This window comes from Sarcophilus harrisii, chromosome 3 (genome assembly GCF_902635505.1).
Source record: "Sarcophilus harrisii chromosome 3, mSarHar1.11, whole genome shotgun sequence".
NCBI classification, from domain to species: domain Eukaryota; kingdom Metazoa; phylum Chordata; class Mammalia; order Dasyuromorphia; family Dasyuridae; genus Sarcophilus; species Sarcophilus harrisii.
Genome location: NC_045428.1, coordinates 87,547,135 through 87,806,353, shown reverse-complemented (window position 1 = coordinate 87,806,353; position 259,219 = coordinate 87,547,135). Strand labels below are relative to the sequence as shown.

Here is a 259,219-nt window from a genome sequence, read left to right as displayed (position 1 = left end):
CTATGGAAGAAACTGGGAGACCTGAGAAAGTTTTTGATCTACTCCTCCATCTTCCCTGAATTCTCTCTTGGTAGAATGTTTATAACTACTCCTTATAGTTTTAGAAGCTACAATTCTTAGCACCCTGAGAGGAACAGTAGCCATCTACCCTCTGGGTATCTAATCTACCAAAATGAGAGTTGGGGAAATAAGCCCAGAATCTGCTACCTCTAGGATAAAATATAAACTTTACTTTTTAGTTTTTAAAGCCTTTAACTGCTTGATCTCAAAATAATTTTTCCTGCCACCTTACATATTTCTCTACCACTTTATACTCTATAATCCAGACAAATTTACCTTTGTGTTTCTCATATATGGTACTCTATTTCAACTCCAGACCTTTACAATGGTTATCTCCTGTGTTTGGAATAAATTTTTCAACTATGGCTCTAAGAAGTCTTTTCTTCTTTTAAGCCATAGTTAATACTTTCTTCTATATGTTTTTTTTTTCTTCTTGCCTCCCTCCCTCCTTTGTATTTGTATCATTCTTCCAGGATTCAATTTCTCCAACTATCACTTGTACTGGTAGCTTAGATATTTAGAGGGCAGCTAACTATCATTTCCTTGGTGTGAATTAGCACCCTGCATGCCTTAGAATCAAATGGAGTCAAGATAAGCAAAAGTCCTTGGTCTTTATTCTTGGCCTTTAGGGGTAGAAGTGAAGGGAATGAACACAACCTCTCCACGACCTCCCTTCTCCTTGTCTACTGCCAGGCTCTTTCAGTGGTGGACACAGTCAGAGATAGAACTACCCGATGTTTCTTGGGTTTTATCCTTCGTTTCAAGAGTCTACTCTGTCTCTCTCTGATGGACAAGGCAAATATGGCTAGTTGGCACCCATCTGATTCCTTCTCCATCTGTAGAGATACAAGCAAACCCTCTCCCCCAAGCAGTTAACCTATCTGGTCCCTTCCATTTACCACTTTCTGGGTCTCTCCACATCACCTGGCGATTATCTAAAAATAGTGGAGCCACTTGCACTGGATACTGCCCTTCCGGTGGGTTATAAAACCTGTCTGCTAGAGCCAGTGCATCTGTGTCAAAAATCAAGAAGTTAATAGTATAAAGAGCTAAATTTAGAAGTTCTCTAGGATTACCTGTGGCTCCCCCTTTCTTTTGTTTTTGGAGGAGCGTCTTAATGTCTCTGTTTCTCCTCTCTGCTATTGCCTGTCCTTGAGGATTAAAAGGTATGCCAGTGGTATGTAAAATCTGATACGTGCACAAAAGTGTATAAAATGTTTAGAAGCATGTGCAGGTCCATTGTCTGTTTTTATTTTTTGTAGCACATCCATAATTGCAAATGCTTGGATAAGGAACTCAGTGACCACTCGAGCTGTCTCTTTTGCTGCTGGTATTGTAAAAGTGAATTCTGAAAAGGTGTCTACCACAACATGGATAAAAGACAGGTGACCAAAAGATTTATAATGGGTCACATCCATTTGCCAAATTTCATTGGGTCTCAAAACATGAGGGTTCTTCCCTAGAGGCAATGTAGGAGCATGGAAAGGAAGGCAAGCTGTACAGGCTTTTACTATGCTCCTAGCTTCCTCTTTTGTTATTCCAAATTGTAAATGTGAAGTTCAAGCAGTCTGATGATATTTAGAATTAAATTCTTGGACTGCCTGAAATAAAGGAGTATTGGCCAACATAATTAAAAGGCTATCTGACTTTGAATTACCATCAAAAATAGGACCTGGAAGTCCACTATGAGAGCGGACATGCAAGATATAAATCTTACCTGGATGCTTTCTCACTTGCTCTTGAAGTTTCTTAAAGAGCTGATAAATATTAGAGGCTACAAATTTTATTTGGGTTGTGGCAATTCTTTGTACCACACCTACTGAATAGGCCGAATCAGATATTATATTTATATCTCCTGGATAATAAGTAAAAGCTATAATGATTGCATACAATTCATTCTGCTGAGTGGACTGAAAATCAGTGTGTGGATGGACACTGTTTTGTACGTACTCTCAGGAGGTGAAATGCTCAAGGCTACTGTGTGCCTGGAGGCAAGGGATCCATAGGCTGGAGAAGAACAGATTTCATCTCTCCAGGGGGCATCTTAGTTGTCCATCTGCATACAACTCTATTCTCCCCAATTGTAATCCCTTTCTCCCATCAGATTGCTTTCTGGCTGATTGGTCATGTCTGGGTACTGGACTTTTAGGCATTCTCTGGGTGTAGCATTGGCTGCCATCATGCCCCTTTTTGTCTTGGGCCCTGGCACTGGGCCCCTCATCCCATTTCCCTGAATCAGTCTACATTTTGATGCCCAATAGAAGCCTCAGTTTCATTTTGGACATGGGGTTTGGGGTCTTGTTCTCCCATTCTGTTTTCTCACTGAGTCTCTGTGCCAACAATGAGCTTTCAGATACCCTACTTTACCACACTGAAAGCATTAACAAGTCTCTCTGGAAGTCCCTTGCCAAAAGAGACCCTGTCTCCCCATGTTCGGATTTTGGGAACTCTGCATCATAGCCTGGCTATAAAAGGCATTTATGCCCACTGTGGCACAGCATCTTATGATCTCCTCTAAAGGAGCATCCTGGCGTAGTCCTAGCATTATTCTTCTGCAAACCTCATTAGCATTTTCTTTAGCAAGTTGCCTTATCATAATGTCTGTTACTGCATTTTCACCATTAGTTCCAATGACAACTGTCTGCAAATGTCCCACAAAATCAGCAAAGGGTTCACTTGGCCCTTGTGCTATTTTTGTGAAGGCCTCTCCCTTGTTGTTTTAACTGGGGAGAAAAGCCCATGCTTTGATGACAGCAGCAGCAATTTTCTCATATGCTGCTTTGGTGTAATTAATCTGTACTGAAATGTCTTCATAAGAACCTACACCTGTTAGTTGGTCATAGGTGATTGGAGTATTAACTTCACTTTGACTATTTTGTTGGGCTTGTATCCTACAGAGCTCACTATATTCAGAAAGTCACAACAAATTTTGTCTAGGTTCTAAGCATCTCCTTGCTATAGATTTCTAGTCCCTAGGGGTTAAGAATTCATAAGACAAATTCTGTAATAACATCTTAACATAAGATGATGTAGCCCCATAAAAAGTACAAGCCTTTTTCAGGTCTTTGAGGATTTCTATATCAAAAGGAGTATATCTTCTACTTTCTTGACCTGAAGAGTTAAACAGTTGAATCACAGGATACATTCCTATTTTCAAATCAGGTAAATCCTGCCCTTCTTCTGTGGCTTTAAATAGTGCCTTTTTCAATCTAGTCATAGGAAGGGGTGATTGATGGGGGGAGGTGCTAGTGGTATCACTGTTCCTCCCACTACTCCTCATCCCTCTATCCCCAAAGGTGGAGTTAATGGGGGCATATCAATTATCTGCTCTGTAGGCAGGGTTGAAGCTGCCTTGTGAGAATGAGAATCACCACTTCCTTCAACTTCACTTAAGTCCTCAAGCGCTCTGTTGATATTACTATTAATCTGTCCTTTGTCTTCTTTTTTTTCCTCATACTTTCTCATCTGGCTATTCTTAAAACTTTTCTTTTTTCTAAAACTTGCAGGATTCTTTAAGGCCAATTTGTATTATGTTGTATATATAGAATGCTTTCTTGGAAATTGAATGAGGACCTTTATCATTGTAATATTCACATAGTTGATCTCTTAATAGTTTTCAATTATCTGGTCCTATTTCTTCTTCCATTAAGAACCAAAGGAACGTGCGTTCTAATGTATCCAAGAGTCCATCGATCTGCTCCCAAATTATAATTAAGCCTTGTCCCTTGATCAACTTAAGTATCCTTTCTATAGTGCCTCCTCGGAGTGGGGGTGGGGATGGAGCTGGGGATGGGGGAGAACCTTTTCCTAATATCTGCCCCATTTCAGCTAGAAAAGGTTACTAGTTTAGCCCTTAAAGTAAGTTCCCTGTTTGTCTATTAAAATACTCACCCTATTTCCTGGTCACTGGGGACTTCTTTAGTGAATTAGGGTCCTTGGTTCACATGTTGGGCACCAAATGTGAAGACCAAGTTAGCACCCGGATGCCTTAGAATCAGCTGGAGTCAAGATAAGCAAAAGTCCTTGGTCGTTAGGGGTAGAAGTGAAGGGAATGGACACAAGCTCTCCATGACCTTTCTTCTCCTCATCTACTGCCAAAGTAACCCTGATTTGTCTTACTCCACCCCCTAATCCTTCCCACAATTCTCTGTATACACCAAAAGATGGAGCCAGCACAGATTAGTGGGAAGGGCCATTTTCCAAGCATATGCTAATAGAGTATTGTCCAATAAGTAATTAACCCTTTGGTGCTCGGTTATCTGATTCCAGTGCACATATTCAGAGTTTCAGTCCTTTACACTTTGGGATTCTAGAAGTTATAGCTTTTAAAACTATAGGGATACATTATGAGTCTGCATATTTCTAAAAATTTTGAGAATATTTTAGAAAGGTAGAAGAAGCTTTGACCAGAAGAGAGCAGGGTCATCAAATCCCAAATTGAAGACAATATATATCTTTTTTTTTTTTTAATTAAATAACTTTTTATTGACAGAACCTATGCCAGGGTAATTTTTTACAACATTATCCCTTGCACTCACCTCTATTCCTATACATGTTAAATAGATTACAGTAGATCTTGGATACAATATATGTGTGCACAACCGAACAGTTTTCTTGTTGCTCAGGGAGAATTGGATTTAGAAGGTATAAATAACCTGGGAAGAAGAACAAAAATGCAAACAGTTTATATTCATTTCCCAGTGTTCTTTCTTTGGGTGTAACTGCTTCTGTCCGTCCTTGATCAATTGAAGCTAAGTCAGATCTTGTCTTTGTTGAAGAAATCCACTTCCATCAGAATACATCTCATACAGTATCACTGTTGAGGTATATAATGATTTCCTGGTTCTGCTCATTTCACTCAGCATCAGTTCATGTAAGTCTCGCCAATCCTCTCTGTATTTGTCCTGCTGGTCATTTCTTACAGAACAATAATATTCCATAACATTCATATACCACAATTTACTCAACCATTCTCCTATTGATGGGCATCCATTCATTTTCCAGCTTCTGGCCACTACAAACAGGGCTGCCACAAACATTTTGGCACATACAGGTCCCTTTCCCTTTTTTTAGTATCTCTTTGGGGTATAAGCCCAGTAGAGACACTGCTGGATCAAAGGGTATGCACAGTTTGATAACTTTTTGGGCATAGTTCCAAATTGCTCTCCAGAATGGCTGGATGTATTCACAATTCCACCAACAATGTATCAGTGTCCCTGTTTTCCCACATCCCCTCCAACATTCTGCATTATCTTTCCCTGTCATTCTGGCCAATCTGACAGGTGGATAGTGGTATCTCAGAGTTGTCTTAATTTGCATTTCTCTGATCAATAGTGATTTGGAATACTCTTTCATATGAGTAGTAATAGTTTTAATTTCATCGTCTGAAAATTGTAAGACAATATATTTCTGTATATTATTGACTATTTCTGAAAGAGGTCAATAATATCAAATACAGTAGAGAGTCAAATAGGATGGAGACAGAGAAAATTCCATGAGATATGGCAGTTTTACAAGATTATTGTTGATTTTGGAAAGAATGGTTTTAGTTAAGTATTGAAGTTGGAGGCTGGGTTTGCAAAGGGTGAAGGAATGAGTGATAAGAGAGAAGTGAAGATGACTATGGAAAGTTTTATTCCTAGCAGTTTAACTGAGAAACAGAAAATCAATAAAAGATAATATGTTGAGGGAATAGTAAAGAAGATTTGGGCATGTTTGAAAGTAGATACTGAAAGAAAAAGAGAAAGGGGAGATGATTTAGAGGAAGATTAAATGGAGAAAATTGAAAGACATGGGATCAAGGGCACATTAAGAATGTAATCTTGGCAAGAAAATTACCACTTTGATATAAGAGCCTGTAGGAAAGGAAGACAGTGAGAGATAATGTCAAGGGGATTTTAAAGAGACAAAGACAAGGAATAGTTCAAATCTCTTCATTTTTTTTCTGTAAAATAAGGAACTCAGCTAAAAGAGGAGAAAGTAGAAATGTAGGGGTTTTAAGGATAGAAAAGAAGGTCTAGAAAAGCTTTTATAAGGAGGGAAATAGATGATCAATTAGAGAGAAGTAAAAGGATTGCCTTGCTGCAATGAGAATGCATTTGAATTCATATAATATGAATTTATGTTGTATACAATCATCATAGTTGTGTGATTTTCTCTGGTCTATTCAGCAGCTTATAATTAGAAGCTGAAGAGAGAAACAGTAGGAGTAATCTAGTACTATGATTTAGCATGGGATAAAGGGTGATCATAATCCCCTTCTTAATCATCAATTTGCTTGACATTTTCCCCCATATTAATTTCTCTAGTTGAAAGTTAGTTTGATAATATATTGAACTTGGAATGAATAAGACCCAATACACCTGTTTCTGATACTTGCAAGCTACATGAATTTAGGCCAGTCACTTCAACTTTCCTAGCTTAGCTTCTTCATTTGGAAAAGGGGGAGAATCTTACCTGTAGAGCCAACCTCACCAAGTAGTTGTGATTTTTAAATGAGATAATATTATATGTGCAACTTTTATAGCACTATACAAATGTTATTGTGTTTGCCAATCATTAACCAAAGAGGGTTTGGTCCTTATGTAGGTAGATATAGTCTCTGTTCCCAGATATATCTATGTAGCATTAAAAATAAAAATCAAACCTGTTTTCTGTATTGCTTAAAAAAACACACACATTTGATCTGGTAAGTGAATTCAGGTTTTGTTTTTTTTTAAGGTTAATCACATTTGTTATGTAGTGTCACCTTGACTAGTGGATTCAGCATGGTGATATGGAAGTATTAGATCAGTCAGTCTCAACTGAGGAGTCAGTTCAGTTCTTTGTTCAAGTTTCCACTTTAGCACTTTATATGTGGGTGAATTTTGGCAAATTACTTCACATTTGGGATATGGTTTTTCTCACCAGTAAAATGAGTGGGTTTAATGAGTTAATTTCTCAGACCTCTTCTAGCTTTAATATTTTTAGCTATGATTAATTTTTGTATTTCAATTATGCATAACAGTCACATATGAATACTATTGTTCCCTGTTACATTCAGAATATATGCTTAATTGGAAAAAAGGGCTTAAAACAACAAAACAACAACACTAACAATTTTTAATAGTGCTATATGCTTGCTTTTGTTTCATATTTTGATACAATGCTCTAATAATATTAAGGTTTTAAAAAACAGAAATGTTGAGAGATAATAGCCACCACAAATGCTGGAGTATTCTACTCCAATATTTCACAGTGGTAAGGAGATGACACATATTCCCTGAAAGCTTAGCCAACAGAGCACCAGCCCTGGCATGTTCTATACAGCTGGAAAGCAAACCTGCTGACTGTCTCTGTCAGTCAAGCTAAATATGGAAAAACTCTTCATCAGTCAGCAAGTGAATAAATTTTTGATTATGGCAACAGATGAAACAGATTAAAAAATATAAAATGACTGTGTGATTCTTCCAGCTTCTGCAATAATGGTGGTAAACTGGCAGTAAAGGGGTTAGACTATCACAAAATTCTTGGTGGTGCACTCAACATTATGGCAGAGGGAAGAAGTCTTTCTTCTTGATCTCACACTATCAATGGAGCACCTATGTTCCATTATCTCTGGTAATTATCATTGTCCCTTATTCTATTCACTTAACAATCCATCTTTTCTTTTTTGTTTACACATTCTTTGATTTAATTCAGTTCAGTTCAATATATTTATCAAGAACCTGCCATGTGCCCAACAGCCTCTACAAATATGAAACAGTCCCTGCCCTCAAAAAATATATGAGATAGTAGTATTCATTTTAATAGTATCTTCAGCAAGAAAGAAGCAAGTGTGGAACTGTGGTAAGAACACTGTAATGTTACAACTTATACTCACATGGGCCTTTCCTTTACCTTCTAATAAGGGAAATAATTTTCCATTATTTGGAAATTATAATGTTCCATATCTTATCAGTGCATAATCCCATGCACTGAATGACGTCATAAGAAAAGTTAAATTGATTATAGCATATAGATAGGAAATTACTAGTTATTAATGTAGAAGTCATTTGGAAGGCAGTTATCTGTAAGGTCACATTGATTGGTTATTGCAAAGGTGAAAATCAATACCAAATTATAAGAATGGATAAAAATGAAAAGATGCATACAATTATAGCTGTTTCAGTCTCATCGGTTCAAGTGATCTATCAATTTTGGGAAAAGAAAAATGAACAAAAATAAAGATGAGAAAGCTAAAACAAAAACAAAGAACCTAAAAATCACTTCAGCAAGCAAACACTTGATTTCCTCACCAAGTGGAGAGATGTGGCAGCTAAGGACAACACACATTGTATTTTAACATCAGTCTTGGCCCTTTGAAGACAATGATCTAGACTTTATTGTTAAATCATTTTGCTGTCAAGACATTGAACCTCCCTGAGCTTCAGTTTATTCATCTGTAAAATGGTAGTCATGGTACTAGTTCTAAGTAATACATAGGGTTTTAGTAAGGACTATATAAACTGAAAATCACTTTCCTAAATGTGAAATCCCAAAGGATTGGCTCCTCATGGAAATTTCTGTCTCGGACTAGCAAGGAAAAAGTAATTCCATAGTAGACCAGTGGATGAAGCATTTGGGATCATGTCTGGCTTTCCACACATAGTCAACTCTATTTTTCTTTAAGAAATGCCTGAAATATCCTGAAAAGTGATTATTTCTGAAGAAACGTGCATTATTATTTTCAGGGGAAGTAAAGTAAGTTACTGATTTCTAATAAATATTTGCTACATTTGGTTTCAGAGAATTTTAAAAGCAGAGAATAAAATTAAAAGGAGCAATTAAAGCAGAATTATTTTTCTCCTAAGGATTTAAAATTTTTTAGGGAACAGCTCCTCCCTATTCTAATTCATTCAAGTAAGAGCCATTTGCAAGATTCTAATTCTGTTGATCAATAAGACATGGGGAGGGGAAGGAAACAGCCCAGATGAAAATAAACATACTATATATTTCCTTTTCCGGCTACTTTTTCATAAAAACAAACAAACAAACAAATAAGAAAATAAAAAATGGAAAGAAGGAAATGACAAGAATGCCTATGCCTCCTGGCATTTTTCTACTTCCTGAGAGCTTTTATTTATATGTTCTTTGAAGAGGCAGTATTGTTTTGGGTTTGAAGTATAATTCTAACAGTCAGACCTTTCTGAGCCCTAATGATGGACTTTATTCTTGATTCTCTATGTGGCCTCAAGAAAATCATTCAGTCTTCTTGCCTCAGTTTCTCCTTTAGCTCTCCCCTAAAAAAAGAAGTAACAATATTGACCCAAGTAACAATATTAAAGGTTTTATAGCAGAGTTCTTCAGAAAAAAAAAAATTGAAAAAGAAGAAAAAACAAACTGTAGCAGGCTGAAAGTCTCTTTGAAAATATCAATTTAGTTGATTTACTTGGTATTTATTAAATATTTAACTATGGGCCTAATTTATAGAGTAGAACTAAGAAGTGATTAGATTATAGCCTATATTTCAAAGTCTATTTTCTTGGGACTTTCTCCTCATTGTTGAAGATTGATTAGTCAATCCTCCCATTAGGGATGGAGTTGGTGAGAGCTTGAGAAAGAGAACCTGGTCTTGTAGCTTCCACCTTTCAGAGAAAAGATTTGGAGGGCCATCCTTGAATCATCATCCAATCTTGATCTATATCTGGCCATCTGGGTCTGGAATCAGGAAAACTCAGCTTCCTGAGTTCAAGTCTGTCCTCAGACAGACACTTAACTAGCTGGTGACTCTGGACAAATCACTTACCCCTGTTTGCCTCAGTTTCATCATCTATAAAATGGAGCTGGAAAAAGAAATGGCAACCCACTGCAGTATCTTTCACAAAAAAATACCCCAAATGGGTGTGAAAGAGTAGGACATGACTAAAACACTGAACAACAGGTATATTCTCTACCTTCCATTATACTGTGAGCTTTTTTGAGACCAGTGACTTTCTTTTTCCTTTTGTTTTGTTTGCTTCTTTCTGTATCCCTAGTGCTTATCACACTGCCTGGGGGCACTTAACTAATGCTACATGACTGATTGACTTCCTCCATGTTGCAGTGCCAGAAAAAGAAGAGCTTGGCTGTGGCCTTTTTTTCAAAAGTCTGGAGCCTCGTTCTTCCTTTACAATTGTCAGAAATAAAGGAAATCTTGGTCAAGCAAGGAAATGCAGAGTGGACATGAAAATCTCCATGCTTAAGACCTCTAACATATAATTAAAGGAGAAATTTCAAAATGAAATATATTTTAATCTTAAAGGTCACTGAAATGGGGGAATAAATATTCCTAGGAGACTGACTTAAAGCTGTGTTATGGAAGACCATTAACAGTACAGAGAAGGGCAGAAGCTAAATCCATCAGGAAGGTAACTTCCCATTTTAACAAATTATTCTTTTTATTTAGATACTAAGCTCTGTTGGAGGACTGCAAGTGACTACATTTGGTGACCTATGGCAAAATTAGAGAGTTACACTGGATATAGTTATGGATATAGATGCAGATAATGCCTTCTGTTTATTTTGTATCTCCTCAGCATACAGAATATAGTATTATATAAAGTCAGGGATTAGGGACCTGGAGTAGAATGGAAGTCAACTTCTTATTCTGAAATCAAAAACTAATCTTGGATAAAGATTCTTCTAATTAGTTCCTTCAGCCCATAGGACAATACATAGATTTTCCAATAAATTCCTTGCCAGTCCACATGCTGATCTAAATGAAGATCTAAACAAAAATATCTCTAGTAGTTCCCTGAAACAGAGCACCCCATTTCTCCAGTGAATACTTGCAAAACCCTTAAACAATCTAATGAAGACTCAAATTTACCCAACAATCAGTTAAGTTTAAGTTTTAGGCTAACTCATAAGAAATATGACAAATTCACATGAACCCTGAAGTTAAATGGGATTCCCCCAAAGAAATTAAACACCTGGGGTTTATTGGATCAACCTCCAGATTTAGAGGAAGTTGCTACTCATAGGCTAGGGATGGTCCCTCCCACAGGAGAATCCTGCCCTGGAGTCATACAGAGTCTTACTTCATCCTGGGAGAGATCTGAACCTAATAAAAGAAGTTAGATTTCTCTCAATCTTCCTGGTTTTTTAAACTCCAACCTGAGAGCGAAAATCTCTAAAGAAAAGTTTAGTTATAGATCAGGAGAGGAGAAATCCTCTCTTCTCTTTTCTGAAAGTTCAAGGAAGAACTGGAAGAATCCTAAAATAAAGCCATCAAAAGAAAAAGAGGCTGAAATATCTCTACAATCTGTCTTTTAAATATATAGACATATGTACACATGTATAACATATGCAACATCTCTATATCCATATAACTATATCTATGTCTATTTATCTATATATCTATATCAATGTCTATGGCTCTTTCTCTCTCTCTCTTTCTCTCTTCTCTCTCTCTCTCTCTCTCTCTCTCTCTCTCTCTCTCTCTCTCTCTTCTCTCTCTCTCCTCTCTCTCTCTGTTTCTCTCTCTGTCTCTCTCTCTCTCTCTCTCTCTCTCCTCTCTCTTGCTCTCTCTTTCTCTCTCTCTCTCTCTCCTCTCTCTTGCTCTCTCTTTCTCTCTCTCTCTTCTCTCTCTCTCTCTGTCTCTTTCTCTCTTCTCTCTCTTTCTCTCTCTGTCTCTGTCTCTCTCTATTCTCTCTCTGTCTCTGTCTCTCTGTCTCTCTCTTTTTTTTCTCTCTCTCTCCTTCCTCTTCTTTGTTAAATATTGGTTTATATATTGACTTGTCCTACCAGGGAGCTCCATGAGATCAGGGACTACATTTTGCCTTTCCTTGTCTCCCTCAGCTTAACACAATGTCTAGCACATAGTAGGCCCTCAATAAATGCCTGCTGTTGACTGACTGTCCTAGCAACTTCTCCACCATTAATTCTTATCCTGACACCCTGAATTTTGGAAAGCTTTTGGTAGTGTTAATTGGACTCTTAAACAAATTTAACTAGAAGACATTTTGTGACCTAGTTAATGATTATCTAATTCAGACAGGAAATTTCTCCTTAGGAAAGTTCATTTGCAATAAAGTAGTCTGATTACTGGTCACAAATGAGGCCTTTTTAGATATGAGGCAAAAATGAAATATTCTAATAATAGGCAATTTTATCTTGACATCTTGTGATTACTTTAAAGTATTTATCTTCTCAAGCTGGACTGGAAATAGTTGATTTTAAGAAGGTTTAAGAAAGTTTGAAAACAGATTCTTCTTTCTGCTGCATGGCTGGGTATTTTTCCCTTAAAGGGGAAAAAAAAAAAAAAAAAACCAAACTTGCTAGGGCTTGTATTCTTACTCCACCCTGGAGAAAACTGCTAATTTCTAGACACCTCAAGATGCCTAGCAAATTAATCAGAGGAATTTTATATCTTGTGCAAAATGCTTAGGGGTCTTTGCAGAATATCTCTTTTGCAATTTAAACATCCCATAAAGGGTGAATTCACAAATACTGGTAATTTTGAAATAGGCTATCAGTTTATTTGAAACCATAAAGTCAGAAGATAATGAATTGATAAAATTATTGCTTTGATCTGCCCTTCCATTCTTTTTATTAATCCCTCCCCACAATTTATTCTTCAGTTGAGTGACTTTGTCCTCCTTGCAGTTTCTCAAACAGAATACTCCATTTCTCTAATCCAGGCATTTTCCAGAATCTCCCTCCTTATCTTTGCTTTTGCATGCTGCTCCTTCATTCAAGTCACAGATAAAATCCCACTTTCTCCAGACTCCTCTTTATTCTAGTGCCTTTTCTGCATTGAGTATTTCCAAAGTATTTTAGATACAGCTTTTTTTGTACTTAGTTATTTGCATATTCTCTCCCCTATTAGATTGTGAATTCCATGAGAACAGAGATTGTTTTTTATCCTTTTTTGAGTTCTCAGTACTTAGCACAGTGCCTAGTATATAGTAGGTGCTTAATAAGTGTTTATTAACTAAATGGCCTAATGAAAATTAAAGCTTATAGCTATAATTTATTACCATGTTAAGGATAGTGCAGAAAACCTTCTTCAGTGACTTAAGAATCTACTTTTGTGTCTACAATCACAAAGATTATGAAGAATGGTAATACTTTTGCAGGAGTTTTAAAAAGAGAGGCACACTAATGCATCAGTAGGAACTTGAATTACTACTAGCATTTTGGAATTATGAAAAGAAAGTGACTAAAATGACTATATATTTTGACTCATAGATTTTACCAGTAGGCATAAAATCCAAAGATAACACTGATTGGAATAAAATCCCCAAACATACATAAATACAGATACACATATTTAAACAGATTTTGAATACAGTTGAAATTGGATATAAAATAGATGCCTATCAATTGCTTAATGGTTAAGCAAACTATGGCATGTAAATAATAGAAACTAACTGTGCCATAAGAAATAGTGCATATGATGAATACAGAGAAGCATAGAAAGATTTACATGAACAGATACAGAATGAAGAAATTATGTATCAATAAGATAATATATCCACATTGATCTCAACAATGCAAATTGAAAGAAAGACTGCCACAAAACAGAAACTGAATTTTATAAATGAAGAACAAGGTGATTTTAAAGAAAAGATATTAGAAGACACTTCTACTGGAGATACTGGAGATGGGAGGTCCACAAATGTGGAATATTGCATATACACTTTCTTCTAAGACAGTGTGCATTGTTCTGGTGTTCGGGAGCAATCAGCGTAGTGACTTATAGATAGGAGCATCTGAAGGACCTCATCATCAACAGCGAAGCCCTTTTTAGCTTGCACTCTGAGTTTGATCTTCTCCAACAAAATGGCAAACATCCTCTGTGGCTTTTGTCCATGTTTCCCCAAAAGTTTGCCACAGGGATCCAAACCAGCTGCTTTTCTTCTCTTTGTTCTCTTTAATGTCTTTTCTACATCCCATGTCCCTTGGGGACTATGGAATTAGGATCTAAATGTGGTGGTTCCACTAGCCTTGATGGAGAAATAATTTATTATAATATATTTTTTTACAAATCTTTTCCATTTTCCTTCTGTTTGTTGTCTTACTTCCATTTCCATCCTTAAACACCCTTGGGATGTTTCTGTTTAGTTGGATGTCTTGCCAAGCATTCTTTAAACTGGTTTTATCCTCCACTGCTTCTCTTCTTATGAAACAATACTTCTCATAATTGTCAATCAACCTTCTTCATAAGATTTTACAAATGATTTTATGCTCTAACCCTATGTTGCCTTTGGCAGCTATTTCTACATTGGGCAAGTAAGTCAGATGTTTGCTGACTAAGGCATTTTCTGGACTTTTTCAGTCTCATTGTAGTAATTAATTTTCTTTGGTTAAATTTTTCCATAAAATTATTATAATCTGTGTCAATGTCATTTCTGTTGTCAATGTCATTTCTGTTGTCCATTTTCCATTTGATTATATTTTTGTTTAAATATTTCAAAAGTTACTTGTTTAAATTGCACATCATGTATTTTTTTCTCATTTTCATCCTTTATCCTTGCTTTTTACTGTAACTCAGCTCTTACGCCAATAATTTAAATGTAATCAGCTAATTCCAGACTACCTCCCAAATCAATGACAAGTTTTTCTCTGTCTGTTTAAATATAATTCATTTCATTGCTATATTATATGGTACACACCAAGATCCAGTTCCTCCCAATTCTCAAATAATATATTCATGATATAAATGTATGAGGTTTTTGTTTAACCTAAAAATCTTACTTCTCTCAATCCTTCTTCCTGAATCATGATTTCACATATATTTCTTCCCATCCTCACCTTTTCACATCTTCCCACTGAAATCTTGTGGTATCATATTTTATGATGATTTTATTTGAAGGGCTTTATTAATTTCTTCATAGAATTTCTCTACCTTTTCATTTTTGACAATTGATATTGTACATAAAGTGCTTATTTTCATGGTGGTATACAATACATAATTACCAAATAGCCTATGAAATAATGTTTTTAATTACCTTTGGGCAAATAATAAAACCTGCTCTGCCAACTTCTTTCTTTGCTTTTTCTATGGAATACCTGTGAGTCAATCTTCCATTTAATTATAACTTCCTCTTCTGTTTTTGTTGATAGAAAGAATATTAAAGTGAAGAATATCTCTAGCAATAATCCACTTCTTGGCCAGTGGGCAAGGATCTTAAATTTAGAGTATCAAAAGTGAAATTAAAGTTTACCCTCAAAAGTCTAAGTAAATTTGTGATCTCATTCCTTCAGCTGCTCCCTCTGATGATATAGAGTACAAGCCATCCATGCCTAACCATTCTTGGTGGCTTCTGTACATGTTCTCCCCAAATTTTTCCACAGGGAGAGTCTCCTTCATTTGGTACAATCCTTTCTTATTTTCTCCTGACACTGCAAGAATACCAGTGGATTGCGTAGCTGTTTTCCCTCAGTTTTGTCAAGTGATTAGTCCATTTTTTCTTAGAATACAATTCCTTGATAATATATATACTTTACTTTTGTTCTTTTTTGAAATTTCTCCTTGGTTGTATATTACAGTCTTCTTACCATTATTCTTTCTACTATCTATATGATACTCATTTTTGGTTCTTTGAAGTTAGTGATGTTCTATGTCTCACTCCTATATAGCAATACTGAGAAGATGGGCTTTTGTTTTCATGACTAGTATGGGTCAGTAAAAGAGCTTTACAAATTTCCCCAAACAATCTGGCCTATTCTGGGCCCAGCTCATTATCTATCTCTAATGTGCTATTAGGATGTCCATCCAAATGCATGTTTGAAATCTAGGCAACAGACTTTTTAAAAAATATACTTGGGCTAATATTTTCTGCAAACAGCAACATTTGGAAGATTTCACTATCTACAAGAAATTCTACACTAATCTGGACTTTTCATTGGATATCATCCATCATAAAAACAGATATCTTGGTTTTTATTTATTCCTTTGACTGATATTTATTATCAAAGGCATACTAAACAGGGTTATTTCTCTTTGACTTCTTCGAAGGAATCTTGTATGATCTAGAAATATGGATGGGAAACACATTTCTATAAAAGAGTCATTAGGCAGAGTTTGTTCTCCTAATTCAAATGCTTTTCCATATAGAATAAACAATTAACACAATAGCATTTCATATTATCTGTATTTTTCAGTTCATTATGAGATGGCAAAGATGTGGCCCGTTGTGGAATATTATTTGCAAAAGTCTCTGACATACTCATCAAGGATGCCCTCAATTAATGTATAGATGATTATCATGAGATTTCTTTTTGTGGATGAAAGAGAAGTAAGATAGATGAGTAATTATTATATAAAGGTATAAAATTTTCTCCATACTTTTGATATCTTCTCCTTAACTTATCTTGTATATTGATCTCTCAATGGATCCCTTCTGTATTGGTCCAATACAGTTTTCATAGGAATTCTTTAAAATAGTTCAAGGAAAAAAAATTACCTCTGATACTATCCTGGGCTAGAAAAACTTCTGGAAACACTGGTTTAATAAATCAGAATTCTTTCATTGATTACTTGGCATAGATTCAATGGGGTAAACAGCTGAGAGATGAGTTAGCTAATATGGAAGACCTGGAAAAATGGTTGCTGCTCTTCCTGATTAGAAGATCATCCTAAGGGAATCACCCTGCACACACCAGCTTGTTGCCTCCAACTGCCTTTTTCTCTCTCTTCTTTTCTTTCTCTCTCTCCCTTTCTCCTCCCCCTCCTTCCTTCCTTCCTTTCACTCTCCATTTATCCTTTCCTTCCTTTCTTCCTTACCTCCTTCTCTTCTTTTCTCCTTTCTTCTTTCCTTCCTTCCTTCTTTTTTTTACTCCCTTTTCTCCTTCCTTCCTTTCTTCCTTCCCCCACTTTGCCTCTCCTCCCTCCTTTTGTCCTTTCCTTCTTCCTCTTTTTCTTCCTTATTTCCCTACCTCCCCTTTTCCTTCCTTCCTTCCTTCCTTCCTTCCTTCCTTCCTTCCTTCCTTCCTTCCTTCCTTCCTTCCTTCCTTCCTTTCTTTCTTTCTTTCTTTCCTTCTTTTTTCTCTTTCTTTCTTTCTTTCTTTCTTTCTTTCTTTCTTTCTTTCTTTCTTTCTTCCTCCCTCCCTTTTTCCCTTCCTTCTTTTCTTCCCTTCTTTCTTTTCTCTCTCCCTCTTCCTTCCTTCCAATATTTCTACCTTCCTTTTTTTCCTTACTTCCTCCTATTTCTTCCTCTTTCTCTTCCCTTTCTCCCTCCCTTCTTTCTTTCTCCTTTTCTAATCTTTTTTCCTTTCCTTCTTGCCCTCCTTCCTTCTGTTTCTTTCTCAGGCTTTGTTTTTCTGTATGTCTTACTTTTTTCTTTCTCTTTTACCATAAGAGAGAATTGAGGGGAGCATTTAGAGAGAATTTAGAATGTAATGGAGATAATTAGTGCCTTTTCTTTGATAAGCTGTAAGCAAGCTAGTTAAAGGATGGAACTGAGTCATATGCAGGACTTTGGAAGGACATATTGCTTTAAAGTTTGACTTCAGCTGTTATCAGTAATTGCATCAGAAACTTTCTCATTTAATCTTCCTTGTTCAAGGCTTTAAATGAAAATATTATTACCCTCATTTTAGAGATAGTTGAGTCTCTGAAATTGAGTAACTTTATATATTCTTAGCTGGTAAGTTTCAAAACCAAGACTCAAATCCTGTCCTTATAACTCCAAGCCTAATATTTTCTATCTAAGGACAAAGTCAGAGTAGGTAATATTTACAGTAATTTTCTACTTAAAATACCTAAGGAAAATCCAAGTAAATTAATGATGGGTCTTGATTGATGCAAATAATGAATACTATGAAGTGGTCATATTAGTTGTATTTGCACCATTTTATATTATATGTTAAGTATGGTATTTGGTTAGACCAGTGAAAAAGTATGCAGAGAAAATTTTTTAAAAAACAAGTTCTTAATCTGTTTGTTAGCATAATATAATATCAAAAGGTAATAAAATATATTTCTTATTCAAGTTAAATAAAAGAGTTATAAAAGCAAAATTAAAATATCAGAGTTGCTTAAAGATAAGGCTATATGGTAACTCTAGCACTCTATATTCTTCATAATCATCTAATAAGTAATATTTTAAAGTAATGTTTAAAAAATGCCAAAAGACATGAATGACTTTAAAAAATGTATTCAGGACGTACCATGTCCCAGTGTTTCAGATACAATGCTCTTGGTTCCAGAAAAGTGATGATGAAACACATTTTCTTCCTCTATGTAGAAAAGATGGAGATTGCAATTATATATGCTGCCAATCTTAGTAGCTATTTTTGTTGGTTCTGATTGCTTTTCTTTTGTAGAATATAAGTTCTGAGCTCACACTTTGAACCCATAGTCAGAATAGTGGGTAAGGTCCACTAATCTATTGCTGCTCCTCTCAGTAATCCTAAAAGGTTGAAAAATTTTCTAATTCTTTCACTCATGAGCATCCATTCTGTGTGACCTCCTTCCCCCTTCCCCCCACTTCTAATATCAATAGCTTGTTAATATTTTCCTGGCATCTGAAATGAGCTTTAATGGATGGATAGGTAGGAACTCAAGAGGTCAGGAGAGATCAAAGATATTCCAGGCACTAGGAACATGAAGAGAATGATGAGGCTGTAGTATGGATTCAGAATTATACAACTGATCAGAGCACAAACTATATATAGAGAGGTAATTTGTGATAACTATTCAACAGACAAAAAGGAATCCTTGAAAATGTTTTAACAGAAGAGGGAAATAATCAATGGAGTTGTTTTTGTGTGTGTGTGTGTGTGTGTGTGTGTGTGTATTCTGGTAATAGTATGGAGTGTGAGAGGAAAGGAAATGAACAAATCTCTAAGGAGGCTTTGTGAAACTAAAGGTAGCTATTGAATGAATGACTAAATTGACTTTTATGAAAAATGCCAAATATGGCATAAAGAAATTTGATGGTATATTGTAAGTATATGTACCCTGAAGCATTTGTAGCCTGAGTATTTTCTCCTTCATGGAAATTCAGATTACATGAATAAGAAAAAAAAAGATGGATACCTTGTTTCAAGTAGATGATATAATGTCAATAGATAAATGAAAAAAGCAGGACTATTCAAATTATAATTTATTTCCATTTTCTCTATCAAATTGCATCCCTTTCTGATTAGAAATAAGAGAAGAAATGTGGTTAAGAGAGAATCAAAACCTAAGTTAGATGAGGTGGTAGCCTTTTAACTGTTAAGAGTGATGAACCTAGTTTAAATTCTGTCATCATCCACTAATTCCTTATGGAATGGATGACTATAAATTAATCAATTAATTTCTCTGAACCTCACTTTTTTCATCTGTAAAATGGAGATAATAATACCTGTGTTTACTTGTCAGTGTTTGTTGAGAAATAAAGGAGGTAACATTTGAGGAGCTCTTTGTGTATTTTAAAGCCCTTTGTAAATTTCAACTATTTCAATTATTTTTTTAATTGAGCTTAATCCTTCAGAGTCAGATCCTCTTCCATGGGACAGAACTACAGATTAGGGCTTTTTAACCTCTTTGTGGGTCATAGATCTCTTTGCTGAATTAGTGGTGTCTATAACCCCTTCTCAGAATAACATAAGACGTATCAAAATGGAAAGAAAAGCTCTCTTTCAGTTAGAAGTAGTGAAAATGAACATGTAATTTTTCTTGAATTCTAGGAAAAGGACCTCTTATTGAAGAATGGGTTGAGGGAATCTTTGGGGAATTATGGAGAAGGGGGAAAGTGTCAGCAGACTGGAGTCTCATAAATGTTTTAATTCTCAAAAAGAAGGAAAGGGGAGATTCTGGAAACTGCACAGTAGTAAGCTTGGTTGCTGGCAAAGTACTAGAATGAATTGTTGAACAGATGGCTTGTGAGTACATGAAAAGGGAAGCACTTTTGATAGTGTTACTAGACTGACAGACAAGGAGAACAATGTCCACACTGTGTACCTTCACATTCCTGGCTGGAGATGAAATGGAAAATGCTGAATTTGAAGTCAGGGATGGAAGCCAACAGCACTAAAATCCTGTGTGAGATAAAAATTAAAATTAATATTATAGCAGGGTTTTTAGTCCTGCAATCCTTCCCTTGAATAGAAGACTTAAATAACCTAAGGCTCTATATCAATACATATCAAGGAAGGAGATAAGTAAAGAAGGAAGTGATCAATTTGCACAAAAATATTTATAGTAGCTTTTTAAAATTTTTGTTTTGTTTTGCAAAGAACTGAAAACATACGGATACTCATCAATTGAGGAATAGCAGAAAAATGGGGTTTATGAAAATAATACAATATTATTATGTTGTAAGAAATGATGAAAGGAAGTTTCAGATCTGAAAAAATAGATAATTTAATGCAGTAACATGAATAATTTATACAATAACAAAAACAAAACAGCTTTGAACGATTTAAGAACTGAGAACAAAGCAAAGACTAACTACAATTTCACAGTCTGAATAATAAAGCCTCCTGACAGAAAGATGATGGATTTAGGATTCAAAAGATTTTTTTTTTATATGGCCAATGTAGGAGAATAAAGGAGAATGAAAGGGCTTTTGGTAGCTAAATTGAAAGATGATAATTCCTTTAGTTTATTATGGACTGAATCAAGATTGGGAGGCAGTTTGACTTGACCTCAGTAAGAGAGTTGTCATAAGTTTCTAGGAAGACACTTCACTAAATGTGTATCAACATGAGTATTGTTTTATTTGGTAAGTAAATTAAAGAAATTCTAAAGCAAATTGTGTTTCTGAACTACTGCTGCAGAGATTTATTCATCTTTTGTTTCAGGATTATGATGACATTGTGCTATTTATGATACCAAGCGCAAACCTCTTTGGGCCTTATTATCCTCATCTGTATGCTGAAAGGGTTAGACTAAATGTCTTTTAATGTCCCTGTAAAACTCATTTGTATACCTGTGAACCATACTCAAAGTATGTAGATTAAAGGAACTACATCAACCAAGTAGTTTGTCTCTAGTGACTTTCTATTGGATCCTGTTTTTGACACTATTCAACAATTTCATAAAAACCTAAAAGAAAAAAAGAAATCACAAATAAAATTCATAAGTAATACCAACCTGGGAGTAATAGTTAATTAAAGAATTACATTAGCAGTTGAACTAAATAACTTCTAAAGTTCCTTTCAACTTTGAATTATATGATTCCATTTACTTCCATCATTTTGCAAACTTCCTGTTTGGAAACTGAGGACCCAGATGGTCTTCATTTTCAATGTATTCAGTGACCTCAAAGTAGTTTCTTTCCTACTCTGCCCAGATCTCTTCTTCTCTTCCTCCCTATTTGCCAGAATACTAAACATGCTTGGTTTGATTGTGTAAAGTAATATTAATCATCTTACCTGAAACTTTCAAATTATTTCTGTCTAGACAAAATGTCTATATTTTCAAAAGACTTGGATTTGCAAACCACTACATGAGCTTGACTTTCTCAGTACGTCTCAGATGTAGCATTAAAGGCATAGTTAATGAGCATTAAGAAAAGGAAGTAGGGATCATAGAATTGGAGTAACTTCATCAACCAGGTCATGCCAGATTAACCACATTTTCTTTTTTTGTCAGGTTTACTAGGTCGATAGATTAAGAGAATTAAAAGATCACAATAGATTTAATTTATTTACATCTCAGAAAAGTAAAAATCTTTCATGTTATTCTTGTGGGAAACATGACATAATTCAGATTATTCAATAGGTAAAGCACAATCAGAACTGGTTTAATCACTATGAATGGCTTGAAATAAACTTAGAAGGAAATCTCTAGGGGAGTGCTCCAAGGGTCTGTCTGCCTTGCTTCACCCTTTGCTACTTTGCTTTGTCTGTTTTTTAAAATAAATTATCAAAAATTCATTTTCTCTCCTTCAGATTTCCTCCCTTGGGAAAAAAAAAGGAAGGAGAAAAGCCTTATAATCAATACATATAAACTAGCAAAAAAAATTACTACATTGGCCATATTAAAAAAAAAAAAAAGCAAATCTCTTACACCCTGAATGCATCACTTCTCTGTTAGAAGCTTTTATCATCCATTTTTTGGAATCGTAGTGGGTCTTGCATGGACCACATTTCTAAAATCTTTCAAAGCTGTTTATCTTTATAATGTTATTTTGTTAGTGTATAAATTGTTCTCCTGGTTCTGTTCATGTCACTCTGCATTAGTTCATATAAGTTTTTTCATATCTTTCTGAAACTGTCCCTTTCATCATTTCTTACAACATAATAGTATTGCAAACTATATTAAAAAATCATTTTTCAATTGATTTTCAAACTTTCAGTTTTTTGCAAAAAAAAAAATACAAAAAAGCTACTGTACATATTTTTGTACAAAATGGACATTGCCCTCTTTCTTTGATATCTCTGGGGATATAGGCCTAGAAGTGATATTTCTGGATCAAAGGGTATATTAGTTAGGTAATTTTTGGGCTGTAGCTCCAAATTACTTTCTAGAATGGCAGGAGCAACTCATAACTCAATCAAGATTATAATAACCTGCCTGATTTTTTGTAGCTCTTCTAACAACTGTCATTTTCCTTTTTTTGGTTAACTTTATCAATCTGACGAGTGTGATATGGAACTTTAGAGTTATTTAAATTTGCATTTCTCTAATTATTAGTTAATTGGAGCATCTTTTTATATGCATTTCTTTCTTAGAAATCTGCTTGTTCATATTCTTTGACCATTTATCATTTATTCTTATAAATGTATTTTTATCATTTATTCTTATAAACCTGATCAATTCCTTACATATATTAGAAATGAGACCCTTTTCAGAGAAACTTGCTTCATAGATTTCTCCCCCAGTTACTATCAATTTTGGTTACATTGATTGTATGTGCAAAACATTTTAAATTTTATGTAATCAAAATTGTTCATTTTATTTTCTATAATCTTTTCTATCCTCTGTTAGTCTTGAACTGTATCCCCAACCATGGACCTGAAAGGTAATTTCTTTCTTGCTTTTTAAATTTGTTTATGATGTTACCCTTTATGTAAAAGTCATATATCCATTTAGAGCTTATCTTGGAATGTGGTGTGAGATATCAGTTTATCTCTAATTTTTGCCAGATTTTTTTTAAGGTTTCCTAGTAGTGTTTTTTGTCAAAGATTGAGTACTTAGGGTCAATTGTTATGTCAAACTACTCTTTGACAAAAACTGTTACTGTATTTTTATAGTAAAGAATTAATGACATGCTTATTAAAATTTTAGATGGCACAAAAATTGAAAGACTGTATGATCTAGAACCCTTCCAAAGAAACACTGGTTTGAATATGTTACATAATATAGTGGGGGGAATGTACCAGCTCTGGAGTCAAAGGACATAGGTTAAAATTCTATTTTCACATTTGCTATTTGGGTAATTTTGGACAACTTCTTTTATTTCCACCGGCTTTATTTCCTCGTCTGCAAAATGAAGAAGCTGGCCGAGATCACCTCTCCAATAAAATATAAACTCTTATGGAATTTAAAGTCTTTCACAATCTGGCTCCAACTAATCTTTTTAAATTGGCTTCACATTAGTCCTTTTCACACATTCTACTTCCAAACAAAATAGTGTACTTGCTATCCTTCACACATGACAAAAATAAAAGAATTTTAGAGTTGGAAGGAAATTCTATGGCTCTCTACTCTAATCCACACAAGAAAGGAATTCCCACTATAACAATGTTTGACAGTTTATCATCTCTCTTCTGCTTCAATACTTCCAAGGAATGAGAGTCCATCATTCTTCTAGGCAGGCTGTTCTACTTTTGGACAGATCTACTTGTTAGGAAGTCTTGCCTCTTTGTGGCTTTCACCCTTTGTTCCCAGCTCTACCTTCTGTAGCCAAACAACATACATGGAAATCCCTTTTTCACATGGCAACTCTTCAAATACCTGAAACTAACCATTATGTCCCCCTGATTATTCTCTTCTTTAGGCTAAATATACTTAGTTCCTCCAAATAATCCTCATATATTGTCTTTCTCTGGATGCTCTTCATCTTATTAATATCCTTTTTAAAACTGTGGTGTCCAAAGGGGAACCCAACACTTTAGATAAGATATGATAAGGTCAGAGTACAGTGAGATTATCACATCTCTATTTCTGGAGATTGCACTATGCCTTTCTTAATGCAATCAAAGATCATACTAGCTTTTCTGTTTCTCACATCACACTTCTGACTCACATTGAGTTTATAACCTATTAAAGCCTTCCAGATTGTTTTCAGAACTACTCTCTAACCACAATCTCCCTATCTTGTACTCGTGAAGTACTTTTTTCATACACAAGTATAGGACTTCATATTTATCCCTTTTGAATCCAGTTCTCTAGATTTTCAAGATATTTAGACCCTGCCTCTATTAGTATGGGTAAATTGTCAGTGCTAGAACAAACTTGAACCAAAACCAAAACCTAAAATTAAACCCAAATCAAAAATTTAGGAACCAATTAGGGTTTATTGAGTTCCCATCTAACCCTGCAGCAGACTCCCCAAAGGAACAAAAGAACAAAGCTTATATAAGTTTCATTATCCGCAGCCGTTGAATTGGGTATGGGGTCCCTCAGGATTGAACAAGGCCTGTTCCATGTATTTTTGAGTAGCTTGCAGTGTAGGAATAGGAAATGTAGTATCCCTTGACTGAACAGTCTGTCGCTGGACTAGTAATAGCTTCTTCATGCTAACTATTTCTTATAACCCAGACCTAATAGATAGGACTGTCCTTGCTGTTCCAACAATCAGGCAAAATAGGCAGCTGGATAAAGGCGGGGGATTACAATACAAATTGAGTCAGGGCAAGATATAGGAACTGCAGACAAAATAAAGTTGCTTTAGTTTTCTCAACTATCTACATTGACTATTCCTCTCAGATTTATGTATCTGTAAATTTGATGAGCATACCATCTATGTGTTCATCTAAATCATTAATTAAATTGTTAGAAAGCATAAATTCCTAGAGCATTATTTTGGAGAACTCCTCTTATATTGATATTGGACCATTAATACTTTTTTTCTTTTAGTTCATTATCTAACCCCACATGAAACTAATTGAATGTACTATCATTTAGTCCACATATCTCAATCTTCTCTAAAGATTAAGATGAGATATTTTATTAGAAGTTTTCCTGCAATTTAGGCAAACCATATCCACAATATTTCCTGCCATTCATTAGCTTAATAAAACTATTTTTAAAAAAAGAAATGAGAAAAGAAACAAGATTACAGAGTTGGAAGTGACCTTTAAGATTACCTAGTCCAAGCACTTCATTTTTATTGACAAAGAAATTGAAGTCCAGAGGTTAAATGATATGACTAGGGCCAAACGACTAATAGATGGATAAGTTGGGAGTTAGAGTCTTCCTGAGGTCAAGCACTATGCCATGCTATATTCTTTTTTTTTTCATACTTTATTCTTGAAAAAAAAAATTCTACATTCCCTTTCTAGAAGTTCACTAATCATCTCCTTAATGACCTGTTCTAGAATTGTCCCAGGAATTGAAATCAAACTCATAAGTCTATTGCTTGAAAACTACTTTCTTCTTCCTTTTTTAGAAAATCATTACATTTACCCTTTTCTAATCTTGTCACTCCTCTCCAATTTTCCTTGATTTTTCCAATAGATGTCAGTAGCTTAGCAATCATACCTACAAGTTTCTTTAATACCTGAGTATGTTTTTTTTAAATCTGGGCTTGGTATCTTGAATTCATCAAGAGAAATTAAATGATGTCTTATTATCTCCTTATTTATTTAGGATACCAACTCTCTCTTAGATATCTTTCTTTGATCATTTCCACTGAAAACATAATTTTTCTTGGAAGAGAAAACAGAATCAAAATAAGAGCTGAACAACTTTACTTTTTCTCGTTTCAGATTTTACCACCCTATATACTCCAATAAAAAGTCCTATTCAGTCTTTGATCTCTTTTGTTTTCCTAATATAACTTGGAAAACCCATTAGCTTTCCTCACCAGACTCAATTCATTCTAAATTGTAGACTTCTGACATAAGACCACGCTTTGCTTTTTGTTTTATTCATCCTCTGTTACCTATAATTGTTTTCTCCTTCTACGCATTAAAAAAAAATAAGTTTGATAGCAAATTCTCTGGGTATCCACAAATCTACTTTTCCCCTGGAATTTTTCCTATGTGTCTTTAAAGTTTTATTCTTGAGCATTTCCCACCTGTCCCTGTAGCATTTTAGTTCTTGGAAATCACACATATCTTTCCTTTACACCCTTAGAAATCTGTTTTCTCCCAATCAAAATGCATATCAGATTTTGCCCACATTTCCTGAATAATCATTTCTCAAGAGGATTCCCTTCATTTTAACATCAACAACCAATTCATTCCTGTTAATAAGAATTAAATCCAGAATAGACTTTCTCATTGTTAGCTTGTCCACTTTTTCAAGTATGGAAATCATCTCCAAGGCAAGTCAAAAAGTTATTAGTTGCTCTGCTTTTGACAGAGAGAAACTCCAACAGATATCTGGATAATTGAAGTCCCCTATCACTATTATATCATGGCTCTGGGTTAGATTTCTAATCTATTTCCTAAATTGCTCTTCTAGTTTCTCTTCCTTTATGGAAAGAGTCATATGCTATAACAACATTTCTTCTTTTTCTCATTACATTGACCTTCATTCCAATATTTTCCATCATGTTTACTCCTTCTTGTTTCTAGATTTCCTTTCATGAGTATTATTCTTATTCTGGACATATTATGTTCCTGTCTACCTTTACTTATGCCTTAATTTTTTTTTTCTGTGAGCAAAAGTCTATTCTCTCTCTTTCCTATATCCTACCATTAGAGAAAAAGGAAAAAAAATCCTTATAACAAATATTCACAAACAAACAAAAAAAATCCCATCTTTTCTCACTCTGAAAACTATGACTTTATCTGTCCTTTTCCTTTTTACTAGAGAACACTCATCCAGAGTCATGATCCAGTCATGGATTTTATTTCACAAAGCCAATGATTCTTACGAAGGCAAATTTACCTTTGCTTTAGGAGTCCAAATCCATCCTGTTTATTTATCTATAGACATTTAAGTCTTCCTGCTGGCTCCTTTCTGGATTCTACTATCTTCTGTTAAATTCTGAGTATCTCAAATGCTATCTTTTTTTCCTTCTTTCTAATCTTCTTCTAGCTCTGCAGAGTTGTAGAGAGGCAAATTTCAGCCTCAATGCCATAACCACCCCCCCCCCCAAAAAAAAAACAACTTTCCAATGGTTAGAGATAGAATGGGCTGCTTTTGGAACCATTGTTCCTCAAGAGCTAATGACAAATGATGCTTGTTAGTAATGTTGTCAAGGGAATTTCTTGTTCATGTATGAATTGGGCAATATGGTCTCTGAAAAGTCAAGATTCTAATAACTACGTAGAACAAAAGAAACTCAATAGCCACTTTTAAAATGTGAGCTTATAATTATTATAGGCTCACATTTTAAAAGTGGCTATTAAGTTCCTTCAGGGCAGGGACTGCTTTGGTTTTTAGCCTCATGTGGGAAGAACAATATCCCAACTTCTCCCTACTCCCATCCCTCCATACTGGTTAGGTTAGTTTTTGCTTAAAAGGTATCAAGACATTCCTTGGATTTTAGTTGACTCAATAGTCTATACTCTCAGTCTGTAGACCATTTTCTCATCACCTGAATACAAAGTAGCAGGAACTGGAGGGGTTCTCAGTTATTTAAGTGATGGACTTGAATGGGACCGTCATTCAGCCACTCAACTCAATAAATTCTGAATATCCATCCTTTTTGTCTTTTGTTAGCACAAAGTAAATTACCTGCAAGTGTATCATTTTGTTTCAATAGCAAACTCAAACTTCCAGTGGGCTGACCTGAGTCAAATACAGTCCAAAATATCCTTCATCACCTGTACTTTGTACATAATATAGGAACTTTTATTTTTAAATTTTACTAAAATCTTATGTCACTTCCATTTCCCCATCCCTCTCTTATTGTAAGAGCTATATATCATTACTGTGAGAGTCATCTGTCACAATAGCCATTTAATAATTTGCTTTTTGCATTCATGTGAATCTCTACAAGTTGGAACTGCTGGATTGGATCTAATAATCAGTATCCTAGTTCAGAAACAAAACCTCTTATTCGGACCATTGAAATAGCTTTCTAATAGGTCTCTTGCCTTCCACTCTAAAATGGCCACTAATTCATTCTCCAAATATCTGCCTGTATGATTTTCCTAAGGCAGATGTCTATGTCCCTCTCATGCTCAAGAACATTTAAGGGCATCCTATTGCTTCTAGGGTAAAATAGAGACTTCTTAGCTTAGCACTTAAAAGCCTCTTTAATCTATATCCAACCTACTTCTCTTGACTTCTTTATATTACCAGCCAAACTGACTTATTGTTCCTTGAATTTGTCATTCTTTTTCCCATTTCTGTGCTTTCACTTACATTATTCTCAATACTTGAAATGCATTCTCACTTCAAGTCTCCTTGGCTTCTTTCAAAGTCCAACTTAGGTGTCACTTCATATTAAAAAATCTTTTTATTTTGTCCCTTTTCATCCTCCCATCTAATGATTACTGTTTTCTTCCTTTTCAAATTGCATTGTATTTATTTATCTCTATACTTTATATTTGTCCTCTCCTCAATAAATACTTTTGAATTGATTGAAGAGATAGAGCTTTTAAAGAGTTTCAGTACTAGAATTCAGTGTATATATTGCACATGAAGTAATAATAAAAAATTTATTAAGAAAAAAATCAGGCTCATTATGAAAAACAAATCTAGTTCTGTAACATTATAGTGCAGTTTAAAGAATATTGGGTTTAAAGTTGGGGAGAAAAGGTTCAAATTTTCATCCTTCACCTGTATGAATTCTGGTGAATTCCTTAATCTCTCTGGATTTCAGTTCCTTATCTGCAAAAGGGCAGAATTGGCCAGATGATTTCTAAGGTCTTTCAGAATATATAAAGCTACTTTCCATTAAAGTTTCCCTCTCTGTCCCCCCAGGGGGAAAAAAAAAAAAAACTTTGCAGACTACTGAAAATTTGTAGTTTTTCCCATCTGGCTCTTAAAACTTTTCACTTTTCAAACAAGAATGCATAACAATATGCATATACATTTACATGAATTTGAGTGGTTTAAAAAAATTTGAATATTTCTCTTCTCCTGCTTTTTAGCTTTTCTCTCCAGGTGGGCACTACCTACTTTTTCTCCAGTCAGTCTTTTTACCTGTGTCCTTCCTCATCTTAATTAACTTTCCTTCCAAATCTTGCTCTGTGAGTCAGGAGATCTCAGTTCTGGGCCTGGTTCACTTTGACCAGATAGATGTGTGACACTGGGCAAGTCAATTTTGCCTTTTGAGGCCTCGATTTCCTATTCCAAGAAGCTGAACGAGGTCATCTCTAAGACTGCTTCAAGTTTTAAGCTCTACCATTTTGTCTATGAAGATATAGCAGTGAAACCAGCATGTGTCCAGGAATGTAATAATGTATGAATAAAAAGATCAGTCAAGTAAAATGTTACTTTTGCTTAAACCATCTTCTATTGTGAATTTGTTCTTTACAGACTTTTAATAACTCATAACAAAAGGGAAACTGTCAGTTGGTGCATTTAGAGTACACCCCTGGTGTAACAACATTACAAAATTATTGTATGCGAGAGGAACTACCCTCTTGCAGATAAACCCCTCTTGCAGATGTCAACTGTTCAACATCCTGAAGAATAAAATGTCTCTGGAGCAGCTTGGCCAGGAAGTAAGTACCACGTTAGCAGCTTTTGCTTACGATTATCTTCCATGCACTTTTAAGCCGGTTTATATCAAATATGATTTCAAGTAAGCCTCAACCTGCTTAGGCAAGCAGGCAGCTGAATCAGCCAGCGGTGGGCAGCTGCTAAATTCGGAGACCGAAAAGGGGTTGATTTGTGCCCAATTTGGGAGGGGACCCCAAAAATGAAGTAGGAAGATGGCATCTAAAAGATTACACTGTCCACTCTCAAATCGTGACTCTCACCTGGTTTGAAAACCCAGGGAAGTGTATGTTGGGAATCGCACTAGGAGAGGGGTTAAGAAAAGGATGGAGGAGGAGGCAATACTTCTTTTTCCAGCTGAATCTCATCCCTTAGCCCCTTTCACTCCTCCAGGGGACCCACTCGGGTCCCTACGGGGTTTTCAGGGATTCAGACAGTTGCAGAAAGGGGCTGGCTGCCCCTCGGGGAAGCCTGTCGTGCGCGATCGCTTCTTGCTTCCCTCCCTCCTGTCCCAACAGCTCAGCGCAGCTTCCCGGGCGCTAGTGACGGGGGAGCGGGCTGCTTTCGGTTCCATGCCATATATGGAATGACAGCAGGGTCACGTGTGACTCCGGGAGGCTGCTGCGGCTCGGGAGCCCGGGAGGAAGGAGCGAGAGGGAGGGGAGCCCGCGAGCCTGGCAGCTAGCTCCGGGAGGGAGAAGCAGGAGGAGGAGGAAAGGGAGGGAGAGGGAGGAGGAGGATTCTCTGTCCGTGGGAGGCAGCGGCTGCAGGGCTGGGAGAGCTGGAGAAGCCTCGGGGAGAAAGAAGAGGCGCTGGAGAGAAGGAAAAGCTCGGGAAAGGGGTGGGTGGGTGGGATCGGGGGTCCGGAGAGAAGACTCCGCGGAAGAAAAGGGAAAAGCCGGCAAAGCGGGTCGCTTGTCCCGGACCGTAGCCGGCGGAGACGGCGGGCGGAGGCAGCAGCAACAGCGGCAACAGCAGCAGCAGCAACAGCTGCAGGAGAGGAAGAGCAGCGAAAGAAAACGAGAGCGGTGGCCAGAGCAGCCACACTCCCCGCAGGTCAGCCCGCTTCGCCTCGCCGGGACGCAAGCTTTGGCTGCCCCTGGCAAGGTAGCGATCCCTGCCGGCGGACGGGAGCCGGCTGGATGTGATGGAGCCACAGCACGTGTATTCCTCTTACAGCGCCCGCAGCCCGGTATGGGAGGAACTGGTGGGTACGATGTGCAATACGCAGGAGAGGCCCCCCGCCCCCACCCTAACCCCCTTCGCTAAGCTCGTGCCTCGCCTTACCTCGATCCTCTCGCCTTTTTTTTTTTTTTTTTTTTCTTCCCCTTCTTCCCTCCTCCTCCTCTTCCTCTAGTCGGGGCAGCGGGCTTCGTTCAGGAAATGGCCGAAGATGAGGTTCCCAGCTGCTCCCCCACCCAATATCAGCGCTTCCTCCTTCGTTCCTCCCGGCCAGTTAGTGTGAGGTCTCCCTTCCCTCTCCCTGCTGCCCGTAGCCCCTTCATACAATGCTTAGTTTAAGGCTATGTTCCCAGCTGGGTGGGCAGGAAATTGCCGTCTTCCCCCCCCCCCCCCCCCTTCTCTAGAGTAGTCTGTCCTGCGATTGTGCTAATCTGCATGTCTTATTTAAATTTCATTTTGGAAAAGGAGGGAAGGGTGATGGGAACTTAGGTTATGTGGGACCTTTATTTGGCTGCGAGAGCGAGCGGGTTTTCTGGTCCGAAACTGCTGTTCAAATCAATCTGAAGCTCTCGGGCTTCCTGAAAGCAACCACTCACTCAGTACCTTGGCGGTTGAGCAGAACGAGTAATTGGAATCGGTGTCAAGTATCCTTCGTTATCATCTTCCTCCAAAAAGCACTGGGCTCTTACAGGGTTAAAGGGTTTCGCTGGAGATGAAGCGGGAAGGGAGCTGTAGCTTAGTCCAGGATTTGGCCGTACATGAAACACGGATGTTGGATAATTTTAGTGTCCAAGAGTAGTTGGTAATGTGTGTGTGTCCTTAAAGGGGAGGAGACCGGGAAGGGGAGGAAAAAGGGAAAGGGGGAGGGGTAGGCTTTTCATTTCATTTAGTCAACTCTGCATCTTGCTTCTCCTTTATCCAGGAGCTTGAATCCCCTGGGAACTATTTTCAGGCACTGAGTCTGAGAATCATCACCCCAAGAACCCTTCATTCCCCAGTGTGAGTTATTTCCCTCATTTTGGCTCCTTTTGCCCCTTCATCCTATACCCCAGTTTAATTTCTGCCCAGCCTGTGTTTAAAAAATCTTGACCAAGTCTGGAGAAGTCCGTCAAAATTTGCTTTCAGAGGGTGATCTCGGATTACACTGCCTTTGTGACTTTATTTTTATGAACCTCAGTTTTCTTTTCTGGAAAATAGAGATAGTAGCACCTGTACAATCCAACGTACAGGATTGTTGTGAGAATCAGATGAGATAATCTAAAATTATCATTATCACTGCTAATATTGGGAGGCCTGGTGGTAGGGGTAAATCTACAATGCGATGTCAAGGTCCCTTTCAACATACAGGTGCTAGTGTTCTTGTCTATTTCTCTTCTTTCTCGATGTCATTTGCTTCCCACTCCTTTGCCCAGTATAATTTTTCCTGCCTTCTGCTAGCCATCTTTTCAGAAGAACTCTTTCACACCCATCCATCTGTAATCTCAGCTGTCTATGCTTATTTCAAAAGTAGCATGCCCCTATTTGCTCATTTTACTTTTAATATAGCTATTTATGGGGATAAATTATGATTAAGATTAAAGTATCAGAATCCAGTTTTTAAGCTGGAGGGTGTAAAAGAGATCACCACATCGAGGATAATTTTTATTATTAACAATCAGTATTAAGGCACCTAGGTAGCTGGGTGTATTTGGAGTCAAGAAGATCTGAGTTCAAATTCCACCTCAGAGACCTAGACCAACCTTACTAAACCTGAGCAAGTCACTTAGCCTCTCAATCTGAGTTTCCTCCTCCATAAAGAAAGGATAATAATAGCACTGATCTCCCAGGGTTGCTGTGAGGATCAAATGAGATAACATCTACACAGCAAGAGCTTTGTACTGTGCTTTTATTTTTCAAGAATTCTGTTCATGGTCACTTTTAAATTTTGTGGGTTTTGTTAGCACCTAATCATGTAAGGGGATTTTTTTTTAATGATGGGGGAAAACCATCTGTTTTAGTTAGGCATTGATGTCAATATTATTTAATCCTAGCAAAATAAAGGGAAGGTACTTTATTTTCTTTGTTTAAAGTAGAGTTTGAACCTGATAGGGATTAAAATCTTCCTCTGACTTTTATAGCATATACTTCATTCACTAATGATCTTATGATCATTCTCTTTTAAGGTGTTTGCTAGGATCTTTCTTTGAAATGTGTGGAGGAAAGGTGAAAATTTATATACTGAGTACTCCAATTTAAATAAGGTTTCCTTCAGAAAACACTGTTTTTTTTTTTTTTTTATCAATCCAAATATAGTGTTTCCTTTTAAAATATGCTAACAATCCATTTCCTTGATTACTTAAAATACACAAACACTCTATAGTGGTCTATAGATACATGGCATAAATGAGAGTCATCATTCTGCAGTCCTGTGGTTATACCTATGTGCCAAAGATCCATTTAACTTCTACTATGCTAATATGAGATTTGCTAGTTCAATTATTCAGAAAGGAAGTAGAACTGAATAGTCAGTCACTGACATTATTAAAAGTAGGTGGGAAGGGAAAGGGAAACAAAGATGTCTTTTGAGAGTATTCAATTTGGTTGTCAATTTTTTGGAGCTTAGGAGTGATGGACAAAAACCATCAGATTATTCTGAACATATTTTGCTCTGAACAATTTATGCCCTCCCTTTAAGTTGTATATAGCTCCAGAGAACATAGGCTGCTGAATACATTCAAATGTACGTCATTTTAGTATTTTCCTATGAAATTCATTAATTTATATTAAAAATGTGTGGGAAAGAATATTCAAGAATATCCATACCATTAGTAGAGGAAATTTACTTTTTAGGTTGGCTTTTGTTATATTGCCTATGATATATAGCAGCTTACAATGAATGTCCCACTGATACTATAGTGTATCTAAATTAAGATGCTCAAAACCCATATTAATCATTCAATAAGGACTGACTGTGCTAGAATCATCCTTGGGCATGGAAGGAGAGAAAGAAAGAAGAGAAAATACTTCCCGCCCTCATGGAGCTTACCTTTTAATGAGGAATATAAGATATAAAAGATATTTACAGAGTAAATGGAATGTAATCTTAGAGAGGAAAGGTTTAGGAGATGTAGGACCTCTTGAAAAAGTTGGGATTTGAGCTGATTCTTAAAGGATTCAAAAGACTAGGGCCTTGCTTAATACCTAACAACTTCAATAAATAATAATATATGAATACTACTTTCAAGGTGATACAGCCAGGTACAAAGCTGAAAGGTAATAGCTATAATTTTGACATTTATTTAGTAAAGGAAGACATGTAATTGATTAAGGGTGGGAGGGGTAGATAAAAGATGATTGAGTTGATTAATTTTGCCTTATAAAATGGACTTGAGTAAAATCCACTGGAAATAGTGTTCTAAAAGTCTTAATGCAGTTTTAAGCATCATAATTTACTGAGCTAGTTTATCAAAGATAGGGGGCTATATTTGGCTACTATTACTACTTTTAATATCTCTGTTATAAAGAAGTATGTAGTCAGAAATCTAGCCAATAATTATAAAAGTAGTTTGGGAGTGGTGTTTTAATTACCAAAGACTCCACTAAAGATCACATTTTTGCTATTATTTTCCTCTTCAAATAATATGATGCTTACAGGTTAAATGAAATCATTGAGAAGTGAAAGAATATGGACTCAGTAAGCAAATCATTTTCAGAGGAACATTGACCTTAAAGGAGTCTCTAGATTCTTATTCAAGCACTAGGATGTTTAGCTTTAGTTTATGGAAAATAGAAAAAACCACTAGGTGTGTTGAGGTCTATGTTGATGCTAGATCTAAGTGATTTCAGAAATGTGGTTTGCAAGTCAAGCATAAATTACATTATTCTCTAAATAAGAATTTAAATTGTTTAATCAATTTGGAAAATATTAAATTCTAGGAATAGGATTACAATATCTATATATTGTATATAGCTACAATAGCCTTTTGAAAGATTTACCAAAGCTGCAATAATAGCACTTTACCTTTTGTGATGCTTTCAGGTTTTCCTGTTAAAAGTGTGCTCTCTTCCCAACTTTCCTGGAAAGTAGATAGTTGTAATGATTGCAATGCCCTAAGGGTCTATAATTGTAGGAATGCCTGGTTTTTTAAATTAAAGAATTATAGATGCAAAATATAGAAGTATATTTTGGATGCTTGAATATCTCAACTTTAAAAAAGATATAATTCTTTAAATTCTTTATCTGGGAAAATCATAGTATAAGTAAACTCCAAGACAAAAGGGATTGGACAAGTCATTCAGTTTGACATCCCCATTTTGCAGGATAGGAAACTAAAGCCAAGAGATTAAAGGATTTGTCCAAATTAATAAATTGGTAAAGTCTTTATTCTAAAGCTGTGTCCCTTGATTTCAAAAAAATGCTTTCCTCTTTTACTGACTATTAATCTGGTGACTTGAAATGAAATCATTTAGATTTATATATTTAGTATTTAAATCTGGTTGTAACCAGCTAACAAACCTACAAGCTTTTATTAAATGTCTACTAGATGCTAGGCACTATGCTAAGTACTAGGAATATAATCCATTAACAAGCTTGTGTTAAGCAATTAATATGTGTCAGAAAAAGAAAGTAAATTTATTTGGAATACACTGCATGGTTGTGGGGGAAGGGAAATTTTGTGGTTGAGGCTTGATAATTATTTTTCTATTTTATACTATTAAATAATTATCTATAAAAGCAGACATTACTTTGAGTTAATAAATCATAAGCATAATGATTCTTTCTTGATATGTATCTATATAAGCTTAGTGGTAGATTTGCCTGGTGGTAGGTTTTCCTTGTGTTTACCACAGTGCCCTGGCATAGTGTAAGAGCCTGCTAAATGCTTGTGAACTAATTAGATGCCTGGTTGTAATGTGTGCCAGGTTGTAAATTTGTTTGCTTGTAACAGGCTAAATTCCAAAATTTATAATTTCAAAGTAACTACATTTTTTAAAAATCTGCAAAATATTTAAAAAAAAAAGTACTCAAATAGGCAGCTGAAAGTTTTGAAGTTAGTAAAAGTAAACACATAGATTTAATGTAAAATGAAATGGATTTACAAATTGTTTTCCATTTCTGACATACTAAAATATTAATATACAAACATTATTACATTTTTCTGATCAGTTTTGGGAGAAAATGTACAAGAAAATAATATTAAGGCATTCATTAAAGTATTTATCCTGGAAACTGCCAGTTTACAAGTGTGTGACCCAGCAAATAACTAGAGAACAAGCTCTGAGCATGCTCTAGTTGTAGTTTTTCTCCCAAAAGAATACTGAAGTTCTGTGTAAATGTCAACAATTATTGTTGTTAATAATGAAGGGTAGATTTTTGTTTAGCTTTTCTGGGGAAATGATGATAGATTAGTTTTCCCTTTAGGATACTTTCTTCTTTTGCCTCATTTCTGCTCTGAGAAAATTGGGAAAATTGACAATAAGAAATCCATTTTTATTTGGGAAGGGGAAGCTGTTAGTTCATTTAAACTCACAACCAAGTTTGTAAATAGAGATTTAAATGTAAATCTTGTGGTGAGATTAGGTCTCTCAATGGGGTAATGCATGCACTTCCTTTGATGTACTAATTGCCCAACTGTTGCACATAAACCTATTTAAAATTATCTTTAAACATCCAAGTTTTATGATTAAAGAGAGGGGATTTATTTGGTCCTTTTATTTTCTTACTTAACCCCATTTTGTCCAGAGAAATGTGCCAGAAGCTTGTAAGGAAGACAAATTAGTTATAAATATTAAGGCATGCACTGCAGTGTATTTGTGACTTTTTAGGCAAAAATATTTTACTCTAAAATGTAATTGGAAATACAACTCAATGTGACAATGAGCATATTATCTGATTTTAATTAAATTTTTGTTTTGTTTGAGCTTTACTAGAATTGCTAAATGAAAATACATATATTAGTAGACAGAGTGTGAAATTTGCGTCATCATATACAAGCCCGCTATTTTCTGGAGAAGGCAATAATTGACAAAGAAATGACCAAAGAAAATGAATTTAACCTTAGCCAAGTAAAACATTTGCAAAAACACACGATTTATACTTTTCATTTAGGCATTTATATATGTGTTTTAAAAAGCTACTGTATTTTCACAGTTTTGCAGAGTCTATATTTTTCTTTGATAAGTATAGCAATGTCCAATCCTTTTTAATTACCTACTTGTTTTCATTCCTATTAAATATACATCAGCAAGCCAAGAACAGATTATTGTTCTAAAAAATAAAACATTTTTACTATTCCCATTAAAGAGAAATATTAGTGTTCATAAGACCATAAGTCTGGGGTTAGAAGGGACTTTAGAGGTCTTCTGGTGTGAAACTGAGGCTCAGACTTGCCCAGACTACTAGTGTGAAACTGAGACTATGACTTGGGCAATATCACATACAGAGTAAGTGGCAGAGACCAGATTCAAATGGATGCCCTGGAACTACAAGCTCATCACTTTTCCTACTGTATCACAGTTCCAAACTGTCAGGATGTATCATGACAGTTAGATATGGATAGACTTCATTAGTTATTTTATTTGAAAATTGTTGGGTTCCCCTGCTCTGGTATATGAGAATTGGCATGATAGTGTGAGAAGTATGTTGGATTTTGCCTTAAAAACTGTGTATTCAGATCTTGCCTACTCATCATCTTGGTGAAACTTGAGAAAGGCCTCAGTTTCCTCCTGTAGAATATGAAGGAGTCACATTAGATGGCTTGTAAGGTTCCAAATCCTCATATACTTGTATGCTTTCTCCACACTTTGGAGCAAATCCCTTCTTTCTCTCTCTCTCTGTTTCCTTCTTTCCTTCCTTCCTTTCTTTCTCTCTCCTTCCTTCTTTCCTTCCTTTCTTTTTCTTTTTTACAAAGTAAAGCTTTGAAAGATGAATAAAACTAGTCCTTAGTCAAAGTGCTTCAAGATTTAGGAAATATTTTACATTTAGATGAATTTATAAACTATTTGTCAAAGTGCTTAAGGATTCAGGAAATATTTTCCATTTAGATGAATTTATATACTATCTATTGTTGAGGGAAAAGAACTTTAATCATTAACTGCCAGTCGTGCCAACTGAATCAATCAATTATGGTGGGCCATGTTGCATTTTAAAGTCAATAGAAAAATATCTCCCCTCCCCCGGCCCTTCCCAGTGAGCACAGATGGTTATGAATACTCTGAGGGGGGACAAGAATGATGAAAAGATATCCCTACAGTCTGGCAGGAAGTATTTGACTTACTTAAAAAACACAGTGAACACTACCGTCTGGAGTTCAGCTCTTGGAATGAGCAAAAAACCATTTGTGACTTGGAGAATCCTGGAGAGTATTTCCCCCCACTGTATTTTCCAAATCCTCTGACAGCGGGGTGTATATTTTAGTACAGCCTTACTTCCGAACAGAACGTGCAGTCAGTCACCACCTGAGGCTTCACTTCCTCTAGGTGCCTGATGTGTGGCAAAGCTGTAGCCCGTAGATCGCAAATCTTCTACTTATAGCCAGGGGGTAGGGAGTGGCTGTCCCGGTACTCCAGATATTGGGATCCCAGGGCGGCCATCTAATAGCTGATAGGGGTGGATTCTTATGTGGGCTCACACAGTCCAGGTTAAGGCTGCTGCCACAGGGACGCTTTGTGTTCTGCCGCTGTCTCAGGCTGTGCTTTTGTCTGCTTCTATGTACTCTCCGCACCCTTCCCAGTTTCCTGTTAGCCTAACTGATCGCTGTCTTTCTGAACGAATAATTCTGAGCCGAGTCCAAGCCTCCCGGAAAATGCTCTGCTCTAAACACAGGCGGGGATCAGCCTAGCCCTTCCCTTCCGTGTGCACTCCGAGGGCGGGCGTGGGGGGGGGGGGGGAGTGGGGGGGGTGGTCAAGAAAGACAACATCTCACCGAAGAGAGCCACTTGTTGGGGGCCGAGAGGGCGAGCACAGTGAGAGCAGGAAGAGAAAAAGGTAGGAGAAAAGGGGCATGTAAAAGGCAGAGGCTAGAGGAATCCCTGGCTTCCTGGGCACTGGCCGGACTCCTTCCTTAGATAGATGAGCTCAGCTCGCTAGCCGGAGCAGCCGACAGTGGGACAAGCGCAAATCAAAGAGGGGAAGCTGGTGCGGGGTCGGAGTTAGAGCAGGAAGGGAAAAATCACTCCCGGGAAGGGAGGGGAACTAGAGAATGTTTCTCCCAGGCTGCCGGGAACCGCGAGGGAGGGAAAACACCGCCGTCACCGAGGCTGGGAAGTGGGGATACTCCTTGGCCCCGGCCGCTAGGGTTTGCTGCGAAGGTTGGCTTTCTCCCTCCCTCTTGCTCACAGCCTGGAGTCCGTCCTGCAGCTCTGGTCCATCGGGAAGGAGGAGGAAGAGGTGGGAGAATTCCCGCCACCTCGGTCTCTCCCTTCCCGGCAAGCTGTCCCGAGTCCTAGGTCTCCTTTTGCAGCGGCACTAACGCACATCCATCTATCCATCCATCCTTCTCGGGCTGGGACTGGGGGAGGCCGGACAGGAAAGGTCTGGGGGGTCCGGCTACATCTGTCTCCCCCACCCCCCGGGCCCAGTTCCAACGCAGGAGGCACCGGGATCCATCCAGCAGGGAGCGGGCTTGGATCCCACGGGGAGAGGGAATGATCGGGGCGGGAAGGGGCTCTGCGGTGTCCGGCCTCCCTTCCCCGGACTGTGGCGGGGTGGGTGGAGAGCTGAACATGGCGGCGGCGGCGGGGTTCCCCTGAGGCCCGGGGTGCCCTCTGACCGGCCGCCGCCCCCCCCCGGGCGGTGCTGTGTCCCCACAGGAGTCGGAAAGGATGGCCGGGGCCGGAGTCCAGCACCCGCCCCCGGGTGCTGTCGGAGCCACCACGGCCGCCTCCACTGCCGCCGCGACCGCCTCAGCTACAGCCGCCGCTGGCGTCGGCCCAGCCGGCCCTGGAGACGAGTCGTCCGACAGCGAGGCGGAACACGAGGGGCCGCAGAAACTGATTCGGAAAGTGTCCACGTCGGGGCAGATCCGGAGCAAGGTGAGGGTGCGTGTTTGCCCGTTCTTTGAGCGCGTGCTTGCAGGCGAGGCTGCGGGGGTCGGGAAAGGGCTGCAGAGGAAGGGGGTCTGGGGCTCCGCGGGCAGGGACCCGGGCATCAGTGCCGTGGGCCCGGCCCGCGGGCTCCCCGAGCATCCGGGCGGGAGAGCTCGGAGGCAGCTGGAAGTAGGAGGGGGGAGGGCACCAGAACGCTCGCAGAACCTGAGACGGGGAGGGAAAAAAGAGGAGGAGACCTGGGGGAAAGGCCATGGGAGGGGCATGTGCGTAAAGAGGGGGCGAGCTCCTAGGGGCGGGGTTGGCAGCCTCGGCGAAGACCGAGGTAAAGGGGCGTGGGAAAAATAAAGTTAGCGCTCTGAGGCATGTTCCTACTTTGAGCTGAGGAGCCAGCCTTTTTCCACGTGTCCGGGGCCTGCAGTCTAACGTAGAGAGAGATGATGAAACTTAGGTTCTGGGTGTAGGGAGCGAGGACAGCACCCCCAAAGTCCTCCCATTTTCCTACCCAGATCAGGCTTTACCCCCTCTCCCTCTCCCCCCCCGCAGGGAGGGGAAGATTCTCTCTCTGTCCCATTTTGATCACTGCAGCCTCTTGGGATTGAGCCACAGCAGGGACTGGCCGGTGGTAAAGGCTCTTAGCAGTTAAAACGGAAACCTGCGGTAAAAGCAGCTGGCCTCGCTTTTTGTCCCATGGATTTCAGAATACTAAAACGAAGGGAGCATCTGTCCCACTAAACCCTGTAAAAACAACAAACAATCAAAAAAAAAAAAAATCCCAGCCACTTCTTTATGCTGCACCGGGAATAGGTGTGTCTGCTGCTCTATTTGCTCTTTTGAAGTCTTCACTCTGGGATGTGTGAAGATTGTTTGCTTTGAAGGTGCCTGAAACATTTATTGAAAGTTGATTTAATTTCAGGGTTTGTTCATAAAAGGGGAAAACCAATATGGTGTGTGCGTGTGTAATGTATGCATCACATTTAGTCAAAAGAGGTCATCCAATAGGTAAGAGCTTTGAAACGATAATACTTTAACAAAAGGCAGCCGTGGATGCTCGTTGGAGATTGTTGTGTAAATCGGTGTTTAGACTGTGTAGATTGGTGCCAGAAAATAGAATATACTCTATGTAAATATGGAATTCATGTTAGTCCTATTATATTTTGCTCTAAAATTAATATAAATTAGAAATAAAAATATAAATCAGAAAGTTAAACATGAGGTAGCATTTGTTAAAATATTTTGCGCAGGTTTTTTGTTACCAATTTGGTCTCGTTACTATCTGGTGATAATTTATGATTGGTTGATATTTGACGTTTTGAATGGCAGCTTACTTTAGTGGATCTAAGGATGACCTTGAAATGAGAAAGTCTGGTTCACACCCTGCCATGGATACATACTAGTTGTGTGATGGGGGACTGGTTATTCCTGCCCTTGTAGGTGGGTGTTTTACACACTGAATTTCCTGTACCTAGATGACTTGCTGAAATTCACAAGTCTTAACTCTCAGTTTTTGATAGTTTTGGTTGTTTGCAAGGTTTACTGGTAGGGTTTTGAATTTTAGTTACAAATTAGACAGGAATGTTTCACAGCAAAATGAAGCATTCTGTTAAAAATGAAAACGTTTAAACTATTAGGTTAACCAAAATATAACCTTCTTTAAATTGAGAATTAACATATTTCTTTCAAAATATAATTTAAAGTCAAATTTTAAATATATTTGAGAAAAGTTCACATGGCAAAATTATGAAGTGTTAAAATGTTTATATAAATAGGTACTTACATATGGTATGTATTTTCATTTGTATATGTACAAATGTTGCATACATACATATCAGATATGTCAAGTATCTTACATGATAATAACATTGGATTCCAGGTTGTTTATGAGAAAAGCACTTTGCAAATCTTCAAGCATTATATAAAAGAGTCATCATATTCATAGTTAGCTATATGAATAAAAATATGTAGTCTCCAAATTGTCCACTGTAAGATTAACTCATACTTTGAAAGGAAACAGAGCAATGCAGACATTAAGATCTTTAGCTTCAGTAAAATGTAACAAATCTATTTAACTGGTACTTGTGAGATATGGAGATTTTGAAAACTGTGTAAGCACTTTTAAAAAATATATAGTAAGTACTTTAGATGTTGAATGAAATCTGAGACTAGAAAGCTAATATTAATTTTAAGACATTAATTGGAAATTTGTTCTAGAGCACGGGTAGGGAACATCTAGTATGTGAGCCACATAAGGCCTGAGAAATCATTTACTAAAAAACAACCGCAGGTGATGATGAGCTGAAAACTAGGTACAACAATCTCTCACTATTTTGAGCTCTATAAGTTAATAATTTTGTATGGCCCAAGAATATTGTTATATATATCCAAATGGCCTTTAGAAAAAAAAAAAAAGCTTCTTTATCTCTGGTTTTTTTTTTAAATAATAGCTTTTAATTTTTCTAAATACATGAATACCTTGCAAAATCTTGTGTTCCAAATTCCTCTTCCTCCTTGTCTCCCTCCCCCTTACCTTAGACAGCAAGCAATCCAATATAGGTTTAATATGCTTAGTTCTCTCTCTCTCTCTCTCTCTCTCTCTCTCTATATATATATATATACATATATATATACTTATCTATATATCTATATCTCCATATCCATCATGCTACTCAATCCACCCCTGTTGTGGAGGAAAGAATAGTTAGAATATTCCTTAATTATCCTGTTTATACTACAAGTAATCCAATTTTTAGTGAATATATTTTACCTAGATTTTGGTCATTAGTGGTCCTTAAAAGTTAAGCTACTTTTGGATTTCACAAATAGTATTGATTTTATAATTAATTTTATAATTAGCCAAGCTCTTCCAATATTTTTGCATGTCAACACCTGTGATCCAAATTTAAAGCTTACTTAAACCCTTTGTTAATAATCTCAGAAGAGCTCCAAAGATGTTTTAGAAAAGATTATCAGACTTTGAATCCTACTGCAGAAATCAGCTGTGTGACCCTGGGCAAGACATATAAATTTCTTTTCAACCTCAGTTGTAAAATGGTCTATAAAATGCTGGTAATAAATACCTTCCACTTCCCTGGGTTGTTGTGAAGGTCCATTTAAGATAACACATAAAACACTTAGCAGACCTTAAAGTTCTTTAGAAATGTTGGCTATTATGATGACCAATCATGGCTACCTACCTCTTGTATACTGGAGGAGCTGTCCTAGAGAAAGAGCTGCTTCGTAACTGATATATATCTCAATTCAACAGTTTTGACAGAAACTTAATTTCCTCCTATTACAATAGAACCCAAAAGATATAACAACTCATTACCAACTCTGCAGAACTCTGTTAGAATGTCTATGAAACTTTGACTTCCTCCCTGAGTTCCCTGTTCTGGAGGAATGGACAGTATATTAATAAACATTTGCTACATACTGGGAAGTTGTCAAAAGATTTATATTTTGACATTTCACCCAATGTGAACTGAAGAGGAATTTATCACTCAACTTGTTCAAAGTGAACTTGCTTTTTGCTTGACCTAGTTACAAAATATTTCTGCTGTCCTTTCCCAAACCTCAGTTTCTTTTAGAAATGAGCAGGTGCGAAGAAGTCAGTTTGAATTCAGTGATGTAATAATAAGTTGTATGTTTGAATATTAGTTTGTTTTTCTATTTTATGAGTTATAAATATATATTCTTATGTCTAAAGTAATTTTTAAAAATTATTTTAAAATTTCCAAATTTGGCTGTTTTTTTTAAAAAAAGTATTGATGATAATAAAAGAGCTATTATTTTTATACTCTTTTAGACCATGTAGGTCTACAAAGCTTCATTGGTGTCTAGTTTACATAACGTGAGAGCAAATTTTGGAAGTCTGAGATCCTTGTTATTAACTTGTTTGAAGTGTAAGCAGATGTGTGTGTGTCTATATGTAAAAATATGTAATTTTAAAATATGCTAATTATTCTCTTGTATTTATAACAGTAATATCAATTTTATGTAAAGTTTATGACTTGGTTTTTTCTCAAGGCAATCTTTTGAGGAAGGTAGTATAAACATTATCTCTAGAATACAGATGTGGAAACTGAGGTTTTGGTCCTAAGGTCTACTCCTAGATCTTTGCCTAATCAGTGTATGGTGTAATTTGGACATCAGTGAAGAATACAGTGAATTGTAACGTTTTTGTACTGGGTGTGACTGCTATCTTTTTAGCAAAGACCTGGGAGAAGATCTGGTATGATTTTAAAGTTAAGAAGGAATTTTATAATCCTCAGTTACATTACATCTTTTCTTTTTCTGGCCCCTTACATGTTTTTTCTGTGTTTCTCTCCTCCTCTCCCTCTCTTTCTCTCTCTAACTTTTCTCTCTCTCTTATTCTCTCTCTGTGTTTCTCCCTGTCTCCTTGTCTCTCTCTCTCTGTTTTTGTCTCTCTCTATCTCTTTCCTCCGTGTGTGTGTGTGTGTGTGTGTGTGTGTGTCCCCATTCTCTTTTCTACAATGCTCTAGTCATAGGACAATAAGACCATAGAAGCATAGATTCAGAGCTGGAAGAGATCCTAATGATCATAAGACCCCTTCATTTCACAAATGAGCAAACTGAGACCCAGGCAGATTTAAATTATTTATTTGCCCAAGGCCATGTAGCTAGTAAGTGTCAAAGTTTACATTCAAACCAAGATGCTCTGGTTCCAAAATCATCATTCTTTATGCCAGACCCAGTCCTCCCCACCTACATACTCCCCCCCTTCTTTTTCTATTTCTCCCACTTCTCCCCACCCCTTTCTGATTTTGGATTGTAAACTGATGACTGTGGTACAGTTTATGTCCCAGTTCTACTGTCAACAAACAGTGCTCAGGAATTCAGATAAGTAGAATCTCAGGAAGTCACATCAGATATCCAGGATACAAACAATAGATAATCTTACAGCTGCCTCAGCTCTTGGGTTATGTGGCGATTTCCCACAGAGAGAAAAAAAAAATCATTCACCAAACTGGAAGGTGATGAGAGAGCTGCTGATTTAGGGATCCTCACATGGAGCAGTTAAGATGAGGGTCTATCAAATCCTCTCTTCTTCCTTCCTCTTTTTCTAGGTATTCTTGTCTTCTCCATTTCCGGTTGAAAGAGCTCTTCTTTCATCATATCAAAGGCCTATTATTCATTTTAAATTCCTCTCTTTTTACAGATAATTTCATAGAGATTTACTAAAGAAAAATCATAATGTTGAAATCACCTCGTTGTGTACTTCTTTTTTCTTTAGATGTGCAGAATAATTTGGCTTTCCTCCCAACCTTTTGTCAGTCAAATACAAATATAAGTAGGTTTATTTTCTGTGTTGTATTGAAATTTGCTCATTTACAAAGGGATGCTTTTGTCTTTGCATAGTTAGATAGCTTAAAAAAAAAAAAAAGAAAAAAGACTGCACAAGTCTGAAGACCTTTTAGAGACTTAGCTCAGCCTTCTCCATGGGATTTCAGGTCACTTTCTCTGCTTTTCATTCATTAAAGACCCTTGAGAAAAATTTCTCTATGTATTTCGGAAGTAACATTGAAAAATTTATTGTATTTTACATAAATCAATGCAGAGGTAACCTATTTTCATTATTTTAACCCTTCTTCAAAATATGTTGAAACTCCAGGTTTCTTAAAAGGACCTTAAATGGTTTTTCAAAAGTGGTTATGTTTGAATATTAAAAATTGTAAAGATATAGAAAAATGTATAGCAGTAATTACATTAAATTACCAGTACAAAAAGATATATTAGGACAGGATAATCAATTGGTTGACAACAGTCATGGAACATTACTCCAAGTGCTTTAAAGAGCTAAGCAAATATATTATCTATAATAAATTTTTGACTTATCTGTGGTTATGAAGGGTTCTCCTTCAATGTAATGCTAAATTTTCATTAACTGGCTTTTAGGAGGGTTTCAGTGATCTGCAGACCTCTTTTGCAGAATTTTAAGGTTCAATTCTACTAGGCAGAAAATTTAACCTCCTCAGTTAAGAGGAGTTGTATATGCTGAGTATCTCTAGAGCTGTAAATATTGAATAGCAGAATCAATCATATGAAAATGCAGGCCTTGCTTGGTTTTAGGTTTCTAAATACAATCATAAATTCATGGAAAAAAACTCTTGTCTTTATAGAACATTTATTTTTAACTTGGTTTACGTCTTTGCTTCTGTTATGTGAACTAAATTTAAACTGAGAACTATAGCTCTTGATGCATAATATATAACATATTGTATTTATGAAACTTAGATTATTTCTATGTTGGTTACAAATTAAAAGTGACCTCTACACTATAATTAAAAGTTAGAACCTTGCTAAATTATTAAGCTTTTATTTTTTTATGTAAGTCAACACAGTTTTTCAAGCTGTCTAAATTTAGATCGACCATTCTCATTTTGCTTAATGTTTTTGTATGTTTGTTGTTATAGAGAAGACTATAAGAAAACAATATAGTAAAGAACATCAGAGATCCATTTTGATCACTTTCAGATAGAATTTTTAATTATAATAAACATTTCATTTGTACTGTGAATGCTTTTATAGGTCTTCACTTACAAGAAAGAATTAATAGATTGATTTATTAAGACTAGATCCATGACAGAGACCTTGCTGTGAAGCTTCAATGAAATTTTGCAAACCTTAGAAGATCCATCAGCTATTATTATTATTGCAATTATTGTTATAATTTTCTTGGCTCAATTCTACCTTATGTAAGTAAAGTAAGAGGTCTTACCTATTCCTTCCTCTTTCTCCTCCATAATAGGGCTTTTCCTGTACAATCACTTCTTATTGACTCTATATATCATGTGTGCGCGCGCGCATTAGTTATTTGTATATTTTCCACTAGACTGGGAGTTTCTTAGGGGCAAGGGTTTATTTTTTGTTTTTCTTTGTATCCTCAATATTTAGCACATTCCAAGTGGTAATAAATACTTAGTGTTGATTGATTAATTCCCTAAGCAAATTCATAATTAGTTGTTGATTACTGAGAGTCCCTCCCCAGTGGATATTTACATAATTAATTTAACTATACCTTTATCTTGATTCTTTGATTTTAAAATCTCCTAGGCATTGTTGACAATGTTTTTATTTAGCACTATTATGAACCTTGATGATTTATTTAATTAGGCATTGGTTATAAAATACTCTTTGCAGCAATTGCTGGTATTTGTTTATGTGCAGTGTGTTTTTTAGTTTTTTTTCCTGTTTTAAAATAATGATTGTTCCGGTTACAAATAATTTTAACTTTTATAAATGGGTTGTGTTCCATGTGTTTCATGCATGTCAGTTATATGGAGTTTAAAAGGTAGTGTCCCATAAAAACAATATTCTACATAAGGGTTAAGTACTCAGGTCAGCATCTCAAAGAAAATCTATGTAATTTGTTGCTTAGTCCTTTTTCAGTTTTGTCTAAGTCTTTGTGATTCCCTTTGAAATTTTCTTGACATATATACTGGAGTGTTGGAATCCTAGTGTCAACTCAACTTGAAACAAGGTGAAAACTCAAGGGAGATGTCAGAATCCTGGTGTTAACTCAATGGAATTGATATAGTGCTTATTGGTTCACACCTTAGAGCAATCCTTACAAGGTGATAAGTTGCTAATACTGATAGACAATAATGCTTGTGTTCACACCTTCAGAGAGCTCTTTATAAGCAAGAAGTATTTAAGTACTCATTGGAGTTCACAGTTTGGGAGATATCTGAATTCACACCTCCCTTAAGCCCTGCCTCCAGAAGGAGGAGTTAACCTTTGGGAGATCATATATATATAGAAGAAGCTCTTAGAGCTTCAAGAGAGTTACTTGGGAACATTCCTAGGGGTCGGAGAGGAGCACTCTGGGAGGAAGCCCACAAGCCTTCTCTTGAAGATAAGAGAGATTCATTGCATCTTCCACCTTGGTGCGGGCTGGATTCTGAAGTACAAACCTTTGGATTTGGAGACATTTGGAGGGAGCTCTCGGAACTGAGGAGAGAGAGAGGCTCGGGTTATATTGGAGACAGTAAAAGATCTGAACTTTTATCACCTGGCTGCGTTTGAAGTAATTATTGATTTTAACTGAAACCTCCCCAAGAAACCCTCTCCCCCTGAGAGAACCACCATCTTATTATTTTAAAGAAAAAGAACACCACATTTTGGCACCCTGAACGTGGGGGTGACAGGCCCCTCAGTGGATTTCAGTGGAGAAGATGGCGGTCACAGTGAGAACTTTGCAGGAGCAGCTAGAAAAAGCCAAGGAGAGCTTAAAAAATGTAGACAAGAATATCCGAAAACTCACGGGCCAGGATCCTAATGACGTGAGACCCATCCAAGCTAGATTGCTGGCCCTCTCAGGCCCTGATGGAAGTAGGGGTTGTGGTAGTTTATTGCTAAGGCGTGGATTCTCAGATAGTGGAGGAGGACCCCCAGCCAAACAAAGAGATCTTGAAGGGGCAGTCAGTAGGCTGGGAGGAGAGCGTCGGACAAGAAAAGAATCACGCCAAGAAAGTGATGCAGAGGATGATGATGTCAAAAAGCCAGCGTTGCAGTCTTCAGTTGTAGCTACCTCCAAAGAGTGCACACGTGGAGACCCTATTCAGGATCAAAATATGGATGAAAAGGGAAAACAAAGGAATCGACGTATATTTGGCTTGCTAATGGGTACCCTTCAGAAATTTAAGGAGGAATCAACTGTAGCTACAGAAAGGCAAAAGAGGCGTCAAGAAATTGAACAAAAGCTTGAAGTGCAAGCAGAAGAAGAAAGAAAACAATATGAAAATGAAAGGAGAGAACTTTTTGAATTAAGACATGCTAAACAGACAGAACTGCGACTTTTGGAACAAAAGGTTGAACTTGCTCAGTTGCAAGAAGAATGGAATGAGCATAATTCTAAGATAATTAAATATATAAGAACTAAAACAAAGCCCCATTTGTTCTACATTCCTGGAAGAATGTGCCCAGCTACAAAAAAGCTGCTAGAAGAGTCACAGAGAAAAATGAACGCTATGTTTGAAGGTAGACGCAATGAATTTGCTGAACAAATAAATAAAATGGAGGCTAGGCCTAGAAGACAGTCAATGAAGGAAAAAGAACCTCAGGTGGTGCATAATGAAGAACAGAAGGCGGAGCAAGAAGAGGGTAAGGTGGCTCAGCGTGAGGAAGAGATGGAGGAGACAGGTAATCAGCACAATGATGTAGAAATGGAGGATGCAGGAGAGGAAGAGGAAGAAGTAGGTGCAGTTCATAGTAATGCAGAGAAAGAATAGGAGGAGGAGCATAAAAAGGAAATGGACGTTAAAATGGAGGAGGAGAATGAGATTAGGGAAAAAGAGAAGCAACAGGATAGTCAGCCTGAAGAAATTATGGATGTGAAAGAGGAGGGAGAAAGTGTCAAAAATGTTGATACAGAAACAGAGAAAATGGAAACTAATCAAGTTGAAAGTGTAGACCTTTCAGAAAATGAGAATAGCAAAGAAATAGGACCAGAATTGAAGGTGAAATTCACCCAAACAAAGAGTATAAACCTGTTTCTCCTGTGAAGGAGAATGCTAATGTTCCAGAAATTGAAAATGAATCTGAAGAGAAACAAGAGAGAGTTACTTTGGAACATTGACTGGGGTCGGAGGGGTGCACTCTGGGAGGAAGCCCACAAGCCCTCTCGCCGAGGCAAGAGAGATTTATTGCATCTTCCATCTTGGTGCTGGCTGAGGCTGAAGAAAGCAGAGGCAGAAGCAAAGGACAAACCTGCAAGAGCTCTTAGAACCAAGGAGAGAGATAGGCTTCTAAAAAAACTAACCGGGCTATATTGGAGACAATAAAAATCTGAACTTTTATCAGCTGGCTGCGTTTGGGTGATTATTACTTTTAACTGAAACTAAGGCTGCCTCCAGAAAACCTCCCCGAAAAACCCTCTCTCCCAGAGAGAACCATCTTATATTATAAAGAAGAAAAACACCACACTGGAGTGGTTTACCTTTTTCTTCTCCAGCTCATTTTACAGATGAGGAAGCTGAGGTAGACAGGTCAAGGTATTTGCCTGAGATCAGTAAGCATGTGAGGCCAGATGAGTCTTTCTGCCTAGTGCTCTATCCACTGTATCAACTACCTATCCATATAACTCAAGGCACATCTTAAATATGACAGTATGTCATTTGTAACCAGAAAATATAACTTCATATGTAACAAATGTGCATTTATGTTTCCAGTTTTGGATACTAAAGCTACATATCTTTAAGTCCTGGATTGAAATCAGGTACTCTTTCTACTCTACTTTATGTTGGAAATAATGACTTGAAAGTCTAAATGACTAATAATAGAAATCCTGAAACTAGTAAATCAGGGCTCCAAATGGAATAAAGATTAGGGATGTGATGAAGGTCAGAAGAGAAGATTGAGTTAAGGATCATGAAATCATGAATTTAAAGATGTCAGGGACTTTCAGTTTTATCTCGGGCAATCTCATTTTTTATAGATGAGGAAACTAAGAAAAGTTAACTATTTTGCCTAAAGTCACATAGAAAAAAACAGTGCTGTAGCAGTGTTAACTTTTCAGCCTAGATCCTCTGACTGCAATCCACTCTTCACAGTAGACTCTTCTTCCTCCCCTAAGTAAAGAATTCTGAGGGAAATAGAGTCATAGAAATACTTAACAGCCTTCTTTCTTTTCTTCTGGTGGGTCTACCCCTTTTCTTTTATATTAGAATTTTCTTCTTTGGCTCATAATCTTTATTTGTTTTAGTGACACCTTTTGTGGATACATCAGGCAGTAGAACCACCCCCAGTTCCTCTTCCCCTCATCTTTTCTTTTGACAAAACTAATTTTAAAAAGATAAGCAAAAACTAATTAAGCAAAAACATCACCACTTTCAATATATAAATATTATAAATAGTACTTTATCCCTGTAGTCCTTACCTCTCTGTTGTAGGGGAGGAAGTTTATTATTTCTTCTGTGGGACCTTCATTGATTTTTCTATTTCTCGTGGTTGAAATCCTGAATTTTTTTCTTGATCCTACTGATTTTACTTTGTATAATTTCTTTAAATTCCTCATATTTGTCCTTTCTCATTGCCCAATTCCATCCCATTTCCACTCTTATGATTTTCCCGATCCATTCTCCAATTGATGAGCATCCACTCTTTGGACAGTACTTTGCAATCACAAGGCATTTGACTATGAATGGTTTGGTACGTGTTGGACTTTTATTTCTGTCTTTGACTTTCTTGGGGTATATGCTTAATAGTATAATTGTTTGGTCAAAGGTATATGGACAGTATATGTATATGTGTTATATATATATATATATATATATACTCTTCTGACATACTGATATACTGATATACTACCATTACAGATTTAAATTTGGAAATATCAGTGTGCTTGTATTCCTACAGTTCTCCAACACTGATTACTTTCACCATTTTTTCCTTTGGAGGGGGAGAGGGAACAATAATATATACATACAGAAGTAAGTACAAATTTATACAAAGTAAATAAAAAGTAACTTTTTGGAGGATGGGGCTTTACAAACAACCAGGAAGATTAGAAAAAAATTTATTTTAATAGCAGGGAACTTGAGCAAAGTCTGAGAGTGATGAAGAAATGAAGGTGAGAAGATCAGGTATATCAGGCATGGGGAAAATCCTCTGAAAAGATATAGAAAGCATTATGATACATATAGCGATTAGCAAGTAGGTCATTTTGGTGTGAATGTAGTGTGCAAGGATAGTAATATAAAATCATTCTGAAAATCTAAGTTAGAACTTGATTGTGAAAGGCTTTAAATGGTGAAGAAAGAAACTGTATTTTATCCTAGAAGCCAAAAGAAAACCACAGAAATTCATAAGATTGGATTTTTTGGGGGGAGTGACATGGTCAGATTTTATACTAGGAATATTGGTTTGGCATCTATCTGAAAGATAGTGGCTGTAGGCAGAGAGACCAATTAGGAGGATTGTAATAGGTTCTGAAAGTCTGAATTTGATGATGTAGAGAAGGGTATGGATGTGAGAGGCATTATGCATGTTCAATAGATCAGATTTGGCAAACTGATTGATTTAGACAATGAAGAGTCAGGGATGATTCAAAGATTGTGAGCTTAGGTGACTGGAAGGATTACATGCCTACTGCAGAAATAAACAAGTTAGAAAGAAAAGTAGATTTTGAGAGAAGATGATAATTTACTTTTTGGATATGCTGAATTCAAGGTATCTATTATAAAAGTCCAGATGGACATGTATAGGAGCCATGTAGGAAAGGATTGGATGTATTGATTTGGAAATCATCTTCATGGTGATAAATGAATCCACAGGAGCTGATGAGGTTATCAAATGACTGTTTATAGAGAGAAGAGGTGAAAAGCCCATGAGCTTCAAATCTGAGCTCTGGGGTACACCCATAGAGGAAAAATTGAATTTTAATATGGTATAGGAGACTGAGAAAAATCTTAGTCCAGACAGTTAGAGGGAAAAAAGGAGAGAACAAAGTCACTAAAACTCAAGGAGAAGAGGGCTTTTAGGCGAAGTCAGGTAGCCAACTGTGTCAAAAGCTGAGCAGAATGAAGTTGGAGAAAGAGTTCATTGTTAACTTTGTGGAATGTGGTTTTAATACCACCAGTTTTTTAAATAGCAACCAATAGGTTGGAGGTTAGATATCAAGAGCTTCATAAGAGGATGTGAGGAAGGGAAGCCAGCTAGTATAGAAAGCTTTTCCCAAAAGTTTGACTGTAAAAGAGAAGACAGGTATAGGATAACAACATTTGTGGCAATGGAAAAGTCAAGGGATACTTTTTAGAATGGGGGAAACCTGGGCATGTTTGTAGGTAAGAGGAAAGGAGTCAGTAATTAAATAGGGATTGAAGATTAGAAAAAGGTCTTTTGGAGGGGAAAGCTTCCTGAGGAGATAACAGGCTATGGGATCTATGACACTACAAGAAGAGATGGTCTTCAAAGGCTCCAAGAAATTGGAGCAAAAGAAGAGATAATGGGAGATGATGTTGATTTGAGGCATATAATTGTAGACAAGAGAGAGCTTATAACTTCAATTTTTGTTTAGCATCAGTTTTCCCAGTGAAGTATGATCCAAGGTTCTCTTTTAAGATGAAGCCTGTGGTTCCTTTCACCTTTTTGTTGAAACCTGTGGTTCCTTTCTCAGGCTATTTTTTAAATATAGAAAATAGAATACATACAATCACAAAGAAAGCCAGTTATATTGAAATAATAGTATATATACCATGGCATATATATATATATATATATATATATATATGCAAATGTCTTTTCCTTGACAAAATGTAAGTTCCTTGAGAGCTTTTTTTTTTGTTTTTGTTTTTTTCGTCTTTGTATTTGAAGTGCTGGTAGGTGCTTAGTAAATACCTGTTGATTGATTATTGTGTATAACTACACCACAGGTAAAATATAGATTATGGATATTGATATAGGTAAAGCTAGATTATTTGTAGGGATTTCTACATAGAAGTTGAAGTTTGTAAATGTAAATGTGGATTTTGGGGAGAAGAGAAATACTATTATATAAGTACTATACTCCTTAAGAAAAGAGAGACAGGGATATGGGTGCCAGCTGAGAATAGCCAGCAGGGCCTATTATATTTGAAAAGTAGAAATATCAAAGGAGTAAAGCTTGCTAAATGATGGTGGTTGGACAGAGTTTGGAAATGCCATTGAGAAATAGAAGCATTCTTACTCTTCTTCCTGGTATACTCTGTCTTATGGCAGACATTGGTGATGATGTAGGGGAAGGAATGGGTTTATCCAGTGTTGTAGGATTCAGTGTCTTCTTGAGAGAGTCAGGGTTCATTGAAAGGAATGCCAAGGAAATCATTTTTAATATACGGGAATGTGCTAGCAGTGGAATGAGATTCCCAAAAGGTACAATGGAAGAGTAGGATAGAGTGGGATAGGAACTTGAGAGGGGTGGAACTGACATGGATTTGGCATTAAGGGAAAAAATAATAATGACCAGGAAAAAGAATTTTGACCTTAGCAGCATGCCAAGCTAAAACCCAGGGATTCTAGGTGAACCTTATGGCAGGAGATTATCAAACCCTTACTAATACAAGTAGAATAATAAAGAAACGATGAATTGTCAATTGTATTTGGAGAATTAATTGTAGTAATTGTTTGAAAATTAGTCTATATTTTCATGTTGGCAAGTTTAAAATGCCTGGTTTTTGTTAGTATTGTGCCCTCTTGTGTTTGTGAAAACATTCACATGTGTCTATCTCTCTGGGTATTTAATTTTTTGCATAAACATGCTTTCTTTGTTGGTTCAGTAATTTAGAAAACTTTAAATTCTTTTTTTTCCCTAGTCTTTAGAATTAATAGTTTTGATCTTGAAAAGGGAGAGTTGGCATGAAAATATTGGCTGAAGTCTTAGGGGAAAAGAAAGCCAGCTAAGACATTTTAGGCACTTAAATTACTTGTTCAAAAAGCACTTAATATGGGAAAAAATCTTTATAGGCAGCTAGCTCTCCTCAGTTAAGAAATTTGTTGACTACAGTTTTTTATGGTAAGATTGTTTTATTTAAAAGGTCAGCTTGTATGTTTTATAAATGTGTGTTTAAATAATTTTTCCATTTTGTACATTAAGCCATATTTGAGAGGAGTTTGAGTTCAATTTTATTTTTAGTTCATTAAAGAATGAAAATGATAACCTTCCCCATAACATAATAATGTTTTTTTATTTATGTTAATAAAAACAGGTGAGGAAAGTGAATGAATGACACTTACATTCACTTTAAGAAACATCTTAAACATTTTAAAACAGATTTTTGCAATTTAGTTTGGTCATTCAGTGATTACTAATTCTCATTTTTTGGTCTTAAAAGATTAGAAAGTCATTTGACAATGACAAATCAACCATTTCATCCCACTTTTTCTATTATGGTAACTAGGGGAAGTAAAGAATATGGTCTGCTGGGTCAAAAGAGGGAATTTTGTGGTGAGGTATAAACTGATGGTGAAGGGAGGAAGATAGATGAAAGAAATGTGATAAATAAAAGAAAAAGAGGAAGTGGTTTGGTTATCTAACAAACTCCTGTTAACAAATTTACCACTGTTAATTTTGTGGTTTTTCCATTCAAGTTTTTTGGGGAAAAACCCTTTTCTAATGTTTATCCATTTTGAACTTTCTCTAATAGTTAAGTTGGAAATAGCTTTTGGGTTTCTGAGAGGAATGAGAAGCCCAAGAGACAGTTTCTGGATAAATAATAATTAGTTTATTAATTATTTTAAATGATTGTTTCTCTCAGCTTCTCTAATAACTAAGTTGGAGATAGAAAATATCTTTGCATTTAATTTCTTAGTTATGTTTCTTAGTTTCCAAAGTATGCTTAATATTTTTGTAAGAGCAGCATTTTGATGGTCCTTACAGGATATTCCTCTCCTAGTAATTAACACAGTGCCTGACACATAGTAAGCATTAATAGATCTTTTTTTCATTCATTACTATCCCTTGAGCTTAGCACAAATCTTTGTACAAGTAGGTACTTTATAAAGATTTGTAAACGCAAATTAATTCACAGCTAACTGGAATTGCAATCTCAAAGAAAATGGAATAAAATGAAGTTTTAGGATTAAAAAAAAGTCTGTGTGGGCCTGCTTAAAAGTAACTATTTTAGTAATTCCCAAATGAGAAATAAGCCCTACCATTTTGGGGCTGATGGTGAACATGTCCAAAAGGTCTGTTAGTTGGAGAATCAAAATAAACTTAAGCTAGTCCTGATACTATTCCTGTGAAAAGACAACCATTAGACTAAGAGTCAGAAGCAGGAAGGAATGAGGAATCACTGTACTTATTGATGCTGCTTGCCTATTCAGTAAATTCCAGTAGCTCCCTATAACCTTGAGATAAAATATATAATCCTTTATGTGACTTTAGAAATATTTCATAACCTTTCTTCCTTCTCAGGCTCTTTTTTGCTTCCTCTTGGCCTTCCTCCTAACTCCTCCAGAGCAGAGGTTGTCTTGGCTCTTCTTTCTATTCTCAGCATTTAGCATAATACCTGGCACACAGTAGGCACTTAATAAATAGTTGTTGACTTGACAACCTCCCAGCATAGTACAATGGGGGTCTACTAGTTGTTTAGGGCCAGATCTATATTTAATTTTATCCACCATGTCATATTCTGTTTCCATCACTCTTGTAAATATATTAGCCAGTTCAATTGGCAACAAGTATGTTCCACCTGTGATTATATAATATTGTTGCTGTTTTCTTAAGCTATTAGTTTGCATTGATCTCTTTTGTGTTATCTAGTAAATGAAAGATTTTATAGTTTTATATTCCTGTTGGTTCAATGTCACTATGTTTGTACTTAATTATTTTTATCTGCTGTCCTTAAAACATTTAATTTTATAGAGTGATTGATAATTCTTACATAATAATGATCCTGGGTTATAGGAGTTAGAATAGGAAAGATCTTCAAGAGCATCTAGGCCAATCCCTTTATTTTACAAGTTAAGAAAACTGAAGTCCAGAAAGATTAAATTATTTATATAGGCTGATACAAATGTGAGTAGCAGAGCTCGGGTTCAAATCTGACCCCATATGGAAGTTTTTCTTGTTTGTTTTTTTTTAACTATATCATATTATATTCTGGGTTTTTTTTTTTTTTTTTGGCTATTGCCATGGGATCAGAGCTTGAAAACCATAGAGATCCTCTTGTCCAATTAATGAATTATTAATGTTCAGGCATTTGTGTAAAGCTAAAGTGAAAATCAATACAAAATTTATTTTGCATTTATTTATTTAGATCTAAGCTTTGTGTCTGAATCACCTTTTAAAATATTTAAATAGCAGAAGATACCAAGACATCAGGAACTTTGTCCTTTGTTGTCAATTTTGTAGTATTGGCAAAGGAACCTGGTTGAAATAAATTTAAAGAGGTAGTATTATTATTTGGGAGAATCAGTGTGAGAGCTAGAAAAACTTCAGTTCAAAACTTCAGTTCAAGTCTAGACTGGGTTATGTGACTGGGGAAAGTGACTTAATGTTTCAATACTGACAGCAACTCAAACTGTTAGGGAGTTAGTATTGAACTTGATACAAAGAGTTTGTCTAACCAGTGAGGAAAAATATGATTACGATTTTAATGATTAGTCAAATTTATATATGCAAAGAATATATTAATAATTTAGATCTCTCAGAGCTGCCTTTTCTAGCTTGGAAGTCAGAGTCTTACAGTGCAGTTTAAAATGATTAATCGATTCTTGACAACACTCTTCTATATATGTTAAGTGAAGTGAATCAAAGATTGTTGAACCTGTTCCCATCTTAGAACTCTGGGCCTGTCCCCCACCAAGTAACGACTCCATGTGATTTGAAACAATCACTTATAAACTGTTCCCACAGGATTGAAGAACACCCATATTGTCCTGCCGTCATGGGTTTGCCATAGGAAATCATCCACCTTCTCCCTCCTTTCCCATTTATGATTTGTGTTAAAATCTCTACCTTCCTGTAAATACTGAAAGTGATTAATTAAATTGCTACTTTATGTCTAAAATCTGTCTCTCAGATTTGCTTTGTATGGCTTCAGTTATTCACAGTTTAGAGACTAAGACAGTAAAATCCTATTAACATCAGGAATTTCATACTGATGAAACATTCCCTCACCTAATTGTTATTATTGTTATTTATTATTGTTAACTTTGAAGGAGCATTGGAATTTTTTTAGGGGCATATATTAGGTAAAATTTTAGTCTGTAAATTTAGGTATACTTTTTGTATTCTCTTTGAATCTTTGTAGATGCAAGATTAAACTTTATAATAATATTTTCTATGTTGTATCTTTGAATTAAAAAAAATAATCTGAGTTGAAACTTGAAAACCAAGTGATTGGATGAACTTCCTTCAATAATGATAGACTTCAGTGGGACTTTCCCATGAATTAAACTATGTTTTATTTATGTTTTAACCTAGTTAAAAGCACATTGAAAAATTAAATAAATTATACCTGGAATTTAGGTGGTTCTTGGGTTCCCTTTTTTATGCATTATTGATAGTTCTTTGAGCTATGCAGTTTGACTCATTTATATTTCTATACATATATGCATCTTCCCACATATAAAATTTTAATGACCCACAATTTTTGAGGGCATGTTTATTTGTCTTTTTTTAGGTTATCATTTTGTTTTAAATGACAGAATGATTTTTAAGTTCAAAATAAGATACATTATATATCTTTTAGTTTTGTGCCGCATTTGGACAAAATCATCTATTTCTGTAGGGAATATATGAGTTAAGTTCCTTTTAACATTTATAAAGTACCAATATAGTCAGGACACTAAATATATAAAGATGAATAATATATGATTCTTGCCTTCAAGAACATAATAATCTGTTAGGGAAAATACAATTCACAGACAAATAGCTCCAAATAATCCATATTAGAATGTGAGAATAGTTATTTTAGAGAACTGAGGAAGGAGAGAAAAGCTTAAAGTAAGAGCTTTTAGAGAGGGTACCTAAACTGGAGCTCCAAAAAAATCTTAGATTTCAACAGGTGTAATCACAGAATTAGAGTAGTTTACAGCTAGATGAGTGGTTCCTGTATTTGAGGTGATCTGGACAGTGATAATTGAAGAGATGTCAGGAAAGAGACTTTTAATGGTAAAGCTACATGAGCAAAGACATTGAGAAAGAGGACTAGACTTGGAAATAGGAAGATCTCAGTTTAAATCTTGCCTTTAAAACTTTGTGATTCTGAGTAAGTCACTTCATTTCAATGAACCTCAGGGTCCTCATATTTAAAATGAGAGAACTGGACTAGCTGATCTGCAAAGTCCTTTGTGGTTCTAACTATAAACTTATGACAACATAGAATAAATAATGAGGTACTTTAAGTAGTTTAGTTTGCCTGAAATATTCATAGAAAGGAATCATATGAAATAAGCAGAAGTGTAAGATGTTGCTAGAATGCTATGATCAAATCTGTTTCTGAAGAAGTTGAAAATGGTTGTATTGTAAAAAGAGATTTGGAGGTTGAGAGAGTGGATGTTATTGCTATAATCCATGCAGGTATTGCTGAGGACCTATTGACACAGGAATGCCAAGAAGATAGAGCAATGATTATTAACTATTGGTTAAGTGCCTTCTATATGATAGATGTTATACTAGATGCTAAGGATAAAAAGAAAAATGAGATCACTTCCACCACCAAAAAGCTTTTTGGTACAGAGAACAACACAGATGACAGTGCAAAATACAATACATAGGAAGGAACGAAGATGAGATCTGTAATTTCTTTTATAAGGAGGAGTTCTTGGTAAGGAACTTTGTCCTACAGTGTGGGTCAGCACTCTCTCTGCAACTCATAATATGTTTGAGTCACCTAAAACAATGAAGGGCTATGTGACTTGACCTAGATAGAGTCAGTATTGGTCAGAGGCAGGTCAGATCTCTATCTACTGTGCCATCATACCTCTTCAGGACATATGAAGTCATTCTTTGGAGGAGCAGCTGAAGAAGGATCATAGAAGGCTGATACTTGGTGGTGACATTTGATCTGAGATTTAAAGGGAACTAGGGTTCCCAAGAGGCAAAGATGAGGAGTGAGTGCGATCCATGGAGCCAGTCAGTGAAAAAAAGAATGATGAGAAATGGAATGTTACATATGAGAAAGTAAGCTTTGCTCTCTGGGGGTTGTGAAGGGGAAGAATGTATTTTAAGACCAGAGAGGTTCCCACCTAAATCCCAAAGGATTTTACATGTTCAATGAAGGAATGAGTATTTTGTCCTCAAGTCAATGAAGAACTATTGGAGTTTTTTGATTAGGGAGTGATTATAGTCATTGATATCTGGAGCATGAATTAAGAGAGATAGAATTAAGATAGGACTTCATAACAGATTTATTGTGCCAGGGGTGGGAGGAGTTGGTGACAGAAAAATTAAAATTAATATTAAAGATAAGTTTTGGAGAATATTGAATTAACACAAAATCATAAATTCTTAAGTTTTTTTCTTCTTTTGCTCAATTAAAAAGAAGCCTGTGAATATGAAAGAAAGTAGCTGAGTATTTTGCCAATGCTAATTACAGTAAAATCTCATTAGAGATTATGTTGAATCAGTCAATCAATAACATATGTTTTATAGTCATAATTTTGAGAAACTCTTGATTAAATGCTTTTAAAAAAACATGATCAAGAGCTAGTTAATTTCTTAGTATTTCTGTTCTTTGAATTTTTTAACTAATTAAAATTTTTTAACTTATATAACTCATACCCCCAAGTATTAAAAATTGGTAATGAGATTTTTAGATTTTAAAAATAAATGTAAATCCCAATGCTTTTTATTGATTTAAATATGAAATACCTCACTAAAATGAATACATGTTCTATTTTAAAAATGTAGTTTTTTTCATGCAAAGTGAAAATTATCACCAATTTAGGATTTTTAAATCCTAAATCATTTAAATAATCATTTAAACCCATCCATTTGAGAGCAATTTGTTTATTTATTGAACATAGCCCTGAAAACACGATGGCTCTATTGTCTCAATTGGTTTTTTATTTACCACTTAAAATTTAAATATTTCTTGGTTTTATCTGATGATACCTAGAATTTCAAAATTGGAATAGCCATTTTACATTAAAAACTGAGACCCTTTCTATATCTGAGATTCCATGATTGTTGTTTGCCCTTGGGTCTGATAGTCAGCTGGTTTTAGGCTGATTTAGTAGTGTCTTGTGTGTATTACATTCTTTATTCTTTGATACTTGCTGCTTCAATATGACTTTCCAGAGTTCTTTAGATTGTTACTTCCTTTGTGACATCCCAAAATATTAGTGATAGTAAGGAAACATCTGTCTCTCCTCTTGATACTTTAAACATTTTTGGAATGTAATGGAAAAGTAATTTGTGCAATTTTTAGAAATGCCTTATTCTCTTCAATTGTGTTTTGTAGTTGGTCCTAACAAGTGGAAGAAATTACTATTAAAACATAGTTGTTGCAGGAGAAATAAAATCTATAACATGACATTGCAGTATTATGTATTTAATTTCTGTTGACATAATCCTATCAGTCTATATTGGTTTACTTAGGCATTTGAGTACAGGTTCTCCTGGCCTTTCTCAACGGGCTTTGTGTTTGACTAGCAGTGACTTAAGCCAAAGTTGTTGTTGACAATTCTTTCTCCAACTTTGTCCCATTCACCAGTCAATCCAATATCTCCAGTAATAGTGGAGATATTTTCTTTAGGTTCCTAGTGCCCTAGTACAACTTCTAACCCTTCTAGCGTTCCCCCTTCCATTTTCCATGTTTTTCTTAAACTCTGCCTCCCCTTTCTCTAAGCCTCCCATAGGCTTGCTTGAGCAGCTAAGTGAATAAAGTGCGGGATGGAATCAGGAAAATCTAAGTTTGAATCCAGCCTCAAATATTTACTAGTTCTGTGATCTAGACTAGTTTGTTCCTCAGTTTCCTCATTGATAAAATGGGGAAAATACTAGCACCTACTTCACAGAGTTGTGAGGATCAAATCTGATAATATATGTGCAGCCCATCATAGACCTTAAAGCACTATATAAACACTTTTATCATCATCCCATCTTTATTATATGGCTGTGCTTCCTGAGTTTTCCATAGTGCCTTAGTGCAAAAGAAATTTTGTAATAATTACAATAATTCTCTTCTTGACAAGATTACTATTTCTTCTCATTATTTCACTGTTCAAGTCTTTAAATAAGAAAAGTGACAAATAACAACAAACATGGACTTTTTTTATGCCAAGAACAGAAAAATATTATATATGAAGCTTTGAGTTTCTATCATGTGCACTTTATTTTTGTTATTATATAGTAAATTTAAAACCACTTGCTAAGTCTTGAATAGGAGACTAATGCTATTCCAAGGTAACAGATCAAAGCAAGAAGTGTAGAAACTAATGATGATACCACTTGAGTCCATATAAATTAGAAGGCAGTTTAGAAAAATATTTCTTTCAATCTAGAATTCAGTTTGAGTAAGAATTTTATTTTAAAAAATTTAATCAAGGTACTTCTTTCTTTAATTACCATAAAAATGAGAGTCTAGGCTGAAAATATTTGTAAACCCAAGTTATAATAGATATTATGCAGTTTTAAAAATGGATTAGAAACTAATTAATGATCTCCAGAGGGCTTATAATTTTTAGTTAAGTTACTTTCTGTTTTGTTCTGGATACCAGTTCCAATTGAATGAAAACAAATGCAGTAAATGGAAATATCTTTGCTGTTCTTGATAATTTAAGACTGGTGTCAGAAACTTACACTCAAAGCAGGGGTCATAATTACCTGTGGTCCTCAACTCCATGGGTGGTTGCTGTCAAGTAAAAAAAAATAGAAGTGGTAGTTGATGAACTGAAAGACTAAATTGTTCAAGGGAACATCAGTATATGTAAATTGAAGTTCCTGAGTGTAAATAGTTGGGCTAGAGAGGAAAACTGTGAGAACTTGGTATCTAACTACTTGGAAAAGAAGAGATAATATCCTGTGGACTGGTAAAGTAATTGCAACAAATATCCAGATGGATGGATGAAGAGAACCTGAAATGAAGGGGAGGTGTCTGAATGATGATGGCAAAAGCTGGTCTTAAATTAGAAGTCAGGATGAAGTTGTCTATTAATTTCTTCCTTTGGTCCCATGTATTATGGAGAATGGCAAGGATCATATAATATTGGTGAGGGATGACCAGGGATACCATGTCTCCTGGAGGGAGCTAAGTTTCTATGAATACCAGAAGATGGAAAGAGTATATGATTAGGAAGTCTAGCTTGAAGCAGGGAGGTTCATGAACAATGGAATAAGATTCTCAAGGGCACAAAAAAGGGGTACAAGAGTAATTGACAAAGATGAAAGCATAAGGGCAAACAAGGTTGGTAAGGGAAAGGAAGGTAGAAGGCTTTGTTGGAATCATATATTATATTTTGCTTTTATATACTTGTTTTTTTTTTTTTTTTTTGTAACACATTTTAATGCCATTCACTTAAAATTCAGTTTCTCAGGTTTTAGGCTACTTGAAAGCAGGGACTATTTTACTTACTTTGTATTCCTTTTAGAGCCCAGAATAGAAGATTTCTCAAAGTAGATGCCCAACAAATATTTATTAAATTGAATTTATTTACTTGAAAAATAATTAGAAATAATTCTTTATTACTTTGTATAGATATTAAGAGGTATGTGCTATATGCTTTATTTAGCTGAATCTTTTCACTTCAGTCTAAACATAAAAGTGAAAATTAGTTCACTTAAAAACAGACCTTTCCCTTTTCTACCTTTATATTTTTGGATACATCATCTAAGTGTTTGTCTATTTTGGTGTTATTTAAAATTTAGATCGCAAGCTAATAATAAGGTCTTTTGCATTCAGTTTTTGCTCAATATGATGCTGTCTCTATGCTTGTGAGTGTATAATATATATATATATATGTGAATATATGAATCTTTAACATCATGCAAGATTTTAATCTTACCCCCCACTTTTGTGTCCTAGGAGCCCATGTAGGAAAAAGTTAACTCTGGCTTCTCTCTCACTTTATTCCCCATGCTTTTTCAGTCTCAGAAGCAATGGGGTAATTTTCATGACTTGGCTCAGTTGCCACAGAAGTGAGAAACAAATGATAGGGAAATGGGAAATACTTGCCAAACTCCAGCTTGGGTTTACCCCTACCACCTGCCTTCTTCATTGCTATTTAAGTGGTACTGCATGGCTAGGGAGAAATTATAGAAAAATGGTGAGTTTAATGCAAATAAATATTATTTAAACTCACCTGGGTGCTGATTCTTCCATGGAAATCTTTTTGTTCTTTTATGATTATGCTACCCTCAGTGACTATTCAAACCTTTTTTCTTTCCTTATTTCTTATAATCCTTATCATCAGAGGACCATAATTCCCACTTTACTGAGAAAATCCCCTCATACCCTGCCTGCTGCTCCCCATAGTTCCTTTACTCTTCTTCTACACCTCAAAAGTTCTCCTCGTTATTTTCCATTCTTTCATTTGTTCCAATCTCTAATAAAGATTGACTGACAAGTTTGACTGAAATTATCTCTTTTGTCTTATGGCATGACAATATTATACTATATTTATATATCAAAATTTGTTGAACCATTTTTCAGTTGTGTAGGAGGCTATCTAAGACACCTCATTAGGCCTGGTTCTCCCTCTACCTCTCCCCAATCCTTTCTTTAGCCTGTTTTGTTTTTACTTCTCTTCTTGGTATTATAATTTACTTAGAGCCCACACTACATACACCCCATCCACCCCACTTCTTTCCCTATTGAGTTTGATGCATTTTTACACTACACTGTATGTCATCCAGAAACAGCAAGTTCCCTTTCTTTTTCCTTCTTACATTAATATATATCTCCTTCCCTTATCTTTTCCCCCTTAAATCATCATAATAGAAGCATTTTATCCCCCAGAACCTGTGATTTTCTTATTTAATTCCTTCAATATGCTCTGAAGATATTAATATTCTAAAGGAATAGTTGTTTCTTTTCCTCCTTTTTGATGTTAGCATTACATCATTATAATTTCTTTCTAATTGCTCAAATAAATTTACCTTTCTGGATTTCTCTGGATTCTTGTATTTACATCTCAAAGTTCTTTCTCAGATCCAATTTTGTCCTTAGAAATGCTTGAAATTCCATTAAAAATCTTCCCATTCTTTCCCCCACCTCCTACCCCTTCTGCCACTGTAGAATAATTCTTAGTTTTGTAGGCTAAGTTGTTCTTGGTTGTAAGTTTCCTTATGGAATATTGTATTCAAAGAGCACTGGGGTATCTAGGTGGCACAGTAAATTGGATGTTGAGTTTGTAGTTGGGAGGATTTATCTTCCTGAATTCAAATCAAGCTCCAACACTAACTACCTGGGTGATCCTGGGTCAGTCAATTAACCCTGTTTACTTCTTTGCCTAGAAAATTGCAAATGTAGTCCTGAAGAGTAAAACATGACTGAAAAAAAGACTAAATAACAATTTCCTAGAGCTTCCTTTGTTTTAGCAGAAGTTAAATCTTGTGTGATGTAGACCAGTGGTTCTCAAAGTCTGGTCCAGAGCATCCTGAGGAATCTCTGAAATCCTTTTTAGAGAGCCTACAAATTCATAATTGGTTTTTATTTTTAATGTGATCAATATCTATAACTATAACCCACATAAACAAAAACTCTTTGGACAGATCCTCAATCATTTTTAATAGGATAAAGATATTGAGAACAAAAGTTTGAGGACAACTGATGTAGACTATTATTTTTTGGTATTTGAATTGCTTCTTTCTGAGTGGTTGCAGCAATTTAAATTTTCTAGAGAAACTCTGGATTTTGTCTGTGCCTCTCCTGGGACTTTCCTTTTGGATTTTACATAACATAAATGTAGAATGGAGATACATATCTTTGGTGGGACAGAATTGGTCTCCAAAATATCTTAAGATGCTAAAATGATGATATTAGTATAATAAGATGAATTTTGACAAGGATAAATAAAAAGCTCCATGCCTCAATATCAGAGATCAGTACAATCTGAGGATGGCATAAGTTTGGCTTTCCCATGATAGTTCATTTGAAAAATTCTTGTGGACTTTTTTTTTTTTTTTGGCAGGGGGAAAAATGTATATTTAGTGAAATAGAGGACTTGCCTTATGGAAAGACCATTGAATAGAAAATTTGACATTCAAACACAAGATTCAAAAAAAGCAAGAAAGATAAACCTGAAAGAGGCCCAAATAAAGATCTAAACAAAGTTAAACTATTTCCATTCCTTTATGGGAAGATAATACACGTACCCCCTCAGAATTTTATCATTACTAAGGTTGTTAGAGGGGCTTTAATTAAATAGAAGGCATGGGTGTAGTTCTAGTATATTAGGATGATTTCAAAAGAAGAATAGAAACTTGAGGAGGGATGCACTGAAAAGTAAAGGGGGAAAGTTCCTTTACTTTGGGGAAATTTACTAATTGGGGAAAATTATCTTACATAAATGAGACCTGGAAGGAAGAATTTACAAAATAAAAGGGAGAATGGGGAGAACTGGGCAACACTTGAATGTTGGTTTGAGGAGGGAAGAATATATATACATACAATTGTGTATAATATTCCTGGCAGTATTCATTTTGGGATTTCTTTCAGAAGGCAATCAATGGGTTCTTTCAGCTACACTTTGTTCTCTAAGTCTAAGCTGTTTGGACAGTTTTGTAATGTCTGGACTAGCTTTCTGGAAGGCCTTGGAACCAAGGTCTCAGTAGAATAATCACCATGAGAATAGTCAGCAATAAAGTCCAAAGTCTTTATTGTCTCCTTCTGTCTCCCAATCTGCACCAGCAGTTTCAGTCCGTCAGTCAATTTACAGTCACTCATCTCTTCCAGTCAGGCAGTCAGGCAGTCAGGCAGTCAGGCAGTCAGGCAGTCAGGCAGTCAGCAGTCAGCAAGCTGCACATCTCAGTCTCTCACTTCGGTCTGATTCTCACCTCTTAAATGATCTATTACATTTACATTAATTCATCATACTGAGTATAAGCCAATCATTATATCATTAGGGAACCATTATCTCATCAATTCCACTGATAATATCTTGTTGTAAGATTAGAATAATCATACTCAGTCTTAAGTATACCTTTTCAGAGTTCCTGCCCTCTACACAGTTTCCATGATTATTTCTTAAAATATGATAAGACCTGTAGATTTTAGTGAAATACAAGGTTTAAAATATATTTTTTAAAACCAGATTTACATATATTGGATTACGGGGGGGAGGAGGAGAATGGGAACACAAGGTTTTGCAAGGGTAAATGTTGAAAAAATTATCCATGCATATATTTTAAAAATAAAAAAAGCTTTAATAAAACATTTTTTAAAAAAGAATATGTGAAAATAAAAAGAAATACAAGGTTTATATGAACCAAATATAGCATGGAAACCAGAAAAGCTAATTTACTCATTTTTAAAAAAATAAAAATTTAGAATTTATTATTTATTTTAACAACTTTCTTTTTCAATTTTGAGTTTTATATTCACTCACTAAGGAGACATGGTGAAATCATGAAAAATGTATTTCGATATTCTTTAAAGCAAGAAAAATGAAGTAGGAAAATTATACTTGGATTTATACTCAGTTTATCAGTTTTCTTTCTAGAGATGGATAGTTTTTTTTTAATTATTAGTTCTTTGCAATTTAATCATTGAATTGATCAGAGCATCCAAGTCTTTTGCAGTTGATCATCATTACAGAATTGCTATTACTGTGTACAATGATCTCCTCACTTCACTTTGCATCAGTTCATATGGGTCTTGTCTTGTTTTTCTGAACTTGCTTCCTTTGTCATTTCCTACAGCACAATGATACTCCATCTTAATCACATGCCACAATTTAAATGTTTCAGCCATTTCTCCAATTGATGAACATGCCCTCAATTTCCAATTCTTTGCCACTAAAGAAAGAAAACTACTATAGATATTTTTGTACATATGCTTCCTTTTCCTTTGATCTCTGGGATATAGACGTAGTAGTGACATTCCTGGATTAAAAAATTTGCACATTTTTATAGACTTTTGGAGCTAATTACAAATTGTTCTTCAGAATGATTGGGCTAGTTCATTATTCCATCAAAAATTCATTAGTGTACCTTCAGGCTTTTTTGGTGCTGTTCTTTTCTGAGGTAGTTCTAGGTGTCTGTAAATTGGTGCTTTCAGGATGGTGGATACTGAAAGGGGTATGTTCATTGCTTTCCTGCTCTGCACTCTGATATTTATCCAGGAAGAGCCTGGGTTGTATGCAGCTACAAGCATTAACACTCTTCTTTGCATTGGAACTGAGATCAGGACCCTGATCTCTTATGACTGACTCCCAGCACTCCTCTCCATCCTGGGACTGTAGTGCAGTGAATATAGGAAGTAGAATTTCCAATCAGTGCCAGCTGTACACAGTGCCAACAAGCATTCCTTATAATCTCTTTCTGATCAGATGTCTGGCCACCTTACAATCTCTGGGCTGAGAACTCCCGAAGTTGTTGCTGCTGCAGATGCTGTTGCTGTTGCCATATGCTTGGGCTCTGGATATGTCTCCACCTTGATATCATAAACTTCTCCTGTCAATCTTCTAAGTTTTCTTAGGACAGAAAAATGTTTCACTCTAATCTTTTGTTGGCTTTGACACTTCATATTTGACATTTTAAAAATAGTTTGAAGGTAATGCTGAGAGAGTTCAGCTGGGTTGCTTCTAATCCAACATTTTGGCTCCTCTTAATTTGATCTTAATGTATATTAATAGAATAACAATATCTAGAACCAAGAAGGTAATTTCTCCATTATACTTTGCCCTGGTTAGGCCATATGTAAGTATTGTATCAAGTTTTGGGAAGTACCATGAAGGAAGGACATTAGTAAATTGTAACACATCCAAAACATAGGCAGGATCATCATGGGGCTCAGCAATCACATAATATTAAATTTACCTTTGAAGTTTAAAGAATCTTTTGGGTTTCCAATTTTTTAAATACAAGTATAATGGATTCATCACTTTGTTGCAGAAGGCTCCTATTAATACAAACTAAGATCAAATTAATATTTCTGGCTGCCATGTCCTACTGTTGACTTGGTCTTTTACAGATTGCCTGGTTTCTAATCTACAACTAAAGAATCATGCTTTCTGTATTCTAATAAAATCATTTGACTTTGGCATATTGGCCAGATAGAGGCATTTTTTTGAGCTCTTTGTGTTTTAAAAAAATCAATAACATGTTGTCTTGGTCTTTTAATAATTTGTTTTAAAATAGCCTTCAGGTTTTTTAAAAGACCTTAAAAATTCTGCCTTTTAGATTTTGACTTTCTGATGCCTACATTTTATTATACTTCTTTTTTCCAAAAGCAAATAGTCAAATTTATGTTACTTATAAAAAATAAAGTTATAAGCATGACAAGTCCCAAAAATTAATTGTCCATATTCCCCATCCTCTTTGAAAATTTAGATCATATGTTCCCACTTAATTTTATTAATGGTAGCTAATTACTCAAGCTAGTTCACAAAACCTTTTTAGTTATAAAGCAATTAAATTATTATCCATTGAAATGAACAGGAGTTGATACTGTCATTAGCACTGAAAAAAACCTTAGTATTGTAATTTTAAAAAGAAAAGAAAATTAAGTAATAATCACTTTAAAAGTTATATTGAATGTTTAAAGAATAATAGCTTTTTCACTTACAAAAGAATGAGATGGCAATGCACATTCTAAAGGGAATATTATATGCTTTTAAAAGATTTAATAGTTAATAAATTAGTTCTTTAAGATGTCTAGTTTCAATGAAAAAAACTTATTCCTCTTCCTTGATGCAGATGTCTTGAACCAAGATAACTTTTATCAACCAAGATTGAGGTTATTTTTTAGTTCACAAATACAAGTAACAGAGGAAATTAGAGCTTATAAAAAGTGGAGTTGTTGTTTTCCATTTCTTTCTCCAAAGTATCCTGATGACAATTAGATTATAAAAGGAAAATAGTTCAACTCAAAAATAAGAATTTCTTAAATGCTTACTATTGTAAGCACTGTGACATGACAAAATGAAGCAATTGCTATCCTCAAGGAATTTAGAGAGCAAATAACATATAGACATTAGTAAATACAGATGTGTACAAAGTAAATGCAAATTAATTTTGATGAACTATGGAGGAGGAACTCTACCATGTTTAAAATACTTTATTTATATGATTTAGTGCTGATAGGACTAAGTAAGGTCACTTGATCCAACCCTCTCATTTTGCAAATGAAGAAATGGAGGGCCAAAAAGGTTAACAGGGAGTCATAGAAATCATAAGTAGCAGAATTGGGATTTGAGCCTGTTTTTTTACCAAATCTACTGCTCTTTTTTTCACCCTTACTATATCCCCCTTTCACCATCAAGACCATAACATCATGGATGGAGAGCCGGAGGCATCTTTAGAAGTCCTCTAGTACAATATTCTTATTTTATAGTCGAGAAAACCAAGACTTAAATTTGTTCCAGACTTTATTGGAAATTTTTTTCTGTATGGGTTATAGAAAATTTTAGAAAATATTTAAATTGGCACTGCCTCGGCCCGCGAGGCAGAGTATGTGGACCCTGGAAGAAAAGAGATAAGGGCAAGAGAGAGGGGACGCGCAAAATGGAGGCAAGACAAATCAATCTGATCAAGCCTCATTTTAATGGGTGCAATAGTACAGATATATATAGCAGTAGAAAAGAAGGCAGCGTTGTACAAACACAGTACAGGGTGGGGGTCCTAGACAAAGGGTTGGTATCCCGCCCAAGGATGAGCTGCTCAGATGTTTCTGGTGGTAGGAAGCTCTATGATGCGATTAGGGGATGCCTAGATATCTGCCTATTCAAAGTTAGGGCAGTGCTTGGATGTGATTAGGAGATTCCTATTCAGGAAGTCTTTGGTATGATATGATTAGGAGATTCCTATTCAAGGTTAGGAATGTGGCCTTATGTGGCTGTAGATTAGTGCTGGCTCCCCACATGGCACAAGTATGAAGGTCTGTAGCCCTGCTCCTGGGTGGGATCAAGGATGGAACCTGCCTTAATTATAGGTTCCTGATAATACCATATAAGACTTTCTAAGCAGCATAGCAGATGGAAATCGCAGCTGGAAAGTCTTCACTCCAGAAGCAGCCAAAATCATCAAGGCAGTTATGTTAATTTGGTCTCAATTCCCAGTCCTACAGGTTTCTAAACCAACAGACCAGAAACATGAGGCAATATTTGGATCAGAAACACTAGATATCAGTAGACATATGTCAGGCAACAGATACCAGTCCTGAAAGGTCAGATACAATTGGAGTTCAGCAAAGAAGCCTAGACAATGTTGTAGCCCTCAATTAAGCCTTCTTAGGGTACAGTTTTTATCCCCAGTGTATGAGATCAGACTTACTTTCTAGTCTACTTTGAAATTGCTCCTGTTTAAAACCATTGTTATGATGTGAATAGTATTACCTTGAAAATTCATCTATTTAGAATTTGTCATCCTTTAATAAGGGCAGTTATTCTTTAATAAAGGCAGGCTATTTGTACTATCAGCTATCATGAGAAAGCCCTGGCTTCTCACAGTCCATCATCATGGCCACTGACATTGATGGAAGAAGAAAAGAAACCTGGAAAAAGTTTCTGTAAAACTCAGGATGATCTTAGTTTGCAGAGACAGTCCTGATGCTGATAGTACAAAGAGCCTGCCCTTTTTAAAGGATCACACATTCTAAATGGATGAATTTTCAAAGTAATGATCCTCATATCATGGAAAACAAATATGTACAAGTAAGCCATACACAGGATAAATAAGAAATAATCAATCGAGAGAGGGCAATCAAATTAAGGGAAATTGGGAAAGGCTTCCTGCAGAAGGTGGGATTTTACCTGGGACTTAAAAGAAGCCAGATTAAAGAGATTAGAACTACAGACCATTCCTGGCCAATGAAAATGCCAAGAACCAAGAAACAGAGGATCTCGTTAGAGGAACAGTCAGAAAGCCAACATCACTGAATCAAAAAGTATCTGGTGGAGTGGCGGAACATACATGTTCTCCTCAAACACTGATTGCGTGAAATAATACAATAAAATTTGAAAAATCTCCTTGAACAGTATTTCTGATGATTTTACACATTTTACCACATTGTACTTCTCATATGCCCATTCTGATTATTATTTTGTGTCAGTTCTGTTTTCACTAGCTAAAACAGACAGGTCAGACACAAATAGTCCATATGAACATTTGGGGTGCCTTCTCTAATTTTGCACATCTTGCATTTCTTCTGGACTAATTCAATTCTACTTTGCTCATAGAATACAGCATCTTCTCTGATGAGGGCACGCCATACTGAGCGATTCTGTGCCAGAGACTCCCATGTCATACAATTGATTCTAAAGTTCTCAAGAGAGAGTATCCTTGTATTTCTTTTTCTGACTATTTTGTGAGCACTTGCCATGCATGAGTACTCCATAAATTTTTTTTTGGCAAGTGTACATTTGGCATTTGAACAATGTGGCCAGTCCAACATAGTTGAGCTCTCTGCAGTAGAGTTGGAATATTTGGCAGCTTAGATTGAGAAAGGACCTCAGTGTCTGGTATCTTATCCCGCCAGGTAATCTTCAGAATCTTCCTAAGACAGTTTAAGTGGAAGTGATGCACTTCCCTGGCATAGTGCTGTTGTACTGTCCAGGTTTCATAGAAATACAATAATGAGATCATTGCTGAATTTTTTTTCTTTATTCTTTATCATAATGGATTGTTCTCTGGGAGCAGAAATAAAGTGAAAAATGTAGATTACATAAAAGAAAAAAACCAATGAAAAATTTTCTTAACTAAGTAAATATGATCCTCGAGTAATTTTAACTACTGAAACAAGAGTAAATTAAATCTATGCCTATTGGAATCTTATGGGGAAGCTAGCTAGATGGCACAGTAAACAGAGCAGCAGTTCTGGAGTCATGAACACCTATCTTCTTGAGTTCAAATCTGGCCTCAGGCACTTATTAGTGTGTGATCTTGTTCAAGTCCTTTAATCTTGTTTGCTTCAATTTTCTTGTCTATAAAATGAACTGGTGAAGTTTCTAAAGCCTGAGTCTTCAGGGCTTTGTCTGAGAACATAACCTGTTGCTCCTGCCTAAAAAAGCTTTGAGTAGATATATAGAAGCGGATTTTTTATCTGAGGAGCAATCTAGCTAATTAGGCAAAATTCATTTCTACAAATCTGGCAGCAGGAAATAACTTTTTGTCAGCTCTTGTAACTCACAAAACCCATCTGCTTATTCAAATTTAGAATGACTGTGATTTCCGTTATTGGAGGGATTATCATATACTGAAGTCAATGTTGTAGTAAGCTCACATTAAAGAGAGGTTATGGAAAATGTATGTACATATTATCTCCATCCTTTAAAATGTTAAGTTCTTAAGAATCAGATTGCTTTTTCTTTATTTTTCTTTATATTTTCAGTTTATGGCTTACACTTAGTAAATGTTTAATAAATGCTTATTGATTGACTAATAGTAACACCAGACTGATTGACTAATAGTAACACCAGACATATAAGTATAATAGTCTAAAGACAGAGACAATATGAAATTGTTTAGAACCTGTGATCTAGTTCTAGGCTAAAACTGCTATGACATATTTTACTATAGTTGGTAGGCTAATATGAACCTAAAATATTGGGGTTAAACTTTTCAAAACTTTATTTTTAAGACAAAATTAGTTCTTTTTTTTTAAAAAAACAAATTCTCAAAGTAGACCTCTGCTTTTCTTTAAAGAATGAAAAAGAAAATGTCTTTCTTTTGAACCCATTACATGTATTGCTCATATAATTGTTTACTGAGCTTTAACTTTTAATATGTCCTGGGGAAATCAACAAATATTTTTGAAGCAATTAAATTAAGTAAACACTTATTGAGTCTGTGGTGTGCTAGGCACTGGTCTAGGCTCTATAGGTATAAATAAGAAAAATGACACAGTGACTGCTGACAGAGGGGCTCTCAGTCTAGAACAATGCTAAATATGTGTCAGGTCAGGTGGATGTGTAACAGGGAGGGGGTACAAAAGGAATTTGATATGTACTCCTTGATGTCAAGGCATCATTTGTTCAGCCAGGATTTCTTGGTATTAAAAACTGAGCTTTACATATATCTATATATGTGATTTAATATTTTTAGTACTTATAGGGGTCTATAATTTCACTAATATGAGTGCTCTGTCCTGCTAAGGAGATTGAAACTCATCCATGACTTCTTCTGTTAATGTTGCTCACTCTTTCCAGGAAATAAACCAAGACTGCTAGAGGTTTTCTTTTGAGCCCTTAACATTAAGAGGATGCTGATTTCAGCACACCAACTGACTGTTTGTTTTTTTTTTTATTCTTGCTGTATGACCAGCCCACTTCCCTTTCTGGTTATACTTTTCCCCCATTTATTTATTTAAAACTCAAAATACAAAATAGAAAAAAAAAAAACTTTGTCACGTGCACAGCAGAACATGAGAGGATTCAAAATATAAAGCAATAAATTTCCATTTCAAATAAGCCTATATAAGAAATATTATACATTGTGTTCAGAGCTGTCCATCTTTGCTTTCTGGTAGGTTTTTTTTGTTCTCTGTTGTTGACTTTTTATTTTATTTTTTTTATCCCCTTTTCTTCTCCTTCCCTAAGAAGGCTACAATTAACCACTGATATATTAATATTACATATATAAATATACATATTTACATATGTGCACATATACACACAATACATACAGATAGTATGAAATACATACACACACATATACACACAATATACATTCACATATCTTTATAAGACCATACTGTGCGTGTTTTTTCCTCTATTTCTCTGAAGGTGGATAATATCGTCTTTTATAAGTCTAAGTCTTTCTGTATTTTTCTAAATTCACCAACTCATTATTTCCTACACCACAACAATATTTCCACCTTATACTGTTAAGTTATTTTAAATGGTCTCTCTGGTCATATTTTTTTTAAAAAAAGCCTTTTTACCAAAAGTAATATACTACCACCAATTATGTCCATTTGAGGCAGGTAGGTGGTACAATGGATAAACTACTGGGCCTGGAGTTAGGGATACTTAACATCAAATCTAGCTCAGACAATTAATATCTGTGTAACCCTGGACAAGGCACTTAACCTCCATCTGCCTCAGTTCCCATGATTTTAAAATGAGAATAATAATAATAGCACTTTACTCACAGGATTGATTTAAAATGATATGATATTTGTAAGATACTTTGCATAGTATCTGGTCCATAGTGTGTTCTTAATAAAAGTTTATTGACTGACTGACTGATATTACATAAAATCAATTTAAATGTAATTATATTTTAATGTTTGTAACTTATTTGATGAACAAAATTTAAATTTTTAGATTTGGTTATTTTTTTTAAAGTGATGTGATGGAAAAAAGCCTGGCCTCCAATAACCCACCCTTATGGTCACTGAATTTGAAGAGGTAGAAAAAAAATTACCCAATGTTTTCCTTCATTCATACCCTCTCTGAAAAGCTTCCTCAAAACTGAGAAGAGTCTTAGTTCCTGAAGACAAATTAGATTCTAATAGAAGAATGAATGTATCACAAGGTAATGCTATTCACAACATGGCAGTGCTATTGAACTAGCAGGGGTCCTCAAACTTTTTAAATAGGGGGCCAGTTCACTGTCCCTTAGACTGTTGGAGGGCCGGACTATAGTAAAAACAAAAATTTGTTTTGTGGGCCTTTAAATAAAGAAACTTCATAGCCCTGGGTGAGGGGGATAAATGCCCTCAGCTGCTGCATCTGGCCCGCTGCCGTAGTTTAAGGACCCTTGAACTAGAGTAATTTCAAGGTACGCTAGAAAACAAAACAGACCTTCTATGTTGGGGCATAAAAACATGTCTGTCCTAATAATGAGAAAATAAGCCCATAGGTTTGTAGTAAGTGATAATTCTCTCCCCAATCATAAGGTACAATATTTACTTTTTGTTTTGTTTTGTTTTGTTTTTCACAGATTGTGTATCACCCTTTTTTAGTGGTATCTAGTAAATGAATTCCTCAATGTTTCAAAAGTATGTTGCTTACTACACATACTTGATCTGGTCCTAATGTTCTTTCTACTTCTTTTTTCTTTAGTGTTATTTCTATTTCTTCAAAAAGTTGTTATCATGGATTGCGATATTAAAGTCCTGTGTGGTAGCTCTACTTCCATTGACAGAGAAAATTGTTTATTACAAACATCTTGACTGATCTTTTCCTTTTTTAAAATTTTGGTTATTTTGGTTATTCTCCTTCAGTTTCACCCTTAAAACACTCTTGGGATAAACTGGATTAATTAGGTCTCAGGTCAAGTTTTCTCCAAACTATTTTTTTCCTGTATTATTTTTTATTATTTTATGAAAGAATACCACTTAGGGTCACTCATAATTCTTTTTTTCTTTTTCTTCATATTACAATAATTTCTTGAAAAAAATTGCTTCTCTTCCAGATCTCTAATTGAACTGGTCCTTTTGACAAAGAAATTGTTTAAAAATGCAATTAAAAACCTAATAAAGTGATTGAATTGGACAACATTCTGGCCTAGTAAGCCTCCAGCTTTTCTTTCCCTTCACAAAATTCTTACAAATGAGTGCATATTCCAAATGTACTGCAGCTCTTAGTTGCCATAGCTTTTTGTTTGCTAGCTGGGCAGTTTCGATGCTCTTTTAGTGTCCTCATTGTGGTAATCATTTGGCATCAGATAAATTTCCTTTTCTTGTCATCTGTTCCATTATTCTTCTTTCATTTTTCAATGATAAATGAACAAAATAGGAAAATTAGAACATCATCTTTTATTGAATATCATCCTCTTTGTTATTTTTATCCTTATCATTTGGCCTGATAATATATACCCAGCTGATTCAGAAATGACTACCATATCAATAAGCAGTCTTTTATGGTATAGTCCATTTTATTTTTTGTATGTAATGTTATTGAATAATCATTATGTCTGATATCTCTTCACTTTCTTTTTTAAAAACTGTTTCTATCTTAAGAGAAAAGTCTTCTGTATCATATGCTGGACTTTGCCTTGCTTCATTTCTTTGTTCTAAGCCATGTTTTCCAATATATTTTCACTGTCCTTTCAGTGCCAACTTTTGAGTTGAAGTCATTGTGTTATCAGAGTATATGCTGATTTGATTTGGAAGTGCTTATTGAAGTCTTCATGGAATTTAGTCTTCATCCTCTGCAACATTTGGTGTATAAACTACAATTATCTTTATGGTGATCTTTTTGCTTATGATCATTATAAGCACTGTGAGGGGAAATAAACCAATTGTCCTCTGAAATGATGTTTACTGTTGCTTTTGGACACATGATTAAACTAACTCTGCCAACTCCTTTGTCTCTTCAAGGAGAATCTGTGAGCCATCCTTTCACTTAGCGGCAACTTCCTTATCTTTTTTTGGTATTGTTTATAGTGAGAATATCAATATTGATGTGGTTCAGTTCCTCTAACACAGGGTTTTTAAGTGCTATTTTGTATCATGTATCCTTTTAGCAATCTGCCTAAACCTGTGAACATCATAATAATTTTTAAAAATGCATAAAATATGCTGAATGACAAAGAAAATCAATGGAATATAGACTCCCTAAAATTTATCCATGGACCCCTGAGGAGTCTGTGATATTAGTTTTAGAACCCTTGCTTTAGAAATGTTCCTCTTAGGCTATCAAATGAATAAGTACAGAATTAAAGCAGAAGATTATGGAGCTCAAAAACAGCTACTTCCTGCCCGCAAAGAAGTGCAAAGAATATCTGATTAGTGATTACATTTATCTATGATATTCCAAGAGTGAAGGATAAGGATTTTTTTTAGGTAGCCCACTGGTATTAGTTGGCACAGGGCATTGTGCTGCACTTGGTGTGATTTTCATGGCTACATTTTTACCTAGCCTTAATTGATGAATGGGTGTTGCTTAAGGCAGACTGAGACCTGTTTAAGACCTTAGCCTAAAAAGCCAAGATCTTTCACTACATCCAGAGCCATCTCCAGTTGGCCAGGTCTATATTTTGCCACTGAACCCAATGACTCTGGAGGAGAAAGTGAAGCTGGTGACTTTGCCTTCCCTCACTTAAATCCAACTCACTGGCATGTTATCACAGACAACTCTGATGTCATGGCTCAAACAATGACAACAACAACAACAACAAACAACAACAACAAAAAACCCAATATTTTTAACTAGGGAGAGAATGCAATAAATGTGCTTGTTGCTAAGACTTCATTTTCTCTTTGGCCTTCTTTGGTTAAATCCTTCTCCCTTTGTTCTGGGGGCATTCTCAGAGTGCATGCATAGGAAGGGATTTCCTTCTAGATATAAAAGGGAATAGAAAAAGTATGAGACAGAAATAGAGATACCATGCAGTGTTCAGGCCCGGAGAGACTCAGTTCATGCTTGAGGACCCTACAGAGGTACACTGGGGAATTTACTCTAGAGGGAGATGCAAAAATAGTAATTGACTCATTAAGGGGAGAAGCAAAGTCTCAGACTTTAAGTGTTACTGATACCAGATAGTGACAGGAAAACATGTGTACCAAGGAAAAACAAGGCACAGAGGTATAATGAGGAGGAACAAACCCATGAGCCGTGCCCATCCCAACATTAGAGAATCAGCTCTGCAAGAAACCAAGAAGACAAGAGCTGATTTTTCAAGAATGAATAGGAGTGAATGAATGAAAAAGTATTTATTGAGCATTTATGAAGTGCCAATCACTGTGCTAAATACTGGGTATGCAAATAGAAAAAGAGATAGTTAAGTCTCTCAAGGAACTCCTATTTTAATTGAGAAATCTAACACATGAAAGAAAGTTCAGCAGCAGGGTGGTTTTTAAATCTTGGGGGTCCTTGTATTATATTGGTTGGTCAGATGACAGGGTTCTGTAAGGCTTAGAGGCAGGGGATATAGTAATATCTGGAGGACCTTGGGATTTATTAGTAGGGACTGGTAGTCCTCCATCTCACCAGAAAGAAAAGAGTCGGTGAGTCCCACTTTATCAAAACCATATAAGAAATTAAGTATATTGAATGGATTTTTAGTTGGCAGAGATGGGAGAAAATTAGGGTAATCAGAGAAAGAGTGTCCCCAGCTCTGTCCTTGAGGTAATATAATGGGGTCTTGAGAAAAGATATAATCCACTACAAGGCAAGGCTGCTTTATGCCTTCCAGAAAAAAAGAAGTTTTCTTACCAATGTAAGAAGTTTAGGTATAAGTCCATTCTGCATTTTGTGTAGGGTTAAATACATACAACCTTTTCTATATTTGAGATTTTACTAGCTTCAATATTTAACGGGGGAACTTGGAACCAGTTTTACGAGAGCAAAGTGAATTAGATGCTTATGTTCCAATGCCTAGCAGCATAAGTCAAAAATTAGTGAGAGGATTCCCCAAATTGTACCTAGTTCAGATCAGAAGTTGGAGCTCAAAATCATTTGTCCTTCTTTGCGGTTTTTATTACTTCTTAATAAAACCCCACAAACTATGCTAAGTTTCTCTTAGAGGGGGATTTTACAAAGTCCAGTCAGTACATTCTAGTCCACAGAGATTCACCAACTGTCATCCTTTTGATAAGATGGAGGATCAGTGTGCTTTGCCTTCTGCTTACCACTGTATTTTAAGGACTCTTAGACCTTTATAACTACCCTGTAGATGATTCTCATATATTTTGGATTCCCACAGTTAGAGTGTGAACTCATTATTAGACATGGACTATTACTTTTGGGACAGCTAGGTGACCCAGTGGATAGAATGCTAGGTCTGGAGTCAGGAAGACTCAACTTTCTGAGTTCAAATTTGGACTCAGATACTTACTAGCTGTGTGACCTTGGGCAAATCATTTCACCCTGTTTGCCTCAGTGTCCTCATCTGTAAAATGAGCTAGAGAAGACAATTGGCAAACCACTCTGGTTTCTTTGCCCAGAAAACCCAAAATGAGATCATGAAGAGTCATATGTAACTGAAAAAAAAACCCTGAACAACAATCACTTTTTGGTTCTCTGTGTTTCAAAAAGTTCTTGGAATGCAGTAAGCTTGTAATAAATTTATTCACACTCATTGGGAGTTTTTCATCTTCCATGTCAATCATTCTTCAAAAGTTTCCCATGATTCTTGTTCAGTCATTGAGTCGTGTCTAACTTTTTGTGACTTCATGGACCATTTCATTCTAGGCTCTTCTGTCCAACATCCACATGATGGGCTCATCTTCTGGAGTCATATCTTTTAGCATTTTAATGTTATCCATGGGGTTTTGTTGGAAAAGAAAATGGAGTGGTTTGCCATTTCCTTCCCCAGTGGATTACCTTTTGTAAGAACTCTCCAACATGATCTGTATATCTTGAGTAACCTTGCATGACATAGTTCATAGTTTCATGACACAATCCTATCTGCCACAATGATGTAGAAACCCAGGAAGGAATTTTCAAAACTAGGTATAATCTAGCTATCAAAGAACTGAAAGTCAGTTACATGCCTTTGGTGCTGAACATGACAAAGATGGAGTTGCTCATTTATATTGCTGACTTTATTTTGCTCTTTAGAGTAATCAAATTTGTTTAGAAAATGTAGAATTTCCTATTTAATAAAATTGTTAATTTTTCAGATAATGGATGCTTATATAAAATGAAGATAATAAAAGTACCTACTTCCCAGGGTTATTGTGAAAAGTCATGTAAAGCTCTTAAATGTTATGTAAATATTAGTTGTTATTATCACTACTAATTGACTTAATTTAATTTTTATTAGTTACATTTATTATCTAACTTTGGAATACATTTGAGTTTTAGAAATTAATAAGAATAAGTTTTGTAGAACAAAGTAACATTAGTATTTTCATATAGATAGCTCTTTGAGGTGATTTAATAAAAGACTATTGTAAATACAATTGTATTTGCTTCTAAATAATAAGAACTTTTTTTTGAGAGGAAGAATGACTAGAGTCAGATTTAGGAGCATCTTGAAAATCAGTATCAGTACTTTATCATTTATTTGGTCAGTAACAAGGAAGTGCTGAAGGTTTTTGAATAGAGGAGTCACATGATCAGAGATTGTTCTGGCAGAAGTTTGAAGTACAAATCAGTGAGAGGATAGACTGGTATCAGGAAGATTTTTTAAAAGTAAGTTATTAAACTAATCCTTCCAGTGTTTGCTAAGATGGTTGTAGTAGTAATTGTGAAGAGTTAGTAACTGACTGTGAGGGGAAAAAAAGGATGGAAGAAGTTAAGCATGTGCTGAAATTGGTGAAGGTAAGATGCTTTTGGTTTTGGACATTTTATCCTTGAGTTGTTAGGGATATATTCAAGGGAAGAGATGCAGAAAGCATTCAAAATAATAGTGAGGAGATCTGGAGAGATATTGTGTGGAGATAGAGATGGAGATTTGGAATCATTTCAGAATAAGTGATAATGAAATCCATAGTAATGTGTGAGATCAACAAAGAAGAAATTGTGGGAAGAGAAAAGAGAAAGAGCAAAGATAGAATTTTACTAGAACATTCTCATTATAATATGGAAACATGATGAGTAATTAGTAAAGGAGGCAAAGAAAAAGTAACAAAACTACAATTACACAGGAACCTAAGCAAGGGACAACAATTATTTATTTTACTTTACTCTAATAATAGATTTTTATTTTCAAAATATATGCAAATATAGTTTTTATCATTCACCCTTGTGAAATCTTATATTCCAAATTTTTCTCCTTCCTACCCCAGCATTTATCATGCTACATAAGAAAAATCAGATCAAAAAGGAAAAAACGAGAAAATATAAAGCAAGCAAACAACAAAAAAAGTGAAAATACTTATGATCCACATTCAGTTCCCATAATCCTCCTTCTTGATACACATGGCTCTCTCCATCACAAATCTATTGGAATTGGCTTGAATTACCTCATTGTTGAGAAGAGCCACATCCATCACAGTTGATTATCACATAATGTTGTTGTTTCTAGGTACAATGTTTTCTTGTTTTTACTCACTTCTCTTAGCATCAGTAGGGACAGCAATTGTTGTAAGATGCTGAGGAAAGGTCAAGGAAGATAGAAGAAATGTCATTGGATTAGTTAATAATGAGGTCATTAATGACTTTGGAAAGAATAGTAGTGATTGAATCCAGATTACAAGAGGTTGAATGGTTAGATGCTATCATTATCTTACCCATGGTCAACAGCTAGTAAGTGGTCAAGGTCAATTTGAACCCAATTCTTGAACTGACTCCAGGCCTTGTACTTTATCTACTGCCCCACTAGCTGCCAAAAATTAAAAGCTATTGAAAAATGTTAGTAATAGTTGTGAGTCAGCAACTACTATTGAATATAATTTTTATTGCTTGATTTGCTTTTCCAAAAGCAAATATTATAAACATTCAATGTTATAAACATTGAAAGAGGGTACACTGTACAACTTCAGGAAGTAAGAACTCCAAGATCAGTTACTAATGACTGATTTAGGGTCCAGAAGGAAACAGATGGTGTAGAATAGAGCTGATGATGACAGTTGAATGTTTATATGAGTCTTGTGGAATGCCTGGGTCACAGATATTTCATGATTTTTAGATTACATATTTAGAGTTAAATTTAAATCAAAAGATAAAAAGTTTTAGCAAAAAACATACTAATTAGAAAAGTAATGTTTTTGGTCAAAGACCATTGCTGCATGGTGGGATTAAGCTACTTTCTTGCATGTGAAAATATAGAAAAATAATTGCTAAAATGAAAACACTTTTAAGAGTAAATCTTGTTTTTCTTTTGGCCTAGCATTAATTATACATTCTAGGAAAAAAAAATAAACCTTTGGTTTCTAGTGAGCACACAAGCATTTCATGCTGTAGGGCTGATAACTTTTAGAAAGATTTGATCTTGCCTTCTTTCTAAAATTCCAGATTGCATTAAGACTTTCCTCCGTGGATAAGAAATGAATTTTTTATTCTAGACAGCCTAAGAACAGACTTTTTCATTAATCATTTCCTTGTGGAATTGTCACAGTTTAGGTAGGACAAAGACAATACAAATTTACCAAAATACTGCCCTAGGATATTTGCTGCTTTGATGAAGTGAACTTAACTTTTTCTTTAATTAAATAAATAATTAATTAATATAAATAAATATATTAAATTCCTGTGCTGAAGCTAATTAAATAATATATTAAATGAGAACTGAAAACAAAGTCATAGCAAATGGAAGGCTTTGGAAATGGTCTGTCACTGTGGAACTATCCTTGCCACTAATTACATTAACTTTTCATTATTAGTTTGATTAATAACCTCTCTTAGCTAAAGGACCACCAAATTGTAAATTCATAAGTGAATTTGTTTTGTGTTTTTTTAAATAAGGTTTATTGTTGTGACCTGGAATGATGAATAATTTAAAAAATTACTTATGTTAGGATCTAGAAAATGGTGGCTCTCAAAACTTTTTTGAGCATGTATGTATGCTGGTGATAATAATGATGATAGCTGCCCAAAATATAGTGCTTTATGATTATCAAGCTTTTTACTTACATTTCCATTTAACCTCACAACAATCCTATGAAACAGATAAAGTGCATTGTAGCTAAGTTGCCAAGTGATGGTGATAGAGGGAGAACCTGGAAGTGGCAGTGGAAAGCTGGAAATTTTGTGATTTCCTCATCATATTTAGTGACTTGGGGGATATGAATAAAAATGCAAATAGTACTGGAAAAGTAATGTTGTGTCATCAAAAGGGAGCCATGTTTCATTGAGACCCAGTAGATGGAAGTCTGAAAAAGTAAGGGGGTTAAGATTGAAAGGCTAGGGACAGCTAGACGGTGCAATGGACAGAGCACCAGCTCTGAAGTCAGGAGGACCTGAGTTCAAATCTGTTCTCAGACACTTAACACTTCCTAGCTGTATGACCCTGGGTAAGTCACTTAATTGCCTCAGGGGAAAAAAAAGATTAAAAGGACATTTGCTAATTATGGAGAATGGTAGAAAGGATCCTTAACTTTGGAATGGGACATTGCGGAGGTTTGGCTATAAAGGTGGAAATGAAGGAGGGCTTTATGAGATCTTCCTGGAAACTGCCCTCTAGGTTGGCAATGATTCATTCATCGGCATATCCTTGTTAGGGATAGTCAACGTTATGAATTCAACTAATTGTATTCTCATGTGTTGCCAAATTTTCTATTTTTGTCCATAAGAATATCATAAGAAGTTTTATCAAATATTTTACTGATTCATTGAATATTTTATGCTGCAGTATTTCCCTGATCATTAATAAGTTTTATTAAAAATGAGGTTAGTTACAATAGCTTATTCCTTAGTGAGTACAACAAAGTTTTTGCTTCCTTACTTCCTCAGAACACATTTATTTAAGATTTTGATGGGGTTTAACACCAGTCTTGTAGGCCATCCTTTTGGGAATGTCCAAATAGTATTTTTCCATGCCCAGGCTCCTTATGCCTCTCCCATTCACCTTAATTCCTTAAAGATTACTGACAATAGTTCATGTGTTTTTGTCACTTTCAGTATTGTGATAATTTTTTCCCTTGGTCCAGGAAATAAACTTATTTAAGCAGATAGGGACTCTTTATTTTTTTCTTTCTTTTTAAACTTTCCCCCCAATTTACATATAAAGATAATTTTCAACATTCATCTTTGTAAAATTTGGGTTTCCAAATTTTTTCCCTCCCTTTCCTTCAAGCTCACAAGCAGTATGATATAGGTTATATATGTACAATAATGTTAAACATATTTCCATATTGGGCTGAGAAATGGAAGAAACAAAAAAGGTAAAAATAATATTGATTTGCATTCCGACTCCAGAATTCTTTCTCTGGATGTGAATAGCATTTTCTATCACTAGTCCTTTGGAATTGCTTGGATCATTGCATTGCTGAGAAGAGCTAAGTTTATCATACAATGTTGCTATTACTTGGTACAATGTTCTTCTAGTTCTGATTACTTTACTGAACATCAGTTCATATAAATCTTTCAAGGTTTTTCTGAAATCTGCTTGTTCATTACTTCTTATAGAAGATTAATATATCACATTATAGAATATTAATATATCACAACTTGTTCAGTCATTTCTCCAATTGATAGGTATTCCCTCAATTTCCAGTTCTTTACCAACACAAAAATTGTTGTAAATATTTTGTTGGTCCTTTCCCCTTTTTTAAATCATCTCTTTGGGAAACAGACCTAGTAATTGTATTATTGGATCAAAGGGTATGTGTATTGTTATAGCTTTTTGGACATAGTTCCAAATTGCTCTCCAGAATGGTTGGATCTGTTCACAATTCTAACAACAATGAATTAGTGTTCCATTTTTCCCACATCTCCAACATTTATCACTTTCCTTTTCTGTCATATTAATCAATCTGATAGGTGTGAGGTGGCACCTCAGAGTTGTTTTAATTTGCATTTCTTTAATCATATGACCATACATAACTTTGTTAGCTAAAAATTGCCTGTTCATATTCTTCATAGTCTTGTAAATATTTCCTCTTCTCTCCTACCCCCATCTTTTTGGTCTTCTGCTCATTCTTCATGAAGGAAAAGATAAGAGCAAACTAGTAAATGAGGAGTTCAACATTTTGTTATTTGTTAACATTATACCATGTAGCTTAGAGGTGCATCATTTTTTTCTCCTATTAGTCCTGAACACATTTCCTTTTTTTAAAAAAGCTATTTTATTTCTGAAACATCTAATAGGATCATAAAATCCTAGGGTTCCTATCATTTTCATTTCATTAACTTGTTTTTCTTTGTTAGATTTTAGTTTAGAGCACAGTCCTTTTCATTGTTTCTCTTGTCTTCTGAGAGATGAAATAATCAGTAAGGTGGGTTTGTTTGTTTATTTATATAAATATATATTTTTATATTATTTATTCATCAGGTGCTCTGGTTTTATCAGAATACTTCCAACAAAGGAGAATTTAGTTCCACTATTATATCTTCCAAATACCAATTTGGTGGTTTGTGGCATATCGCTTTAATGATAGAATTTTTTTCTCTATATCTTTTTCCTTTCTCAATTTCTTTCCATAATGCTTCTAGCCTTGTGTCTGTGGATTTCCAGGCAGGGTTCTATCTTCATATGGTGCTACTCTGCTTTCTCATAGATCCATCAGTAAAGATTGTCTTACGCTTTCATTTTCCCAGTCACGTAGTCCATTCTGCTAGCTCCGGGTGATAATTGTGGCAGTATATATGTCTATGTGGGTTGAAATTTCACGCTGAATTGATTGATTATAAGTTTCTCCTGGCAGGATTATTAATTTCCTTTTGAGTCAGCAGAAATGGATTTAATTTGCCTTGGGGTTCAACATCCCATATTGAATACATATGGCAGTAAGGCAGCATTGATTAATCAAATGGCACATATAGCTGCCTTCATTCTCCTCAGGGTAGAGACACCAACTACCATGATACATCTCTTTTCTTTTAGGATAGTAAAGCTTTCTTATGCCTGATATATCTTATGAATCAATCTTATTGTTCTGTGGAGGCGTGGAAATTATGGCTTTTTCAGAAAGCCATTATTTACTTGCTGTATAACAGAGTAACTGTTTCTTCCTTTGTTTCTCCTCAATCACATATTTCAACTTGCCCACCTCTGGAAGCTAGTTTTGATTTCCCTCTATGTATTTTTTCTTATATTCCTTCATTATATTTCTCTCCTGTCCAGGATTTCTTTATCCTCTCCAATAAGTCAGGACAAAGAGATATTTCAAGCACTTTTACTTTTTTCTCTAGCAAAGAAATCATCTTTCATGCTAACTCTTCACCCCCAACACACACAGATGCAGACACACACACATACACACACACACACACACAGAGCACTTCAGTGTCTTAATAAGGAGAAAAATACCATAGAACAAACACTTGAGTCACTGGAATAATTTCCTCCCTTTCAATAACTTAGGGATCTCAAGTGGCACTGGCTTTGTGAATCCAATCACCTACTTGCCATGTTGCTGACCTTCTGGCTGAGTGAGGATCCCTGGGAAGATTATCTTTAAGTTAGGATATCAACTCCATTTTATGTTCCTTGCTGGCTTCTGTTATTCTCAGCTCTTAACAATTACCATCAGTTTTCCGGATTTCCTACTTAAGAAATCACAATCATTGAACTCAGAAATCAGAACATTTCAAAAATCTCCTTACCCCATATATCTCACAGTGTTCTTATGAGAAAGATGCTTGAATGAAAAGCATGACTCTTGTTAATCTAGCTAACAATCTCATTAAAATACTTATAGTAATTTTTTCTCATTTATTTTTGAACCTGCTTCACTCTATGGATAACTTTTTGATCAGTCCCAATACTGATTGGCCTAGAAACTTTAATTTGCTCTGTTTCTTTGCATGCTTTGGGCCTGATGACTACTTCTTTGGCAGCTATATGTATGTGTATGTATGAATGTACATATAGGTATGTAAACACACATATGTATATGCCTGCATAAATACATATATGAATGTATATGTATATATATCTTTTGGTTATGTGTAAATACACATACACTTTGGGGATTGGGTATAGAGACATGTTCTCCATAGTCCTGGTGTCTCCTGAGTTTGTGAGTGGATGGCTTTGATAACATGTTGTCCCAGTTGACTACAGCCCTAGATGGGCAAAGGTAGAAGGCAGTGATTAGGCAGGAGACTGATGGTTTAGGGCAGAGGTCCTCAAACTTTTTTAAATAGGGGGCCAGTTCACTGTCCCTCAGACTGTTGGAGGGCCAGACAATAGTAAAAATTTTGTTTTGTGGGCCTTTAAATAAAGAAACTTCATAGCCCTGGGTGAGGGAGATAAATGTCCTCAGCTGCTGCATCTGGTCCGTGGCCATAGTTTGAGGACCCCTGTTTTAGGGGATAGAGGTGATAGATAGACAGGAGTGAGGCAGTGGAGTGATAGAGGGAAAAATAAGTGGTGATAGAGAGTGTGCTCTATAAGATAAGTGAGGTCCTCTTGGTATAATTCCACTTTACCATCATTGTACCCCCTCAAAGGAAATAGAGGTAAGGGACTGATAAAAGACAATTTGTGTCATTTGGATGACCATGGAGGTAATGGGGATTCATCTACAGAATGGGACCTTCATGCTCCATTTGCTTTGATCAATTTTTCTGAGGAGTCAAAGCAAGGAGAGGCAGTTTTGTGATATGTGATACAATAAATATTTTTAAGTGCTTACTGTGTACCAAGCACTGTGCTAAGCTCTGTGGGTATAAGAAAAATACAGTCTCTATGATCAAGAAGCATACAACCTAATTTGGTAAGGCAATACAAAAAAGGAACCTGAAAAGATAAATGGAGTGCTAGAAGATATCAAATGCAGAAGCATGATGAGGATGATTGGGGAGGTGAAACTAAGGAGAGCAATTAATGGCAAATGAATAGAAACCTGTGATTTTGAGCCTTATAATAGAAGGCTATGGAAGTGTTTTTTACTTCACTGCCCAGCTTTCTAATCAGAGAGGTAGAAGCAACTAAGGTACTGATAGGGATAAGGAATCCCTATGATGCTGAATGTCCTGATTATGAGATTATCCTTGTCAGATCATGATGAAGATGATGGTTAAATTGAAATCAAGGGGAAGCTGGTGGCATTTGGGTCCACAGACGGTTCAGTCCTACTGGGCAACTCCCCAAAGGAGCTGAGACATAGTTTGATGTTACTCTCTCGTTTTGTGACCAGTTTCTACAGGTTTAGTAATCACTACTATGCAGATGACTCAGATCTGAGTACCAAGCATAGTCTTTCCTGAGCTCATTATCAGATGCCTTTTAGACATCTCAGACTTAACATGCTCACAATGAAAGTCATTTTCTTTCTTTAGTGCTTCTGTACACTGTTGATGGCACCATTATGCATCTAACCACTCAGGTTTGAAACTTATGTCATTCTCAATGCCTTCTTCTTACTTATGTCATATATCCAAATCAGTTGGCGAATCTTGTCATTTCTATCTCTTTTACATCTTTCTTATATGCTCCCTTCACTGCACTCACATTGCCACAATCCAAATTGAAGCTGACACCACATATTGCCTAGACTATTGAAATAAACTCCTAATTGTTTTCCCTGTATCAAATCTTTCTTCAACCCATTCTTCCTATTTCTAAAATATAGGTCTGGCTTACCTATCTTTCTATTGAATAAATTCCAGTGTTTCCCTATTACCTCTGGAACAAAATATAAAAGCTGGGATTTAAAGCTCTTTACTATCTGACTGTAGCCTACTTTTCTAGACCTCTTACACATTTTCCTCCTTATGTATTCAGTGGTCCAGCCATAATGGCCTTTTTGCTTCCCAGTATTCTGGGAGACTCTTGCTTCTCACCTCCACCTCTTAATATTTATGGTTTCCTTCAAGATTTAGTTTAAATGCCAATTTCTTTATTTTTTCCCTAATTCTTTCAGCGTCTGGTTCTCCTTCCTCCACAATCACCTTGCATCTGCTTTACCTGTGTTATTTATATATCTATAAATATAAATTTATATACCTATAATGTATATGTAGAATGTAAAGTTTTTAAGGGCAAGTTTGAGGGCAAGGAGTGTCTTGCTTTTGCCATTGTAGTCCAATAGCCTAGGAGAATTTTTTCCACTTAGTGATAAATACTTCATTTGTTATCTATGAGTCTTGTTCTGACTAGACCACAAGGCTAAATAAGGGGACATGTCTTCTGCTTTTTGTCCCATAAATAAAGCCCATTTTGCTAAGAGCACAGTTATCTTTTTTCCTTTGTTTCTACGAGCTTTTAGCACTTCTTCCTCTTCTTGTTTTCAACTGAACATTTACTTGATCATAGCCACTACTTCTTTGACATTTTAGCACTTATCCAGCCTTATATAATCCCATTCTGAGGTCCTTGATGCTTCTTGTGTTAAAAGCACTAAACAATTTTTGAATCTTTAAGAACAACCTGTACATTAACATTAGACTATCTAGTATAAGACAACTACGTTTAATATATATATATAATTTTCTCCCACAGCATGATTTCCAATTGAACCAGTTTCTATTTTGAAACATCATTCAAAATCCCTGTAATTTTAGAATGGAGCTGTTTGCTTATGATTTTGAAAATACTTTAGATGGGGATAACTACATTCCTTAAAATATCAACCTTGCAAATAAATCCCTCAAAATTTAGAGATGATTTTAAAAAATCACATCATTCTCTTTTCCTTGGGTACTCAGATAATGCATTAACTTAAACAATAATTCTTCATTACTTGCTAAGTATTGAATTGTTGCTCCTGTACTTGGTAGGAATACTTTAAAAATGTGGATTTATTATACCATCTCTGTTAGGATAAAGGGCACAGGAATGTTGTTCACTACAAAGGGATGTTTGTGTCACACAGGGTGTGTTTGTGTTACAGTGTGTCACAATGGGAAGTTTTTTTCTCTATGAAAACTTATCCTTTGATAATTTGTTGAATTTGTTGAAGAGACAGTAGATCTTTTGCATAATTGATACTTCATAGGTAGTTTGTGACATGTTTTAAGCATAAATACTTACCTGATGTGGGATATCCTGTGTATCACTTAGAGAGTGGCAGAGCCCTATTATCACTGTCCATTTTCTAGGCAACCCACACTTGATGTTCCCCATCTCCAGAGATTGGTTGTGTATAATCTTACTTTCCTGGCTTACTGATTTTCTAGCTTATTTCTCTGTGTCCTCTGAAATTTCCTCTCAATTCTTTTTTTTATTTTGAGCTTAAATATAAAAATATTCTTACATCACAGCAGAAAGCAAAAAGATTTATCTATGTGAAACTGAATCTCCATTTCATGTCACTTGCTTTGAAGCTATTCATATATAATTACTTTCAAAATTGTCCTGCTTGATTGTTCTTCTTCCCAAACTTGCAACTATTTTCTTATGTATGTTTTTTAAAAATATAACAATGGTCCTTTTATTTACATTTCTATTGCTAATCTCACCTTTTCTTCTAACCTCTTCCTTAATTAAAAACCTTAAGAAAGAAAACCATTGTAACAAATGGATATGGTCATGCAAAATAAACCAGTCCAGAAGACATATACAAAATGTTTATCTCTTCCCTGGTATTATTCTTCTACTTAACACACTAGCCCCTCCCAATTTCTGATTGTTTCCCTGTTGAATTTGATGCATTTTTACACCAAACTATGTATATGTATGGTGTATATATAAGAATAGGGGTGTGTGTGTGTGTGTGTGTGTGTGTGTGTGTGTGTGTATGTATGTATGAATGTATGGATATCTATGTGTGTGTATATTCAGTCCTTCTTTATCCTTTCCAGATGAATAAGTTCATATGTCTACTTGATGTGGTTATATAATTTTTTTCCTCAAAGGCCCCAGTTATGAAAAATGGCAAGTTTTGGCAATGTACTCCCTACATTCCTTTTATCCTCTCTTCTGTTTTCCCTCTTAAAACCTATGCGATATAACCAACCAATCCATCCCTCAATCTCTGATTTTCTTATTTAATAATAATAAGTCCAAATTTGAAGTGTTATAGATAATGTGTTGGAATACTTACAAATATTATATAAATTTTATTCCTATAACATCTCCCTGGTAGGTGCTAGTCTGATCTCCATTTCACAGTTGCATAAACTGAGGCAAACAATTATGAAGTGTGTTATGATCCAGTTTTGAAGGAAATATAAAGAATCCAGATAGGTAGAGAGAAGAGTTGGCATTTTATGGAAAGGTAAATAGTTTTCAAATCCTGAAGTTGGAATATCCTTAAGTATTAAAATGCCAAAGCTGGAAGAAACCTTGGGTTGAGGAACTTTGAGCTAATTTTATCTGCTATTAGCCTGGATGTGACGTTGACTAGGATTCTTAACCAATAAAACTTTATTTCCTTTATCTATATTGTAAGAGTCTTGACTAGCTGATTCCTTTTAGATCTAATAGGTCTTATCTAGTCCAGCCCCACCTTCTTTAACTGAAATCGAGCTACTAACAGCAAAGGCTACAAGAGAAATATTTATACATAATCAGGAAATGAATATTAGACAGTTACCTGCATGCAAAGGAATGATATACCCTCTCTGCTTCCCTCACTCGCAATTTATTATTTATTTATTTTAAACATTTTTTTTCTTTTTAAATTTTGAGCTTCAAATTCTTTTCTCCTACCTCACCCCCATTCATTAAGAAGGCAAGCAATATGTCAATTATACATGTAAAATCATGCAAAATTTCCAGATTAGCTATATTGCAAAAATTAAAAAAAATAAAGTGAGAAAATTATATTTCAATTTGCACTCAGAATTTGTCAGTTCTCTCTATGGAGGTAGATAACATTTTTTTAATGATATTTGTTGTTCTTCATTCATGTCCAACTATTTGTGACCATATTTGATTTTGCCTCTTCTTGACAAAGATAATGGAGTAGTTTGTTCTTTGCTTCTTCAACTCATTTTACAGATGAGGAACTAAGGCAAACAGGTTTAAAAGACTTGCCCAAGCTCATACAACAGTAAGTATGGAAGGATGGGTCTGAACTCAGATTTTCCTGACTCCAAGCCTGGTAGAGTATCTATTTTACCATCTAGATGCCTTTGGGATTATTTTAGATCTTTGTATTCATTGGAGTAGCCAAATCTTTCATGGTTGATCATCATTACAATATTGCTATTATTCTGCACAGTGATCTTCCATTGTTTCTCATTTCACTTTGCCTCAATTCATAAAGGTCTTGCCATGTTTTTCTGAAACCATCCCTTCTCCCTATCATTTTGCAAAATAAAATAATATATTCATGACAATCATATTTCATTATTTATTCAGTCATTTCCCAATTGATGAGTATTCCCTTAATTTCCAGTTTTTTGCCACCTCAACAAGAGTTGCTATATTTTTGTTCATACATAGTTCCTTTTGGATTTTTCTTTGATCTCTTTGAGATATAGATCTATTAGTGGCATTGCTGGGTTAAAGGGTGTGTACATTTTCTTCTATTTTTTTCCATCTTTTGAGTTTGTTTTGTTATTTCTTGATGTCTCATAAAGTCATTATTTCCAGTTGCACAATTCTAATTTTTAAGGAATTCTTTTCTTTAATAAGCTTTTGTACCACTTTTTCTATTTAGTCAGTTCTGTTTTTTGAAGAATTAATTTTTTCAGTGAATTTTTGTGCCTCTTTTACCATTAGGTCACTTCTAATTTTTAAGCTGTTATTTTCTTCAATATTTTTATGTGCTTCTTTTGCCAAGTGCTTAGTTCTTTTTTCATAATTTTCTTACATCACTCTTTATTTCTTTTTCTAATTTTTCCTCTACTATGTTTATCTCTTTCTTTAATTATTCTAACTATACTAACAAAAAATTTTAGTCCAGATGGCATTTGTCTTTGAGATTTTGGTTGTTGTGGTTTTCGGTTTATTGCTTTCTTCTGAGTTTATGCCATGTTCTTCACAGCCACTATAGTAGTTCATTTGTGATTAAGTTGTTTTATTGTTGTTTACTCATTTTTTAACCTAATTTCTTGACTTTGAACTTCAGGTTAAAATTGGTCTCTGCTCACCTGGGAATAGTATTGTCTCAACTTTCAGGCTTTTCTGTTCTGCTGTTTTCAGGGTTAGTTGTTGGAGTCTGTAAATTCTTGGTGTTTCTTGGGGGTTGTGATCCAGGGAAAAGTGTGGTCTCTGTTCTCCTGACCTTCACTTTGGAGAAGACTCTTTACTCAGAGAGAATTGCTCCTCTCAACCACAAGCACTGAATTCTTTCTGACCCAGAAACTCTGACTAGGTCCTCTGTTCCCCTGCAACAGCAAGTGCCAGTATTCCTCTTGGCCCAGAGTTCCTGTTGCTTAGTCACGGACTACAAGTCCTCTTCTCCACCCTGGAACTCTGATCCAGAACTGCCTATGGTCAATAGAGTTTCTTATCAGTATCAGCTATATCTAGTGCCAGGAGCAGATCCCCTGTAAACTCTGTCTGTCCACTTGTCTGACTCTTATTATCTCTGGAGTAAGAGCTTCCAAAGCTGCTGCCATTGAAGCCCTGGTTTCTGTCATCTTCCATTTATGCTCTGGATAGGCTTTACTCTGGTTTTGCAGACCACTCTATATGCTTCTTAAGTTTTCTTAGGCCAGAAAAATGTCTCCCTTTCACTTTTGGTTGACTCTGCCACTCCAAAATTTGATTTGAAGTATTGTATTAAAGTCGTTTGGATGAGAATGTTGAGAGAATTTAGCTGAGTTGCTACCTTTAATCTGCCATCTTAGTCCTGCCAGGGTAATCTTTTGATGATATACTTTCTTATAAAGAATAACTCTATATAGACAAACATATACATGTTTGGGACATGTGTATACCTAGGTGAACATAGTAAAATGGTGAGATGATTTTTTTCTTTGTTTATTCATAACTATTTCATGGAAGAACTTATTCTGCTGTTCATGTTGCTCCTGTCCAAACAAAAGTAGTACAATCTGTTCCTTTTTTTCTTGATAGAACATAGTAGGAAATGATTCCATCTGCTATTCAGTCTTGTATATAAGAGTACTAGTGTGTTTTTAGTTTAGGTGTAAATATTTAAAACAACTAGAATTTTTCCAGGAAGTTATTCATAATAGCATTATTTATCTTTAAAAGTTTGAAAGTAAAAATACTAATTATATTACCTATATAAACACAAATGCATTTATTTTAGAATAAATCAACCATATAGTATCAAACATAATACATTTAGAATCAAATTAGATTATTGAGTATTCTTTTAAAAGTTAAAGAAATGTATTTATAAACTAACACCTCATTTAATTAGAATGCTTGAGGAAATGTTTTACTTTTTTTTTTTTTTAATAACATTGACTATCCATTTTATTGAATTTGGGGCGTAAGGGTTGAGATTCTTTGTTCTATTTCATTTTGCATTTTCAAGCTATAGTTAAGCTGTCCAACACTCCATATGCAGAATTATAACAAATTAGGAAAAATTTAATCAAAGTCAAGTAACAATTTCAAGGTTTTAAAACATTAAGAAAATGTCAAAATTAAAAAAAAGGAAATCAGGAAAGACCTCTTGTAGACCCTGAGTCTTAAGCTGAATTTTGAAGGAAGTCAATAGTTCCAAGTGATAGAAATAAGAAGGAGAACATTCTAAGAACAGGGAACTTCTGTATATACAAAGGTTTGGCTACTAGAGCTTGAATTTCAAAATGTGAGAAATGCCAGAAGAAGGAAAATTTGGCTCAACTATAAAATGTAGGAAGGAGAGCAATGTATAATTATTCTGGAAAAGTAGGTTGGAAAATGCTTTAAATGATAGAGAATTTTGTATTTTATCCTAAAGGTAAAGAGTGAAGCTTATTGAGCTCAGGTATTTCTCAATGTCAGAGGAGTGCTTTGATAATATCTTTTTGGCAGCTTTGCAGTGGATGAGCTGAAGCAGAGAGAGAGATTTGAGAAAAGAAAATCCATTAAATTGTTATTGCAGTACCATTGATTATATGAGGAGAGCTTGAGTTAGGATGATTGGGGTAAGAATTATCAGAAGGGGACTAATAATCCTAATCAAAATGGCATTTAGATGGTGTTTTGAGGTTTGCAAAGTGCTTTACAAATATCTTATTTTTATCAGATTTGAGAGATGTGGTAGAATCAACAAGTCTTGACAATTAATTGGATACTAAGGGGTGAGGGAGTGAAGAGTTAAGGTTGGCTACGAATCTGTGAACCTTGATTGGAAGGATGGTGGTGTCCTCCTAAAATATAATGCTCAGAACCATCTCTTCATTTAGCTTGGGATTCAGTTCCTTAAACAATTTTTTTGTTCTATAATTCCTAGTCTGAAGACATGGTAAGAAAAACAGAATAAAAATTATATTTGGAGTTTTGCCTTAACATTTGTCATTATGGCTTTATTTTCCCTGATCCTCTCTTTCTTCAAGAAGTAGTCTTTTGCCTTCTTTTATTATAACTTTATATGTTCTACATTCATATGTAATATATAATGTATATTTTATTATTTATTCTGTATCACAATGTATAATTTATATAACATATTACACATTATAATTTTATTATGACTTCATAACTTTGTCTTGTTTCCTTTTTCTGTATGTACTTTTCAACAGTATAGTTTAATTGTTTAGATTCCTCTATATCTACATTTGTATCTTTTCTTTCTCACTGAAATCTGTATGTCTTCAGAGTTTTGTTCTTAAGAATGTTTTCATGTCTCAAGTTTTCTTTTCCAGGAGAATCCAATGCCATGAGATAGATCCTATCTATTCTTTTTTTGAATACTTGGTAATCTAATGTTCTCTCTGAAATCAATTTTAGACTGTGCCAAGTTTCTTTTACCACTATATTGAAAAGCCATATCACTTCTTTCCCAAGTTTCTATTGTTCTACCTATGCAAACAATTCATTCTTATTAATTTGAATTAGGTCAAGAATTTCCTTTTCCTTTTGAAGAATGAAATTATTATAACAACTACCAGTAGCTGAAAGAGAACTCCAAGGGATATCCAATGGTTGAAGTCTCTGTAACATTTCTATATCATGTCTCTCTGACATTTCAATCATTTACTTCTGGATTTCCTTGCCATTCTCCCACTATCTTCCCAGTCCTTCTAGTAATTAGGTATAGAACCTTCTGATGACAATATTGCTTTTGTTTCTTAACCATTAATCCTTATCCCATTCATCTTCCTATCTTGATTCTTGGATTTCCTCACAGGATTACATTTTCTTGATTTTTTTATGTGACCTCATTGCTCTTTTTATTTCAATTTTTTTTAAATGAATATGGTAAAAAAAACATTCATTTCCATATTCCAGGCATGATTACCACTAAGTTTCAGTGATATTTATGTGGAGTTCTAGTTTATTTTTTAAATTACTAATATGCTCTGCATTTGTATTTAGCAAAGATTTTTAACCTCAGGTCCATAGGGTTCATAGTCTATGTAGAGATTTCATGGGATCCTTGAAAATGGTTGGGGAAAAAAAATCTTAATTTTCACCAATCTCTACTAAAATTTAGCATATCCCAAGTGTTTTAAAATATTATTCTGAAAAAGGGTCTGTATAGAGGCTTCACTGAACTACTAAGAGAATTCAAGACCTAAAGAAGGTTAGAACACTTAGTATGTAGATATCTAAGGCCAAGACTATTATCACTATCTCTTTCCTTGGATATTATCTCAAATATCTCCTGATATTTGTGGTTAATGACACAGTAGATGCATAAGGCAGTTTTTTCTCTTTCATTCCATTTTCCATTTAAATTCCTTCAGATTAGATCTGTAAGCCTCTGAAGTCATACACAATTTCATTCAGGTCTACACAAAAATAAAAATGAGCTAGATTTTTTTCATCAATTTTAATTTTTCTAAAGAGAGAAAATATTAAACTTACAAACTTTTAAATTTCAGAATGTAGACTTAAAAACATAACTAATTTACATTATGGAAAGGAAAATGTTGGAGCTAGAGGGAGGAGAATAGGAGGAAAAAGAGAGGAAGATAGAGACAAAGGAGAGAGGTAAAGAAATGCATACAGAAACAGAAAGGCTTGTTGGAAGAGTTTAAAGATTGATGTGAAAAATGGAGAGGGTGAAACATTTAAAGGGAAAGGAAAACAGGAAGAGAAAGAAGGAAACGAAGAAAACACACTCACAGAGTACCAAAAAGAGATGAAATTGGTGGGTTCTGAGTTAGATCTTAGTGATAAATTGCTTTTTGACATACCCTGCTGTTCTCTGGAGCTATGGGCTTTGAACAAGTTAGCACTTGTTATTCCTGGTCTTGAAAGTCGATTAGCTGATTAAGTCTTTTTCACAGCTCAAAGACTTCTCTGAAGAAGATTTCTATAGTACCTTACTAGAAAGGAAATGATTCTTTAGGCTGTGATGGCTTTGACTAGAGGAATATAACTTCTAAAGATACTGGATAAAGTTTAGATGAAATCAAGTTCATGGCTAGATTCAGCCTCTAGATTTAGTAGCTTCTTATCATCTTAGTTTAAGAGTAGCGATCACTAAAGGTGGAATACAGACTAATGTCCTGAATAAAAAAAATTAGGAAATGACAGATTGGTAAAAAGTAAACCTTAAGTACACACATATACACACACACGTGCATGTACATGAGTGTGCAAGCTCACTTATGTGAATGAATGGAAACAGTTAGGTGACTCAGTAGATAAAATGTTGAATCAGCATCAGGAAGATCTGAGTTCAAATTAAACCATGGTTACTTAATGAGTGTATGACCCTGCACAAGTCATTTAACCCTGTTTGCCCCAGTTTCTTTATCTGTAAAATGAGCTGGAGAAGGAAATGATAAATCATTCTAGTATCTTTGCCAAGAAAACCCCAAATAGGGTCATGAAGAATCAGACATGACTAAAATGACCACATAACATTACTTTTTGCTTATCATATTTACTAAATGTTTTATTCTTTTACAGCTTTGTGATAAAAAGTTCAAATAATACATTAATAAAGATGAAGTTAGCAGATTTTTTTTATTTGTCAGGTAAGATTCTTGGTACTTGAGGTATTGTTTGAGATTAGTGGGAAAGGAAGAAAAGGAAGACAGGTCAAAGAAAGCTAAAAACAACACAACAGAAAGGAGAATGGGAATCTACAAATGCAGAGTTTTACATTTATGTAGAATTATGTAGAGCATCTTTCTAGTGTGGTCCTTTACACATTATATACTCTTGATGAACATTTGTTAATTTGATCGTTAAAAAAATTATCAGCTGCATTATGAGTGAGATTGAGCGTTGAAAAAAGAACCAGGAAAATGGATTCAGGGGCATTTGGCATATTGGAACTAGGGAATGATTTTATAAGAGTGCTTTTCAGCTTTGTGCCATTTATGTGGATTGTAAATTACTGGTGATTGGTAGTGTTTCTCTTCTTTGTAGTCACAAACTATCTTCTTTTTTTTCTTCCCACCTGTTAATGAAAGGGTAAAGAAATCTCTTTTCTCAGATAATAATGAAATACTTTGGTAAGAAGAGTAATTATATATTATTATGCATGTTTTCATTTGTTGTTAGATGGTACATACTTAACATTTTATTTTTTTCTTTTACATATAAACATTAACTGGGTAACATTCTAACTACTATAGTTCAATTCCTGTTACTCTCTGGTTTTGTTTTTTATTTAACTTGTGTGTGTGTGTGTGTGTGTGTGTGTGCTCATGGGCATTTGATTCATGTGCATGTATGTTTTAGTATTTTGGTCTTAACATTTTGTAACAAAACACCACTGGAATTAATGAGAAGAATGACATGATATTAATAGACTTGAATGCGTATTTTTGGTAAATATTATTATAATACTATCAAAGTTGTTTTTAACCACTATTAAAATATTATTATTGTTGTATTTTAAACAATAACATTTGAACTAATTTGGAGATCTCTGCTATTCATGAGTTGTCTCCTGACCCTATTTGAAGAATCACCACTATAAATAATAATTCAAAAAAGAAATCAGGAGAAAAAAACCACACTTAGACCATAATCCTTGACATCTCCAAAAAAAGACAAATTATCTTTTCCTTCAGATTTTTGATATACTATTTCTCTCATATGGTCCAAATAATGTAATAAAACTTGGTAACTGGGTAAGTATACTCTGCATACATAGTATGTATTATGATCTATTTACATGTTTATATTCTTACTAAGGTGCCTATTTAAATGGATAATCTGTATTATGTCTTCACTGAATAAATGATGTAAGACTGAAAAACATTTTAAGCAAGACAATTCTCTAGCTTCCCTGTTCAAAATACTCCTCAGATCACTAACTTTTATTCACTATGCATAATACAAAATAGAAGGTATAAGAGAAATTAAACATTTAAAAAACATTTTATTTTAAATAAAATTAAAAAAGAATAACTATAAGCCCAATATACCAATAACTGCCTTTCATGGGGCAATTTATGCAAAACCTATATTAAATTTCTCATCCCTTCAGAAGAAGAGGAGAAAGGAGAGAAAGAAAAGGACAGAAGGATCGAATTTGGAACTCAAAATTTTAAAAAATGTTAAAAATTGTTTTAATGTGTAATTGGATAAAATAAAATATTACTTTTAAAAGCTTTTTATTTTCAAAACATATGCATGTATAATTTTTCAACATTGACTCTTGCGAAATCTTGTGTTTCAAATTTCCTCTCCCTTTCCCCTACCCTCTTGCCTAGATGACAGGTAATCCAATATATGTTAAATATGTTAAAAACATGTTAAATCCAATATATGTATATATATTTATACAATTATCTTGCTGCACAAGAAAAATAAGATCAAAAAGGAAAAAAAATGAGAAAGAAAACAAAATGTAAGCAAATAACAAAAAGAGTGAAAATACTATGTTGTGATCCACACTCAGTTCCCACAGTTTTCTCTCTGGATGTAGATCGCTCTCTTCATCACAAGATCATTGGAACTGACCTGAATCATCTCATTGTTGAAAAGATCCACATCCATCAGAATTGATCATCTTATAATCTTCTTGTTGCCATGTGCAATTGGTTCTAGTACTGCTCATTTTACTTAGCACCAGTTCATTTAAGTTTCTCCAGGCCTCTCTGAAATGATCCTGCTGATTGTTTCTTATAGAACAATAATATTCCATAACATTCATATACCATAACTTTTTTAGCCATTCTCCAAATGATGGGCATCCACTCAATTTCTAGTTTCTTGCCACTTTAAAAAGGACTACCACAAACTCTTCTGCACATGTGGGTCTCTTTCCCTCCTTTATTATCTCTTTATGATGTTTATGATCTCTATAAGCCCAACAGAAACATTGCTGGATCAAAGGGCATGCACTATTATTTTTTGTTAAAATTTTTATTTTGTTAAATATTTTCCAATTACATGTATATTTGTTATCATTCATTTAAAAAAGTTTTGAGTTCCAAATTTTCTTCTTCCCTCCTGCCACTTTCCTACTCCTTGAAAAAGCAAGTTGTAGAGTATCAGTTATACATTTGAAATTACATAAAACATATTTCTGTATTAGCCATGTTATAAAAGAAAACCATCCCAAGGAAAAATAAAGTTTAAAATATATGCTTTAGTTGTATTCACAATTCATGAATTCTCTCTGGAGGTGAATGGCATTTTACATCATGGGTCCTTTGAGAGTAGTTGTCTTCCACAGTTGGTGATCCTTAAACATTAACTGTTATTATTTACAATATTCTTCTGGCTCTGCTCATGTCATTTTGGATTAATTCATTTGTCTTCCCAGAATTTTCTGAAACCTTCTTGTTTGTCATTTCTTTTAGTTTTCTATCACAATTTTATGCCACAATTTGTTCATCCATTCCCCTGGACAATAAGGGGAATTTTTAAAGAACTTACTGTTTTATTGGGAAAGCAATGTATTCCTGTGATATTGTCCAAAAATATTATTTGGAATGAAGTAACAAATATATGATGTAAAAGGACAAGTTATGGGCCTGAGTAGACAAGGAAGTCTTCCACTTAAATATAAATGCAGCATAATATATAGTTTTCTAGAACTATTCACACTAATTGTATACTTTTATTAATGGCACAATTATTATCTATCATATCACTACACTTAAGACTCCTTTCCTTCTTTTCTTCATTCACTATATTCAGTTTATCAATTATAGGTGCACAACTCAGTCTTTTCTTTTATTCTTTCAGTATTTTTATTTATTTATTTATTTGTTCAGGCAATTGGGGTCAAGTGACTTGCCCAGGATCACACAGCTAGGAAGTGTTAAGTGTCTGAGTCAGATTTGAACTCAGGTCTTTCTGACTTCAGGGCTTGTGCTCTATCCACTGCACCATTTAGCTGCCCTTCTTTCAGTATTTTTATTGCATTTCTAGTCACTTGTATCTGGTTTCCTGGTTCACTCTTTGGCCCTACACCTTCCCATTGTGGCACATATCCTTCTCTCTCTTTTGTCACTCTCCCTCACACTCCTCTTCTCTGGGAGTTTGGATCCTTAGACTAGTTCCCTGACCACTACAAACTATGGTGGGAAGGTAGGACAAGAAGAAGACTGGCCCTATTTGGATTTTCACTCCCCCTTTTTTTGTCAGAAATAGAAAATCTTTCTTCTCTCACTAGTTCTGCCCATTTATTGTGTCTTCACTAAGCTGCACTCCTCCCTCCTCTGCCAATCGATCCATATTTCTTTTGTGTGAAGGAGAAGAAGAAGGAAAAGAAGGAAGAAGATGGCTTACCCTGGGTTAGACATGGGGGTGGGACATAGGATAGTAATATAGCAGAGGAGACTGAGAAAGAGCAGTCTATAGATAGGAAAAGAATCAGATGATAACAGTGTTTTCAAAACCCAGAAAATGTTTAGAAAGATGAAATGGAAAACAAGAGTGTTTGAAGAGATATCAGCATGTAATTTATGAAAGACCCCAAGAATAAAGGCAGGGGTCAAGGGTGGAGAGATTAACAGTATCCAGTCCCATAGAGAAATCAAGAAAGATGATGATTGAGAAAGGGCATTTAATTTGGTAATGAAAAGAGAATTGGAAAAAAAAACAGTTTGTTGAGTCATGAAGTTAGAAACCACATTGCAATGAGTTGAGAAGTGAATAGAAAGTAAGGAAGTGAAGATAGCTTTTTCCCCCTAAGACTTTTCTGAGAAATAAAAGATAGAAAGAAACAGGACAATAGTTGGAAGAATGGTGAGATAAAATGAACATTGTAAAAACAAAAAAAGAAGACAGAATTCCAGACATAATTCTGAATAGAAAGGAAGGAGATATGGAATAAAAAAGATTTATGAAACTCTCAGTGTATTGGGGAAGGGATAGGATCAAGGGACAAGTAAAGGATTTGACTTTGGTAAGGCGAAGAGCTACTCCTTCTGAGACTATTGCAAAAGAGGACTGAAGAGGGGATGATGTCAGGGTGTTATGAAATGAGGAATTGGGAAGGAGAGAGAGATCATGATGACTTCAGTTATTCCCCCTACCCCCAGTAGGGTATATGAGGTCCTTTGTTGAGAGGAGAGGGAAAGTGGTTGCATTATTGACAAGAGGATGAAAGAGAAAAATTTTGTGCAGAAGAGATAGGGAATGATATAAAGGCAAGCACTGTGATTAATCCTCTGAACAAAAAATATTGTCTGGCAAAAGTGTAGTATCAACTTATAAGTGTGTCTTCCTCCACTGGCATTCAACAGTAGGTGAGTAGGAATGAAGAAAGCAAATAATGAGAGTAATCTAGAGTAATGGTTAAGAAAGGACGAATGGAAGTAAGACAAGAGGGCGAGGGCTGAAGACTAGGGGATGTGACATTGAACTGATTATCTTATAGAAGCAAGATTTTGAAGGAAATAAAATGCGTCAAGAGGATAATTGATGTCCTGAAAAAGCAGAGAGGCACAGATTATGGACAACTTTTTCTGACTAGAGTTTGTGGTGAAGATGGGAATCAGAATAACTTCAACTTATCCTGCATAAGTCTTATTTGTAAACAATTGCTTGCATGTTCTTTCTTCATCAGACTATGAGGTTCTTTTTTTTTTTTTTTAATAATAGCTTTTTATTTACAGGTTATATGTATGGGTAACTTTACAGCATTGGCAATTGCCAAACCTTTTTGTTCCAATTTTTCCCCTCCTTTCCCCCACCCCCTCCCCTAGATGGCAGGATGACCAGCAGATGTTAAATATATTAAAGTATAAATTATATACACAATAAGTATACTTGACCAAACCGTTATTTTGCTGTACAAAAAGAATTGGACTCTGAAATATTGTACAATTAGCCTGTGAAGGAAATCCAAAATTCAGGCAGGTAAAAATATCTCCCAGAGTTCTTTCGCTGGGTGTAGTTGGTTCAGTTCATTACTGCTCCATTGGAACTGATTTGGTTCATCTCATTGCTGATGATAGCCAGATCCAGAAATTGATCATATAGAATTGTTGTTGAAGTATATAATGATCTGCTGGCCCTGCTTGTTTCACTCAGCATCAGTTCGTGTACAGACTATGAGGTTCTTAAGAACAAAGGTTCTTTGTCCAGCATTCGGCATAGTTGCTTTCACTTGGTAACTGCTTTAATAAATACTTGCTGACATGACAAGGTCTAGATATGAAACATACAAACAGCTGGAAGGATTGAAGGCTGTGCTCATGTAGACAAAATTCAGTTTGGGATTGTAGAGGTAGAACACTGCTCAGTGATGATAAAATCAAGGATACACTATTCCTTTGTATGCTTCTTATGGATTGAAGAAATAAATTATGGGAGTTGAGAGTGATGAAATGGAAAGCGAGGGTGTTTGAAGAGATATCAGCATGTATATTAAAGTCCTCAAGAATAAAATCATGGGTCAAGGGTGGAGAGGTTTTAAGGAAGGTTCTGAATTCCTTGAAGAGCAGAGAGATTATCTTCATAGATGGTAGATTGTAGCCACTAGGATTTGAATAAAATGATACTAAATGTCTAGATGGTGTCAGCTTTAAAGGAGATTGTTGAAGGCAGTAAAGTCAGGGAGTAGCATCAAGGAAGAAAAAGCCTGTATACAGGTGATCTTGTGTGTTAGTGGGGGCAAATATTATGAAGAAAGGTACAAGAGTTCCACAGATGCATTGTCTTTTGGGGGAGTGAGAATTGCATAATTACTAGAAAAGATATCATTAAAGCCCACAAGACCATGAGTGGAAGAGGTCTTCTATGAAAAGAAGTTTGCAACAACAGACTGGGATTCCATAGAAATGTTTTGAATGTCAAATCTATTTATAATGGCAAGGGAAGATAGAGTGAGATAGAGACATGGGAAGGGTGGAGATGATATAACTGGGGTGTAGAAGCTGGGAATGGTAGTACCAAAAGAGAGTTTCTGTCTTGGCAGTCTGAAACTCTGGAAGAGGGATTCTGAGTATATTATTATGCCCTTCCCTGTTGCAATGGTACTGCTTGTTGATTTCTATTACCTGAGAAAGATTTAGGAGGTAAGAGTAGGGAGAATTCTTAAGTAGCTTCAGCAGACTGGCTCATAAATCTTTGGCCTTGCGTGGAGACCAGATGGCCTGATGGTCAAAGGGAGAAATCAGAAGCAATTGCCCAGGGATTTCCAGGCTCCCTGCTCCTGGTTCTAACATATACTGCTTTGGAATTAAGTAGGTTATATTACTGTAAATAAAATGCAGATTATTGAAAATTAAAATTGGTATTATGCATATGTGAGTAAAGGAATTAATTCTGCTTTTTTCATCAACAATATTCATTTAAAATTTTTTGTTTGCAGACACTTTGGGGAATAGAAAAAAATAGAATGTATTTTCAGTCTGGCTGGGGATATACTAAACATAAAGAGATGCAAAAGACAAAAATATTTTTGAAACAGCCCAATTGAGATACAATTTCACTAAGTCCTAATAGGTTGTTTATACCAGGATTATCAAAACGGGATAGACTTAATCAAGTTGATTACCTGGATAAAGTATGTTTGAGCTATGGTTTGAAAAAGGAGTAAGCAGCTGATTTATAAGATTTTAATCTAGAGGATTTTCTTGGGATAGCATTTGTAAAAGTGTTGATGTAGTTAGAATTGACTAAATCACATGTAAGTTGATTTATAGGAAAAGTGTCAGATTACTATAAAAAATAATGTTACTTAAAAGGTGGGAAGAGGAGTGGTGAAACAGAAGTGACAGGAGTCTAACACAAGGCACAAGAGTGTGGATTAGTTATGTTGTGTCATTAGGGAACCACTGTAGGTTATTAAATAGGTAATAATTGTTTGTCCTTTGCTTTTGAAGAGGACCGTAACATCAGGAAGGAGATGTTATGACTTACAAGTAAAGGAAGACTGTGCAAAATCATCAGCATCTTTCTCTTCTCCATGGCCAAATGCATTCAGTGGAAAGGTATAGATCAGGATGATTGGAGATGGTCCCTGATGCCGTGTGAAGCCAGATAATAATAGATGAATATAAATATTCAAAGACTACTCAAACAGCCAATTTAGGATGTGAGATTAGAGTAAGGAAACTGGAAGTATTATTTTGTTGAAATATTAAACAAAAAACACATGCCACAATCATTTTCCATTTTAGGCATAGACAGCTTAATTTTCTTTCATTTAAATTAAATTACTTATGTACTGACTCACTGTAGGAATCAAAGAAGGTGAGTCCTTCCTCAAAAGCAAAACATAACAAACCAAACCAAAACTTTTCATCTTTAGGAATATAACCTAAAGAGAAAATGAAATACAATTGAGCATTATCATAACACCACCACCACCTTGTGGTAATTAGCTGTAGTTCATTACATTTTATAAAAATACATTTTTATATATTCCTCTGACAAAACTATCATAATAGTAGTAGTTGTTCATTATAAATATTTTGGTTTTTTTTTCTTTGAAAACATTCATATCAGCTATTGGAAAGATATAATTGCAAGTTTCTTTGAAAAATCTAGTATTTGAACTAGCTTAAAGTTCATAAAACAACTTTTTCCCTAGGGAAAATGTAATATGGTTTTACTTTAAATTATGAAATCAACAAATGACAATGAAAAGATTTAATATTATATTTTTGGTTATTTCTATCAACAGAGTTGGATATTGACCTGGATAATCCCAAATTAAATTTTATTTTGAAATGCATTGCATTTATATTGAATGTATCTTGTTATACCTAAAGTTAGATAAATTTATTATTTTTGATATAATTATGAAAAATACATTTTATTTGTGAATATTCATTATGACACAGAACATCAATAATTAGTTAAAATTTATAAGCAACAATTGTATTATTTTATCAAAATACAAAATGGGAAATTTTGTAAGTTAAAAATGTTGCATATTAAGTTGTCTTTGAATTAGACGATGTTTATAGGAAATCTTAGAGATCATTTACTCCAACTTATATTACAAAGAAGATAGTTGAAGCAGAAGAGGTTATTTAGGTTACATCTTTGAGGTGACGTAGCAAATCAATGGCAGAACTAGAGCTGAAATAAAATTCTTCTGCCTCCCTTCTTATAGATTCAACTGTGAAATCCCAGGACTTCTAAACAAATAATTAGGTATCTAGATGTCCTACTTTCATGAAGAGTTGAAGGAAATAAAAAAGAACATGTAAGTTCTCTGTTAATGGAAGGCATTTACTAAGACATATTGAAAAAAGTAGAATCCCTCTTTTCCCCTTTTCTCTTTTTTCCCAATTCCTTGACAGCATTTCCTTCCTTTTTTCCTTTACTATAGTTTTTGATGTTGAAGTTTTCATTCTTCTAACCAAGCCCAAAGCTCTCTAGATATATCATAGGTTACCATTTATCTTTCTCCTCCAACACATTGTACTCCGTTTCAGTACATAGTCTCTCCTTCTAATCATTTTTCTTTCTTAAAAAAAGTCTTTTGTGTTCTTTCTTAATTTAAACAATAAATAGTATATAAAATAAAGATTTCTATATATAAAATGAAAAAGCAAAAGGATTATTTAAATTTTAAAATTAATTTTACTTTTTACTAAAAATTCTGATTGAAAATTTGAGATTACCAAAATAAGAAACTCTTTCTAATGTGATATAGCATTTCTGCTTTGTGAAATCATATGGAACTGTTTCTAAAACAATGGGGCTTTTGACTAAACCAATTTTTCCCATGTAAAACATATTTATATACCTAAATTTCCTACTATAGTAAATAGTATCTTCAAATAGGGGATAAGTAGGGCCAGAACTGGAAGAAGCAGACCATATGTGATAGTAGGGGATATTTAAGAGAGCTTGTGAATAATCAGAGGAATATAGGCAGTGCATAGAATAAAAGTATTTTTATTCTCAACATATTCTAACTTGGATGGAGAAAAATTAGATGTAAAAGGATCAATATGATATTTTGACCGAAAAACTGACAAAGCCTAGGACATTCCCTAACATTCCTTAACACAATGGGCTTGCTTTCTTTCTTTCTTTCTTTCTTTCTTTCTTTCTTTCTTTCTTTCTTTCTTTCTTTCTTTCTTTCTTCTTCCTTCCTTCCTTCCTTCCTTCCTTCCTTCGGCAGTTGGGATTAAGTGATTTGCCCAGGGTCATACAGCAAGGAAGTGTTAAGTGTCTGAAGCCAGATTTGAATTTAGGTCCTCCTGACTTAAGGGCTGGTGCTCTATCTGCTGCATCATCTAACTGCTCAATGGACTCTTAATGAATGATTGTTGATTGATTTTGATTGCTGGAAAAACTAAAGCTTAAAAGTTAGTATTAATTTGCCTTATGAAGAAAGTTAGTCTTGGGGACATGCAATCCATGCATTCTTTATATGTTTTGAAGATTCTTCATATTCTTTTGTATGCTTTTCAAAAGTACCTAAACAATGGTAACACTCATAATTCTTCCTAAGGGGAAAGTCTACATTAGTAGTCTATATTACAAAGTGTACGTTAATAAAATCTATATTATAAACTTTTTTTTTTGAGAGGAGGGACAATGTTTTAATTTTACATACATTAGTACCACTAACAAGAATAGAGGAAAAGGAATGTATAATCCTTGGAGAATTTTGTAAGTACTTTAATGACTAAATAAATGTTTAAATTAGCACATTTATGTTTGCTAGTCAGATTTTAAAGTGGCTAAGTACTTAAGAATTTTTTTTGGCTTTCATTCAGATGTAGGCTAAACATTTGCTTAAAAAAACTCTTCCCCCCCACCCCCCAAATCCAATTCATCTATATTGTAGTGAAACTTCATTAGTTTAGGTAATTCAGAATTTTTGGTAATTTAATCTTGTGGCTATAGCCTTTCTTTCTCCTAATCATGTAAAAAAGTATTTGCTAAGCAAATTAAACAAGTTGGGTGTAGGGGCAGAAAGGGACAAGAAAAATGTATGGGAAACAAACTGATGCATAAGAAGAACTATTTCTCAAATTTGTAAAATTCTTAAATTTGAAAAGAGGCTAAAGATTATTCCATTTGATCACTAGATTAGCCATGTGAGGTAGACAGGGCAAGTATTAATATATTGACAAATGAGAAAATCAAAGTTTAAAAAACTACTGTCAATCAAAATTAAAACAAAGATACCTTGATGCCTAGTTTTTTACATTAGTTCAGTGGTTTCAAGTTCCAAATTTATATTCATTTTCAATTTTAAATAGTAGCATGTGAATCTTTGCTTCATTATGATTTGTTTAGTCTTTGGGACATTTAGTCCATGTGATCTTTGTATCTTTTGAAGATTCTTCATATTCAAGTATATATTCCTCTGAACGAAAAAGACAAAAAAACTAACTAATATACTCCTGGAAATTGTTCCTATCTAAATGTGAACCAAAGGTTTTAGATCCCAATGCTAGGTTTTCCTGTCTTTCTGAATGTCAAGAAATAAATTTAAATTCATATTTGGAAAGCCAATTTAAACTTGACTTTCAAATATTTTGTTTATGTCTGGATCTAGCACCAGAGAAAGGCAAGGTCTGCATTTCTTTCTCCACATTTCTTGCTCTTTCTTGAGCTTAATGTAGGCCAGGAATTCTACTCTTTTCTCCAGGAAGCTTGGTCTAGCAACTCTTTCCCTTCTCCAAGAGGTTTTAGCTCTCTTCCAACTCTGAGATCCTATAATTTCTGATAAAATGCTCATGGCAAAAATATCTTCAAGTACAATTTCTATTTTTTTCTGTCTACAGCTGAAGATGAACTCACTGCTAAATACCATCTAAATTCTCTTTCCATTCTTTTTTGTTAATAGCAGATAAATGGAGAGAGAGATAGAGGGGAGATCAGTGATAGATAATAAATGAGTAAATAGAAAGATAGCTAGATAACTAGTTAGCTAGCTAGATAAAGCATTAATTAAGCTCTTATTAAATGCCATCCAAGTGCTCAGTGATGGGCATACAAATACAAGCAAACAAGACATATAATGGATTCTGGAAGGAATGAGTACCTGGGGGGAAATGGTGGAACTTGAATAGGAATACAGTGAGTAGGCAAATGGAAATATTATGGATGTTTAGATACAGCAAGATAAAGCAAAATCTTTTTTATCAGGACCAGGGGAACTATTAATAGTCTAATATCCCACTGGAACAGATGAGAATGATAGCTGGAAAGCAGATAGCGTGTGAATAGATGACTGGGAAATGACTGGTGATGATCAAGTATCTTATTTGGATTTCTATTTCATCTTTCATTTCATGATTGCCATTTAGTGCAATTTTTTCCCTAACTGGTAGTTAGAACAACTGTTACCTTGTCCCTCAAATTTTCCAAAAGTCAAAAGTCAAAGCAGATATAAAGCAGACTGTAAGGTATAAGTATCATACTCCCACAAGTAGTTCTTTGTAATAAGAAAGAACTTACCACATTGCTATTGTATAGAAAAAAAATTCAGTGAAAATGTTACCACAGTAATAACATCATTTAATGATGAAGAAATGTAATAAAAGTGTAGCTATTCCATGAGTTTCACTGTAATGCTTCATAAAAAGATTATCAAGACAATCAGATTACCCAAATATGTGAAACTAGCAGTGCTCTGACCTTTATTCCACAAACATTTAAAACCAATCTGTTATCTCTGAAAGAGCAGTCCAACATGGAGTAGTAGCCTGAAATAGCTGTCTCTCTTATTGCTCATTACCATCGTGTTACATATAGGTTTCTTTATATTAAGATAGTTTTAGAATGTCCTTTTCTCTCAATTGACTCTTGGCCTTTTAATTGGATTGTATTTGTTGAAGTTGTTTCCCATTCACCATTTAAGATGGTGTTCTTTTCCTAAGAAATTAGCTTTACAAGTTAATAACCTAGTTAAACAGATGGGAAGTTGTCCTGAAATTCAGTTTTTTTTGTGTGTGTGGAAATACTACAACTTCCATTCAATTTAGAAACGTTTCTTCAGCACCTACTGTACAACATTGCATAACAAGTTCTGAATAGGAAAGACAGCTTTCTTAAAGACTGCATAAATATGTATTCATTTATGTTAACAAGTAGGTTGTAGTAAGTAACAATGGCAGATAATAGTTACAAAGAGAAAAGAGACTAAGGAAAGTTTCTTTTTTTTAAAGTATGATTTGAGAAGGTATTTAAATGTGTGATAAGTCTCAAAATTGAGATGAGTATCAAACATAATATGAATCATATATCTTGGGTTTTATGGCTAGAATTTTTCTGTTTCCTTCTCATAAGTGGTCAAGCAGAGAATAAAATAACTGGCAATAATGCTCTTGCTTTCTGGGCAAGTATTCTTCAGTCTAACGACCTCAAAATTTGAACTCCTGTAGAGAGGCAGGGAAGGAAACTAGAACTCTTTGAGTTGGAGAAAAGGGAAAAGAGAGAAAAGTTCTGGTGTGTTAGGAGAAAATGGACAATGCATTCAGCTAACAATCTGTGAAGTATGGGATAACTTGCTTAGGAACAAAGATACCTCAGCCTCTAGAGAATAAGATTCAAATAATTTTTCTTTGAAAGTCTGTGGTCTTGATTACAGTGAGTGATTAAATGGTAAGAATTGTGAAGAAAAAATATTGACATTGATAATGGTAATAAACACTGGAAAATTAACAAGGTGAGAAAAGCAAAACTCATTTGGTTTAGCTATGTAATAAAGGTAATGCTTATTACATTTATATTAAATTTAACTTTTTCTTGATTACCTCCTAAAACAATAATAATTATATGTCATATATGAATTGCATTAATATCACTGTTTTGTTGATGAACTATTGTCTACATATATTTATTCTCATAGTTTGTTGCCAGTGTAGCCTGGGTCATCTGCTCATGCTACAGTTGTTTTGTTATTCAGTTCAATGGAAATCCCAATCCATCTATTCCTCTCATCCTGTGTGAGCTTTGTCCAAGCATTCCCTTGTATGATTGGCATAGGATCTAGCCAGTAGTTAGGTACTGATGAATTTTATTCACATTAGTACAGCCCTCAGCCTACTTCTTTATTCTTACTGTCTACTTGTAACTTGAAAAAAAATTTAGAAGCAACATTGTTTTTTACCTTATGGAATTCATTGAAACTTAGAACTCATTTTGCTGATATGTAGACATGAAAGAAAGGCTTTTGATCAATGTGTTATGCATTTCAAAAGGTATGTTTACTGGATACAAATGATTTAGCACATCCAAGAATCCTTGCAGCTTTTTCTCAGTGCCAGACTGGGGCAGCATAAACCACAAAACCTTAGCTCAGCTTCAGCTTTCTTTCCTCCAAGGAGATACACCTTAGCAAATCTGTAACAATTTTACAAATTGCTCCAAGAGAAAAATTTGTAATAGAGCCTATTATTAAAAGCCAAAATTTATTGTTCTATTATATGAGGTAAGGAATACTTTTTGTATAAAAGCTTATTTATCCTTAATTGCTTATTAGTACTTACTAACAATTAGAACTTGTCAAAAATGAAAAGGGATGCTTTTAAAGCCATATAAATGGGCTTAGTATAGTGCCCAAAACAGAGAAAGCACTTCTTAAGTTCCTTGACTAGATTTGATTTGACTTCACTTGATTTGGGAGGCAGTTAATCTTCTATATCTATAATCATAAAGTGATAGGTCACTTAGATTACTTTTTTGGGGACAGGATGGTGGGATACAGCAGAAGAGCATCATGCTTCATGGAGGGAATCATGATAAGATAATCTCTGAGGTATCTTTCAACTCTGAGATGTCAGCCATCATTAACATTTCTTCCATGGGACAAGACTTGCAACTTGCTTCTTGGTCATCAGCTTGAAACCATTCTTCCTCCACTCCATCCACGATCCCTACCTCCTCTTCAGTGGGATTTTGACCCTTAATCTTGCAACTACTTTGAACTCTGACAGGAATAAGATTCTCCTTATTTTGCGTGGAACTGGGCCTCCATCTCACTTCCTGGCAACCAACTCCAACCCATTCCACTTCCACTCCAAATTTATATCCCTCAATGCTGTTTTAAACTTCTCTAGGGCAGAGATTATATTGCTTTTTTGTATTTATTTCCCCAGTACTTAGCACAATGTCCTACATGTAATAATTAGTCCATAAAAGCCCTATGGCTGTCTCTGAATTCTACTTTCATTGCATTAAATGTTACTCTGGAATTTTTCTTCACTTACTGTGTTTATATATAAATTGTCTCCCTAAGTACATTATGAGCTACCTGAGGACAGGCAGTTGGATATTAGTTCAACTCTTATGAAACCTTATATTACCTCCTCTCTGAACTATTACAATATCCTATTTACTATTGTCTTCCCAGCCTCAAATCCTTCTCTCCAATATCCTTTGTAGTTTTCCCAAAATTTCCTAGATCATTAACTTGAACATGTCCATTTTTTCCTTTTCTCTTTTCCTTACAATCTCTTCTGTTTTGTGGAGATTTCCAGTCTTTCATACTCTGATCTCAGCCATCCTTTTTGAATTTTCTTCACATTATTCCTTTTCTGACCCACCAAAGTGATCTACCTGCTGTTTCTACACACAACATTTCATCTACTATATTCCTGCCTTTCCCCCTGCTTGCTCTATATGGAAGACACTTTATTATGTTAAATTCAGAACTAATACCTAGACAATTGCTGTAACTGCAAGAGAATCCTGGTATACTTAATTTGACTAAAAAACCAAATAAGGACTTAAACATCAACATTCTGTAACTTTTCTGATGGTAATTAGTTTTGTTCACCATAAATCTGATTATATAGTCACTAGGAATTAGAATCTAAATAAGATAAAGAAATGAAATTTTCCTTTCCTCAAATCAGTCTAAGAAATTAAGAAATTTGGTTTGTGAATATATAGAGAATTAACTCAAATTTATAAAAAATCAAGCCATTCTCCAATTGAAAAATGGTCAAAGGATATGAACAGACAATTCTCAGATGAAGAAATTGAAACTATTTCTAGTCATATGAAAAGATGCTCCAAGTCATTATTAATCAGAGAAATGCAAATTAAGACAACTCTAAGATACCACTACACACCTGTCAGATTGGCTAAGATGACAGGAAAAAATAATGATGATTGTTGGAGGGGATGAGGGAAAACTGGGACATTGATTCATTGTTGGTGGAGTTGTGAACGAATCCAACCATTTTGGAGAGTAGTTTGGAACTATGCTCAAAAAGTTATCAAACTGTGCATACCCTTTGATCCAGCAGTGTTACTACTGGGATTGTATCCCAAAGAGATTGTAAAGAAGGGAAGGGGACCTGTATGTGCACGAATGTTTGTGGCAGCCCTTTTTGTAGTGGCTAGAAACTGGAAACTGAATGGATGTCCATCAGTTGGAGAATGGCTGAATAAATTGTGGTATATGAAAATTATGGAATATTACTGTTCTGTAAGAAATGACCAACAGGATGATTTCAGAAAGGCCTGAGAGACTTACACTAACTGATGCTAGTGAAATGAGCAGGACCAGGAGATCATTATATACTTCAACAACAATACTAGATGATGACCAGTCCTGATGGATCAGGCCATCCTCAGCAAATCAGATCAACCAAATCATTTCTAATGGAGCAGTAATGAACTGAACTAGCTATACCAGAAAAAGAACTCTGGGAGATGACTAAAACCATTACATTGAATTCCCTAGTCCCTATATTTATGCACACCTGCATCTTTGATTTCCTTCACAAGCTAATTGTACAATAATTCAGAGTCTGATTCTTTTGTACAGCAAAATAATGTTTTGGTCATGTATACTTATTGTGTATCTAAGTTATATTTTAATATATTTAACATCTACTGGTCATCCTGCCATTTAGGGGAGGGGGTGGGGGGGGTAAGAGGTGAAAGATTGGAACAAGAGGTTTGGCAATTGTTAATGCTGTAGAGTTACCCATGTATATATCCTGTAAATTAAAGACTATTAAATGAAAAAAAAAAAAAAAAAAAAGAAATTTGGTTTGTGGGTTTCATATAAGGCTGAGAAGTGGTAGTTATTAGCTTTTTAAATCCAATAAAAGCAATTTTGAGCAGAGTTATCTTTTTCTTTTAGTTGCATATGAGAGATCTATCCCATAAAAGTCATCCTTACATTTCCTTATTGTCTTGAATAGTAATTCACATTTTAAAGAACAAGCTAGAAAAAAACCTTGCCATTGAGTAGGTATGAATTGAAAAATTTAGGGACTTCAGTGGATCGCAAGCTCAGTATGGATCAACAGTGTGGTATAGCTAATATGCTCTTAGATTTCATTAGTAGCAAATAATATATAAGAATATGTACTAAATTCTGCACTGATCTAATTGCATCTGGAAAATTTTGTTCTGTTCTAGGTGCCCCTGCCAACAGACAGTTCAATTCAGCACTTTTAAGTATTTAGTGTTTGTAAGGATACTATCTTAGGGGATTGGGACAAAAAGAAAAAATGAAACATTTTCTACTGTTTAACAGCTTACATTCTGTTGTACAATATAGTATATGTGTGCATTAAATACAAGTTACATACAAAGTTAAAGTGAGTTCTGTAGGTACAGTGCACACAGCAACTGAGTGGACAGAGAACAGGATAGGACATATTTTAACTGGTACCTAGACTGTTCTTTAAGGAAGTAAGTGATTCTAAGAGTTCATTCCACATGTGAAGTGCTGTCCCTTTTTTTAAGTGAACATTTTGGGTGCTAAACAGAGACCAAAAATAACATTTGTAATAAAACCAGTTTGTGAAGAACCATAATCTCTAAAATAAAATATTGGGGCACAGAGATTATTTCTCATATATGACAATTTCCCAATTCCATGTCTTTTTATTAGGTGTCTCTTGTGTCTGAAATATTGTCTCATTATCTGTTTCCTTGATTCTTTGGATTTCTTTAAGATGGATAAAATTACACTTTTTTTCAAGAAGCCTCTAGAAGTCTCTGAACTCTGATCACCAATGCTAAATTCCTTCCATTTATATGGTATATTAGTCATTCATGTGCAATTTTATTCTGTGTTGCATTTCACATTAGAATATAATCTCCTTAAGGACAGGAATTGTGTTCTGAGAGGAATTGTGGCTGACTGTATATTATTTTCTATTGTAATTTTTTGTTTAAGTGCCATTTTCCTATTAGACTATATGATCCAAAGGGGAAGAGACTATGTCTTGTCTAAAATTTCTTTCCCTCTCAGCACCTTGGATAGCTCTGCCAAATTTGAATCTTAGGGAATGTCCTTGCATCAGATTGAATCATGAAATTTCTGGACATTGCTTCAATTAGAATTTTATAATTTAACTTTTTGTGATTAAAGAATAATCTTGCCAGTCTGCCAAACTGACTTTCTTGTTCTTTTAGCATTTGTAATCTTAATAGTGAAAAGAATTTTGCTCAGCGGAACTTTGTTATTTGAACTGCCAAATGTTTACTAAGGTTTATTTGATCTGCTGTTAATAAATATGTGGTCCAGAAAGTTCTAGTGCTTTTAGGTAAATTTGAAACAAACCTCCTGAAATATTAATACTTTTCCTTTTGTTATTATACTATTCTTTTTTCATAATAATCAAACTTGAGAGGCAATGTGTCACAATGGGTAGACAGTTGACTTTTAGGTCTGGAAGATCTAGATCTGAATCTCTACTCATGCTACATGTGGAGTGTGTTTAACTAACTTCTCAGTGCCAGCCTGAACCATAGTTGTTAAAAAAAACCAGAAATGCCTAATACTGATGAAATCACAGATTCCATCAAATGCAAACCAAACTTTAGGAACCTAAATGAATATTTACTTCAGAATTCATTGATATATTTCATCACTAATTAATCATTAATTTTGCCACTGAATTGTTAATATTCCAAATTTTAGAAAGCTGGAGTTTCAGGTTTACTATTCTTTTCTTTATTTTTTATTTTGGTGACAGAAAAACTGAGAATTTTATTAAATTCACCATTTTCTTATACAGTGAAGACTTGTCCTCCACATATAGTATAGGGTATGTTTGTGTAACTAAAGAGGCAGAATAGACATCTCTAGTCTTTTTTTCAGCTCACATTTTTCCAAGAGAGACTTTTATTCCTGATAGAAGGGGAAGTAAGAGATTAGGGCCAGAAGCTTAGCCCCTCTGCTCTCCTCAGAGAGAAGAGACAGTGATATAAAATTATATCTATCTGCTCTCTTAAATATCAGTTTAGGGATATGGTTTTCAGGTCAGAGCTAATTTCTGATCACTGTGTCATTAATTGGGGAACGCAGAACCTCAAACTTTATAGCTGAAGCTTAATTCTCTTTCCACCAAATACATATTCCACAATGAACATACATAGAGAGTATCAAAGAAATCCATTTATAAAATTCAGTAGTCAAATTATACATAGGATGAGATATATCAGATGGTGGTGGTTATTTGTTGTCTTTCATTCTCAAAGAGGACAAAGATGACATCACCATTTTAGAATCAAGTTATAGTGGGTTAGTCTGTAGCTGATCAGACCAATGCAAGCTCAGAATGTTCAGCCACAAATCAGATAATATGGAATGAAAGAGTCTTTTCATTGCTAGATAACTCAATCTAAACAAGAGACAAGAGTTTTAGATCTCACCCAAGGGGAGGTTCCTCAAAGTTACTCATGTGGAAAGCTTAGAAATGGGGTATGATGGAGGTTGCCAGCACCTATTTTCTCGTCTTTTTATTCTGCAACCTGAAGCAGAATTGGCATCTTCCATCTTCCCTCTCAAAGATAGAAACCAGAGGAGCCAGAAGTTCTGAAAACTGAGTTCTGAAACTCAGAGAGACTTGGAGCAAGTTCAAAGAGTTGAAGAGACTAGTAGAAACTAAAGCTTCCTATTCTGCTGCTTTTAATAACTTTTTCTGGCTCTTAGTGTAAGCACAAGACATTGATTTTCACCAATAAATTGATTTCACCAATATGTATCTTATAATAATCAAAATAGATATGCTTCAGTTTGTAATATCTTTAGACTATGTACATGTACCATGCTATGTCCTTTCCACCACACTCTGGTAATACTCATTTTCAATTCTTCAGAGACTATAATGTTCCCTACCTCATCATAATAAACTAACTGAAGAATAATGATATTAGGTGATTTTGAGTTGCTATTGAGGTTATCTCCAATAAGATATAAAACAGAGAGATGCTTGGTGAAAATGTTTGGCACTATTCAAGAGAAGCTGTAGTAAACAATTCCAGTTAAATAAGAGTCCCTCAAGATGATGAGGCTCTCCAGATGCTCCTCTTTGTCAATAGTTTTATGCTGATTATATCAAATCTGAGAACATTGTAAAACCTCCTGAATAAATCTCACTAACCACTCAAAGTCATTTCACAGATGAGGAAATTGAACCCTAGAAAAGTTAAATTACTTGTCCAATATCTACCTGTTCTGTTTCTGTCTCTGTTTCTTCTGTTCCTCTTCTTCTTTCTGACTTTGTCTTTTTCTGTCTCTTTGCCCCTCTTTCCCTCTCTCTGTCTCCATCTCTCATTTAAAAATACAGTTTTCAGCATATGGCAAAATAAAATCCAAGTAGCTACAGAGAACTAAATGGTTTTTACTTTCTCCCAGAGATATTAAAAGTACATTAAGTTAAGGCAATTAACTTTTAAGTTAACCATGAGATGTCCATTTCTGATCCTGAATCAGCTTATATTTTCATGTTTTAGACTATTTATAATACTTTTATAGAATTGCACATGAATTGAAGAAAATGTTTTTCAGAGTTTCAAGATATAAATTTTTAAAAATTAAAAAACCCTTCTCTTTATTAAATTTGTAACAATATGTAATCTGGTGCTTTCAAAGGGAAAAGGGCTTTCATTTGTAATCACAAATCCACTGGAATTCAAGTGGTATCTGTTGATAGGCAGTAACTTACATGGGTTGTGACTTTGATATTTTTCTGGTAAGGATTGTTTTATTCTTTATTCTTATTTCTCCAGATCCAACACAGAGCTTAGCACCTATGATAAATACTTGACTACTCGATTCAGAATGTTAAGGACATAAGTTATGCAAATACATAACTGGGAGATATTTGGACCTGTGCTTTTACTAACCCAGAAGAGAGCATGGCTTGGGAGATTCCTGAGTATAGGAACTTTGGCCCCAAGATTGTTTTCTTATGTTTAAAAATTTTCACGTGTAAATTGACACCAATTTATAGAAAGCAAAATCAGGCAAGTTGGATCACAATATAGATCATATTCTGCTATGGCAAATTTAAGATGAGTAGATATTTTCCCACATCCCTCTCTCTCTGTCATATAAGTTCTTCACTCTAACCCTCTAACCACTCTAACATTATAATCCATATGGTAAGAATCAAATTGTTACCTTTATGGTCACTACTCTTCTATGAGTGTGGCCCAAGATAATATTAGCATTTTTAGTCACCATTGTATATGGTTGATTTATTGTCTCTTATGCTTATATAACATGTTAAGCTAGTTTCTTTAGGCTATCAAGTCCTTTTTACTATATCCATACCATATATCCATACCATAACTCTCTTTCTCTGGAATTTTACATTTGAGTTTTTAAGTTAGCTCTAGGGTTTTATATTCATCTGTTTCCCATTTCATCTTATTAATTTTGACTCACTTTGTAGTCTGATGATGTCTTTTTGAATCCTGGTTCAGCATGTTTCCTTTGCCTCCCAATTTTACATCATCTTAAAATTGGAGCAACACACCCTCTCTGATGTTATCCACATTATTGTCATAAAATGTTAACCACAAATTGGCTGAGACAACATAATGTAGTATGGTCAGAGGACCTGGATTTAAAGTCTAATTTCTGTGAGGGATAATATCTTTTCTAGCTCTAAATCTATTTTGTATAATTCATTAATTCATCAATATTTTTGGATAGGATCATGAATTTAACTAATTGTATGTTCATTTAGATTTGGCATAAGTAAGACTCTTGTATTTGAAAGTAAGTTCTGTTTCTTTATAATTGAGTGACTTAAGACTACCAATCAATCAGTCAACAAATCAGTCAATCAATATGAATTTGTTAAAAGCTTATTTTGTACCAGATAGGAGTCAAAGATCCAAAGAAAAATAAAACTAAAACACAACCGGCCCTAAAGGGTTTACACTTAATTAAGGAAGACAAAATATACATACATATATATGTGTGTGTGTGTGTGTGTGTATGTGTGTGTGTGTGTATACTCTAAAATAACTATGACTAGTAGAATGAAGCACTAAAATGTTCTCATTTTATATGGAATATATATATCTATAAATGAATCCTTTAAGACAGAATGATAATATCTACTGGGATAAAAATGCTCATTTGGTAATATTTATTATTTCAATTTTATTATTTTGCTTATCTCCCCAGACCAGTATTAAGGAAGGATTACTACTGAAGCAGACCAGCTCCTTTCAAAGGTGGAAAAAACGCTATTTCAAACTTCGAGGTCGTACACTCTACTATGCGAAGGACTCAAAGGTAAGGAGTTATGAAGCTAATGACAAATCCCCATAAAGCAAATTGTTGTTTGTGAAAGTAAGTTCAATTTTTTACCTAGAAACTTATTGTAACACTATTTGCTTTGGTAAATAGTTCGGTTAGTATTATTTCTCCCCAATGCTGCTCCTTCCAAGGTGGATGAGAATGAAGTTAGTAATTAAAGTACAAAAATAATCTTGTAAAAAGGTCAATTTTTGCCAAACAGGTAGTCCAATAAACATATACCTTAAGGAAAGTTTTATAATAACTATTGAGTGTGATACTATTTTATTACATAGATTAAATTAGAGCTTAATTTTATTTCTGTATAAAACAAAGATTGATTTCTAAGAAAATAAACTTGTTTTATCTTTGTTCTAATTCTTTTCTTCTTTTCTTAATTCTTTAAATCTTATGATCCATAAATAGATATAGACTGATGATAGGAAAGTCAAACTTTTACTTAAATTGAATTAAAACTTTTTATTAAAAAGAATTCCACTGAATGAAGCTAGATTTAATCCTCTGTCAGTGGTCAAATAGGCATATAAAACTGGTACCAGTTATTATTATGCAATGAGAAAAACTAATTACTGTTAATAATTAGTATGGTTATTCATGCTATTGTTACAATTGTTGGTAATGCTGTTCAAAAGTAGAAGGAAAAATATTTAGAGTTTTAGTTTATTCACCAGTAAAACATAAATAGCCCATTAATAAAACATTTTGTTTGGGACAATGCTTAAAAAACCACATACTTAAATATTTTGATTGATCTGTGATCTCAGCAATATGGATAATTCTACAAATGAAGCAGATTACAATCAAGCCACACAGTACAACTCATCCATATTTTCGCATAAATTCTTGAGCTCCTTAGGGTTCTGTAATCTTTCCCTAGATCTCTTGACAATGGATGGCTAATAATTGAGAATGAGGGTTGTCAATGACTTCTTGCTATATGGTTGCCACATCTATAATTATATACAAACACATACTATATACATATATGTATCCATCCATCCATATAGATGCTTGATGCTGCTTTTGCATAATTTCATACTCTAATATGTTGCAGTGATGCATCTTTTTCTCTTTGTATGACCTTGGACTTGAATTCTTCAGAGTATAATATGCTATGGAATTTTCACCCCCAAAAAACTGATGTTAAAAAAAGTATAATTTGCTTCAGAGAGTCATTGCTTAGAGTCATTAAAACCTACGCACATTTTCACAAAGGCAATCTGATTTGTTCTACTTCTGCTCAATAATGGGCCTAAGCTTCTTCTCTTTTCACAGAAATATATATATATATATATATATATATATATATATATATATATATATATATATAAATTTTTTCCCCACAAATCCAAGATGGCATTTGAATGGGATATCTATCATATATTGCATATCAAAATGTGAACAGTAAGTAGGTCCTCCTCATCTACTTTCTTGAGTTCTTATGGATGTCATTCAGCAAGCTCTGTGAGCTGAATACAGAAAGCACAATATCATCTACAAAAAGGAAAATCTGGAAAACTTTCATAATCTAGGAGAATCCTCCTTCCATGTGCCATATAAATTCTGTGACACAGTAGTAAGTAACTTTGGCCAGCATATATGTGTGTTTATGTCATCTATTTCTCTCTATTTCTATACATGTATTTATATGCTTCTCTCTCTCTCTCTCTCTCTCTCTCTCTCTCTCTCTCTTTCTCTCTCTCTCTCTCTCTCATCAATTGTATTACTCTAAAACTTCATCCTGTTTTTTGAACATTTTGGAAAGTGCTTGTTTCCCTTCTCATATCTTTGTCAATGATGTACTTGATATGTGTGTAGATCATTCTCATAAAGATTTTGTAAAAGCAAAAAAGTAAACATATGAATTGGTTTTTTTCAGAATTTTTTCAGTAATAATAACATTTGGGGTCCCCCCAAGCCTGTGCTATCACCCCTCTTCTAGATATCTTCAGAATCTATTCCTCATTGTCCTTAAAATTCCAAGCATGGACCTTCTCTGTATACATGCAGTCTGTCACAGTTGTTCTTGTCATTTCTTTTGTGTTGTTTTCATTTCCTCATATGGTATATTAGGAACTTTGACATAAAAGTCCAAAGTCTTGTGACTTTTTTTTTCATTGAGGGAGAAAATTTTTTTAGATATATCTTATTGCTGGGCTTGGTGTTAGGCAGACCTAATTTTCAATCCCATTCATACACTTTTGGGCTCTATTTCACTGGAGAAATTATTTAAATACCAAGAGCCTTAGATCATTCTGCAAAACTCTAAGATATTAAAGGGTTATGATCTTTGTTGCAGAAGGGAGTGCTTTTTTGACAAAATCAGAGGTGTCTGACATAGAGGAATCTTGATACCTAACCTTTCATGGTCCTTCTTGTTTCATCTTTATTTTTTCTTTAATACCATTGTATTCCAGGTAAAAATAAAGACAATTTTCAGCATTCGTTTTTATAAGATTTTAAATTCCACACTTTCTCCCATCCTTTTCTCCTTACCTCTCCCTTAAGATGGTAAGCAAGTTGATATGGGTTATATATGTACAATCATGTAAAACACATTTCCACATTAATCATGTTGTGAAAGTTGTTTCACTTTTAAATAACTTCAGGATGATGTGGCTTGGTTGGGTGTCTTGCCAAGCTTTCAGTCAACTTGTTTTTCCCTCTACTGTAACTAATTGTTTTATGATGTGATGTTACTCATAATCTTCCATAATCCTTTCTCCTGTAATGTCTTATTAACAGGGTTTTTATTTTAAAGTAGTGCAGTTCTTGATGCTATCCATCTGCTCACCAAGAGCATTAAGTGTTTTCTGCCTAAGGCAGCATGTAGGTCTCTTTTTTAACAATTGCTTTACATCATTTAAACTTCCTTAGAAAACTTAATGTATGTCAATATTTTTTTAAAATCAGTCTTCTATTTCTTAGTAATTTTATTTAATAGGTCTCTGGCCTAATAGGTCGCTGGCCAAATAGGTTGAAGGTGTCTCAAGTGTATACCATACCTTTTAAAAAGTTATCTTCCAATTTTGTATTGAATTCAATTTTTATCTCTCTCAAGTTGGCAGTCTGCCTCTCCATTGACTGTTGATTCTGAAATGACTAGTCCCTTAGTAACCAGCCATTTCCTATGTATAAGACCATAATTAGTTTAGTTTGTTGATATTTTTGATGTTTATCTTACCCCTTGCTTCCCAATTCTCTTCTCAAAGAAAATAATCATGATATATGGACATGTAAGTTATATATAGTCCACATCCCCTAATCATACTCATTTATTACACCTGAACCATATTTTCTAATAACAATTTTATTCTCCTCTGTCCCTGCCTTTCCATTGAAGTAACTAAGCATTGAAGTATATTTTGATTTAATTTGGAGGATTGAATCCTCCATAGAATTTATTTACCTCTTTACCACTTCATTCTCTGCAATAGGTGAGAGTAAATAAGCTCCAATTATTTGCAAGGAATTGTTTTTACTCTTGCCTTTTTTGGTAAATACTTATTGTCAATACTGTAATACAAAATGGCCAAAATTCTTAAAATATGATAAATAAAATAAATATAAAATGCTTCTTTTGTTTTTGAACTTAGGATAAAACCAAATCTTTTAACTTCTTTATTTGCCCTTCTAAGAAGAACAAATGAATCATTCTTCCATTTAATTGCAACTTCTCTTTGTCTTCTGGTTTCATTTTTAGTAAAAATGTCAATATTGATATGACTGTTTTTCTTTTAACTTGTCACTTTACAGGGATTTCATTTAAGGATCAACTAGTTCGTGTTTTTAGATTTGAAAATTATGTCATGTAATTCTTAACACCCTATGTTATCATTTCTGTTAATCTGCCATTATCCTCACTGGAATAAAATTGGACTGTACAAAAATAAGGGCAGTTTTATATTTTTCTTTGTTTCATGGATTGCCATAGTCAAGTAATTCATTAGTAAGAAATTTGAGAATTTTTCTGCACATGATGAAGTAGATTATATGAAAACAGATTTAGTTCCTTTCTGGGACCATGCTTAAAGCCTTTCCTTTTTAATAGAACTTATCTGGACTTATATTCCACTGGTTTAGTCTTTGAAAACAAAAGATTGTCTCCATATCCCAATAATTTTTTTTGAGTATTATTTGGTAAAGGAAGGGATAACTTTTGAATTGAGTGGATGCGCATCAGTTGGAGAATAGCGGAATAAGTTATGATATATGAATGTAATGGAATATTATTATTCTATAAGAAAGGATGAGCAGGCTGATTTCAGAAAAGCCTGAAAATACTTACATGAACTGATGTTAAGTGAAATGAATAGAATCAAGAGAACATTGTACATTGCAACAAGATTTTGTGATGATCAACTGTGATGAACTTGGCTCTTTTCAACAATGAGGTGATTCAAGGCAATTTCAATAGACTTATGATGGAGGAGCCATCCAGACAGAGAGAGAATTATGGAGACTTAATGTGAATCAAAGTATTTCACCTTCTTTTGGTTGGTTGTTTGCTTGTTTTTTTCCTTTCTTGCATCTTTCCCCCCTTTTTGTCTGATTTTTTTTGTGCAGTATGCTGAATATGGAATATGTTTAGAAAAATTGCACATGTTTAATCTAAAAAAGGATAACTTTCTATTAAATACCATTAATTGATTTCCCAAAATCCGGTAAATATTAAAAGTAACTTTTGCTTGGGAAAAAAGTGAGACTAACTCAGAGAACAAGAAATCAAATGAAAACTAGGTGACCATATGTTTGTTGTTGAAAATCTTATTAAAATAAGTTAAATTTGTTTTCACTGAAATATTATCAGACCTCATCTTCCCCAGGAGGAAAGTTTTGTATTTTCCTATGGGAAGGAATTGTTGGAAGGAAAGTTTTCTTCTCTTTATGTGCCCAGTGAAAGTAGCATCTCATTTTTCAAAATGAGTCACAATTAGGAAAATTGTGAACAAAAAAGTAAACATGATATTTGTATGCATTACTAGAAGGATATGTTCGTATCAAATGAGGTAAAATTCTTATTGTAGTTGAGACTGATTGTCTCTTACCTGGATTATTGTGTTTAGCTACAATATTTTAAGAGGAATGCTGGCTAACTTGCTGGAGGAGATCCAGGGAAAGTGATCTGAAATGGTGATGGAACAACCAGGCCATAGAGACCTTCCACACATCTCAACCTATCTCAGTTGAGCTCAGTCTCAGGGTTGAGGGACTGTGCCCCAGATAAATAAAATTATATAGTTGTAGTCAGACCCTGGGTTTGGAATTAACAGATGGGTTCAAATTCAGATTCAACCACTTACTACCTATATAATCTTAGACAAATTACCTCATCTCTCTCCATTACTGTTTCCTTATTTGCAAAACAAGAGGCTTGGATTAGGTAACCTCTAGAATTACTTTTAAAGCTAAAATTATGATGTTATGATAAGAGAAGACTGGGAAGGCACATTTGTCTTCAAATATAAATCATACGATGGAAGGATAATAGTTATTTTTAGTAACAACTCCTTAGAGAAAAGAATTTATTCCATTAAGTGGACATTATCAGGAAAAAGATTTCAATTAAAATAACAGTTTATAATTAGAATTAACCAAAAAATAGATCGAAGTGGCTCATTAGGTAAATTTCTTGCCACGTAGAGAGATGTTGGATGATTACTTTTTAGGGATAGTATAGATGGTGTTCATTTATTAGGTAAGTAGTTGGACTGGATGACCTTTAGATATCCCTTTTAACTCAAAAATCCCTGATTGACTCAGAATGGATGTAAATAGCAATTGTTTCTGTTTGGGCTAAAAATCTTGAGGATCTTCCCTTCCCAGATTGATTTTTCCCCTATATTTTGACTAGATAAAAAAAGGCCATTCTCTGCATCATTTCTTACCTATCCTTAATTACTTATTGGACATTGACTCAGTCATTCTGAGACTTGTGAAAGACTTTAGCTTAAAAAGGCCAAGGCTATTTCCAGTTGTCCTATCTCTATCTCACCACTGGACTCAGATGGCACTGGAGAAGAAAGTGAGACTGTACACAGCTCTCCTTCACTTAGTGTTACCTCCCTGATGTCATGGTCCTCTTTGAGAATACCTGTTTAAAATAGTCTGATCATTTTCTTTATTATGGCTCTGTTGTAAAGCTGTTAATTTTTATTTTTGCAATTTGATCTTTCTCTATTTAAAACTTTTATTTAAAGAGGCTATGGATTTATACTGTTGGAAGGAATGTGCATATCAGTGAACTCTATTAAAAGTTTTTTTAAAACATCCATATAGCAAAAGTAATCTGCATTCCAAATTATAGAGGCAAATGTTTTTTAAAAAGGATAAATAGTTTGTGGATGCTGATTGTATTTTGTTGGTTACTCATTTATGATTTTTTTCTTAGGAACTTTAAAAAAATAATTAAAAAAAACTCACACTTAAATACAAAGTGAGAAAAGAAACAACAACAAGAAAAACATTGCCATGCACACAGCAGACCATAGGAGAGGAATCATTATAATATAATAAATTTTCATTTCAAAAAAATATATATAATTGCAATATATTACACTCAAAGCTACCCAGCTTTTTTTTCTCCCTTGTTGGTTTTCTTTTGTTCTCTCTTATGCACTTTTAATTTCATTTTTCTCCCTCTCTTTTCCCAAAGAAGGCTACAATTAAGTGTGAATATACATGCATATACATAAGTATCTATAAACATACACATATATACACATATGCACTCATATACATACATATGTGTATTTATACACACACATCTATATATGACTGTACTATGTTTATTTCCTCCTGTCATCTGTTTCTCTGCAAGTGGATAGAACTTCCTTCATAAGTCCATGTGTTTCTAAATCAACCAGCTCATCATTTCCTAAACTATAGCAATATTTCTACCTACATCTTATTTGACACTATAAAAGTTTTCCCTTAAGTTTTATTCATTCCTTTCTGTTCTTGGCTGTATAGGTTTTATTTATACAAGAAAATTTAAATTGGAAATAATTGAAATTATGCTTTTTACACTCTAATAATGCTCTTCCTTTTTATTTAAAGTCTGATACTACTAAATCTACTTCCTTTGCATTTTTCCTGTTTTATTGAAGTTTTTGATTTTTTGTTCTTCCAAATAAACATTATTTTTTATAACTCAGTAAAATATTTTTAGCAACTTAATTGGAATGATATTAAATAAATGTTAGGTAAAATTGTCATTAAAAATTATATTGGCTTTACCTAACTATGAACAATAAATATTATTTCAGTTATTGAAATCTAAGATTATTAGGAACTTTTTTAAAAGAGAAATTACTGAGTCATACTAGCAAAACAAATTTTCCTACAGAGTCTTCATCATTTATTATAACACAAAAGTATCCAATAGCATCACTTTCTGAATTTTTATGTGATATATTTATGTTCTTTTTCATTTACAGTCTCTAATATTTGATGAAGTTGACCTCTCAGATGCCAGCGTAGCTGAATCAAGCACAAAAAATGTCAACAACAGTTTCACGGTATGTTACTCAGTCTGATAAATCTAGCCTAAAGCTACCTAACCAAGGACTTGTTACTGATACCATCACGAATATACTTTTAAAAACTGTCTATCACTTGTACATAGGTTCCTCATTATGAATTGAATAAACTAACATTCTAGCATCATTAAATTACATACTTCAACACTATTCCAATCATGTCCTTTTTATATAAACTGAATTAAATGGCTTTCAACTATAAAATAGTCACTTTTTCTTTTGAATGTATTTTACTTTTATGTGTTTTTTCCTTTAATTTCAATAGTTTATTCTGTCAATGTTATGGAAGCATGTTCTATTAATTTCTCGTTTATCTTAATTCTTAATTGGGAAGTATTTTTGTGAGAATGAAAGTTTTAGACATGAGAAAAAAATTTTGAGTTTATATTTAGAAACTGAAGGAATGTGTATAATTATTCTAAGGTTTTTTTTTTGGATGCTCTGAAAGAACTTTTAATTTTCAAAGTAGTATCAATGGAAATGAAAGGATAGAATTTAGATGATTGACATAATATTACACAGAAAATAATCCTTAGTCTATTGGTATTTATCTTCCTTTTCTTCTAATTTTTTTCAAAGTAGTGTCAATGGAAATGAAAGGATAGAATTTAGATGATTTACATAATATTACACGGAAAAGAATCCTTAGTCTATCGGTATTTATCTTCCTTTTCTTCTAATTTTTCTGACTCTTGCCAATAAAGACAATCATATCTTTCCTATGCTTTAAAAAAGAAGCTTTCTTCTGATTTTGGTACCCCCTCAATCTGTTGTTTATTTTGCTTCCCCTTTCAATTAGGAGGATTAAATTCAGAAGAATGACTGAGGAAGGTGAAGAATAGGTCCAATTACTTGAATTCTCAGTTTCACTGTCTTATAATTTTTACAGTAGCTTCTGATAATTCTCTTAATTATGTATATCTTGTGCAGCTGTCAATCTGTTTTCATAATTTGATTTTTCTTTCTTATTTTTGATAAAGTTAACTAGTGTTTTTTAATTAATTTCTTTGCTATCAAAAACCAAGAGCTTTTAGTTTTGGTTTTTTATTTCTATAGTTGTTTTGGTTATGTTTCTCTAAGCTTTACAAAGGTCTTGGTCCTTTCAATCCTTTGTAAACATAGATCTCATCCAACCCCACTGGTTCAAGAAAACACAAAGAACAGATAATAATGTCTTAGGAAAAAAGCACAACAATAGGCCTATAGGAAGGAAAGGAATAGTGGTAAGACATACAGTTGTATTAAGTACACCATAGAAAAGTCATCAAAGTGATTAATCATGACAACGCTACATTGACTGAGGAAAAGAAATAAATGAAACATTTGAGGAAATTAGTCTTTTCAAATGGTTGTGAACAAATACTTCATAGCAAATGATGATTCAGTATCATACAATGGAAAAAGTGCTGACTTTGGAATCAGAAAATATGGGTCAAATCTCAGTTTCAAGTTGATCAACCTCTCTGGGTCCCTTTCCCCATGCATATAATAAGAACATTAGACTTTATAGATTCTAAGAGGCCTCCTAGCTCTGAATATATAATCCTGTGAATAAATGATAGCATTAGATAAGTGATGAACCAAACTAGAATACCTAAGGAAGAATTCAATAAATCTATTTAGACATTACAGAATTTAGAAGAAAATTTGAAGCTCTGCTCCAAAACAGTAAATTCTCAAAAATAGAGTAACCGAAATATAATGCAAAAATACAAAATTGAAGGAATTTGAATAGAATAAATGAAAAAAAAAGAATTTATAGTACTGCTACAAACCAAGTATAATGAAATTAAAGTTAGAACATAAAGAAAAAATTTAAGGACTATGGGTCTTCCAAAAATCATAAAAAAAGAAATTGTACAAGAAATTGTGCCAAGACATGTAAGAAGCTTGTGACAAAATAGAAATGAAGGAAATCCACAGACCAACATAAGAAAACCCAAGTCTAACTCACCAATACATGTCCTGGTCAGACTTTACAACTATGCATTAGTGTATAAATTTTGCAGTCTACAAGATTGAAAAACCTTTCATATTTCAAGAAAAATCAATTAGATTGGAATTATTACAAGATTATTCTGTATTTATGATATAGTAAAGGAAAACTGAGTTACTTCAAAGAGTAGTTGATTCTTGGAAATAATAAATCCTATAAACATGAACATAAGCTTTAAAGAAAATAATTGGATATACAGTAGAGGGAAGAGTTTGAATCATTCCTTCTGAAGAATCTGAATTCAGTATGTAAATTCGCCAAATTGAAGAATGTTAAAATGCTTTCACTAGCAATGAAAGACTAAGAAATGAAATATGTATATGACTAAATGTGAGCCTGGATGTTTTTTAAAAAATAGTTACATACTGAAATGCTTCGAGAAGTCAGAAAGCATCAGTAATCTAGAAAAATCCAAGGAAAAAAGGCTATATAAAGATAAAATTAAGTAGAGAGTACATAGAAGAAGTTAATGTTTCTAGAGAGAAAATTCATTCTTCTCATTAGTAAATTAATATTACAGCTGGCATCCTTGAATATATTCTTTTCCGACTTTACTTAATTTACTTTACTTCATTTGTCTTCCTACTGATCTCTGTATTACTTACATTCACCTTTTCTTACAGCATAATACTATTCTATTATTTTCTCTTTTTCCATTTCACTAATCCTATTTTTAAGAAGTTGTTTTCTTCAGTATATATATATTTTTCCATTTCACCAAATGTATTTTTAAGGAGTTGTTTTCTTCAATTTCTGTTTCCTTTTCCAAACTCTCCTGCAAAATTCTCATTTCTTTTCCCCATTTTCTTCAAATTCTCTTTTAAGATGCTTTTTGAATTCTTCCAAAAGAGCCTTTTGAATTAAAGATCAACTCATATCCCCATTTGAGGCTTCATCTGGAGACATTTTGCCTTTAGTGTCCTCAGAGTTCTGAGGTCTGTTCTTTCCTGCCTCCATAGCAGCTCTCTATGGTCAGAGCTCTTTTTGCTTTTTTGCTCACTTTTAAAGGTTCATATCTCCTCTTAGGGCACAGGAGATATTGTCCCAAGCCTCCTCTACAGAGTGACAGGGGTTTCAAAGTGCACTGGAGCTGGTACTGCCGGTATCCTCCCTACTCTGGCTGGGCCTGTCCAAGTCCCACCTGTTATGCTGAGGTTCAGGGGCTCACTATTTACTTTTTGTTGTTGCACTGAATGTCTGACAGTTAGTCTGCTGATCCTCTGCCCTTCTAAACTGGGACAGAATAGCCAACGCTGCTGTATTTTGGCCAAGAGCTTCCCACTATATCTCCATATGGGGTCTTTTTGTCCTGGGACTCCCTTGGTACGCCTGCACCTGCCTGCACTGGGCTGTTTAGAACTTTTCTTGAAATCCTTCCAATATATCTTTTGCTGAAAATTTGTTTCATTCCAAATATTTGTGGGTTTTGTTACTGCAAAATCTATTCAAAGGTGTTGCTTCTGAGGGAAGCCAGGAAGCGATCAGGCAAAGTCCTGTCTGCTCTCTGCCATCTTGGCTCTGCACCTTTCCTGTTCTGTTACTTTCAAATAACATAATTTGTTTTACCATTCCTCAACCCATGGGTATCTATTTTTGCTTTTTTTTTTTGCTACCCCCCAAAGTGCTACTACATAAATGTTTTGGTATATATGGAGTCTTTCTCTTCTGTCAATGGCCTCTTTAGAGTGTATACCTAGTATGGGTGTCTTTAGTTCAAAGGTTATTAATATTTTAGCAACTTTATTTCCACAGTTTCAAATTGTTTAAAATGTAAAAAAAAAAACACCCACCAGTTCACAATTCTAACAATAATGCAGTGGTGCTCTTGTCTCTACTGATATGCAACACCAATTGTTACCATCTTTTCTCATCTTTGCTAATTTACACCCACCAATTCACAATTCTAACAATAATGCAGTGGTGCTCTTGTCTCTACTGATATGCAACACCAATTGTTACCATCTTTTCTCATCTTTGCTAATTTTCATGGTGTGAGGTAAACCTTGGGGCTATTTCAGTGTGAATTTCTATTAATATTAATGTTCAGGGGTATTTTTTTATTTTTCATGTTTGTTATTAATTTGTAATCCTCCTTCTGAGTACTTTTGTATCCTTTGCTGTTTTTTGGTTTCTTCTTTGAACTTTTCTACTTCTTTTCTTCTTTACTATTCATCTGGTGCTCAATTAATAGTTAATAAATATTTATCAAGTGCCTGCTATATGATCAGTATTTGACTCTAGAAAAACTAGTGTTCAAGGATCCCTAGAAAGATCAATATGTATCTGACACAGTACATTTTTAAAAATCCACAATATAAAAAAATTAGAGATTGGATAAAACTTTTTACACTAACGGTATTATAAATTTTTGTGTCATTTCATTTAGTCTTTTTTGGTCATTTCATTCACTTAGTCTTTTTATTATTTAAAATACCTTTTGTGATTTATCAAGGCAGGGACTCAATTTTGTATTATTGATACATAACTCAAGGTCATGCCTGTATACAATGGTCATTCAATAAATGTTTGGTGGTGATTTTGTGCCTATTTCACTCAGTCACTCCCATTAGCAACATGTTTAATTTTCAAAAATTTTCACATTATCTGACTTCTTTCCTTCAACTTTCAGTCTCTTTTAACATTTATTTTACTACTGGCATTTATTATTTTTCTTTATTTTCTATTATGTGTTTCAATGGCAATAATATCTGGCATAGCAAGAGTAATTCTAGCACACAGAAGTTGTCATTTTGAGAATATATGGATTGAAAGAGTTTTCGTTTTATTCCATTGTCATCGCTTTGGTTTCAGCCCGGGTGTTGATGTTAATGGGCAAGCCAACTTCAAATTAGAAGTAAACATGCTTTTAAAAGAAACAATCCACTAAAGTCTGACTGTACAGCATTGTGTATTTCTTTTATACCAAGCAAAAGCAATGTTAGTGTTGAAAGCCAAGAAGCTTTGCATCTTATGTGGTTTTAGGTATCATGTTATGATTGAGGCTAATGGAAAAAACTGACCCCTGAGAAGCTGACCTTATTGTAGGTTGTTTTAAAAGCCTTTCAGTTCATTGGTACTATTGATTTATTTTGGAATGTTAGCAGCACATTTGTGTTCTAATAATGACTTTGGACCTGAAGAATGTAATTTTTCCAAAAGCTTTTCAACTACTCATCTTTAGTCTAATAGTCAAGTAAGATTCAGTTAGTCAACTAGCATTTAAGTTCCTACTTTGTACCAGGTATTGTGGGAAGTGCTGGGGATACAAAGAAAGTCAGAAAGCAATTTTTACTTTATGCTTTTTCATAATATTTTTGTTTTCTTTCTCATTTCAGCCTTATGATATCTCTGAGAAATAGTTGGGGCTCATATGTGATTATTTCTATCTTACAGAATAGGCAACTCATACTCTCAGAAGTTAAATAACTTTTCAAAAGTTACATTTCAAAAGTAACAAAAGTTACAAAAAATAACATTGCAAAAGTTCATCAAAAATGTACAAAAAGTTACACTACAAAAATGACATTTCAAAAGTTAGTGATACAATAGAGACTAGAATCCAGATCTCTTGAATCTTAGTGCAGAGGTCTTATTAACTTTGACATACTATCTTCCTTTATTGAAATTTCCTCTTTGTGTAGTCCCCCTTTTAGATCTGATTGCTTTCATAGTATTCCTGATGTTCTTCACCCCTCCATTTTAAAAAATCAATTCTGTAGGGTAGTAAATTTCAAGTTCCACTTACTGCTATGTAATTTATCATCACTGTGTGCTCCCATCCTACCAATGATAGCGAGTTCTCTGATGCTTTAGTTGTGTGGGATTTTCTATTTAGTGTGTGGGTTTTATGTTAGAGGTATTATGAAAAGGCCCTTCTTGTTTTTAACTTCAAAGAGGCATAGTGATGATTGGTTTTTATTATAATTTACTATTTATGAAGTGACTTCAATTTTAGCTGGAAAGATGATTCTTGTAAAAATGTAAATGCTCATCACATTTTGTTGCATAAATTCTATACCTAAAGAAAAGAACTTTTCAGTTGATCAATGAATAATTATAAGATAAATATTGATTTTTCAAAAATTTTCAATGAAAAGAATTATTTCCCTTAAATCTTAATGAAGAGTTTGCTTAGTTTTTAAGACTAATGATCACTTTTTAAAAATTAATGGTACTGTCATAATTTGAGGTATCTTTTGTGTGTTTAGAGAATATTTTATTTAAATAAAGGCACTGTGTTCAATAAATACAAATTTAGTATATTTGGTTTAATATAAATACTCTGCTAATGATTTTTAATGATTGGTTTGCATCTGAGTATGAAATCCCATGGTTACTGAGAATCCATTCTGGCTTAGTGGATCCTATATAATGTGCAAACACTGTGTGACAATCCTTATTTATAGTATTAAATGATGTTTGGAATAGTGATCATTTTAGTTCAGATTTTACCTGGCCATAATAGAGGAGACTTCAGGAAATGATTAGTGTTAAAATGATTGGTTGTACTTAAAATATTAAATCACAAATTTTAAAATAATAATACAAATGTAACAGATTCTTGGGAGTACTTAAGTTTTCAGGATGTGGCTTTGATTGTAATTAATACCTTTATTAACATGATGACAAAGTACTTGAAAAAATTTTACCTGTCACTCAGCTTTAGTAACAAGTAATTTTTTTCATATGATAGCATTTTATTTTTTCCAACTACATGTAAACATACTTTTCAGTCTTCATTTTTGTAAAATTTTGAGTTCACAATTTTTTCCCTTTCTTACTTTCCTTTCCTCTCCCTAAAGCAGCAAGAAATCTAATAAAGGCTATACAAGTACAATAATATTAAACATATTTCCATATTTGTCATGTTGTGAAAGAGGAATCAGAGCAAAAGTGAAAAACTATGAGAGAGAAAAAATAAAACAAAAAACCCAATTTTTAAAAAGTGAAAACAGTATGCTTTGATCTGCACTCAGTCTCCATAGTTCTTTCTCTGGATGTAGTCACCATATTCCATAATTTTTAGAATTGTTTTGGATCTTTGTATTGTTGAGAAGAACGAAGTCTATCATAATTGATCATCACACAATGTTGCTGTTACTGCATACAGTGTTATCTCAGCATCAGTTCATGAGAGTCTTTTCAGATTTTTCTGAAATCTTTTTGCTTTTCATTTTTATACAACAATAATCAATTACATCCATATACCACAACTTGTTCATCCATTTCTCAATTGATTGATGTCCCTTAATTTCCATTTCTTTGCCACCACAAAAAGAACTTCTATAAATATTTTTGTACATGAAGGTCCTTTCCCCGTTTTTATGATCTCTTTGGAATAGACCTAGAAGTGATATTATTGAAGCAAAGTCTATGCACCATTTCACAGGTCTTTGAGCACAGAGTAACAAGTAATTTAAATCAAAAATGTAATTTATAATCACAATGAAAAATATATAAGATTTTTTCACATCCAACTCATTTTCATTTGATTCAGTAACTTCATTAAGCCTTTATTATATCCAAAGAACTGGTCCAGGTGTTGATGGGTCAAAGATAATAGGGGAAAAAAGCTAATTTGTTCCCTGGTTTTATGTTTTCTGTATGTGAGTGGCACTTGTACACAGAGATAATAATTTGAAATGATTTGAGCAGGGAGAGAATACAACGAACTGGATCAGAAAAGGCTCCCCTTATAATATACTACTTGAGATAGTCCTTATTAGAAGTAAGCTAAGAATTTAAAGAAGTAGAGGGTGGACTGAGAATCAATGATGTAAGGAGCAGAGTGAGGAGGGGTACATTCCAGATATTTGGCAAAACTTGTACAAAGGCAAATTGGCAGGAAGAGGTATACCAATACCAAACAAAATCATGTTGCTCTTTTGGCTTGAATGTAAACTGTGTGATGTAATATACATAATATTAAAAGGTAATGCTGGAGCCTGTGATGATAACCTATAAAGGGTTTTAAGTACCTATCAACCTAAGAAATATATGTTTTATCTTAGAGACAGTGAAGAACCATGGAAGTTTCTTGAGCTACAGAGCATCATGTAAATATTATTTTTAGCAGTTGAGTCGACTGATAGGTTAGAGATGAAGCAGGGAAATAAATTTCAAAGCTTTTCTAATATTCGGAGATGAGGGATATTGAAAGCCAGAAATGGATTGGAGATAACATGCATAGAGAGAGGGATCAATGCAAGAGGTGCTGTAGAGGTAAAAAAGCAGTAAGACTTGGTAACTAATTGGATTTAGGGAGTGAAGGAGATTGAAGAGACAAGAATGACTCAGTTGTTGCAGTCCTGTGTGGTGTACTTTTTTGGAAGAGGGGTGGGTTTAGAGGGAAAATATATGTCTTGCTTAGTCATGTGAGATGACTACAGGATACCCAAATGTAGAAGTCCTGGAGTTAGCTGGTTATATGACACTGAAGATAAAGAGAGAGATTGATATAAAGATTGTTCTTTCTTTATAGAGATAAAAACCGATGAGATCATTAAAAGGATGAAAAGAGAGCAGAAAAAAAGAATAAAAGTCTGGAATAAAGCTTTGGTGACTTCCCATAATTAAAGAGTGGGAGCTGATCTACAAAGAGACTCAAAAGGGAGTAGTCAGATAAGTAGGAGAACCTGGAGAAAATAGGGTCATAAAATCCAAAGGAAGAGTGTAAGGAGGCCTGCATAATAACATAAGAAGCCACAGAGAGGCCAAGAAAGAAAGGACGTGAGATTTGGCAATGAAGTTTCTGCTTATTCACTTTACTCCCTGAATACCCCCAGAATGTTTTACTTCCTTATCTTTCATTTTTTAAAAAGTCTTATACAATCAAGAGAACTTTGCATTTGCCACCAATATTTCATTGGGAAAATTGCTTCTCAAAAGAAATCTAAATTTTTTTTTCTCTGTATGACTTACAACTGAGTTTCTATTAAATATACTGATGTTCTTCAATTTCTTGCTGCCATTTCCCTAATTGATCTTAGGATTTTACAGTGATGTGTGATAAGGGAGTTAGGACTTCTGGTCCTTATTAGCATACATCATTTGTTTTTCAGGACCCGCTGTAAGGTGATATCCCTCATCATGTCTTTAATGATGTCTTCCAATCCCTTAATTATTCCTTTAGAAAGTAATAATAAACATAAGCTTAAAAAAATCAATCCCACTCAGTCTCTGGGAAGACATTAATATAACACTGTCTCTAAAATTCCCTCATTTATCCGCTGTCTAGTTACTTAGTTCTTTCAAGTAATTCATCTTTTCATTAGTAAATGCAGCTTCAAATTCTTTCAGCATTTTTTCACATTATATTTAAAAAATACCTTGAGCAAAATGACTAAAATATCAATTAATTTGACAGCATCAAGAAATGGAATGGAAGCCATGGAGGCGATTGCCATATTTGTGAAGCATTTTGACTTTTTAATCCCATTCTAATTTCTTTTCTTCATTTTCAAGCTGAGAAGACTTTTAATGAAAATGATACCTTTTATGAGTAGAGTACTCTTTTAGTATTTGACTTTATTGACAGTAAGTTTGGCTATTACTTGATTTCGAAGGCTAGATTTGGCTACCAGTTTTGTCTTTTATTTTTGCAAAAATTCTGTGTTATTTCTTAGAAGAGTCCTAAAACATGTCTAAGGAAACAGGAAGTAAAAATTCATAGCTAATTTTAGTGGAATTGACATACTTTTTCACTAGACCCGAATCATAGACTACTTGATATTTGAATTCTTCATGGTAAGAGTCTCTTCTTATTTTCCCCTCATTCTGATGAAGGGAAATAGTCTCTTCATAAGTTTTTGTTATGTTGTTTTGAAATTGAATAAATATCAAAATTACCCAAATATTTGAAAAAGAACATATTGATTTGGATTAAACATGTGCTTTATTATCTAATTCTGTCATATTCAAAGACATTGTATTCTAGACATATACATGAGAATTATTGTCCTTTATTGAAGTATTAACTTTAATAATAATAATAACATGGCCATCTAGTTATTTCACATGTAGTTTTCTATCATTTTCATTACTTTATATAATTGTAATGTTATAGTTCTAGAGTTATAGTAATTTATTGTCTTGATTATAAGATTGGGTGGTTGCTGCCAAGTGTCATTTGCCAATTAAATCTGGACAAGCAGCCCAATGTTTAGTGAACACTTTTCTTTGTAATCTAATAGCATAGTAAGGAATCTGGTAGGAGAGTTGAGGAGTGGATGCCAGCAAGAGAGAATCTTCAAATGTTCTGTTTTGCTTGATTATGCTTTGTACTATTTTGGGAGGAGAAAGTCATCAGCCATAGAAGCCATTGAAAGTGTTGTTAGTAATCTTGCTATTAGGATTTGGGTTAATCAAAATCTAAAGAACCTTGTATATTTGATTCATCTTCCAAATGTTGTGGCAAAAATTGAATTTCATCCAAGAGGCATTGTGTTAAAAGAGAAAACAGTGCCCACATTTAAGGAGCTTACATTCTTCTGGGAGGATACAACATCTAAATAAATGAGTGGGCATATGATTGATTGAGGCTGGAAGGAACACTAATCAATTCGTGAGATTATGTGCCTCCTTTTAAGCCTTGAAGGAAGTTACACATTTTAGAAGATACAGGACAAAAACAAATTCTTTCTGGAAATTTTGCTATCATGGTGTAAAAGATGTATAGCACATATAGCAGTTATGATTGCTCTTCATTTCTTCTTGCCTTACTTACTGTATTTTAATGAGATACTAACTATTCAAGTCAACTATATATTTATGAAATCGCTACTAGATCTATCAGTATATTTCACTATCAATTTAAAATCCATTACATGGTTCTTGGGATTTGGTTTTTAGAAGGGACTTTAGAGACAAGCTTGTCTAACCCCTTTTTTTCTATAGATGATAGACATAAGTGACTTGCCCACAGTCACATCAACAACCTCTCTTTTCTCCCCCCTAAAATATCTTCTACCCCCTTCTCTCAAGTCTCTATTAGATGACTAAGTAGTTATATTAAAAGTATTTGGGAAAAAATCTTGAAGCTCATCAACCTTGTCTTCACTCTATATATGAGAAAATTGAGAAGTTAAACATCTGTCTTAAGGTTAACTGTTGTTCAGTCACATCCAACTTTTCCTGACTCCATTTGAGTTTTCTTGGCAAAGATACTGAAGTGGTTTGCTTTTTCCTTCTACTACAGATGAAGATACTGAGGCAAATAGGGTTAAGTGACTTGCCCCTAAGGCTACACAAAAAGGATGAGGGAGAATCAAGTTTCAAATTCAGGTTTTCCGACTTGAAGTTTAGATTGTTTCTTGTGTCTGTACACCCCACTGCCTCCATAAGGAGTGTCTAATGCTGAGTATTTAAGGAACTGTAGCAGGCCAGTGGGGGAAATAACTTCACCCAGGTAGACTTTGTATAGACTTCTATGCCAGCCAGTATGCTTAAGAACAAAACAAACTTAAAGCTTCCCCAAATTCATTATTTATTTCAATTGAACTAACAAGAAAATGAAACATGTTATTCACATCAGCACTATTATACTTATAAGTGAACTTCTTTTAGAAGTTAGAATTTAATACTTTTGAGGGAAAATCAGAAGACCTGCCTGGCTTCCTATACTGATTCTGTGCATATATTGTTATTGTTCCTATTTTTGTTGTTTGTCTTTTTGTTCTTTAAGAAGACCATGACATCAGGGAAGCCATGTTAAGATGTGCATGTGACTTGGAATGGAAGCTTGGATATGTCATCATATCTCTTGACTTCAGTTTCTTTAAGTGTAAATTCAGGAGGCAAGACTAGATGATTTTGGAATAACTTTCCAGATCTGTCTCTTTCTCTCTGTGTGTCTCTGGCTCTCTCTGAATCTCTTTGTTTCTCTGTCTCTCTTGACTTGCAGTGACTTCCAAACCCTAAAGCTTTATGTGATAATTGAATGGTAAAGATTATGATGATTGTTATATATGGAGTTTTTTATACTCTTCATATTCAGTTCCCAACATTTTAATTTAAAAGTTCATTTATCAGTTCACTGGTTAGAGGTTGAAACATATATTCCTACATAATAGTAATATAGATAGATTCCCAGACCAGCTTCAAAATGTCAAATTATAATGTAATGGAACCAGAGAGCTTAGCAATTTGCATGTCTAGAAGAGAAAGAAAATTCTTGTGCTACCCTTTGTATTTAGTACTACAAGGACAAGCACTGCTAAGGTATCTGTTCTTTCTTCAGCCTAAAGCCCTCACATTTTGGAAAATTTCTAGGACCTATTCTAGAAATGACTACCCAGAATTGGGCCAGAATTTTAAACTGAGAAATTTTAAGAGGTTCTCCTTAGATAGCACACCCTTTCTCTACCAAGTGATGTTAAAACTCCTCTAGAGTAAGAAAATGCAGATTCATTTCAAAGATGGAGCAATTTCTTTAATCAATTTTGTGCAACCCATAGTATATAGTTATACTATATATATGTATAACTATATATATATATACATATATATGTATATATAGTGGAGAATGATTTGGAGTAGAAAAACCAATCAGCAAAAAATTGTGATAGGTTAGGTGTGAGAAAATAATAGTCTAAGTCTGTATCAGGGTGGTGACAGCATTAGAGGAAAGAAACAGAAATGTAGGAGAGATTTTAGGAAGATAAAACCGACAGAATTTGACAAGATTGGATATCGAGATGAGAGAATGTCATCAACGATAACACCTCAGTTGCAAGCTTTTCTGGATATCCATTCTATCCATATCACCAAACTAAAATTCTTTGGGACTAGCAAGCTAATTTTTTGGGATACAACTGCTTCTAAGAGAGTTTGGTCTATTGATCATTTTAAATTTTATATTAATTGCTTAAATCATATCAGTCCTAATTGAGGCAATAATTATGAATTATATTTCTAAAGGCTGATGGAGATACAGTTGGGAGGGAAAATGAGAGATAAGGAGAAGGAGAAAAACTATCTTCTGGATAATGGGTAAGACCAGTTATCTAAAAAGAAGGTACTTAACAATAGATTTAAGATACTAATCACCACCATCTAACAAGTTCTCTCTTTGTCCTGATAATTGCTAGAGTAGCCAATCTGTAACTTTCTCTGGACTTAGAGTCAACAGCACCAGGATGACCACATATTAGATCTTAGCTATTCAGTTAGGTTTTAGGATGACTCTATGGTTAGTGGGGTATGTAGCTAGAAGACATAACTGAGAACTGGTTATGCTCATTAAAGTGAAGCTAGTTATATAATGAATCTTCTGGTGTGGATTCCCTGTGATATTAGAATTGGGTACAAATTAGATCAAATGAATCTTTTATAGGACCCTCCAGTGCTAAGTTCATCATAGCCACAAGGTACATGGTAATTATTCAGTGTGACTCCTTGAATCAGGATACTAAAATTTGGGATTAAATTTTGGCAGAGAACAACTGGAAAAATATAAGAAAGAAAAATCTGAAAGGCACTCAGATGTTTGACTTAAATGACGTCATCCTTCATTAGATCATAGAACTTAGAGCTGATGAGTTCTTCATACTACTGCCACAATAATCTTTTTGATGTATAGACTTGGTTATGTCAAAAGTTTTCAGTAGTTCCCTTTAACCTCCACAGTAGAGTTCAGATATCTTTGCCTGCCCCATAAGGCTCTTTGTAATCTGGTGTTCTGTTATTATTCTAGCCCTATTTCTTATCATTAATTTCTGTAAACTCTTCATTCTGTCCGGCCTATTCCACTCTTTTTCCATGAACATGTCATGAACTCTCCCATTTCCATGCTTTTGTTCACTATTTTCAATATCTAGAATGCCATTTCTCCTCTCCTTCATTTCCTGAATTTCTACCTGTCCTTTAAAGCTGATCTAAATTTTTCCTTTTTATGAAGCTTTCCTGACCTAACCATTTTGCAGTGTTTTTCTCTACTAGACTTTACATAGCATTTTAATTTTGTTACTTTGTAATATACTTTTAAAATGTTATGTTGTATATCATCTCCTTCTTATAAACTCCATGAGAGCTGGAACTTTGGTTTATCTCAACCTTTGTATTTTCCTTAGTGCCTGTCACAGTTCTCTGTGTAAAGTCCATTCTTAGTGATTGCTTGTTGGCTGAATGAATGAATGAAATATGATCCTTTCTCTCCCAGAATTTATAATCCATTAAGGGAAATAAGATATGTATATATTTAAAGCAATACAAGTGGGGCATGATGTTTATATGAAAGATACAATACCTTAGCAATGACTCTTGTAGATGTGATTTTTTTTGCCTGTCTACAGAACTATTGTGGAAAATTACATATATATTTGAATTTTTTATTTTCTGTCTGATTAATTTTTCTCCCTTTACCTTTTAGCTTAGTGGGAGAGCAAGTTATGTTTCCTGATTTCTTCTTTCTTTTCATTTTCTTCTATGCTTACTTGTAGTGTTCAAGTTGGTTTTCTGGAAGTCTCTGGACCAGCAAAGTAATCAAACAAGAATAGCCAAGTGTTAAAGTCCAAAGTACAAATTCTTTATTGTTTCCTTGCCTGGGACCCAGTTAGCTTTCTTGAGGACCTTCAGACAGGTCTTGGTCTCAAGGGAGAAATGCAGGAGGCCACCAAGGTGATGTGTGAGATGGAGTAAATGTCTCTCCTTGCCTCCAAGAACTTGAGCTCCTGCCTCCAGTCCTCTTGTCTGAGGACAACTGGCTGAGTTTGTCCCACTTTATATGCTCTATTTTAATTACATCCTCACAGGTGTGAATCTTGTAGAACTATATTAAGTACTAAATACATGTACTGAACTAGAGACTATTAATCACCATGCTAAACTAGATGACCATTGTCTCATCAATTCCTCATACATTTCCTATGAGATCTTTTGGGATGACCTAGGAACCCAAAAGTTTTATTTCAGAACTTATTTTGGGCTCTTCCAGGCCAAATATTGCCCAGCCTCTCTGTTTTTATTCAAATATAGTGGAAAATACCGTTTTTGGAATATATTTCAACTTTGTGGTGACCAACACAAAACAAATAATTTCTTTGCTTTAAAATTGCTAATTGTGTTTTGTGCACAATAATTTGCTGTTATTAAACCAAAAGAATCTTTGTCAAGGGAATGCTGCTAATGCATTTTCCCAATCTATCTGGTACAAACTAAAAATATTAATTGTAATGATAATATTCTTAAAGTTTCCATTAACTATGTTTGTCTGTTGTTCAATTACAATGGAATACTATGTAACAATCTACATAAATAATTGATGAGTTCATTGTGATCCTTTTTATTGCAATTAATATTAAAAGAGAACATAAATTTCCATATACAGTATAATCAGTGTAATATTTAAGGATGTACCAAACTCTGTATTACCATGTATTATTAGTATTTTATTTCTAGAATTTGAATATGATTAAAAGAATCAAAAATGAATCAAGAATCAAAAGAAAGGGACTGCAAGTCAGAATCTTAAGAGTAATTTACTATGAAATATATGGCAAGTCACTTAAAACCCTAGGCATCAGCTATAAGATGGGTAATGAGTATATTAAATGACTTGCAATTTTTGCAACTCTTAAGAATTTATGAGTTTATGTTTGCTTATATTTGATGATCCACTATCTTTTATAGCTTCAAAGAAGTCCTTTGAAAAATCAGCCCATTAGCAGAGAATCTTCTACTTAAGTTACTGAAATACTTATTTTTCATTATCATTATAGTCTAGTCAACTTTCTTAATATTTTTATGACTCTGTGATCTTATTGACATGGATATTCATCTAAGATTATATATTAGTAGCTTTTTTAGAATTAGAATTAGAAGCATTTCTTTACAAAGTACATGTCTTCCATAGAGTATCAAACCAATGAACTGAGGATCTTTCTATCTGCTCACATTACACGAATGCCAATAGAATATATGGACTTTCTATATTTTTTGCAGGTCATATATATCTTTTATGATATCTTTTATACTTCTTGTATGAAATTCTTCACTATTAATATGCCATAGTTTATTTACGTCCACCATGTATTTTCCTTTGGATGACCCACAACCTTAATTCTTCTCTGACTCATAGACAATTAGAATCACTAAAAGAATGGAGGCTTTTGTTTCTTAATGATGCTTGGGTTCATTAAAAGTCATGAAGTAATTTCTCAGATACAATTCAGCTTGTTCTCTTCTTATTATTCAATTTTGGATTCTGATTTGTTGTCCTTCTGCAGTATATTTTCAAATATATTCTTATGGACTAGCTCTATGAGCTATCTATTCAGCTCCAAACCATTATTTGGACAATAAACATTCTATATTGTTAGGGTTTTTTAAAAATATAGATATTAAGATGAACTCTAAGCTGAGATTTAAGCCCAGTCTCCTGATTTCAAGTCATTTCCCACCCTCTTTTCCATATCATATACTTGTCATATGATCTGACTTATGGTGTTTTAGAAAGAATGCTGGACTTGGAATGAGAAGAATTTAGGTTTGCCTCTAACCTTTCTTATTAACTATAGCATCTATGGAAAATCATTAAATTGCTCAATCTTTATTTCTTCACCTGCAAAATATATATTATAATAACATCTATTAATACAATGGGTTGTGGTAAAGATCAAATGAGATAATATATGTTGAGCACTTTATAAACTTTAAAGCAGTATATAAAATCTTACATTTGTTATCATTATTATATATCTCACTGAACATCTTATGAACTCCCCCTCCTTATTTTGTTCTTATTTTTCTGAGCTAACATTGTTTATAATTTCCTAGCACCTTTTTGTAAATTTATATTCTAAACCACTATTGTCATGCGTTTCCATCTGTCCACTTGCCAAAGAGTGTGGTTATTTCTTGGCCTTTTGGGCCCTCTCCTTAGAGCAACTGATTATTAATTTTCCTTACCTAGGGACTAGCAATGATTTGTGTCAATGTCTTCTCTTTTATACATTTCCTTTTTTAAAAATATCAATAGCTTTTTAAACTGATCAAGTCAAAACTGTTTTGCATATATATATTTCACGTCACACTTCTAATTTTATTCTTTCATCTTGTTTGATGTTAATTTTGATATTTGTACCAAGAAGTCATAGATACTTGATTTTGAAATTATTGCTTTAGTGAAAACAATCATCCCGTCAATATAAAATCTGTTGGCCTTTTTGTAATGTTATTAGGTGCTAGGTTTGTCCAATTCTTCTCAATGCTCTTTTTGAAGAAATAATATGTAACATATATTATGTGTAGTTTCTATGTAGTTTATTAAACCTTTTTCTTTTTTGGTGTATTTTCCAGTGTATTTTTCATATTGTTTTTATTCCCAGCTTTGTGCCAAAATCAACAAGCAATGAAGATGTGTTGATTTAATCCAGAGGACTTTCTGGAACCCTTATCTTCTGTAGTAGAGATAATGGCACATAGTTTTTATTTAGCTTTATGATAGTCTTATAAATTCCCATTGTGAACATTGCAAAATGAGATGGACAAATTCCTTAAAAAATGATGTTTCTTGTTGCTTTTGGATGGACAGTAAAACCAACTCTACTAGGTTCCTTTATTTACTTCTTCATCCTTCTATTTAGCTCTAATCTCCTTTAGTGTTCTACTTTAGTATGTGGTGAGAATGTCAGTTTTGTAATCATAGTATCGTTGAATTTCGGAAATGGGATGGACCACAGAGGTCATGTAGCTTAACTTATACTTAAAGAGGAAATCTTTCTACAATATCCCTTATCCCTGTAATCAAGCTTCTGCTTGATTAACTACAGTTTTTGGATATCTGTCATTTTCCCAGGAAACTCATTCCATTTTAGGATAGCTGGAATTGCTATGAAAAAAAAAAACCAACCTGTGATATTAAAATTCATTCTGTTCTTTCTGTCCTGCATCTTCTATCCCATGCTCAGCTTTTTACCAATTGTACATTCTAGGACTGGGCACAGAATGTCTAATCTCCCTTCAGGATAAATACTCCAAGACTTTAAAGTTAAGGAAAACAAATTCCTTTGTTGTTAATGTCCAGAATTGTATATTCCACTCACACATTTAGTTCATCACTTCTCTGTCAAGGGGTGGGTTGCATGGTTTATCATCTGGAGTCATGGCTTATTATTACATTGATCAGAGCTTATGTGTTTAAGGATTGTTTATTTCTACAATGTTTAATTGTATAAATTGTTTTCCTAGTGCTGTTTATTTCACTCTGTATCAGTCCATGCAATTCTTCTTAGATTTCTCTGAAACTTTCTTCTTTATAGTGTTTTATAGCCTAATTTATTCAGCCACTCCCTAGTTGATACTACTCCTTAGTTTCCATACCATAAAAGGATTCCTATAAATATTTTTGTTCATATAAAATCTTTTTATCTTTCTTTAATCTCTTTGGAATATGGTTCTAGTGGTCGTATAAACATTTATTAGATGCTTATTATGGGCCTGGTCTTATGTTAAGCACTGGAAATACAAATACACATAAGGACTGAACTACTTCTGCCCTCATGTAAGCTTGTAATCTAATGGAAGCTGAAAAGCTAAGGGCAGGGGAAAGGCACCTGGCACAGGAGGATGATGGAGAGTTCCAAAAAATACTCCAAAAGCAAAGCAGCATATGGCAAATGAATCAAAGGATAAATCCATGTAAAGTATATATTGGGTAATTTTGGGCAGTGTGAGAGCATTAATCACCAAATGAATCTGTAATACCCTCTTAAAGAAAGTGGGAATATTTTCCAAGCACTGGGGCCAACCTATTCAGTAGCCCAGAAGTGGAGATGAAATATTAGGCATGGAAGCAACTGACTAGAGTGGTGACTAGCACAGGTAAGCATGAGTAGTGTGAAACCAGTCTGGGAAGATAGGTTGGAGACTAATTACCTTGCATTCATTTTGCATTTACTTATGAACATATTGTATTACAAAAGGTGCTTAGAAGGAAAAGAGAGCCCCTCCTCCAAATAGTATTATTATGTATGGAATTTCTTTGTTCTGTTTTTCTATTATCAACAAATTATCTGAAGATACCTTATTTTTAATTTTGGTTAAAATCATTATTGGGTTATTTTAAAGAAAAGCTACTTTTTGTCATAAATATTAATGATTATAATATGGAAGATTACATATGATTATAAGAAAGTAAATAGGAAATTTCATGAGGAGTGCTGAATGACTGACCAATCTCATTGCAGTATTAAAATAATATAATTATAACATATATTTAGATTTGTGGGAGCACAAGAACCTCGGGGAATGTATTCTGCCTTAAATCAAGGTGATTTTTAATTCTGACTTTCTTTAACCCCAGCATTCTTGGTGGTCCTACAAAAGAACAGTTCCATGCCTTTCTTGGCATGTTGTACACTGTCATCATACACAGTATGTGATTTGTACACATGATATCTGCTTAAAAAAAAAAAGTCCTTACTCTCAATACCAGAACCTCCAAGGAGATCTTGAAGGTAGGTATTTGAGCTAGTTGCTAGTTTGTCTAGATTCCTAGAATAGAGTACAGCCAGCCAGCCAGAAAGAATATTCCATAAACTCTTTAGGAATTTCACTATCAACCTCCCCTACATTGCCTTATGGTCTCTCCCTTTTATATAGTTGGGAAAATGGAAAGTAGTTCCTTTTTAGTAAAAACCTAAATATCCTGTATCCAAGAGATACCCTTGAAACCATGACTTTAACTGTAGTTCAAAAGTACTTTTTCTGTTTACAAATTCATTATGTGTGGATTTAAGACTTTAACATCTGCAGTAGCTGGATATCAGTTTTCTTCTTCCTGATAAAGATGCATGGGAGAAGTGACAAGTGAAGGGTTTATGTCAATAAATATTTAAATTTAAATGTTAAAGGCATATAGTCACTACCACTATCAGAAGACTTCTACTCACCATCCCTCTTTCCAGATCAAAGGGCCCTTCCCTGGCTACCACCCTTTGGCTGCATTTTCTCCTTTTAGAATGGAAGCTCCTTGAAGGCAAGGACTTTATTTGCTCTTGCACTTGTATACACAGTTTGGCATATAGACTTTGATTCTTAGTAAGCATAATAAATGTTTTTCTTTCATCAGTTGACCAATCCATCATGGCTTCTACTTCTTTAGAACACTCGATATCTTTTCCAACATCCAAAATATATTTTTCTTTTACTCTTGTTATTACTAATGTGTTTGAATTTTCTATTTAAATATTTCTTTTAACTCTCAGTTAATGCCCCAACTTTCAGTTAATGCCTTCCTTTTACATGGAGCCTTTTCCTCCCTAAGCTTAGATTCTTTCTCTGAGAGGACCTCTTACTGATTTTCTATATACTGTGTTTTTATATATGTTTTTATGTTGTCTTTCTCATTAGATTGTGAGCTCTTTGAGAGATGATATTGTTTTAAATATTGTATCCTAAGTGTTTAGCACATTGCCTAGCACACAACAGATGCTTCATAAATGTTGATGGCTAAATAAGGAAACAAGACTTCTTTATGTAAAGATCTTAGGATCCTACTAAAAATAATTTTGTCTTTAAGATATTATGAAAACATTAATTCTGGTTCACCAGAAGCTCTAGAGTTAATCCCCACAGAAACAGATAATAGAACTGATATCCTGTTTAATCTGTCATCTGTCTGTCTATCTATCTATCTGCCTGCTGTCTGCCTGTCTGTCTGTCTGTCTGTCTGTCTATCACAACAATCTCAAAATAGAAAAAATGGTTAATAGACTTTATTTTAAAAACTGTAATGATTAGCCCTAGAATCTGATGATACATCCTTTGTAATATTTCAATTTCTACCATAAGGATTTTTGGTATCCTTCCATTACCTCTTCTCAACTAATACCTAGCCCATCATTAGTCACCAGCATAATAGATTTGTTCTACAATTGATAAATATGACTAAGTTGTATGAAGTATGAAGAAGAATAAAGAATTTATTGAGCAATAAAGTAAAACAGGCAAAGTTTTAACAGAATCATGAGAATCTTAAGACCCACCTGCTGTATTGTGACACTATTCCATTATATTAGATATTCTTATCACCTCATTTAAAGGGGCAGCTTGGTATAGTGGATGGAGAATTGGTCAGAATGACTAGGGTTCAAATGCTGCCTGACATATACTGACTCTGTGACAGTTGTCATTTAAAGACTTTTCAGTGCTTTAGGAAACTTAGAACCTTTGTGTGTTCCCTGTACTAAAGGCAGTAGAAGTCCAGTCACTATACCCTCTCTATTTCTTTATCTACCATATGTAATAATACAGTTCAGTTTGTATTTAATTCAGAAACATATTTTAAGGAGAATGAAATGATACATGGGTAGGATAATTTGGGTCACTACACCCTCAGTATTTCCTTATCTACCATATATAATAATACAGTTCAATTTGTATTTAATTCACAAACATAGTCTAAGGAGAATGAAATGATACATGTGTAGGATAATTTGGGTCATTGTACCCTCAGTATTTCCTTATTTACCATATGTAATAATACAGTTCAATTTGTATTTAATTCATAAACATATTCTAAGGAGAATTAAATGATACATGTGTAGGATAATTTGGGTGTAGTCTTTTTAAAGTTGGGGAGATTAAGTATCTTTTGGAGATGGATATATTGATATGTAATCAAGATATTCTTACAAGATGGGAGGCTTTTCTACCTTATGTTTAGATCATTCTATCTCCAATAGTAGTTTTTTTGGAAGGCATAATGGATTATATAATAAGGTGGAAGGATTTTCTACCTTATGATTAGATGATTATCTATCTATTAGTAGTTTTTTTTTTGGAAGGGATGATAGATTATATAATCATAAAGAATTCTCATGAAAATCTTTTTAATTTTCATTGTTAGCAAATTTTCTTCTTATTATAAGTGTATAGCATTTCATCATTTTCAAGTAATTATTAAGGTATCATTTATAATAAGTTTAGCTTATTCATCATTTCCTCTATCATTTGGATTTATAAACAAGTACTGTACCCAGAGTAGTGGATGGAGTACCAATCCTGAAATCAGAAGACTCTTCTTTCTGAAACACAATTAGCTATATGACTCTAGGCAAGTCAGTTAATCCTGTTAGCTTCCCTCAGTTTCTTCACTGCAAAATGAACTGGAGAGGGAATGCAAATCACTTCATTATCTTTGCTAAGGATACCCCAAATGGGATCAGAAAGAGATGAATGTGACTGAAACGATTAAACAACAACAACAAATTGTATCTAGAAAAAAAAAGTATTTAAAATTCAATACACATAGCAACCCTTAGCTTATGTGTTGTTTGGCTAAATAGCATTGCCAATACCTTTCTGCTAATTCATTTTTTTATTTTGAAGATCTGTTTTGTGATACTAAGAGAGTTGGACCTCCAAATCTTCATTACAGAAACCCTGCCATAGATCAGATAGCTGTTTGGCTTCAGTGATTCACCAATCAGGAAAATGCCAGTCAGCCAAAAGAAAAAAGGACAGAAAGGCTTTCAAGAGATCATCACCTGTAGCCAAATAGGACCATTAGCCATAATTGCCAGTGAACAGTGGGTAAGAGCCAAAATGGTTTCAAATAGACCTTTGAAAATTATACATTCTTTAAATATTTTTAGGGAAGCATTGTCAGAGATTGGGCAGAACTTGATTATTTGCCAAGCAGAATGACCTGGCTCTCCACATCTCAGCCCCTGAACTGACTAGTAGCTCTCTCTCCTCCTTTTCCTATGAATCTTGGACCCCCCTGCTGCATTGTGTCTAGGTAATAAACTACCTGCTTAGTAAAGTTTAGGGACAACTTTACTATGCTAATGATAAGTCTTATGTGAAAGATTTTCTATTTTTGTCAAAATCTCACCACTTTAGCACTAATCACCTCTCTTCTAGATTACTGTAATAATTTTAAAAAATATATTTTTATTTATTTAACCCACATTGCTTTATGAATCATGTTGGTAGAGAAAAAGGGGAAAACTATGAGAGAAATAGAAAAAAGAAAAAGAAGTGAATATAGCATGTGTTGATTTACATTCAGTCTTCTTAGTTATTTTTCTGGATGCAGATGGCATTTTCTGTCCAAAGTCTAATGGGACTGCTTTGCATCACTGAACCATTTAGAAGAACCAAGGCTTTCATAGTTGATCATCACTGTTATCGTGTACAATGTATTCCTGGTTCTGCTTGTTTCACTCAGCATCAGTTCATGTAAATCTTTCCAGGTCTTTCTAAAATTAGCCTGTTCATCATTTTTTTATAGAACAATAATATTCAATTACCTTCATGTACCACAACTTGTTCACCATTCCCCAACTGATGGGCATCTACTCACTTTCCAATTCTCTGCTAACATAAAAAGAAGATGCTGCTACAAATATTTCTGCACATGTGGATCCTTTCCCCTCATTTATGATTTCTTTGGGATATAGACCCAGTAATGGCACTGCTAGGTCAAAGAGTATGCATTATAGCCCTTTGGCCATAGTTCCAGATTTCTTTCCAGAACGGCTGGATCATATCACAACTCCACCAACAATACATTAGTGTTTTCCCACATCCCCTCCAACATTTATCATTATCCTTTCCTGTTATCTTAGCCAACTGAAGAGGTATGAGGTAGTATCTCAGAGTTGTTTTAATTTGTATTTCTATAATCAATAGTGATTTAGAGCATTTTTTCCATAAAACTATAGATGGCTTTAATTTTGTCATCTGGAAATTGTCTGTTAATATCCTTTGATTATTTATCAATTGGGAAATGATTTGTATTCTTACAATTTTTGACATAGTTCTTTATATATTTTAGAAATGAGGTCTTTATCAGAAATACTGGCTGTAAAGATTTTTTCCCAGCTTTGTACTTCACTTTTAATCTTGTTTCTGTTAGTTTTGTTTGTGCAAAACTTTTTAAATTTAATGTGATCAAAGTTGTCCATTTTGCCTTTCCTTAATGTTCTTTAGTTCTTCTTTGGTCATAAATTCCTCCCTTCTCCAAAGATCCCATAGGTAAATTATTCCTTTTTTCCTAATTTGTTTATGGTATCATGCGTTATGCTAAAATCATGTATCTATTTTGACCTTATTTTTGTATGGGATGTGAGACGTAGGTGTATGCCAAGTTTCTGACATATTATTTTCCAGTTTTCCCATAAATTTTTGTCAAATAGTGAGTTCTTATGTCTTACGAGGGTTTATCAAGTACTAGATTGCTATAGGCTTTGCTTATGAACCTCATGTGAACCTAATCTATTCCACTGATCAACTACTCCATTTCTTAGCCAGTATCAAATGGTTTTGATACTGCTATTTTATAATATAGTTTTAGGTTTGGTATTGCTAAGCCACTATACTTTGTATTTTTTTTCCATTAATTCCCTTGATATTCTTGACCTTTTGTTCTGCCGGAAGAATTTTATTATTTTTTCTAGTTCTGCAAAATAATGTTTTGGCAGTTTGATTGGTATGGCACTGAACAAGTAGATAAATTTAGGCAGAATTATCATTTTTATTATATTAGCTCAACCTATAATAATCTTTTATTGTTCTCCTCTCTGTATCCTCCTATCCTCCTATCCTCGATATAATTGCTGAATTTATGTTCCTGAAGAACAGTTCTATGTCACTCACCTGATCAAGAAGCATTAGTGGTTCCCTATTGACTTTAAGATAAATATAGACTCCTCTTTTAGACATTTAATGTACTTTACATTCAAGTTCTCCCTTTTATTTTCAGACTACTTCCTAAAACCTACCTACTTGCCATTTCCTATTCATGACATTTCATCTTATTCCATGCTTTTGCACAAGGTGTCCAACATTCCTGGAATAGTTTTCTTCCTTATTTCCACCCTGTGGGTCCCTTAGTTTTTTTCAATGATCATCTCAAAGGCCATTTCCTCCATGAGGTCTTTCCTGATTTCCACAGTTTTTTGTCATTCTTGTGTTTATTTATCTATGTACGTGTTGAATGCTTCAGCAGAATATAATCTTTTTGGAGGTAAGGGCTCTCATTTTTTACTTTGTATTTCTAGTGCTTAGCATAATGCCTGATACATACAAAATGCTTAAAATCTGCTTGTTAAGTTTTATACAATGGAATAAGGAAATACCCACATTGTCCTTTGCATTGGCTAGAATCCAATTGGGGATGCAAATTAATTTATATCAACAAATACTTTAGTAAAAGCATTCACAAAGTGGAGTTTGTCCAGAAGAAAATGACCCAAAGATTTGAAATCATTCCATACAATGATAGGTTAAAGGAATTGGAGGAAAAAAGGGAATGTGATAATTGTCTTCAAATATTTTAAGGCCATCTTGTGGATGATGGGATCCACTTATGTTGTGCAATTTTGGGAAGAACACTAGGACATAAAATTGGAAATTGAGGGAATGATGCTTTTTTTTCTCTTTTTGTAAGCATTAACTTCTGTATCAATTATAATAAATGAACACCGAAAGCCATGCAAAAAGAACATTATCGATGTTGCTTCAGAATTTCAGGTCCTAAATGAAAACCAAGTGGCTATCCATCCATTAGGAGTGATTATCTCCAAATGGTATGTCATGATTTAGGTTGTATGTTAGGCTAGATGAATTATGAGGTCCCTAAGATATTTCTGTAATGTCTAGGAGGGCAGAAAAAAAAATAGGGCTTTATACTGATCAAGAATGCTACTGTTTTTGTAAGACAGACTTGACATCTTCTAAATGTTAGGGAAAATTTTATCATTTCCTCAGAAGGGAGGGAAATGACAAGATAAATCTTGCGAAATATAGAAGTGGGAGAACCCTTACAATTAGGGAGATCTCTTCAAATTTGTGTTGGAAGTTTATTGTGGTCTTGTATTTTGTTGTAGATTTCAATTCAAAAAAATTTGAGAAAATCTTGAAGGAACAAAAAGTAGAGATATAGGTTTCATGAGGAAAGGTTCAAGTTTTTGAGATTATTAATTCCGCCAGTTGAAGACTTTAGGAGACCTTTCTTGTTTTAACTCTTGTACCTTTTTAATGTATCTCATATATAATTATGGCTATACATGTTATCACTGTTATAATGTAAGCTCCTTCAGGGTAAAAACTTTCATAATTTTTTTTGTATCACAGTTAGGCAGTAGCACAGCAGATAAGTTAGGGACCTGAGTTCAAATTTGGATTCAAACACAGTCATCTGTAAAATGGAGATTATAGCAGCACATACTTCATAGGATTCTTTTGAGGATTAAATGAGATAATAATTGCAAAGCACTTAGTATAATGCCTAGCACATAGCACGCACTATATAAATATTATTATTTTTAAAATCTGGCTTCAGACACATTCCAGCTATGTGATCGTAGGCAAATCACTCAATTTCCCCATATATTTCTTCATCTGTAAAACTGGATTAATAATAATAGCACCTATCTTCCTTTTTTTATTTTTTATTTTATTTAATAGCCTTTTATTTACAGGATATATGCATGGGTAACTTTACAGCATTAACAATTGCCAAACCTCTTGTTCCAATTTTTCACCTCTTACCCCCACCCCCTCCCCTAGATGGCAGGATGACCAGTAGATGTTAAATATATTAAAATATAAATTAGATACACAATAAGTATACATGACCATAACGTTATTTTGCTGTACAAAAAGAATCAGACTCTGAAATATTGTACAATTAGCTTGTGAAGGAAATCAAAAATGCAGGTGTACATAAATATAGGGATTGGGAATTCAATGTAATGGTTTTTAGTCATCTCCCAGAGTTCTTTTTCTGGGCATAGCTGGTTCAGTTCATTACTGCTCCATTGGAAATGATTTGGTGGATCTCGTTGCTGAGGATGGCCTGGTCCATCAGAACTGGTCATCATATAGTATTGTTGTTGAAGTATATAATGATCTCCTGGTCCTGCTCATTAGCACCTATCTTTCTATATTGTTGTGAGGATAAATTTGTAAAGCACTTTGCAAACCTTAAAGCATTACATAAATGCTAGACTATTGTAATTAACCCCTACCTTTTATTAATTACAGTATAAAATTAATAAGATGATTTACAAAAATTCAGAAGTAGATGAGTCTTACATGGTCAGATATGAGGAAAATAATAGAAATAAGAAAGAACTTCCTTTACAGTAGAAATTGTTAAGCCTTTGATTTTTTTACTAGGCTTCAAAGGTTCTCCTTCACTGGAGAACAACAAAGGTAAGTTAGATAATTATCTGTTTTTAATATTTTAGTTCTTTGAACTCCTTGCAGATAGAGAATTGAGCTTCTTAATGTTCTCTCCAGTCATATGCTTTGATTTATCCACTTTACTTGGTACTGGTCAGACCCAGAATCTTCTAAGAATTCTTTTGAGTTAAATGTTTTTTTTCCTTAGGTACTTAGCTAGCAGATGACAAATTTCTTCTTATACAATTTCCAATTTATTAGTTTTTTCCCTTTGTAGCAGTCCTCAGAAATCTAAGCTTATTGTCATTATTTTTATTTTCGTAATTTGCAAATTAGTAACTACTTTGTTGGTAAAATTCATACTTTCTAGTGCTTAGCACTATATCTGGCACATAACAAGTGCTTAATAATTGCTAATTGATTGACTGGTTGCTTGAATTAAATTCCTCTCTTACTCTAATATCCCTCAAGAAAGTCAGTCAATTCTTTTTGGTTTTCAGGAATTATACATATCAATTGCTGTTTTCATATTAGAAGCTTCTAGATTTTATAAAGATTTTATGTTTCTGTACAGAAAAATCAATGTGGAATTAGAATTCTTCCCTTCTCAAGTTATGTGTTTCATATCCAAGTTCTTTTATTTCTGTTCATTTGAAGCTTTAAGTGTTGTGTTATTTTAGCATAGAATTTATATATATATATATATATATATATATATATATATATATATATATGCCATGCCAGATTGTTTCATGCCTGTTTTATGTATTATTGTCATACTTTACACTAAGCAGACTAAGAAGACCTTGAAAATATAAGATTAATTAATATAAACTAGTAGCACTTAAAGTGTGAAAGTATAACAAGGAGACTATGTTTCAGGGATGCGCTTCTTTGCCAGAAATTTCTTTAATCAGAGCTACAGATATCCCTAGATGGTGCAATGAAGAGACTATCGGTCGGGGTCAGGAACACTCAAGTTCGAATTCAGCCTCAGAAGCTTTTTAGCTTATATGACTCTGGGCAAGTCACTTAAATTCCATCTGCCTGAGTTTTCTCAACATAAAATAAACATCATAATAGCACCAACTTCCCAGGGTTGTACAGAATAAATGAAATAATCTTTATAAAACACTTAACTCAGTTCCTGACACTTAGCAGCTTTTTAATAAGTGTTTCTCCTTTTCTTCTATTTTAGGAAGGGTCCAAAGTATCAGATATGAATAGGATTACAAGATGAAAAAATCATCAAATTATAAATTAAAATTATGTCAGATATGTAAGCACACAGGGAAGCTGGGTGTTTTTGGGGAGGGGGATGAGAGGTAGGAATAGTTTTGGTTAGAAGATTAGGATACATACAGAGCCTTTAACTATGATTAAAATAGAAATTGTATATTTAAGCATCTTCAGAATAGAATGGATTTCTTTTATCTCTTTCTTTACTTCTCTTGCTTTAGCACACAGTACCTATCCAGTTGTCAGTACTTAAATCTCTTAAGTATTTGTTGAAATGAACAGGAAGTCAGGAGGGAAGGAACCACCATTAGTCAGACAGGCTGGTTGCTGTATTAAAAGGAGTCCTTGGCCCTGTTAAAAAAAACACACTGACACTTTTTTCACTGTCAATATCTCCCAGAAATAGGACTCAAGTGGTCTTTTAAAAAACTTAGAAAATGAAGTAGCTTTGTTTTATGGTTATCTCTTTGGATGGGTTTTTACTCCAAATCCTAAATTTGTGATCCTATGATTGCCTTGGAGCCAGCTAAGGAGAGATTAATTTCTTTAGTTCCTCCAAAAATGAAATTTCATTAACAGAGGAAAAAACCCTTTCTTCATTCCTAGCACCACCACACATACTCATTTAATAAACTCTAGTGGCTTCCTGTCATTTCCATGTTCCAATAGAAAGAAAAGCTTCCATTTTCCTTCTAAACCCTTGCCAGCCCTCATCTTTACTCATCCTAAGTCTGCTGTGCCCATCCTTGAACAGAAGGATGCTGACTGGATATTCCCAGAGTTCTCTTCTGCCCCATCTCTATCTGCTGGACTATTTGACTATCTTCAAGTCCCAACTAAAACCCAGCTTTCTACATGAAGCCTTTTCATAGCCCCCTAAATCTAGCGCTTTCCTTCTGAGGTTTTCTCCAAGGTATCTGAACATGATTTTTTTGCTTATTGTTTTGTGCATTAGATTGTGAGTTCCTTGAGAACAAGAACTGTTTTCTTTCTTTTTGTCTTCAACACTTAGCTGAGTGTCTGACACATAACGTTATTCAGTCATTTTTCTATATAGCCTTGACTCTTTGTGACCCCCATTTGGGGTTTTCTTGGCAATAATATTGGAGTGCTTTAGTATTTCTTCCTCCGACTCATTTTACAGATGAGGAAACTGAGACAAATGAGATTAAATGACTTGCCCGGGATCACACAGTTTGTCTGAGGCTTGATTTGAATTCAGAACATGAGTCTTCTTTACTTCAGATCCAGCACTCTTGTCTAAACTTCACTACCCCAGTGCCTGGCATATAGTAGGTACTTAATAAGAATGTGTTGACTTGACTTTAACTTGTAGTTTAACACTTCACATGTAATCAATCTGCCAACAACATTAGTTCTTATTTGCTCTCCACTGGTTTTGCTTGGGGTGAAATTGTGGGAAGAGATCCTGGGAGATAGATGAAAAAGTTGGAATTTACACTGAGGTGGGTAAAGAAAAGAGCAAGAACAGAACACAAATTCATTGTTTGGGTTTGTTATTTTGCCATGTGTTTATATGGGATAAACAATGGCTATTTTATCACATTTTTGTCCCATCTATGAACATAGGTAGCCTTCCTTTGTATAATTTAATGCTGGGTATTTTTTTTTAAAGCAAGACTGACTTTGAAAAAAAAGAGCTTTCTTCTCAGGGAATTTGTTAACTGAGGTATTATTATACTGATCCTAAAAACAGAATAAAAGCTAGCCTCTAACTTACCAATAAATTGTTTGTTTGTGGTTAGTTGTTGGGAAGTCTTTTCCCCAGAGACTAATGATTTGGTTCACGGGCTCATCTGCAGATAATTATAGTACCGCACCAACAATTTTATATAATCTTATCACCTGTAGAATGAGGTTTCTATGGGACAATGCATTCCAAATTTTGACTTGAGACATTCAGAATCACTCAGAGAAGTGGAACTCTCCTTTTCCCCCCTTTTCTTCTACTCAGTGGACCCTGGGATTGGAAACTTTCCCAAACGTGCAGCTATTGTGGCAAGGACTTCAGAAGGGTAGCTCTGAAGGTTTTGGGGGATTTGGGGAGGTGAAGGGAGTGACAGAGGGCATTCAGGGTGCTGGAGATAAGAACTCATACTTCTTATATCTCACTTGATATTAATCACTAGCCATCTTTTCTGTCTATTGCCACTGCTTCTTATCAGGGTTTCTCCCCTCCCTTTCGGTCATGGATACAGCTCTTTCAATATTTCCTAGGGGGTTTTATTTATATATTGACTTTTGGTACTAATAAAAGGAAAATCAAAAAGAAATAAATAAGGCTTCCTTCTAAGTCTCTTCCCTTTATTTTTTTTTTCCACTTTTGACTCTGGACCATATATAGTCATATATAGATACTAAATGATCTATCTCTGTACATGAGACTGAAAATAAGATTCTACATTTCAGAGGAAAATCATATTCTGGTTCTTCTAGACTTTCCTTCCTTTGAATTGGTCTTGAACTCTGAAGTGAAGGCCAGGCCTTTGGGTGGCAGTTATTTGGAGAGTTAAATGGATGGTAACTGGGGATGTTTCTGGGATAAGTGAGGATACAGTGGGACCCTCTTCTTTCCTTTCTCATTCACTACTGCCCTCATCCCTTGCCACCACAGACTTCACTCTGGATCTAGTATGGAAGAAGGTGAAAAAGAATTGCTATCTGGTTAGGAGTGGAGATGGATAGAGGTAGTGAGCCCCTTCAGTGTCCTAGGAAAGGCAAAGAGAGGAAATGACAAGAAATTCCAAAAGTAAGTAGCAGCAGGGAATGAAGGATATTTCTTATATCTTCTTGCTGTTCCTGGGTAGTACTTTGTAAAGGCAAAATACTGATTTGTCTAGTGTGCGTAATGCAGGAACTGCCTTCAACTTTATAATTACTTTTATATGTAGAAAAGTTGTTTTGTCTTTTATATATCACTAAATTTTACAAAGATTGATTTTTGAAATGAGTCCACTAAATTCTGTTTTATTTCACGAGAATATGAAGTTTATATATATGTACAACCCTCCCAAAATATCTTGCGGTTTAGTAGTTAGATAATTTTCTTAAGGACCAGGCCTTAAACTAAAACTAATCTGATTCTCACTGGCCATCAGCAGGTCCTAGACCAAGCCCTATTTGGTCATTGTTTGGGTCCTCACAGACTCTGAATGTGAGTAGTAATTTTTTCTCCTTTGTTCAGACCCCATGAAGATCTTTTCCTCCTAGATTTATTTATTTATTTAAATTTTTTTTTTTTTTTTTTTGGCCTATGTGAAAAAGGAGATTTTTTTGCTTCAATTGCCACCTAGCTTAATCACTAAATGGAGACAGCCTCAGTCAGACTGAGACCTGTTGAAGAATTTAGCTTAAAAAGACCAAAGTCTCCCATGTCATCCAGGATCATCTTCATTGATCTCTATCTTGCCACTGGACCCAGATGACTCTGGAGGAGAAAGTGAGGCAGGTGACCTTGCCTAGCCCTCTTTCACTTAAATCCAATTTACTTCCATGTCATGATCCTTTTTGAGAACAAAAGACAAACAACAACTATATTATAACCATATATAACCATGTAATTACTGAAAAATACTTGAACATTTGATCTCATTAGAATATAAACTCCTGAAGAAAAGGAATAATTTCACTTTTTGTATTTATTTCTCCAGCACATGGTATATAGTGCCTAGAACATAGTAGATGCCTAATAAACACCTGTTGATTGATTGACTTGAGGCATTTGTATAGAGTCAATTTTTAAAAAATGCAGGACAATTACATTTTCTCCTTATATAATCTTTTTGCCTATTAAAAATGGCTGGCTTTTTAGGAAATAAGGGATTAAAACTAATTAAAACTTTATTCGTTCATTGTACTTTAGATAGAACTCTACCATTAAAATACAGAAGTTGAGAAGAAAAACAAATATTGTAGTTTATTTGTAGGATGAATTCTTTTCTTGATATATAACAAAGGGAATTCTTGTAGTGCTGTCATAAAGAGAAATACATGCTTTTGGAAGTATTTGTTCTGGTAATATCAGTAAGTTCAGTAAAGCCTAGAGATTTCTGGAGCACTCTGCTGGCTCCTGAAGCCAGGAGTGTATTATGATTTACTGGCTTCTCTCTGTTTCATTTGATGAGCTGTCCTAGGGAAAAAAAAAAACATTTTCAAGTAATAAAGCATCCATTTGGCTTCTAAGTAATGAGAGAAGCATTGCTTTTTGCATTAACTATTTATTCAGGAAGAGGAGAGACCAACTGTTAATGAGCTCTATCAAAAGAGAGTAGTAGAAAACTGAAGGAAAGAACTAAGTGAAATGCCTTTCAATTCCATATGCAGTTAAAAAAAAATCCCCAAAGCTGAAAGGTTTGAACTACTTGCCCATGTGACTGGTAGCCTGCTGCACTTGACAGTTTGGGCAGATATATTAAAGTGTAACTGAACTTAATGAGGTACTGCAGGGCCCAAATCAACAGCAGAGAAAGTCTGGCAGTGACTGGGTGAGTGGCTAAGACTGATTGGATCTCTCTCTCTCTCTCTCTGTTTTTCTCTCACACAAAAATATATATTTTTTTATGACTATTATTTTTGGTTTGGTGCTTCTCCTATCATGAATTAACGGAAAGAAAAAGTCATTTAAAATGTTTAGTTTTTGTTTTGTAGAATTAAGCTAAGGCATGAGATATGGAATAAATATATTATGCTATGGAGAGATTTTTTGAATGAAGATATAATAAATGCTCATTTAAATTGATGTGCTTTTGATTTTAGTTGGTAATTTGAAGCAATTTCTGTTCTGGATTGTGATTCCCCCCCCCCCATTTTTAAGTATTTTCCTGATCTTGTATCAGAAATAGATTAATTTTGATTTCTAAGTGAAGTTTAGTGTTCAGGAATCTGGATTCTTTACAAAGTTGCACATGTTGTCATAACATAAAGTCTGACATTTCTTAATGTGGTTTGTTTGCTTTATATTAGTGAACCAAGAAAAATGTATGGTATTAGATAGTAATTTGGAAAATAAAGCGTCTTTTTTTTTTTTACTCAAAGTAGCTGAAAGAGCCTTCTTTTTCCCATTTCTTCTGCATGCTACTCACTTGACCTTCAGGGCTTTAATTTCCATTAAGTTAAATCTATGCTTAAAATTCAAGTCAATAGACCCCAGATATAACATTGCCACTTAATAATACTATTTCATTACAAACCAAATGCTTACTGGTATAGTAAATTCAATAGAAATGAAGTACTAAACAGACTGATGTACCTGTTTTTCCCCCCCTTTATTACAATTTATTCTTAAGGCATTCATAATGTAATTCTTTAGAAAGATTTAGTATTGTTTTGAAATTTATTTGATGTATCCTTATAAAGAAACAGACTTTTTTCTTTGCTTTTCAATTTGACTAGATCATATAAAAATATGATAAGTAATAATGTAAATAACAAAGAGAGACTCTTAAAGATCAAGAATGAAGGTAATTTCACCCCTAGATAAAAGCTTTATATTTTAAACATTGCATTATGGTTCAAGATAAATTTTATATATGTTTATAGAGTGCATTTTGTTTTCATCACTAAGGAATAGAAAAGAGGTAGAGAATGGAATTGCTTTGGCAGATGTTATAATTTCTTTTTTGTTATTTGGAATCATTAAATTGAGAAATCTCTTTCAGATAATCACCCCATTCAGGAGATTGGTATTGTGTGCTGAAAACAGAAAGGAGATGGAAGACTGGATTAGTTTACTGAAGTCTGTACAGTCAAGGGAACTTTATGAGGTAAAATAAAATCCTTTTCACTGTATCATGTTGCTGTTCCAAAATCAACAATTACCAGAGTTCTGTTAGATTAAAATAAATATATATGGATAGGGTATTTCTATATTTTGTGTGCATATATATACATGTATAGTATATATAATTTAAATGAAAGTACTATAATTTTTATATCTCACTTTTAATTTTCATTTTCTTTTGTATTTTTTTCAATATATACATATCTCCTAATTATGTCAATAGTCACATTTGGTACTTGCAAATTTGTCTTAACTTTTCCTTTACTAGGCGGCACAGTTTAACGTGGAACATTTCTCAGGGATGCATAACTGGTATGCCTGCTCCCATGCTCGACCTACCTTTTGTAATGTATGCCGAGAGAGTCTTTCTGGCGTTACTTCCCATGGCCTGTCTTGTGAAGGTAATATATTCAGTCAGTGGCTTTTTCTCTCACTTCATTGTGTCCTGAAGATGTAAGAATAAGATGCAAGAGCTTCTACCTCCTTTAAAATAAACAAAAAACTATTAATGACAGAAAAAACATTCCATATGGGTAGAAGGGAAGGTGGAGATTGTCATAGCTTTTATAAAATATTGACTTTAGTGGTTAGAGTTTATTTTAGTGTCAAGTTGTGTTCTACACGTAGGAATAACTTTGAAATTTATTTGTTTTAAAGGAAGATGTGATAAAAATGGAAAAGACCAATGTGTAAGAAATGTAAGTCAAAATAGGATGAAAGCATTGCTCCTCCAAAATTACTGGAAGCTTCTTTTGAGCAAATCTTCTGTTTTCCAATTTTATAGCAACATTTTGTTTTTAAAATATACATATGCACAGATTTGTTTCAATTATGAAGCTTTCTTTTTTTTTTTTTCTCTTTTCCTCTGGAAGGAGAGAAGGAAGGAGGAAAGGAAGGAAAGAGAAAGGCAGTCCTCCATTACTTAAGTCAAGTAAAACAAATTCTCATATTGTTTATGTCTGATAATGCAGTTCTTATTTTATATATTAGCTCTTCATTTCTCTGTCATGTGATGTGCAGCATTCTTCTTTGTTAATCTCTGGAATTGTAATTGATAATTTAATCAAAATCTTTTAAAAATGATCAATTTTACAATATTGATGTTATATTTAAAATTGTTATTCTGGTTCTTTTGACTTCATTTGATATCGTTTAATACAGGTCTTTGTGTGTCTCTTTGAAACCATCTTTTGTCTCAGTTTGCTCAATCATTCTTTAATGGATGGGCATCTCCTTAACTTCCAGGAATTTTTTTAGCCTTCACAAAAAAGAACATCTATAAATATTTTTGTACTTATAGGAACATTCCCTCTTTCTTTGCTCTCTTTAGGCTATAGACAGTGGTATTTGATCAATAAATCAGTCAGAAACATTTATTATTCTTAGGTCAGAGGGCATGCATAGTTTAGTATCTTTTTGTACAGGATTTCAAATTGCTTTCCAAAAGAGCAGGGCCAATTCACAGTTCTACCATCAATGAATCAATGTGCCTGTTTTCCCATTAACTTCTTCAATATTTATCATTTTTGTCAGCTTTGACAATCTGATGGATGTGAGGTAGAACCTCAGAATTGTTTTAATTTGCTTCTTTAGTAGTTATTTGGAGAATTTTTTGAATGGCTATTTTTATGGAACTACTTGAGTATACAATATGTTCTTTTATTGGTCATTTGATTATTATTTCCTAGATATTATTTATAGTTTAGAACAGTGTTAACTCTTTTAAAATTTATATTTAGCTATATGAATCTTTACTTTCCTTCAATCCTTTAAAAATTTTAAAATCTTTGGCCTATTTTTCTTTTAAAAAATACATTTTTATCTTTAAAAAAATACTAATAGCATTTCTGCCAATATCCTTTCTTCATCTTTTCTCACAGAGAAAAGTGTGCCACAGTCATTACCTCCCATCTTTGCAAAAGAGTGAGGTGGGGATGGATATCTTCTCATTTCTCTTCTTTAGATACATGTTCCTTTTTTGTAACTTGCAATATTTATTTTTTGAGTGACTTGTGGTTCTTTTCATTTTCATTGTTATAGTTATTGTATAGGGACAACTAGATGGTACAGTGGATAAAGTATTGGGTCTGGAGTCAGAAAGGTTCATCTTCCTGAGTTCAAATCCAACCTCAGACATTTGTTAGCTATATGACTGTGGGCAAGTCACTTAACTCTTGTCTCAGTTTCCCCAGCTGTAAGATGAGCTAGGGAGGAAACTTCTGGTAAATTATTTTGGTATTTTTGCCAAGAAAATACCAAATAGGGTCAAGAAGACATGACTAAACTGACTCAATAAAAATCACTGTGTATATTATTTTTTTTGCTTTGATTTTCTCACCCTGCATAAGATTATGTAACTCTTTCTATGACTTTATATATTCATCATTTTCATCCTTATAGCATGATAATATTCTAATAAAATTAACATACCATCATTTGTTTTAACTACCCCCCAATCAATATGCATGCATTTTGTTTCCAATTCTTTGCATCAGAAAAAATGCTACTATACATATATTTGTATATATGGAGATACTTAATTTTGACTGTTCACTTGGAAGGGTTTTACTAGAAAATTCGGTGCTGGGTAAAATATAAGGGACAGAGAAGTTGTTAGTCAAGTTGTGCTGATTCCTAGGGTACTAAGGTCGATGAACCTGGGGAAGTGAGGGAAGTGGGTACAACTCTACTGAGGGATGGCCTGAAGGTATATTCTAAGACTACAAATTGCAAGTGATTTTTTTTTCCCCCAAGAAAGGATGTTTTTTTCATAAAGGAATTTCCTAAACTAATGAAAACACAGGTCTATCTTTCCCTTATCCCTAATTTAAGTTAAAAGATTTGTATAACTGAAAGCTGAAAACAATGACTTATTTTTGAGTAAAAGGGACACTTCTACAAATTATAGGGACTCCACTTTTTCTCATTCACTGACTCTCACTCATCCTGAATATTTCTGCCATATTAATTCTTAACATTCATCATTTCACTCTCTTGACTTTTTTTACTGACTACAAAAATCAAGTTTAAATTCTTTCTGGACTGCCATAATTCAATTCTACTTATCCAGTGCTGTTTTCCACTATTCCCTCTGAACTAGGTGTTCCTCATTGGAAAAGGACCTAATTCTTCCATCACAAATTCCTGGCCATCCTGCTCTGTCCGGAAGCCTTCAGTTGGGGGCCAGTGATATGATTTTTGGAGAAGGAGGACTGGGGAGAGTAGACTCAGGGAAACTTTCAGAGATCTCAGAGCAGAAGACTCAGTCAAGTAAAGCAGCTGAAGGCAGGAGGGATTCTCTACTTCTTCCCATCTCAAGCTCCCTTCTTAGTACTTAAATACATCCCAGCTAGTGGGTAGGCAGCAGCACTATTTCCCTTCCAAGTTCCTCTCCATCTTTTGGACATCTTTGACTTGCCCTTGGCACACAGGCTCTATCCCGAGGAAGAAGCATCACTTTTTATAGATGAGGAATTGAACTAAGAGGATGATGTCCAGCAGCAGCATGCTCAGGCTGCCAGTGAGCTTGGGGAGGAGGAATCCACCATCAGCCTACTCTATTTCAGGGCTCCTTAGCAGCATACTTAGCCCATACCTCATACATGGTATTCCAAATCACCAGGGCAAATAGGAAGAATAGTCCTCCTGACTTCAGGGCTGGTGCTCTATCCACAGCTGCCCCAATAGATTATAATTCTTTTGAGAACTATTTGTTCTATCTTTTGTTTGACTACTTGGTTATCGGAAATACATACATACATAAACACGTGTATATATACAGATACATGTATGTGAATATACATGTTGTAGTTTATATATCTTTCTTACCATACTTTTATATGAGAAATGTGATACAAAGATTCTGCCTTCTAGGTTCATTAATTTTGTTTGTTCAGAAGTTTTTCAATTTCATGTAACTGGAAGTTAACCATCTACCTCTTGTTTCATTAAGAGTAAGAATAGCTATGAAAAGCTTCTCTATGACATGTCTTTCAATTTTTAAAAAATATTATTATCTTTAATACTAAGATAAGGTATCCATTTAGAATTTATTGGGATATTGGTCTAAGATTAATTTCTGCCAAAGTGCTTTCCAATTTTCTAGAAATTAAAAAAAATCAAATACTGAATTCTTGCCCAAATAATTTGTTTTCTACTTTATAAAACACTAGTTTATTGAGTTCCATTGTTTATTATTCTCCTTTAGTTAATTTGTTTCATTGATGTACCTTGTACAATGTCAGTGTATTGATGATAGTTTTTATGACTATTGTTTCATATTCATTTTCCTAGATATGCTAGATCTTTGTTTCTCTAGATGAATTTTGTTGTTATTCTATCTAGTTTTGTAAAATATCTCTTTGAAATTTGGATTGGTATAACAGTAAAACTAAATTAATCTTGTTAATGTTTTTATTGGTATGATTTTGGCTTATTACTTGATTGATGAATTAGAATTATAATAATAGATCAAATTACAAACTTCATTGAAGTTTACAAAAGAACTGTACCTGTATTTTCTTACTTTATAGTCACAATGACATTGTGAAGTAGCCACTATCATTATCTCCATTTTATAATGGAGGAAACTTAAGATTTAAATAGATTAAGTGACTTGACCAGGGTGATACAGTTAGTAAGCATCTGAGCTGGGACTTGAACCCAAGTTCATTGTGTTACACTGAGAATAGCATTCATTGAAAATGATTAAATAAAATCAAATTTTCTTTTGGAGGCATTGAATTTTAAACTTAATTGTCCATGACATTAGTAACAATAATAATAATAATGATGATGATGATGATTTAATGTTTGCTACATCCTTTATATTTTATCTCATTTGAAACTCACAACAACTTTGGGATATAAGTACTATAATATCATTAACCTCATTTTGCAAATGAGGAAACTGAGACTAAGCAAATTCTAAGTGAATTTCCTGTGGCTACAGATAGTGAGAGAGTAGAAAATGAGTTCTGCTCTTTTTGATCCCAAACTAGCCTTCTATTCACTACACTCTGCTGACTTTCATTTATAAACATATTATAGCCCTTTTTGTTGTTGATCTAGAAGTCAAAATTATCTCAAGTAGTCTATAATAGATGGTGCCTTATAATTGAGTTATTATACTGTAATAGTCTCTTGATTTTAATCATTAGATGAGTGGTTTTAAATTATGAACTGCAGCCTGCAATCCAACATTACTATAGATCTTTCTGTCAAGTGATTTATTATTACATGTGGGAATTTATAAAAAGACTCAGGTTGTAAACGGCAAAATTTATGAAGTTTTGTACCCTCAAGTTGCATTATGGATCTGATTACTTTCAAAACAGATTTGGGGAAGGCATATCAAGTCTTCCAAATTTGTAGGATTTTTAAAATTGTTACTTTATTTATTAAACATGTAGTTTAAGTTTATTTACCAGTCTAAAAAAGTCAATGCACTTTCTAGGAGGTGAATAATTTATTTCAATCTGGATCAAAGGTCCTATTGCCCTTTCTCACTTCCCAAATTAAAGAAAATGTTTTGACTAGAATAAATAGGGTACTCTATTGATGAATTTTGTCATCTGAATTCTGTTAAGCAATTTACATTATTTGGAGAGAAGTAAGCTTGAAAGAAACTGATTATATAATTGCTTAGACATTTAATACTAAAGGAAACTATGGTACTACTAAAAGCAGGACACCTAGAACCTTCATTCAGTAAAAAATTATATCCTATAAACAAAGGAGTTTTCTTTACTTGATCAAAATGTCTTCATTGGAACAATTTTTTTTTTTTTTTTTTGCTGAGGCAATTGGGGTTAAGTGACTTGCCTGGGTCACACAGTTAGGAAGTGTTAAGTGTCTGAGGTCAAATTAGAACTCAGGTTTTTCTGACTTTAGGGCTGGTGCTCTATCCACTGCCCCTCCTAGCGGCCCCACGTTGGAACTGTTTTTTGAAGCTTTTGCAATCAAGTTACCTCCTTAATTATTTTTTCTGATCTCATTTTAGAAGCTGTGACATATTGCTTATTAGTATTCTTGGACCCTTAGGAAATTTCATGAAATCCTACAAGACACTGAAGTTTACCTTTTGAGTGTGTCAAGGTAGCATTACTCACAAGGTGTTCTTGATTTATGGGATCTTTGGAAATTAACATTTTTTTTTTTTTACTTTGGGTCCTCCTTGAATTATTATTATTTCATAATAGCTTTATATCATAATCTAAAGCTTAATGATGACAAAGAGAATTTTTTGTGTCAAGGATCACCTGCAGATTATTTATTTATCTAATTTCAGGTCTTCTGAAAAATTTTGTATGTTTATGTTTTTTTAATGTATATCTTGGGAGGAGGGAAGAGGCAAATTGACTTGCTCATTAATTGGGAAAAAGCTGAACACATTGAAGTATGTGATTGTGATGGAATATTATTTTATTTATTATAATATATTATTTATTATATTATATATTTTTATTATATTTATTATATTATAAGAAATGATGAGCAAGATGGTTTCACAGAAAACCTTGGAAGTCTTATAGAAATCTATGTAAAGTGAAGGGACCAGAACTAGGAGAACCTTGCAAAAGGAACATCAATATTGTCGTGATGATAAACTGAGTTAGCTACTCTGATCGAGACAATTCCTAAAGACCTATCATGAAAAATGCTTTCTACCTCCAGAGAAAGAAGTATATAATCATTATAATATTGCTTGTCTTCCCAAGGGGTAGGAGAGGGGCTAGAAAGAGGAGAATTTAGAATTCAGAATTAAAAAAAAAATTAATGTTAAATATTTGTTTATATATAATTGGGAAATGTTTAACAAAGTAAATAAATATATTTTTAAAAAGAAGAAATACTTCTAAAAGTTGGAAGAAATATTTTAGCAAATTTAATTAATTTGCTTTTAAAATTTCATTTAACAGCCAACAATATAATCGGATGCTACCCACAGCTAATAAAGTACTATTCTTCCTTCAGTTTTTAGATCATGAACTTTATCATGAGATACTTTCTTTTTGAAAAAACTGGCTTGGTTTTAATAATCTGTATGTTAAATGATGAAAGCATTGAGGCTATGTCCCTTGTTATCTTTTAGAACCTTTTGAGTGAAATCTTAGAGACTAGGGACTATTACCTATATATTTGTTATTGAATTGCTTTGTATATATGACCTACAACTTCAATTTCTATACATAGAAATCCTAGATGAAAATAATCATTGTAATAATAGAGTAGTCCTATATGTCACTTCTCACCATCTTTCATTCTCTTTCTAATCTGCTCAAAACTGAGCATGCTTAGGGTGGTATTGCTTTATACACACATCTAAATATTAAGATATTTGTTTTCTGCATAAAATGTGTAGGTTAGATGGTAAAGTTGTACAGAATTATGCAGAAATTTTTAGTTGTGTAGTATGTTTTCCAGAATATATCACATTATGCTAAAAGTAAAGAATTTCCAGTATTTAAAAAACTGGACTGCTCCGTGAAATAGCAACATGTAATAGGAGTTTCTTCTGAACATAAAGGAAAAATGGAATTAGAAATCAGAGCAGAAACTTTAATATCCTTTTATTCATTCATTCATTTGTTTTAATGTTATCTGATTATGGTTCATATATCTTTCAGAAGACCCTGACTTATTCTCGAATCTTTTGATGTTTGTATTCCTGTTTTAGATAGAGGAAGATGATTATTGTGTAGCTGTCATTCTAATAGTAGCTTTAAAATATTTTTATAGGTAAGAGGCTAGAAACAAAAATCATCTTCTGAAGTATCCTAAACAATGAAAATTATTAACAATATTACTATCCTGGGCAGTTCTCTAAAACGATGTTCCAATGCATAGTTTTTCTATAAATATAGGAATAAAGAGTTCCCTATATTCTTGAAATCACAGATTTAGATCCCCCCCCCCAAAAAAAAATACACAAGCTTGTTTTTTCAGTATTGATAGAATTCCTTAACTTTGTGAACTGATAATAATTTATTAAACTTGCTTCTCCTTTAATTGCCTAAAGGCTATGAGGATGATAAAACGAATGATGGTGACTGCTTAGAAGGATAAATATCCCTCTGTTACTGTAATGTATATTCAAATACAGATATTTTATGGCTAGTTATTTATTTTTTGTTGTAGGTAGTATTGTCTGACTGTCTGAACCAACCCAGATAGCCATCTGTAGGCACTTAGGTGGCAAAATGGAAAGAGTGCTAGTCCTGAAGATCTGAATTCAAATTTAGCTTCAGGACCTTAGTAACTTTGTGATCCTGAGCAAGTGATTCAAGCTCTGTCTGCCCCAGTTTTCTTAACTTAAAATGTGAGTAATAATAGCATCTATCTCCTAGGGTTGTAGTAAAGATCAAATGAGATATTTGCAAAGCACTTAGCACAGTACTTAACAAAAGTACTTAATAAATGCTTCCGCAGCCAGAAGATTGTTTTGTTGGGTTTTGAAATCATCCCTCACTGATTCACTTCCAACATCTCTTTCCAGTTTAATCTTTCATTATTCTTCTTCTGACACTGCTTTGGGCAAATACCTTCTTGTGGTTTTCTGTACCTGCCATGTATCTCTATGCTTTTATTACTTATTATTCCTTCTATCTAGAAGGCCTTTTCCTTGCTCCTTCCACCCCATTGTTCTGCTTAATTAATATATTGCCTTCAAATTTGAACTCAAATGCCAAACATTTCTTAAGCACTGGGGATATAAAGAAAGAGAAAAGATAGTTCCTGCTTTTAAGGAGCTTACAGTCTAGTGGGAGAGGTCACAAGCAAGCAATTGATTTACAATACATTATTCCCTTTCCCCAGCCTTTAAAATTCTATAACAATTTGTACCTTTCTTACTGTATATTGACATGTTAATATATTATAGTTGGCTTTTTTTGTGCCAGTACTCCTGAGGATTGCCTACTTATTCTGAACCAGTGGATCCAGACTCTGATTCCCTCTTTATGCTAATGCCTTCCCTGTATTGATCATCTCCAGTTTAAAGTGGATAAAGCTTTTTTCTTAAGTAGTTGTTTGCTTGTGGTCTCTCCCATTAGATTCTGAGCTGCCTAAGAGCTGGGTGTGTTTTGTTCCTCTTTATATTCTCATCAGTCAGCACAATTCTTGGCATGTAGTAGGTATTTAATAAATGCTTATTGATTGACAACTGACTGATTGTTCTCTCTGTCCCTTGGAAGGATTCTTCTTTCCTTCCTAGTAGTTGCTTAATCACCTTTACAATCTAGAAGCATTAGGACACCCTCCAGTGCTGTTCTGTTCCCCAAAGGTTAGCAATGAAGTCATATCATCATCTCAGAAAGAGAGATAGGGAGGCAACAGAAAGGGAAAGGGAGACAGAGAAAGAGAGAGCGAGAGCGAGAGAGAGAGAGAGAGAGAGAGAGAGAGAGAGAGAGAGAGAAATACAGACAGACAGACAGAGAGAGAGCAAGAGCGAGACAGAGACAGAGATAGAAAGAGAGAGAGAGAGCAAGAGTGAGACAGAGACAGAGATAGAAAGAGAGAGAGCAAGAGCGAGACAGAGAGAGAGAGAGAGTGCGCGCAAGAGCAAGAGAGAGACAGAAAGAAACAGAGACAGAGAGACACATAGAAAGAGAGATTGATTATATTTTTTTTAAAAATCCAAACTGATAAATATCTATTTAGCCCTGCAAATTCCACAACAAAAGTTTCCTAGGATTCTTTTAGTCCCAGAACTGAAAAAAAAATCTCTTTTTAGGATTTTTTAAAAATGATTTTCATGGTCCCACAGTTGTAGTCTTCCCCATCATTCTCCTTCCACAGAATTCCTGACTTTTCTTTGCAATGAGGATTCCTCCTCAGTTTCTTCATTTGACTGCTGCCCTTGCCCAAATCATCTGGACGCTGTAGTGACAGTGCTTTCTCTCCCCTCCTCTGATTCATGAACACAGAGACCATTGTTTGTGTGTTCTAACAGCAAGCAAGATTGCTGGACTTCAAAGCATTAGTCTTGGGGACATGTTGCAGTTCTGCCATTTACTAATTAGTAGCCAAGTAACCAAATCTCTCTATCCCTGAACTTTCTCATCTATAGCCTGGAGGAGAAGGGATTAGATAATTTGAGCTCCAAGGTCCCTTATAACAGGAATGCTTTATAATTCTGTTCTCTGCTTCCCTGGTAAGCAAATAGCCCAGTGGAACTGGGACATGAACCCATGGGGCCCTCATAGAGCAGAGTAAGAAAGAAAAGGGAACCTGATAGGGTTAACTCTAGAGAAGACTTCTTTATGAACTTCAAAAAAAATTATTAAGTAGCCTGGAGAAATGAAATCTTTGGGGCTTGCCTTATGTTTTTATTCTCCACTGAAGCCTTACCATGTGCTTCCTATTATCTTCAGGATCAAATACAAATTCCCTTTTATAAGATTTAAAGTCCTCTGCCATCTAACTTCATCCAACCTTTCCAACTTTGTCACACGTTTCTTCCTTTCATATATACATATGGCAGTACAGCTAACACTAACCTCTCAGTCAATTCCACACACATTTATTAAGCACCTCTTATTTGGCAGGCACTGGACTAAGCAGCCAGGTACACAAAGTTAAAACTGACTCTCTTAGTGAACCTCTCACTTGGACTTCTCTCATCTCTGTGCTTTTGCACAGGCTGTCCCTCCTGCACACTTTCCTTCCTCTTGCCTCTTAGAATCCCTACCTTTCTTCAAGACTTAGCTTAAGCAACATATCTACTGGAAGCCTTTCATGACGTCAATGCCTTCTCCTCCAAGTCACCTTGTATTTACTTTGTCATTTTTAATCAGTCGTTTTCAGTCATATCTGACTCTCCATGGTCCCATTTGGAGTTTTCTTGGCAAAGATACTGGGGTAGTTTGTCATTTTCTTCTCCAGCTCATTTTACAGATGAGGAAAATGAGGCAAACAAGATTAAGTGACTTGTCCAGAGTCACACATATTGTGAGTGTCTGAAGCCACATTTGAAACTTGAAGACAAATTTTCCTGACTCCAGATCTAACACTCTATCCACTGTACCACCTAGGTATCCCAAATACATTTATTTATGATATTTGTATTTCTGGTAGTCCATCCATTGTCACTTAGCTATCCTATTTTGTTTATACTGAGATATATGTACACACATAAATACATGCACAAATATATACATATATGGATCTGTGTCTTTTCTTGCTAGATATTTTGTCTTTCAAGCACAAAGCTCAGTGCTTTGTCCATTGTGGGTGCCTAATAAATGCTCATTGATCAACTGACTTTAGTTTTTGCTTATAGTCCTGGGTGTCATGCCCTAGTGTGATTTTTTGCAGTGATTAACTTAGTGGCAGAATTGCATCATCATGCCTATCAATCAGAATAATGACTTTAAATTGTAACACTTTCCAGCTCCTGATCATGTTTCTATTAATTATCCCTGAGATTCATTTATTTTTTCTGACATACTTGCAAAAAGTCATTCCTTAATTTTTCTAATAAATTTGCAATTTCTTCTCATTTATCTCCCTAAAAAAAAGTAATTCCCTCCTTTCTTTTAAATCAGATAAAATGAGAGTTAATTGTGTATTTCTTTTCTAGGTCCCCCTTAAACAGTATGGCATGTTTATATTCTGATACTAGCTTCCTAAAAAAGTAATGTGATGAAATAGCAATGGCATCATACACAGGAAGCCCTAAGAGCTGACCTGAAATTTGGGTTTCAATGCTTGCTTAACTGTTTGACCTTGAAAAAATCATTTCACTTCTGAGCTTCAGTTTTTTCTTCTGTAAAATGGGAATAATAATACTTGAACTACTTAATTTCATAGCATCCTTGTACAAGGTAGGATTTTGTGAAGTACTATGTAAATGGAAACGTTAATTTTAAGTGTATAGGCATGAGTACATACATAATGTGATGACTATGTAAAATGACAAAAGTATAATTAGATTTCATATCAGAATTATATGGATTTTTCTAGTGTCTTTTGAAGTTAATTTCATGGAATAATTTGCATTTGATACTTTTAAAAAACAAGGAATGATTGATGTGTACATATATTTTCTTTTTAGTGTGTAAATTTAAAGCACACAAAAGATGTGCAGTGAGAGCAACAAATAACTGCAAATGGACCACTCTAGCTTCCATTGGGAAAGACATCATTGAGGATGAAGATGGTGTAAGTTTCTACTTTGCCTGTTTTACATTATTTCTACAGCAAGAAATGCATGTTTTCTGCATGGGTAAATAGAATTCAGAATTAAGTGAGGGTAATTATTACTAGATTCAATAAGAGTCACTTTACTATCTGAATTCTTTGGGAAACCGATTCTTTTGATGGAGCAATATCTCTGCTTTCATCAAGCATCCATTTTGTTATGAAATCAAGATGTGGTTATTACTACTATTAATTTTTATTTTTTTTATTTTTAGCTTCTTCTCAGCTTTCTCTGAACATTTTGAGATCTTGAAGAAATATTTCTGAGGGAAGTTAGGAAAGAGATATGTTGTGTAATGGAGTAGTAGTATTTGCCCATTTGCTTATGGTTTGATGAAAAAGGCAAGACAATTTTGCTCATGTGTTTTCTTTTAGCCTGTTGTGTATTTTTTTCCTGTGCAGGCATAGATTAGCTCTACCTGCTAGCTCTGGAGATTCTGAGGATAGCAGACTCCTGAGCAGTGCTTAAAATGGGGAGGATTTTGTGGGAGGTGTTTTTAAGGAATCATTCATATCTGTCTTAGAGGCAAAGGGTTAAAAAAAAAAAGGAGTTTAGTTGCTGTTTCTTATTCCCAGCTAATTCATATTTAGAAATGTGCCAATTAGTTTACCAACCATGCATTATTAAATATTTACTAATTTTCTGCCATTCTAACTGAACCCCAAGATCAAATGTGAAAACATAAGAAATATTTTGCGTATCTTAAAGAACTAGCTTTGAACCAGCTACCTATATTTATCTACCTGTTATCATCTGTTAGAAATTTTTTTTTATTTAATAGCCTTTTATTTACAGGTTATATGCATGGGTAACTTTACAGCGTTAACAATTGCCAAACCTCTTGTTCCAATTTTTCACCTCTTACCCCCCACCCCCTCCCCTAGATGTCAGGATGACCAGTAGATGTTAAATACATTAAAATATAAATTAGATACACAATAAGTATACATGACCAAAACGTTATTTTGCTACAAAAAGAATCAGACTCTGAAATATTGTACAATTAGCTTGTGAAGGAAATAAAAAATGCAGGTGGGCATAAATATGGGGATTGGGAATTCAATGTAATGGTTTTTAGACATCTCCCAGAGTTCTTTCTCTGGGCGTAGCTGGTTCAGTTCATTACTGCTCCATTGGAAATGATTTGGTTGATCTCATTGCTGAGGATGGCCAGGTCCATCAGAACTGGTCATCATATAGTATTGTTGTTGAAGTATATAATGATCTCCTGGTCCTGCTCATTTCACTCAGCATCAGTTCGTGTAAGTCTCTCCAGGCCTTTCTGAAATCATCCTGTTGGTCATTTCTTACAGAACAGTAATATTCCATAATATTCATATACCACAATTTATTCAGCCATTCTCCAACTGATGGACATCCATTCAGTTTCCAGTTTCTAGCCACTACAAAAAGGGCTGCCACAAACATTCGTGCACATACAGGTCCCATTCCCTTCTTTATAATCTCTTTGGGATATAAGCCCAGTCATCTGTTAGAATTTAATAAATAGAAGTGACCATTTAAAATATTTTAAAAATTTAAGTAGCTATCTTTATTTATCTACCTGTTATTACCTGTTAGAATTTAATAAATAGAAATGACAACTTTAAAGATTGTTTTAATTTTTAAGTTAGATTAATAAAGCATATGTTCTAGATTATAAAGATAATTTGCTCATTTTCTTACAATTCTTACATTAACACAAATTGCCTTTAAATCAAGCCTTTTTTTTAAAGAAGAGTAATAAAAAAAACTTTTAGAAATCTCAACTTTTCATTTTCATTGCTACTCATTTTTCCCCTGTGAGTGTAATGCTTTTCTTCATGTGTATATTAGGAGTGCACTATATAATAAATTATACATACTATTTATCCATATTAAATGATTCTATTTATAAGCACTAATAATATCATGTAGGAGATAACCTACATGATAGCAAAGAATTGACCCTTCTTGCACATGTGAAGTAAGAGTGTAAAATTCTTTCTTCTTTTTGTAAAGCTATGTGCATATATATTTATGTGTACATATATCCCTTCATGTTCAAAGATAACATTGCTTCCTACAGTGTGTGGACATAGATATTAATAAAAAGACTAGAATTTAGAAAAGTATTTTTTTTGATAGAAATATTTGGTGCATAGCATACAAAGTATGGATTATGTTTTCATGTCTAAAGATGCTATTTATAAAGTCATTGCACTTGATTGCTACTTCTTTCTTCTAGTTTTTCTAGTTCTTTTTCTTCTTCTTCTTCTTTTGGAATAATACTTCTTAATCTAGATAACTTATAGCATTAATTTAAAAGGGGGATTGATGTGAGTTATTACTAAATTTTGAGTTTGTTTTATCTGCTTCTCTGCTATCTAATTCAATCTTCCCTCTTCCCCCTTGCCCCACAGATAGCCATGCCCCATCAGTGGTTAGAAGGCAACTTGCCCGTCAGTGCCAAATGTGCAGTCTGTGATAAGACCTGTGGCAGCGTCCTACGTCTCCAAGACTGGAAGTGCCTTTGGTGTAAAGCTATGGTAGGCATTTCTTTCTGTGGGGTACAATGGTCCTAGAAATCTGTTTTCATTTTTGTATTTCTCATTGAGTGTTGTTTTCATATTTTCTCTTTAATTTATAAACAAGACAGAAAACCTGATCCATTGCTGAGTTCCTATTTGAGTATGAATTGCTCATTACTATCTAAAACCGTTATAAATATATTTATAATAAGTTATAGATTGTATGTTTTGTGTGGATATAGATTACCCTTTGCATTAAGGAGTTTTTCCTCTATTCCAGTTCTAATATGATAACATATGGTGATATAAGGGGGATCTTGGGTTCTTAATGGGTACACAAGTCATGTTATATGCAATCCTCCTGGAAAAACTTAATCCCCTAAAACAGATTATACTTGTTGTCAGACAACTATTCTAAATGTACAGAAGCCTGTCACTAGAATGTGTACATCAAGTGATGAAAATTTTTTTAAACTACAACAATTCTTGATAAAGTATATAAAGGCATGAAGGACTTATTATCTCTGTATTATATATCTTTGCTGATTCGGATATTTCCAAATAATTCTAGAATGACAGCCTTTGCTATGACTAGTTGTAGTGATCTGTTTTTTTCAAGCATTATTTTTAGATTTCAATGTGATACTTTTGAAATACAAAGTTTGATGGTAGACTAGTTGTAAAAATTATATATAAAGATCAGAATTACTTTAATTTTTATCACAATTTCCCTCAAAGTGTTCTTTTACTTCTATATTAATTTCTTCCAGTAACCAGTATTCTTTTTTTGTTATTTTTCAATATTTTATACAAACTTGAATGAAAAGGTATAATATTCTAAGTATTTCACACTACAACTGTGACTCTGAGTTGTGGAGTTCCCACATTTATTATTAATTTAAAGGGCTAATTGAGATGTCCTAAATTATTAGAATCATTTGTTGAATTGAGTATTTTCACTTTTTTTCTTTGTTGCAATTCAATCTGAAAGTGAGGGTAAGGTGAGGGAGTATTTCAACAACAAAAAAAGGACTGATTAAAAAAAAAAACTCAAGCCTATTTTTAAAGGCTCCTGCTTTTAGATGGGGACACACCCTCAGACACACATCCTCGTGATCTCAGGGGATCTTGTACATAAACTCTTTTAAACCACATAAGTCTTATGAATTGTTAGTCATTTCAATATCTAAGGTCTAGGTCTAAATAATCTGATTTTTGTCCTTATATAGTGAAATATTGCTTCTCTTCTAGCCACCATCTCCTAATTTTTATTTATTTTCTCTTTTGGAAATTTTATATGGTGATTAGGTAGCTTTTTATCTTGTACATGATAAAACTATGACCTTAGGTTAAGCATCTCACTTGGCATAAATGTAATGAATAAATAGAGTGTTCTCAAAGTCTTTAGTGAAGTTTTAAGGTAAATTAGGGGTGATGGGAGGTTGTTCTTGAATAGCAGATATTGAAAAGGATGCTAATTATCAAATTATTGATCTTCTTGCAGCTATAACTTGATATTGCATGGGATGTCCTTGAACTAGAATCTATTACCAATGGTTAGATTTTTTTGTGATGTGTGCTCATCTAATTTTGTAATATATATTGTTAGTTGTTAGGGAATTGAATATCTTTTACTGGGTATTTATTAAACTTCATTTGTTATTAGGTACACACTGCCTGCAAAGATTTGTTTCCTTATAAATGTCCACTTGACCAATGTAAGGTATCTATCATACCCCCGATTGCACTGAACAGCATAGATTCTGATGGTATGTAATGGTATAATTTATGTGTGTTTTTTGACATAAATTATTGTATATATGCATGTTTTTGTTAATCAATACAGTTGTCATTATTTATTACAAAATTAGTTTCTCTGTCCTTTCTTCTAAACCATTTAAGCAGAAAGATGCTCTATAAATTATGAATCGATAGAAACATTAAAATTCTAAAATTTTGTTACTTTTCTGTGAAATTTTCATAAGTATTATTTGTTCCCTAATTCATTTTAATAGTTAAAATAAGATCATTATTGGTTATTGCTTGAAAGGAACTATGGAAAAAACCTGACTGCATGATTTTGGGGGTTATTTTTAACTTAAATTATGAAGTATTATATAATTTCCATTTAATTTTTAAGAATAGCACAACTTGTTTCTAAATGCAAAATATAGAACTAAGTACCTTTGTTCTTTATAGATACTACTAACCACTTGCATTAAAGCTTAAACAAATTATATGATTGTATTATTTATATTGTGTTTTTTAATGGAATTGTGAGTATAGGGTACGTTTAGTTGAGGAAACTCCCTGTACCAATGCAAATCATCAGTTGCTGTACAATTTTTAATCTTAGAAAATGACCTGGGATGGCACTTGGAATTATAGGACTTAACCTGGTTACATGGCCGGTATATTTCGAGGTGAAGGTTGAAGCCAGGGCTTCCTAATTCTGAGACTTGCTCTCTGTATTAGGCACTGTGCTTCTTCTATCTATCTATCTATCTATCGAGCTAGTTATATAGATACATAAAAATATTTCAATCTTATATTATTCATATAAGACATTAACTATACCATCATCATCATTATATTATCTGGCATTGATATAGTGCTTTATATTTTTGAAAATGGTTTATCATTTTCAAAGAATATAATTAAATTATATTATATTTAAATATATACAGTCTTGAGTCATATTATATCAAAGTTTTGGTGAGGTCATTCAAAATTAAAGAATAGCTATTTGGACAAAGGGTGAATGTTGAAAAAGGGATAAACATAATTTATTAAATAATAGATAATTCTTGTTAACTAAACTTAAATCTATATATACATTGTGATTTTAAAAAGTCAGTGTTCCTAGAAGAGATAAATTACTGTGTCTAAAAATGCATTTAATTGACCTCTATACAAAACAGTCATAAAAGGTATTTTTATCTATGGTATTTTTAAATCTTTTGCTATTGAACATTAGAATATAAAAAAGTATGTTCTAATTTAACTATATGCAAGCAATAGACATTAAGCGTACCTTTTAAAATTTAATTGAGCTTTAATTTATGTTGACTTTATTATTTCAAATATTCAAACAGTAGATAATAGTCAGCTAATAGTATTTTTTATGAATTTAACATTTCTCCTTTCTCTGATTTACTCTTTTTTAAGCAGGAAAGTAATTTTTACTGATTTTGCAATATATGTTTTTGCAGGATTTTGGAAAGCAACAGCTCCACCATGTCGTGCTAGCCCTCTTTTGGTATTTGTCAACTCTAAAAGTGGAGATAATCAGGGAGTAAAATTTCTCCGTCGATTTAAACAGTTGTTAAATCCGGCTCAGGTGTTTGATTTAATAAATGGAGGACCTCACTTGGGGTAATAAATTATGCATTATTGAGAAATCTTCTTTAAATAAAGCTAGTATTATAAAATATGAAATTTAATTTGCCTTCCTAGGTCATACATTTCTTATGAGCTATTTTAGATGCATCTAAAACTAGATATAGATAAATGATTGATTTTTTTTTAAAGAAAATAATTAAACTATAGATGTTTTATTTATGTTGTAGAAATTTATATGGCTTAATTAAATTGTAAGTTTATGGATTTCTCAGAATTTGGCTAACTCTCAAAGAGTTCCATTTAGCAATTATATGCAGTAATGCTATATTAGTTTACTTAGCTCTAGGAAAAAAATCATTTATTTCTAATTATATAAATCATGTATAGTGTACTATTACAAGTTGACTCAGTAGATAATGAAATATATCTACTAATAGATAGCTCTATTCTAGTACTTCACTGTTGTGTTGTCAAGGTAATGGTGTAGTCTCAAAGGCTATTAGTAAAAACCAAGCTCTTGTATATTCTATCATGATGAAAAGACATTGAATAGAGTTCTAACAACAGACTAACTATTTTCTAAAGATCAGACTAGCTAAATATGGAGGGTGATAAGTGATAAGTTTTTGGTTATTATAATCCATGAAACAAAGAAAATTACAAAATGGTCATTCTTATTTCTGAAGTGATAGTGGTAACTTTCAAAAAAATTGGTAGCCGAACATGCTAAGAATCCATTTAGAGACCATCTAGAAATATTAACTTTTTTATTGTTACTGTAAATGAGAGTTCCAAGGTCATGGAGGTTACTTAGAGACAGCTGAGCTGATGTGTTAAATATTTCAATAATAACATTTTTACTACTAAAGGAAAGAATGATTCTCATGAAGTGTTAGAGTTGATTTTATCTTATCACCAAAGCCAAGAATTAAAAATTTCATGGCAGTTAGTTCTCTTTAAAGTTCCTTAAAGAGGAATTTAAAGTGATGATAGCACAATAAAAATACTACCATGTTCATGCAAAGATGTGCAGAAGAAAAGATAGTTAAAAAACACAAAACATTAGAAGATATGGTACAATGGAAAGAGTTGGATTTGTAGTGACTGAGTCTGAGTTTGAATCTTAGCTGTCATTTGCTTCCTCTGTGATCCTATGCAGTCATTTTTCCTATTTTGGTCTCACTTTCCTTATCTTTAAAAAGAAGGGAGTGGGCTAGCTGATTTATGTCCACAATTTATGAAGATATTATTCAAGAAAAACACAAGAAGATAATAGACATAAGTCACCAAATAATATTACAAAATGATGAAATAGTTGTAGCTTACCAAGTGGGAAGTAACTATGGATGCAAAAAAGTTCCTAATGTGAAAGTTGTTTCTGAATCAGCTGTTTGTATTGCTGTGTTAGAGTGGAGACCAAAACTAACAACAAACTAGAAGGTAAAATTGAGATTTATCATGAATTTAAAATAACTCCAATATGACCAATATAAGCAAACTATTGGCAGCTGCAACTCAATTTACATAAGTGAACTTTTGATGCCTTTCAAAGGGGAAATTAATAGAAGAACAAAAATCAAAATGCACTAAAACCATTTCATAAAATTTTTTAACATAAATATAAGGCAATTGGTTTGGGGAGTTCAAGTTGTTAGAGAGACTACTTCAGTCAATAAAGAGTTAACTTTTTAATCAAATGGAGAGATAAGGCAACTAATAATAACATCAGTTTAGAATATAAATGTGTTTGAATATATTATAGAGAAGGATAGGGGAAGTTTATGACCAGTTTTGCCTTATAGTAATCCCAGATGTAGAAGAGAGAAAAATGAAGTTGTAGAAAACTTGATATGAGACCCAATCATATTAAGTCATCTCAAGAGCATTTAAGGATGAATCCAGGAGAACAACCATAACGGAAAAAATGAAAAGGAGCATTCAAGATTTCTAAAACAGGATATTGTCTCCATCGATGATACTGGGAACTACAAGATTTGAACTATTCCCACTATGTCACATGAGGAAGTAAAAAGGACGTAAAAGAAAACAAAGATAGGATGAGCAGCTAGACCAGAACAACTACATACAAGAGAAAGTTTAGGTTAGAATTAACATAATTTTAAAGACATTCTGGAATCAATTATCAAGGTATTTGAGAAAAGAAAAGATATCATATGATTAGAAAAAATCGTATCTGTTATTATTACTGAGGTCTTGATGAGATTGTTTATACACATTTCAGTTCAATTCAACAAACATATTAAATGTCTACCATAGGTGAAACACTGTTGAGGCTAAGATAAAAAGTAAAGTACTCCATACCCATAGATACGTTTACATTCTATTGGATTGAATCAGTACAATATGTACATAGAAATAAATACAAAATATTGTAAAGAAGGAAAGGGAATACTAATAACTGTAGGATAAAATAAAGTATTTGCATGGGAAGAAGAACTGAGCTTGGAATAAAGCTAGAGAGTATCCTTAAGTGATGATTTGGGAAGTAAACATAGGTTTTATAAATGATAGTCTATAGTAGGATGTACTTTTCAAGTCACATATTTGACCACAATGTAAAAATGATAGAAAAGGTCATTGTATTCATTGATTGTTAGCTACAAAGAAACATTTTTAATTTGGCTTAGAAAAACATCACTTTAAAAACGTTTTTCCAGTGAGGGGTTTCTAATGCATATATTAAGATCATAAAAATTTCCTAGAAGGATAGTTGTAACTTTGTTCAGTGACTTATAAAACATGGTGATATCTGCATAACAAAGTTGTTTGGTACTGTCACAGAGGATTTATAATTCAGAATCTAAATAAAAGAGGAATCTCTCTGTAAGGCTGAACTCATCTACAAACTCCTCCTTGAAAATTTTTATATTGTGTTGATTTGTATCAAGTCCTGGTACATTTCAAAATGAGATCTTTAATCATTCTGACTTTATTATCCACAATGAAAAAACTTCATGGATGAAAAATCCCAATTGTTCAGCTTGTTATATACAGTTGGATGTATCAGTTCTAAAACTGGTCCATTGATACATAAATTTTAGACTGCAGATGGACAATGAACTCAGCCTAGAACTGAATAGGAGGAAAGAACGAAGTACATTTTCATTTAGAAAATTGTACAGTGCTCTAGAAAAAAAGAATCATGATATTATTACTAATGTTATGATGACAGGGATCCTAAATTCTTCCTGAAATAGAAACATATTTTTTAAACACCATTATTCTCCCAGTGATGTTATATGGCTACAATCCCTTGAGAAATCAAAATGATTGGTAACCCAAAATAGGAGTAGGGTGGAATCTAGGAATCAAGCATTTATTAAACACCTACTCTGTGCCAGAATCTGTGCCAGAATAAGTGCTTTATAAATATTATCTCATTTGATCCTCAAAACAATTTTGAAAGCTCCCAATTTTAGAGTTGACGTAACTGGAAGAGACAGAGGTTGTGACTTACCCAGATTCATACAATTAATAAGTGTCTGAAACTAGATTTGAACTTGAATCTTTCTCACTCTAAGTCCAGGGCTTCATCCACTCTACTCTACTACTCCACTCTACTAGTGGTGAGAAACAGAGTGACTTTCAGTTGGCAGTAGAATTCTACCAATAATGAGGTGCCTACAAAAAGAGATGGTTGTTAAATCTTGCCAAAGAGATTAATGAGTCGTAGACTTGTCATGTTGGGAGAATGAGGATTACAGATAGCACTGCTGCAGTAATCTCCAAGTAATGTCAATAGAAGTAGAGAAAAATCTCTGCTGGAGAGAAAGTTCTCCAAGCACATCAAATTGTAGCACCTCTAGCACCTTTACTGGAGGTGATGGGCAAAAGTCCTTATTGGGTGAGGTATAGATGAATTGTGAAGTAACCAGGGGAGAAAATATTCACATTCATTCAAGTGTAAAATAGAATAGAACAAGGAATAGGCTACTTGTATTAAAAATAAGTAATATAATGGTCAACATACTTGATTAAGGGGCATAATATATATAGAGAGAAATCATTTGTTGGAAGGATACTATTCTTCCCTATGTCATAGAATTCTAATGATTCAGATCAACCTAAAGAGACAGCAGCTTATCAGAAGTAGGATCAGAATCTATTCCTAGTCCATTTCTTGACTATCCCTTATGAAAATAGAAGTTTTAAGCATGTGTTTGCTGTGTAACTTTAAAAATCTGAAATTTTGAGATCTACTATAAATGACAGTTTGATTATTTCATTAGTTTTTCTTCACCTCTAAACTATTAAATCAGACTTATTAAGAAGGCAAATAGATATTATTTCACCTAATTTCACTTAATCTGCACTTCTCTGGATGAAATTTATATAATTTGGAATGATGGACAATTTCTACTCAAGCAAATCTCTAGGGATAGAAAATGCACTTACTAGAGATTCTTGTTATATTTACAAAACTATAGAGTATTTTGTTTTGCTCTGTGAATTCCCTAAACAATTGCATTACTCTTACTTCCTTGAACATTAATTCCACTTATAAATATTTATGCCCTTTTTGTTCCTCTTAATTCAGATGCATCTTTGCATTGAGGTCACAGTGACAGGATCTTGAGGTTAGAAAAGACCATGCTGTCAATCTAATGTATTTTACAAATGATCATCCAACCTCTATTTGAAGATCTCTGGCAAGAGGAACTCTACTGCTTCTTGAAGCAACTCATTTCCTTTCTGGATAGCTATAATTGTTAGGAAGATTTTTCTAGTCTTCCCTTCACTGAATCATTAATGATAACTTCTACTAATTAATTAATTATACTACTGCTTAATGTGTGGTCCTCCAGCTTTTCCCCAAGAATAGTATAAGAGGATTTGTCAAATGCTTTGCTAAAATTAGATAAACTACATTCCCCTGATCTACTAAATTGGAAATCCTCTTTCTATTGTTTAAAAAAAAATTCTGCCAGAAAATGCATCAGATAAGCCTGGAATGACCTAATCTCTATGAAGTCATACTATGTCTTCTTCCTTTTCCAACTATTTCTAATAACATTTTTTAGAATTTGGTAGGAGTTAAAGTCATACTGGCCTGAAGTCTGCAGACTCCTTTTTTTGTTTTGTTTTGTTTTTCCAAAGGAAAATATGTAGGCCTTTCTCTAGGCCTGCTGTACCTCAGAATAGCATCATTTATTTCTTTTCTTGAAATAAAATTCTTTTTCATATAAAAGCATTTATTTATGGATCACTTGCATATTATCGTATGTTCTTTCAATAAGTGTCTACTGCACATGAATTACTGTTCTAAGCCCTGCAAGGATAGAAATACTTAGGAATTAGAATTATTATTAACATATACATATGTGTGTTTTATACATTTTCTGTTTGCATTTTTATAAATTGCTTTGTCATTTTTCAAAGCCTTTTCAAATATTTTTATTATCATTTTTCTCACTTTGAGAAGCAGCATGTCATAGTGAGTAGAATACCAATCTGAAAGCCAGAAAGACCTAAATCCAGGTTCTTCCAATGACACATACTGGCAATGTGATCCAGAGCAAGTCACTTAACCTGTAAGTTCTCTAGACAATTCTCTTATGAGAAAAAGAGCACCTACACGTATGACTAGAGGGAATTTCCTCATCTTTTAAGTCTTATAACAGTGAAATCACAAATTGCTTCCTATCTCTGTTCAAATAATTTAGTGACTGTATAGAGTTTGCCTGGCTTAGCTTTTACATTTTAAATAAAAGCAATAAATTAAAATTAAGTCTTAAATAAAAGTATTAATACAATAGTTTTTACTTACTAAATACCCAGTTTTTGGTAATATTTCTCCCCTAAAAGGAAGATATATTAACTAAGCAAAATTGCTCAAAAACCTAAGATTTTCATGCAGCATTTTTCTTATTCTTTATTTTGAATGGAACATTCCAATTTCTTTTTGGCATATTTTATTGCATTTTCAAAAAAAATTAAAACAAGTTTCAAGACATAATCATTAGTTCTCATGAAATTATTTTCATGAGATAGTGCCTTGATGGAGGCAATAATTAAATTTTGATATCTTTGTGATATTCTTAATTTCTCATTTTTCAGAGTAATATTTTCCATATTCTCAATAAAAGTGTCAATACTTTGGCATAGTCTAGTGATATCAAATAATTTTCATACTTCTTCTAGAACTGGATGTGATTCTTGTTATTGTTGTTGTTGAATATACCTCCAAAACAAGATGACTCTTAACATTTCCAAATTACTCTGAAGCCATTTTTCTACTGAGGCAAGTACAGACATAAGTACAAACTTATTTCCTAAGTGAAATTTTAAACTATTTTAAATAATATGCTATCTTTGTAAAGTATAGTCTTAATATAGGATCTTGGAGCACCTAATTAATAGATAGATATTTAGTAATCATCTTTTTTCAATGTAATCAAAATATAGTATTCTGTACATTTTGGGCCAACTACACATTTTGTTTCTCTTCATCATTTAATTTTAGTATTCCTATGCACTGTTTCCAGCATTAAGTTCTGCAGATAAACTTAAAAACTCTGCTGTTATACAATAGTAAAAATACTTGATTTACTATCATCCATTTGCTGTAATGGTATATTTATTTCTTTTCTCTGGGATGACCAAAATAATCCTTCATCATCTATTTTTTCTGATTATGTACCTAATGTGTGTTATTGCTTAAAATGTCAAAAATTAATATATGCATACACATGTATAATGCTTTCTTTAGAAAAAAAGTGTTAGAAGCCCCAGAAGATAAAAACATACATACACACACACACACACACACACACACACACACACACACATATATATATATATATATACATATTTGGTTTTTTCAGAAGTAATCATAGATGATGAAATATTATTTGAAATATGAATGTGTACCTTCTATCTAGGTATGTTCATGGCCATGGATGCTACTGATTAACCTAGATCACTGTACCCATTGTACTTCAGATTTTTTTCATTAGACTATTGTAGTAGTCCCCAATCAGTTTTGCTGCCTCCTTTCCTTTTCTAATCAATTCTTTACACTGCTGTTGATGTTTTGTGCCAATCTGACTACCTCATCCCACAATTTTTAAATTTTATATAATCCTTTATATAATATAAGTTTATATAATAAACTTTATATAATCCTTCATTACCTGTTATATAAAACATATACACTCTTGACTCTCCATTGATGATTTTGGGCAAAAATTTCTCTAGGAAAGTTTACCAACTTAATCAGGTAAACTTTGGCAAATTTGGCAGTGGCACCAAGAGATTCATCTATAGGCTCAAATATACTGGGAATGGAAAAATGAAATAATGAAAATGATAGCAGAATTAAAAGGGGGAAAAAAAGAAAAGAAATCAATGTATGTGGTAGAAAATTATTGACTAATGCTAATAATAGATACACTGGGTGGCATGTGATACCATAACCGTCTACAAAAAAATCTAGCTCAGCGGTTCTTAATCCTTTTGGTGCCATGAACCCCTTTGGCAGTCAGTCTGGTGAAGCCTTTGGACCCTTCTCAGAAAAATGTTTTTAAATTTATGTGTGTATGTATGTATATAAAATCAAATACATGGTATTTCAAGGAAAACAATTATAGTGAATATCAAATATCATGATATTTTGTAAAAAAAAAAAAAGATAACTGACTCTAGATTAAGAAACTGTGGTCTAAAACAGAGCTTTTAAAACTTTTTCCATTCACAATCCCATTTTGCCTAAGAAATTTTTACATGATCTCAGATCTATAGATGTATAAAATAGGTATGTATACAAATCAAAATTTACTAATAATAAATCATAATTTTGTTACACTCCCCTTTCAGTTATGAGACCCCATATGGGGTTGCAAACTATAGTTTAAGAAACTGGAGTCTAAAAGATAATATTAATAACCAAAATATTATTTTGTTTCTGAAATATAAAAGTTATTTTCATAATTTTTTTATTCTATCCTGATATCCTTTTGCTTTATGTGATTACTCATTTTTCTCTTCTAATTCCATTTCTCCTATTTATATATTCTTTTATTGTCTTCTAAGAAAGGTACAGGGATATGCAAAACTGCTTTAGAATTATTCATGTTTACCCAGAAAATTATCTGTAATTAATCTGAAATAATTATGTTTTTACTGATGAAAACAGTACACTTGGGAAAATGTTAGACATTTCACTGAAGTAGTTAACTTACTAAAATGAAACAATTTTCCCCTTCAGCTTACGATTATTTCAGAAGTTTGACAATTTCCGGATTCTTGTATGTGGAGGAGATGGAAGCGTTGGTTGGGTTTTGTCGGAAATTGATAAACTCAGCTTGCACAAACAGGCAAGTATGTGTGCCTGTCTTTTGCCAATTCTTATCAATTTTCTGTTACTATGTTAAGTAGTTACACAAACAGCATCTAGAAAAATGAAGGGTTTTCTATTTCTAGACTCTTTAAATTAAAAGCTTCTCAAATGTGTTTTATTTCAGTGTCAGCTGGGAGTCTTACCCTTAGGTACAGGAAATGACCTCGCTCGAGTTCTTGGCTGGGGTGGTTCATGTGATGATGATACCCAGCTACCACAGATATTGGAGAAGTTGGAAAGAGCCAGTACAAAAATGCTTGACAGGTAAAGGGGAATACATACTTTTTAGTATAAGGGCAGTTTGAGAAAATTTCTTTGGAAGTTTTGGTTTTTGTTTTTAATGTAAGAAAATAAATCAAATAAATGAAGTAATCCAATGAAATCATTGCTTTAATTGAAGAAAATCTGTATGTACCTGTTTGACTTTTCTAATCTAGGGATTTGACCTTATGCTTAAATTGGCTTATAAATCAGGGCTGTTTTGTTTGTGGGAAGCATGAATCCATAGGTACAAAGTTGGAAAAGACTTTAGAAGTCAATTAAATGTAGAAGACCCCTCAAAGATCACCTAATCCAATCCTCACATTTTACAGTTAAGGAAAGTGAGACTTACTTTGGATATAGATGCAGAGTTATGCAAAAATCAAAAATACAGTTTTCAGGAAACCTCAAATCTAGAGGGCAGATATGATATGTGCAGAAATTAGTGTAATAACAATATCTCATGATGATGTAGACCTTTAAGGTTTGCAAAGTACTTTATGTAGTTTATCTCATTTACCCATAACTCATATTTGATCAGTACTTTGACGTTTTCAACGACCCTGCAAAATGAACTTTGCAGGTGTAAATATTACTGTCCTCATTTTATAGACAAGAAAACTAAGATAGAGGAGTTTAGTGATATAATTGGAATCACACAATGTAAGTAAATCATGTGAAATGTGAAGGGACAAAGTAAAGATTCAGATCTTTTGCTTTAGGAAAAATTGAGTATTAAGATGAGAGAAGAATACAGGAAAAGAATAGGGGAGAGCGTAGAGGAAGTAGCACTCTGAAATGGATTTTGAAGGCAAAAAATTCTGTCAGCAAGTAGGGATGAGGAGAAAGTATAGTTGGAGCATCACAGCCTGTAGTAATTCATGGAGACTGTACAGTGTAGGACTGGATCAGAGAATAGTAAATGGTGTTCTTCTAAAGTATGTCTCATGGTAAACACTGTGAAAGAAACTAAAAAGCATTTTGTTGGTATCAGGTTGTAGGATTTTAAATGCTAGTCTAAGGAGTTTTATATTTTTTGCTAAAAAAAAAAAAAACAGCCAATAAGAAAGCACTGAACCTTTGTAGACAGATTGTAGGTTGCCTGACAATCACTTGGGGCAATGGCATAACAAAAGGAATAGATTAGTAATTAAAGTAGAGACAGAGATAGACAAACACAAAAACAAACACAGAGAGAGAGACACACACAGAACAAGACAGACAGAGAGAGAAAGAGAGAGAGACAGAGAGACAAGATATCGAAGGGTGAAGTGGATGGATTTGGCTAAGAAAAGGATTCTTGTATTCGGAAGATACACTTCACATTTGTCTGGAGAGCACCTTTGTGATCTTTGTGGGTAACAAGCTATCTTGTATCTAAGATCCTGAAGAGGAGGGGGAAAGGAAAAGATTTGTATACTGACAAGGTTTTAGGCGTATCTGATGTTTGTCAATCAACAATCAATCTAGATAAATTCAGGAAGGTTGATTATTGGGTGGTCTCTAGGTATATAATTTTTTTTTAATCTATAGCATCTTATTAAGGAGAACAGAATTGTGTTCTTCAGTAGGAAAGTAAATATCCTAAATCATTTGCACTGAGGAAAATTTAAATTAATCTCACAAAGGATTATTTCCATTAGTGTGAATTAGGAGAGAAGACATTAGTATATCAACTTGCTTGACATGACCTTTAGGATTTGTTCTTCTATCTTCTGTTTCTAGATTCAGCCATAGTAAGCCTTTCTAATATGTATATACCATAGGACAGATTTGTAATTTTTCATGATTTGGTAAAATTTTTATTTGATATATTATTACAGCAACACAATTATATATACCATAAATTCGGAAACTTTTTTGATCAGGAGCTATGTCTATTTTGTCAAAACTTTTGCTTTAGGAAAATCTGAAGAGTAAGATGATAGAAGAATTTTTATTTGATATATTAATACAGCAACACAATTACATACCATAAATACTAAACTTTTTTGAGCAGGAGTTATATCTGTTTTATCAGATCTTTTGCTTTAGGAAAATTTGAGTATTAAGATGAGAGCAGAAGACAGGAGGCGAATAGAGGAAAGCATAGAGGAAGTAGCACCCTGAGCTGGATCTTGAAGGGAAAAAATTCTGTCAACAAGTAGGGATGAGGAGAAAGTGCATTTGGAGCATACAGCCTATGGAAATTCATGGAGATGGTACAATGTGGAACTGGATCAGAGAATAATAAGTCATTTTTTTCTGGATAGCCAAAGTTTTAAATATTTTCCTTTAGCAACACAAAGCGATTAGAAAATCTTTATTTTGGTTAAATCTTTTTTATTACAATTTTTGCTTAAGCCCCACTCCCCCATATTTTTCCTTAATTGGAATAGGGTTAATTTGTCTTTTAAAGACAAGATAGTTTAATAAGAGATATCATAATATAGATGATTTATATAACTTAGATAATATAAATATACTCACTCTGAGAAAGGAAATGTGCTAGGAGGTAGTCATCATAAATTCTTTTATCTTTCAGATCTTACTAGGTTCCCAGAATTTCATGTCTTTTGACATGAAATTTATTATTATTATTACTATTTTATGATCCCAGGCAATTTGACAAGTTTATTTGTCATAAAAAGATAAATAAATCAGTTCATGAGATTTTGAAGAGATTTTTAGGTCACTGCTGTTTTTTCTCTTCAGGTGGAGTATAATGACATATGAACTCAAATTGCCAACAAAGCCTTCTATCCTTCCCATCACTCCAGAAGAGGAAAATGAGGAATCTCATGTAAGGCTTAACTCTGCTTGTGTTTAATATTTATCGGTAGTGAATATCTTGAAATGATAAGTGAAATCATTAAATAATAGGAGATGTGAAATGTACAAGAAGTGTTAACTGAATTTTAAATAGGAATTGTCCATGTAGTATGTAATATAGTTTCATTGACTATCTTTCATTTCTTACATTGAAAGTGGTTGATCTAACATCAAGGAAATAGCCCGATGCACTGTTTTTATTCATTTGGAACTTATGAGGCACCAACTTTATGCATGACAAATTGACTCCTAGATGGTAATCAAAAGAAATGTAAGGCTTCTGTTCAATAGAAGCTTATGAGCCAGTTGATTGTGCCAAACAAAACAGGAATAAGAAGATTGGATGTCAGTTTTAATAATTCATATTTTTTCTGCAAAAATGTGCAAAATATTAAGGTTTAAAAAGTTCTTTTCTCAAAACAGTCTTGTGAGTAAGACAAAAGCAGAAAATTTTATTTTAAGATCCTAGATCTGTGTTTTATAAATAAGGAAGTGACTGGTACAAATTTATACATGTTTAGTTTTGAAGCAAGACTATAAATCCAAGTCTTCTAATGACAAACTAATCACACTTGACACTATCTTTTACTGACTCCAATTGCCCAACAATAATGCAGAATAGTATATACAATATGGGGACAAAATGGACTTTATAGAGAGTACCTGTTTTAGGATTTCATAAAAGGAAGGTAAATTCCAAAAATGAAGATTTCCAGCATTAAGGGCAGAACTCTTGATTTAAATACAATTCATTAGTCTGTAGGATCAATTGCACCCAGTCTTGTTCAACCCATGTTTTCAACATGTTAAATTCATCTCTCTCACTATTAACATAAAAGTTATGTCTTAGCATGTCTGAATGTTTATTGTTTCCTAGCCATATCATCAGAAGGTCATTCTTAAGGATGAATGAACTTTTAAACATATTATCAAAATTCAAACTTCTTTTGATATTTTTTTCTGCTCTGGAGACCATATGACACAATAGGAAGCAGGGTGAATGTGAAGGTGGAATACTTGGGTTAACATTCCTGTTCTGCAGATTGACTGCCTGATTGATTTAGGGCTACTTAATCTTGTTACCTTATCTGTGAAATGAGGGGGCAAGATGATGTCTAAGGTCCCTTTCAGCATTAAATCTCTGAATATAAGAACGTTCTTACAATTAAAATTTTATAGATATGGAATGGGCAACTTGGTAAAGTGATGAGTTTTACCTTTGATGTTTGTTTTCAAGCAGAAGTTGGATAGTTATTTATCAGAAATATCATAACAAAGATACCTGCATGGGACAGCAAGCTGAATGAGACATCCCCTATAAATTTCTTTCCAATTCTAAAGTTCTGTAATAAAAAAAAATAGTTATGCATTTTGCCTTATAGAAATAACAAAGGAAAGGTAGGTTGTACAGTCGCTAGCTTACAGTTTTGTATTGTCATCAAGTTATGGTTATATTTCAAATTATTTTATTCCTCCATATTCTTAAAACAACATCAACCCCAAATCTGTTTGACTAAGCTATTAGTGACTACTGATATATGAATTTTCCTTAATCTTTCTGACTTTTCACTGTAGCAGACTATAACAATTTTTAACTTTGAATTGTAGCTTCAAATCTGATTTGCTTTTATTTTTGTTTTGTTTTTCTTTCTTCTCCCTCTTTACCCACTGAATTCTGTCTTTCAAAGTTCAATTCAAATACCATTTCTTTCCAGAAGCATTATTTAACGCAGACCTTCCTTTCTCCTATGAATAACCTTCTTTTTTGTACGGGTCATAACCCTAAAGTAGTAAAAAGAATGGTTTTGCAACTTTGATGCATTTACTTTATAATATTATATATTGCAATTATCTATTATAATTGTAATTATAACATCGTGTATTGTAATTTGCTATGAATGGTCAAGGCCTTGAAAGTCTGGATGTGGGGATTCCATCCTCATGTCTTTGTTAAAGTTGCTCCCTTCCGTCAAGATTTAATTCAGGTACCCTTTCCTCCATGAAGCATTCCTTCACTTATACTCTTCAAAGTAGAATCAAAGCATCTTACTCTCCCAAGATTTCTTAGATCATTGCTTGGGCCTATTTTTTATGTACTTTGCTAATACTTTTTAGCATAGGACCTCAGAATTGGAAAGAACCTCAGACCTCCACCTATCTGAAACTCTCTATGATCTTCCTAACAAGTGAACACAAGATAAGTGAGGGAGAATCCATTGGAAACACCACCTTCCATGTCCAATTTTGTGACTCTATTTGGGATTTTCTTAGTAAAGATCTGACTTTGTTTCCATCTTATTTTTAAGATGAGGAAACTGAAGCAAATAGAGTTAATCAATTTACCCTGGGTCACAAAATTAGCAAGAGTCAAAACTGAGACCAGATTTGAACTCATGAAGATTAATCTTCCTGACTCCAGGGTCATCACTCTATCCATTGAGCCACCCCACTGCCCTTATTTAGGGATTACTTATTATCAAATTTAGATCAGATTGAGAGCTGGAGGGATTACTTGATTCAATCCCTAGTTTCTAAGGAAGTGATTATAGACCTGAGACATTAAACTTGCCTAATGACTCCCAGACAGAGTTAGTATTTGAATTCATGTTTTAGGATTATATGTCCTAACTATACCATACTGTCTTTATTCTAAATTCATTTCTAATCTTTTCATCAATATTGAAGTCCTACATCTGAGTGAGTAAGGAGATTATTTAGGTATATTGCCATTACTGATTGAAGCAGTCACCTCCAAACTTTTAGGTATTCTCACTGAGGAAGGAATACAGCTTCTGGTGGTTACTTGAGTTAGAAGCCTGTGTGTGACTGTCATCAACATTAAAGGCTCTTCTTATCCTATTATTGAAATTATATGAATATGATGAAGTACATCCCCTTTTTTTCTCAATGCAAATAAAGTTTAAATGTCTAAATTAAAAATCCCTAAGGGGAACTATCCAAGGGAAGGCCAGATTCAAATTAGAGGTTTGTGATCACTGGCTTTAAATGTATGGCAGCTTGACAATATAACCTCACAGGATGAAATAATGTGGAAGAAAAATCATTTGTTTGCCTTTTCAAAACTGGGGGAGGAAAAACATGGGCATGGGGAAATTATATGTGTAAGTACAGCATATAGCATGGGAATAAAATTGTTTGCTCACCTGTTGTGTTAACAGGCTTTTATTCCTTAGATACCAAGGATAAGCCATTCCAAATTAAATATGTGTCAAGATTTAGGGAATAATTAATTTTGGAATAAATTATGAATTATTTGTTATACAAATGCAGAATTGGATATTTTTTCTTTGCTAATAAGAGCCACTGGATAGAGTTTCAATTCTATATGATTAATTTAAACATCACAATAATCACCTTTTTATATACCTAAATGTGTTTGTTTTTTCTTTGCATTTACTAAGATTTCAATATTGTTTGATTAAGGCAGGTCTATAAAGTTAAAAACTATGGAATCCTATTAAGAGTACCAGAAGAAGCTTTCAAAGACCTAGATTCTTACTAAACCTGAGTGCTGAAGGATTTAAAGTGGAATTTACTTTAAAAACCATTTTTATTGATATCTTTTGTTTTTACATCATCTTTGTCTCTAGATCTGCTCCCCCTTTCTCTTTTACCAAGTGAATCATCCTTTGTGAGTAAGAATAAAAAAGAAAAACAAATGATTTAGTAAAACTAACATCCTTAATGAATCTGACAACATATTCAAGTCTCTCTCTCCCCATGCCCCACCGTAGTCCTGCATCTCTGCAAGGAAAGAAAAGATGGAGGCAAGAAAAAAAGGAAGGAAAAGAGGTAGGGAGAAAACAGGAAGGGATATTTTCCTCTCCTTTCTCTGGGGCAATGCTGGGTCTTTGTATTGTAATTACAAAGATGCTGGGTCTGGGTAATTGTAAAGAATAGAACTTAACTTACTTTTATAGGTTTATGATATACAGTAATTTAAGACTTTTGAGTCTGTGCCCACTATCTTTTCGCCTCTGGGAGGTCTGTGTATTTGACTTCTGGAATCATTGTATCATTGAGAATAACACAGTTATTTTTTTGAGTCTAAAGAACATAAAATTGGAAGATCAGATTGTTACTTGCAGATGCTAAATGTTTTAAATAGTATTTTGGAATAGAATCATAACCAGCTTTCCTTCAGTAAATAATTCTTACATTTGGAAAATTAAGACAAAAATTACCTAACAGCTTAAACAGTAGCACTATATTGGTTTCTGCCAAATCTGCTTATTAAGGGAAAGCCTGTTTTTCTTTAGTATAAAAAGATTTTTTAAAATGAAATCTCTATCAATTCATTGCTGTTTCTTATTAATTTTTTTCTCTGTAAATGAATAGCATGTGTAGATCTATTGACTAATACTAGTGTTCAGATAGCCCTGAGAAAGGCCCAAGGTGCTATCAAACAGCATAAATATGCTTTTTTGATGGTGCTTTTCTTGTTTTGAAGAAATAAATTGATTAAAGACATCTCAAATTTCCTCCCCCTGGATAAATCTCATTACTTCAAATGTGCAGTTTTCTCATACAGTATTCATTTCAGATCTCCTTAGGCATTATTGTGAAACCATTGCCTGTTCAGTTTTCTTAGGAAAGAACACAAAACTCTGTATCTCCTTCTAATTAACATACTAACTTCAGCATCTTGGTAGTACCATAATAAAAAAGAACTTAACAGGATTCTGGGCTTTCTTAACTCCATATTGTCAGACAAGACCACACATAAACCATCTGTTTTTGAAAGCCTTTTTAGAGAAGATAAATTCAACAACCTCCTTCAGAAACTAATTCTATTATTGAATAACAACCAAAGCCAGAAAATTCTTCCTTATCATTAACTTAAATCTTTGAAGGCTTCTAATTTGGTTTCTTGCTAATGGCCTGGATAGACAGCTGGTTACCATGCCCTGTAAAAAACTTTTATGTACTTGGAGGAAAAAAAAACAACATCAACCTTTTCTCCAAATAATTCCTTTTAAATGTTTTCTGTAGGTCTTATTTTGCAGCCTCTAATCATCTTTAAATATCTCTGTCTTATTTTTAAACTCTACACTGTTCTCTTTAGTAGAAGATCAAAACTTGATATACTTTTGTAAGGTCTGTCGAATGAGAAAAATAAATTTGAGGTTTCTGTGTTCTTCATTTCTATTTATAAATTCTGACTTAGTAAGACTTCTAATTTTTCTTCCAATTTTATGAATATTTAGTGTTAGTCATTAGTTTAAAGAATATTTAAGATGATGAAAGAATGTTTTCCTTCTTTCACTCAGCAACCCCATATCCCCACACTCAGCTTTAGGATGTTAACAGGAATGTTTAGGCAGAAGCCAACTCATAGTATACTAATTGTTAAATTTTTGATGTGAGCATTTACACTTTGGAAATTGGTAAGCATTACAGATCAGAGCTTGGTTTATTGTTTTGTTGATTATCCAGACTTAAGATAATAATGAAGAAAATGTTAATGATGCGGTTAAACTTATTTAAAATAGTTTAAAGGCTTTCCCCTCATTCTCCCAGGCTGATTGTTAAACATTTATCAGCATATTCCTGCTTATCAGTTCTTTGAAATTAAGACAATGCCTTGTTTTGCCAAAGGCATTATAAATGCCTTGAACAAATAAAGAATATAAAAAAATATGTGCTTCTTGTGAACTACACGTTTCTCCCAAAGGGTATATTGCAGCAATTATAGAGTGCAATATCTCTGCAAGCCACCAGGTGGCAGAGATTGAACTGCATCAGTTCATTGCAAACAGCCTTCCCAGGTACATCTATTCCTTCAATTCTCTGCATTCTTTGGCATACTAGTTCATATTCATGTCTAGGAAGGTGGATGAATTCACTCCAAATTATAACTTATGAAATAACTCCAGCCCCCATTTGCATCCCAGGTTCTCCTTAATTCCCCTTCTTGGTGCAGTTCTAAAGAAAAAATGTTACTTCGCTGTTTTATCTAATTGACTAAAATTCACTAAAAGGATATTGAGAATAAGATTGAACAATATTTAACTCTAGAGTAGCTACAGAAGCCACAGCCACTTATAGTTCCTTGGGAATTCTAAAGCATATTTTCTTCTCTTTAGTCTATTTCTCATGCTACCAAAGCCATTTCTGCAGGGGATGCTTAAGTACTCTCAGTTTCAGAACTGAAGGACAGCAGGGAGAAATCTCAGTCTGACATTCTCTGGCCAGTGTCATCTCCTTGAATTGCCAGTGTCATCATCCATAATGCATGTTGCTGGGGCTTGTAGAGATTGACCCAACAATCAGGTGATTATGGGGTTCAGGGTCTTGGTGGACTGACTTGAGGAGTAACTTGATGTCACCCACCTGTCATTCCTTATCTAACTCTTCCTCAAGGGAAACCTTTTAAGAAGTTTTTTTTTTAACTTGACTTAATAGTACTGATTGTCTTGTTTTACATTCCAGGTAATTTATGTGCAATCTGTAAGTTTCTGTTATGTTTTAATACTGTGTGTGAGAGATAGAGATGGAGAGAGAGAGAGAGAGAGAGAGGAGAGAGGAAGGGAGGGAGAGAGAAAGAGAGAGGCAAGAAGGGAGGGAGGGAGAGAGGGAAGGAGAGAAAACAGAAACAGATAGATAGAAATGGTCAGAAATAGAAAGACACAATCAAAGAAACAGAGATGTAGAGAGAGACACTGAGACAGAAAAAGACAGATAACACAGAGAGAAGCCCAAATACTGGATCTTGTCCCTTTCAAAGTCTTTTCTGAGTATGAACCTTGATAGTCTTTGATGTCTAAAGCAGGAGATTGTTTCAGCAGGTGGTTACATATGTTTAACAAATTGGATCTGACCTTTTTGTTTTCAAAGCAGCTAAGAAATAAATCAACACAGTGATTCTTTAAATTTTCCCTTTTTTATTTTTATGAACTTGACAAACATGAACATTGTCCTATAAAAAGAACAGAAAAAGACATTGAATATGAAAAAATGGGTCTCCACTATGTACAACTTGGATTTTAAATTTTTTATGTGGTAGTTCCAAGACTGTTTGTCTGTGCCCCCCATGTGAACTTCCTTCTGTTCTCTGATGTTTATTTTTAATTATTCATAGATGTTCTTTTCTTTCTTGCCTTTCCTTTTCTAGTATTTCTGTCACTCCTCCTTAAGTCCTCCTTTATAATGATTAATATGATCATGTAAAACAAATACACATACTAACCCTGTCTGAAATATATTTCCTTTTGTATCTTTAGTCTTTATTATAGTTGGCAGTCTCTCTTCCTAAAAGAAGAAGCATGATTTATCATCAGTGCTTAGGAATCATGATTGGTCAGTGCAGTGATCTAAGTTCTCAAGTCTTCCAAAAATGTTTTCCTTTACATTATTGTTGTCAGTGAATGGATTTTTTTTGGTTTTGCTCAATTACCTGCATCAGTTCATCCAAGTCCTAAATTTCCTTGAATCCATGTTTTTCCTCATTTTTTATTATACAATAATATTTCATTGTATTTTTGTGACATATTTTGTGCAGTCATCCCCTAATTGATTGTGAGTCCACTTTGCTAAAGGAACAATGAGCCAAGCACTGTGCTAAGTAAGCATTTTACACTTATTTGCCCATTTGATCCCTACAACAACCTTGGGAAGCAGATGCTAGTATCATCCCAATTTCCACATGGGGATACAGACAAATAAAAACACCTTAGCTATACACATTTATGCACAGTTAGTATATGTCTAAGGCTGGACTTAAACTCAGGTCTTCCTGACTCTAAGCTCAGAATTTTATCTATTGTATCATTTAGCTGTAATATTATGTTATAGTTTTGTTCATATGAGTCTTTTTCCTTTTTTATTTCTCTCCTTTCCCCTTTGAGAAGTTTTTTTTTTTTAACTTGACTTAATAGTACTGATTCTCTTGTTTTACATTCCAGATAGTTTCTGTGCAATCTATAAGTTTCTGGTATGTCTTAATACTGTAAATAGACAATAGATAATATTAATAACTTCTTTGGCATAATTCTTTCTAGAAGCATTTCTAAAAGACTAGACCAATTCATAGTTCCACTGCCATTTCTTCAGCAGTTCCTTAAAAAAACCCAAACAAACCCAATAATAGAGTATTTGATTCAGTTGAGGAGAACACTGATTGAAAAGCTATCTTTAAGTGTTTCTAAGCCATAAATCAAAATCATCCCAGATTCCTTGAAAATAAGATATTTTATGTATATGCAGTGCCAATGTTTGCTAAAGGTGTTAGCCAGAGTGATGGAGGAGATTCGGAGTAGAATCTAAAGTGAAAGAGAGATCCATTGTGAAAGGTGAGGATCTACAGATATTCTTATTCAAGGATGACATTGTGTTGGGTCTATAATATATATCATGCATCTGCAATATATCATGGGCAGAGCCTTGTAGAAGAAAGCCACAACCACTTGAAAGGACTTAGCCTGATTATCCATACAGGAAAACCAAATGAATGAAGATTATCTACTGCCCAGATTATGATGTACAGTTGGATGAATGATGTATTGAGCTTATCCCATCAATATGTGCGACAAACAGGACAAATGTACAATGAGTTGGGCTCAGAAATAAATAGGAGGAAGTGAATGGCCTGGATTTTCTATAGAAAATTGCAAAGCTCTTAATGACACTTAAGCTTCCTTCTCCTGGAAACAAAGGCCTCTCTTTTGAACATTAGAATTCTATCAATGTTGTTGTATGACTGTGAAACAGAAAAAATAAGCTCCCCAAAATTTATGATGAATAACATACAAGGGGTAATGGAGAGATATGATGGTACATGTGAGAATGCTGCTATATATAATTGATGAACAATTTCAAAGAACAGTAGTAAAATATATCAGTAAAAACATGGATGACAGGAGAAGATGGATTGGTCATTTCGTGAGGAAGTCTGACAGGTTGATAATTCACTGGTATCCTTAAGATGTCAAGAGTAAGCGGAAAATATTAGCATGTTGGGATACTCTGTGTTGAGCTTAGGGAAAATTAGGTTGTAATCTCTGTTGAGAACATTCAGACTGGCAAAATGACAGATTCATTTTAGGTTTTTATTACTGAATAAAACAATTAGTTGTTTAGCACATACCATGTATGAATGTAATTGTGAGTACTCTATGTATGTAGTAATGTTAGGTTCGGGAGAAATACAAAAGAAATAAAAGATATTGTCTATTTACAATATTAAGATATACTGGAAATTTGTTTAGTTACTTAGAACTTACTTAGTACACAACTTATCTGGAATGTAAAACAAGAGAATCAATATTATTAAGTCAAGTTTAAAAAACTTATTTAAAAATTTGCATCTTTAACCATATTAGGAAGGAAATAATGAAGTTTCCTTGAAAGCCACTGAGATGACTTTGTAAATCTCTGCCTCACTTAAATCCAGTTCATGAGCAAGTTAAAACATTACCCTCAAGCTGTCATTGGTCCTCTTTGAGAAGGAAGAATGAACAATAAACAGCAGTCCTAGTCAATGAATCTAGTATGATCAAAGGTACAAGAGGAGGAAAAAAAGAGAAGAAATGTAATGATTTTTGATATCTAGAATATGACATTGGAGAGTTATGTTGGGGGAGGAGCAGCTAAACATTACTATGTTTAGATTTAATATATCTATATTTATTTACACAAATAAAATTTGTCTTCCATATAAGGTATTGAAATTTGATAGAATTCTTTAGGTTTGTAATTTGAATTTTTCATTATGATTTGAAAAAAAATCACACAAGTGATTTCAGGGGTCCTCAAACTTTTTAAATAGGGGGCCAGTTCACTGTCCCTCAGACTATTGGAGGGCCGGACTATAGTAAAAACAAAAACTTTGTTTTGTGGGCCTTTAAATAAAGAAACTTCATAGCCCTGGGTGAGGGGGATAAACATCCTCAGCTGCTGCATCTGGCCCGCGGGCTGTAGTTTGAAAACCCCTGGATTATATCATTCAAGCACTTGGTAACCACCTACTAATACTTGCAAAACATGTGAAACACCAAGACAAAAATGGAACAATCCTCACTCTCCAGAAGCTAGCATTCCATCTCATTGGGATTTTTTTAAAAAGATTGTGGCAATTTCTTTTGATGTTCTAAGGGCCTGCAGTAAATAATTTTATAATTTTGAAAGAAGTTCATGAGTAAGAAAGCTCTACATTTTTATGGATAGAACCATGTTTGCATATGTCAATGCAACTGCCTTCCATGTGTTATGAAGCACATATTTCATATGAAAACACGTTTCATAATACTTGTGTTTTTGCAAATGTAATTACTGTGTTGTCAAATAAGTAAACATCCATCCAAGAAAACAAATGTGTTTTTTCCCTTTTATTTCAGATGTCATCTTATGAAGACTCAGTTGCCGCTCATCTTGCAAAAATCCTCAATTCTGATCAACACTCGGTGGTCATATCATCTGCTAAGTGAGTTGGGGAGTTTATATATAATGAATAAGGTGTGTGTAGATGAATGTGATTTGAAATAGTTGATTCACTCGTTTATTCAGCAATCCATTATTCAATGCTGCTCTATTCCATGCAGTTTTCTAAGCAGTGGAGATACAAATGTAAAAAAAAAAAAAATAAAGTAATCCCTGCTCTCAAGGATTCTGTTATATTACCTGAACTCTGAAAAATAAGTATAAAATAGATGTGGAGAAGATACAAGGTATTTGGGAGAGGGAAGCATGAGCAAGGGGTACATGGTGGGAGAAGACAATCATGATTGATCTTTTAGGAGGTGTGATATAGACCAAGAGTAGCATAGGCCATGTTTGGCAAGAGTCAAGGTTGAAATGCAGTAAATACTCATGGACTACACTATAAAATGGTACCCATCAATTTCTTTGAAATATAAAAGCTATTCCTCCAGAGTTCCACCAGTACCAGTCCAGGATAAACTGGGAGAGCATCAGATACAGGCAGGACTCCATAGTCCCCAGGTTGATCAACTACCGTAGCATGCTTTATACAGTGAAATGCTCAGAGGTCCCAGAGCAACTTGTCAGCTTGTTACTTCTCACAGTCAGGAAAAGCTGAACTGATTTTATTAGCAGTATTATTTTTACAGCATCCAAGTTTGCCAAGTGTAGGGCTTGGGAAGGGGAAAGGTAGGAGAATGAGGCGAAAGCAGAATCTCCCAAAGTGGTCTCAATAGCTGAGAGAGCTTAGGCCACTCTGCACTGGAGGAGAAGGGGCTCCCCCAAAAAGATCAAGCTCCTACCACATGGTTGCAGAAATGAAGATGAGTCCATTCAAGTTGGGGGATACAGCCTGTCCAAAGAAGATGGGAAATGGAATATAATGTATGAGGATAAGTAGGCTGGTTTTTCTGGAATAGGAGAAGAGGATTGTGACATAATATCTGGAAAGATAGGTGAGAGGCAAATTGTGAAGGGCTCTGTTAAAAACCATCATAGAAGATTGCATTTTATGTTATTGGTCAAGAGGGAACCACAGAAGTTTTTTCAGTAGGTGTGTGATTTACACCTTTGGAACATCGATTTGGCAGCTAAGTAGAGAATGGTTTAGAAAGGCGAGAGACATCAGATAAGAAAATTCATAAAATGTGAGGTAATGGATACCTGGATTAGGGTGATGGCAGTGTCAGTAGAATATCTCAAAAATATAAATTATTAAAAGCAAAAATCTAAATCACACTATCTGTGAATAATAAGAATCTTAGAAAGAATAAGAAATGAATAAATGAAAAAGGGAGAAAAAACTCAGAAAGTCCAATTCATCAGTTTGGGGTCATTGGAGACACAATTGCCAAGGAAATCAGGAAGTTGAGTTTAGTGAATGCAATTAATTTGGTTTAATTCAAGACATGTTTCCTTATTAAGTTCTTTCCTCCCCCACCTCCAACATCAAGAAGCCTAATAATGAAATATGGATTCTGAAAAGAATGATAATTTCAAGTTTTAGAAAAATGGGCTGTTATTATATTTGATTTCTAATATTTGTATTTGAAATTATATTATTTGAATTGAATGGATATTATAATTATAATATTTGAAAAGATTAATTTAATATTTTACTAAAATTTTCACAAATTGATTAACATTCTCAAGAAACAAAGAGTTCACTCTTAATTGGTCACTTGACTTTCAAAAATGAATGATTTAATTTTTAGGTTATGAGATGCATTTATTTTTTCTTTATTTTTTTTAGTAATATATACTATATTACTAATACATTATTTGATTTTCTTATTGTTAAAAGAGTTTACAAAAGGTTTGGTGGAAAAGCAGTTAAAAGATATCTGAAATTAAATTATCGTATGACCTGTAATTTTAATTTAGCTATTCTCTCTCTATAAGACTGTGAGGCTAGTCTATAGTGACAATGATATTAGAATGTTCCATTGGCCAAATTACTTGACCTTACAATTTTCTTATTTGTAAAAATATGAAGTTGTTTTGTTTACTTTAGAGAGTAGTTATGAGAATTAAGTGATCTAATGTCTAAAAGATGCTTTACCAATTGTAAAATATTATGCAATTTAAGCTATTCTTATTTTTATTACCTATATTTTCATCCAGTTCTGTTTCTAGTCTTTGTCTTAACAGCAGGTTTTCATGGCTGTGTTCCTGGCCTTAGCTTTGGCTTTTAGCCCAGATTACATTCTTAGCCCCTACTACTGTCTTAGCTCATTTGTCAGATCTTATCCTACGCCTCTTCTGCCATCTATGTTTTCATTTTAGCTTCTACTGTTCAAGATGATCTGCAGAATATCAAAGTTATAGGAATTGAGGGGGGACTACAAAGAAATTGAAGGAAGTTGTCTATAGGAGCATATGTCAAAAGGATACTTTCTGGGCAAATCACACATCTAATAAAATCTTCAAGTTAAGTAGGTTAAAAAAATAGAATGTTCTTGTGCAAATTTAAAAATTACATCATCAAAACAAATTAGAAGTCTAAGAATTCTTAGTTCTTAGTTCAGTACTTTCTTATGTAAATAAATAAAAAAAGGAACAGATTATCTGACTTGCCAAAGCCCTAGTTAATTAGTGTCAGGGTGAGGTCTTTTCATACTTTCTAATAGAGCAGGGTTTTTGTTGAATCATAAGTAACCCCTGTAGTTGTTCCAATTCATCCTGCTGTTTTTGATATCTACCATGGCAAACACACTATACTTCACATTGAATGGAATACAATGATTAACTGCAAATAATTCCCATAATGCAATAGGTAGGAGGTAGAGATAAGATATATATAGACAAGTAATATAATAAAAAGTCATAGATGAGTAATCATATGAACAAAGTCTTGAACAAATTCAAGGAAGAAAAGGAATCACAACTAGAGAGAGAAGACTATTAATGAGAAGAACAGTTGGTAGACTGTTATAATTTAATTAAAAAGTAATGATACCTCATTTTTAGATGGCAGTGGGAAGGTAGAGAAACAATTGAAGATAATCACTATTATGGAGGAAGAGGCAAGACAATTTGACATTGAAGGGAAAGAAGGGGAGGAAGGCTTAAAAGCCAAATTATAGAATGGAGAATATTTCTATTTCTATAGTTTTAAGTAAATCTTACACACAAATACCATAGTTTCTGGGACACATGATATTGTAGATTGCAAAATATATCAGGTGAATACATTAGTCCAAGGTCTGTGCATATGATTTTTAGGTATATATAAGATCTATTCTTCAATCCATGTGATCTTATGAAAGTGGGACAGTGACAATAAATAAAAATAAATCTAGTGACAAAAAATTGGACCCTCTGAGTAACCTTGATTGTTCCCTAAGATGAAGACAATGTAAACATGTGGCTGTTTTTAGAAGTTCCAGGTCCCTTCCTACCTTCAGGATAATCACAACTTCATTGCTTTTCTTATTAACTTTATGGAAGGCCTACTCTTACCTTGCTGCCAAGAATAGAAAAGCAGTTGTGGGTCCATAGTAAGGATTAGGAATGTCAGAAGAAATGTAACATTTTTTTTTTTTTGCTGGAAACAAGACCTCGGTCTTTAGCAGAGATAGCCCTTGTCAGTAAAACTATCTGTCACCATAGCTGTTAAGTTCATTTTTTTGATTTCTTCAAACAGAGATGGCAAACACACTGTATGCATGTGGCCTCCAAAACTCCTAACTGCAGCTCAAACCAGATCAAAACATATTTAACAAAATAAATTAGTAATAAAAGAAATACGTGTGTGCTTTTCTAAGTCAATACAAGACCTGTAGGGATTTTATGTACGGTTTAGTAGCCCACATTTCTATTTGGCTTTGACACCAATGACTTAGAGTTAGTTCAGATCACACTCTATATGCTGGGCCTGGTTTAAAACTTCCAAGATCACCTAGTGGACCTTTTCATTTTTTACAGTTAAGAAGTAAAGTCATTTGTTCAAGATCATACAGGAAGCAAATGATATTCTAAGTCAAAAGCTCTTTAATTTTGAGACCAAAAAAAAAACGGAAGAGAAGGAGGAAGGAACATGAGAGAAGATGCTTTTTTTTTTTTGCTTTTATATTTAGGAAAGAGCATTATTTCTCTTCTACATATCTAAATAAATAATAAAATCATAATAATATTAACTATTATACTTTTCCAACATTGCAAATAATCTTAGAAACCATTCAGATATCTAAGAGAGAGGAGGTAATGCTTTAGACCAATGTAATTGAAATTAACTATATCAAAGAGGGGCATCTGGGAACATACTCTTTTGATTATATAATTAATATAATTAAATACTTGTGAGCTTTAAATTTTTTTCTTACTTAACTGTAACAATGAAATTGTAAAATGCTTTTATTTATATGTTTTTCATATAAAATTTTTTGAATTTGTCAAGCAACTTTTGATTTATATTCAGAAAGGAATTTACTAGTACTTTTTTTGGTGGTGTTTCTTTGTGATATGTGTATAACAATGCTATTTTCTTCAAAGGATTTTATGTCAGACCGTAAAGGACTTTGTTGCTAAAGTAGGGAAGACGTATGAAAGAACAGAGGAAAACAGCGATGTAGCAGATGCCATGGCCATTAAAGTAAGAAAACTTTTTTTATCATAACTGTGGGAGCTTCTCCATTCCTCCCCCTACTTTCTGTTTGGATCTGAGAACTACTGTTGAGGAAAATCTCTCCACTAATGCAGATAGGCACCACTATTGAAGCTTTCAGATGTGAGTTGCCTGGACCACTGAGAGATTAAGTGATTTGCCCAATTCAAGTAGAATTTGGACCTAGATCATCCTGACTTTTAAGTCCCATCTATTTCTACCACATTATAGATAGATAAATCTCATCTGAGATTTCTAAGACTCTCTAAGACTGTTGCTGTAGACCAGGTTTAAATCTGCAGTGAAAGAAGTTTCACTATGAGTTCCTTACATCTTTGAAATTATAAGTCCAGAAGAACCCCTTTGAAATTAATCTACATGCCATAGAACAGCCTATCAAGCATTTATTTCTCTGTCAAAATGTTTCATATATCAAGAGAAAGGAATCTGGTTTTGAATATAAGCATTTTTATTTATTAAGTTTATTAAGGTTTATATTTAAATTTATCTTCATTACTTAACTATGAAAAATATGTACATTCCTTAAAATTATCTATATAAACTGAATCAGTTCTCTTCAATTTACTTGCATTACAGAAGGGGAAAATCATTGACATTTGTCAGTTGGAAAAGTATTAAGTGAGGATATAAGGGAGGGAGGAAAATAGTTTTCTTCTTCCATGTACATTTTTGCAGGTTGGATTTTCTTTTGGTACACGTTCCACCATTTCCTAATCTGTGTGGTTTGTTATCCTTCTTCAGGTCTCAATTCTTGCATAGTCACTTTTCTCTATTCACCTCTATCCTTATGCTCTTGAATAAGATTGAAGTCAACACAACCCCCCAAGACCCTTATTATACATCTCTCAATTTGAATTTAGTTGCCTTACTTAGTAAGCCAGGACAAATGGTATTTGGAAAGGAATAGTCTTTTCTAGCTCCATTTCCTTAAGAGATTGTTAGAAGGAAAAATAGAAGAGAGAATGGAAGCACCTCACTGATAGCATCATTCTTACCTTCAGGTTACCAACAATATAAATAATAATTGACATTTTCTTTACATGATCTCATCGGTTCCTCACAACCTTATGAGATAGATGCTACAGGTACTACTGTTCCTTCAGGTGGTATTTGGTAGAGATTAAGTGATTTGTTTTTGATCATGTAGTTTAACAGGTATCAGAGGCAGAATTTGAGATTTTCTGGTCTTCCTGACTCAGAGTCTCTCCATCAATTCTACTACACTGTGATATCTATCTCCAATAAAAAAAAATTGGTATTAAGTCTATCACTGCTGATACACTTCCCTTTAAATGACTTCTAGTCTGTACTTCCTGTTCCTTTTTTCCTACTTAGTTTAGATTTCAGGAAAACAGCTTTTTCTGCCATCTCCTTTACAGTTTCTATAGTTTCTACTATGACAATCTGTCTTAATATTTCAGTCAAGTATAGGAAACGGAGGAGTAGGAGATAGGTATTATTCCAAGAGGGAAGCATTAATATGGAAGTATCATTTGGACCTTAAATCTTGCTCCTCATTTTCTTCTTTTATTGAGTTTTTATTCAGCAAGATAGATAGCAAATGCAAACTCTTTCACAGAAGGAAATCCCAATGACCTAGTTTATTTTAAATGAACAGTGTTTCCATTTATGACTGTCTCTAAGACTCTAACCTACAGATATACAGTTGACCTTTATTGATTATAGGAAGTTTCTTCACACAGAGCTCCCCATCCTAATGAAATCGCAGAAATGGTAGCTATAATTGCACCCCATCAAAACAATAAGATGCCTTCTGACCCAACAAGCGTACTAGAGGTTTCTCTTTTGTGGTTAAATTCCTTAACCTCTCAAGTCTCTTTGTCTTGTCATTTTTCCTCCTTCCATTCATTTCTCTCCTTTTAATTTATATCCCTCTTACTCATTTCCCCCAGTGTGCAATATTAAATGAAAAACTTGACCAACTACTGCAAACTTTACATGCGGAAGCTCAGACAGTCCCAGTATTTAAACATCACAGCACTTCCAATGTTGAAGGAGAATCTGTGGACTTTTCAAGTGAAGAATCCTTATCTGAAAGCAAGGGGCGCATTGTGGAGGGTGCCCCAAAGATTCCAGCACAGAAAACTTTCAAGCCAAAGGAATTAATGTTGAGAGCAAACAGTTTGAAGAAAGCAGTGAGGCAAATTATCGAACAGGCTGAAAAAGGTACACATGAGCAAAGTCAAGGTCATGAAGCATCTATTCTCTCTTCCAGGTGGCATTAGAGTTTCCATGTTTTAAATAATAATAATAATAATATTTTATTTTATTCCTAAATTACATGTTAAAACAATTTTTAACATTTTACAAAAGTTTTGAATTTCAAATTCTATCCTTCTTTTCCTCTTCCTTCCCTCCTCAGATAACAAGCAATCTAATATATGTTATACATTCATAATTATGTAAATAGTGTTCATCTTTTGAGTCAATTTGGCATCTTTTCATCAAAATTTTGGTTAAATGAGTATGTTTTTCTTAGAATCTTAGCTAACGTAATGATTTGCCCATTTAAAAAAATCATATTTGGAATTTAATCAGTATAAGAAACTCAATGAGAAAATTTCTGTCAAAGTAGAATTTCACCAATTAATTCTTTAGTTAATTTCCTTAGAAAGTTGTCAAGTTAGAAAGTTTTTTTTTAAAGACTTAGAAGGTTGTCAAATATTTTTTAGGGATTAATCCTGATTTTAGGTCTTGCCACCTCTAAGACTATCTTTCTTTCCACTATGTCACACTGTCTCTGAAACAGTAATAACAGTATCCAAAATTCATTCTGTAATTATCGTACAATTATCTGCTATTATTGGATTAACATTCCCTTTTCTATAAAATTTCTGGAAAGAAAAGGGAAATAATTTTTTCACCTTTTTTCTATTCTTACAATCATTTTTGTCTTTAGAAATATTAAATTTGTCTTGTTCTCATTTCTAGTTGTAGATGAACAGAATATTCATACTGATGAAGAGGGTAACCTGTTGTCAACTCCCCTGGATGACAGTAGAGAAACAGAATATTCTAAAGAAGATAAAGAAGATGATGGAAAGGAATATCCATCTGGTGAGAGGCTAATAGTAAAATTATAATGGAATTCAGCCATTCTGCTTTTGTTTTTCAGTCTAGTTTTGTCATAGACTCCTCAAAACTAATGACTAATGATCAACATATTTATTACTTTTCGTTTAGATTATGAGCTCCTTGAGGGCTTCTTTGTGCCTTTGTAGCACTTAGCATGGTATGTAGCATATAGTAGGCATGTGATGTTTATCAATTGATTGATCAGCTAATAACTTCAGCAAATTTTTCCATCTTTTTTTTACATTAGAAGCTATATAAGGTGTTTGAGATTTTTTAGTCTCCCCATAAATAGTGTTCTTCTTCTTTTTTTTTTTTTTTTTTTTTTTTGGTGAACATAGAAATTTAGTTAAATATCTATGTCTATCTGCCTATCTATTTATACATATTTAGGATTATACTTCTGCTTATTTTCTGGATGGCAGTCATTCTGGCCCCAAAGAATTAATGCTGATGTGGTAGTGCTTGTCTATTAAGAATGCATTATCTCTGGGCCTAAGCCCAATTTTGTTTTTGTTAAGTTATATTATAAGTCATGTGTCTAAAATGCATGCAGCATAATACATATAAATGCTGCCAATAGAATTTTCTGTTTAAGAAGAAACCACGAGATATGAATTAAATTACCATCAATGCCACATCAGTTCTTGTCATTAAGACTGTTGGTTTTTATCAGAGCATGAACATCAAAAGGTTATTTTTATGGCAACTTAGCCCCAGGAGTCCCATCTGTCAAACTAAAGAGCAGCTGTCCTTCTGCTTTCTTTTACTGCACCTGGTTTGTCCCAAAACACAAGGACAATCGAATTATAAGATTAGCAATCTGTTTTCATGTCACGAAGAATGAAAGATAATTCAATTTGGAAGTTGTTTTAAAAATTACCTTCCAGGGTCTTTTCAAGTTAGTTGAAGACATTTTGTTATTGTTGTTCAGTCAGTCAGCATGTCTGGCTTCGTGATCCCGTTTGCAGTTTTCTTGGAAAAGATACTGGAATGATTTGCCTTTTTCTTCTCTGGCTCATTTTACAGATGAGTAACTGAGACAAACAAGGATAAGTGACTTGCCTAGCAAGTTAGTGTCTGAGACGCGTTTTAGACTTGGGAAGATTCATCTTCCTGATTTCAGGCTTGGCATTCTATCCACTGAGCTACCTAGCTGTCCCTTTGGAGACATTATTTGACCATTAAATTATCCTAATTAAATAGTTTGACAAGTCCTTTTAAAAAAATAAACCTCAAATAATAGTACATTGGTGTTTTAATACATATATATAATGCATACATATGGTATATAGCAGAACAATGAAGGCAGTGATTTGCACTAACATCACAGGAAAGCTATAAGTATTAGCATTTGATTTGAAAGCAAATTATTGTTGACAAATGCTTTTTTTCTTTGAAGCTCTGTAGAAAAAAATTCTTCAGTTACATCTTGAAGTATTTTATTTAAAATTAATATTATGTATTTATATGTAAAAATATTTTTAGACCTTTCTTAGATAAAAAGATCAGTAAATTTACTAAACAGTCTATTGTCTGAAAAAGTTATTAGATGTAATAAATTTTGTATACCCATGGAATGTCCATTGGCCATACCAATATATGTAAATGATTATATTCCTTCACTTTTTTTTCTTACTATTATAGTGTGATATAGTGAAAAGAGCATTGGGTTTACAAACAGAAGACCTGTGTCCAAATTCAAATCTACTCTTTATCTTTGTGATCTTGGAAAAGTCACTCCCTGTACTGGACCTCAGTTGCTCATCTCTCAAATGAACTATATTATCTCAGAGGCCCCTTCTTTCTTGAAATCATATGATCTTTTCTGAAATCAGAAACCAAAAACCTCCTGCATCTGATAAACTCAGAATCTTCTTAATATACTGGTACTTAGGAAAAGTAAATAAAAAAGTAATAGAGAAAAGAATCCTGATTTCCCTTAAGCCTTCTTTCCTTTTCTTTGGATCTTGGGTATATGGTCATGTGTGTCTATTTGTGGATATATTATTACTTCTTTTTCTAATCTAGATTTTTTTTTTTTGCCAACAGTTAAAATTGCACCTCGGTCCCCAGATACATGTATCAACCAAAGCTGTTCTCAACCTATCTCAATTTCTGGTCCAATATTGACATCCAACAAAGAAAATCTTCCTGTGCTTAATACCAGAATAATTTGTCCAGGTAATAGCAACTCCGAAATACATTAACTCACTATGAACCAAAAGCAAATACCAATACCAAAACCCAAAACATGTTCTTCTTAATGATTGTAACCTGAAATTCCTATAACAGACTTCTCTGATAACATTTGTCATTGTGTTCATTATTGCTTCCCAGGTTACACTATATTTGGCCATTTTTAGGACATTAAATTTTCCTTTGCTTCGAGATACCTCTCGGGGGAGGGGGAGAATTAGGACTGGAGTAAATATGAGGATCCTGAGATTAGTCTAGTTTTGATTTGGACCATGACTAAGGCAATCTAGAAAAATTTTTGATTGGGGTAAAATAAACAGTTAATAAACAGTAAAGTCCCCTTTGACTTATACACTATATTTGGAGATTTCTTGATTTTTCCTCATCTCCTTTGTAGGTTGTAACGGGGGGAAGAGTAGGATCTTCAGAACAACCTGCTTCTAAGGCCCCTTAGAATTAGATCCAGATCTGTCAAGATCTGGAAAGAATTACACTATACAGCTTGCTAGATAGAAAGTTAGCCTCGATGACATTCTGAAAAATAAAGGTGGTCTTTACTGAAAGTTTGGATCACTAAGAATTAGAGATGACAAGCTATAGTATTCCTTTTGTTCTTGTTTGTTAAACATTTTTTTTCCAAATTTGACATTAATTTTTTAACAAGCTATAGTATTTCTAAAACTTTTAGATTTGATGGCAGGATAAAATTAAGCTCTTTTCACAGTAGACCAGACTTCACCAGTAATAATTCAAATAATAGTTTGTGTTGAAGAAAAGAATTTTGGGGTGCGGGTGGTTAAAAGGATGGAGGAGAATAATCATGCTAAGATAATAGTGTTTTAATAATTCCCCAGTATATGCTATACCTGCAATTGCTTTTTTTCCTCTTTTTATCTTTCCTTCATCATTCTTTGTTTTGATGTTGCATTGTTGTATTTTTTATTCACCTAAACTTTGATATCTATTCTCTCAGATTTTACTTCTATTCTCACTGCTAGGATTCTTGTGTAGGATTCAGTGGATTACCTTTGATTTATATTTTTACTTGCATTTTGAAGATTTTTCAAAGAAATTAAAACTTGGGTTTGTATAAGTACAAAATAGTCAAGTTCTTTCTTTAGTGATTTACATTTAGTTTGTGTATTCCTTGACAATTCCTCTGCTAAGTAGCAACAATTTTTAATCTTTTGTTCTTTCATTGTTTATTCATAATTCCCTACTTTGTATGTCCCATTATCATATTGCACTTGGGAGTTTCATCTGCTTGTAGTTTATGAAAATGATATGCTCATGATAATTTGGATAATTCAGTTATCCTTTTATCTCATTTGAAGACCTAATACTTCATTTACTGTAACAAAAGAAGTCAGTGATAAAACCAATGGAATTATTTTTTAGAGAGGTTCCTCCTGAGTGTACATGTTAAATGTTCTGCTTATATTTTTTCGGAAAAATATGGCTCCTCAGAATTTCAGATAAGAAATAGCATCTATCAAAATCTTTGCTTTTTATTACATAAATTGAGAATAGCTTCTTTGAACTCCTTACATTTGGTAGCAAGGGGGCTTTAATAACAAAATATAGGGAGAGCAATGTGGTGTAGTAGACAGAGCCCCATCCTGGAGTCTGAAGGACCCAAGTTCAAATCCAGCCTCAATCACTTAACATTGTTTGTTATATAACCCTGGGCAAGTTTAATCCCAATTGACTTATAATAAAAATAATAATAACAACAACAACAACAATAAAAGATGCCAGAGAGTACTAGTTTTTAAATGCTTTCTGCTATGGGTTTTGATTTGTAATTCTGTATTTTTCTCCCCTTCTCATCAGGTTTAAGAGCAGGATTAGCTGCTTCAATTGCTGGGAGTTCTATTATCAGCAAAATGTTATTAGCAAATATTGATCCCTTTGGTGCTACGCCATTTATTGACCCAGATCCAGATTCACTGTAAGAAAATACATTTTGTTTTTATATTTTATTTTATCTTTTTCTCTTTTCTCTCTTTTCCTCACTATTACTATACAATTTTGAAGTGACATCAATATATATGTATATAATATGTACATATACACATATATTTGTTATATACGCATATATTTGTTATGCATATACATACACAACATGTAACTATATATAGAAAGGTATCTGTCATTTATATTAAAATTTTACTTAAGAGATTATGTTTTAAAGAGATAATGACTAATGTTTATTTATATTCTTCACAGCAGCTTGGTTTTTGAATAATGTTGTAATCTATGCTCAAAGATGATTTTTGCTCACTTTTATGTGAAACCAATTTTGCTCCTTTTCCCTGAGAGAATAGTCAGTCTCAACAAAAGATATTCTAGATGCTATATGTCTGTGTAAGGGTTATAATTGTTTTCATGTACCTGATACTATGCATTATTTTTATTCTTAATATAGAGAAGGATATTCAGAAAAATGTGTCATGAACAATTACTTTGGAATTGGATTAGATGCAAAAATTTCATTAGAGTTTAATAATAAGCGAGAGGAACACCCTGAAAAATGCAGGTAATTAAATCTTTTTTCATTCAATATTTTATCCCCCCGCCATTACATGTGAAAACCAATTTAACATTCTTTTTATTTCAGATTTTAAGTTCCAAATTCTTTCCCTCCCTCAATGAGAAATCAAGCAATTTGACATGGGTCTTACATGTATAATCATGCAAAATCCATTTTCATATTAGTCACATTGTGAAAGAAAACAGACAAAAAAACCCAAGAAAAATAAAGAAAATAAAGAAAACATATGCTTCAATCTGCATTTAGACTCCACCAGTTCAATTTCTGGAGATGGACAGCAGTTTTTTTCTTATGATCTTCATAATTGTCATAGATCATTGTATTGCTAAGGGTAGCGAAGTTGTTCACAATTGATCGTCATATAATATTGCATTGTATAGTGTTCTGCTTCTGCTCATTTTACTTTGCATCAGTTCATTTAAGTCTTTCCAGGTTTTTTTCTGAGGTCATCCTGCTCATCATTTCTTATAGCATAATGGTATTTTATTAGAGTCATATACGACAACTTGCCCACTTGATGGACATTCCCTCAATTTTCTTTGTATCTACTAAAAAGATTCTATAAATATTTTATGCATATAGCTTTTTAAAAAATCTCTTTGAGAAACAGATTTAGTAGTGATATTGCTTGATCAAAGAGTATACATGTTTTTATAGTCCTTGGGGCATAGTCAGTTAATTAAATCTTGCAAAATTTTTTTTATTGTAAAGTGACTTTTACTTTAATTTCATGATTATTAATATTTGTTGCAGAATTATTTTTATTTGAAGGATAAACAATAAGTATTTTGCTGAAATTACATATTTTAGTATATTAAATAATTTTATTTTCAGAAGCCGAACTAAAAACATGATGTGGTATGGGGTCCTTGGAACCAAAGAGTTATTACAAAGAACCTATAAGAATTTAGAACAAAGAGTTCAACTTGAGGTAAAATTGTTTTAGTTAATTTCATTTTAATTTATACAAATGTCTTAATGGAGCTTAAATGAGAATATCTTTGTGCTAGATTACATTTGAAAATCTGTCAGTGATCAAACCTTACCTTGGCAGGAGTAGTGAAGTAATTTTCAAATTGAGCTTACCAAATCTCTGTAAAGTCATCTAGAAACAGTAAGCAAGCCTACTTCTTTACTACTGAGGTTCTGGAATAATGACAACTATTTATGCTAAATGGAAAGAAAACTCTTTATGTTTTGCAATAGTTTGATTTTACATTTACTCTTTCCATACGCTATTTCTTAAATAATATGTTTTGGCAAAATGTAAAGTTTGTTTTGCTTGTAGGAATATTGATGTTTTTATTTCTAAAGACTATATAGTAATTTTTCCTTTAAAAACATAACATATATTTGACCAGTTTACTGTCACACATATAGTATTTTTTTCTTAACTCTCAGGTTGAGGATCACAAATATTTAAGGAAAAAGATGTATCCAAAGCCAATGAAAGATGAAGAGGAAAAAGACAATAGTATTATTTTTATCCAATTGATTTAATTGTAACATTTTAATGAATTATTTATTCAATTATTGGTTGTGAATTGCCAAAGATATTAAAGTTTTGTCATTTTCTTCTCTGGCACATTTTATAGGTGAGGAATTGAGGGAAACAGGATTAAGTCACTTGCCCAATCACACAGCCAATCACACAGTCTGAGTTTGAATTTGAGCTAAAGAGGAGTCTTCTTGATTCCAAGCCCAGTGCTTATCTACTGCTCCACCTTGCTGCCTCTATGAAATGATACATCCCCAGAGTAAATTAGGGGAATGCAAAACAAAACAAACTTCTAGTACAGTGCTTTGAGAAAAGAAACAGCATTAGCTATTGCCTTTGTAAATGAAATGCTTGGTTTTAGCAGCCTAAAAATAAACTTTTTGTTAGTTTTTCAAGAGTTTTTTTTTTTAAGGTGGATTTTATTATCTAATAATTAAATGATAATTTACAATATTACTCTCCACTCAAGTCATATTCCAATGCCTCATTCTATCAAGGAAGCAAAGCTGAAAGGCTACACCAGAGTGTTAAAAGTTGTGGCAGGGCTTGCCAGGCTGCAAAGAGTTTGTGACAAGTCTGTGTGTTTTCTAAAGCCCATCCTGATAAAGTTCTAAGAGACTCATTAAGTCAGCCACAGGATGTTGAAATTTTCAGCCCCTGATGATTTCAAAGACAGTCTACTCAAATATAGAGGGATTGCTGTCTGTCTCAGAGAAGTCACTCTTATGGTAACCAAATCAAATCTCACTGAAGTATTGAATGTAGCACTCTCACTATAGCTAAGAGAACTTAGAACAAGAATGATGTGCCACACATTTTTTTGCATCCCTTTGTCTAAAATAACACTTATCAGTTTAAGGAATAGGAAGAAAGATGTGGGTTGCCTGATGTATTATTTGGTGGATTTTTCTTATGCTAGAAGCTAAAGAGTGAAATATGGCAGGAGTTTTAGAAGGTGCTTTATTTTAAAATAATGTCAGAACTTATAATCTGTGTCTTCAAATAACCTTAAATCACATTTTCCTATTAAAAATAGTCATTTTCATTAAACTGCTACTTTTGTCAGATTATTTTTTAGTAAAATATAATGGAATTTTGTTAAAAAAAAAAAACCCAGCTCATTACCTTCTCTTTATCTGAAAAACATACAAGGGCATAAGGCAGTGCAGTATAGTGGCCATTGATTCATTATTAAATAAGAGAACATTATAATTATACATTTAATTAATTTATTATTTTTGATCATCATTATTGTCATTATCATTATTATTATTATTGGAATCCTGCCTTGCCACTTACTAGCTGTTTGACTTTGGTAAAGTAACAATAAACATAAAAATAACAAGTATTTATATAAATTTTAAGGTTTGCAAAGCACTTTGAGTATTATCTCATCTACATAGAAATGTTACCTAAAATTAACTGCCAGAATTATTTAACTTTTCTGGACTTCAATTTCATTATCTATAAAAATGAAATTAGATGATGTCTAAGGACATACCCGAACCTATGATTCCCTGTTTTGTATGCATTTAATACACATTTGAATACTGAAAAAAGAATCTTGCCTTTACCCAAATAATTTTTTTTATCATATATTAAGGTATAATCACTTGCTTGCTATATAAACTTTTAAAAATATTTTCAAATCTTTACTAAATATTGGGAATTTGTTTTTGTTAGGAAGTGAATGGAGTAAACTTTAGTCAGTAAAGTTAATTTGGTTAATTGTTTTTTAAAATCTTCCTTTTCTTTTAGAAAACTAGGAATAATATTTAATAAATCGAGGCAAAGTTTTTGTTTTGGCAAACTCAAATTTTCTTTATTTATTCTTCTTATGTATCCAGACAGCTAGATTGAGTTCAAATTCTGCCCTAGACATTAGCTATGCAATACTGGACAAGTTATTTAAGCCTCTCTCTATCTCATCTTTTAAATGGCAATAATAATAGCACTTCCTTGACATTATTGTTGTAAAGTTCACAGGTGGTATATGATATGTAAAGTACTTTGCAGAGCTCAAAATACTATGTAAAGGTTAGCTTTTATAAACAGTATGAGAAAAACTATTTTTTTCATATATTAATAACTAATTATTGAATTAGAACTCAGGATTTTTCCCTTTTCTATCACCTCACCCAGAAATAAAGCAGTGTTGGAAATTTTGGATAGAGACTTACAGAGCCAGGATGACTGAGATCTAATTAAAAATAGTAAAGAAATTCTAAGTTTAGGTAAATGGATAGATTCCTGCTCATTGTATTTGCTGAGAAAGATCTGGGATAATGTGGATTTTCCCTTTGCTCAGATGGTGATATGGAAATTGATAAATCTCTTTGACCAAGATTTGGATGCTCAGTGTTAAGTACCTCGAGTTTTTCATTGGAATAAGCCCATCTCTCATTACGCTATTCATTCTCTTATTACTTGTTAGTCAAAGAGAGTTGATTGTCACATCATTTCCAAGGTCCTATAAACTGTGAGCTCACCACTATGAGTTGTTTTTGGTCCACATTCAAATGACCATTCCTTTGTTAAGAATACTAGCATTCTTAATAAAATGATTCATTACCCAGAAAGTATGTTTTGAACTTTTTAAACATCACAAACAGTATTGAGTAGAGACAGAAAATGTATATTCAGAACAAGTGACTTGCCTAAATGACAACCCCAGAGACAAAATTCATTTGTCTCTCAATCTTGAGTAAATCAACTATTTCACAGTTATAGAATTATCTGAGAAGGACATCAGGCTAGACCTGCATATTCAAGAAATATTTCATGGAGCAGTAGAGAGTTGATCTAATTCTTGGAGAATGGACATGATTTATATACAGAAGTTTATATTGTCCATTTGTTGAATCAAATAAAGTTTTTATTTGATCTTTATAAAATGATCTGAGACATTAGTTTTATCTATAGAGAAACTGTGTATATGTTAAAATAAAGGAATACTTTTGTTAAATGAAAATAATAGTAATTTCTAATAATATAGAAACTAGTAATAGCCAGCAATTATATAGTTCTTTAAGGCTTGCAAAGTCCTTTATTTATGTTAACTCATGATAGTCAATTGACAAAATTTTTAAGTAAATAAATAGGAAGCACATTTTCCTATCTATAGGACCCTTGTTACTTAAGTAGATGAGTTACAAAGTGAGAGCTTTAGAATACTTTCCCACATATGCTTTGATTTAGGTTGTTCTGTACTTAATTCTTCAAGGATATAAAACAGAGAGTTTTATAATTTAGTATGGTTAGTGCAACTTTTCTGATTCTAGTGCGGCATCTCTAAACTCACACAGAACATTGCACAATAAACATATAGCCTATCAAAGAGCCTGTCATCAAAGCTTTTCCAGAATATACTACATAGAGTTAGAATTCAATAGCCCAGAGTTGCTTCCACATTATTGGGTGTCTTCAGAATCAGATATCAGTCAAGGAATATATTAAATATACTTGAAAAATTTCTGAAGATTTCATAATTGGTGAAAAATAACATGAAAAATATGAAAATGGAGTATTTCTAGACTTCTTTATCATAATTATTTGTATTTATTTTTTGGAATTATTTAGAAATTAAAGACCTTCAGAAAACGGAAGAATAATTTTGCAAGATAATTACCATAAAAACTGATTTTCTGTAGTTTTTTTTCTTTCCATTCTTACTGATATCTTTTATATTTCAGTGTGATGGACAGTATATTCCCCTTCCTAGTCTACAGGGAATAGCAGTGTTGAATATCCCAAGTTATGCTGGAGGTACTAATTTCTGGGGCGGAACTAAAGAAGACGACGTAAGTAGTATTAATTAGTTTGAAATATGTTAAAAACGTGGTGATACTTTTCATTGTAATTATTCCATTCACTTTTAACTTAGAAAATTAACAAAAAGATATGCCAGTCAATTAACAATCATATATTGTGTACTGGATATTGTGCTAAGTGTGGAAATATAAATATAGACAAAAAATTCCTTTCCGCAGGGAGCTTATATTCCAATGAGAAAGATAGTACATAAAAGGAAGCTGAAAAGTTGAAGAGAGAAAGAAGAGAGGACTGGGGCAAAATGGAAAACTACAGAAAACACAGGAAACAATCTAATCCTTCCTCTCCTCACACTCCCCCACCCCCATCCTTACCCACCACTACAGTTCTACATATGCCTTCTATTAGTCTTAAGTTTGAAAAAAAATTATCTTAATCAGAAGTTTATTTAAATAGTTTCTGATTGAATTTACTTTTAACTTCCAGGAATTTGAGATCAGGAGACAATTTCAAGAATATATATGACAATAACAGAGAGCTTGTGCTTTAATAATGTCTTGATGGAGATTAAAAAGAGATCTTTTCATTTTTGACTTTTTGTTTTTCTGTTTCCTTTGATTTCTCATAATTTCCTCTCCCATTTTTCTACCATGAACATACCAAAGTATGAAAATAAACAGCAAAGTGTGGATCACTTCTATAATTTAAAGGTATTTTTCTGTGATCTGAAGTCAAGAAAGTTGCAATAAGCACAGTCATTTTAGAGCTTAATAGAAAGGTTTTCAAATCTGGCCAGTGTTGAACTTGAATCTTGACTTTTTTATATTTTCTATCTTTGTGAGCTGAGACAAATCATTTCAGCTTTGGAATTCTTTATTGTGTAAATTGCAGAAGTTAGGCTAGATATGGATACATACTTTAAATATTTTGTAAGGAATCAGTGCTCCTAAAATGATATCACATCCTCAAATTTTGGGATAATTTATTGCCCTCAATAGGAAGATATGTGTCTTGATGTTACTAATGAAATTAATATTAATTTTCCACTAATGATTTTATTTCCACATTAATAATCAGAAATAAAGTACAATTTACTAAAGTATTCAAATGTAAACCACTTCAGGTTTAAAATAACCTATATATATTGCCTGATATTTTGGTATGGAGTGATTATTATTTTATTTTTAATATAAAAGATTTACTTATGGAATTGAAGGAAAACTATAAATTGATTAAATTTGCCTAAAAACCCAAAGTATTTCATAATAAAAAGGGTTATGGAGATGCATGTAACTATAAATACAATAATCAATATTTTCCAATGGTAATTTGTTTCTGCATTAATCACCAGAAATAAATTACTATTCATCAAGTGATTTATATGCACTCTCATTGTTGGTAATTATTTGGTGGATTTCCTTCAAACAAGGAGCCTATAATAACACATATAACATTCTAGTCACAATTTTAATGTTTATCTCCTCTAAAGTTACAATTTATTTGAGCTTTTGGGGTTTTCTAAATATTCATGTGCTATTTTAGAAAGATATACTTACATGTCCTTGATGAGAAATTTTTTGAAACTTCTTTGTGCTAGTCAGAAGCCTTTATAAATACATTAGAATTACCAAATAATTTCAAAAGGTTGCTTTATGAAGAGAAAGTGGAATAGGAGTTGTATCTCCATGGTGCCTGAAACACTTATAATTATACCATGTCAACAGCCAGCTTTCATTATATTTTGTGTATAATTTGATGCTTTTTTTTTTCTAGTTCTTTTTGCTGGTAGGTCATGTCCTATAGAAGAGACCCAGCTTCCATAATTCATCTGCTATTCTCTTCATTGTTTAAATCATAAATGCTTTTATACTGCAGAACATTTTTATTTCCAAGAATTGATTTTGTTAGACTAAAGTTTACCTCACGCTTGAAACCTAACACTTTGTGTAGTTTTTAAGCCTTTCTCTGGATGTGTATTCATTTTCCTTGCAGATATTTACTGCACCATCATTTGATGACAAGATACTGGAGGTCGTTGCAGTATTTGGTAGTATGCAGATGGCAATGTCCAGAGTCATCAAACTACAGCATCACCGAATAGCTCAGGTCTGTGTCTTTTGCAACATTCAACAACAGGCCCTGGGTCAGGGAGAATTGAGTTAGTTTAAGTAACTGATGTCAGATACTAATTTATAAAGTGTTGACTTTGCTTTAATGTTAACTCTTAACATATCTTTTCTCTGGATAATCCTGGCTAAAAACCACAGCCTCTAAAATAAAGCTGAGTGCAGAGAGACTATTATCCAGATCTATTTGTGCTATAAAATAACATCTTTGTTTTATTTCAGTGTCGGTCTGTAAAGATAACCATACTTGGAGATGAAGGGGTGCCAGTTCAAGTAGATGGAGAGGCATGGATCCAACCTCCAGGGATTATTAAAATTGTGCACAAAAACAGAGCTCAGATGTTAACAAGAGACAGAGTACGTAACAGGAACCATTTTGCTGCCTGTGTCTGGTTTGCTACTTTACCTTTTGTTAAAAAACAACACAATTAACTTGACTCATTCTGGAAAATAAAAAATAAAAGGAAGATTAAGCTTTCTTCTAATATTAGAAACTCAAATGAGTTTCATGTGCTAATAAGCTCATGTGCTTATGATCAACTCATGTGCTCACTAATTCTAAGATTAAACACTTAAAACATTAAAAACATAGACTTCATTCTCTTGCACATTTATCTTCACATAGATTAAAATATAAAATTCAGGCACTTCTGCGTTTCAATGCTATATCAGTTAACATATACAACACATACATACATACATTTATATGTATATATCTGTGGACTCACAAATATTTTTATTTGACTACACAAGATATAATAAATATACATTTATAATTATCACAATGATATATTTATAATTGTAAATGTAATTATATGTACTTATTTTTTCCTATTTATTCATTATAGTTACAACATATTATGCATTTATAATTTTATGATAAAAGATATAGGTATATTTTTATATATAATTTGTGTTTTATTATGTATTTGTAATAAATGGTATAACTATATAACACATACATACGTTTAAAGTTATTTTGATTTTGTAGCAAAATGAAAACATTTTATCTAGTACAGTTCCTATATTTTTATTGGATTTAATTAGTTTAGTTGGAAAAAGATCGCTTTCATGCAGCATTCTTATTTAATTTGGTTGCAAAACAATAAGCTAATAACTCACCAAATATTGAATTCAATAGGCTTTTGAAAATACCCTTAAATCTTGGGAAGACAAACAAAAGTATGATGCTTCTAAGGTACCCTCCCGACCTCAGTTATATCCACCACAAGCTATTGATTTAGCAACAGAAGAGGAAGTTACACAGATGCAACTCTGTTCACAGGCTGCAGAAGAACTTATTACTCGGTAAGCACTAGCACACTGACAGAGTTGGATCAACCAATTAAACATTTATTAAACGCCTATTCTACTGGGTGCCAAGCTTCAGACGAGATTTAATATGATAAAAATGAAATAGTCCCTACTCTGAAGGAGTTTACATTTAGAGCAGGAAACAGGGATAGCATGTAAAATACATTCACTTATTTGCAAATCTTAAAGCATGATATAAATGCTATATCCTATTATTATTTTAATCAATAATGACTAGCCTCTCTCCTTTTCTAAACATATCTTTTATCATTAATGTCTTATAAACTACTTTTTTGGCAATCAGTTATTGTTGCTCACATCTATTTTTAGAATTATTTCCACCAAAAATGGTGAAAATAAAGTTTTAGCACTTAAAATATTGTGAAAAGGAAATTGTATTTTGATATAACAGTTAGATTCTCCGATGGTGCAAGATAAATAAAGAATTAATGAATTTATGTTTTATCAAATAATCCTTGAGTATTTAAGTCATTGATTAAGCTTTGGCACTTTCTGTATAAATATTTTTGGCTATATAAGGGTGTTTATTGTAATAGAATTTGAGCTAAATTAATGGTGTTTAAAGTATTTTTCTCCTGCAATATATGTATTTTGACTTAAAAGAGAATTGTTTTTAATTTATTTAAGTTATTTACTATTTTCCCACATTTTTCAAATTCTCACATGTCTCCCTATCCTGATCCCACAAAACTACATACCGATGATCCCCCAAAAGGTAGGCTGCTAAAATTTTGTTTTGTTTATAGAATCTGTGAAGCAGCAAAAGTACACAGTCTTTTGGAGCAAGAATTAGCTCATGCTGTGAATGCATGTTCCCATGCCCTGAATAAAGCTAATCCAAGATTTCCTGAGGTAAGGAACTAGTTTTTATGGTTAAAAATTCTTAATTTTTTTTTCAATTTTAGTTCACTATGTTTTCCATAGTATTGAAGTCATTACTGATAGTTTTTTTTTTAAACATGCTTAAGAATTGCAGTGATTGTAAGAGAAATGTATGATTTGTATTGATGTATGTGGCTTCCTTTCTCAACCCATTATCTATTTGTCTTCTTTTCTGTTTTCCATTATACTTTGGATTCCATTTTTGGTATATCACTATAATTTTGTTGTTGTTTGGTCATTTCAGTTATGTATAACCCATCATGACCCCATTGGGGGTTTTCTTGGCTTGCCATTTCTCTCATCGCTCTGTATATTTCTCTTCTTCGTATTCCTTCTTTTCTTCTCTCTTTCTACTTCTTTTGCTATACTTCCTTATTTTATGATTCCATATGAATAGAGCCCAGGTTTTATATTGTAACCACTTTAATCAGCAGTATGTAGGACTTTTCAAAGATGTAAGCTGAAAGGATTCTTGGTTAATTGTTAAACATTAGATTCAGAATAAATACTTTTTTTTAAAAAAAAGTAGCCTTTTTATTCAAATGGATAAAATGCTCTTGTTGTGTCAAAACATAATTCTTTTAGAAAGATGATACTATTCTGAATGAATTGTAAAAATAGACCATAAGATTTCATTCTTTTGTCTTATTAGATAGATTGGTCTTATTGGAGTCTGGGAGACCTAGGTCCAAACCATACTTTATTAACTGTATTAAGTCGATACCTTTATTCTTTCCTCTTTCCAAGGTCCCCAGGTCCCCAAGAGCACATTAAAGGAACCCAGATCTTATTTAAGAACTTTATTAGCAAGCATATCTATGAGACAACACACACATACACGTCTATATGTATGTGCAAATATACATGTACATTCCAAGTCCTGTCCCTACAAAACTATAATGTACATATTCATTTTAAGCTTTGTTCCCTTGACCCACCTATGGTACTTTTAAACATCATCCTTCTCCTCTCATCAAATTAAATTTCACTAAATCCCAGCTTCCCAGAAGTCCTCCCTTTATTATTTATCACAGTTTTCATGACCTAGATCATGATTATCTTTTGTTACCAGGATAACAACTTAAGTATCCTTGGACATCCCTGCCAGCACTGAATTTAGCTTGACTGGCTAAGGGCTGCTGACTCAACAGTTGGGTGGTCTCAGCTGTTTTCTTCTTCAGTTATCTAGATCTTTTCTATGGTCTCCAAAGTAACCATTTCTTCCCTGTGAGTCTTTCCTTTGTCCAGATGTCTGAATGATTCCATTTATTTATTGGGAAACTCATATGGTACAGATGAAACTTAACACAAGATCCTTAGCACTTAGACTCTAAGGTTAGAGATTCTTTTTAACCTTCAAACTCATCATAGCTTTGACTTGTTAACCTCACTTGGCATTATCTAGGTTAAGACGTATCTTATTGCTTCTCAAATTTCATAGATTTCCGGTGACTGAATCACAGCTTCCCCTTTCCACCCCTCCCCAACAAGCCAAGTCAGAAAGCTTCACTTTCCCCAACTCCTCACTTCACAGGGTCATTATTGGGAGATTAAATGAAATAATGCCCTTGCATTATATTATTTCATGTTTATTGCAAACTTTAAAGAATAACATGAATATTAATTTTATTATTATTATTTTTTCTAATTGAAGTTTTTTTCCCTTATTTTAAAGCCAAGATTTTATTAATATAAGTAATTTACTTAGGAGAGTTATCTGGAAAAGTCAGAGAGGTTAAGTGATTTACGCACTGTCATACAGCTAACATATCAAAGGCAGAACTTGAATCTGTCAAGAAGACCCTCTATTCATTCCCCATGCTTTTAAAATAAGTTACTTAAATAAGACTTGAAAATAAGAATTTGGCACTATACTCGGGGCCTAAAATAAATCTGAATATAAATCAGATAGTAGAATACTGAGAATTTAGTTAATGCCATCTTTCCTTTTATTCCTTTTGTTTTGAGTTTTGAAGGGGATGTGTTTTTTAGAAGTGGGGAACTGAGTATGTTTACTGGAGGCAGATGTTTGCATTTTTTTAGCCCATGAATATAAGATACAGAAGAAAGAGGGAAGTGTAATGAGACAAATTTGCAAATTATAAGGAATCTTGGTTAATTCAAATGGCTTTGGAAAATTACAAGGCCAATTTAACTAAGAATCTCAATATTTTACTGATTAGTAATGATTGGATCACTTTTTAATTCAGTACCACTTATCTCTGTGATGTTCTTCTTTTCCAGAGTCTTACCAGAGATACTGCCATCGAAATAGCTGTCAATGTGAAGGCACTAAATAATGAAACAGAGTCTTTACTAATTGGGAGAGTTCCTTTGGTAAGGAGAGGGAAAGAAATGTTTGATATTAGGGCAATATGAGAGAATTCATTAGAAGGCAGATTCAATAATGAATCTTTGCTTATGAGGTTTAGATGTTTCCTGTCCCTTTTTCTAAGTTCTTTCTTCTAGTGAATGAAAATCATTTCTATGCAAAAGAAAGAAAAATCTATTCACGTGTTGTGCCATGAATGTGTTATAAATTTGTAGATTTAATTGCAGCATGTTTCCTGAAAACACATTCTTTTGCTAGTATTTCTCCAGAAACACTTCCAGAGGAAGGCCAGGTTATCATTCACTGAATTAACACTGAAAATATAAATGATATAATCGCTATTTGCCCAGAAGGGGGCAAATGTGTAACATGATTGGTCTTAGCCAGAGATGGACTATTCCAAGCATAGGTTATGCTTTAGCCTACCTAAGCATAATGCCAGAAAAAACCTTGAAATATTGAATGATATTGGAGATGTAGTTTTAGTTTCCTAAGGCAAGGGTTCTTGCTTAAGCTTTTTTGTCATGGACCCCGCGGGCAATCTGCTGAAGGCTATGGACCGCTTCTCAGAATAATGTTTTAAAATAGATTTACAAAGCAAACCAATTATATTGAAACACAAGTATATTTCTTGAAAAAAAAAGTTCATGAACTGTAGGTTAAGAACCTTGGACATAGGACTTGTTCCAGGGGATACTGTAGTTAAGGTCCAGTCTAGAACCAACAATTTATGAATCTCAAGTCCATCACTTCCTTAGCTGTTGAGCACAGTACAGTGCAAATGGTGGGTGATAAACAAATATTAATTGGATAAGTATTAACTAAGAATTAATTATATCTGGATATCATAGATAGCTGGAAATAGAGATAGGTAGACAGACAGTTGTAAATCACTTATTAAATGTGCTAAGCACTGGGGACATATTTGCAAAATATTTCCTGTAGAGAAACATATCCAACATCCCCATGCACAGATATTTAGATAGATACATAGCAAAAATTAATGGATACATAATTGATGATGGATAGATAGATGATAGAGATGAAGGAAGGAAGGAAGGAATAAAATAAATTAGGAAGGAGGAAGGAAAGCAGGGAAGGAGGAAAGAAAGAAAGAAGAATTCTTAAAGAAACACAAGTGTTAAGAGGAAACTAGCTTGGAGCCAGTTTTCATGGGAGGCTGGCAATTCCTTCTCATGCCCTTGTCCTGGTGTAGATATGTGTACACAGACATTTCCTTTTGGAATCACTGTGCAAGGCTCCAAAGCCACCAAACTGCAGAAGCTGGAACAGCCCTGTCTGGTGAACATGACTGGTAGTGACAAAATGGAATTCTGTGCCACCTGGCATTCCCTCCTTTTCAGCTGTGAGGCCTTATCACCTATTCTTAGCAATGACTGGCAGTGACTTCTTGCAGCTTCAATCAAATGTGGCTTTGGTCCCAATTACTAGAATGAACATTTGTACAGGGAAGATATTAGAAATAGCACAGTTTCTAAAACCTTACAGCAGACAAAGTATACTAAACAATAGAGCTTTTTCATGGGACCTTGGCAAATCACTTAATTTTTCAGGGATATCTTTTAAAAATATGATATTGTATATGAATTTTTAAACTGCAGTAGTGAAAAGAATTTCCCTACTGAAAGTTCCCTAAATAAATGAAATTGCTGATGTGGACCAAACAAAACTGTTCCAAAATGAACGATTCGTTGCATATGTCAGGATGAAATGAGAGATAATCTCTGTTCTTAGCCTAATTGGAGGAAGGGAATAGTATATTAATTTTAAAAATATGTTTGGGACAGCTAGGTGGCACAGTGGATAGAGCACCAGCCCTTAATTCAGGAGGACCTGAGTTCAAATTTGGCCTCAGACACTTAACACTTCCTAGCTGTGTGACCCTAGGGCAAGTCACTTAACCCCAATTGCCTCAGTTAAAAAAAAAATTTTTTTTGCCTGTGATACAGGCAAGTCACATGATATTAATAAGTCAGGAGTAGGATTTTAATTGAAGTTTCCCCAATGCTAAGGCTTGCCCCTTTATCTACTAGGCCATTCACTTTCCGCCTTGCACATGTTTGCTGAATTAACACAATAGAACTGCAATGAAGGGAATTTTCAGATTAAGTTTGCCTGTGATACAGGCAAAAGATGATAAAAAAAGATAATAGAAATGTTAAGCTTAAAAATAAAAGTGAGTCTTACTCTATAACTTTTTACAGTATATGTTGATGTTATGAGGAAATATTTTCTATGTATTTAAAGTGACCTATCTTTACTGTAACACACACACACACACACACACACACACACACAGAATATGTCCACATATGTATATATGAGTGGCAATTACTTGGAAATGATATTAAGATTTATTTATAGAAATTAATTACAGATACAAGAAATGCATTTGAACTCAAAGAAAATGATTGTTATTCTAAAGGAGCTGGAAATCCCATCACAAAGAATATGTTTTGCTTATACCAAGTTAAAAATATTCTGCAAATTACAAAATTCAATTTACTTTAATTTTAGTTTAATTAAATGCTTATTGTGAAAAGAACTGAGTTAGGTACTGGGGTTACCCTAAGGAGCACAGGACAAGTACTCAACTGACTACAATAGTAATTAGAATGTCATGAGAATACAGAAAATTCCCAAGGAGAACAGCAAATAAAGACACCCTGAGAGAAAGAAATGGGTGGAAGAATGTGCCAGGCAAATAAAGCAACCACCTTTATTCTGAATACTATTTCCCCTCGGACCTTGGAAAGTTAGTCTAGGACTTGGGACCCAAGAGTCTTGGAAGCAGCAACAATTAAAAGACTACTTTTTGTAGAATGTTTACTTTTTTGCCTACTTAAATCTTTCACTTGACTAATTGTATATTACCTTATTTGTTTCACCTTAGTCTCTACAATTTTTCTCTAGACATTTCTGAGTCTCATGCTTATTTTTCTTATACTTTCATGTCAGAAGGTTTTTGTCCCAAGCAGTTCTCATAAGGCATATCTTTGACCATCATTTTCTGTATTCATGATGTCCTTTATGGTGCTTATTTAAAAATTATATTTCTTTCATATAATTGGTCTAGCCAGTCTGAAGAAGAGTAATTTCCTACCTTTTTTACATAGAGAAAAAAAATAACCCAATAACAATATACATGAATAGAAATGTCAGAAAGCAACTCTTTTACCCTGTGGGGTTACTAAAAGTACAGCAGCTGTTGATGATATCATTGGGAAGCAGGGATTACAGTTAGGGTGGGAAGAATATCATGTTTCATATAGTGATTTAGAAACAAAACGCCACACATTTTTTTTTTCATTGCTAACTAGATTAATAAAAGTTATGCAAAGTTACTTTCAAAGTATTTTTCTGAGGTTGATAAAGAAATATTTTTAATCCTCTGGTAAATAGCAGTTGGAATCTCCTCATGAAGAACTGGTATCCAATGCTTTACATGGTGTGGAGGTGGAATTGCAGAAATTAGCAGAGATTCCATGGCTTTATTGCGTCCTACATTCAAATGATGATGAGGTTTGTGAACTTTGATTCATTTCAATATGAACTTTGTTCTTTTCACATTAAAAATAAGAAAGAGGGAATATAAAACAGACAAAATAATTAAGAATAATCTTGATTTTTTTATTCTATACCAGAGCACACTTTTTAATTCTTGTTCAGAAGCAGGCCAGCTGGAAGTCAGAATTCATAAGTCCTTATATAAATAGAGGTAGCCAAGGGTCTTATGAACCACTGGATACTGAAAATGTTTTAAAGTTACCCTGATTTCATGATATTGACACTTAGAAGAAATATTCAAGCATTGTCTTTATTGTACTAGTGGGTTTCCCTTCCTAAAATAGCATAGAAGTGGCTCATTTTAAAATTTGTTTCGAACAGGATCCTCCTTTGGATTATACAAAAAGAAACAAAAGCACTGTATTTCGCATTGTACCCAAATTTAAGAAGGAGAAGATCCAGAAGATGAAGGCGAACCCACTACCTGGTAGGTGCTCCATGTGACAAGCAGAAGTATATTCTCATTGTAAAAGAACTGATGAAAAAAACGTTGCACCTAGAATATGTAGAAAGGATTCGGTGGGCATCCCCATTTATCAGCTGTATAAGGAAATAAGGTAACTGCTTTTTTGCCTTCTACTTTGCTTGGTGGATGTCAATGTATTTGTGTTTGGATGGTTCTTTATCCTCCTAAACAGCAGTCGAAGATATTGGTATGTGACTTGTCTTTCCATTTCAAAGGGAAGGATCCAGACATTCTAGAGTCTAGAGCTTTCATCTGCTCCTCTAACCTACTAAATATGTTTCCCTAATAGCCATACAATCTCTTTTTCCTCTCACGTATAGATGTTACCCTGCTATTTCTTCATCCCAACACACACACACACACACACACACACACACACACACACACACACACACAGCAACACCTATGTTTATAAAATAAAGAATAAATAATCTCTTTGCTGTTCTCTTTCCAATTTTCCTTTTATTCATCTCTAGAGATTGAACCTGTTGACATTGTATGCCTAAAATACAAACAAGAGCTGACCTTTTTGGTGGTAGCTGCCTTTTTTTTTTTTTTAACAACCAAACACATTTATTACCTATTTGAATTATCTTTTTTACAAAAAAACTCATAAAATCTTAATGATGAGGTTTATGAAACAATTGTTTAAGAACCAATTTTTAAAAACTATAACATGGCACATGAGTAGGTTAATCTGAAACTAATCAATGTTTAAAAAATGTGCAAGAAAAATGATCATTCTGTACTAAACAATACTATAACATGACTAACCTCAGAATGTAGTGATGAAGCTTTTAAATTTTAAAATAAAAGTTGATTTAATAGAGTATTGGCTACTTTAATTAAGAGCATTAGAGAAATCAGTAGAAGATTCAACAAGATTTTAATCAGAACAAAGTTTCTGTAAAATTGAAAACCCCATATCTGATTTATATTCTAATTAGAACTTGTAGCTCATTTCTACTGATAATGGAGCTTATTAATGGTCAAGAAGTAATCAGAAGTCATTTAGCCCACATATTGCTGGTCCTAATAGTAAAAAAGTAAAGTTTTGATACATGTTTTGTAGTTTGGGTAGAGGAAATTAGACTAAAGCTGAAAGCACGGCTGCAAGGCAATCAACCCTGATTTCAGAGAGATATTTTCTCATATTTATTGCTAACCTGTAACCTGCATGGAAAAAAAAAAAAAAAAACAAAACCCAGGAAATTGTCCAGTTTTGTGGAAATGATACCTTTAACTTTTTCTTTGGCTAGCACTTGCAGTTCTATTCTGTTCTCCTCTCTCTTTTGCCATCCTTTGCTTGTAATGCATTGAGCATGTAGAAATTAAGGGGGTTTTGCTCTTAACTTTGGTAGTTCAAAAGTGGGGCACAGATGAAGTTGCTGCTTGGCTGGATCAGCTCAATTTGGGAGAGTACACAGAAATCTTCATCCGCCATGACATCCGAGGGGCTGAGCTTTTGCACCTGGAAAGGCGAGATCTTAAGGTATTTCCTTTGTGCTACTTTTCTGCTCTTAAAATTTTTCTCACATCTTAATTCCTTTCTTTTGTTCCCCTTTTGTCATGTGCTTGTGGCTTGGCTTATTTTATGCAAATATGCAATAAATTAATGCATACCATCCTGTGGCCTGAGCTCTTTCTGTATTGCATTGTATTTGAATCTGAGAATATCAGCAATATGTTCTTGTCAAATGCTTCACACAGAATGATAACATAGTTGAGACTCAATGAACATAATCATTTCCCTCTGCAACAGCAGCAGCTATGACTATATACCTATCTGGTTGAGCTTACTGCATGAAATCAGTTTGGAAAGTGACAGCTGCTGGTAAAAGATCTCAAAGGCTTCTTATGTAAGGTCAAGAGCTGAAAATTTGTTCATAATCATTAAGCAATTTAGTAAGCATATATAAGGATCTGATGGGTGAAAGTTAGAATAATAGTCATTTACATATCTTATTTCGCTGATAGTAAAACTGAAATTTGATCATGGGCCATGTTAATAAGAATAGTAATAAATTCAAATTTCTTATCAGTTAACTACTTAAAATTCATTTTTTCATTAGCAAATTAAATCAAAATTATTATCATTTTTAAAGAAAACATGGAGCTAGGTTGTCAAAAGCAATAGGGATAGATTTTTGTTTGCAGAAAGGCACTATTTGGCCAAGAATTAGCATTAGAAATATCCAAATTATTCTAAATTTGTGTGAGAAGAAATTGTCTAAAGACTTACATTTTTTTTCTTATTCTTATATTTATAGAACACTGAAATTTGCAATACATACTTCATTTCATTTGATTTTTATCATAACTTTTAGAAGTAAAGGAAAAATATTTTCATTTTACAGATTTAAGAAAATGAGGCTCAGAAAGTTTATCTTTATTAATTTTCTTAATAGCTCACATTTGTATGGTGGTTTAAATGATTTGCCCACAACTAGTGAGCCCAAGGTTAGCTTTCTCATTACAAGGGATTTAATAATAATTAGCTATTGTTGCTAGCTTAAGTAGTAGACAAATAAGAAAAAAGTCTCCTTGTATGTTGGAACAGTATACATTATTTATATTAGCATTAAGAATTACAAGTGGTCAGTATCTTTAGACACAATGCATCTTAAAAACCAATTGCAGAGTGCAATAACAACTCTGTCTTCACTTATCTTGATAATGGAGTGATGTCTTTGCTTATATGGACATTAGGGGAACCAGCCAAATGTGCAAGTAAAAGTGTTCAAAAGATCTTCAGCATTCCTTGGGATTCCTAAATTTATCATCATGAAAGTAAATTAGACTTTAAAAATTTTACATAGTATTTTCTTTCCCTCCAGATAATTTAGTTCTAAAGAACAATGATAGTGGAAAGAATTAAATGAATATTGTTCCAAATCATAGCAAAACTTTTTGCTTCAGAAATGATCATTCCTTCCTGATTCATTGGTGAGGCTATTGGCAATAGTTATCTCCTCTAGATATGAGGAGATATGAGTCTTGGAAGGATTGTAATAATGACTAGAGGTATGAACAGGGTTAGAAATTTTTACATTTACTTTCAGCAAAAGAAAGCTAGTTAAATATACCTGATACCTCTTTGATTGTTCTTATCTAGTTCTTAGAAAATCATTTTATAGATTGTGTTCTGCCAATTTTCATGTACATCGTATGTGAAAAGAATTCAGTATGTTATGTAAGATAGTGTCAGAAACCATATTGTTTTCTTTTTCTGTACTATCATTGAAGTTCCTGAGTATATACAAAGATACTTGAGGACAGTTCTATTATTTTTCAGTTTTTATCTAAAAATACTACAAATTACATATGATGGTAATTATAATGAAAATGAGCTTAGCTTTATTTTGATATAACATTTTGTGATTAGTCCTTTATTCTGGAGATATCCCAGATACCTAGAATTTGGAGACTAGTATTTGGGACTAGCATCAATATATTTATATCCAATAATTAATAAATCCACAAGCATTTATTGAACACTTGCTATATGTCAGATGCCGACTAAATGCCGGGGAATACAAAAAGAAAATCAAAATGGCCCTTGACCTCAAGGTGCTTAAAATTCAATGAGAGAAACAATATATATATATAAATGATACATGTACATGCATGATATATATACAGTGTAAGTGAAATATGACTTTTGATAGGAACTAACATCTTTAACAACATAAGAAGAAAACTAGAAACAGTGTCCAGCAGAAGGTGGTGTTTGAGCTGAGGCTTGCAGAAATCTTGGGATTCTAAGAAGGGAAGATGAAAAGAGAGGTTAGACTAGATGTGGAGGAAACTAGAGGAAAGTCATGGAAATGGAAGACCCAGGATCATATTGGCTGGAGGATTATAGAAAGTAAATCAGTATGGCTAAATTGTAGAATATGTGGGGCTTGAGGGAGCAATGTGCAAGACTCTAGAAAAGTGTGAGAGAAAAGGGTTATTAAAGGCTTTAAATGCCTACCAAAAAGTTAATATTTGATCTTGCATATAAAAGGGAGTTTACTGAATAGAAGGGCTGAAATGTTCTTACCTACACTTTAAGAAAGCACTTCAGTAACTATGTAAGAGATAGTTTGAAGAACTGAGAGATTGAAAACAGAGACATACTGGAAATGCTTGCAGTTATCTAGGTGAGAAATATTAGATAGATAGATAGATAGATAGATAGATAGATAGAACAGTCTGGGAGTTATCCAAGTAGTGATGATAATTAAGCTAATAAAATGACTAAAGGAGTGCATAAAGGGAAGAGAAAGGGATCTGGAAAGAACTTTGGCAGCATACTTACAGTTAATGGGTATGATACAAAAATTCAGCAAAAGAGACCAATGAGAGGTCAGACAAGTAAGGGGAGAACTAAAAAAGAGAAATGACACAAAAAATCCAGAGGGTTCCATATTACTTTAGGTATTTTAGAGATTTTGTTTGTTCTTGCTAATAGCTATTGCCTAGAAAGGAGAAAAACAACTATATTACTTTCTCAAAATTAAAGGAGAAAGAAGAAAGTAAGTGAGGAAAAAAGTGTTCATTTGGAAGATAGCAAGGCAGAATGGAACTGAGACTAAGTAGAATGGAATTATAACCGTAATTCTGCTACTATATGGATATGGGTACAAAATTATTTCAGCCACAATGGCTTTATCCATAAATTCTAGGAGATGTACTAGACACCATTTAAATACTTTCCAACTTTCAAAAATCAGTAATTCTAATTGTTATAAAGACTCTTTAAATAAAGGAAAATTTTAAAAAGTGTTATAATTTTAGCATCTATACATATTATAAGTTTCGAAGAGTACGGTATCTAGCATCTATAGAGCACTTTGCATACATGATATTATTCATCACAGCTCTATAAATATAATGGTGTGTCCTTGTAGACTCATAGAGAGAAGTCTGTATCAATTTTGGCTATAATGGTTTCTATAAGCTCACTTCTCAAGCACAGGAAATAGTTTAAATAATCCTGTCTTAAATGATACAGTGCTGAGAAATGTTTTTGAAGCCTTCTATTTTGAGATTCATTTGGCACTGTCTAGTGGAGATTAGGTATCATTTATACTTCTGAAGTGCTTAAGTTCCTATTAGATTTGGGGGCTCAATGGTTGGAAAATATGCAGTCTAAATGTAACCTAACAATCCCAAGGACAGTCAGTTCCTTAGCCCAACAGAACTTTTGAAAGATATTTGTTTTATTTTTGACAGAAAATCAGTTTAAGAGTTCTTGGAAATAAAGTGCTAATCAGTAGCTAATACATATCTATTAAAATCATATTAACATTTTATTTCTTTCTTGAGGATGATAAACTAACTTTCAGGAAGAGGAAAATTATAAAGTTACCAATGCTGTCTTCCAGAATGTAGTTAATCAAACTGATTAAAGTACTAGAAGTATTATTTTCTCAGTGTAATAGTGATAAGGTAGGTAAAATTGACTATCAAACTGTACCATCTAGGTAGCTGTCAACAGTATAATAAATTTTGAAGTATACCTAAGTGTTGAGGATTTTTCTGGGTTTAATATTAACATTTGTGCTCTGGGTATAAATTCTGGTGAGCGTTGGGACTAGCATCAATATATTTATATCCAATAATTAATAAATCCACAAGCATTTATTGAACACTTGCTACATGTCAGATGCCGACTAAATGCCGGGGAATACTAGTGGAAAGAGAGTTTATTTTTGTATAAAAATCTGGTGAGCGTTGTAAGCCTGCTCTTGCCACACAGTACTGATCGTTACTTCTATCAATAAAAATGAGTTCATTAGGTTAAGACCATTTGAGCAAAGAGGAAAGCAATGGTGCTGGACCTACGGTTGTCTTGCTTTAAGGACATACCTCTAGAAAGTAAATGAATGAATGAATAAATGAATGAACGAAAAGAGAAATAAAGAAGGAAGCTGTAGTCTAGAGGTAAGGACAGTGTGAGAAGTTTGATTACTAGTACACATAATTCAAAAGGTCCACTGAGGGAAGGTCAAATTATAATGCACTCTAACTATAACAAAAAAAATTCAGTTATTGGTCTATATAATTCTTATTGAGAAAACTCAGCTACCATACAGTACTTCTTTATATACCCACACAGTATAAAAGGTAAACGTATTATGAAAAAGAAAATAATGTTATTTCATCAATATGGGGAGCTTCTGATATGGTTATTTCTCCCATGAAGCTGCCTTTGAATTAGTATATAAATCCAAGAGAGTTCATTTATATGCTGAGAAGTGAGATAGCTTTTCTGAGGTCATTCAACTATAGGATTTGAATCCGGGGTTTTCTGAGTATAAGTCTAACACTCACTCCATTAGTACATACAACATGCCACCTCTGAAGACAATAACATTTCTGTGGATAGTTGCAAAGCAAACATTTAGAAAAATTTTTGATGGGCCAATTGCATATTTAAAAAGTTTTACAGGAACTGATCTGTAATCTCTCTCAGGCTTGAAAATAGTTGTAGGTATTTGAAAATAGAATTTTTTTGGGAATTATTCAGCAGTATTTCTATTGTAATATTTATATTAAGAAGATTCATGATTTTTATGGGTTTGTTGATGCTTTTTAAAAAAATATGGCTATAAGATAAATGTTATCAATCACATTTAAGGAGTTTTAAAGAATGGATAAGGGCAAGATTGGTTAGAAATTTAGAGTATTCTTGTATTCATTCTGTTTGGACATATGACTTTGCATTTCCTTTTAACCTTACATTGCTTTGCATGTTGCCTGAAGCCACTGGTTTATAAGTCATTTCAATGACTTTCTAATTTGCTAAGAAGTTGTCTAATTTTAAGTATTAACAAAATGTTTGGAATTATTTCTTACAAAGAAGTACTGTAATTTAGAAGATTGAATATGGTTAATTCAAGAGATAAAAATTAAGATAAAAAACCATGTATATATGGTTTTTTGTATATATGTATATTTATACATACACACACATACACATATATACATATTTGGATAGATAGATGATAAGCAGATCGATAGATAGAAAGACAGTGTTGAGGGTTTCTGTATAATTTTACAGGAGTCCACTGAGGGAAGTTAAAATACTTTGGACTCTATAGCAAAGAAATTTAGGTAAGCAGTTAGCCAATATAACTTTTATTGAAAACTTAGCTCATTATACCACAAAGCAATATATAAGGAGTAACCCAGCATAAAAAGTATCTCAAGAAGACTTCAATCAATCATTGTTGATTGATTGGTTAAACCCAGTATAATAAGTTTTCACACTCTCAAAGAGAAAACATAGTTTCATTAACATGGGGAGCTTCTGGTATGGTAGTATTTTAGCTAAGGGGAAATTATGACTATTTTGGATCAGTACAAATCACACATTTATGCAAGTTCAACATTGATATCTGATATTAAAAAATGTTATTGAGAAATATGAGGAGTTTAAGGGAATAGTCAAAAGTTCAGCATTCAAAGCACTTCCCTAGGATAATCAGGGATACTTATTTACATTCTATAGTTATTCATAGTCACTGATGTAACAATCAAAATTATTTTTGAATATAATTAAAGTAATAATAATTTCTTCATGAACATTTTATGAACAAACATTCCTAACCTAGAGTGATAGAAATTGACATTTGCTTTCATACTGTTTTCCCTCATTTTTGAAATATGGAACTTGAGCTTCTACAAAAATGTATGATGCTATAGATGCATCAGAACCAGCAATGTACATCATTCCCTCATAGACATCCCTGTGTTTAGAAGAAAGAAATTATACCATGTCTGGAATCTTGAAGACTTACCAACAGTGTTTTCAAAGAATTAATGTGAGGCCTCTGTAGGTACTTTCTTCAGAGGACACGGTCACAGGTTGGTGATTTCACAGTGAGTTAGATAAAAAATTCATTTTGTAAATGCCTTTTCTTGCTTCTTGCTAATTCCACATTCAGAACTATTGAACATCGAACTCAGTGGATTCAGTGTTGTTCCAATCTTGTTGTTCAGGTTGAATATTTCATTGATAGTTTTCTCCTAAAAATAAACTCTCTTCTTCTTCTCTCTCTCTCTCTCTCTCTCTCTCTCTCACTTTTTTTTCTCTCACTTTCTCTCTTTTTTTCTCTTTTTTTTTTTTGTAGGATCTGGGGATAACGAAAGTGGGTCATATGAAGCGAATTCTTCAGGGAATTAAAGAGCTAGGAAAGAGCACTCTGCTGTCTGAGGTGTAATCCTACTGGTGCTAATTCTTGAAAGAGGGAAAATTACTAGTAAATGCAAAATTATTGGAGGCAGTTTGCTCTCCTCGTAGTTTACTGTGTGGATAAAAAAGCACTAGTGCACCCCAAGTAGGTGGGTTTATTTATGTTGTGGATGAGAAGCTTGGTTGGAGGTATTAAAAAAGATTTTGTGCCAAAAAAAAAAAATAGCACGTTTTGGGAGGCCATTTTCTTATTTTGTGGACCTGGCATGTTCAATGTGCCTCAATACTGAGGAAAATATAGGAGCACAGTAAGCTACAGTGTTTGAAAGATGAAATTGTGAAGTGGAAAATGTCCTTAATCCTGGCCTAATGTGGCTTTCCTACAATGCAACAACATATCATTATGTGGAGACAGGTTTCATTTTGGCTGATCTGAGGCAGAACTTCTTCCTTGGAATCTCTATTCAGAGGAATGAGATTTAAGTCTTACGGATTTGTATGTGAGATTGATAATGCCTCAAGAGACCGCCATTCAGTAGTCAAGGAAATATAGTTAACTCCACAAATACTGGGGGTACAAACTACAGTGCACGATGTTCCTGCCTGAACTGACTTTTTTTGTTGCATGACACATCTAATACTTTTAACACTTGAACAACCTCAATATTAGTTTTTAAAAGATTTAATTTATTACTCCCCAAATATATATATTTTTGTTGTTTTTTTCTGTTGTTTAGTGTTTTATTTTACCTAAACATCCTGTGGTTAAGAACTTGTAGATGTGAATACATTGTGTTTGTGCCATATTCAACACCAATGTACATTTAATGTAAGCTAGTTTTCTTTCAGTAAATCACGTGCAGTAGGTATATCAGTAAAGAAATGTCTCTCATCTTACCTATTGTATCAAAAAACTAATACCTGGCTCTCCAAATGAAAAGTCCTATCAAAAAGTTCATTTAAATTAAAAATTATTTCCTGTTCCATCTAGGATGTATAACATATCTTTGGCATATTTATCATACACATTTCTTGTAAAAATATTTTTTCAGAGATTTAAAAAATATTTAGCTATGGTATTTGTAATCATCTTCTATGTGACACAAACAGATAGGGTATTAGCCCGGTGCTATTTCCATATTGTACCATGGGGCTACCTAATAAATGTCAAAGAAAAGCAACAATTTAACCCCGATATAATCTTGAGATACCATTTTATTGACTTTCTAAACATTTGTTTGCCAAATACATACACAAAATAATTCATACAAAAGCAACTAAAATGAAATCTCTTCAAAAGTAAAGACTGGTTAAGTTTTTGATACTTTATCCTTACTTGTGACTTGTGCATATTGTGGTTGATGAAATCATGAAACTCCGATTCAGTAGATTCATTCATCATTCTCTGAGTGTCTATTAAAAAAAAAAAGTCCACTGGGTTCCTGGCTAGCAGACTGTTCTATTATATCACATATCTGTACTTAATTCTTTCATTTCTAATTTATGAACATATCTTAATTTCTGCCAAAATTTTTGTTTACTGTGTTAAAAAGAAAGAATCGTGAGAGGTAATTCAAAGAAGGATTTTTAAGTCAAAAAGCTAAAACTGGTTTTTAAGCATGATTTGATCATTGCCTAATGTGCATTATATGATTCCACAATGACACATGCAAACAAAACCCTTTGCTCCAACCCCATTTCTACTCTTACGCTTCTTTATGATCTAAGCACTTTCCTGTTAGTTTGCAAAATAAAAGAGATGGAACCAAAACTTCACAACTCTTATATCAGAGGTGCCTCTCATGCTAAACCAAAAAGAGAGAAAGAGAAAGCTACCTTGGAAAATAAGAAGTTTGAGCTACATTTAGCAAAACTAAATAAAAAAGCTAAATAAAATAAAAATAAAATTTAGCTTTTAAGAAAAGGAAGATTTTCAAGCTCTTATATATTAAGCAATGCACAAATAACTTAGTGTTTTAAAAATAAATTATTGTTAAATTTTGCTTGACATTGACCCCTTTAATTTTAAGTGTTATATGTGATATCTCTATGTGATCTCTATTTTTGACCAGTAAAATCTCATTTACTTATAACTTCAAAATTAGAACTAAGATTTGTGCTGCAATTGTCTTTTAGAAGACTCGTCTCCCAAAAGCAACTTTGATGTTAGTGATTTAATTTTAAAAATAAAATTGGAGCATTACTCCTTGTCCATGTGCAAAATTTCCTGAGCCCAATTCAATACACGAACAGCCCAGCTTTTCTGGGTTCCCATAAGCTTGATTGGGGGAGCCAGCTTTCTTTGGCTAGTAAGGTACAGAAAAGAAGGCAAACCCTTTATAGTTTATAGGTAGGATATTAAAGTAGGTTTGTGGAATGAAGGGGAAGATGTTTTCACTCCGATTCATACCATGACTTGGACATAAAAAGTTTATTTCCCCTAACAGAGCTGGTTGAATTACCATCACTGCCATTGTGGGCCCAAACTTCCTCTGATACCCTCACCCCCACCCCTTCAAGTGCTTAAGGATGCAACAGAATGTGAAGCCCTGCCTTTGGTCAATTTTTACAAAATGGGAGGCTAGTTTCCATTTGTTCTTTAGGACTAAAAGAGAGCAGAAGAGCAAAATTTTAAAATAATTTTTTTTCATTCAATGTATATTTTTCCAATGAAATATTCATATAGGAATGAATCTTTTGGCAACAAAAGACCATAGTAACTTTTTTGTTTTTGATTTAAACATGCTTGTGTGCTTGGCTTTACCTTACATTTAAGACTACAAAGCAATTGTGCATTGAAAAGTTGGAAAGTTTTAAGTGGTAGCAATTAAAATCACATTTTGCATGTAAACCCTTCAAAGAAAGAAATAATGAACTAAACAAGGATATTTTGTTTTGTAGTGTACTGTTTTAATTCTGTAAAATAGTACTTCATAAATTAATGGTACCTTGAAAGAGTACTCTGAAAGTTAACTCACTGCTTCCCTAATTTCAGTCACATAATTTCATATATGATATATTTTATTGTTTATTATGTAATCAGGTATCTTTCCAAAATCCACTTAGTTTAAGAAATGCTTTACTTATTAGTGTTTATGTATAGGTTATTATTTACTAAAAAACATTGCCAAAGATGCACTAGCCATTTTAGTGCCTAAGTGGAACTACTTTAGGCTGTTTTAATTATGTGTTGGTTCAGGAAAACAACTATAATGCATACTGTGACTTAATTCTATTTGATATTAATTCTACACATGATTTCAAAGCATATTCAGAACAATTTCTTATTGAGAAGTCAATGTTTTAAACTTTCATGCTATATAGATGTGAATTCACTACAGGATGTAGCTAACTAATTATGCACTGAAAAAATCTTTCAATCTAATAAATGCTTCTGTCTACTCTCCCTAAATATCTTGCCTATGCACCTTGAAAATGCATGGAGAATAAAGTTATAATGTTAGACAATGGTTATGCAAGTGATAATGAATGAAGGATGGTCCAAACAGCTCTCAGAATTTAGAGATTTACTACTCCTCATTCTTCTAGTGCTATGTAAATGTCTCTGTGTGTGTGTGGGGGGAGGGCATGTTTATTATGAGGAAGAATTATGGGTGGGGTGAGGGTATGCGTGAAAGAGTGTAAAATTTAATTGTATTGTTTTTATGAATTCTTATTGATTTTTCTTCTCTCTGTACAGTATTTTTAATTGTGCTTTCCCCCTTTTTCTAGTAATCAATTCATCCATCAACCTCTTTATAGGATGGTACTAGCTACCTTTGAATTATAAGAAGTTTTCTTAAAGAAATACTCTAAATTTGAAGAAACACCAGAATTATTATTATTTGAGCATAAGAGACCATTATATTGGTTTTCACCTTATCACTATTATTCTTGTTCTTGCTTTATTATTTTTCCTCCAAACTAATTTTTGGGAGTAGAAAAGAATATATAAAATACAATATTTTGCATTAAGAGGCAAAAGGCAGCTGTGCTTTAGTGGTTTGTTTGTCATATATTCCATTCTTTAGAGGAAAAGAACTCCTATATAGTCACTTCTAATGCATCAAAGTTCAATTCATTATCAATTTCAAGTGTAAACACTATCTTATTCAATAGAAAACAAGAACTTTATTCCATTCACATGTTTAACATGCTCTATTTACTTATATTTATATGGTGAATTGAATTTTTAAAAATTACCTTTCAAAATCTCGTTGAAAAAAATCGAAATTAAAAACAAGCCATAATGTTAAGATTGTTCTCCCTATCCAAACACATTTTTAAATATTGTTTTTCTAAGTTATAAAAGTTGTGTGTGTTCTATGTAAAACATGGTAAATTATCTATTTGAAATTGCATTTCAGAGTAAATTAATGAAATCTAGAGGAAGGTAGTACTAATTCTACTATTCATTAAAATACATGAGTTTGATACTCGGTAAAATAAAATATGACATGTAAGCTGATAAGGACATAGAATATATTTTGTTTGTGATCCTTCATGTTTGATTGCACTATTAATGTTTACCACTGTTTATTCATATCTATAGTTGTACCTCTAAGTATTAAACTTATGAATAGCTAATTTTTTTTTACAGTTCTGGTAACTGGTAATTAGTGATATAGAAGATTTTGATAAGTGTAACAGTTACAGTTTTATGAAAGAGATATTGTATATTAAGATAATAAATTGGAGTAATATAATTTATCCTGTACCTAGGAAAATACATGATAATTCCAAATTGTCAAGTTATAAATTGGTTATTTGTCCTGTTTCAGAAGTGAGTTTGAAGTCTCACTTTCACATTATATAGTGTATTTATACAACAGGCTTTTCCTTTTACTGATTTTGGGTTTTTTTCCTAATGAGTGTTTTGCTGTGATTTTTATATCAGAATATTATCATGCTGCTCATTCAAACTGCAAAGATTTATTCTGTTTTGCAGTAATTTTAAGCAGATGAAATATTTGAGTAACAAATAGCTTTATATATTTGGTTAACTTTGGGGCAATTTTAAATTTTAATATTCTGTTTTTGAAAAGGGAAAAAAAGAGCAAATGTTGACATCAATAGTAGTGATGATAGACTGCATTAACAAGATAATAATCAGTAGAAGGCTTTACCAGTTGTATAAATCAATGTATTTATCTCTATAAAAATATATAAACAAACTTGATCTTTTATACAAAAATGCATTTTCTAGTTCTTTTATACTGCTGTTGCTTACTTGTTAATAATGCTGTTAATTTGCTTACATACTTGAAGCACTCATTTCTGTGAAACAGAAGCCCATCTTGTTCCTTTCTGAAATCCCTTGTTATTGGAAAGATGACTTTGTTTCTTCTCACAGATACATGGATGGCTGAAGTTAAATATTGCAGGCAACTATCACTTGGAATGTTATTGCAGAATTACTGCATTTTTTAAAGTGTGGAAAAATGAAAAAATGTAAATGAATTTCAAAAATTTAAGAATGCTGATGTTTTATTCCCATGTTCCAGGATGTTAATTTTTTCTTTATCACCCAAGCAAATTTTCTTCAAAACTAAATTTCTGCCTGATATTAATCGTCCATCTTTATGACTTGGGAGAAATAAATACTTGCACACCTAACTTATATACAAATAAGCATAAAAAAGTGTTTCCGTCTGCAGAATAACATGAAGACCCACTTTGGAGTGTCATTCACAGAGTTATTCAAATTTGTGTTTGCAATTTCACTATCTGTATATGTATATAGTTTATTTGCATTCTTTAGAAATCTAAGAAATCCATTTTGTTTTCTCATCAATTACCAACAAACAATTATATAACTGGGTGTCTACTTGTCTTTTTAATTATGTTGATACATGTTTTAAATATGTTTTATATAAAAATTTTGCAAGTTTTGAAAAACAAAATTTTAAACATTTTCAAAAATCACATCATACAACCAAAACAAAAATCTATTCCAGGTTAGTATGAAGTATGTTGTGTACCTAAATTTAGCTTTTTATTCTTAGAAACCCTAAAGCCAGTTTATGTCAGTTTGCTTTTATAAGGCAACCAACAGATTTTTATAAATTTCCAAACTCTTACAGAGCATTAGGGATAATTTTTTAAACAAATTATTGTGAATGTTTTAAAAATAAAAAAAGACTTAGTCACATCATTTATTATCTATTAGCATGTAAAGTGATGGGCAGTGACAATTCAGTTATCAGCCATTATTATTAGACAAGATATTTTTGACACCAAGATCCAACAATATTGTTTGGTTTTGTTTTGTTTTGTTTTTTTGAGGGTGCAGCTTACTACCAGTCTGCTTCTTACTGTAATTAGCTTTCTTGCCTAGCCTTTTCTGTTTCTGTACTTCTACCCTTTGTATTGACTTTCTCCTTAAGAAAAGACAGAAATCTGATTTTAAATTTGGAATATATTAGAAATACAATTTATGTGTCCTGAATGAAAATCTATTTACAATTGAGGAAGAAATGTAGAAATCAGAATAAATTTTTTTGATGGTGGTTATGGGGTTGACCTAGAAGGCAAAATCATAGAAATCAGAATAAGCTTATTACAATAATCAAATTACCTGGTAGTATGAAATCATTATTTATTATTGAATTATTACATAATGAAATGTTACCTACCACCATATGCTACCTGGGTGTTGCTTTAAAGGTATCTTTACTCAAGGATTTGATCAAGTATGTTCATGTTCTTTGTTATAAGATAATTTGTCTTATAGAGTTGTGATTGGTATCAAAGAAAATACCCAGAATAGCAGATGTTAAAATATAAGAAAAACTGGATTAGAAATGATTGGTCAGGTATTTTCATATTTCTTTTTTTCTGACTACATTAGACTAATGGCAAGACTGATTAGTAGACTATACAACAAGAATATAAAATGGATGAAAGATTATGATTGTGGCCTATTATAAAACAGGAAGAAATTAAGGTTCTTCCTTAAGAAAAAAAAAAGTTAAATTTTTGAGTGGTTTCTCAACATACAGAATAGTGAGATTGAAAATTTTCAAAATTGTACATTTCTAAGGTTCCTTCTTCTAGCAAATGAGACAGAAATTCTATTGTTACTAGCTTAGGAAAGATGATGGAATAAAAACAAAAATTATCTAGTCTCCAGAGAATTATAGTAATTGAACTGTATATAAAAAGAATTTCCCCTCCAGTCAAGAAACATAATAGTCACTAATTGGAAACAAACTATAATATATAATAGTACTATTAATGGAGACTTGGGAATTTTTAATATTTTTTAGTGACAAATCAAAGTTCTTACAGTGCCTATGTGTCATTGAGACTATTGCTGAGGTAGGGTGAGTCATGAGTATCTCAGGTTACATAAAATCTGTTACCATTTAGACACATACAGTTTAACAAAAATGTAAACATAAAATCCAGACAACACTGGTTTTGTATCTTTTCAAAAGATAAAATTTGGGAAGAACCTCAAATTTCATCTAAAAGTATTAATATACAGTCTTATTGTAGCTTTAAGCTATTAGAAGACCCTGTACTTGTGTGTGTGTGTGTGTGTGTGTGTGTGTGTGTGTGTGTGTATTTGTCACAGCTAAAAACTAAACTGAACCTTATGTCCAAAGCAGGGAGAAAAACTTAAGTTCATGAACTATAGAATATCAAAGCTGAACAAAACTTTAAAAAGCTTTTAGTTAAGGAATTTTTACCTTGGCAAGCTGGTGAAGTTTTATATATGAATCCCTTCTGAAAATGATGTTTTTAAATGCATAAAATAAAATTCAAAGGAAAATAAAAGTTATCAAAAATAAAGATGTAATTTTTTCCCATCAAAGTTCCTGGATCTCCTAAAATCAATCCTTATAGATCCCTTAGAAAGAAGGGTGGGTGAAGTTAGGGGTCTGTGGACCTTAAGTTAAGAATTCTTAGTAAGATCTAATCTCTAATTTTAATATGAGGGAACTGAGATCCAGAAAGATTATATGATTTGCCTAGCACATGATATAAAGTATGTCTTGATTGATTAATTTCCCAAGATCACAGTGTAATTCGTAAAAGAGCTGAAGCCAAAAATGATCAAATGTCTTTTGATTTTAGGTTCAGCATTTCTTCCACTCAAGTGATGCTGAACATTTTTTGATAAAAGATAGCAACTGATTACCAAAATGACAACTATTTTTTTTATCAGAAAATACTGACAAAACTGAATTCCTAATTCAATATATAAGCCTATGAAACTCATAAGTATTTGTGAATTTGAAACATATAATTCACTGACAGAAAACAGTTATTGTTATTTTTAAATTTTGGACATTGATATTTGTCATATATAATATGAATACACAGACGTTTTACACATTTATCAACTATTCAGAATGAACAATATTCTAAGTGATTTTGCATATTGAAGAACAAAATGAAACATTAAACAGAGCTTATTTTTAAGTAAAATGATCTACACATTCTGAGTCTTTAAGTTTTCTAAACACTTCTAGTTTATTATGACTTTTAATTATTATTAATGCCACAGTCTGGAGGCTTAGGAAGTTACAACATCACTTAAAGACTAAATCTGTTTCCTATTAAACAGTTTTACTTTTGAGATTTCTTTTTTGCATATGAGTTTATTACTAAAAAGATACTTAAAATCATATTTTAAACAAGTGAGTCTTGCAGACAAATGAGGTATATTTTATTTAAATTAACACTAAATTCATAATGAAAAGCACAATCCCCATCTTACCCCATCCCCTAGTAATAAGTGTGCATTACAAAAGACTCATTCCATCTTTAAGGTCAGATATTTTCATAGCTTAGTGATAGCATCAAGAACATTTTAAACCATTTTTGGTTAGAAATATGTAGTTTAATTTATTTTTCCTCATAATTACAGATTGTACTGAGTGATCCAACTCATAGTTTTTAAGTTTAAATATGAGTTAAAGTCAAGGTTCATCGCAGGAAATTGAATTTTCTACTTCACTACAGAAACCAAAACATATAACATGAAGTGTTAATATATACCTATAGAAAGAACATATAGTCATATTTCCTGAATTATTTCAAAGATTTTTGAAGACATATATACCAATTTATAGATATATAAATTACATATATCTACATATTTACATTTCTAATCTACTTATTATGGAATGGAAAGTAATAACATGTAACATTCAGATAAGGACACAATTATCCTAACATAAAGTTATAATAAATATATTATCTTCAGATTCATGTGCATTAAATTATCTAAAATAATCATTCATGAATTTTAAGCAAAGCATCTTTGAGCACTGTCAGTTTGGTGGGTTTTGGATAGTGGTTTGTATTTTTGATGTTGTTTTCCTAAAAAAAAAAAAAAAAAGTCATATATATCTATATGCTAAAGGAAAAAATTCCTATTGCAATTAAAAGCATTATTTGAACAAGCCTAATTTGGAATCTTTATTAAATGTCACCTATTTGTAAGCTTCATATAACTTTTACAAATTAGTTTTTATCATGTAAACCATCTAACAAAAAAAAGATGAAGCACACTGATTAGGCATGCCATCTTTACACAATACACATTTGTTTTCTCTTTCAGCAAAGATGATCACAAACTGAGTGGATTTCCTGTTCATAATCATCTTGACAGTATGAAATTAAAATGCAGTTCCTACCGACCTTTATGCTGCAAAAACTAATCTTTTGGTGGTATTTCTCTTCTTTTTCAATCTTTGTCATTTGTTTGTTTTTAAAGATTCACTTATTCTATTGTCAAACACCTATCAGTTCACAACCAAAAGAGACAAATTGGCTTCTCTCTATTTCACAATGGGCTCTGTTTGCTACAGAAAAGAGTGAAACTGTATGTTTGGCAAATATGCCAATGAAATATATCTATTAGAAGATGAGTCATTACTTTGACTTTTTTTGCTTTTAATAATTGTAAGGAAATGTTGAGTTTTATTTGTTTACATACTGTTTACAATGGCACAGTTTTATTTTTTAATATATATATATGTATACAATAATTGAGGTATTTATTGCATACTATTTTAAAGATGTTTTATGTGTTTTCACCTTTGGAATATATTGTTACATTTCCTTGTACAGAGATTTTGGTGGCTTTGTTAATGTAGTTAGTAATTTTTATGACTACTAAGTGACCAGTTTTTGGTGCCTTTTATTGTTGGATGCATGATTATATATTTATTGTATGGAAGTCACTGAGATGTGTATTTTTGTACCCTGCTGGAAGCAATGGTTGATTTTGTTGTATATAATGATGGGAGATATCTCTCCTAAAGGATCCTTACTTGAGATCTTTCTTCTCAAATAAACAGAATGCATTCAGTGGATGTGTCAAGCCTAAGTTCTTTCACAGTTATGGGGAAAGGGGAATTACAAGTTAAACTTGGAATTTTTCTGGTTTTTTTTTTTTTACAAGAACCATGATAACTCAAAAAATGCACAAATGTTGAAAGCACATACTCTATAAGACATTTAAATCTAAGTTTTGAAACCTTGATCTCACAAGCCAAATTTTAGTTGAATGTGGGATTGAAAATCTTTTCCATTTCATCTTTATTGTTTTATTATATGCAATCTTGAATCAGCAAATATTTTAGGTGTTCTTTCTTCCACAAATAGAGACAAAATATATGTTTACTTCTGTTAAGAAAAGCAACAAATATTTTAAAGTCTTTGGAGAACATTTTGAGTGCCAGAACCTCACAGAATTGAGGATTTTATCCAGCCCAACTTCCTCTATTCCATTTCCATTTTAATCAATGCTTTCTTCTAAAGGCAGTAGAAATCTGTTGATGATACAACTATTTCAATCTTTCATTAAGCACACACACATACATACACCACACACTTGATACGGCTCAGAGAGCAAATAACAAATTAAGGACTAGAAGCCTATGTCCATTAAAATATTAATATTAAGTATCTCAATTCTGCTGGAAAAGACTGTCCAGCCAGAAGGCATAAATATATAAATGCTTCATTAGTTAATGATGGCTAACTATATGAAGCCAGTTAATTGCTAGCTATTTTTTAGCCAATAAAAGCCATAATACATGTCCAAATTAGCTTAATTATGGTTTGACAAACTACAAATTTTCATCTAGAAATCAAATTGCTAAGGCATGTCATTCTTTCTCTGAACTTCAGTTCCCAAAGAAGAATGTTTCCAATTTCTTTAAAGGGGTCAAAACCTCTTCTTGAAATTCTAGACGTAACAGCATTAATCACACAAAAAAGGCTACACACATCTTCATTTTCCTTTTCATAAGATACATAATCATATACAAAATGAAATCATGCTCTGATGATAGAGAAGGAAGAAATCATGAAACCATGCTGATTGTGTCCACTACAAATTTATAATATATAGAAGGGCCTTCAGGCTTACTGATCTGTCAGGTAGCCAAATTGGACTTTTCATGAAACCCTACCTGTCTGAAGATTTCAAAGTGTAGGAATATAATGATAGTTAAATTTAATAGACTAAAAATTAAAGTCCAATGGATCTATCATTATTGAAGTAATTCTCTGGCACCTACACTGGAGAAATGACAATTTGGGAAAAAGGAAATGGGATTCTAGGTACCAGAAAATAATCCCTGGCAAGTATTTATAGATTAAAGTAAGAAAAAGCCATACAGTGGAGGAATTCCACCTTCAGTGGATTCTTTGCTATTGGTTTACAGACTCAAGTAAGAAAAGGCTGTATTGCTGCATGGAAACCCTAGCTAGGGTAAAACATGTGGTTCCTTTTACAGTACAACCGCTTTTTCCATTGTTTTTTTTCTTCTCATAATACAACATATCTGCTGGAGGATTCCAAGGCTTTTCATTGTGTAACTGAAGCAGAGGGCACATTGAATAAATTGAACAATTGATTTACCTCATCCTCCTTTTTAACCTACGTGGATCTGTGGGAAGAATTCATTGAGATGTTTTCTCACAGAGCACTCCTACCTCCTCTATGCATGTGCCTTTTATAAAGGGCTTCTATAAGTTTACCAGAGCAGAACAACACATCAACTAGAAGAACTTGCTCAGCAATAAGGCTGCTGTTAAAGTATGAAAGCACCATCTTGAGGGAGAAGAAAACCCAACCTTTTGCACAATGACCTTGAGAACATAGAATACTTTGACTTTAATGATAGGTCCATTGGACTTTAATTTTTAGTCTATTCAATTTAACTATCATTGTATTCCTATACTTTGAAATCTTCAGGCAGATAGAGCTTCACAAAAAGTCCAATTTGGCTACTTGACAGATCAGTAAGCCTTAAGGCCCTTCTATATATTATAAATTTAATAATTACAGATTTCATCTGGAGCTAATAAAACTAATCTATCAGTAATAATTATGGCACATTTAAGCTCAACTATGTGCCATCCAAGTGGAACATTTACCTGAAATACAGGGATATAGCATATGAACTCCTGTTCTACATTAATTACTACACATACTTCCCAGAAAAGTTCAATAGATAATGTCCCATCCCAGCCACAGCATTATAATACTAGGCCACAGGAGGCCTAATATAGATTAATCTATAACTCTATAAATCTGATGGTCTATAACTTCACCATGTTTGTTTGGGTTAAGGATTCAAGGGGTGAGGGAAAGAAACCATTCTGCCATTTAAAATCATAGAATATGAGGTTTGGAAATCATTTAGTACAATTCACTCTTGGGAAATCATTTAGTTCAATTCACTCTTTTTTGACAAATGAAGAAGATGAAGCTTACATGGGATAAGATAACTTACCCAAAGTTACACAAGGAGTTAATACAAGTGTCAGATCTTTTTGACTGCAAATACTGAATTCTTTCCATCATGCAATGCATGTTCCAGACCTGTTGTGGGCTTTTCACTAATGATAGCCCATCAAACCATAGACTCTAACCTATTGTAGGTCTCAAGGAAAAGAATATAGATTTAGGAGATACTTCAAAATTCCTAGTTCTTTTCCCCTGTGGCGTTTTATTACCCTTGTACCATGTGCAACTCCCCAATTGTACCAGAGTGCAACCCCTCTAGACTTTGATGCCCCTAGACTTAGTTCATGACTTCCCATTTAAGGTTATATAGTGGTTATCTTTGAAGACTCTTGTTTTTTATGTCAGTAGAGTTCTCTTGACTTGCCTGGCCATTCCCCTTTTCCTTTGGGGTATTATTCTCTCTGGGTCCGTTCTTTATTAGGAATCTTTAATTTAAACTTAATACCTCTTTTCTCTGTAAAAGTAATAGGGAACCTTTTAATTCTAATTATTTTTACCTGACCCCAATGAGCAACACCCTATTTAAGGCCCTGGATTCCTTTGGAAGTCATTTTGTAATCTCAAGGAGTCTACTTGAAACCTAAACCTCACTGAGCCAGTACTTATATCAGATTTTATTAATTCAGTTAATTAACAGACACTTAAGCAATAGAAAACACCAATATTATTATCTTTTGCACTTCTGATTTTTTATGTCATTTATGTTGTGATACTTTCTCTAAATATCTCTTTGCTTATTGAATAATTGGTTTGCATGATTAAATTTTGTATTTCTACCAAGTCATTTTCTCTTTAATATTCATTTACTAAATAGATTTTGCTGTTTAATTGCCATGTATATTTATTTCTATGTATTCTTTTGTATTCATTTTGCTGAGAAATTTGTCTTTTGACCTTTCAAGGTCTCTGATAGTTCTATTCCTAATGTAGGCACTGCCTATTTTGTTATATGTTCATTCTGGTTGCTGAAAAGAGCCAAAAGATCATTTGTATCAGGAACACTCATGAAATCAACTTGACAAGAAACATAGCCCTTTAATAAAAATTCTTGTGGAGAAACAGTCTGTTTTGAGTACCTAAGAGAAAAAAAAAGTTCTCTAAATCCTCTGACCAACAGAAGACTGGTCTGAAAGATTATTCAATCAATAAATATTGAGTTTTTTTTTTTAAAAGCTACAGTTTATTTTGGTTCAGCAGATCATTTACATGTTACTGTTTTTAGAGTTTTGAAGGATATAGCTGATAAGTTATAAATCAAATAATTAGAGAGTATGGGATGGTCTTATAAGGATTATTAGAATCATAATGGAATAAATGAAATTCTTTTTTAGTTTAACATCATAAACTAGAGTTAGGTCACTGTTTATAAAGCTCCAATTTGAAAGTCAAGATCCCAGAGAGGCCAGTTAAAGCTAGAAAATGGGGAATGCTAAGTACAAAATGAGTCAGAAGAATATAGAAACAGGAGACATGAGAGACAAGGAGAAATATAATATAAAAGCTGATCTAAGCCGAGCTGACAGAATTTTCAGTTTCTCTGCTGAGAGCTGTGCTGTTTGGAAGAGCAGTGTCTCTGCTGAGAGCTGATTGGCTAGTGAAAGACTGAGTCAAACAAGATAGTTGACTAAAGCCCCAAAGCTTCTGCAATTGCTAAAAGCTCATTGTAAGAAAGCTGAATGCCCCTGGTTTGTGAAGAGTGTGGAGGCTTGTTGCTCTCTATTGTCATCTATAGCTTAAAAAAGGGAGTACCTTTCACAGGTGATTGTGTTGAGCCTAAGAGAGGAAACCTTTCATGGGTGTCTGTGCTGCTCGTATAGTTTAACAGAAGGGGATGGAAAAGAAGTCACACTTTGATGCTGTTTGTCTGGGAGCTATGCTGATGTATTTTTGCCAAAATAGTGTAACACTTTAATAGTGTTATAAAAGTAAAACCTTGCCAAGGAAGGCTATGTGCTTAAAGAGCTTGGTACTATTTCAGTAGCCAAAGATTAGCAGATTTGCTAGTAAAAGAATCCTATTAAGAAGAGGAGTAGATAGCACAGTGGTTTTGACCAATAAGTAATATATGATACATACTAATCACAAAATAAACCAAGGACAATAAGATATGCATCCAAAGCCTTAGATTTCCCAGGCACATGAATTTTTCTATTTATATATATCTCTGTAGATTTCTATAAGTTTGTGAACACTTTCTTTCATGTATACTATATGCATCGGTAGGAAAGTGTGACCCAAATTTATGAGTGAATTGTTATATTATGTTTATTCCTACTTTTGCCTTCTAGTGAGTAAATGTTATGTTTATTTTTTGTCTTATAATTTAATAAACATTATACATTTGAATCAATGGTGTCAAAATGACTGATTTTATGTAAGTGAAAAGCACACTAATGGGGATTCAAGAGTTAAAATGGTAAGTAGTAAAAAGAATCTCCCCTTCTGGGATAACTAGAAGATTTTACATAGTAGTTGATTGGTAGTAGTTATGGTCAATCCATCCCAACTCAGAATTGCCCCTCCCCATCCCCAAATGTTAAATCTGGATTGGGATAAGGGAGAGAGAGAGAGAGAGAGAGAGAGAGAGAGAGAGAGAGAGAGAGAGAGACAGAGACAGAGAGACAGAGAGACAGAAAGAAAGAGACAGAGACAAAGAAAGAGAAACAGAAAGAGAGAGGGAGCAAGGGGGAAAGGGAGAGGGAGAGGAGAAAGGGAAAGAGAAAGAGGGAGGCAGAGGTGGTCAGTGGTCCACACCTGGACTACACTAGCTTTATTTAATTGGAAGTACTAAAGATAGAAAGAAAGAAAAGATGAAAAAGATCTGTCTTACATATCTGAAAATCCATATTCAAGTTGCCTATCTTTAGCTCCAAATTGCTCAGGAAATCCCATGTCAAATTTCAAACATGCTGATTATAATGGTGATGAAGAAAGTCATTTCCCAAGGGAAATCTATAGAGGTAAAATCTAATGGCAATTTTGCTGGTATGAACTCCAAAAGGATAAAGACAAAGAGGAAGGAACATGAAATAATATTCATGAGAAATAAGAGGAATATTATTTTATTTTTTAAGTAATAAAAGGAGAAAACAGAGAAATAGTTTGAAATAGGTATTTAAGATTCTTACTTCTAACCCTAAGGTGAGTCATGGAAAAATATGTAAAAATTGCTACTGTAAATAGCAAGTCTCAAAAATATAGGGATGCTATTAATTGAAACTAAAAATTAATGTGAAACATCACATTAATTACATGTGATATTTCTCTTACTGAACGATTTTCTATTAATGTCATGTATTTCTGTTTCACTTTTTCATTTGTTTGTCTTGACATTCCTACTGAATTGCATAATGCTGTCTAACTATTTTTTTTTATTTCCCCTAGGTTCAAAGATAGTGTCTTTCTTATCCATAATAGGCTCTCAATAGATGTGTCAGAAATGCATGCTTGACAACAGGGAAACACAGTTAGCAGGTGGAAAACTTGGCTAAAGCCATGCCCATTCTGCAAATATTATCAGCAAGGCAGGCTGTAAAATGGAATGGTGACATGTGTCAGGGACTTGGAACACTGCAAGATTGAAAAGGGAGAACTAGTGAAAGGTGTTCCTTGACTCTGAAGATTTCCTTCCTGATCACTGCCTGGAGTGGTTGCAGAGAAAGGTGAGATTGCAGTTCTATAGGGAATATATGGTTTGAAGGTTCATGAAAATTTGAATGTGATAAGCAGGAGAATGTGTTAGAAAAGGCAATAGGTTTGGGATCCTCCGGAATATATTTTGGGATTCATTGTGAGAAAAGAAGTACCTGAGAGTCAGTTTGAATCTGACACCTAGAGATTCAGATTTAAAGATACTCTGATTAGGGAAATATTAAGAAGAGTTTATAGAGGGTATTTCTCAGTATGAAGGATATAATGTGGGGTTCAGTTTCAATTCAACAAGTATTTGTAGTCTAATATGTGCAAGGCACTGTGCTAGTTACTAGAAGATACATGGAGAAAATGAAAACAATTTCTTCTCAGCTGGCTAATAGAGTGCTATAGACATTTCACATTTTGATAAGTAAATATAAGATAATTTGAGGAAGGAGAAGGCACTAATAGCAAGAGTTAAGCTTTGGGATATATTTCTTCTTAATCTTTTCCTTTTAGAAAAATTAGTTTGTGTGAAGCAAAGTAGTATAAAAGAGGAAGCAGAGGAAAGAAAGCCTTTTTCTTCTCTTTGGTTCAATTCATGGTCCCTGCAGTGGGTGGAATGGGAAGAAGACACAAACAGCAAGGCAACAGGGGAAAAGAGTGGTGGAAAAAGAAAGTGAATGACCCCTTTTGGCTTGTTTTAAACACATGATTATACCGTTTCCTGTGTGGTAGAGGATACAGCAGTTTCTGTATTAGACAAACTGAATATGGTCTAAAGACTCTGCAAAGACGTCTCCATGTTAGGAAAATTAGGCATGCCCAATAAAATTCAGATTACTCCATGTAGAAGAATTTTAGATCTTCTGTTTTGTTTATATTTTTGACACTTCTGGAATGTTGGAGTTCATTATCTACATCCATGCTTTCAAAATATTATTTTGGCAGCTGTGTGAAGAAGGGACTGGTGAAAGGAAAGACTAGAAGTAGGCAGCATTATTTCAATAGTCTCGGTGTCAAATCATATGGACCTGAATTAACATGGTGGCTGTGAGAGGCATAATAGAGGCAAAATTAACAGTAGTTGGCACTAATCAGAACTTTGAAGGGCATGTAACTCAGTATATGCTAAATTGTAGGTGCTTTTCAGACTCATTTTTCAAGCCAGGAATGCAACATTCCTTTGGCTCAGCAATCAACAAAAAATATCGTTTTGTATTACACTGTTTCTTGGAGTTCTTCCACATTAGAATTTTTTGTAAAAAATGATGAGAGATAATGAATATTAAGAAAGCTCTTATGTGCAGGACAGTTTGCTCACTTGATTGAAAGTTCTATAATATAATGCACCAGAGCACGAGAACTAGAGCAAGTCTAGGACAATTTGTTCCAACTATTTAAATACCATTTCATCATAATGAAATTATCTCACAGGACTTCCTGAAAAGTCATCACTGAAGATTTTTAAGTTCAATTCTGTGTTCCTGATGACATAAGATTTTGTAGAATACTGTCTGCAATGCTTTATCTTCATTTACGATTCCTCCTCAAAAAGCAATGACTTAATTACTACCCGCCTCTGTTAGATAATTTGTAATTTTTAAAATACTTGAATTCTTCATCAAGATGGATCAGGTTCCTGGAAGGACCCAAAGGACCACTATAATCACAGAGAGGAAGTGTAGTGTAGCTTGGGACCAGAAAAGTGTGACTTTTCTTTATCCCATATTTGGTCACACAATTGGAAGCAGGTTTAGGAGGAACTGAGAATTATACCCTCCTGAGAAGCAATTCCTGGGAGGAAATGATGATCTCTTTAGAACCAGAATCAATGCAGATCTAAGTCTACCTTGGACAAGAAGTTTATACTAAAGAAGTTTTAGGCTTAGCACCCAGGTCAGAGTTGAATAGAAGGACAAATACCCCATAAGCTGTTCTGTCAGTTTTTAGCTAAATGTTAAATTTGTCACAATTCTTTACTCAGCAAATTTATTTATTTTCATGCTTTTGTTTTGCTTCTTTCTATTAATTTCTTAGTTCACATTCTTCAGAAAAATTCTAGCTTTCTCTAAGTTGAACTAGGAGGAAATCTCTCTCCATAACCCAGGAGAGAAAGCATCCAGTGTAACTCTAGAAGATGGGTGTGATTAGTGACAATGGCCCAAACCTTCTCAAAATTCCAAAGAGTTAGTACAACTTGAGCAGATGAAGATTGGGAATCAAATACAGAAGGGACTGGGAACCATTATATATTTCAAATTATTTCCATCTGGGACTTGTTGTTGTTTGCATTATCATGCATTATTATATAACTGTTATGATAAGTACTCCCTTTTGGCATGAAGGGTCTGATTATGCTTTGGGGCCTTTTCACTTGTCTGGCAAAACCTGAGAACTAATATACCTGATTGTTATATTTCATTTCCTTATGACTGCCTTATTGGCATTTTAGCTCAAATGACTCAAAATGTAAAAATTCCATTTACATAGTAATAAACACAAACCTCACATCTTTGCCCTTAGCAAATCAAATGGTCTCTTCTTAGTTGAGCTATCTCTGCCCTTCACCTTATGGACCAAAACCATCTCCATGATTCAATATATTGACTAAGGTGGCACTCTAATGAGGGACAAATTCAAGGTTTGTTATTTCCAATTGCTCACCCCTAAAATTCCTCCCTTACTGATCTACTATTACATTTATCTTTTTCTTACTACTATTGAGGCTCTTCATCCATCATTTATTCCAATTGCTCCATTCCTTTCATGTATATACTATTCACTTTTAGTTCTGACAGGAATCTCCATGTCCCTTTCTGGCTATCTTCTCATCATCACCCTGAATGGATACATTCTCTTCCTCCTTATTAAGTTTTCAAATGACATAAAAACATGTAGCTATAGCTAATTTGTAAGATGAGAATCAGGGAAACTAGATAGTAACAAGCAATAACATTATAATAAGTATAAGAAGATGAAATTTAATGGAGGTAAATGTAGAACCTTATGTTTGGCTTTAAAAAAATCAACTTTACAATTATAAGAATGTGTTAGATGTTTTTAGACAGCATTTCATCTATGTTTTAATGTACTACTAACTCAATATGATTGATGTGATAGATGTGATATATAGTTATATATGTAATTATGTATAATACATAGTTAACAATTAATAAATTAAGTTGCCTTGGGAGCCACAAGGTCTAGGATTAGGGAGATAACAAGCCTCTTTACTGTTTTCTGATTAGCTACTATATAGAGCATTGCCTTTAATTCTAGAAATCAGAGTTTAGGAAGATCATTGAAAACTTTGGAGAGTATCCATAGGAAAGTACCCATGGTAGTGAAGGCCTTCAAAATCATGCTATGTAAGGACATTTGAAGGATCTGGGAATATTGAGCCAGTTTAGGTAGTAATTATTTCTTAGGTATTTGAAGAATTATCATATGGCACAAGGATTTGACTTTTTCCAAGGCTGCAGAGGGCAATGGAATTGCAAAGAATAGAATAAAGAATTCTAAAAGAATAAAGGGCTGTCTTGAGAGGGAATGGGATAGACCTCCCTTATTAGAGTATTTCAAGGAAAGGCTGGATAACCACTTGGTGATTTTGTAAAGTAGATTTTTACTCAGATACCAGATGATTTCTGAGTTACCTACAGCTCTGAGATTCTGGGACATCATTATCACAATAATAAGAGTGAAAGCACTATTAAAAGTGGGGCCCAAGTTTTATTAATTTAAAAACTACCAAACCAAATTACCATTTTTTTTCAAAAGGACATTCTATTAAATTATTTTGAATATTATAATACATACAAGAATTTACCTGGTTAGCATAATTAAGGTTTTGTAGCTAACTTGTTCATATTCTTATTTAAATAATTTTATCTCAGTGTTTATTTTCCCAAAAGTATATTTTTGCTCTTTCTTTTTTTTTTCTTTGAGAGTGTGATTGGTATTTCCCAAAGAAGAGAACTTCCTCTACAAAAGTAAATCACCAAAGTAACTGCAGCGCTGAGAGGTTAATTGATTTGCCCAAGGTCAAACAGCCAATGTGTGTCAGAAGCAGGACTCAAACCCAAGACTAGCTTTCTATCCACTATATGCCATGTTATATTTCTGTCAGTCTCTCATTCGTTTTCCATTCATTTGCTTTAAAAATTTAAAAAGATGTCATAGCCAGTTTCTTATACAGACCATAAAGTTTTTCCTCAGCCTCTTAATAAAGTCCTGCTAGGAATATATGAATCATTCTTTGATTTACTAACTGCGGACATAAGTCCAGAATATCTGATGAGGAAGGTGATAGGCCACACAACAGGTGGCAACCTTTCCGTTTCCACAACTCTGAGAGGAACAAGCTTTCCTAGAAAAGAATTCCTGGTATTTACTCTAATCTTTTCAGAGATCCTCAGCTGTCGGGGTTCAGTTTCATTTGGCATCTTCCCTTGGCTCTGAGTGGCTCTTTCCCTTTCACTTCCTCTCTCTGTAAATTCACACTCACACACCACTGTGGTGTGTTTGCCTCCTATTCAAGCTATTATGGGGTCCCTGGAATAAGGTGTAACCTTAAGAGTAAGCAGAACAGATTCTATGCATATATGATTTGAAAGACATAGAGCAGGTCTTCTGATGGATGGATAGATACAAAATAGAGAGGTGGTAGATAGATAATAGAGATACATAAATAGACA

General features: G+C 33.7%; 2 protein-coding genes across 10 annotated transcripts; both read left to right on the top strand.

Moving 5' to 3' along the window:
• Positions 1-30,816: 30,816 nt before the first annotated feature.
• Positions 30,817-248,434, top strand: DGKH (diacylglycerol kinase eta). 9 transcript variants are annotated; one of them, XM_031958432.1, is made up of 31 exons: positions 30,817-30,923; positions 39,704-39,931; positions 119,686-119,796; positions 127,260-127,340; positions 161,409-161,513; positions 161,799-161,931; positions 173,586-173,692; positions 176,135-176,260; positions 177,909-178,011; positions 179,455-179,617; positions 187,812-187,920; positions 188,068-188,207; positions 190,899-190,986; positions 201,371-201,456; positions 205,947-206,046; positions 207,993-208,266; positions 209,032-209,157; positions 211,225-211,356; positions 213,205-213,322; positions 213,800-213,910; positions 214,760-214,856; positions 219,116-219,223; positions 221,187-221,300; positions 221,543-221,677; positions 222,462-222,628; positions 223,402-223,507; positions 225,782-225,874; positions 229,293-229,412; positions 229,779-229,884; positions 231,285-231,415; positions 238,047-248,434. In XM_031958432.1, exons 1-31 carry the CDS (start codon positions 30,879-30,881, stop codon positions 238,134-238,136), a joined length of 3,753 nt encoding a protein of 1,250 aa, XP_031814292.1. In that variant the 5' UTR covers positions 30,817-30,878; the 3' UTR covers positions 238,137-248,434. The 9 variants fall into 9 exon arrangements, with proteins under 9 accessions (XP_031814292.1, XP_031814291.1, XP_031814294.1 ...); XM_031958431.1 differs by having other exon boundaries at positions 30,817-30,938; positions 39,704-39,925; XM_031958434.1 differs by having other exon boundaries at positions 30,817-30,938; positions 247,683-248,434.
• LOC100933861 (pinin-like) lies at positions 48,041-49,565 on the top strand. Its single transcript, XM_031958440.1, is given in 2 exon segments — positions 48,041-49,408; positions 49,411-49,565. Coding segments are annotated over 2 exon segments (1,401 nt in total). The 5' UTR covers positions 48,041-48,132; the 3' UTR covers positions 49,536-49,565.
• Positions 248,435-259,219: the final 10,785 nt, after the last annotated feature.

Excerpts from the sequence above, each read along its gene's own strand:
- DGKH (XM_031958430.1), top strand. The coding sequence starts at position 30,879 with ATGGAGCCACAGCACGTGTATTCCTCTTACAGCGCCCGCAGCCCGGTA. Across the intron at positions 30,939-39,703 it reads GCCCGGTATGGGAGGAACTG|GAGTCGGAAAGGATGGCCGG; the intron begins GTGGGTACGATG and ends GTGTCCCCACAG. Across the intron at positions 229,885-231,284 it reads GAAGGCGAACCCACTACCTG|TTCAAAAGTGGGGCACAGAT; the intron begins GTAGGTGCTCCA and ends TAACTTTGGTAG.